Below are 280451 nucleotides of genomic sequence, written 5' to 3'. Positions count from 1 at the left end.
GGGGGCACTGTATTCGATAATGGGTCTGATAAGAGAGGAGTACAGGGATGATATGACCTCCTTGTTCCTGGATGAAAGACCCTTACTTATGAGATGGGCCATGTAGAAAGCCTTCTGTACAATGGAGGCAACGTGGTGATCAAAAGTCAGGTTGCTATTAACCTGGGTGCCCAAGTCCCTCACGGCTGATTGCATGCTTAGGACGTTATTATTAATGTGAGGGTGGGGGGTTGGCCTAATGATTAAGGTACTTACCTTAAAGACACAAGGTGCAGGGTTTGATTCTCACATGGAGTAGCTGGCTAGGCTTAACATGGCCTGAAAGGGCAGGTAGCCTAGTACTACTAACCTGTGATAATTAGTGAGGATGCATTCAGTTTGAGGTCATGCTTCTGGCACCAGTCATTAGTTTGGTTAAGGCCCTCTTGGAGGATGCTCACATCACTAGAGGAATTTATGACAGTGGCCAGCTTGCAGTCATCTGCAGACTTGGTCAGCCACAGACTACTGGTTTTGGCTTGCACCACAGAAAAGTATACCCCACACAGTAGAGGCCCAAGACCAATCCTTGTGGTACGCCACTTGTTACGGGTCTACTACCAGAGGTGTCTTCCCCTAATCTGACTGAGAGGGTTCTATCAATGAGCCAGTTAGCTACCTATCTGGTAACATACGGATTGATGCCTAGCTGGGAGAGTTTATCTATTATGCCTGAGTGGGGAATAGTGTCAAAGGTTTTGGCTAGATCAAGGTAGGTGGTGTGCCTCATCCATGGTTTTGGTGACTATTTCGAAGAAGGCAACCAAGTTTAACAGGCATGATCTCCCTCTGACAAAACCAAACTGTGTTTGGAGGTTGCCAATATGCTTGTTTATAAGGTCCAAGATAATGCATTCCATGGCCTTGCAGATCAGGCTAGTTATGCCAATGGGCCTATAATTGCCTGGATCGGTTGACATTCCACCTTTGTGCAGACGGATGAAAGTGACTGTCCTCCATTCTGCTGGGATGAAGCCAGTGCACAGGCTTTAGTTAAATAGGCTACCTAGAGATGCGACAGCTCTTGCCTGAGCTCATGTAGGACACAGCCAGGAATATTGTCAGGTCCCATGGAGGCTGTAATTTTTGGCTTTGACAGAGCATTAATGATCTGCTCCCTGGTGATGAGGGGAGGGGGGGGGCAGATGCTGGGGATGTCCTGATCTACTGATGGGGGGACAGGGGGGTGAAGTGTTCACTTGAACTTGTCTGACAGCATGTTGGCTATATCTGTGCCATTTGTGTATGTGGTATTCTTGACCAATTCAGAGCAGATTTGGGAGTTACCTTTGAGATTATGGATGTATGCGAAGAAGGCCTTGTGATTGTACTTAGTGGATGTGGCCAATTTGGACTGAAAGCTAGCCTTAGAAGATTTCACCAGTGACCTGATTTGCTTGTTCAGACAAAGGAGACATTGCTTCCAACTTGGCACCTGCTCCTTCTTGGTCCTGGACAACAATTTTTTTTCCTTTTATTATAGAGTCTGTTTAATGTTGCTATCCACCAGACATATTTACTCTTCCTTGAGGAAGATGATTTGGTCCAGTCAGGTATTGCTGAGTCAGTGCAGCTATATACAGTGGATATAAAAACTGTACACACCCCTGTTAAAATGCCAGGTTTTTGTGATATAAAAAAATGAGACCACAATAAATCATTTCAAAACTTTTCCCACCTTTAATGTGACCTGTAACCTGTACAATTCAATTGAAAAGCAAACAAATCTGTTAGAGGAAAAAATATAAAAAATAAAAAACATATAATAAGTTGGTTGCATAAGTGTGCACACCCTAAAACTAATACTTTATTAAAGCACTTTTTGATTTAATTACATCATTCAGTCTTCTTGGGTACACACCTGCCATCAATTAAAAAGACTCTGATTAACCCCAAATAAAGTTCTGCTGTCCTAGTAGGATTTTCCTGACATTTACACAATTGCCTACAACAGCAAAAGCCATGTTTCAGAGAGAGCTTACAAAGCATCAAAGGGATCTCATTGTTGAAAGGTACCAGTCAGGAGAAGGGTACAAAAACATTTCCACAGCATTGGATATACCATGGAACACAGTGAAGACAGTCATCAAAAAGTGGAGAAAATATGGGACAACAATGACGTTGCAAAGAACTGAACGTCCCTCCAAAATTGATAAGACAAGACGACAACTGGTCAGGGAAGCTGCCAAGAGACCTACAGCAACACTGAAGTAGCTGCAGGAATTTCTGGCAAGTACTGGTTGTGTATGACATTGCAAATAACTGAACATCCCTCCAAAATTGATAAGACAAGATGACAACTGGTCAGGGAAGCTGCCAATAGACCTACAGCAACACGGAAGGAGCTGCAGGAATTTCTGGCAAGTACTGGTTGTGTACTACATGTGACAGCAATCTCCCGTATTCTCCATATGTCTGGACTATGGGGTAGGGTTGCAAGACAGAAGCCTTTTCTTACACAGAAAAACATCCAGGCCTGGCTAAAATTTGTAAAGGAATACATCAAGTTTCCAAAAGCATGTGGGAAAATGTGTTATGGTCTGATAAGACCAAGGCTGAACAATTTACCCACAATTCCAAAAGGTACATTTGGTGCAAAAACAACACTTCGCATCACCAAAAGAACACCATCCCCATGGTGAAGCATGGTGGTGGCAGTATCATGCTTTGGGGTTGTTTTTTTTCAGCTGGAACTGGGGCTTTAGTCAAGGTGGAGGGAATTATGAACAGTTCCAAATATCAGTCACTTTTGGCCCAAAACCTTCAGGTGTCTGCTAGAAAGCTGAAGATGAAGAGGAATGTCACCTTTCAACATGACAATGACCCCACGCATACATCCAAATCAACAAAAGAATGGCTTCACCAGAAGAAAATTAAAGTTTTGGAATGGCCCAGCCAGAGTCCAGGCCTAAATCTAGTAAAAAAACTGTGGGGTGACCTGACGAGGGTTGTGCATACGAGATGCCCTCGCAATCTGGAAGATTTGGAGTGCTTTTTCAAGGAAGAGTCAACAAATTTTGCCAAGTCAAGATGTGCCATGCTGATAGACTCCTACCCAAGAAGACTGAATGCTGTAATTAAATCAAAAGGTGCTTCAACAAAGTAGTAGTTTAAGGGTGTATATATTTATGCAACCAGCTTATTGTATGTTTTTTTATTTTTTATATTTTTCCCCTAACAGATTTGTTTGTTTTTCAATTGAATTGTACAGGTTATAGGTCACATTAAAGGTGGGAAAAATTGAAATGATTTATTGTGGTCTCATTTTTTATATCACAAAAAACTGGCATTTTGACAGGGGTGTGTACACTTTTTATATCCACTGTAGGTGCTCATATAGTTTTTTGGTGTAGGCTTGGACATAAGTGCTTGCTCCAGCTGAAGGGGTAGTGGTTGTGAAACTGCTTATGGCTGCTCTCAGGAGGTTGTAGTCAGCTTTGGAAAAGTTTTTTTTTGTTTAATCCTGGCGGGGGGGGGGGGGGTGGATCAGGGGAGATGGTGACTTTGAAAGTGATTGCTTCATGGTCGGATGTTACCAAGGAGGATGCCACTGTAGGGGTGCTACAGTGGCTACTCATGTTGGTTAGTGCCAGGTCCAGGATATTTTCAACTCTTGTGGAGGTGTCAACCAGCTGATCCAATGCATTTGTACTGATGAAGTTGAGGAATCTCTAGGCATTCTTGTTTAAGATAGACTAGGTGTTCCACTCTATGGTTGGGTAGTCAGTCGCCCAGGATCAGGGTAGAGGGTTGAATCTTGATGGATTTAAGTAAGCCCAGATAGGCAGAGTGGGCCTCTTGAGTCATGGTTGGATGTCTCTAGCTAGCTATGATTTGAATATGTGTTTTGTCAACAGCTAACTGCTCCTAGAGTGTCTCCTGTGCATCATACTGTTTGACCAGCCTGGAGGTGTGTATGTCTTTGATAAATATTGAAACTCCACCTCTTTGGCTTTGTAGCCCTTCATTTGGGGTCTGAAAGTATGTTAGGACAAGTAACCTGGTAAGGCTGGGGTACTCTCCTGAGCTTTGAACCATGTTTCAGTGACTGCACAAATGTCTGCATCTTCCAAGGTGAGGAATGCTTGCAATGACTACAGTTTCATGTTGAGACTCATAGTGTTTAGCAGCATGGCCTTTAAATTTTGTTTAGAAGAAATTTTCACATTGGTAATTTTGTCCTCATGACTTTGCTTAAAAAAGGCACTATGGGGGAGGCAAAAGCCTCTGCCAGATGCCTGAAGCCTAGGGGAATGAAGAACAACTCTGGCAAAGCATTGTGGTTGGCAATCATGTCCTACCAGTAAAAACCAGGGTGAAGAGTGGAAAAAACAACAATTAATAATCATGTCCTACCAGGCTGTCAAGTACTGGATCCCCTTGGAATGACACCAGAAACTAAGCCAATTGTTAAAGTCAGTCATATTTTGTTTGTACTGAGGCATCATTCTGGATGATGGTAGGATGCTGCTTAAGGCTAGGGACATACCTACCTGGGACACATATTCAACGACTCAATCATGTCTCTATTCATATAGTCCACAGAGGTTCATCTCAAGTCATTCAAACCAACATGGACTATGACAGAGTCATAAGAGTACCTGTTGTTGAGAGACTTGAGTGCATGAGTGATATGGCAGATTCTAGCACCTGACAAGCAACTTACCGTGACTTTCCCCTTGTCTAGCCTGGTGAGGGGCACATCTGTGTGTCTCATGATAGTCTCCTATGACTAGTATGTTGGGTTTGTGGCTGGGCCTTAGAGGCTGTGAGACACAGGCATGTGTACTATGTGTGGTGCTTGGTGCGGTGGGTTGTGATGTGCTTGTACACTCAGAGGTCTCTTTTGTTGAGAACCTCCACATATGTATAAATGTACTGTACGGGTGTGGGTGGTATTAGAGGTGTGATGTTTGTGCAGACAACCTTCTCAATGCCAGATGTACTGGCTTGTGATTGAGACAGCAAAGATTCTAGGTTCTTAACATAATTGCATCTCTAGAAGAAGAGGGTAGTCTATGTACATGAGGCGATTGCTACAGTCTCTCAGGATGCCCATATCAACCAGACTAGCAGGAGAAACTGCAGGAAATTGCCCGTCCATGGTTGTCAGAATCTGTGGAAGAGAGGTAAAGGATGGTAGCGTGGGTACTATCAGAATAGAGCACCTATAGGTGTGAGTAGGGCTGGATAAAATCAAGACAGTAGTTGCAAGGGAAGGCATCAGTTACACATGAGTGCTTGTAAGGGAAAAATGCAACTGAGATACCTCCCAATGGGTTAAAACAGCACAGTGGCAGTGCGCGACAAACAAACAAGTGCAAGACCCTGCAAACACAGGGTTTAGATATCAGAAAAAATGGAAGAATCTAGAAGCTCAAATTACTACCTAGTCCTGCTAGTCCCTGCACTTTCAACCAATCACTCATGCTAGAGAAGGTCAGGCAGCCCTGTTACTCTCACTAACAGAGAAGACAAGCCCATACCAGCATAAGATCGCTTCCAGAAATATAGGAAACTCAACAGTAGGCCTCTGTCTAGACTATGCTACCTGAATAGAACACGGAAACCACACAAAAAATGCACAGAAAAGCACAGATAGAGCACTCACAAACAGAAAATGCAACTCTCAGTATGAAAAAGCAGTTTATAGTTAAGTAATTCAATAAAAATGCAATTACAGTAATGAAACACTATCTAGCAATGACAGTACAGTTAAAACAGTATAAAACAATAAAAGAATGCAGTGAAATAGTAAAAATAACGATATATACCTGTGCAAAATGTAGTAGATTAGCTGTATAGCACAACTATAAGCATTAAGAAGTGCAATTCAATGAAATAAATGTAAAAAAAAAACTTATTCTGCTCTTGGAGCCTCAGGGAATTTCTGCTGTCACAGAAATTAATTACCACTCCGCAGCCTGGTAAAAACAAGCCATTCATTCAGTGCAACTCTGATTTTTTTTTCCCAATGTTCCAAGTCACTTCAGGAATAGTGCTGGACTTTAGAGTTGTTTCTTTTCTGTTACTTCCTGGGATGTAAGGGAGCCTGGGATTGGTCTACGGAGAAGAAAATTGAACTGATTCCCAACTCACATTAGACAGTCCAAAACGGAAGTGATTACCAGACTACACTGTGCACGACTGACTTTGTACTTAATGCAAGCAAACTAGTAATGCAAGCAAGCCACCCATGGTACCAACACACAGTTTCATAATCTGTTAGTGTAAGAATTAGGGAGATGCAGACAAATGAAAGAAAAGAGAGATAAGAATGAAGGAAAGGAAAAAGGCTCAAAATGTTAGTCTTTAGACATCTTAATGGGGCTAGTTGGGCAAGCAAGTTACCTGTTTTTTGTTTTTTTTTTGGTCCTCAGGTGGTTATGGGGGGCACCAGAGGAGGTCCTATACACAGGCTCCAAATTGTCTACCTACACATCTGTCTGGTAGTTTTTCCTGAAACCTTACTCTTTGCCCATTTGACTCCTGTCTTAGCTTCTTTGTTAGCCAACCAGTATTCCCTCTCAGTCTGTTCCATCTTTTCTGTATCACATTTCCTGTCTTCTTTCTTTTGATAACTATGTGGACTTCTGTATTCCACCGCCTGCTTTCCTTATGTACGTTACTTCCATATCTTGATCATTCACATATCTGTTGTATTGTCTGCACACGTGCTGTTTTGAGATGCTGCTATTCCTCTTAGAACACACATATTTCCTCTTCTTCATGAGGTGCTATTATAGCCATAAGCATTTCCTTGAATTCCTATGCTTTCACTCCAGTTAAGTTCCAGGTCTTCAGCCTAGTCTCTGTTGAACTCAGAGCCTTCTCGTATCACTGCTTGCAGCTGACTGTGGCCACCAATGGTTTATGCTGGATTCAACTGTTTCACTAGGGACTACTTTGCAATCCCTGATTTGACCTCAATATTCTAGTGAGACCAGCTATGTTATATGGGTTGGAGACAGTGGCATTGACAAAAGGGCAGGAGCCAGAGCTTGACGTGGCAGAGTTGAAGATGTTAAGATTTGCACTGGGTGTGACGAGGATGGACAGGATTAGGAATAAGTATATTAGAGGGTCAGCCCAGGTTGGAAGGTTTGGAGACAAAGCCAGAGAGGCAAGATTGCATTGGTTTGGACATGTGCTGAGGAGGGATGCAGAGTATGTTGGGAAAAAGATGCTAAGGATGAAGCTGCCAGGTAACAGGAAAAGAGGAAGGCCTAAGATAAGGTTTATGGATGTGGTGAGAGAGGACATGCAGGTGGTTGGTGTGACAGAGCAAGATGCAGAGGACAGGAAGAAATGGAAAGAGTTGATCTGCTGTGGCGACCCCTAACAGGAGCAGCTGAAAGAAGAAGAAGATTCTTTCCTAACCAGAAGGAAGTCTACCTGAATCACATGTTGACCATTCATGTAAGTGAGCTTGTGGCTGTCTCTTGAAGAGCCATGAACTGGCCACTCTTAAGCTGGAGGTCTAGAATGGCCTCTCCTTCATTATTATTTTTGCCATCCCAATTATGTGGACCCAGACAATCATCATATTATGTACTGTCTGTCGTAATGTGAGCATTCAGGTATCCCTTTATCAAGACTAACTTATTTTGTCACAATTTATTGAAGAAATCAGCCACTGCTGCCTGACACATCTTTTTGCCCCACTATTGTAGCCCTGCTGTGGATCATAGGGTAAAATCATGAAGCCTGCACTATCTTTACACTGGAGTCTAATTGCTGTGAGTCTGTTACAGATTCTGATAACATCCATAACTGTCTTCAGACATGTGTCCCTTACCACGGTTCCCAAACTTTGTCAAGTCTGTCCTCCCCCTAAATTGGATCCTGGACCAAGAAACTTTGCTGCACTGTTTTTCAACCTTGTCTTTAGGATGCATAGATTATCCAGTCCCCTCCTCCTTCCATGATATCCTTCACTTCCAGAGTGCATCTTGCCAATGAACCTATGTAGCAATACTTCATTTTTGGCAGGTTGATTGTTTTTATGTCCAACTTTTGCTCAAGAGAGCTATGCTAGATAACCCAGTGTAGGCAACTGGACACCATCTAGCCAGTAGCATATTGACGCATAGACTCCTCCCATTATTAGCATGGGTCCCTGGCACAAGTCAGAGTAGGCCAGGTCCTCAACCCACTTAACACAAGCAAATGCCAATGCCTCTTTTTTGGCAACATTAGTCTCTGTAACTGTAACCTAGAGCCATGTTTACATCACCAAGTGGCTAATCATGATGCAGGCAGAGTCTATGGTCCATGTTCTCTTGTCTAGAGGATATTACACACAGCAGTTGATGCCTGTTGGAGTGTCAAAGTGGCTTAATACATTAAGACATTCCCTTTCAGATTGCATGCATTATGTTGGTTTGATTCTTCCCATTAGTTGTGTATCAGGCATAATTGTTAATGTTGGAAGGGTGTGGTGGGGGTGCTGCTGTAGCACACTGGACTGATAAGAATAAGTACCTGATTTTGAAGCCAATGACTCTGGACATTTTGGAAGTGTATGCCTTAAGGTATTGCCTTATGGATTGAATATGCTGATGGATATGGGCTTTATTTCCAGCCTCGGTTGCATATCATGCCATCAGTTATAATTTAGGGTGGGTATTTGTTTTAGTTTCAAGTACAGTACCTGAAATGGTATAAGGGAAAATATGTATGAGCTGCATTTTTATTTTTTTATTTTTTTTTTTTTTACAGGTCGTGGGGTTTGGCTACAGCTAGCCGGATTTGGTTTTAATGGTCTGAATGCATCTTCAGTTGGCATTCAGAAATCTTAGAATTAGAACACTCAATTATCTTTAAGGGGTCATTTGCATATATATCCACTTTGTAGACTCTGGTTTATCTATTGCTTTGGGATTGTACAAGTAGCTCAATATGTTAAGGAGTTGTCTTTTAGACTGCATGTGCTGAGATATGTGGGCTTATTTCTCACCATTGGTTGTGTATTGTACCATCATTGGTAATTTGGATTGTTTGTTGCAGTTTTGAGGGCAGCATCTATAATGTTATAAGAAGAAAAAATACATATAAGTTGCATTTTTTAGCCCTCTGGTTAGTGTCATACAGGGTCATAATGGTTGATCTGTAGTTTACCATTCCAAACTATGAATGACCAACACTCTTTGAACTCCATCACCTAAATAAAACAAATGGTAAAGCAAATACCCGTTTTGGAGATCTAAACCTACACTATCACATCAACAATACTTGATGGAGTGACAGATTCCTAATCCAATGTATCCTCCATTTCTGGAAAAGACTTCCCTTACCTATCAAGCAGAATACTTCCTTGAAACTTTTAAAACCAGTCTGGATGACTGGATGGGTAATCACTAATTTCCGCCTGGGATATGTGGAGAAAGTCTGCATAATGGGAGGACACTGATAGGCTTTTCCCAGTATTAGGTGATGCGGCCGAGTTTCTTAGTTATCTTCTTTGGCTAAAAAATTAGTAAGAACCTATGATCCTAAAGTCATTGGTCCACACAACTAATCCCCTGATAGGGGTCACCTACAGGCTATGCTTCTGCCAATGATTCCATATACTTTGGGTGACCTTTGGTGGCAGCCCTCTCAAATACATCCGGGAAGGCTGGGTTTGAACCCATCACTCTCCATCCTTGAGAAAAAATAGCTAGCATGTTTTGTGGATCATACAAATAAAGACCATTGTTCAGGACCAGTCCATGGACCTTGTATTTGTGAGCAGAAGATCTTAATCCTCATGTGTCCATGTCTCACATGCACCCACACACATCCACACACCAACAACTATTCAGTTCACAGTTCCACTCTCAAATTTTCCATAATATTTATCTGTTGTAATCCACATTCTGAATATACAGATTAATGCTCATTAAAAGAACTGTGTTTGTATACAATTGGCAACACTATAGATTCCTTGAGAGAGAGACTGGAACAGGCAGCCACTATTCTGTCTTAGTGGAACTTGTGTCCTGGAAGAGTTTTGTTAACAAGCAACATATACTTATGTGATTACAGCACAGAATAGGGTTTGTTGAAACAATTTCCTTGCCATCACTTAGTGAATGAGACAAACTACTAAGTTTTATGAAGAAGGGCCATCTGAGCCTTGCTGCAGTCTACTGAAGACAGCCTCCCCGTGAATAGATTCATGCAGAAAATTCACTATGATGAGGTTATTGTAGAACACTGACTGTATGTAGCCAAGAAAATAAATGCTGAAAATGAGGCAATGCTTAAAAAAAATTGTATAAAATAACTTTTTTTTTCTGTTTAAATGTAAAGTATCATTTTTACAATGGCACCTATTTAAACCACAAAGTAAGGCAGATATTTTATTATTACTAGTGTTAGAGCCAGATATTGTGGACATTGTTTTTGCTTCATGCTGTATGTATTGTTTTTCTTTCTATCATCTCCAGTTTGAATCACATTACCAACCATCCGTACCCATATTTTTCAAGTGCCTACCTGTCCACTCTTCCCCCCGATGTCTAAAACTGTAAACTATTTGTAACTAGCCTGAATTTAGTTTAGGTTGGAGCCTTTATTAAATGACATGGGGCCTCCTGGGAATGTACGAACAGGATCTCATCAAATATCCCCTAGATATTTCTCTACCATTTTTGTCTGTTTTTCAGAAAAGGGCTAGGAAAGAAGCAAACTGCTGCATCTGGGAGATTATTCTCTCCATGATTCTGTAGCAGGCGATAGGGTTACCACCTGTCCCACTTTGCGAGGGACAGTCCCTCTTTGGGCAGTTATGTCCTGACAAAAAATTGTAAAAATGGCAAATGTCCTGAGATTTTAGGACACAATTATTTCCTATATTTTATGTAATAGTTGCATAAAACAGTTATTCTGTATCTAAAATACCTAAATGTTATAAGAAACAGAATAAGCAACTAAAATGCTACAAGAATAAGCTTTTATTTAGGCAAAAAGTTAAGTTCTAACATTTGTACTGTCGGCCTGTAAAATCTGATGTTTGTACCAAAAATGTCCCACTTTGGCCATTTGAAAAGGTGGTAACCCTAGCAGGCGATACAACACAACAACTGCTAGTTTTTATGCTTTTTATTTCTTTTTTAATCATGAATGCCAGAGTAGAACTTTGATGCATTATTTCTCCTTTAGCAGATTGTTTTCTAGATATATTTGTCTATACCAACACCTGTCTGCTTTCTTCAGAGAGAACTTAGCAATCTGAACAGATCTGGCAGTGCATAGCACTTTGACAGTTCTGGGATTTTGCCTTGTGATCTTCATTCTTTTTAGCTGTTTTGCCTTCTTTCTGTTGATAGCAATCTCAAGGAGAGCTTTCAAGGAATTTTGTTTTAACAAAGAGGTGGTGAGTGCAGCTTAAAGCCAAGGGCACTATATATGAACCTGAAGCCCTCACAGGCATAGCTTTTGTACCTCTCAACTCTCCAGACTTTTGCAGAATATCCAGATTTTTGCCACATACTTCTGGTCTGTGCCTCATAAAATTTATGTTTCTTGACAACAAATCAAATGAGGATTGAAGTCACTGAATAATGAAAGACATTTAAGTTTCAGACTTCATGCTAATGGAAATGTATGCGAATACAACACCTGATATTCTAGCCACTTTCCACCATTATATGACCAATATTTAAAATATGACCATATCTTTGGACCTTTGTCCCCCATTATTTTAACTGTGTCCAGATTTTGTGTTCTAAGAGGATGAGAGGTCCTCGGCCACTACATATTCATTACGACATTGTTGAACAGTTATTTTGAATTATTATAATTGGTCATTATTGGTCATCTGGAGTTTTAGTTCACTGGGCCTTTCCACACAAAAACATTAGTCTTTGAAAATAATTAAAAATACTATGACAGTTAGCACAGAACTTTAAGGCTTTGAGGTAGTAACCAGCTGCGTTCTATTATCCAAATTTTCAGTGTCTCAGCTTCCATTTGTCTATATTGTCAATCTGAGCAAGTAATTTAACAAGCCATCTCTCTCTTAGGTCGGGTCTGAAAAGGTCCATGAGGTTCAGTGCTCTACCCTGGTTAACAAATATATATAAATAAATAGTAGCTGTGGAAAATGCAATGAAGTTTTATGCCCTAGTAAGTAGAAGCCCTGCATATTCAGACAGGATGGGACAGAACCTCTACTGCATTGCTGAAATGGTAAAAGTGTTTCAGATAAGATGACCATAGGACAGGATAATATGACCACACTTTAGGGGCAGCGGACAGCTTTGTCACAATACAGCAAGAGGTTCTCATTTTCGATTCTCAGCTGGGGTGCCTTCTATGCAGAGTCTGCATGTCCTGCGTGGGATCCTCCGTGTATTCTGATTTCCTCCCAAATTCCAGAGACATGCAGTAGGTGGATTGGACACTCTAAATTGTCCATAGGTCTGAGTATGTGTGCAGGTGTCTGGTATGGAAAAACAACTTTGGCAGGGCAGTGTGAACCTTCGCAATCTAGATGATTGTCACTGTTGAAGTGACACTGTGACTCCATTAACAAAATTGGGAAAAAAGGTTTGTGGATGGATGAATAGAAGGTGTTTCACTCAGTGAAGTTAAGGAAAGGAAGGCAGAAATATAACTGGGGCTAGATTTATCCTTACTATGAAGTATACACATTAAAAGGCAGACATGAGGTTGAAACCTAACTTAATCATGTGGAGTCCCAGTTGTGTGGGTAGAAAGTCCCTAGAGATAATTAATTGTGACTGTAGGAGGTAAGGAGGGAGAACCAAGTAACTTGGGGGGGGTGCAGTGATTACAAAGTGTAGTGAAGAAGGACTTGACCTAAGTCAAGTGGAGATGTGCTAAGAAGAAGTCCATGCAGCAGTCTGTGTGTAAGGGGGGGGGGGGGGTAAGGAGGTTTTATAAACCTATAATGGGCATACCTCCTAACAAGGAAACATCAAAAATCTGGACAAAGACCCATAAAAAGTAGGTACAACTTGGCAAAAATCAGGAAGTGGATTAACATGAAATTTTTATACACAATCATATAACCCCACCCACTCCGATGGATGCCAACATGAAGTCTGAAGTCACTAAATGATAAATAATGGCAGACATTTGAATTTCAGACTTCATATTCCACAGAAAATACACCATAATGCAAAACCTATCATTCTACCAACTATCTGAACTTACAAGAGCAATATTTAAAATATGTCCCTATTTTTGGGCCTTTATCCCACCATTATTTTTAGCTTTGGCCAGATTTCTTGCTCTGAGAGATTGAGAAGTATGGCTGTACTCCATATAAATGCACACATATCTGACTAATTACTAATATGCTTTATCATTAATGAAGTGGACTAAAGTATAAATTACCTGTCTCAAGCAAGTTCTACTGAGTTTTTTCAGCCTGTCAGTAGACTGGCAACTTTATGTGCTTTTCCATTATACCAACTCATTGTAACAAGCATCATGTAAAACAGTCGTTCCAGGTCTATATTATAGCAACGAATGATCAGATGATCGAAAGTTGTTATATCGACCCCTAAATCTTGAAAACTCAAAACAGTAAACAACCAGAACAGCGATTTTTTTCCCAGGGGGGAAAAATCGCTGTTCCCCCAAAAAAAACACTAAATAAAGTGGGGGGCTTTGCCCCCCACATCCCCCTTGTCACACCCCGCCTACTTAAATATACCAACTACAAGGTCGCACTACAGTGGAGGAAATGGCACAACCCTGGCAATTTCTTTCCCTGGGAAAAAATTTGCTGTTCCAGCCATTCACTATTTTACTGGTTCGACACTTAGTGTTCGACCTAACAGCGTTTGATCATCTGATCATTCGCTGAACTAAAGTAGACCCGCCGTTCCACACAACATCACTTATACTAGTAACACTGTTATTTTTATTAAACAGAACTCCAGACTATAAAATGCAAATTTTGCAGCAATGCATTTAAGGAACCGCAACTCGATAGTTTATTCCGCCACTGTTTGGGTTGATTTAGTAAATAAACAGTTATAAAAACTTATACAACCCGCTTTTTGCACAATGATGAACAAGTCAACATACGTACTCCAAATTCAGAATCAAAACTTACATTAAAAGCAGGAGGTGACCCATCACCAGGCTGGTAAATTTCTCTGATTAGTTCAATTTTTTTTTCACAAAACATATTCCAGTTTTGGATGACTATATCTTATTTTTCCAAGTACCACTTCTGTTTCATCCAGATTTAAATATACTTAAAAGTTATATTGCACTATTATACATAGCCAGAAAAACTCTAAGTACTTTCAGACATTCCTACACCACACTTAATACTGTACTACCAGTAAGTGGAGAGTAAGTGTGACTTAACTATGGCAGACACAGAGGTCCAAACACATTCCGCGACTCAAGCCAGCACACACACTAACACACATGCATAACGTACCTGTAGGTGTTTTTAGCACTCGTAGTATCCAGATACTGAGAATGTGTGATATATTCTGAAACAGTACAGGGTGTATAAACAGTAATTAGAATAAGAAGAACCGGTTCAGCATTTTGGTTACAGAATGCCATTCAATGAATTTGTTTTTATCATATCAGCTAAACAGTTTAAAGCATAGCGGTCACAGTGCAGACTGAAAGAAATTTGTCAAGATGCAAACACCCACACAGTGTGTTATATATCTTATAAACAGAGATATTTATTCATGTAAAGATGCACTCAAGTGGAGTAATATGTCCATTTTGTATAGTAATATGTCCATTTTGTATAGTAATATGTCCATTTTGTATAGTAATATGTCCATTTTGTATTTTTAATCAAAGAACACAGGAATCTTCCAGGCTTGGCCGCGTCCCATTACAGCCACTTGACAGTACCCAATGAAAACAAATCTAAATCGATGTTGTCAGTACCCTAGAGAAAAAGTCGGTGAAATTGTTGTTGAAGTGCTATACTTAAAAGCAGTTAACCATTTGAAAAAGGCATCTAGAGCAGGACCCAGTTATTTCATTATAATTAAAAATGACCATTGGAAGTCACCGTTACTATTCCTAATCACAATTAATCACTAAGCATACTCCTCTTTCTTCACAACCTAAGAATGTGCTTCTCATTTACATCACCACAACAAATAACAGAACTTGAGCATTTCTATCCTTTTACCTATGTGTGCCAATCTACACCAGAATACCACATTCAGTGCAAATTAAACAAAAGTCACAATACTGCCTCTGCCACTACTAAACTACTAAACACATTCTCATTAAGATGTAAATCAACACAAGAAAGTAATATATAAAAAGGTAATTACACATTAAAAACAGTACTCAGTTAAAATAACACTGCACAGTTGTGACCCTCAGACAGTAGCTTAATCGCCTAACTTATTTTTTTCCCTCAAGAAGAGCATTCTTCCAACATCAAGGAGCTACGGGGGCATCCAAGACTAACCAGCTTCCAGTACCATTGCACTCAAAATACCATATAAGGTGCATGCTGCTACTACCATCAGTTCTCAAAATACTTACAAGTCACTGTGTGACCTTTCCTCCTCCTTATATTGATTTGCTACTTCAAGTTAATACAACAGCAGCCTTAAATCATAGACTTCCTTACCTTACGACCTTCGTAATGCCAGCCTGCTCCATACTGACTTCTGAATCCCTACCGCTACTTAATCACTAAATGTATTCAGCATATGGTTATCACTTACCATTTTTATTACCAGCTGTTCAATCAACTTCACAGCAAATACCACTTCAAGTAAGTGCCCACTTTGTTATTATACCTGAACGTTTTTGTGCATTTGCCCTGCTGGTGGAATTCGTAGTTCACTCCTCTTGTTTCCTACAGAATGTAGGAAAGAAGTCATGGGCAGTGAGCGTGGAAGGTTGCATTTTTTGCCTCTACATTACAGGAGTTGTAGTCTTAAATCAATTTCTCATTTATGTCAGCACTTCTTTATTATTACTATGTTTCCCAGTCAGCACCTCAAGAAGGATGACTGGAGAAAGGGGTGTTCTTTTAATACAAACGGCAGTAAGTTTTTGATAGATTGAGAGGTTTTTCCAAAGGCAGTGATGGTAAGATAAATTAAAAACTAATGAAAAGCAATTAAAATCTTAAATTCATGTTGGACAAGTTTCAGAATTGCTGGCTTTTGTGTTGATTCTGGAAAGCGCTAAGGATCATGATTTGCTCAAGTTAATTTTAGTACTGTGATTTGTGCTGGGCAACAGTTAGCACACCTTTGGCTCTGATATATGTTGTCTGTTGACATGTATTAACATTTTCAGAATTTAGTTGTTTCGATTGTTGTATCTTGATTTGAGTCTCAGTAAGACAAGCTTGTAGTAACTAGCTGTGAAAGTGTGCTACTTGAACAGTTTGCCAAAAGAAGCAAAATATTTTCGTGGAAGGTTAACAGGGCAGGCACTTTGACTTCAGCAGTCTATTAGTGATGTGTGGCTGCTTGGATATTCCATGATGGCAGATCCTGGTTTGTAGAACATGGCGAGAATTTCTGATCGTTCTTTCATTTTCCTTTTTTAAACCGTCTGTCTGTGTTGGGGCATATCTCATCTTTCTCTTTCTCCCAGTCCTTCCCCAGTCTCCGAGTCCAACAGGCAGCCAGTCAGGTACTACCTCACGAAGCTGATGTCATCACGCATACCCCTGCATATTGATGACATAGCGGGATACACTGGTAATTTGTGATGATGTTATCCAGAACTTAAAATTGTAAATAAAAATAAAAAAAAGATGGGAATTGAAGGGGCCACTCGGAAATCCGTGACACACCATTATTTTGTCCTCAAAATCAGTAAATACAGAAGAATTCAGTATGGCTGAGAGGTATGACAATGGGAATATAGAAGGGAAAAATTATATTAAATATATATTGCTTGTCTTCTATAAAGTAGCACCCACAAGAGTCAGCATAAATTGATATTTTTTTCTTTTTCAAAGGTATGTTGCTATATGTAAGTAAGCTGGGTTACAAATAGCGCTCTCTTTTTGTTCAATAATAGGTTATTTATTTCATGATTAAATATGTTGGTATTCGTTACTAGTTTAGCTAAGGTTGTATTTAGTGGTCTGAAACTAGATACCTTTGTTTGAGATTTTCTCATGCACCCTTGGGGACTACACTTTTGTATATAATAAGTTGTAGTAGTTACTGTGAACCCTTTTGTAAAACTTCACGAAGATTTAAGATTTATTCAAATGAAATGGAATGAAGAAAAACATAGCCATCTGAACAAAGGACTGCCTGTGTAGGTAGATGTCAGTTCTGAAATCTGTTCAGCAAATATCTGAGTGCTGTGTAATCTAACCAGACAGGAAGCATTGACAAACATATCCATATGTCACGTGATCTACTATCGTGGTGCTGCTAACAGGAAAGAGATAATGAAGTGACAAAGAACAGATAACACATCAACAGCTGTAATAAAATTATGCTTTTATTGTCAATTACTGTGCATGCAACCAGTGTATATGAACCTATTTTGCATACTGGCAAGGCTGAAATATTACAAATATTTGAAAATACATGATTGTTTGGCCATCCACATCCTTTTGTAAATGACAGATTTGTCACTTCTAATTATATGATGCTGTATCTTATTAAAACAATGTTATACCAATTCACTGCCTATTTTAAGTTTTCACACTTTTTAGACATTCTGTCTTCTTGAACACCCTCTCTTATGTAATGACCTAGAATTAATAAATAATTTCCAAGGTTACTTCTAAATTGCCTGTCTCTCCATATTTGAGACTTTGTTCTTGCACATCTGCTCCTCCAAAGCTTTTAACAACTTTGATTCTTGTTTTTCTTGAAGTACTTGAAATACTCTAGCATGTTCTTTCTATTTGCTTTCCTTTAGACTGTCTACCTTTGTCTCTTTATCTTCCTTTCTCAATTTAGATGTGGGGAAAGTGTAGTGAGTGTACTTCTGTGACATAGTGGTAGTGCACTGGACTTGTATGAACAAGTACATCAATGTGAAGTGTAATGCAGCCCCTGCACCACTCTACCTACATTCATAAGGACTGCCTATATTCTATATCTAGGGAGGTGGGCTCTCTAAGATTGCATCCCAGGTAGGACTTCATCAGCTGGGTAGGATAACATCTTTTTGCTTTCGACTAGTAAATATATCTTGTTGTGTGTATAACTGTCCTCATAGCTTTCTGATTGCTTCCTCATATTCCATGTTTTATTAATTTGTTTATTTGTTTGGCATTTGGTTACCAGGACAGTCAGTCTAGGCAAAATGCCCATTTTCAGTGGAAGTCTGGGGAGAAAAGTTGCATAGATTAGAAATTCTATATATACACTTACATAATGTTGTACGGTTCTAAAATGAGTATAAGTTTAAATTGTGCAACAAAAAATATGTTTGTTTTTCATGTTTTTAGTCCTTCTCAATTTCAGGCAAAAGAGGTGACTCCCGGAGGTCACAGACACTATTCATTGGAGATGGGAGATTTTACATGGTTATGTCACCTCATTTCCTGCCCTTCATACACAGAGTGCACATGTGATTTTTGCTCTCAGCAGTCACTCCTGCAGTGTGACTGTAAACAATGCCTCCCTTATGGGTGCATCAGCATTGATTGCTCACCCTGACCAACTTGTCCCAAGCTCTGGCCACTAACTGGACCCAGGTTATCTGGAACATGATCAGAGCTTTATCCATCTAGGCCAAAGAGACAGCTTTTCACACCACTTGTTTTCTTTTAGCTTACATTGTATCAGTGATCTCAGATTCCTTTATACTTTTATTGGCTTTTTAATGGCTTTTTCTCCCTCTGGGTACACTTTCTCTTGGATTTCTTAAATGTATAGCTTTGCAGTATTTTACCCTCAGTGTAACAGGTAGTTTTTGATAATTTTCTTCTATTTTCTTAGGTTTTTCTTTCCAAAATGCAGTACTCATTTGATACTTTTTTCTGTATCTTTATTTGGTTTTCACCATAGGATATCCTAAATGTAGCTCTCCAGCTTACTTTTTACTTCCACTGTCTGCGGAGGGGAACTAATTTCACCTAGTGGAAATGTTAAATACTACACTTTGCTGTTAATTTGTTCTCAGTAGCTCTTATTTGACACAATTCTTTATTCACACTGAGCTTTGAAGCTCTTTCAGACCCTGTCTTCTTTCAGCAGACTTGTTTCACTCCTTACCCACCCAGTGCAGAATACCTTTTATTGCTTTAGATAGATGTTTCCTTGTATGCTAAACACTGAGTGCAGTATTAGGTCTACTACTTTAGAAAAAAATAATTAATGCTGTAATATCCTAATGATCTTTCTGTAGTCCAGATTTTGAGTACTTTTATGGCAACATGCAAACTATATATAGGCAGTGCTCTTTGTACATTCTTAATAAATAGATGTGTATGAGCGGGCTTACCTGAGTAACAAATAATAATAATAATAGTAATAATGTAGAAAAAAATCTGTCATCTCATATGCACCTCCCTATTTTCTCTCAGTATCTCTCCTTAGATATTTGCTCCAAAGTGTACGTCTAACACGTTTTACCACCTCCTTCACAAAATCTTTTAATAGGTGTGGATGCTGTCTGCCTTCCATCTTCTCTTTCTCTTAGAACCTTTCCATTTTTAACTTCTTCTATAAAAGCTTACTTCAGTCCATCTAAATGTTTTCATGTTTCTGGATTTCTTCTGGTGAAAGCTTCTCTTTTTATGCAGGGATTATACAGTTCCAGAGAACATTAAATTATGTCACTATGTTTCCTCAATACCAAACTGATAAACGTTTCAAATAAATTACATGAACTTAGCAAAGTTTCAGCTGTGATTGAAAGGAATAAGATAGAAACATTTTTTTGCATGGGGACTCAAGATTCCTACACCCCTATGCCCCTTCTTTATTTATACTAGTTCCATATTTGCACAATTACAGAGAGACGATAGAACTGAGAACTTTGTATCACTTCTAACCCACAAATGGAATTGGTCTGTAATTTCCCAGGGTAATACTGAAACTAGTTTAATGTGATCGGTGCTCTATACTAGTTAAATTCAAATACATGAAAATATTAAGGAATAGTTTAAAACATATGTCTAGCCACGTAGCTCAAGGTATCGTTACAAGATTTAAACCAAATTGATGACGTAGCATAAAACAAGACCTCTGTCTTGACTTAAATAGCAGTATGCTATATGGAATGCATTGTGCAAACAACATGAAAAAGTGTAGATTTGTCAAAAAACATCAAACTGAATAAAGCAGAATGGAATAATTAAGATGCTGGCAAAACTATAGACAACAAATTGTTAGAGAATATCATAGATAATCATTTTCACTTTACTAATCACATTGATTATACAGACAGACATTTTGTTTCACTTATTTTATAAATCACAAACATAAACATGCACACACACAGTCTCACTGTAACGATTGCTATCTAAACCTTCTGAACAAATTATAAAACTCTAATGACTGGCATGCAAACCTGAAAAGAAAAAGGTTCAGGCAACACACACACACACACACACACACACACACACACACACACACAGAGTACCTCCTCTGCATCACTGAAAAGACCATCTGAATAAAATTCTCCTCAGCAACTTGATGATATAGCAGTATGGAAAAATTGCAGATACTTCTACAAGACAGTGTGCTTATAAACTCCCACACGGAAGTTAGTCCTACAAGACTTGCATGTTGGTGCACTTTTAAATTCCAGAATCATTGGCTACATTTTTGGAAGTTCATGAGCCACTCTGAACTCTCGCAATCAAATCAACTCACTCCGCTGAAGTCTAAATTCAGTCAAGGAAGTCAACAGCTCATACACAGAGCAGACTGGGTACTTGTAATTTTTTTTTTTTGTAATGGCCAAGCCGGACCCTTCAACCAGCGCCATGTCCTAGGCAGCTGCCTAGGTTGCCTTGTGCTGGATCCAGGTGTGTGTGTGTATGTGTGTGTGTGTGTGTGTGTGTGTGTGTGTGTGTGTGTGCGCGTGTGTGTGTGCGCGTGTGTGTGTGTGTGTGTGTGTGTGTGTGTGTGTGTGTGTGTGTGTGTGTGTGTGTGTGTGTGTGTGTGTGTGTGTGTTGTACTTGGTTCCTGCATCCCACAGTAGTTATGATAAAAGGAAGAAATTGGTTGTAGTAAACAAAAGCATTGTCATGTCAGCCATGTTCTTCATAGGAAGTTACTAGGCTATTAGCCCTGAGGCCCTTATAAGCTTAGCCAAGAGTTTAGTCCATGTTTAGACAGGTCAGCATCCAATGCCCCTGTCCAGCAGGGACACAGGTGGAATCCCAGAGATGTATTTTCTGTTTCCTATCCAGTTATCCTGGTTGCTCTTAAAAAGGGATAATGAGGTACTCTGCTTGATGCGGAGAGGGAGTCTATTCCACAGATGGGAGAGTCTCTGGGCAAAAATCTGTCCTGCCAACAAGTCCTATTGATATCACAGACCAGGTTGAGGCTGTATGTGTGGATTACTCGAGTGGAGCTTGACTTGCAGATATGCAGCAGTCCCATCCTGGCATGGTCCGAGATTGCCTTGTATGCCAGACAGAGGTCACCTCTGAGGAGTTTATATGAAACTGAGTAGAGGGGTAGTGCTTTTAGCCTATCTGTATATGGCAGATTTTTGAGGACCTGGATTCTCCTGGTGAGGAACCTCTATGGTCTCTCCAGCTGCTGCATGTACTTTGCGAAGTACATGCCGAATGGGGTGTTGTACTCAATAATGGGCCTTATAAGGGAAGAATAAAGGGATATTATGACCTCCTTGTCCCTGGATGAGATACCCTTGCTAGTTCTTTGTTTTGTTGTCTGCTTTTGACTGTTGACAGTTGTTGTTTGTCTTTCAGCTTTTCCCAGTAAGTGATTGCCACAGCGGAACTCCGGTCCACTAATGATTGGCAGCAGATTTTTACGAAACGCCGAGGTGCCAGCTCGATGCTCAACCTTCAATGAAGGCACACCCATTTACGCACGCATGTCTTTTGAATGCTACCCAACTGCGGGGAGGACATGCACACCCCACACAAAAGGCACTCCCAAGCCCAGCCGAGAATCGAACGGAAGAACCTCTTGCTGTGAGGTAACAACGCTACCGCCGTACCACCGCGGTATCAGTATGTTTATTATTTGTCTGTGAACAAACTGGACAGCATGAAGTCAATGAGTTTAATGTTTATATTATAACTGGGAATATATTTTTAATTTAGTTTGTTTTTTGCAGGTGCAGGGGTATGAAATGCATAATGTTAGGCCACAACAGTCTGTCTGGTGCTTAATGCAGATGGACAAGGCTGTGCACTGTTAAAGAGCTGCATCTTTAGTACAGGGCTTGGTTTCTTTATCCTTCATATCTTTACTGTGTGATTCTGATCAAGTCACTTCACCAGCAGGTGGGTTGTCTCTGAAAAGGGCCACTTGCATCCAGTAGGTTGTCCGAAGCTGTTAGCAAATGTGTTGCACATTTGCCTTTTGAGTTCCTGCTCCCTTCAAATATCCTATAATTATGCTGATGGACTATGAATTCTAGCATGTGTCTTGCACTTTATGGGTTGCCAGATGCTTTTCTGGTAAATGTGAGTTTCAGGGGAAGAGAAGTTTATTGTTGCTCACGCTAAACTGTTTTGTTTAGCAAATGGCTGTAAGTATTTTCATTATAGAATCTGAAATAACAGTTTTAAATTAAATCCAAACCTCAGTGGTCATTGTAAAAGTCAGGTTTTGAACAGTGCTTTATGGTAACTGAGAAGAGACAGAGAAATAATGGGGGGGCTGATCCATTACTCTGTCTAGGGCTCTTTTTGACTATGATCTAGCTTTGAGTATGCCATGTTCCCTTTATGTTGTCCCCAGTACATCTATTTATTTATGCAGCATGGCACATTTTCTTTATCTTGTTCCCAGTACATCTATTTATTTATACAATATGGCACATGTTGTTTATCTTGTCCCCAGTACATCTATTTATTTATACAGCATGACACATTTTGTTTATCTTGTCCCCGGTACATCTATTTATTTATACAGTATAGCACATTGTCTTTATCTTGTCCCCAGTACATCTATTCATTTATACAGTATAGCACATTTTGTTTATCTTGTCCCCAGTACATCTATTTATTTATACAGTATGGCACATTTTCTTTATCTTGTCCCCAGTACATCTATTTATTTATACAGCATGACACATTTTGTTTATCTTGTCCCCGGTACATCTATTTATTTATACAGTATGGCACATTTTCTTTATCTTGTCCCCAGTACATTTATTCATTTATACAGTATGGCACATTCTCTTTATCTTGACCCCAGTGTATCTGTCCAGTTATACAGTAAGATAATTTCTATTTGTCCATAAACTGTGGTAGAGAGTACATTTCATAGTGAAATAGGATTTAATTTTGTTGATAGTACTCCATGATTCCCGGGTCTTCTATGGAAGACCAACAGAGCTTCTCCCTTTGGCTCTGTGCTTGCAGTATATGCAGTGGCAGATTATAACAGGAGTGAAATTATTGGCCACCCAGGGCTCACAGCTTCAGGGGGCAGATGGCCTCCCAAGAAAACAGTTTAATTTTTAACTCTTTTCATTTTTTCTGTGTATAGTATACCCTGAGGAATAAAATCTCTCACGAGCACACTTTCCCACTCTCTCTCTCTTCTACAGACCAATGTACAGGAACTAGCATGTAACAGGTGCAGTACATGAAATAGCATGTAACAAGTGCAGTACAGTAAGTAGCATGTAACAAGTGCAGTACAGGAAGTCACATGTAACAAGTGCAGTACAGGAAATAGTACAACAGGCATGGCAACCCGCTGCTGCAATTGTTAGCTTGGAATCATTGGAATCAGAGTTGTTTTGATTTGACGCATAACATCTTTGATTTACCTCTCACCTTGTACAAAGTAAATGTGACTATTATGGTGTGCACTTGTACTAAAAAGTGTCATCTGCTGCTATCACTGGAATTTGGGTTTTGATTGGCAGCAGAGGCTTCTTTGAATTCCCTCTGTAGAAGTGTAACTATTGCTGCAGAAGGAGGTAGAGCTGTGTGTGTGTGTGTGTGTGTGTGTGTGTGTGTGTGTGTGTGTGTGTGTGTGTGTGTGTGTGTGTGTGTGTGTTCCTATGGTAAAGTTAGTCAATAGTGCTAGGTTTAGTTAACTGACTTGCTCCGAGTCACACAGTAGGCAAACAGAGTTAAGGGGCAAATGGAGTTCGAAATGAAAAATGATCAAAACCTGCATCCTTGAAGACAGGAAGCAGCTTATTAACAGCTCAGAGCCTTAATTCTTTGCACTAACTGCCAGACTTTCACACACTTACATACATAAATACATACAGATATTTCAAGTACGGGCATTAATGCCCTACTAGTCTACGAATATACCAAAACCATAATAAGTGTCCAGGCTGTTCTTAAAAACATCTAAACTAGTGCTTGCTTTAACGTAATTTGGTAGTCTGTTCCATGCTTCAGCTGCTGTCTCAAAGAACCAGTTAGTACACTTCTCATTCCTATAGAATCTTCTACATAGGTTATCTGATGATTCTCTAGTACTTTTTGATAACCCCAAACGTTCCCAGAGGTAGTTGTCTCTAAATGCCCTATATACCTGAATAAGATCTCCTGTTAAATATCTATATGAGACACTGTACAAGTTCAGATATTTTAGTCTGTCATAATAACTTACATTTTCACACCCATGGATGCCCTTGCTATATTTCTGCTGTACTCTTTCTTATGCTTATTTCTAAAAAGGTTTCCATATTGTTTTGCCATACTCAAGTTTGGGTCTAATGTAATTAACAAACAATGACTTCATCATTTCTGATTTCCCAGACTGTAGAAATCTTTTTATACAAACTATAGTTCTATAACTATCATTAACCAATTGGTTGATATGATTAGAAAAACTCAAAGCTAGATTTATCCGTATACCCAGGTCCTTAAATGAATCTTCAGTTTCAATCACTGTGTGCTCTATTGAATATTCACCTGTCAAGTTATGTCCCAAATCTCATATGCTTAATTTTTGATGTATTTATGATGTATTTATCAGCATATTATTCTCCTGTGCCCAAATGGACAATTTAGTCAAGTTCTTTTGGAGGCTTGCCCTATCTATAACACATGTAATCAGTCTACCCAATTTTTAATCATCTGCATACAGACTGTAGAACACCACAGCCAAAAAAAAGATAGGTCTGAAAGATATAATCTAAACAAGTATGGGCCTAGGAGAGAGCCCTGTGGGACACCCTGAGTGTAAACAAGGATTTCACCTGTCCAATTGCTGTCTGATACTTGTCATGTTCTAATTGTAAGGCATGCAGCTATCTATCTTTTCAAGAGTACATCAATACTTTGTTGTTCTAATTTATTTATCAGTGTTTTGTGTATGACCCTTTCAAATGCTGAAGTTAAATCTATATAAATTTACATCACGGCACCATTTTTCATTCATAGTTATTATTATATTGTTATATAACATCATGTTACAGGTGGTAATAGATCTATTTTCAACATATGCATGCTGATATAGGATTTCACATAGACTAAAGGGTCTGTATTAGTCTGGGTTTGTCCTACTCCCCTTTTCCTTAAAGACAGGTTTACTAAATGCATGTCTCCGGTCATTATTACTAATTCCATCTCCTCACTGTGCTTTCCTTGGATCCAGTTTGCATAGTTCCTTTTCAATATAATTTAATTTGATTTCAGTATCTCAGGTTACTTGAATGCTGCTAGGACAACTTATTACCTTCTTTCTGCAGCCAAACTGTTTTGCATAAGATTTTGTAAATATATCTATAATCTGTTGTGTCTGAGAATAAATTTTTGAATACGCACACAGTTTATCAATTTGCATGTCTTTACCCCTTCCATGTCTTATGTGTCTATAAAATGGTTTCCTAATAAATCACTGAAGATTAAATGTCACTGACGTTTGCAGTCAGCCAATAATGGCAGTATGAAAAACTGAAAAGCTACCAGCCTAGCTAGGTAGAATTTTATAGATAATTCTATCATTTCTAAATATTAATGTAATCCACAGGATGTTTCACAAATGTAAAGAAAGCTGTGCATGTTCTGAGCTTCAAAAATGTAACCACAGTGCACCCTGCTGGAAGAAAGTTGATAAAGTAAAGTATTTTATGACTGTTTGATCTCAAAACTCAGAGACAGGATGTCTGGACTAAGGAATTTCTTCTATTGTTTTGAGACCAGAGTTAACTGCTAGATTTTACATGTATAATGTCTTATTGCTGTAGTTTCCTGGCCAGGTGCAACATTACCAAGAGAAATGTAACTTTTAAGTTTCTGTTAGCCTGGGAACCAGAGAAGTGTTAAGAATGATGTAATCTGAAATGAGTCAGCAGTGATGTAATCTGAAATGAGTCAGCAGTGATGTATTATCAAGTTAAGAGATCTCAGAGAGAAAGAGATATCATTTTGCATTTGTCTTCAGAACTGACATCATCACCAGCACTCTGCCTTTGCTCTGTATGTATGTAAGTTATTTAGAACATTGTTCCTCTTAGAAATAGATAGAAAATAGTAAGATTAGATTAGCTGTTTTCTATATTTATGTCAAACTATCCTACAGTATTGTTTTAAAGTTCCTGTGTCTGAATTGTTGACTATCACTGTATTGAATTGAGGAGATTTGTCTTGTGTTTTTAATATTTATTATTAAATATTTTTAAACCTTTCAACTGTGGCTGTTTTGTGTAGAGATAATTTAAGCTCTAGAGTACTTGCATATATTTAGTAATACTGTACTAAGCCACTTCAATAGCATAAAAAGTTCTGGTCACACTTACTAACTGGATAACAGTATTATTAAACAGCGAAATTGGTCACCCTTTGGAAGGGCCTTATAGTAGCTGATAAGTAGGGGTTCTGGTGGCAGTGGATTACTACCTTATAGCCTGGGCAGAAGGGGGATACCCAGTGAACCTGTGCCAGTCTTCCCCAAGAGTGTCTGTGTGTTTGTATATAAATCATATCTCAAAGTGTGTGTGTGTGTGTGTGTGTGTGTGTGTGTGTGTGTGTGTGCGCGCGCATGTCAGCTACTTGGGCAGGGACATGAAGCACTGGTTAGACAGAGGGAGTGCTGGGAGGACTTGGCTTGGAACCCTGGCTAAGGATTCCACTCTATAGCTATGCTAGTGGGGAGTCTTATTGGGCATCTGGAGAGAAAGGGAGAAACCAGCCACAGACTGACTGTGATCTCTGTGTGCTCTTAAGGGAAATTGTACTTTACTGCGTGTGTACTTGTTATCCTTCCCAATGTGCATACCCCTCACTGGTGCTAATGGTGAGGATTGAGGCTCCTTGATTACTGGGCCAGTGCACAGGCATCACAAGCAGCCATTAGAGTTTTGTGCAACATCCACGCATTGCTTCCTGTAGTCAAACATATGGGGTTTTAGCCCTTTCACCTCTACTTGCCTAATGTTTGACTTTGAGTAAGCTGTAATCAATGGTCACATCTATGTTTGTCTGTATAAATACGTAATTCCTGCATCCCACTTTTTACTTTAATCTGGTAGTTGGCACAGAGGGTTAAAGGTACAAGCTGTATTTCCTGTTGTACAGGGTGGGATTCCCCTCATTGCTCATTTGCCTGCTGTGTGACCTTGAGCAAGTCAGTTAACCAACCAGTGCTTGGGCTTGGCTCCTCAGTGGTCTACTTGACTCCAAGCCTAGTAACTGCCTATGAACCAGTGTTGTTACGATGTAAAGGAAAGAAATTTTAATGAACAGAAGCAACATCGTATGACCTATGCTCTTTGGGTGTTATCCTTGGATTCCATGTTTTATAGATAGTATGTTTAGTATTTAGTTGTGAATAACCTGGACAGCACAAAGTCTATGAGTTTAAAGTTCATTTTAGCTATTAATACATTTTCAATTTAACTTGGTTTCTGCAGGCACACAGGTGTGAAATGTATTATGTTTGGGCTGCAAAAAATTGTTTAGCACTTAGTAGAGATTAGTTAGGCTAGGAGTTGTTAACTCATTAACACTTGTGTGGTGTTGAATGTCACACCTCTGGCAGCTTACACGCATCCTTGCATCCCAGAACATTTTCTAAAAATCAAGGAAAAAAGCATAATATAAACAAAATGTAAATATTTTGTGAATAATAAAACCTATTAAAATTATACCAATAATCAGTATAATTAGTAAAAACTATTCTTTACAGTAATAATAATCAGTGCATTCATAGTCTTTCCATAGATACTATAATATGTTATAATGCACGCGCACGCACACACACACACACACACACACACACACACACACACACACACACACACACACTTACAATTTTTGCTAAACTTTCGCAAACAAAATAATCATATCTTGGAAATTGTACAACCCAGACATATTTTGTTAGAATACATTTGTTAACTATATATATGCTTGATGGCAAGATATTCTTTTCTAAGTGCATGTTTATTGAGATATATATAAAAAATATGAAAAATATATTTTCTTAATTACCTTGCATAGGGTCCCGTTTGACCACAGTCCAGCTGTTGGCTCTGTAAGCATATGCTGTAACAATATGGCATTATCAACCATTTAGGTAGAGCAGACATGTACTGAGTTATGTCAGACGAACTAACTATTCTTTGACAGGGAAGATATGGAGAGATAAAAAATGAGATGCAGATGTTCTACAAGCATGTAAACACCCACCCCAAGAAAAACAGTATGTTGTATGGAGTAATAATTTTGATTTTTGTATGATTTGTGTTTCTTGAACAAAGGTTGCTGCGGCATCTATATTGTCTTTGCTTTATTCATTGCACTAAAGATTTAATTAATTCATTAATAGGCCTGCATTGCATAATAAAGTCTAAACATATTGCATTTTATTAATATATTTTTCAGTATGTTCTTTACAGATCAAACATGCGAAGGGGCTGACATTTGTCAGGTTATACAGTCTGAATTATTTGGAGTGATAGATCTTCAGCTTGCATTATGCACTCTTTGCTGCACATTACTGTGATATAGTCTTCTCTACATGATTGAATTGTAAAGAATTTCTGCATTTAATTAAAACCTGCTTTGAGGTCTGATTAATATCCTACTGAACTGCCACAAATAATTGACACCCCCTTACTAGTAACTAAGGAACTTCAGTCCTCACCACTGACTCCAATGTGAGATCTTCATTTAAACAGGAGTAATATTTCACAATTTCTCCTAAGAGCGCAGCAGGAGCACATGGTATAACCTGAGACTGGGCCATATGCTTCTGTTCACCCCAAATATAATTCCCCAATACATACTCCAGACCGGTGTGTCCTAGTTTAAGATCTCTGATACACTCACACATAAATAAATTAATTCTTACACATCCAAACATTTCTGGGAAATCCTGACACAGATTTTCAGCTGTGTCCGTTCCCAGAATAATACGGTAAAACGCTGCCACCAATCAGAGCATCTACATGTCCTTTCAAAGTGGTGATCAGTTATTAAAATTAGATATCAAAACAAATGGTTGCATATGACCTAAGTACAAAACACACAGTGTCAGCAGTCAGGAAATCTCAAAAAGGTTTTTTTGTATAGTCAAACACAAATAGCAACCAAAGAATTCAGCAATAAAATTCACTTTAATAGTAAAACTGGAAAACCACCGGATTGAGCATTTTCATCCCCTGACCGGGGCTTTCATCAGAATCAACACTCATTTCATTTGAACCTATTTAAACACACATAAAATGATGGCACAAATTAATTAATAATAAATAACAAGTAAAAACATTTATGCCAATATACTCGTGTAAAATCACATATAAAAAGTGTTAAAACTGAAAAGTTTTTTATCTTATTAATTTTATCAGCATATCTATGACTTTGTCAGTCATTGAATTAATTTAATGAAATGTGGCTTTGTGAACCAAGATGGGTTTAAGGGAAATTGTTTCATTTAACAGGCTTGTAAATTTACCTGCCATTTTGTCTCTCTTGCTTCTATGTAACTTCTATAGTCACCTCCTCCAGGGCTGGGCAATACTTTTTCTAAAATAGCAAATGTAAAACCATTAAAATTGGTGCATCCTTCTGAATGTTTAAAAAGTGCATTAGTGGTGGTGTATGTGGATATTTGATAAATGTGTTCGTAAATCCTTTCCCTCAAGCATCTCTCGGTCTTTCCAACGTAGAACGCAGGACAGGATTTACACATTGTCAAATACACAACCCCTTTTGTCTGGCAATTTCCTTTGCCAAACCAAACTTTGAACTTTAAAGTGTTATGTAGTGTTATATTAACCTTATCACAAATGTAGTTGGATTGGGAACATGTCCCACACCTTGTGGTATGTTGTTTAAGGTTACCATAACATATAGACTTTCCCTCAAACAGTTTTTTTGAAGTTTATACCTATTTTAAAAACAAATAAGGGCTTAGGTCCTGCAATGGACCACAGGGATGGATTACTTTTCAAAATGGCCCAATTCTTTTCTACTCTATTAATAACTTAATTTGCCCTAGTCCAATATAGAACAACCATGGCCTTTCATAACTATCATTTTCTGCATTCTCTCCTACTGTAACTGTATTGTGAGATGTAAAAGGAATCCCTAGGAGGGGTTTATATCTCTTTCCCCACTCTTTAAGAACGTATTCCAGGTTTTCCTTAACTAAATTATTTGGGTAACTCCTTTCTAAAAAACATATTGGCTACCTTGTTTAATTCTCCTTTCACATCTTTTTCCTGTGAAGTCATTCTAGCTACGTGGATGAATTGTCCTTTGATGATGCTTTTCTTTTAGTGTTGTGGATGGTTACTAGTATATTCGAGGTAGGAGTTACTAAAAGTGGGTTTCCTATGAATTTTTGAAGTAAACCTTGTTTTTCCTTTTTCTATGCATGTATCCAAGTAATTAATACTTTGGTTACTACTGGTGTGGGTAAATCTCAGGAAACTAGATGTTTGATTTAAATAATAAACAAATTCTTTGACCCTAGTAGCTGTGCTGGACCAAAGCACAAAGATATCGTCCAAAAAACGGGCGTAGTGTTCTATATCTTTATTAAACTCACTCTTAAATACCTTATTGTTCTCCCATTCCAGCAAAACTAAATTAGCATATATAGGGGTGCATAATGCACCCATAGCAACTCCTCTTCTTTGTTTAAAGTATTCACCCTCGAACATAATAAAATTATAATCAAGGACAATTCCCATAAAGTCAAGGATTAGTTCTATCCTATCATTGTCAAAAGATGTATTTCTTCTAATACTGTTTTCAAACATCCCCATGCCTTCCTCCCTGGGAATAGATGTGAACAAGTTGGCAACATCTATGGTCAAAAATATAATCGTGTCATCCCATAGATTACTAGAAATTCTACTTAGGAAATCTCAAAAATCCTTCAGTAAATGTTGAGCATTGTTCACAACTTGCTTCAACAATTTGTCAATAACAACACCAAAAGGGTATGTTTTCAAATCTCTCCCTGAAACAATTGGTCTAAAACTAAGGTTTTCTATACCCTTGTGGGTTTTGGGATCCCAAAGATAGTTGCCACAGTCGGAGCTTTAACTTTTAAAAAACTGTAAGTGCTGGGCACAGTGCCTCTAAAAAGTGGTCTATGCGACTATACCCAATGTTCACTTCATTAAGAAATGCAGGGACATAAGTAGTGGTGTCATTCAACAATTCAAAAATTTCCTCTAAATATTGCATTTTGTTGAAAATTACCATATCACCTCCCTTATCGGGATGCATAATTCTAATTGCATCATCATTAACTATCTAATCCAAAATTTCCTTTTCTTTATTTCCCAAATTGTCTAACCTGTATGTCTTGTGTTCATTTGCTTTCAAAGCATAAATTTCCTCCATAACTTCTTTTTCCAACACATGAATTGTTGGATCTAGTGGTGGATTGAAGGTGCTTTTATGACTAAATTCCTTCCTACTTGTTCTAATGTTACTTTCAGACATCAAAAATGCCAAATTTAACTTCCTTAAGAACATTTTAACTTCTAAAATAGTGTCCGAACATATTTTAGACCCTTCATGAACAGTGTAAAATGTTCTTTTGTAAGTTTAATATCTGCAAAGTTGTACACATGATAACCTTTATAAGAAAACAAAACGCCTTCCTGCTGTATCTCTTCCATAATGTTAGTATGTGAAGTTGGGTTAAAACCTTTTGTAATTTTTATTTTTCCACTCTCTTTGGGGATACTGTTGTCTCTGATTGTCTTCAAATGACATATGCATATGACCTAAAGCAGCCAGGCTTTCGGAGTGACCTGTAAATTATCAAAGCAGGTATAAACACTCTCAAATCACTAAAGAATACACTGATTGACCAGCCACAATGTAAGATAATAAAAATATTTAATAATAAGCAAAATGATTAAAAATGTCAATAAACAAACATAATTCAATCACCAGGAAAGTGAAATTACTACTGAAGGATAGAAATCTAACATTTAGAAAAACTCTGACTAATTAGCTGTAATTTCATATTTGACTAAAGAATACTGTCTCTAATCTAAACTACATATTACAACAGAGCAAAGGCAGGCTTACAGTTCTTGATGAGTCCTTCAGGGATCAACTATTCCACTGCTCAGTACAACTGTGAACTGTGAACACAACTCAACTATGAACACAAATATGACATGAACAACAACTACAACTAACTTCAACTGTCTTCAGCGAGCTCTTTTATAGACTAGGTTATCTGTCTCAACTGATCCAGATCTTATTTTCATTTCACTGTTTGAAAATCAACAGACAGCTGTTTACTAAAGTTACTTCCTGCCTTTCAGTCTCTAAAAGTAAACACAGAGCAACTGGAAAAATTCCAATGACATCATCTGTAGATCAGCTGACTCTGAGTCAACCTGCATTTAGAATCTCCTTCACAAACATGGGCAGTTAGAAATGTAAAAGAACACTGTTCAACTCTGTAAACATCCTGTACAAACAGAGCATTAATCAACTTGTAAGAACTTATTTACAATATTTTAGCTAGTCATACTGGCATATTATATGCAGGTTAGTCTGAAATTATGTACAAAACTCCAGCAGACATGTTAGCACAGATAATATTGTCTAATTTCTTCACACCTGCTACTCAGTATGTAAGTTAGCACATAAGAGTAAAGATATGAGTTGTTAATGATCTGCTTCCTGTGCCAGGGGTGCAGGGTTGTAATCTGCATATTTCCATTTACCTACTGTATGACCTTGAACAAGTCATTTAACTAGTCAGTACTTTGAGGCAATTGGAAATCTGGGATAGGCTCCTTAATGGTCTCCTGGATTGCATGCCTACTAACTATGAAACAGTGATTGTTTTTTGCTAGCCATTCCCTATTATATATCTGGTCTAATTTAGGACATATTATGGCAAATCCTTAGCATATAATTTTTTTAATGTAAGATAGGCCATTTTATTCTTCAAGAGCAACAGGTTATTTGTTGATAAAGCATTGAAATGTAAAACTGTTTGCCAACAGCATCAACATTAGTAATAATTTTCTTTATTGTGGAATTATTTAGATCACTTTTACTTTTGTAGATATTATGCATATTGTCTTATCATATGTTATTAGCTGACCAATACTTATGCTGTCATCATAAATATTTAAGCACAACTATACATATCTAGGTTTTATGATGTGATGCTAGTGATGTTCTTCATACTGATCAGTGTTGCAGTAGCCTAAGCTACATGGGTTATAACATGCATAGGATATAACAGTTGGTCAGCATCCAAAGGACACCTTCCATGAAGATAAGCCATCAGTGAGCTTAGCTGAGCTGACTAAAAAGGCAGGTTTGAGTGCCAAGCCCTTCACAGCTTTCCTGACACCAGAGAGAGTGCTCCTGTCAAGGCTTTAGAGGCTCAGTATTCAGCGTGTTCTGTTCCATTGCTGGGAAGATAAATTCCCTTTGGGAAAAACCTTCCACATATTATTTTTAATGTTTTAATTTTCTTTCCTGTGTGGAAAAGTACATTTTAAGCTAGGAATATTTATTTTTATTGACTGTCACACAACAGAGTTGCACTTTAAAATGGATTACACTTTTGTGTTTGACAGTTTAAACTTGTTGTGAAACATACTAAAACCATTTTTTCTATGGGGACCCTGATTAAGTTACTTTTCAGGATTAGTAAAGTGAATTAGAGTGCTTTTTATTGTGTTTTAGTAGGAAAAGTGACTTATAGTACTTTTACAATTTTACCTGCTTGTACTGCTTAGTTTTCTGGGGAAAGAGTCATAATTTTTGGCTTGATTATGAAACAAGCTACCAGACCTATAGTTAATCCTTCTTCCAGTCACAAAAAGAAAAAGATAAACAGCCTTCACCACCACAGCAGGCTAGTAATTTGCCTCTGTGATGATGTGAGGTATTGCCAGCTATGCCAGGAAAAGCAGGTCAGTGGATGTGTAACATATGCCAGTATAGATAGCTGGAGTTGTATAAAGAATTATATGTCATTTGTATATCAAACTGATTTGCACAGATCCTTGTGTTGAAAAATGTATATGCAAAGCAGCTTGTGTTAAAAAAATGTACCAACAGTGTGTCATGCTGGATAGAAAAGTAATATACACGTAAGTCAGACTGTACTATTGTAACTGATTAAATGTGTATTGTAGCATTGGAGACTGGAAGTGAAGAGGTTAACCTCAGCCAAAGCTAACATTTAGAAAAATATGTTGAAATTAAATTACCTAGTTTAGGCCATACAGATTGTATCTTACAGTTCTGAATGCAGCCAGAGACCAAATGTCTGTGAAAACAAGGACTAGGAATCCAGTTGTATTGTCCTTAGCAGTGAACTAATTGCTGCCCTGGAAGAGTTGAAATGTTGAAATGGTTTTATGGCTTCCAGATGCTATAACACATCTTAGCAAAGCTCTATCTGCATGTATGTAACACATTTGAGTAAGAGTCTGGTTCAGTTTTTAGTAAAGGGGAGTACTGTGGGAATCAAAAGTCAGATGACCAGATGTATGTGATGTCATTCTGTAATCCAACACTGAAATTATGTTTTAATACTAGATGAACAGACGTCTCCATGCAGTCTGTTTTTGAAACCTGACATAGAAGGATCGCTCACCTAGTTCATCTTGCCTTGCTTTAGTAAGTAACCAGGGAGTAGTAATTCTTTAGATCAGTCAGGAAAACATAGTGAGATTAGTTAAGTACTGTTTTTCTGTATCTGTATGAATCTACTCATCTGTGTTATTTTTCATATTTCCTGTGATGAAACTGGTGGTTTTTGTTGTCTTTCGGGTTTTCCTGGTAAGGGGTCGCCAAAGTGGAACTCCGGTCCGCTAATGATTGGCAGTAGATTTTGACGAACGCCGAGGTGCCAGCTCAATTTTCAACCTTCAGTGAAGGCACACCCATTTACGTATGTCTTTCGAACGCCCACCCAACAGTGGGGAGGACATGCAGACTCCACACAGAAGGCACTCCCCGCACTCCGGTGTTTATTGTAAATAGATATTTAGTATTTTCATGTTATTTTATTATTTGTTATTAAATATATTTAAAGTTTTCATTCTGTCTGGTCTTTCAGAGACTATTTTAAACTTTGAGGGTACTTATATTTATTTAGTGACAATGTGGCTTCTCCAGAAAGCCTTACTGCATTGGTCAAACACTACCATTTGCATTCGTATTAATTTTACTCAATATAATTGAGTACCCTTATAAGAGCCTTAGATTAGATGGCTTTGGAGTGTCCTGGCGGCAGTCCCTACCTTATAGTCTGGGTAGAGGAGGGCATAGCTGGTAAATCTGTGCCAGACTTTCCCAGGTGTGTGTGTGTGTGTGTGTGTGTGTGTGTGTGTGTGTGTGTGTGTGTGTGTGTGTGTGTGTGTGTGTGTGTGTGAAAATCAAATCTATAAGAGTGTGCATGTCAGCTACTTGGAGCAGGGACACAGAGCACCGGTTTCACAGAAAGAGTGGTGGAGGACTTGACTTGAGACTCTCAGCTGAGGACTCAACTTTATAACTGTTCCAGTGGGAAGTCTTACTGGGGACCTGGAGAGAGAGTGTGTGAGAGAAACCCAGACCACGAACTGAGTGTGTTCCCTGTGTTCTCTTGACGGAAATTGTGCTTGGTACAGAGAGCTGCATGTGGATATACTGTGTTTATCTGTCTTTGTTGCAATAAACGTCACTCACTGGTGTCAGTGGTGAGGATTCAGGCGTCTTGACTACTGGCTTAGAGGGGGGACATCACAGCCTCAACCACAGGTGGGTGACTCTGTGTGGTCTAAGCTGGTTTGTCAGACCACTCAACTTTTGCCCTGGCTCCCTCTGGTATTCACCATACAACCCTTATAGATTGGGGGAGGGTAGCCCTGTCCTCTGTGGTGGTTGTGATGTCCTCAGTGGGCAAGGGAAAGACAATTTTGTTGGTGTTGGGAGAAGAGCCAGAGTTTGACCTTGACCAGAATGTTGTGCCCATCTCTGGAGAAGCTGTTGCTGTAGTTAAAATCCTGTTTTCCCTAATGTTCCTGTCAAAACAAATTCAGAAAACTAAACATGTAACTGCTTCTTCTCCAGTTTAACTGGGCAGAAGTAGTTTATTAAGCCTGGCTAAGGGTCTTGTACAACAATGTATTCCTTCTTATTAGGTGGTTCCTGTTAAGAGAAAAAGGGATATTTTCCTGAAGAGATTAAAAAAAAACTGAACCTAGAGAGGAATGTGATGGGACAGATACAGGGTTTCTTCTCTCATTTCTAATTCGGACTGAGAGGAGAGCATGCTGTCTGAATCTCCCTGTTAATGATTCTCTTTCTCTGAGATTATTCTGGAATGTGCCAGGGTTTTCAGTGGGAGAATACTGAGATTTCTCAGTCTCTCAAAAAATAGTGTGAAATGTTACAAGTGAACTTACTCCCATCCCCCCAGTGCTCCCATAATTGGAGGATGTGTGATTTCTCTGATAGCCAGCCAGCTGCACCTATAAATGCAGATAGAATTTAAAAAGTTCCTCAGTCTTTAAAATGTTTTATACACTCATCCCACAGCTGACCTAGTAGCTATAGCTTAGTTAATTCATTTGCTGCCAAGCTTTTTGTTAATTCTAATCCTTCCCCTTATGACAAGGATGGTAAAACAAATGGAAAATGTATGCTTCTGCAAACTCAGTTACTAAAATTTTAAATTGTCATGCTTATTTGCTAAAGTTTATTCAGATAAATTTTATAAGAATGAAAGATGTTTTGTCTGCAGTTCCTTTCTGTAAGAAAAAAAGAATTATGTGGTTTTAATTCTTCGCTTTCTCTTCTGTTTCTCAGGTTACTACTTATCATATGTTTATGACTGTGGAAATTACTTCAACAGCTGTTGCCATTGGTACTGTGTTAAAGAAGTTTGCTTGGCTCCTTGGCTCAGAAACTTCCAGTGTATGCAAAAAATGAGATTTTAAATTTACCTTTAGATAGAAATTTAGTTTTTGGACCCTCTGCTGCAGAGGTTATCAAATGTAGGAGAGGGGTCAGTGATATAGGTTCATAGATTCATAGGTAGGTACTAGGCTATCTGCCCGAAGGCATTTGTAAGCCTAGCCAGAATGTGTTGGCTTTGACCGCCCCCTTAGATTAGTTCCCTGTGCCTCTGTCCAGCAGAGCCACTGAAGTGATCCCCGGGGTAAACTTTCTGTTTCTCATCCACTTGTCAAGGTTTCTTTTGCAGAGTTTTAGTGAGGAGCTCTGCCTAATATAGATTGGAATCTTGTTCCAAAGCATGGGAAGTCCCTGGGACAGGAATCTATCCCTCCAGCATGTCCTAGTTATTGTTGTGGTGAGGTTTAGATCCCTAGAGCATGTGGCTCAAGGGGATAAGGTTTTCTTTAGGTGGAGCATGTGCATCAATTCTGGTTGGACATGGCCTTGTATGTCAGGCAGAGATCACCTCTGAGTAGGCGGTATGCAACCGAGTACAGCTGGAGTTTCTTCAATCGAGCTGCATAGGCCATCTGTTTGAGGCCAGTGATCCACTTGGTGAGGTACTTCTGTGGTCTTTCCAGCTATTGCAGGTGCCTTGTATGGTACATCGCAAATGGGGCATTGTACTCTATGATGGGTCTGATGAGTGATGAGTAGAAGGCCACAATGACCTCTTTTGATCTGGATGTGAACCCTTTTGTGATTAGGTGGGCCATGTAAAAGGATTTTCTAACCACTTTGGCAATGTGATTATCAAAGGTAAGATTACTATCTACTTGGGTCCCCAGATCCCTTATTACATTTTCCATATTTAGGGGACTACCACCTATGTGGTAGTTTGTGGGTACTTTGTTTTTTTCTAAAGGGGATGACTATGCACTTTTTGGCATTTAGCTTGAGGCCATGATTTGGACACCAGGTTTCCGTCTTAGTGAGACTCTTTTGGAGGATGTATGTCTCAAATGGAGAGTCAATTATAGCCCCTAGTTTGCAGTCATCTGCGAACTTGGTCAGCCATAGTCCTCCTGTGCTTGCCTGTACCTCTGAGAAGTATATGCCAAACAGGAGGGGTCCTAGGACTGAGCCCTGGGGAACACCACTTGTAACTGGTTTAGAGTCAGACCTAGCTCCCGCAACTCTCACCATGTGGGTTCTGTCCATGAGCCAGCTGGCAACTTATCTTGTGACTTAGGGGTTTATGTTCAGGCTGGTGAGCTTGTCTGTAATACCAGAATGGGGAATGGTGTTGAAGGCCTTTGCGAGGTCTAGGTAGACTGTGTGTACTACCTTTCCCTTGTCTATAGCCTTGGTAACTGTCTCACAGAAGTCCACCAGGTTTAGGAGGCATGATCTGCCCTTAACAAAGCTGAACTGCATAGGGTCCAGTGTTTGGAGGGTCCCAATGTCTCTGTTAATGAGTTCCATGATGATGCGCTCCATAGCCTTGCAGACCACTCTAGTCAGGCTTATAGGGCGATAGTTCCTGGGGTCTCTTGTGGCTCCACCTTTGTGGAGCAGAATAACCATTGCTGTGCGCCACTCTATGGGTGCGTAGCCTGTGGAGAGGCTGAGTTTGAACAGTGTGTTTAGGTGAGGGGTTAGTTCATCTTTGAGCTTGTGTAGGATGCAGCCTGGGACACTGTCTGGTCCCATTGATGCTGTGTTTTTGGCTCTGGAGAGTAAACTGGGTGTCTGTAATTTCAGGGACTCTACATTCTTCTGGTATGGTTATGGGCCCTTTTGGGGGTGAGAGGGGGGTGAAGTTTGTGCTGAACCTATCTGCCAGGATGTTGGTGATATTGGTCAGTTCAGTGTATTTTGTGTCATTCTGCACTAACTCTGAGCAGATCTCAGCATTGCCACTTAGATTCTTGACATAGCTAAAGAATGCCTTGTGGTTATCTTTGGAGTCCTTGGCAATTTTTCTTTTGAAGCTCGCCTTGGATGATTTTATGAGGGATCGTAGTTTCTTGCTGATACTGATCAGGGATGTCTTCCCTTCTTGGGATTTTACTCTTTTCTGTACTAGTTTCCTCCTTCTATTGTATAGCTTGTTTATGGCAGGAGTCCACCAGACTGGTTTCCTTTTCTTGGAGGAGTGAGTCTTGTTTTTGCTTGGGATGGCACAATCCATGCATTCTTGTAGGTGCCCATAGAATGCATTAGTAAAGGATTTTGCAGCTTGGACAGCATTATCCTTCAGCATGGGGGCTTTGAAACTTTCCACCTCGGTATTAAGTAACGTGAAGTTTGCTTTTGAAAAGGTTTTCACAGTGGTTTCCTTGTCCGGGGGTGGTGGTGGGATGTGGATATCCAAAGTGATTTGTTTATGGTCAGATCTAACCAGTGAGGGGTTGACCTCTGGTGTGGAATACCGGTTGCCCATGTTGGTAATGACCAGGTCTAATATGTTGTCACCTCTGGTGGGGGTGTTGACCAGTTGAACCAGGGCGTTTGAGTTTATAAATTCTAGGAAATGTTGGGCAAGGGAGTTAGTACTTGAGTAGTTCTCCCAGTTAATATTTGGGTAATTAAAATCACCCAATATTAGGGTGTTTGGTAGGACCTTTATGTTTCCCAGTGTTTCCTGAAATGGGGAATGGTGGTCCTGTGACATGGTGGGTGATCTGTAGCAAGCTACAATTTGAATTGCAGTTTTGCCCATTGTTAGTTGCACGTGGATGATCTCTGAAGCATCTTGCTGTGCCACTAACCTGGAGGTGTGGGTATCCTTGATGAATATGGATACGCCCCGCAATCTCTCAGATTTTTCAGCCCTCCTTTTCTAAATTTTCAAGGTTTTTTTTCTGCTGCTTCTTACAACTTTGGCAAAAAATCAAAACAGTCTCAGCAAAATGCTGGAAAACAAACATTTAAAAAACAATGGTTGTGAGGTTCCAAAAAGAAAGCCACCCCCCAAGAACAAAGGACAATCAAATAAGTCAAAATGACTAAGATTGGACGTTGCCCCAACCTCCCACTATGGCAGTTCCTTATCCCTTCCAGAAAGTCTGAACCTTCATTACTCTCTTTGGCAAGAGATTGTCGCAGACAAATGGGTTCTAAGACTGCTTCACCATTAGGAAGAAATTCTTTCTTTCCAGGGAATTATTTCACATCTACCAGATCAAACCCCTCTGTTCTATCCTGAACAACAGCATATGCTTTCTCAGGGGTGACAGAAGCAGTCCCTTTTTCCTAGTTGGGAAAAAGATTTTATTCAAGAATGTTTCTGGTGCCAAAGAAAGAAAATGCCTGGAGACCTATTCTGGACCTTTCTTTCCTAAACCAGGTTACCCCCTTCTTCCTCATTTCATTTTATGGTACATTTAAAAATGCTTCTCATTTTCCTATCCATCCAGACTTCTGATGTTTCTTAAGGTTTTACTTGTCTGGATCACAATATCACTTCTCGGGCTGTCCGCTGCTTCAAGAGTGTTCACAAAGGGTCTAGCTCCAGTTATAGCACATTGTTTGCTATATGGTGTCTGCATTTTTCCATATTTAAATGACTTGCTTATTTTTGGAAAGTCCTTTTCAAAGTGTCAGGAATATCTCACTTTGGTGAGAGATCTCCTATGCAGGTTTGAAGTCCGAGAGAACATCAGAAGTCTTTTTTGACTCCGGCACATAAGATTGTGTTCCTGGGGTGTCTGCTAGAAACCTCAGCAAAAGGAGCTTTTCTTCCACAGGAAAAAAAATAGCTCTATATTTAGATCTGTTTCAGGAGTTTTCCATTCAGACTTCAGTCGCTGCAGGGGAATACCTCAGGATTCTGGGTCTCATGGCATCTATGATTCTCATAATACCTCTTGCAATACTTCATATGGGAAGGATACAATCGTATCTGAAGTTGGTTTGGGCCTAGCAGGAACACCCATTATCTTTTTCAGATTCTACTGTTGGGATTTGTAAGAAGTGAAATCACTTGGTGGAGAGACATCAAATAACCCTGAACCAGGTCTCACCTTCTCCTCTCCTGCTCCAAAGCAGTCAGTTACCACAGATGCCTTGAAATTTGTGGAGTTTTCCTATCCCTTTTGTACCAAAAACAGACGTTGGCCTTATTAGAATTAAATAATTATTTACTAATTTTTAGTCATCATATAGCTGGAGGCCATACAGAGCCTGTTAAAGTTTCCTTGATGCTTCAGCAGTGAAGTGATTCACTGCACTCAAACATTTGGGCACCATGATTCTTATGATGACCTGTGTTCATTAAGGCAGTGCCTTACCCAGATAAAACCTTTGTTTCAGTGCTTCAAGTAAACCCAGACATGCAGGGGTAGCTAGGATGACACAGACATCTTCACAGCTCTAAAAAAACATGTTTCTTTAAAATGCTTAAACCATTGTTCCCTAACTTGTCTCTAGTATGTTACTTCATTCTGAAATCTGGACCACTGGCATTGATATCAGTTTATGAACATAGACATATCTAATGCAATACTCAGTTAAAATAGAAGTCTTTAAGCGTTCCTTAGTGTTTTTTCGTGAGTGTCAGTTGCAATACATGTCGCATTACAGTAAGTGAATTGCAGACCCATGTTTTGCCATGAAGTGTGGGTACTGGTTATTTATTGTTCATACTTTCTCATTCTATGTTCTATATTCATTTCTTTACTGACTTTTTTTTTTTTTTTGGATTCTGTAAAACCCTCGTCTCAAAGAGGATGAAACACGGAACAGCTTTACCTTTCATTGCAAAGACTACCATGAGCCAAGTGTACTTAAAACACACAACATTTGGAATCTTGATTTCATCCTGTGGCTAAAAAAAAAAAAAAAAAAAAAAATAAAAAAAAAAGAAGATAAGCTTGACATATTACTCATCTATATTTTTACGAGGAACTATTCTTCATTTTGAGTGCTAAAAAGCCCGTGTTCCATACTGTTTCCTACAAAAACTATCACACGGTCATTGTTAAGATTTTTTTAACTGCTATCCATGTAAACAATGCTGAGTCATATTAATTTGTCAAACAAACTTTTTATAAGTATAAAGTAATGCATTTTAACCATGTTATAAGCCTCCTAGTTGAAGCTTTTAGCAAGTGCTCCGAATTTACCATTTTTTTCACCTTATAAGAAGCAGTTTTTATATTTGCCCATTTTTTTACATTATGAGAAATGGTGTTTCACATTTTGGAGATGGAAGGTTGAGAACTGTGAAGCTTGCTATAAGTAATAATGTCTGATGTATGTATTTATGCATTTGGGTTGATATACACACTTGGAGTGTACAATTTCTATGTGGTTAATGTCTCTGTGTTTGGTAGGACTGTCACTGTATGTAAAATGCACTAAATAAATAATACAATATGTTTCAGGCTTATAAGGTAAGATTAATGAAGATTTTTAGAAACACTAAATGGTTTCTGTCCACTAGAAATTATGCTCCACCATGATATTAAGAGTATAAGTGTGATTGAAAACTGCCAATACACCAATAAACTTTGCATTAAATAAATATACAGTAAACCAAAATAAACAGTACTGTGTAACATAAACAAAATAAAGTAGAAGAATGCAGAGTAGAATGGAGTTGCACCAATTTGCACTGTATAAGAATCACTTATTGGCCTTTTGACTATGATCAAGTATGTTATCTATAAGAAGGACAGGTAATAGGCAGTAAATACTCAGCAGCTTTATGCTGTGTAGATCCTCACATTTCTACACCTTAAAGGGGACAAGTCACGTGGTTCTGGGATCATCTGTATGCCATTGCTTTTACTCATATTGTATGCTGTGGACACACTCTCTGCCCTGAATGCTAAGCAACTGTAATGTTAGTTGCTGCAGTAGTCTTGCAGGTAAAGGGGGACGATCATGTCTACAGGCACTTCTTCAATACCAGGTGATCTCAGCATGCTTTGTATACTGCCAGGATTAAATCAGCAATAGTATGGAGCTTGTACACACACTAGCTGCATAAGCAGCATGTCAGTGATTCACTCTGGCATCCCGCATTTAAGTATAAAGTAAAAGGGAGGGAGATGGAATGGAGGGGTGTTCATAAGGAAGGGGAGGGTCTGGTGGCAATGAGAAGTATGTATAGTGGTATAAGGAGGGTCATTCACAATGAGCAGACCGTCTGTTATAAGGAGCGAGAGAGTGTGAGTGAGGCTACCTAGGTGTGACCACTGCAACATATGTAGTAAAAAGAAGTGGGGTAATCTAGGCAATGAGGGACTGGGTAGTGAAGGGTGACATTTAGGACTCTACCTAGGTAATCAGCACTACGTCAGATAAACTCGGGAAGGCAAGACCTTAGATATTATTGTATATTACAGGGGGAGCAGTATATAAAACTTGTGTGGGCCTGTTACTTGCTAACTGGTCTGATTTGCATGGGTATTTGAAGCTTGCAGCTGGGGCTGTATGCCTGCCACCAGGAACAAAGTTAACTTATTCATGATAATGGTCTCTCATTATAAAAAGGTGAGGTCCATAGTGGATTTTTATCATGTGGCATACACTGTAGTATGCCATCAATTAAATGTACCACGAGTGTCGGCTACAGCTGCTTTATACACATCAGTGAGAAAAGTGCCTGATCTAGTATAAACATTCATAGTTGTTCATATAACCAGGTCAGACTATAAGAATTTGTTTCAAGAAAGGGCCAAGTATAAAACAGTATAGACCATGCAAAGAGTAACATATAGTTGAGCAGTTATGGTAACATGACACAGTGGTGGAACATTAAATATTTAGTCATGTGTAAAAGTCACTGCATTAGAAGTTACAACAGATCTTCTCTCCAAGAAAAAGTGTCAGTCATTCCATTATCTTACCTCATCCACAATTTAACAAGAGCATCTTTCAGATATCAGCAAGGAGTGGAGGTGGAACGGTAATCTTTAATTATAAGTATACAACATATATATATATATATATATATATATATATATATATATATATATATATATATATATCAAGTTAAATGTACAAACATTTAAGTTATGTATTTTCAAAGTTGTATACTCTCTTAATTAAGAACAAGCTCGTGATTCTAAGTTTTGCCAGCAAGCAAGATTAAGGACATGATACACATTTATTCTGTATGAAGAAGGAAAGTACCGATAACAGATTCTGCTAGAAAACTGGGATGTTTCGTCATTCATTGCTGCACCATGTTTCTGCTGAAACAACACAGTTTTCCTAATTCTCTTAATTGGTGGATGAAAACTCAGATGGTTTCATCTATCTCTGATTTTCTGGGGTTTTTTGCCACTAAAAGTTCACTCTTTAGTTTAGTTTATAATAAACACGTAATTCCTTTCAGAGCTTTCATCGGGACTTCCAACTTTTGGGCCATTCTGAAGGCATGTGTCCTTAGTTCTACCTGTTCATTCCTTTTAATATTAATGTGTCATCATTTAGTGTTTTTTTTTTTCTTCATCTCTGCAGGTTCTGTAGATCTTGTTACTTCACATTTAAGTGTAGCTCCTTCACTGCTGTATAAATGTATTAAGTTCTCCTTCCAGCATTTTTTTCTGGCTACAAGGCAAAAAGAACACTTAAATGGAAGTACAACAGCAAAACACTAATATGAGCAGAGCTACTTTTTCTTCTGTATTGCATCAGAGATGTTCCATTTTTTTAACCTCTTGTGACCACATCTTCTTTCCTCATTTAATCTACTTGTTGGTGGGTGTTTCCATTTGAATATTTAATTTTATCCAAAGTCCGTGGTCTTCCTTTGCAGACTGGATCACTTGCGTTTCATAATTTTCATTCAGAATCCATACATATTCTTAAAATCATTGTAACTAAAAGAGAAAATAAGTATGAAGTTAAAACTTTTTCACATGGCACTATAATATCATCATGTATGGCGTTTCTTTCTCTTGTTCACTATTCCACACGTAGAGGTTTATACTTTACAGTGAGGTTAGAATACAAGGACACCTTAGAGGCTTCTTAATAGTACTGCATCCAAACATTTCTTGCAGGTGGTTTAGAGGACTTGTCCAGTTTCAGTTTTTTTTGTACATCAGTAATAAAATAATTGAGGAATGCATACCAAGGAACATTTCAAAGTTAAATTAAAGAAAAAGGACCAAAACTATAATGGTCTCCCTAGATGGCTTCATGCATATACAGTATCAGGTCATCCAACAAAATAAATAAATATACACTTACTAAGCCATTGGCTGTTTGCCTTTAAATACCCTATTTGTTTATTGTTTTTCTTATGTAAGGTATATTTCACTCTATCGGGGACACTCCTTAGAAGTACTACAAAGTCCAACCACAAGAGTGCCTCTACAAGACTAATTTTATCATTTTGTCTGTGCAGTAAAGGGGAGGTAGTCTAAAAGGTAAGTTCTCTAGTGCTAATAGACACAATAGGTATATGTCTGAAATAGACACTGTGCAGATGAAGTAAATGCCCTCCATCAAGAACACAGACAATAGTTTTGCACTTGCACCAACACAAATGGACTGTGCCCCCCCACACTTTGATATACAGTAGTCTCAGCCATGCCCCCCCCACCCACACACACACATAGCCCCACATATCTTACCTGCTGTAATACTAACTGCTATGCTGTTTCCATAGATAGCAGTGGATGAACACAGAAAAATTGCACATTCAGTTCCATTGCTGTTGTCTGAAGTAGTGTACTACCATGTTAGTCTGATCCCAGAGTAAAGCTCTAGGGTAATGCATGTGGCTAACTTTCATTCGCTATGTCACCATGTTAGTCTGATCCCAGAGTAAAGCTCTAGCGCAATGCACATGGCTAACTTTCATTAGCTATGTCACCATGTTAGTCTGATCCCAGAGTAAAGCTCTAGTGCAATGTACGTGGCTAACTTTTCATTAGCTATGTTCCCAGACTATTTCATTTGATGCAGCATTATCTGCTAGATGTTGTAGTGCTGCTAGCCTTAGGCTTCATAACACTGTAGCACTGTGTTTGTTTTTGAATTAGACATTAGTAGAGTACTAAGCGACCCTGCATGAAACAAGTCACTCAGTGTGCTGCATATTTCTGAAAACCCCCACACTGTAATGGAACTGTTTATTTTGCTGTTTTTGTTTTTCTACTTGGTAGCTGGAAGATAGGGCTGACAGTAATTTTATACATAGGATTCAGAGGAATTTTAAGGGAACAAAGTCTTGCAACTATTTAGACTTTGCTAGTCCCCATCCTCAGGTCATACACCCTTTCTCCAGGCAAGTCAATCCCAGGTTAAATTTGTGGGTACCTATTCAGTTATCCAGGTATTGTTTAAGTATGATAGTGTGCTACCCTGCCTAACCTTTGGAAGCACTTTGCTTCCGAGATGGTTGAGGCATTAGTGATGAACCTCTCTCCATCTTATTTTATTTATCTGCTGGTATAGATTTAAGTTCTTGGTTCTGGTGTTTGTGAAATTATTAGAATTGTGCAGATGCAGGAGATCCAGGCCAACTAGGTTTCTAATGGCATGTAGGGCAAGGCAAATATCTCCCTTCAAGAGTCTATAAGGTACTGAATAAAGAGACAGTGTTTTCAGTCTTTCTTGATAGCTCAGAGTATTTAAATCTGTGATCTTCTTTGTTTGGAACCACTTGAGCCCTTTCTATTTGTTTGATATGTATAGTGAGATGCATCCCAAAGGAGTATTCTATTCACTAATCAGCCCAATCAATAATGAATATGAGGAGCGATGTCTTTAGATTTGGATGATATTCCCTTTGCAATTAGCTGTGCTAAGTTAAAGAATTTTTTGACTACTGTTGTTATACAATGATTAAAAGAGAGGGAGCTATCAACCCCTATTTAAAGGTCTCTAACTACATTTTAACTTTATAGTGGAATTTTGTCTATACTGTATGATGAGGGATGGGGTTGTCTTCCAAATGTGACAATATTGCACTTATTTGCATTTAATTTGATCTCTTTTTCTCTACACCAGGTATGCATAAATATGAGCTCTTGCTGAAAGATTTGCATATCAGAAGGGGACTTGACAATAACTCTCAGTTTTCAGTCATCTGTAAGTGCTAGCTTCTAGTCTGGAGATCAGGAAAATAAATGCAAAAAAAAGGGGGGGTCACAATACTGAGTAATGATGGACACCACTAGCTACCTTCATTCATTAGTGTGTGGTTCTGTCTTTAAGCCAGTTTTCTATCCATCTTACCACATTAGGATCTATTTTAGAGTATTAAGCTTACTTAATATGCTTGCATGTGGCATAGTGTTAAATGCCTTGGGCAGGTCAAGAAATATCTTCTGAACAGCAGCACAACTGTCAACAGTCTGTGTAACCCTTTCCAGGACCAGGCTTTGGTCAACTGGTGCCCTAGGCAAAAGGTCTCCACAGCGCCCCCCAACACCACCCTATGCCCCATCCTGGTCTATCTACACCAGCCAGATTACTAGACAAGCACCCCTGCTAGAGCTGCATCCTAGTCAGATGCCTAGTTGTCCTATGCCTAAGGACGGTTATGACCTTTTCAAAGAAGTTAACCAGATTCATTAGACAGGCTCTTCCTCTGACATAGCCAAACTGTTGTGGGTCAAGCTTAATAAGACTTTTAATATATTATTTTATGTCACATACAATATATTCCATGACTTTACAGGTGAGACTTATTAGCCTGATGGGTCTGTGATGATGTGGGGTGTTGCTAGCTGTGCCAGGAGAAGTAGGGCAATGGATGTGCAACATATGCCAGCACAGCTAGCTAAAAGTTTGTAAAGAATTGTATGTCATTTGTGTATTGAACTGATTTGTACAGATGCTTGCATTGAAAAATGTATTTGTAAAGTTGTTTTGTTTTGTTAAAAAAGAATCAACAGTGTGTTCTGCTGCATAGAAAATAAATATATCAATCTGTACTGTATTGTAACTGAATAAATGTATACATTTTAACAGAAGCTACTGGAAGAGAAGAGTTTAATCTCAAACTTTGAAAACAGTTTGAAATTAAATTACCTGGCTTAGGCCATAAAGATTGTTAAAGTTCCCAATGCAGCCAGAGACAAAAAGTTTATACTAGGAAGCTTCCCACATTGTATTTGGGATGAACTAATTGCTACTATGGAAGGGTGGAGGTGGATGTATGAAGTTTAAATTTGTTTTATGACTTCCAGGAGCTGCAGCAGATCTTAACAAGGCTTTCTATGTGTGTATCATTGACACATATGTGGTAAATCCTAACAGTTTCTAGCCAAGAGGGGGTGGCATGGGAACCAGAAGTCAGAAGATCAGATGTATGCAATGTCATTCTGTAATCCACCACTGAAAATTATATTTTAATACTAGGTGAGACTGAAGTCTTGTTGCACTCTGTTTTTGTAACCTGACAAAGAAGGATTTCTCACCTACATCATCTTGCCTTGCTCTAGTAAGTAACCAGGGCATAATAATTCTTTAGATCTGTCAGGAAAATATAGTGAGATTAGTTAAGTATTGCTTAGCTGTAACTGTGTGAACCTGTCCACCTGTGTTATTTTTAATATTGCCTGTGATTGAACCTCTGGTGTTTATTGTGAATAGATATTTAGTATTTTCATGTCCTTTTCATATTTATTATTAAATATATTTAAACTTTTAATTTTGGCTGGTCTTTTAGAGAATAGTTTAATCTCTGAGAGTACTTATATATATTTTTGGTGACGGCTCTGGCCACTCCTGAAAGCCTTACTGCATTGGCCAAACACTACCATTTGTATTAATATTAATTTCACTCAGTATAATTGGGTACCCTTGTAAGAGCCTTGGAACAGCTGGCTTTAGAGTGTCTGGTGGTGGTGTAACTACCTTATAGTCTGGGCAGAAGATGGCATTGCTAGTAAATCTATGCCAGTCTTTCCCTGGTGTGTGTGTGTGTGTGTGTGTGTGTGTGTGTGTGTGTGTGTGTGTGTGTGTGTGTGTGTGTGTGTGTGTGTGTGTGTGTGAAAATCTGAAAATCAAATGTCAAAGAGTGTGTTAGCAGTTTGGAGCAAGAGGCACAAAGCACTGGTTTCACAGAGACAGGGATGAAGAACTTGGCTTGGACACTCAGCTGAGGTCTCAACTTTATAGCTGTACCAGTGGGGAGCCTTACCGAGGACCTGATGTGAGACAGAGAAATCCAGACTCCTGACTCTGTGTGTTCCTTGGGTCCTCTAAGGGAAATTGTGCTTGATGCAGAGAGCTGCATCTGGAAATACTGGGTGTATCCACTTTTATTTCAAGTGAACGTCCCTCTCCAGTGTCAGTGGTGAGGATTCAGGCTTCTTGGTTACTGGCCCAGAGTGGGGCATCACATATTGGTGAGCAGTGGTGTGGGTATTAATTGAACTTCTGTAGCCTTTAAGCAGTTGTCACTGAAGGTGTGATGACAGGAGGTACTGCCAGCCATGCCAGCAGAAGTAGGGCAGTGGATGTATGACTTGTGCCAGCACAGCTAGCTGAAAGTTTGTAAATAATTATATGTAAATTGTATATCAAACTAATTTGTACAGATGTCTGTGCTGAAAATGTATTTGTGAAGTTTGCTTGTGTTAAAATGTATCAACAGTGCACCCTGCTAGAACAAACAGAAATGTACATGTATTGTAATTGAATTAAATATATATGTTTTAATAGAGGATACAGGGGCAGCAGAGGTTAAGCAGCTAGCTTACTTTAAGAAAAATAAGGGAAATGTAAATGAGCTGTTAAACCATTAAAATGGCACACCACAGTGCTGAATAGGACCAGAACAGAGAGTCTAGAAGAAGCCTTTGTTCATTAGCTCAGTAAAAATAGGGGAATCCACAGGCATTGCCATAAACATTTAGATGTATATTGTAGCTGTCTATGCTAAATTCCTGTCTCAGCTTCAGAGGGGAATACTGTGAAAGCCTAGAGTCAGGTGGCCAGATGAGGTCATTCTGCAAGCCATCTTGGATATTATATTTTACAGGGAGTAATCTCTGAGTATTCTGTTTTGGGGAACATGACTAGAAAAACTGCTCACGTATTTCATTGTGCATTGCTCTATCAAATAAGTTATTAGGAAATAGTAATTCTCCTAGATTCAGTCAGGAATATAGTGAAGCTTAGCTTAGAGATTTTTTTTTATTTGTATGAGTCTGTCCATCAATGTTATTTTCAATATTTCCTGTGATTTGAACTCTAAAGTTTATAGTAAATATATATTTTTCGTATTTGTTGTTCCTTTTATTATTTATTATAAAGTATATTTACACTTTTCATTGTGGCTGGTCCCTTTTAGAAAATATTTAGGCTTTAAGAGTATTTGCACATATTTATTTGGTGACACTGTATGGACCACTCCAGAAGGCCTAGCTGTCTTGGTCAACTACTAACATTTGTATTAGTATTAATATTATACAGTATAATTGGACACCCTTTGTTAAGGGCCTTAGAGTAGCTGATTGTGGAGTGTCTGGTTGTAGTAATAATCACCTTGTACTCTGGGCAGAAGGGGACACAGCAGGTAAATCTGTGCTAACCTTTTCTGTGTGTGTGTGTGTGTGTGTGTGTGTGTGTGTGTGTGTGTGTGTGTGTGTGTGTTTGTGAAACATCAAATCTCACTGTGTGTGTGTGTTTGTGTGTGTGTGTGTAAGCTACTTGAAGCAAGGACACCAAGCACTAGGCTTACAAAAGGGTGTTGGAGGTCTTGGCTTGGACACTGAGCTGAAAACCTAACCTTACAACTGTGCCTGTGGGGAGTCTTATTGGGAACCTGGAAGGAGACAGAGAGAGATCCATACCCCAAACTGTGTTCTCTGCATGCTCTTAAGCAAAACTGTACTTGGTACAGAGAGCTGCATCTGAAAATACTGAGTGAATCCATTTGTATTCCAAGTGCACATCCCTCTCCAGTGTCAGTGGTGAGGATTCAGGCTCCTTGATTACTGGCCCAGCATGGGGACATCACAGAAGGTGAGTGTAGATCCTCAGCAGCCACAAGGTAAACATTCTGGGTTTCATTTCACAACAGTTCTATTCATTTTTTTTTTTATTTTTTAGTTTAGCTTAGTCAAGGGAAGTAAGCTAAGATGATAGAAGAGGATTGTGGAAAGCTGACAAAGGACCAGTTTGCCAAGGTGTGTGAAGCCAAAGGGCTGGTGCATGCCAACCTGACTAAAGAGGAAATTATTTCAGCCTTAATTGCAGTTATAGCCCAGACCAGTAACCAGGAGCATAACCAGTCTGGTGATGGGAATTTGCAGCCCTCAGAAACAGGACAGTTCACCTTTTCTGCAGAGGACATAAAATCCTTCTGGAGTTAAAGAGACTTGAACTAAAGGCCACACATCTGGAATTAAAATCATCAGAGAGACTGCAGTGTTTGGAGGTTGAAGAAAAGGAGAAACAGATGGAATTAGAATCAGCAGAGAGACTGCAGCATTTGGAGGCCTAAGAAAATGAGAAGCTCCATCATCAGAGGGAGATGCTGACTCTTCGTTAGGATCATGGAGGTAATGGGCAACGGAATAACCAAACCCCAGAAGCAATAAAGGTTAGTAAACTTCTTCCACAGTTTACAGAGGGTGACAATTTTGATGGTTTTATTCATATATTTGAAAGAGTATGTAATGAGTATAATGTTGTCCAAGGGCTCTGGGTACAGTTCCTGACCCCCTTACTCCATGGTAAAGCTGTAACTGCTGTTTCTAAATTGTCTGATATTCATTGTTTAAATTATGATAAAGTCAAACATTGCTTACTAGAATGCTTTAAGTTAACACCTGAAGCTTACAGAAAAAAGTTTTGTGAGCATAGACGGAAGGCATATGAAAGTATGTGTGATTATATTGCTCAGTTAAGTACTTATTTTCATAGGTGGGTGAGTAGGTGTCAGGTCACCACTTTTGAAGGGCTAGCAGACCTTTTGGTGAGGGAACAAGCCGTTAAAACTTTTCCTGAGGACATACAAATCTGGTTGGTAGACCTCAAGTGTAACTCTGTAGATGAGGTGGAGAAAAAAGGGGATTCCTACTTAGAAAGGAGGGGCATCAGTGCACAGGAAAGGAATACCCAGTGCTGCACATGGATATAAGGGAACCCATGGTGGGCAGCCTAAACCACTCCAAAAGAGTCCCACCAGTAACAGGGTAAGCCACTAGTTCAGGTTCATGGCCAGGATCAAAGGTTAAATGTTCTAAGTGTAACCACTGGGGGCATGTATCATATAGATGTCCACAGAGGCAAGGTGGGGAACAAAAGCTGGGGGAGCCAGTGAATAACAGTATGCTAGTGGTAAGTTATCTGGAGACAACAGAGGTACCCAACTTTCACCAGAGGTTATATTCTATCTTAGTAGATGGAAAGCAGGCCACTGCTAAGAGAGAGACACAGCCACTGACATAACCATTGTAAAGCCTGCAGTGGTTAAAAGGAGCAGTACTTGCTTGGGCAGTCCACTCCAGTCAGAACTTTAGGCAGGACCCCATTCCAAATGCCTTTGGCCAGGTTTCACCTTGACTGGGAGGGTGGAAAAGGAAGCAAGCAAGTAAATGTGTTTGAGGTTATCCCTGCAGATGTCTTGCTAGGGAATGATTCTGATAATACAGTACCTTGTGTGCATGCACTTATATGCAGTCAGGCTTGGAGACAGGCATGTGGGTCTGGTAGCCAGGGGTGACCCAGACAGATCTCACACCTGAAACCAACCAGGGTAAGTGAGCCTGAAGGTGAGCCACAGCTGCTGGTAGGTACTGATGTTCTTGACAGGACAGACAGGAAGGGCAGAGGTGACAGGCTGACAGTGAGGCACCGCTGTCAGAGGATACTTACACTAAGAGGCTTGAAGGAGGTAGCTAGGAAGGCACCTGATTCTCAAAGAAAAGGGGAGTCTGTATACTAGAACAGAGGGTTACTGTATAAATTTAAAAAAAATTTACTATCTAAAAGTATTCATTTATAAAATTAGAATTAAACTTATCAGCCTGAAGTCTAATAATCCATTCAAATACTTTTAATTCTAAACACATTTATTCATATCACTTCCTCTCACACCCATCTTACTGTACATATAACTCTAAATTTAAATCTATGCCTTCATCCATCATCATGATATGTTTGCTCAACGAGCTTCCTTCTTACATCTGACTTATGCTCTATGATCCTTTCCTAGGTAGACCACCTGAGTTACATTACAGCTTGTTAAAGCTTCCAGGATGAAAATTTCTCCACTCATTGGATGTATATAAGTACTATCACCCTCATACAAATCATAGCAGCAAGTAGTATAACATTTTTTTTTCCTCCCCCCCTTTTGTATGTGTTTGTTCAATTCCTATAAGCATAACTTGGTCTATCACCTACTATTGATCTTATCTCAGGCATAGCCATAAGATAGGCCAGTTAAATTACTATCTATGGTATTCATTTCATGGACTCAGTCTATTTCTCATCCCTATATAAATGTACATCAAATAATTTATACATTGATCTGACTACAATTTTTTTTACCTCAGAAACTCAGTAGAGTCATTATTGTATTGCACATAACTATTTAAATAAATCTGATAACCACTCCAAATCATAAAACAGAAATTTTTCTAAAAGTACATATTTCATTCAAAAGTTTTTTAAAAATCATCATATAAGCATCCTTTTCCATTATTACCACCACTGTTCCCCCTTTGTCAGCCTGCTTTATTACTATATCATCATATCCTTGCAATACTTTCATGGCTACATACTCAGAATATGTTAAATTATACGATTTACTTCTACTCTTTTTCCTATAATAAAGTCTCAGTTCATGTTCAACAATATTGGAGTAGGCAGATAATATAGGGCACAAAACCGGTGAAAAAACACTCAGTTTTTTACACATTGGCATAAACATACAAGTGTCTTTAAAAATTAACTTTAAACTAACTTGTCGTAAAAATAATTTCAAGTCCGTTATAGCCTGGACCACATCATCCGTTGTATTGGGGATGAATTTCATTCCCTTACTTAAAACTGCTAGTTGTGCTTCAGTTAATACTAAATTTGAAAGATTAACAGCACCTTTTGTCATTTGTATGAGCGTCTGCTCACTTTAGCCATAGCCCATGACATTCCTTTGCAGGTCATATGGGCATAATGCATACCAAGAAACGTATTATGCAGTACTTTTATTGGCCTGGGATTGCAAAGGATGTAATAGGGTACTGCAGGACTTGTGATCAGTGCCAAAAGTAGGCAAGGCAGGAGACAAGGTCAAGGCTCCTTTGATGACTTTGCCTGTGATTGAGGAGCCATTTCAGAGGTTAGCTATGGATATTGTGGGACATCTGAATACCCCAAGCTCCACAGGGAAGAAGTATATCCTGGTAGTAGTAGATTATGGTACTAGATACCCTGAGGTGGTGGTTCTGTCCTCCATCAAGGCAGAGAAGGTGGCAAATGCTTTGTTAGAGATTTTCAGCAGGGTAGGTTTTCCGAGAGAAATACTGACTGGCAGAGGTGCCAATTTCATGTCAGACCTGCTGGCTTGTCTATGGAAGCACTGTAGGGTGAAGTGGAAGCCATTCAGGTGTGGTCTGCCCCTGTTACCAAAAAGAAGGTGAGGGCATTGTTGGGGCAGTGGGGTAATTTAGAAAGTTCATTCCTGATTATAGTACATTAGCTGCTCTCCCTCGTAAACCTGATAAGGAAAAACAGGCCAGACAAGGTGGTGTGGACTCCAGCCTGTGAGCAGGCATTCCAAAACCTTAAAAGGGCTTTGGGAGGATCCCCTGTGTTAGCCAGTCCAGATTACAGCAAATAATTTATTTATTTTATTTATTTATTTATTGACATTTATTAACTAGATTGGTCCACCTGGGCTTGTGGCCCATTTTTAGTGCAGACCCGAGGAGAAAAGCTCCAGAAAAAAAAAACACAAACAGTTTACAGAAAATCAAACATTTGAGTCAAAATTATGGTCAAAATCAGTTATAAAAGAATGTTAGAGAGACAAAGCAGAAATGCAAACATATGATAGATGCATATTAATATTTTTACAAGCTACAAAATATATTTACATATTTACAAAAAGAGTTAAGTCCAACAGTATTGATTGTAGAGTTTAATAAGTATCCACAATAGTGGAGTACTTAGCTGTATGTGGAGGGACTGAAAAGGTACATAGTAGGGTTGTGGGGAGCTTAAGTAGGGACTTGACAAGGACATATTTTGGAGATGAGTAGATGAAGTTTGAGTTTTTCTTTAAAGTGGGATGGGTGAATGCTGGAACAAATCTCTTGGGAGTTTGTTCCAGGCTTGGGCGACAGAGTGTTTATATAGGAGTTTGCCAGCTATTTGTTTGGGTTGGTAGATTTGTAGTAGTTGCTAATTAGAGGTACGGAGTGTCCATGGAGGAGTGTAGATAGAGATGAAGGAAGAGACAGCAGGGCAGGATGAAGGTTTGTAAAGAATGAAGTGTAACATTTGAAGTTGTGACAGCAGTAGAAGATGGGGGAATTCTAACCAGTGGAGAGTATTTAGGGCAAGGCAGTGATGTGTGTTGTATGGAGAGTTTGTGATAAATCTAGCTATCTAATTTGTTGTGCAGATGGATTCTTCAAACCATGGGGGGGGGGGGGCTGTACTCTGCTACATTTTATCAGAGGGAGAAGAGCACCCAGTGGTACATCTTAGCCGTAGACTCCAACCATGGAAAAATGTTATGCAACAGTAGAGTTTGAGTTTACAAGTTTGTTTTGTTTGTCATGAAGTGTTGTTTTAACAGTAGAAAAAGAATGTCTAGCCGTACTATGGGCACTGCAGAAACTTCAGCCCTATCTGTATGGAAGGAAATTCACTGTAGTTACAGACCACAATCCCTTAACATGGCTACATCGAGCCAGGCAGCAAAATGCCAAGCTACTAAGGTGGAGCCTAGGGTTGCAGACATATGATATGATATGACAGTGCAGCACCATAGTGGGTTTAGCAATGCCAATGCAGATGGGCTCTCAAGACAAGGTATGGGTTAATGTTTTCTCAGATAGGTTTATTCCTCTCAAGAAATATTTCTCAAGGATCACCTGAAAAACTAGCTTGAGTCTTCAAAGGGGGGTGAGATGTGATGATGTGGGGTATAGCCAGCTATGACAGGAGAAGTAGGGCAATTGATGTGTAACATATGCCAGCACAGCTAGCTGGAATGTTGTAAAGAATTATATATCATTTGTATATAGAACTGATTTGTACATATGCTTGTGTTGAAAAATTTATTTGTGAAGTTGCTTGTGTTAAAAATGTATTAACAGTCTGTCCTGCTGGACAGAAAAAAAACATACATGTATATCAGACTGTATTGTATTGTAACTGATTAAATTTATACATTTTAAGAGAAGATTCTGGAAGAGAAAAAATCTCAAACTTTGAAAATAGTTTGAAAAGAAATTACCTGGCTTAGGCCATAAAGATTGTAAATTACAGTTCTCAATGCAGCCAGCAACAAAAAGTCTGTACCGGGAAGCTTCCTGCATTGTCTTTAGGTTGAACTTGGGCACCAGAACCATAAGGTAGGGGGGTGATCACCTTCCCCCTCCAGCACTTTAAATAAAGTCATGAACTGTGCCCCCAGCTCCTGGCTCAGATTTCATTTTTTTTTTAATAAAAAAACTTGTGCCAGAGAAAAGAGAAAATGGACGTCAAAAAAAGAGAATGTGTGTGTGTGTGTGTGTGTGTGTGTGTGTGTGTGTGTGTGTGTGTGTGTGTGTGTGTGTGTGTGTGTGTGCGCTCAAATGCAAGCTTGCAGTTGTCTGTTAGTGTCTGTGAGTGCATGTATGCCACTATTTTGAAGTGCGTGTATGTGACTGTTTGAGTGTGCATTTGTATATATGGGTGTGTGTGAGTGCATGTGTATATGTGAGCCAGTGTGAGTGCATGCAGGTGAGTGTACAAATGTGTGCAACTGCGTGTATATGAGTACATGTGTATGATTGCATGCAAGTACATGCGTATATGCGAGTGTGCTCGAGTGCGTGTATTTGAGTATGTGTGAGTACGTGTGGACATGCATGAGTGTGTAGAGAGTTTATAGGATCATAGGAAGTTACTAGGCTATTGGCCCTGAGGCCCTTATAAGCCTAGCCAAGAGTTTAGCCCATGTTTAGACAAGTCAGCACCCAGAACCCCTGTCCAGGTGTGTTTTCTGTTTCCCATCCAGTTATCCAGGTTGCGGTTAAAAAGGGATAATGAGGTACTCTGATTGATGTGGAGAACAAGTCTATTTCACAGATGGGACACAAATCTGTCCTGCCAACAAGTCCAATACTGATGTCACAGACCAGGTTGGGGTCGCGCTTGCAGGTTACTCTAGTGGAACTTGACTTTCAGATATGCAGCACTCCCATCAAGGCAGGGTCTGAGATTGCTTTGTATGCCAGACAGAGGTCACCTCTGAGAAGTCTGTATGAAACTGAATAGAAGGACATGGCTTTTAGCCTATCTGTGTAGGGTAGATGTTTGAGGCCCTGGATTCTCCTGGTAAGGAATCTCAGTGGTCTCTCCGACTGCTACATGTGCTTTGCGAGGTACATGCCAGAGGGGGTGCTGTACTCAATAATTGGCCTTATAAGGGAAGAATACAGGGATGTTATGACCTCCTTGTCCATGGATGAGATACCCTTACTTATGAGGTGGGCCATGTAGAAAGCTTTCTGTACAACGGAAGCAACACAGTGGTCAAAAGTCAGGTTTCTATCAACCTGGGTACCCAAATCCCTCACGACTGTCTGCGTGCTTAGGACATTGTTATTAATGTGATAATATGTGAGGACATCACTCTCCCCAAAAGGGATGATGATGCATTTTTTTTGGAATTCAGCTTGAGGCCATGTTTCTGCCACCAGTCACTTGTTTGGGTGAGTCCCTGTTGGAGGACATACACATCACTTGGGGAATTGATGAACGCACCCAGCTTGCAGTCAACTGCAAACTTGGTCAGCCATAGTCCACTGGTTTTGGCCTGCACCTCAGAGAAGTATAGCCTGAATAACAGTGGCCCCAAGACTCATCTCTGGGGTACACCACTCGTTACAGGTCTACTGCTTGAGGTGGCTTCCCCTGTTTTGATTTGGTGGGTTCTATCAGTGAGCCAGTTTGCTACCTGTTAGGTAACATATGGATTGATGCCTAGATGAGACAGTTTATCTATTATGCCCAAGTGGGGAATAGTGTCGAAGTCTTTGGCCAGGTCAAGGTAGGCGGTGTGCACCATCTTCCCCTTGTTCATAGCTTTGGTGTCTGTCCCAAAGATATCAACCAGAGGATCGACCAGGATTCCGAATTAGACTCCTACATAAGGGAGGTTGCTCTAGAGAAAATTTTTTTTTTAAACTTTAAAGCATGCATACCTTTCAACTTTTGCCTCATATTTTTTGGTCTGTTCTCCTCATAAGATTTGTGGTTCTCTGGTAATCATTGAGTATTGAAATCCCTAAATAATGACATGCATTTGAGTTTCAGACTTCACTTCCTTTGGAAAATGCATGCTAACACAAATCCTGTTATTCTAGCAACTTTTTAAGTTTATAAGAGCAATATTTAAAATATGTTCTTACTGCTGGCCCTTTATCCCATCATTATTTTAGGCTTTAACCATATTTCTTGCACTAACAGGTTGGGAGGTATTCACAGCTATTCAGGGAAAATAATTATTCATTTTATTGCAGTATTCCTTTTTTCAGTTAAAAAGAAAAGCTGGCAATGTAAAATTCAGCAAATATTACTGAACAAATGCATTTACTTATTTATTTTGTCTTTGTTTACTGGGAAAGTCTGACTGGGTAATACCCATTTCCAGTGAAGGCCCAGGGAGAAAAGCTTCATTTGCTTGCGTTGCATTATACCAAGCTCCAGTTAAACACAGAGTAGTTACATTTATACACACACACTTGTTATATATATATTTATACATTCTAAGATTTTACAGAGGTGGACGTTACTAAAGAGAAAGCCCACACACATCTTAGTGAATTGTACAAATAGCAGTTATGTATAAAAATTGTTTTGTCATTTCAGTGAGAGATTGAGAATATGTATTTGGAGAGTATCATGTGGTGAACACAAAGTCTTAACTTGTTGATGAGCATGTACAGGACCAGGATTGGTTAAGATGTTGTTTAAGCAGTGGTTTAAAACTAGTGAATTTGTCTGAAGGTTTTATTTGTGCGGGGATATTCTAGAGTTTAGCAATGTACCAGGAGTAGAGCAAGTCTCCTGCAACATTATTTGACTTATTTGTAACTAATAAGAATTTGTTACTAGAACAGAGTTCAGTAATAAGTTTTGTAGTACAGGGCATTTTTCTGGTTGATGCATGAGTTTGTGTGCTTTAATTAGTTGTGAGTATGTTAGGTAGTTGTGCAGTTCAAGCCAGTTTAATTGCTTTAAGCTATGGCAATGGTGGGTTCTATAAGGGAAAATTGTGGCAAATTTAACTATTTTATTGTATCAGGAGCAATTTCTGTGCAAATTCATCCTATCAGGAAACCAGCTCTTCTTTTTTTATTGTGAAGTAGCAACTTCAAGTGATTGTAATACACCATTCACGGGAGGTGTGGTGGTTTTGACCACAAAGAAACAATATTTTGGAGTGTTTAGTGCTTCTCAGGCAACACACATATCTGAATAATTGTCAATAAATAATTTGTTATATCTCAAAGATCATTACTCATAATTCTTAGTTAGTAGAAGTTACTTAAATGGTTTGTTTTTTTATATATAAATGTGTCTTTGCCTGTGTCTTAAGTGATAATTCAATAAAGGTGCTTGCCACCACAGCAGGCTGGCAATTTCCTTCAGATGCAGGTGAGAGACTCTGGTATGGCCAAGCTGGTTCCTCAGACCACGCACCTTTTTCCTTAGATCCCTCTGTGTGGCAAATACAGCCACTATGCACTGGGGGTTAACAATGTCCCCTGCAGCTATTGTGCTCCCCTAAATGGGCTTAGTGGGAAAACCACTTTTGTTACTGTTGCAAGAAGGGGCAGAGGAAGTATCCCTGCTTAACCAGAATGTTGTGCCCATCCCTGATGAAGCTATTGCTGCCATTAAAAATGTGTTTCCCTTAATTTTCCTGTCAAAAAGAAACAGAAAACCAAAGTTAAGAGGACACTGGACAGGAGTAGTTTATTAAGTCCGGCTGAGGTTCTTGTACAGACTGTTATTGAACATTCGTGTCAGGTGGTTTCTGGTAAAAGAAAAAGTGATTCCTCTTTTCCTGAAGAGATTCAAGAAATTAAATCTAGACAGGAATGTCATGGAACAGATACAGTTTTTCCCCCCTCAGAATTCTGATTCAGACTCAGTGGAGAGCATGTCACCTGAATCTTCATATCAATGATTCTCTTTCTCTGAGACTATTTCCAGAATGTGCAAGTATATTAAGTGGGAGAACACTGAGGTTTCTCAGTCCCCCAGAAAATACTATCAGATGTTACAGAAGGAATTTCCAGAACCTTTCCCCATTTCCCCAATTCTGTCAGCTCTGGAGGAAATGTGTGTCACTGCCTGCAATTTTCCTGATACTCAGGCTACTGCCCCTATAAAGGCAAATAGAATGTTTAAAGTTCCTCAGCCTTTTAAGTTTTATACACTTTTCCCAAACATGACCCAGCAGCTATAGCTTTAGTTAATCCAGCTGCTGACAAACATTTTAACTCTAATCCTTCCCCTTTTGACAGAGATGGTAAAGCAGTTTTTAAGTTTGGGGAAAAGCATTTCCTTCTGCAACTTAAAATTTTTATAATTTTGAGTTGTCAGGCTCATATGTTAAAGTTTATTGTGGCTACGTTTGAAAATATGAGGAATATTTTATCTGCAGTTCTTCTGTGTGAGGAAAATTCTGCTTTGTGTGGTTTGGTTTATTTTATTTTTCAGGTCAATAGTCATTTAAAGTGTGTTTATGACTATAGATAATACATTCAGTGAGGTTGCCACTGGTACTGTGTTGAGGAAGTTTGCTTGGCTTCATTCTCAGAACCACCTAGAGGATGTGAAGACGAGCTTTAAAATTCACCCCGGATAGAAATTTTTGTCCCACTGCTGCTACAAAGGTTTTAAAAATGTGATGAGAGGATTAAGCTGATATACAGGGAATCTCTCAAATTTTTTTATCCCTCCCTCTCTAAATTTTTCAAAAGTTATTTTGTTCCCTTGTCCAACTAATGTAAGAAACAAAACAAAACAAACAGTCTCAGTAATATGCTGATAAGCAGATATTAAAAAACAATGGTGGGGAGGGTCCCCGAAAGAAAGCAGGAATCCCCAGAACAAAGGACAGTCAATAAAAGAATGAGTATGTAAGGGGCCTTGCCCACCTCCCATCCTGCCAGTCTCTTACCTCTTACAGAAAGTCAGATTCACCGTTTGTCTCTCTTTGGCAACAGGTTGTTTCGGACAAATGGGTTCTGAGACTGACTCAGGGGGAAGAGATCCCTTCTTTGCTGGGAATTATTCCACATCCCCAAACCAAACCCCTATGTTCCCTTATGCCCTACAGCTCATGCTTTATCAGGAGTGGGGGTAATAGAAATAGTTCCTTTTTCCCAGTGGGGAAGAGGTTTTCATTCAAGAACATTTCTAATGCCAAAAAGAAAATGCCTGGAGATCAGTTATGGACCTTTTTCTTAAACCAGTTTATGATAGTACCCAAGTTCAAGATTCTTTCACAACACAATCTCTTGCTCCTTCTTCTCCATTTGTGATTTTTTGGTACACTTAGGTTTAAAAGATGCTTATCACTATAATCTATCCATTAAAACTTCAGATGTTTCTTAAGGTTTTATGTATCTGGATCACATTATCCTTTCTCTTCCTTACTGTTTGCATTATCCACTGCCCCAAGAGTGTTCACAAAGTGTCTAGCTCCAGTAATAGCACATTGCACGCTACATGGTATCCACATTTTTCCATATTTAGATGTCTTGCTTGTCTATGCAGACTCTTTTTTCAAATTGTCAGGAATCTCTCTCTTTGGTGAGAGATCTCATATGCAGACTGGGATTCCAAGAGAACCTCAGTACAAACAGCCTTTCTTCCACAGGAAAAAATATATCTACATTTAGATCTATTCCAGGTTTTTTCCCCTGATCCCTCTGGTTTTACACATACAGCCACTATGGACTGGGGTTAGCAATGTCTTCTGTGACTGTTGGGGTCCCCTTAATAGGCAAGCGAGGGAATACCTCAGGATTCTGAGTCTCATGGCATCTGTAATTCTCATAATACCTCTGGCAAGGCTCCACATGAGAAAGATCCAATGGTATCTGAAGTCTCTTTGGTCCCAGCACCAACAACCGTTACCTTTTCAGATTCTAGTTCTGGGATGTGTGAGAAGATAAATCACTTGGTGGGACATCAAGTATCTTAAATTCAGATCTCTGCCTCCCCCTCCTGCTCCAAAACAGTCAGTCACCACAGTTACATTGCACTTTGCTAGGGAGATAAAAACGAAAGGTATCTGGGACAACAAACACAGACACAAGCACATAGATGTAAAGAAGTGTGCCGTTATCAAGGCACTCAACTCTCTAAATCACCTTTGATCCCCAGGACAACTTCATGTTGTTATAGACAATACCACAGTGATGTGGTACATAAAAAAGCAAGGGAGAACCAGGTCTTACCTCCTTTGCAGACTATACATTTTATCTTGAGATATAGCTTTACAGCAGAATCTCACTCTACTTCCTACATTCTGTCAGAGCAAAATTGTGTGGCAGACAATTTGGGCAGGACAAAGATCACCTCTGAGTAGGCGGTATGCAACCGAGTACAGCTGGTGTTTATTCAGTCGAGTGGCATAGGGCATCTGTTTGAGGCTAGTGATCCTCTTGGTGAGGTACTTCTGTGGTCTTTCCAGCTGTTGCAGGTGTCTTGTAAGGTACATCCCAAATGGGGCATTGTACTCTATGATGGTTCTGATGAGTGATGAGTAGAGGGGCAGAATGACCTCTTTTGATCTGGATGCAAACCCTTTTGTGATTAGGTGGGCCACATAGAAGGATTTTCTAACCACTTTGGCAATGTGATTATCAAAGGAGAGATTACCATCTACTTGGGTCCCCAGATCCCTTATTACGTTTTCTGTGTTTAGGGGACTACCACCTATGTGGTAGTTTGTGGGTACTTTGTTTTTTCCAAAGGGGATGACTCTGCACTTTTTGGCATTTAGCTTGAGGCCATGATTTTGACACCAGGTATCTGTCTCAGTGAGACCCTTTTGGAGGATGTCTCTGTCAGCCGGAGAGTCAATTATAGCCCCTAGTTTGCAGTTGTCTGTGAACATGGTCAGCCATACTCCTCCTGTGCTTGCCTGTACCTCTGAGAAGTATATGCCGAACAGGAGGGGTCCTAGGACTGAGCCCTGGGGAATGCCACTTGTAACCGGTTAAGAGTCGGACCTAGCTCCCGCAACTCTCACCATGTGAGTTCTGTCCGTGAGCCAGTTGGCAACCCATCTTGTGACACAGGAGCTTATGTTCAGGCTGGTGAGCTTGTCTATAATACCAGAATGGGGAATGGTGTCGAAGGCCTTTGGGAGGTCTAGGTAGGCTGTATGTACCACCTTTCCCTCATCTATAGCCTTGGTAACTGTCTCAAAGAAGTCCGCCAGGTTTAGGAGGCATGATCTGCACTTAACAAAGCTGAACTGGGTAGGGTCCAGTGTTTGGAGGTTTCTAATGTCTCTGTTAATGAGTTCTTTGATGATGCGCTCCATAGCCTTGCAGACCAAGCTAGTCAGGCTTATAGGGCGATAGTTCCTGGGCTCTGTTGTGGCTCCACCTTTGAGGAGCAGAATAACCTTGGTTTCATCTATAGTTTTTTGGAAAGAGTTGAATTATAGAAGCATTTTAGAAACAGCCACTTGGTCCTCTGTATATACTTTTCCAAAGCACAGCAAGCCAGATTTCTTCTCCAGGTCTAGGTCAAGTTTTGCTAGGACCATTCTCCTGGACTTCCTGGACCCTTCTTCTTCTTCTGTCTCCCAGTTGTTCTAAACTATGGTAATCTACACATACCGCTTAGGCTATCACAGCAATGATCAATATGAAGAACATAGTACAGCTGTGTAAATCAATTTACCATGGCAGTAGATGTTCGAATGATCACTGCTACAGTAGCCGCTCCCTCCATCCACCCCACCCCACCCCTTTTTTTTTTTGTTTTGTTTTTTTATTCCAGTGTGTGGGCATTTGTTTTTTTGTTATTTCTATCTATGTCTCCTCAGGGCTCAGCCTTCCTCTCTCAGTCGGCATGAAAGCTCCAAAGGTCTTGGAGCCCAAACCTGTCTTTTTTGTTAGGTCAGCTCAAGCTAATGGTTTGGGTGAGTGGATGGTGCCCTGAAGCTTTGCAGGATATAAAACGTATAGCTTAGGTTACTGCACCAGGGATCATTCCAACATCTACTGTTATAGTAAATTTACCCAAACAACTGTACTTTTCTACAACACAAAATGATTACATGCAAATTTGCATTTTATTTCAATATTATTTTCTACAGTTGAAGTACTAGTTGGACTGAAAACTCATAATGCAGATTTAAGTAGCAAAGTCTGTGACAGTGTCTATGTGTGTGTGTTCTTTTAATCAAACTTGGAAACCAGCATTTATTGTCCCCAACACTCTAGGACATACTAGAGGAAACAGAAGCATGGACTCTGGTTTTAGTCTATTTCTGACTATAGTGCTGACAGCTCATTGTATAGTTTTTATTCTGAATTTTGAATTTCCCAGCCTGTCTTCACTATATCCACTTTCGCAATACAAAGTGTACATTAGGCTGTCTGGACTATAGCCAGAAAATGACTGAAACTACAGAGTCTGTACCATATAGCAATTACAATTGTTGTTTACCACTATGTAGTTTGTGTTCCAATGCCCAAATAACACACAGACGCCAGAGTTTAACATCGCCTGTTTAAACTTCTGTCCTCCTTTCATTTACTCATTCAGGTTTTTAGAACACAGGCAGTCTTTTTGAATGGTATAGTCAAAAGCCAGGTATTCAGGTGAAAGTACATATCCCATTCACACTTGGAATGGAGTGATGAGAAAAAGTAGTTTAATTTATAATTTTACTATGAAATTTACGTGGAATTATTCTTAATCCAACAACAGATGACCATATATGCAGCTATTCAACACATCTTCTGTGCACATCTTTTATCAGAGTTAACAGTAGAAGAAAAATGTAAAAAAATTCCCTTTTCAGGTCACTGCATGCTTCTCTGGACCCCCCCCCCAGCCTTCAGCATCTTCCAGCACCTCTGCTAATTGCTACTCTAGAAGGGTGAACATTTGAAATTGTTTTATGACTTCCAGGAGCAGATCTTAGCAAGGCTAACTCTGTGTATTATCGACACATATGTGCTAAATCCTGACAGCTTCTAGCCAAGGGGGGAGGCATGGGAACCAGCAGTCAGATGACCAGATGTATGTGATGTCATACTGTAATCCATCAATAAAAATATTTTAATATTAGGTGAGACTGAAGTGTCATTGCACTCTGTTTTTGTATCCTGACAAAGAAGGATCTCTTACCTACTTCATTTTGCCTTGCTCTAGTAAGTAACCAGGTGTAGTCTGGACAGAAGGTGGCATAGCTAGTAAATCTGTGCCAGCTATTACCAGGTGTGTATGTGTGAAAATCAAATCCCAAAGAGTGTGTGTCAGATGCTTGGAGCAGGAGCATGAAGCATTGTTTTCACAGAAAGAGTGGTGGAGAACTTGGCTTGGACACTCAGCTGAGGTCTCCGCTGTATAACTGAGCCATTGGGGAGTCTTACTGGGGACCTTGCGGGAGAAAGATAGAGAAATCCAGCCCATGGACTGAGCATTGTCCCTGTGTGCTCTTAAGTGAAATTCTGCTTGATGCAGACAGCTGCATCTGGAAATGCTGAGTGTATTCATCTTTGTTCCAAGTGAGCGTCCCTCTCCAGTTTCAGTGGTGAGGATTCAGGCTCCTTGATTACTGACCCAGAGTAGAGACATCACAGGGTCTATAGTTCCTCCAATCAGTGTTAGGGTCACCCTTATGTAGGGGCATCACCACTGCAGTGTTTCAGTCTTCAGGGATGCCTTTAGCTAATCTTAGATTAAAACAGTTTGAGGTATGGCACTTCAAAGGCATGCTTAGCACTACTTATTAAACATCTGGGTATGTTGTCAGGCCTCATAGAAGAAGTATTTTTGAATCTTCAGTAAATGTTTAGTTGTGGTAATTGGGGTGTAAGAGATTCAGGAATTAGTAATTTTTGGATAGAATTCTTTGTGAATATATTGGCATTATCTATTGCATCTGAGTGAGAGGTGCAATTTTCAGTAAGTTCAGAGTAATGTTGGGTGTTGTTACTTAGTTTTCTAATGTATCTAAAACATGGTTTATAATAGTCCTTATCTTCAGATAATAACCTAAGTTCCTCAGTTGCTTTATTAAACCAAATATTATTTTTTTCAACCCCTATATCTACTGTCTAGCAGCCCCCAGCATTCTGTAACGCCCATTCAATCTTTACATGGGTGCGATCATTACTAGCTCATTCATTTCCCCATAAGGTGAGAGATGATCATGAGGTCATTATATAGTCTCTCCATGACCTCAGAATCTCATAACATCCCTTGTCAGTTTCCATGACAGTCTTTGGGGAAGAGCACCCAAGCTTCCTGCATGACTGCCCCCTGATCTGGCTACACCATAGCAGCATGTCCCGCTGGCACAGATTCTGAAAGTTATATCTCTCAAAGCTCCCACTCGGTGTCATCCAGGAGGAAAGCCAATCCACCTTCATACAAAAGTCTTTATCAGACTGGGTCATTGGTATATTTATGCCAACAATCATGGAACTTTAATTTTCTGAATCTCAAAATTCTTGGAAATCTCAGATAATTCTGGAAATGATGATAGAATTTCTAGCGATGAACAAGGAATATTGCAAATATCTTCCACACGATATTCATTAGGAGTTTTGAACAAACATTTGCAGTTAATATAATCCATCTAACTGCCTGGTGTATGAATCTTGTTGGACCTTTTTCCTCTCAAACTGCTAGTTCCTGGTGCTAATTTCTCAGCGAAAACTTTCATTTTCCCTTTTAGAAGAATAAGTAATTGTTTTACATGCAGGGAAAATAGTTATCTGTTTTCTGTTTCTGCTTATGTCTTTCTTCCATGAATTCTGAACTTACAGTTTATGGTACCAGCGGTCATACTGTGTTTTGCAAAACAGAACCCAGTCTTCTCCTTTTTTGAGATGTGATAATTATTTCCAGTTAACAACCAGGCTGTGTAGTAACCTCAGCTATGCATCTTTTTTCTCTGCATTTGACTTGTTGGGCAATTCCATAACAATCCAGGTTATTCTTTTGGCTCATTCATTGTTGTTTAGGCATAATGGAACTGAGCCATGTAAACAGGTATTGGAAAATATATTACACTCTCTAGACCATTGTCAGGTATAATTTTCTTCAGGTTACCATGTCTAGTAAACAATGTTTTCATCTTTTAAATGTCAGGAGAAGTGGTGTGTGTGTGTCTTTCAGCTTTTCCCGGTTAGGGGTCAGCACAGCGGAACTCCGGTCCGCTAATGATTGGCAGTAGAGTTTTACATGCTGGCTTGCCGGGCCTAATGCACAACCTTCAATGAAGGAACACCCATTCAAGCATGTTGCCACACAGAAGACGCTCTAACTGAGAATCGAACGGGCAACGTCTAACACTGAGGCGACAACGCTACCGCAGCACCACCACCAATATTTCTATTTTAGTAGTCACGAATTAGTCAAATACATTTATAAGAAAAACATACGTCTGGTCAAGCCAAAAGACTGTAATGAATCATGTGGGTGCATTTACTCAGTACATATAACCTCTACATAAATTAGACCCCTCTATCTGGAAAGACCCCTACAGTCTGCTCTTTGGAGTTATTAGAGATTTTCAGGGGAGAAGCTTAATTTGTCTGGTCTTTAAATATTTTCTAACTTTCCTGTTTTATATCCTTGGAAACTTATAGCCAAATGATTAATAGAGTCTCCCTTGTTGGTCACCTTTGAGATATCCCTCAAGATTTGTTTATTTTTATGCTGGCTTTCAGGTATACTTCACACTGTTTTATTACATTCAACTTTATTTTAATTTGATCTGATTTTTTATCTCTATGTCTTATCTTATCTGACTTTATTGCTGAGCATTATATGTTGCATGCCTTCAAATTTAATATGTATTTTATTGTAATGTGCAAAGCTTAGACACACATTAATGCAGCTGAGCTTAAAATTATATATTTGGTAGACGTATTGTTAATTTCCCCTTATAAGCAAAATAATGTCTATGTAACCTAATTACTTTGATGCCATTATTCAGAAATTAAATTCTCATTAGTGGCCAGCCTGATTTAAAGACCTTAACAAATTAGGCAAGCCTGTGTCTTGTAAATGTTCTACTTTGGTTTCTAACAGTTTATGTTCATTAATGGGAATATTTCTCTTTACTATGTAGATTTATATGTCCATCCTTTCACTACAGAAGTCATCTTCAACTATTTTCTGAAAAAGTTGTTTAATACAGTAATGTAAATACCTATACAACATATATTTATTATTTGAAACCTTTGGGGTACAATGATTAGTGTTTTTTTTTTGGAAAATAATTTACGATGGCTTGTATTTTTCTGCCATATACATATTGGTGAACATGTTTAAAAGATGAAAAAAAAAGCTATTTTTGTCTGCTCATAGTTTGCCTCATTGCCATTGCTGACTATTTTCCTTGAAGCACACACATTTGCTTTTCTTTCCCATATAGAATAGTGCCTTATCATTTTTTTTTAAAACATCAACTTGTAAATGCATTTTTTATTTCAAGAACTGTGTATTGGAAATGGCCCTGGTTGTGTCTCTAGTTTTGAGCTCTGTGATTTACTGGAAAGTTACATAATGAATGCTGCCCCATTCAAACTTCTCCAGTGATGTATTAATTTTTATTAGCCCTGGTGTTAATCCAAGAAATTGACCATGCAGAAAATGTTCTCTAGTTCAGCTTCATTTCCATCATCCTTTGTTTCCTAAATGCCTCTTTCTCTGGGCATCACTGTATTTTCTCAACCATGAGAACATGACAAAAACAACTGATTTCAGTGAGACTAATGCTGCCTTCCCAAAGATTCAAACGTAAGTCCTACTCTCTCTCTCTTTTTCTTTATACAACTGCACAAAAATTAACATGATGTTCTTCTTTAATGTCAGCAGGAACTAATTAGTCATCAGCAATGGCTAGAACACCTTAATAGTTTGCAAGCTTAATCTTTTTTGCTCTGTAACTCTTACCTTGTGCTAAGCATAAACCAAGCAACTGTCAGATGATGCAATATCTTCCAAACTCAATAATGAATGCAGTAAGCCTACTTGTTTCTTAAGGTAACTGGCTAGCCCAACACTCTCAATGAGCATCTAGTACTCTAAAGAACCTTGCACTTGCCTGCTGAGATATGACATCATCAGATATAGGTAAAAGATAATTTGTCTTTTGGATAGCTTTCTTTAAGTCTCTGCTTTCAAACAAAATTGCAAGCTTGCATGTTCTGGACTTTTCAGTAACTGTTAAAGTATTGATTTTATTTGTCGATGTTCCAGACTGACATCATCATTTGTAACTATAATATCTTTCAAAGCTTTAATTTACCTGCCCTTTGAACTAGTGTGTGAGCTGAGCTTCCTGTTGTTGCTTAGATGTATGAGGTATGAGTGTTGACTTTGTTCCTCTGCCTTTTTCTAGAGATGTCCATCTGCTGTCTTAGTGAGTGTTAATTCTGAGTTAGTATTAAGCAGTTTTATTTTCTACACATATTAGAGAAATCTCTTGCAAATCATTGCAGTTCCATACCAATTCTTTAATGCTCACGTAAACACAGTTTTTTTTTTTTTTTGATAACTAGCAGCTTTAGCTTGCTTGTACGTTGTTTAGCACTTGTTAACCTTGGTTCTTTTTAAAAACAGAAAACTTGTATAGTAAATATCATGTTTGCCTCTGGACTGGTATACTTTTCAAGCTTTTTGAATAAACAGACAGTATATTTTCTTCCCCATCACTAATAACAGTAGTCTAGAGCAATAACCTGGACATCACAGCTTCATTTTGGAATACAGTGGCAAAGCATAAGCTGCTTTATACTGCTTGAATCTTCTCCATAATTCTAGCAAGTTGGGTAGTCCTAGTTACTAAAAGGTAATATCAGTATAACTTATTCCATCTTTTCTCTGATGCCTAGCTTTTCCTTTGTTCAGCCTGGTCAACAGAGAAAGTATAAACAAGCATAGATATTCTCTATCTATCCCTAAAATGGTGCCAATAATGGCATTCCACCTTGAAATGGTTGGTGCTTTGGTTGATTTTTTACCTACTGTGACAAAGGGAAATACTGCCAGCCCTGCTAACTGGAATTCTGTAAATAATTCTATGTCATTTGTGAATATTAATATGATTTATATAGAAATGTAACAGAAGGAGATACTACCAGCCCAGTTATCTGGAATTTTGTAAATAAGTATATGTCATTTGAGAATATTAATATGATTTATATAGAAGTGTGACAGAATTAGATACTGCCAGCCCAGCTATATGGAATTTTAAGTGGTTATGTGTCATTTGTGAATGCCAACATGCTTCATGTAAGATGCTTGTGCTACAACTGTATTAGAACTGTATGTTCTGTACTGAGCTAAAATTTAACCACAGCATGCTCTGCTGGCTTAGAACAGAAATGTATATAAACTATTGTAATTCTGTAAATGTATATGTTTTAACAGTGGAAACTAGAGCATAGAGGGTTAAACTTCGAGAAAATAAGTTAAAATTAAATTGTTTTATGATTGTGCTATAAAAGTTCTTTCAGTTTCAGGATGTCTACACTAGGGGACTCTCTGTGTTGTTTTGTAAGTGTTTTAGTGTTTTATGTCCTATCAGTTGTAAACATCTGAAGGCTATATAACATGCGGATAGTTCCCGATATTGGGGAGTTAGCTTGGGAAATAAAGTCAGGTGACAAAAAGTGATGTCATCCAAGCTAACCAGCAGTAATATTTGATATTAATTTAAGAACTCTCTGAAAGAGAGGGGACATTTTGTATTTGTCTCTGAACTGACAACATCCACTCATCACCACTTCTGTCTCCTTATTGTTCTGTAAGTAAGTTTTAGGGCATATTAACTCTTTTAGAATCAGATAGGAATATAGTAAAGTATAGCTTAGATGTTTTCTTTATTTACTTGAGACTGTCCTGCAATGTTTTAAATATTTCCTGTGATCTTGAACTCTGACATAACTGATTGCTTACTGAGTATTGTCTTCTTGTTTTATTATTTATTATTAAATATATTTAAACCTATCAATTTGGCTGATATTTGTGAGATATATTTAAGCTCTTAGATGACTTGCATATCTATTTGGTAATACTGTACATGCACTCCTAAACAGCCTTGCTCTTGGTCAAACTATCATTTTATTAATAGTAACATTACACAGTAGGATTGGACACCCTTTGTTAAGGGCCTTAAAGTAGCTTATAAAGAGTAGGCTGGTGGAAGTAATAACTACCTTATAGTCTGGGCAGAAGGGGGCCTAGTTAGCAAATCTATGCCAGCCTTCACCAGGTGTGTGTGTGTTTATATATAAATCAAACCTCAAAGTGTGTGTGTGTGTGTGTGTGTGTGTGTGTGTGTGTGTGTGTGTGTGTGTGTGTGTGTGTGTGTGTGTGTGTGTGTGTGTGTGTGTGTGAGCTACTTGGGCACAGAGAGGGTGCTGGAGGTCTTTGCTTGGCCACTCAGCTGAGATCTCAACTCTATAGTTGTGCCAGTGGGGAGTCTTATTGGGGATCTGGAGAAAGAGGGAGAAATAGCCCCAGACTGACTGTGATCTCTGTGTGCTCTTAAGGGAATTTGCACTTTACTGTGTGTGTACTTGTCATCCTCCCATTGTGTACATCCCCCACCTTTGCCAGTGGTCAAGATTAAGGCTCCTTGATTACTGGGCCACTGCTGAGGTGTCACACCTACTATGGCTCTTAACCTAAAAGACTCAGCTATGAGAAGTAAAGTTAGGTTTCTGAAGGTTTTAACTGATTCCTGAGTATTTACACCTTTACATATGAATACTCAAACCCTTTTTTTCTGATAATATGTAATGTTCTGGCATTGCTACGAACACCTTAGCTGTGAACATATTGTCTAGGTTCATGCAAATACTTTCAGTGGATACTGATGCATCACTGCTTTCCTTAGCGGTAGTGTTACACTTCCTTTACATTTTTATATGTAAGTATATAAGACATCATTGAAAAACACATTATCAAAAACCAGTTTATTAAAAAAATACAATGATTCCGTGTCCATCAAAACTACATAAGATAAAATATCAATGTTTTTGCAGGTGACAAACCCCCTTGCATCTCTTACTCACATGCAAGATGCATCCCCTTACATCACTCTCTCTAAATATTCTTGCCTCCATGATCTCACAACAGTGTAGATAAGGAAAAGTATCACTACCTGCAATATCTTGCAAATGCATTGTAATGGACTGATGCTGTCCCTTACTGCCATTGTACCCCCACAGCACCAAAGAACCCCACACACTCCCCACAACATAAAATAGAGGTAGTGTACACTTGTATAACAGCCAGTACTGGAAATGGGATATTTCCCTACCTGTCCTGTTTGGGAATGCTACTTAAACAAACTGGATGCAATTAAAATATACTCAACAAAACAAAGTTATCTTTATTTATCCCTCTCTCTGTATGTTTGTGTGTGTGTGTGTGTATATATATATATATATATATATATATATATATATATATATATATATATATATATATATATATATATATATATATATTTGACCACCATTTGTTCTGTATCCAAGTGGGCACTGAGGTAGTTTCACGCCTCATTCCCTACCTTTCACTCATTCTACCAATACAGTAGGCTATTACCTTAGGATCTAGAGTCACTTTCCTAGCGATGTCTGAATTTAAGGATTAGCCCTAATTTAACCAAAACCAGTAAACTACACTGTAGCACCAGCAGTTATGTCTGCCAGTATGAGGAAGAGGGATTTTCTATTTTAGATCCTAATCAGACCCTTTGTAAATTTGTCTCATGCACTACCAAGATGGGAGCACACATTATCAGCTTATGAAGTGTTCTTCATTGTATTCATTGACCTGCACCTACAGAGCCATAAGTGTCATGACCCATACTGCTGCTCCAGGTGACCTCTGCTTGCATATCAGGCCAGTACATTTGCATTCTGATTCACATCTCTCCCTCCAAAAAAGCTAAAAGGACAGCAGTGACTCAGCCCACCTCCCTCTGGTAACTCTTCCAGCTCCTTTGTCACTACTCAGTCCAAGGTCATCTGTTTCATAGTCTTGTCTCCATGCCAGGGAGCCTGTTTAATGACGATATACCTCTGGTAAGTTTATTTAAACACATAACTTATATTTACATACATCTCACTCCACCTCATATACTGTAGATATGTTGATATGCCAACCTGCATGTAAAGACTAAATCTTTCTTGTATCTATGCTACAGACTTTAGCCATGTGATCTCTGTGATGTCAACAGCGTTAATGTACTTTCCCATTCCACTGGGTACCTATAGTTATTCAGATGTTAGACTTCTGATAGTTCCTGTAATGCAGGTATTATCTAATCTAGTGTCTAGAACTAAGCTCACTGTGATAACAACCGTACTAGTAGTTTATTATTATAATTAATTTCAATCTGTTATCAGCTTTAATGCAGTACATTATTTACTCTTGTGACTGGAAGTTTACTGCAATGTATAATCCCAAGGTCTGCCAAGATACCCCATTAATAAATGCAATAAAACTCATGAGAACCCCCAAATACATGCTTGCATATATCCCATATATATCCCGCTCCACACAGCCAATGGCATATCTGATTTTAAGCAATAGGAGATGTAGTGTCAAGTCCATGAACATTATATATCTAGGACCCATACCAGGCTGTAAGGAGGTCTACTGTAATGTTGTTTGTACTCCCATCAAGTTTCTAGATCTGAAGTCAATCTGTAAGGAGGTATACTGCACTGTGTAATAATGTAAGGTGTCTGTAACTGATGTCAGGCCATCAGGATGTGGACTGTAGAGTAATGTGTACTTATATCAGGCACCTACAGTTCATGTCAGCCAATAAGGAGGCATTACATAGTGCATCCTCACATCACATGTCTAGAACTGATTTCAAACTACAAGGAGATGTAGTGTAGTGCACCACAGTGTGTGCTCATATTAGACATCTAGAACTGATGTCAGCCTATAAGGAAGTGTGATATAGTGTGTCCTCCCATCAGGTGTCTAATATTGATTTCAAGCTACAAGAAGATGTAGTGTAGTGAAGTGTAGTATAATGTGTGATCATATCAGGCATCTAGAACAAATGCTAGAACTGATGTCATGCTATAAGGTCGTGTAGTGTGTATTTGCTTCAGGAATCTAGTACTGATGTCAGGTGATAAAGTGGTATAACATAGTGTGTCCTCATATCAAGTGTCTAGAACTAATGTCAAGCTACAGGGAGGTGTAGTGTAGTACAGTAGTGTGAGCTTATATCAGGCATCTAGAACTGATATGCTAAAATATGGTGTAGTATAGTGTATTGTGTACACCTATCAACCATCTGTAGCTGATGTCAGGCTATAAGGAGGCATTGCATGATATGTTTAAAACTGATTTCAGACTGTAGAACCAAAAGGCAAGAAGCAAACCACAAAATGTGAAAAGTCTGGCAGATCAGGTTCCAACAAGCACAAAATCCAAAACACGATGATGTAAAACAAAAGTTTTTAATGTAGAAAAAATATAAAAGATGTAAGCGCTTTCGTTTAAAACAGTGTAAACTTCATCAGACAAAGCTGTAGAACAAGGGAAACATTTAAATAATACACAGATGCATCTAAATGGGCACAGGGAAACAACTAGCACAAACCTGACTTAAAAATGAACCCTTTAATCTCACAATTCATACTGTTGAATGTGTGTTAAAATACAATATTTAAAAACATTATATTTAAACCAAAACCTTGTCAAATAAGAATGTTATTTTGACACACTAACATTCCAGTGTTTACACTTTGAAACTTAATGTTTGTGAAGGTGTTATTTGCAACTTACTCTGAGGAACAGTCAAAATGCATGTTACTTTGCTTCATGCAATTTTCTTTCTTTCCAGGGCCTTAAGCTTTAAGACAGGAGAGATAAAAGTCCTGTCATTAATGCCAGGCCATTTATCTGCATGTAGCAAAATCTGCCATCCAAGTTCCTTTAGTTCTAATTGTGCTCCCCAATGATTTTTATGTCAACATGGTCTATGGCCATGAACTTAAAACTGTGGTCAGTATGAACTTAAAATTGTGGTCAGTATTCTCATGAATATGCATATAAGAAAGAAAATTGCATGAACATGCTTTTTGATTGTGCTAGTTGTTTCCCTGTGCCCATTTAGATGCATCTGTGTATTATTTAAATGTTTGCCTTGTTCTACAGCTTTGTCTGATGAAGTTTACACTGTTTTAAACAAAAGCGCTTACATATTTTATATTTTGTCTACATTAAAAACTTTTGTTTTACATTATCGTGCTTTGGATTTTGTGCTTGTTGGAACCTGATCTGCCAGACGTTTCACATTTTAAAACTGATTTCAATCTACAAGGAGTTGTAGTGTAGATCAGTATAGTGTGTGCTCATATCAGACATCTTATACTGATGTTATGCTATAATATGGTATAATATAGTGTAGGTTGTACATATATCAGGCATCTAAAATTGATGCCAAGCTGGAAGATTGTTGAGGAGGTGTATTGTAGCTTGTACACACACTAAGTGTCTAGAACTGCTGACAGGTTTTCACTTTCTCCAGATTTAATACATTATGTTATCCCATTCAGTATGTAGAAACTATATCAAGCTGTCAACAGTATTTTGTGCAGTGTGTCACCTGATGTGCAAAGATAATGCCACTCTATCATCATTTTAATGTAAAAAGTTATATATCACACCCTCCATCTACAACTGATATCATACTGTCAGATGCTACAGTGCTGATGTTCTGCCATCTTTTACCTGTGATGAGTCCTTCAGTAATTTAGTAAGCTAGCGTTAGTATGCTTCACAAGTGATATCAATATGTCTAGAGTTTTAGTGCTGTATTTTGTCCTATCTAGTATCCAGAAATAACTTGAAATTGTCAACAGTTTTAATGTCCTAAATTATGCTGCTGCTTCAAATATCTTGAACTGATGTTAGGTTCTCACTAGCTTTCATGCAGCAAGTAATCACAACCATCGTACCAGTGCCTAGAAATAATGCTATAACACCAGCAGGTTTAGTATAATGTAATACATGTGTCGCTTGGCAGCGTTAGTGCAGTGTATTACTACATGTGGCTGTTGGCAGGTTTAGTGTGGTGTATGACTACATGTCATTGTTGGCAAGGCTAGTGTGGTGTACTACAACATGTGGCTTTTGGAATGGTTGGTGTGGTGTATTAGTACATGTGGCTGTTACAGTGTTAGTGTGGCACATTACTACAAGTGGCTTTTGGAAGGGTTAATGAGGTGTATTACTACAAATGGCTATTAGCAGGGTTAACCTGGAGTATTACTAGATGTGACTGTTGCAGGGTTATTGTGGCATATTAGTATATGTGACATACTTTGGCAGGGGATGTGTGGTGTATTACTACACGTGTCTGTTGCAGGGTTACTCTGGTGTATTACTACATGTGGCTGTTCCAGGGTTTATACGGTGTAGTAATACATGTGGCTGTTGTAGGATTACTGTGGCATATTACTGCATATTGCTGTTGCCAGGGACAATGTGTATATTACTACATGTGGCCATTGCTGGTCTAGTGTGGTGTATTACTGTATGTGGCTGTTGCAGGTTAGTGTCGTGTATTACTATATGGGGCTGTTCCAGGGTTAATGGGGAGTATAACTACATGTGGTTGTTGCAAGGTTAGTGTGGTGTATTATTTGTGGCTGTTCCAGGGTTAATGCACAGTATTACTCCATGAGCTGTTGCAGGGTTATTTATTTATTTTATTTATTTAAATTTGTTGACCGGGAGTGTCCGACTGGACGCAGGTCCATTTTCAGCAGATGCTACAGACAGTAGTTACATTGGATTACATAGCGATTAACAATTTAACATAGCGATTAACAATTTAACATAGCAATTACTTACAACATATTTACAGATGAAGAACATAGTACATCAATAGACAACTAGAATCTTTATCTGTGAAGTACATAACAGACATTAATAAATGTTGCAATGAGAAGTTCCTGCTGTATAATAAGTAGTAGGTTTATGAGCATCTGAGCTTGCTATAACCAAGGTAGTTAGTGGAGTGGAAAGAAAGGTAGTGGTTGGATGGGGTGGATGGTATTAGAGTGGGAGTTGCAAAGGCATAGCCAGCATGTTTTTAGGTGTGCTTTTAGTAAAGTTTTGAAGTGGGTGCATGATGGTACGGAGGTAATTGTGGGTGGGAGTGAGTTCCATAATTTGGCTATGGCACAAGAGAATAGTGCTTCACCAGCAGAGTTATTGGCTTTAGTGATCTGCAAGTGATTTTTGTTGCTGGATCTTAGTGGTCTGGTGGTGCGATAGGGTTGGAGTAGATTCTGGAGGGATGGGACATTTAGTGGATGGTTTACTAGTTTGTGGGCAAGTGAGAGTTGATACCACTGAAGGAGGTGAGGGAGTTTAAGCCAGCCCAGTTCAGCAATGAGAGACAGTGGTGACTATGGTAGGATGCCCCTGTGGTGAATTTGGTGATTTTGTTGTAGCAGGTCTCTAGCTTGTTTAGATCACATTGCCTTAGGTTGGTATATATTGGAGAGGCATAAAGTAGGGTGGAGATAAGGTGGGAATTTGCTATTGAAATCTTTGCTGCTTTGGTGAGAAATTGCTTATTTCTGTATAACGCTCCTAGTTTTTTGTGGACTTTTTTTATGGTCATGGATATGTGAATGTCAAATTTTAGTTTGTCTATTTCCACTCCTAGCAATTTGGTGCGTTCAGTTGGGTATATATAGTGGTGTCTTTTGCTGTGATGTTAAAGTGAGAGTTGTTTTGAGTATGTTTGGTGGGTTGGAAGATGAGTAGTTTAGTTTTGTTTGGGTTGAGTATTAATTGGGCATCGGATAACCATGTTTCAACAGAGGAAAAGGCTTCCTGTGTGACTTTTTGCAGTTTTGGTAGGGACTGGGCTGAGCAGATGATGGTCGAGTCAACTGCGTATTGTATGAGTGTGCCATGTTTGGTGGCAGAGGCTAGATTATTGGTGTAAACAGAGAAGAGTAGGGATCCAAGGATGGATCCTTGGGGAAACCCTATGGAGACAGGTAGTTGGGGAGATATGTCATTCTGCCATACAACGGATTGTTGGCAGTCAGACAGGTAACTCTGAAACCAGTTGGTGACTGATTGTGAGAAGGATAGGTTATTGAGGACAGAGATAAGTTGTTTGTGTGGGACCATGTCAAATGCTTTAGATAGGTCTAGGAAAGTAGCAGAGGAGAGATTGCCATTGTTTCTATGCTGAAGGATAGTGTTAGTAAAGGAGAGTAAGGCAGTGGTGGTGCTATGGTTTGGTCGAAAACCATGCTGAGTACTGGAAAGGAGGTTGTTAGTAAGGAGGTAGTCTGAGACCTGAGAGTGTATGCATCTCTCTAGTATTTTGGAGCGTGGAGAGAGAATAGCTATGGGGCGGTAACTGGTTAGTTCTGCGGAGGGTCCGCCTTTGTGGAGGGGAATTATATGTGATACTTTCCACAGTGTGGGAACATGAGTTTCTGACAGAGATCGGTTAATCAAGATGGATACTGGGTAGGCCAGAGCACCAGCTGCAATTTGTAATTATTCACTTGGGAGGTTGTCTGCTGCTAATTTGGTGGGTTTAAGTTTAGTTAAGAGATTTTTATGTTGGAGGTAGGTACAGGAGAAAAAGAGAAGGCAGTGGGGAGATTAGTAGTTGAAGGTGTGGGTTAGAGGGGAGGGGGGTTGTGTTGTTTAGCTAGTGATAGTATGGTTTCGGTGAAGTGTGTGTTGCATGAGGTAGCAATATTTTCTGAGGAGTGAGGGATGTTAGGAGGAGGGGTACTGACTTTACCTGGGTGGAGGATGGAGTTTATGGAGGACCAGAATTGTTTGGGGCTGTGTTGTAAGGAGTCTAGGGCAGACTGTTAGTATTGGAATTTGTCCTGTTTTATTAGCTTTTTGATCTATTGCGTAGTTCTAGGAATTTCTGTCTAGCTGAGAGGGTTTTGGTTTTGCGCCAGTGCTCCCAGGCTTTATCCTGTTTTTCATTTCTGACTTAGTGGTTTTCTGTAGCCATGGGGAGGGTTGTGCTTTGGTTCTGAAAAATCTTATGGGGGCATGGTAATTAAGGATGTTCAGGAAGGTAGTATTAAAAAAATCAACTGTGTCATCTAGACTGAGGTACTTTAGAGGATGCCAGTTACATTCTTTGAGGGATGAGATGAATGTGAGTGGGTTAAAGTTTAGTTTTTTTACGTATTTGACAGTAGATGGCAGGTTTAGCTTGGTATAGGTATTTTTTGAGTAGGAATGTTGGGGAGTGATCACTGAGGCTATCTGATAAGCAGCCTGTTATATATGACTGGGGGCTCTTACTGACTAGTATCCAATCCAGGGTAGTGTGCTTGCTGGAGTTTTTATTTATCCTGGTTGGTGACTGGACTAGTTGGGTGAAGCCATGAAGGCGTCCATGATGGGTTGGATTGTTGCCAGAATAGGATTGCCAGTCAATATTGAAATCCCCTAAGATGATAGTTTCTTGGGGGAGATGGTGGGTAGACCAGCTGAGGAGGTTTTCTAGTGGAGGGATGTTTTGGCCAGGTGGGAAGTAGCATCCAATTATGTTGATGGTTTCGTTTTGGTTAATTTTGAGGTTGGTATATATTATTTCTTCATTGCCTATTTGTGGAGCTGATGATTTTAAGATCTGGATGTTTAGATGCTGTTTAAATATTATAGCTACACCACCTCCTTTTTTGTTTAGCCGGTCTACTCTTAGTATGCCGTAACCTGTAGGGAGTATTTGCTCACTGGTAATGTGAGGTTTTAGCCAGGTTTCTGTCAGGATGACTATATCTGGGGAGTACAAGTCTATGGTGGCATGGAGTTCATGGACTTTGTTGGATATACTTCTAATATTTAGGCTTAGTAGAAGGAAGTCACTTGGCTTTCTATTGGCTGTAATATGGGAGAAGTTGTTGTTTCTAGTCTGATTATGAGGATTGGGGTTGGAGATGGTAGGGCCAGGGTTGGGGTGGATGGCTCCACTTAGGGGTAGATTTGATATGCATGAGATTATTAGTTTTCTCAGTTTTTGAATGTGTTTGTTTATAAGGGAAACTTTATGATTGTGCTCTGTGGGTAATAGGTATGGTGGGAGGGTTACTATGTTAAGTTGTAGGGATGCTTTAAGTTTGAGTAATATAGTTGGTAGAATATGTGGGGGGTGCATAGGGATGGTTCTTGAGCTGGTGGGAGGGGAGCTGAGTGTGGGTGAGACATGAGTGGTGGTGTGAGCAGTAGTACAGTGGTAGTGGTTGAGTGGGGGAATGATGGAGCTTTGGTAGGATGTAAGATATGCAAGGAGAGTGCATGTAGTAAGCATAGGAAAGGTATGCTTGTACATGTTAGTTGAGGAGGTGTGATAGTAGTGGGAAGATAGAGGAGGTAGTGATGAGTTAGCACTGTGGTTGGCTATTGGAAAGATGGGAGGGGTTTGAGTGCAATAAAGGTGGGACCACTGGGGGCGGGAGGTAATAGGGGGCAGGGTGGGGAGCGAAGCAGGTAGAGACCCTGTTAGTTGCTCGTATGAGGGGGCTGGAAACAATCACAAAGCAAAGACAAGTATGTGTTAAGAAACAATCACAATTGACCAAGGACTGCTCTGAAACTGTAAGTCATTTCTTAATTTCTCAGGTGGAAAAACAGGATAACCTTGTTTCAGTAGGCTACTGTGGTCATAGTTTAAATTAACAAACACACAGTATTGATCAGTTATGGATACTATTTGCTAACAGAAGGGAATAAGAGAAAGTGGAAGATGTGTGTGTGTGTGGGGGGGGGCTGCTTACAAGCCAAAGCAGAGTGCTCTCCAGGGGAAAATGAATATTGGCTCAAACAGGTAGACACATACTCAAAGTTAACTGTAGCTGTTTGCAGACAGTTTAGACCCGGACTGCGCTTTTCTTATAAGAATGTTAAAGGTGGTACCGCAGTTGAATACTTAAGAGTGGTGTTAGGTCTAGAAAAGAAGAGTACAGAGAGGAGTAAGCACTTTTGAGATGGTAAATATATATTATAAAGATTATAAAAAACACACTGAGCAAATAGCTACTTCATGCAGGACAATGTCTTGAACCAACTACTTAGTATTTGCAGATACTGAGCCAATTGGAAGAACATTAGAAAAAAAAACCCAGACAGTTATGCAGTCACAGATAAAAATATAGCGAGCAGCAATCTGTCATGGTTCTCTAATGTGATTCTATCCAACAGTAACAGCACAATTATATAGAAATAATTTGACACTAGTATGAGCTGTCTACACACAACACAATTACATGCATGTACATGTTGTTATGGTGTATTACTGCATGTGGCTGTTGTAGGGTTAGTCTGGTATATTACTGCATGTGGCTATTGCAGGTTAGTGTGGTGTATTACTACATGTGACTGTTTCAGAGTTTGCAGGGTTAATGCGGAGTATTACTGCATGTGGCTGTTCCAGGGTTAGTGTGGTGTGTCACTACATGGTGGGTGTTGTTGGGTTAGTGTGACATAGTGACATATTACTACATGTGGCAGTAGATATTGCCAGGTTTAGTGTGGTATATTACAACATATAGTTTTTGGTAGGTTTAATACAAAGTATCATCATTTCAGCATCTCTGTCTGATATGGAACTGACATTTGTCTTCCTTCAGTATTTTATTCTACCCTGTGTTAGGCAGCATTGGAAGTCTATAAACATAATCAGTAAATTTTACTTGGGCCTACCTTCTGTTTGGTATCTCTTTTGTCTTTCAGTAACTATAGCTATTTTATTCATCAGTTCTGTGCCTGGGAGCATGTGAAGCGGGTGAAAGGTTTAGCATTCTTTGTTATTCTTGTGCATGAATAACTTATCAACTTTCAACAGGCTTAAATTAGCTCACTGTTCCTTTCTTTTTTATAGTATTGCTATCTTATTATCAGCAAGTTTAGCTGTATTGTTATTCCAGCATGTATCTAGAATTACTCATCACTTGATAGGAACTTTAATGCAGTTCATTATCTCATTCTGTGTTTGGGTTTGGCTCTCAGAGACTTAGCATGGTTTATTATCTCATTGTTTACTGGGAGGTATTAGCAGATTTTTAGATGTTTCACACTGTTATGCTTGTATTACTGCCTGTCTTCATGTAGCTCAATACTCCATTTTGTAGCTGGGATCAGTGCTAATCTTTCAGCAAGCTACACACACATTTGTTTCCTTCCTGTTTTCTAGGATGGGCTGTCTTTAAGTATTTAATCTACTGTGAAGTACAACAGAATCAGGAATGTGGGGGCACATGCTTGAAAAATGTAACAGGAAAGTTGCAGAATTCACTGCTCCTCTGCTTGAATTGCTATTTATTTATCAGAGTGGCAGGAGTCGCATTAATGAATGCTGTACTTGTGACAGGGAACTGTGGTCTGTGCAGTAAGATGGATAGTATTTAGGGCAGTAGACTAATGTGAAAAAAGTGATGGCATAGACAAACACACTATGAGGCTGTATTATGATGCGGTGTGATTCTAGGAATAAGGATGTGGTTATGCCATTATACATAGCACTGGCTAAAGCACAGTTGGGGCGCTGTGCATATTTTTGAAGGCCTTCCAGCGAGAGAGAGTTATTATGGGACTGGAAGTCAGGAAGTAATGGGAGAAGATGAAAAAGCAAGGGTTATATTTACCTGACTCAAGAAGACAAATGGGAACGTAATATAGGTGCATAAGAAAGTAGGATTGTTATATGAGGGAATACAATGAGGATGAAAGGCATAGTGTTCAGAGGACTGAAGGTACTCATTTCATCCTGGACATAAGGAAATACCTGTAAGGCAGGTAAATAAGTTGTAGATGCACGGAAAAGAAAAAAAAAATGGGTGAGACTTTTGAAAAAGTTGAGAAGGGTGAGATAAGTAGAACAGGAATAAGACATGGTGAGAAGGCAACTGGGCAGATGTGCAGTGAGTGAGTGGGTAGCTACAGTTTGCGAGCTGCTTTATTCAGGCAGGCTGTATAGGCCTTATGTCTCCTTCTGTTAGCCCTGTATATGTAAGTGTTTACATAAGTACCTGGTTAACAGAGTACCTTATTCATTTCATTAGCTTGGATCCCTGCTGCCTGCCAGTGAATCAGATCAGTCTGCATATATTTATTCTGTTTTCTAACTAGCAATGTACTCACTTTTTATTAAACAAGTAAGTGTACAGATCCAGATGACCTTTTCAAACATGATTTAAGCTATAGGGCAAAAGGAATTAATATTTTCATAAAAGTATAAGCAAAGAGCTTTAATGCCTTCACAAACCATTAGGAGTACTACAGGGGTATTGCCATGATGAACAGAAGACACCTTGTTGCATAATACCCTCTGCTTGTACTCATGATATTTTTATAAATGTGACATCTTTGCTCAGATGAATACAGAATCCCTTTTGAAATATCAGAAGGTGTACTTGTGGGTCTCATTTTAGATCCTTTTATTCATTCATTCTCAATGAGGTAGTCACACTTGTAGTGACTGACTTCCTTGACTGCAAAACCAGCAGGCAGAAACTGGTGGTTTCACAATATATAGTCCACTAGAAATCATTAAATGTGGCCTCAGACTAAAGTTATGAGGCTTAATTATTCATTCATTGGTAAGTTACTTTCTTACTTACTTGAGCAATATGAAAATCTGTGAAATTCTTCTATTTTATTTCTCTCTCTTGTTTTTAGCTAAATATCATAGGTTCTTTTATATCCACCTAAGCTATTACCAATAAGTGTCAGGGGATCATTTTCATCCACTGAGAGCTACCATCATTTCAGGCATATGGGACGTTGGTTTAACATTTCATCTAAATGTTGGCACCTCAGTAGTGCAGCACCCATCTTTTGCTATGCTACAGTGTAATATAAAATATATAATCTAAGCACCTAGTGCGGGAATAGAACACACAGTCTTCTGTTCACCAAGTATCAAAGGTGAGTACGCTACCAGCCGAGACACTGATATCGCTGAGTAACTATACTGCATGAGTCAAGGTATCAACAGAGGAGAAGCACAGTGCGGATGGTATTGTGGCATATCTGTGAGCCTAAAGTGTGAACTACTTCTGTCACTGCACTTGTATTACTTACACTCCATGCAGTGGATCAGTAAATGAGTTACCTGTGAATATGCCACCACGCAGGTATTATCAACCTTTGTTGATAGGTGTACAATGCATGAGTAAAGATACTGGAGGAATATGTAGAGAATATGTACAGGTAATTTTTGCATAAGAACAATAACTTTGTGTTTTTTGGAATAAAGATTCTATCAGTAGAATGAAGATAAAGGAGGATAAACTAAAAAAAGAAGATTCTGCCAGTTGAAAGGGATCTGTTGATAGTTACAACTGATCTATGATTACACAGTCAAAGACTGCTATGATTATAGGATCATGGGAATATAAGGTATCTGACTATGTACTCCTTCTTTCAGTGAGGACTATGCTGGTTATACCTGGGGTAAATTTGTGAGTATCCACCAAATCATATATTCCCATTGGAAAGAAATTAATATATAATAGTGCTTAATTTTACAGGGGCAGAATGTTCCATCGGTGAGGGAGGTGATGCATGATGACTCCATCTCTCAATTAAGTTTTTATTTATCTGCGGGTGAAGATTTATATCTCTGGTTCTGTTATTAGTGGGGCAATTTGATTTGTGGAGATACAAAAGATCCAGGACCAAGGGGTCCCTAACGGCATAGAAGGTAAGGCATAATTCACCCGTCAGGAATCTATAAGATACTGAGTAAAGGAGCAGATCCTCCTGTCTTATATGGTAGGTTAGGATTCTAGGGCAACAATCTTCTTACAGAGGAACTTCTGTAGCCTTTCTGGTTGTTTGAAGTGTCTAGTAAAGTACATTCTAAAGACATTATTGTACTCAACAGTTGGCCTAATCAGTGCTGAATATAAAGGAACAATGATCTCTTTTGATCAGGATGGTATTCCATTGGTAACTAGTTGTGCTATCTGGAAGGATTTCCTGACTGCTGTCATCACATGATGATCAAATGAGATGGACTTACCAACCCCAACCCATATTCCAAAGTTCCTAACAACATTCTCATTGCAAAGTGGGATATTATTTATCCTGTAGGCTTTGGGAGGGGTGTTAGCTACCAATTGTGATAATATTACACTTTTTTACATTTAATTTGAGCCTAGTTTAGTACACCAGTTATTTACAAATGTGAATTCTTGCTGAAGGAGGTTTTACATCAGAGGAGGACTTTACAGCAACTCAAGGATTGCAGAAGTCTGCAGACGTTGTTAGCCAGAGCTCTTGGTTCATGGTCTGGAGATCAGAAACACAAATGCTGAGCAGCAAGGTTTCCAACACTGAGCCCTGTGTGACACACAGCACTACTCACCTTCATGCTTTCTGATGAAGCACCTGACACCCATACTGTATGGATTCTATCTTTTAGCCAGTTTGCTATCCATCTTGACGCAGCCAAGTCATACAATACTATTCCACATACTAGTATAGTTAGTAAGTTTAAAGCTTTAAAAACAAATTTCTACATGGCAAGGTCTTCTCTTCACTTGGAACTACAACTTTTTGGGATGTTCCACTGCACTGCTTTGCTCACACAGTTGGGCTGCGTAGGGAGACCGTTCCAGTTACTGTACATTTGACTGCATAGTGACACACTCCACTTCTGCAATGCACTGCTTTGCTTCAACATAACTAGGCAGCTTCACTGTGTGTGTGTGTGTGTGTGTGTGTGTGTGTGTGTGTGTGTGTGTGTGTGTGTGTGTGTGTGTGTGTGTGTGTGTGTGTGTCCATGTGTGTGTGTGTTTATAGGTTTATAGGATGATACTAGGCTATTGGCCCGGAGGCCCTTATAAGCCTAGCCAAGAATTTCACCCATGTTCCCTCAAAGTCAGCACCTGTTTCCCCTGTCCAACAGGGACACAGGTGGGATCCCAGGAGTTTATTTTCTGTTTCCCATCCAGTCATCCAGGTTCCTCTTAAAGAGGGCTAAAGAGATACTCTACCTGACATGGAGAGGGAGTTTATTCCACAGATGGAGGAGTCCTTGGGACACAATTCTATACTGCCAAGTTCAATTAATGTCAGACCAGGTTAAGGCCTTGTGTGCAGGTTGTGTGAGTGGAGTTTGTCTTACGGATATGCAGCAACTCCATCAAGGCTGGGTCTGAAATGGCCTTGTATGCCAAACATAAGTCACCACTGAGCAGTCTGTATGAGACTGAGTAGAGGGACAGGGCTTTTAGCCTATCTGTATAGGACAGGTGTTTGAGACCCTAGATTTTCCTGGTCAGCAACGTCTGTGGTCTCTCCAACTGCTGTATGTTCTTGAGAAGGTACATGCCAAAGTGGCATTGTACTCGATAATGGGTCTGATAAGGGAGGAGTACAGGGATGTTATGACCTCCTTGTTCCTGGATGAAATGCCTTTATTTATGTGGTGGGCCATGTAGAAAGCCTGCCATACAATGGAGGCAACGTGGTGGCCAAAAGTCAGGTTGCTATCAACCTGGGCACCCAAGTCCCTCATGAATGATTGCATGCTTAGTACTTTGTTGTTAATGTGATAATCAGTGGGGGTGACATTTTCCCCAAAGGGGATAATGATGCATTTCTTGGCATTCAGTTTGAGTCATTAGTTTGGGTAAGGCCCTCTTGAAGGATGTTCACATCACTAGGAAAATTTAAGACAGTGCCCAGCTTGCAATCATCTACACACTTGGTCAGCGACACACCACTGGTTTTGGCTTGCACCATAGAAAAGTGTATCCCAAACAGTAGAGGCCCCAAGACCGATCCTTGGGTACACCACTCTTTACAGGTCTACTACTAGCGGTGGTGTGTGTGTGTGAGTGTGTTGATTGAAATGTGTTGACATGGGTAATTCTTTTATCTTTTATTAGTTTATAGGTTCATATATTTTTTGCACTGCTTAATGGAAAAAAATCTTCAAAACTACAGGGTTGAATGCGAGTTGTAGCGCATTTCCAAGGAATGTGAGTTTCAAGTAAAGAGAAGTTCACTGTTGCTCATGGTAAATCTGTTTTCAATGTGCAATCGTTTTATTTAGCAAATGACCATCAGTGTTTTTGATATAAAATGTCAAAGGATTGTTAGTAACACAAGAGGATCCATACTTTTCTTTGGTGCAGAAGACTGTGGGTTTTCTCACAAACATGTAGATGGATTGTTGATGTTGCAGTGCACCTCGGGGGAGGGGGTCCTACACTCCTGAGTGTGCCGTCCTTGGATGAGATGTTAACCTGAAGCCCCAGCTGCCTGTGCTAATGGAGAAAGAAGAAAATAGCATGCATACTGACAGATTTGAGCTGTGTTTATGGCAACTGGGGGAGGGGGAGCCAAGTAATGGGACATCACAATGTCTGCAGGGCCCATTCCCCTGCCTAGGACCCATTTGACTATAACGTGGCTCTGATCAGGGATGGATGGGTAGCAATTTTGAAGGTGAGGATACGATTAGTATGGTGCATGAAAAAGGTATGTTCGTAAGGAAGAGGTCCAGTATACTATGTCCTCTAGTAGGTTTGTTAACACTTTGGCCCACATAGTTTTTGTATACTAAATCTAAGAATTTTTGACATATCCTATGTTAAAGGTATAGATGTTCTAGTTTGAAGAGAAGTTAAAGTCCCCCAAAATAATGCATTCTTATTTATGTGGAGTTCATCAGGAACTTATAGGGGAGTCATGTCAACTCTCTGAAGGTAATTTTGGCAAAAGGAAAAAAAACATTCATCAAATCCACCTTCAACGAAGAATTCAACAATTTTTTTTCAAGGGGGCAAGCTTCCCTACACCTCCAACACCCCTAAGACTTGTATATACCAACTCTGATGTCATGCAACAGTGGGGAAAGAAGCAAACTCCACTGTCATTGAATGTAATTTCAGTGAACTGCACCCGCTCTTTTTGAATTCACTGAAAATACATTTGATCACACTATATGCCCCCCTTGTAGGAACCTTAATTGATTTTCAAGGAACACAGAGGGTGTCCTGTAACAGGCTATGAGCTAATAGTTGGTCCCCTGTAGTGTGATTTGGAGTTCAATATATTCCATTTGTCAGTGTCTGGGTATCTGTCTGTAGGTGATATGGTCCATAAGAAATACAGAACTGTCACCACACTTACCATCAGAATTGAAGGAATGGTGGGTGCAAAACACATGAAATAGGGGAGCTTTCTATACAATTTACCAAGTTTCAGTAATTACACAAACATGCATGTTTTCTAAATTCAGGACACCCTCAATTTTCAGCAGTTTGCTTGGTGAGACTTGTGGCATTAAACAAAGTCACCATAATGTGATCTTGTTTTGGATTTATTCTGGAATGTCCATTACCAGTTGGGAGGGTGGCCTAATGGTTAAGGTGTTTGCCTTACAAACACAAGGTGCAGGGTTTGAGTCTCACAAGGGATAATTGGCTAGGCTTACAATGGCCCGCAAGGGCAGTTAGCTTAGTACTTATCTATGAATCTATGAAAACCTAGACTCTACCTAAAACTGCACTATGGGGGCAACAAGAACTTTAGCCAGTATGTGTAAGCAATGAAGTGAAAGATGCAGGCCATCCTCTGCAAAGTAAGTAGGACTGTCAGGCATCTCTTCTCATGCTGGCACATACATCCCTCAGGAATGACACCAGGCATTAAGCCAATTGTTGAAGCAAATTATTTTTTCTTTGTATCTAAGCATCATTCATGGGGAAGGGAAGACACAACTCAGGACCAGTGTCTTGTATGCATTTGTGACATGCATGGATAGTTTTGATAGGCCTCTCTACACATCCCTCTGGGTTTTGATTATCAGATCATTCATTCCCACATAGACCACCACCATGTCATAGTTATATCCATTAGATGAAATGGGCTTAATGGCTCTTATGATATTAGAGATCCTTGCACCAGAAAGACAACATATCATCGCTCTGTCTTTGTCCAGCATTTTGAATGGAGAATATGTGTGCCCAACTGTAGAATCACTGATCACTTAAATTTTTTGTTTGTAGAGTGATCTGGTGTAATTAATTTGAGATGATTAGACTCTTGATGACTTTCTGTTGTAGGTATGTCGAAGGAGATATGGTGCTGGATTTTTGCTAAGTCTTGGCCCTCATAGATCTAGGAAGCTGTGGCAAGGTCTTATTAAAGCCTCCATGCAAAACCCTTTAGTGTGGCTTGGTGTACAATGTGCTTTTAGTGTGTTTCTCACAGTCTGTAGTTTTGCTTTTCTGAAAGTACAGTAGACTCCCTCTTATCTGTCCTCCTCTTTAACCGGCCATCAGATTTCTGCCATAGGCCTGGCAAAAGACCACAAAGAAGAACAATACTTCTGCCTCCTCTGGGCTAAATAATGACAGACATTTGAGTTTTAGATTTCATATTCATTAGAAAAATGCATACTAATACAAATACTATTACTCTAGCTGATTTATAACCTATAAATGCTATTTTGTATGCATTTTCTGATTAACCAGCCATTCGTTTATCCAGCCTAAGGTCTGGTCCCAGCGAGACCGGATAAGAGGGAGTCTACTGTAAGGCCTTCCTGTTTGTTAAATATTTGCATCACTCACAAACAGAATTATTAGTGCTAAGTAAGAGACCATTGTCTGTGTGCATAAAGCAGTTACTACACCGTCTGAGATTACTAAGGGCTATGAGGCTGACCACAGAAAGGAAAAACTGGTTTCAGCTTGGCACCACTAATCTTCAGAAATGGCACTTGACAACTCAGAAAATATTCAGAAATTCTTTATGTAGTATGGACCTCAATCTCTTCTCCATGCGTGGTAGAACCCTTGCACCCATAAGTTATTATTTTAGTCAAAAAAGGAAAAATTCCTCTGGGGAAGCCTAAAAATCTGCAATGAAAAAAACATGCATAGTTAACAAGTCTATGTTTTCATCCATGAAGCCCATAGAAACCCATAGATAAGTGGATTCAGCTACTGTGTAGACTACAACAACATTTTAGATGCCATAGCATAAGCGAAGATCTGTGCTAAAACTTAAAAAAAATGTTTGGAGATGGAGCATTTGCAAACCCTGTCTCTGTAAACTGGAACCAAATTCTAAAATGACATTCCAGACAGTCAATTAAAATATTAATCAATGCTCATTTCCATAACTTACCATTTCATGGCTTGTCCCTAGACCTTTGCATCTATTGATCACTGAATCAGCTCTGTATCTCAGATACATTTCACCTAATTTATGAGATTAATCTGTTTTGTTACTCCCACATATGCGTATTCAAATCCGTAATCTACTTCCACATTGCTTTATTTGTGCATTGTATCACTTTTCCTTTTGTAGTAATATAACTCCCATTTTTCCAGTTCAGAATACTCCGCTAATAGGACTGATACTATGATATATATATATATATATATATATATATATATATATATATATATATACATACCTGTGTATGTCACTAATCTGAGTCGCACCTTACATTACAGACTGTGCAGTCATTTCTCTTTAATATTAACTGCAAATTTATACCTTCTCTTTAACTGTATAGTGTTTGCATTGCTTGAACCACTACTGAGTTACTGTCAGACTGTTTGCCTGCTACTTATATACTGCTAAAACTTTCTCTCCCTGGGCCTGTACTGCTAAATACATATGTAATAGTTATATGTGGGAGTATAGGTGTATTCACAGACACACATATGTGCATCTATATGTGTGTGTGTGTGTGTGTGTGTGTGTGTGTGTGTGTGTGTACATTTCATACACATGAGCATGCACATTCATGCTCACACACACACAAATATAAATATGTGCACAAACATCTACATGCATATAAAACAAAACAAATAAAAAATGTACTGCATAAATAGCAAAAAATGAAACCAGAAAGTATATCAGCAAGCAGTAATGTAACTCCAGCAAAAGCATACAAAGCCTTATGCATATCAGCAGTATTATTTCAGCCTTACATGTGGTGAGGTTTATCTTATACTTCAGTGAAGCACACATTTTTACAATTCTTTTGATTAAAGGTTTTGATGTTTAAATGCTAAATTATAAACTGCTTTTGCGTTGGTGCATCTTACCATGTAATTTTTTCTTGATTCTCTGTTATGTATGTGTAATTGCCAGTGAAATTTTCTTGTGTGGTGAAGTCTGTTGCTGAAAAATATACTTTGCAGATGTGTTTGTCCAGAGACACCTGAGGGTGGGTGGAGAGGAGAGGGGGGACTGAGTGAGAGTTTAGTTAGTATTTAAAGGTGAATATACAGGGTTAGAGAGACAGTTGGGAAGCATGAAATCATTATGGAAGTGCATTAAGCAGGCAGGAAATGAGGTAAGCATGGGTGGAGCTTTTAGGTTCATATTGTCAGGTTGAGTGTAGCTGGGCCAGAGTGCCAAGGGCATTGAACAGGTTAGGTCTCCATATTATTGATCACAGAGATTTTGATGATAGGGATTCAAGCTGGTACAGGAAGGATGCAATGCACTTGAGTGAGTTACATTTGGATCTGTTTAATGTACATTCTTCATTATTCTTGTAGAATTTGGTTAGGGATTTTTAAAAGAAAAGAGGGGATGTGGCAGGTTGGTGACGGGTAAGAGGGGTTCCCTGCTGTGTTCCCCCTTTTAATAGGTGGTTATTCAGAAGTGAGCAGAGAAACACACTTCTAAAATACTGGTTGGATTAGTGTGAGTAGTAGAATTTTAATGCTACTTGTATTTTAGTCTGGAAGGTGAGTGTTCTGCATGCTGCCAACAAATGTAATTGGTAATTTGATGTATTATTAATGAATGTTCATGTTTTATGACTAATTATTGTTAAATACATTAATTGTGCATTTATTAATAAAATGGTCACAGCCGAAAGAAGAAGTGTCAATCTTGTTGTTTATGTCTCAGGGGGTCTTTGGACAAATAAGTAAGGATCTACACAGGAACAAAAAAACAATTATATTGCATGCAGCAACATCTACAAAAACTCAAAACAATTTGCTTAATACTGTAAAGTTATCTGTGTACAGTTAATTATAACACTACAATGACATCAATGATCTATACATTTATCACATTCAGACGGACACCCACTGGGCAGATATGTAAGGCTGATGTTGTATGAGGTGTAATTTTGACAGTGTATCCTAAAAGAAGTGACAACATTGCTTTGTTGGTTTCAACACAAATCAAATAAAATGATTTAAGAGCTACAGCGTGAGTTATTTGATGCTACACTGAGATAGAATGGTCAGTGTAAAGAGCAGTGGAACAGAGTTTTGCATGATCCCAATGTTCATATACCTTTTCAAGCTAATATCTCTATTAAGCACTTGATTAACATTGGAATGACTCCAGTTTCTATGAGTATGTTATAGTTGAATGAAAATTTACAGCAGCAGCAAGGGGGGTTGATTATCACTTTTGATAGAGGAAGAAACTGCTAGATCAGTGAACCTCTTTGAGCATGTTGTAATAATTGATTTACATTGTCTGTACTTAGTATATTGTGTTTGTATCCTTTACTGTCACTGCTTAATTTTGAACCTTTTACCTTTAGGCAGGAATTAGCTGAAAGGGGATATTTTGACCAGTCATCCTTTCCAGTTAAGAAATATTAAACAAACAAACAAATATGGGGTTAACTTAGATGCAATATATTAGTTAAAAATAATTTATGGGTAAGGGTGGTTAGAAAGGATTAGAGATACAAAAACAGCCCCTTGAAGTTAAACTAGCAGATATGTAGTGAGAATTTAATGCAGCTGCCCACATTTATAGACTACTACATTATTTTTTATCTGATGCAGTTTATTGAACTGTCTGCTGTTTGCCATTGCTACCAGCTGCTGACATTATATTACAATTGGCTATCCATCATATTTATGAAATGGCTGTTAGACAGATGGTGAGGCTATTGACGCATTTCAGTTTGTTCTGTATCTGAAACTGATTTTGATTTGTCAACATGTATGTTGAAGTTTGACAGCCATTCCTGGCACTAAATTGGTTTTGAAATGTCAGCAGGTGTACTTTATTGTACCTCAGAATGATGAGCACTATTTATGTGACATTCTTTGTCAAATAGACAATACCTGGTCACTCTTCCCTACTGATAATTAAAATTATTTAACTGCATCCAGAATGTAAAATCAGGGAGAGGCTCTGAATGTGACATATTTTGATTTTGTGAAGGCAGTTGACATAGTATAGCATGGCAGTTTTAGTGTGTAAGCTAGAATGATTTAGAATACATTGTAGGGGAGAAATATGAAGCTTTGGCTAGGCAGGCCATATGACACAGAGGCATATAGCCAATGGAGTTTGACCAGATGAATGCCAGTGGATTATCACATTGCAAAGATCAATACTGGGATAAATTATTTACAGTACTTTCATAAGAGCCATTAGGACTGAAAGAAAAAACTTGTTCACCTAATCTACAAAAACTGTCTTTCAGCTTTTCCCGGTTAGGGGTCGCCACAGCGGAACACCACTCCGCTAATGATCAGCAGTGAATTTTTTTTACGGTGTCGAGTTGCCAGCCTGGCGCCCAAACTTTAACGAAGGCACAACCATGCACACACCTACCTGCATGTCTTTAAATTCATTCGACCATTGGGAGAACATGCAGACTCCACACAGAAGGTGCTCCAGCTGAGAATCAAACAGGAGAACCTCTTGCTGTGAGGCAACAATGCTAACTGCTGCACCACCGCTGCCATGTACACCACCATGGCAATCTAAAATGTGTAAATTGATGCCTTTGGGGAAAAAAAGAAAGAAAAAAGCACATTCGATGAAAGGATCACTCAGCTCGGGGAGGCAGCAGAAACTACTATAAAAAGCAATGGATGCATTCATTATCATAAGCTAAAACAGAGCAGTATGAGGCAGCACATATGGTAGGATGTTAGATTAATGAGCTGCACACCTCTCAACCATACTGAATTCCTTGGTAAATACCAGTTTTGAGGGCAAAATATTGGGGTGCCACGAATTCCTGAGTGGCCCCTTTAATTTCTGAATTTCCTGGGGGGTTTTTTTGACTGTTCCTGACATCATCACATGCAGAGCATGAGCGATGACATCAGCACAATTTAGCAGTCAAGCCACTACTACTTTATTAATTTAACTTTACCAGTCCTGGCATTTGTTTTCTTCCCCTGGCTCCAGGTAAGGAAAAAAAAAGACCATTACTTAATTCTTAGGAATGGTCTTCGCTCTGAGCTTGAGTGCTAGCATTTTGAATGTTTAGCTGATGTCAGGTCGGTCTTCACACCGTATTGATTTGCTTACAAGAAACTACTGCTATTGCATTTGCTTAATTTAAATGTTAGTACAAGATGAGCTCTGCAAGTGTACTGCTTATTGTGTGTGTTGCTATTGCATTTCTCACTTAAGGGCTTCAGACTCGAGTGCTAGTTCCTGTGATGCCCATGCACTGGCCCAGTAACCAAGGAGCATCAATCCTCACCACTAACACCAGTGAGGGGCATCCACATTGGGAAGGATAACAAATACACACACAGTAAAGTACAATTTCCCTTAAGAGCACACAGAGATCACAGTCAGTCTGGCTTTGGTTTCTCCCTTTCTCTCCAGATCCCCAGTAAGACTCCCCACTGGCACAGCTATATGGTACAAGTCTCAGTCTAGTGGTCAAGCTAAAACCTCTAGCACCCTCCCTGTCCAACCAGTGCTTCATGTCCCTGCCCAAGTAGCTGACACACACACACTTTAAGATATGAGTTATATACAAACCCACAGACACTCTTAGGGAAGGCTGGCACAGGTTCTCCAGTTATGCCCCCTTCTCTGCCAGGCTATAAGGTAGAAATCACTGCCACCAACCACTAATATCAGCAACTAATAAGGCCCTTACTAAAGGGTGTCTAATTATTACTGTGCAATATTATTATCCAAATAGTAAGTGTGACCCAGGGCTAAAGCTATTGGAGTGGCTTGGACAGCATCACTATATTCATGCAATGTACTCTAGAGCTTAAATTATCTCTACACAAAACAGCCACAGTTGAAAGGTTTAAAAATATTTAATAATAAATAATAAAAACACAAGACAATACTTCTTACTACACAGTGCTATTCAAGAGTTCAGAGATCACAGGAAAATGCTTAAAATAATAAAGTAGAATAGTTTTGACATCAATACAGAAAACAGCTAGGCTAAACTTACTATTTTCTATCTATATCTAAGAGCAATCACAGTTTTAAATAAACTTACATATAGAGCAACATTAGAGTATTGGTGAGTTGTTGTCAGCTTTAGACAAAATCCAAAAATGCTCTTCCTCTGTCTCTGAGAAAAGTCCTTTAAATTGATAATACATCGTGCTGACTCATTTTAGATTACATCATTCTTAACAATTCTCTGGTTTCCCAGGCTAACAGAAACTCTACATTAACATTTCCTAGTAAGCTTGCACCTGGTCAGGAAACCACAATAATTAAAGACATTGTTTGTCTTTTCGGCTTTTCCCGGTTAGGGGTCGCCATAGCAGAACTCCGGTCTGCTAATGATTGGCAGTCATTTTTATGGTGCCAAGTTGCCAGCCCGACGCCCAACCTTCAGCTAAGGCAGCCCCATTCATGCATGTCTTTCGGAGGCCACTCAACCACGGGGAGGACATGCAGACTCCACACAGAAGGCACTCCAGCCAAGAACTGAACAGGAGAACCTCTTGCTGTGAGGCAACAATGCTACCGCAGTACCACTGCAGCTGTGTAAAATCTAGCAATTAACTCTGGTCTCAAAACAATAGAAAGAATCTGCTGCTTCAGACACCATGGCTTTGAACCCTGAGATCAAAGTCATACAAGGCTTGACTTATCAGCTTTCTTCCAGCAAAGTGTACTGTTGTTACATTTTTGACGTTCAACATCCAATACAGTCTTCTCACATTTAAGAGAACAAGCCTATGGCTTTTATTAATATTTACAAAGAGATAGAATTATCTACAAAATTCTATCTAGCTAGGCTGGCAGCCTTCACATATCTTCACAGTTCCTTTGTAGTTTGAATGTTTAGAGATATTGCATTTTGCAGTTTGAATGGTTAGGGCATGCATTTTGCAGTTTGAAAGTTTAGGACTCGAGTGCTAGTTCCTTTGCAGTTTGAATGTTTAGAGCTATTGCATAGCTTACTTAAGGGCTTGAGTGCTAGTTCCTTTGCAGTTTTGGCTTAATTTGAATATTAGTACAAGATGAGCTCTGCAAGTGCATGCTTAGTTTGTGTGTTGCTATTGCATTTCTCACTTTGCAGTTTGAATGTTTAGACAATATAAAAACAAAGGTATATACTGCTGCCCAAAGGTCCAGTCCCAGAACACGATGAACAATGAAACAAAACAAACAAGGTAGGACCACCAAGACTATAAAATCCAGTTTATTCCAAGAGTAAAACCAAAGGGATATGCACTTTCATGTGGAGTAACTACGCTTCATCACATCTCAAAACACAAAATCAATCACTCAGTTTAAATAGCAAAGCTAAAAACTAATTAAAACCAGTTAATACCAGGTGAAAAAACATGAACACATCAATTAAGCAATTACAAAATTTAGGGCATGCATTTTTCAGTTTGAATGTTTAGAGCTATTGCATAGCTCTTTTAAGGGCTTGAGTGCTAGTTCCTTTGCAGTCTGGGCTTAATTTTGAATGTTAGTACAAGATGAGCTCTGCAACTGCATGTTTACTTTGTGTGTTGCTGTTGCATTTCTCACTTCTTTGCAAATTTGAATGTTTAGGCAGTGTGCACTTCTTACTTGTGTGTTGCTATTGCATTTCTCACTTCTTTGCAGTTTGAATGTTTAGACAATGTGTACTGCTTTCTTTGTGTGAGAGCTATTGCATAGCTCACTTAAGGGCTCAATTGCTATAGGGACAATTTTTAAATAATGCTCTTATAAACTTAAAAATTGAAATACTAAAATATTGTGCATTAGTGTGCATTTTCTGAAGGTTATGAAGTCTGGAATTCAAGTTCTGTTATTATTTAGTGACTTCCATCGTTGGTGACTTACCAGAAAACCACAAATTTTATAAGGAACAGTTAAATTTACAAGGAAAAAATCTGAATATTCTGGGAAAATCTGAACAGTTAAAAGTTATAATGCTATGTAATGTGTGAACATCAAATGCATTGCTACCCTTGAGTTTGCTTGGTTTCAGACTTCATCAGGAGCCACACAATTTCCACGCTTGTTGTCACAGTCCCTGTCACATATTATGGCCAAGACAAGTTGAAAGGTAGGTGCTTGTTTCTCATATTTATCTTTACTTCTTTTGGTGATGGGCCACGCAGTTGTCAACAGCTGCAATAATAAGTGATTGTTGTGGACAGTTGACTAATAACTTGCAAAAGGGGTTGGAGTTGGGAACTGGAACAAAATTTGTATTTGAAATGTACAATCACCTGACACCGATTTCAGGAACAACTCTGCAGTAAAGCATTTCTGACAGTACTGAACCCCCTTCCATCCCTGCCACTCACAGATGCATTTATCTATTTTAGTAAAAGAAAAATAAAACTATTGTGTAAAGAGACGTCCATGTAACTTGTAAAGAAGTTAAAGCTCATTTGTTTGGTTGTGCTATGAAGTGACCTTTGAAATCAAGGTTTTGTTAAGTAGAGTAAGCGCTTTCTTTGTGAAAGCTCAGATGGTTATTCGCTCCCTTTGGTACCCTCCCCCAGGGTGCTTTGTGTTCTCTGCACACACCCCTCTCCAAGAGCCCAGCCGCTGTTAGTTCCTTTGTGTTATGATTGCATTTCTAGCTTCTTTGCAGTTTGAATGTTTAGACAATTTTATTAAGGGAGGGAGCATGCTTCTCAACTGTCCAGAGTTTTGCAGAATGTCCAGACTTTTGGCTCACATTTTTGGTCTGTTCCTCACAAAATGTGTGGTTTTCTGGGAAATCTCCGGGATGATTTGAGGATTTAAGTCACTAAATAATAGCATACATTTGAGTTTCAGACTTCAGATCCTTTGGAAAAATGTATGTTAAAACAAACAGCGTTACACTAGCAACTTTCTAAGTTTATAATATTTAAAATATGTCCTTATTTTGTGCCTTTGTCCAGATTTTTTGCACTAAGGGTTTGAGAGGTGTGTGTGTGTGTGTGTGTGTGTGTGTGTGTGTGTGTGTGTGTGTGTGTGTGTTCGTTCCTCTTACAAAACTTGTGGTTTTAGGGCAAATTAGTGAGAACTGAAATCACTAAATAATGCTAATCATTTAAGTTTCAGTCTTCCTATCTTTCGGGAAATGCATGGTAACACAAAACATTTTATTCTAGCAACTTCCTAAAATTATACAAGCAATGTTTAAAGTGTGTCCCTGGTTTTGGGCATTTGCCCCCCCAATAAATTTTGGCTTTTTCCAGATTTCCTATGCTGCATAGTTCTTCAGTGGGACAGGCGTTTAGTGCTGCTTATACCAAGTCTGTTTGTGTTGTTAGTAGCACAACAGGTAGTACACTTGCTTTTGATTCAGAAGGCTGTGGGGTATACTCCTTCAGCATGTAGATGGAATCCTGATACTGTACTGTGTTGTACTTTTAAAGGGTGTGGATGCTGCAGTCCTGAGAATGTCCTCTTTGGTGGATATTCCTAGTACAATTAACCTGTTATCAGTTTGCCATTCATTCCCTATTGCAGTATTACTAGCTTATCAGTTTTTTAATGTAACATAGGCAATTTATTTTTCAAGGGCAACAGGCACTTTATTTGTAGATGAAACAATGAAATATAAAGTTGTTTGCTAGCAGCAACCTCTTCATTAGTTACAGATCTATTTAATGTGGAATTATTTAATGGCTTTTGCATTTTCTTTGAATATGGGTTTCAATAAATGTGAGTTTCAAGGGCAGAGAAGTTTTAAAGCTAAGTCTACTTTCATTGTGAGACTGTATTGCTTTGTTTAGCAAATGTCTATTAGTGTTTGTCCTATGAAATGTAAAATAAAGTAAATAATCATTGTAGACGTAAAGCAGTATGCACATTACACTGTTTATGGTAAATGGGGCAAAATAGCCAAGTAATTGGATATTGGAATGGCTGCAGGGGGGAGGACTGTGTATGGGGGCCCATTCAACCATGATTTTGTGAGGGTGGAAGGGTGGAAAACTCAGACAGCTGCAGGCGACACAAACTCTAGCTACATCACTTTTGGAGGTCCTATAACTATAATATTATTTTGCTGAGATTAGAATATTGCCTACCATTAAATACCCTACTTTTACCACAAAACCCGCATACTGCAAGTCACTAAAAACAAAATCTTAAGGTTCATCATCTGCTCCTTTCCCAGTGAACATCATTGCTACACATTTCTAAAAAATAATGGTTACCATTTATTACATGGTCTGGGACCATATGTCTTTTCTTCAGTTTATGTCTGAAAGTTGGTATCCCACAATTCCACTGGAGTGAGCTGGGTTACATAATTATGTATGCAGATGTTATGTTATATATTATAAACATGAAATTATAATTTGATATTCACAGTTTGTCTAGTTTATATCTTACACGCTATTTGCATTTTATATTTTTTATATAGGACATAGTGTTTCATGTATATGCCTGATTTACAGATGCATATATTCATATATTCACATAGTGAATGTACATATCAACTTATATGGCTTTAAGCACAATGTTCTTGTTTTGTTTTAATTGATTGAAAAATTTTTCCCACGTTCAGCGGATGTATATTAACCTGACAATTGATTTTGTAAAACAATCTGATGAAGCGTGGGTGGACCACGCGAAAGCGCTCATCTCCTGATTTCTATTAAAAGTTTTGCATTTTTTAGAGTTGCTGGAGTTCTTCATTCAGTGATTTGGATTTATTTGGAATTTTGCTTGCTCTTTTGTGTTTGGTACTTCACTACGCTACTACACTGCTTTGTTTTTTTGGTGCAGTACCATTCAGCAGGGACACTGACTACTACAAACGTTTTTGCTGCCTTCCTTTTGGTTAGTAGTCCCAGCACACCATGGAGCCTATTGCCAGCTTGGATCCGGAGCCGAGGGATACATCTTCATTATGGGATGGTCTCATACATCTCAACAACAACCCTTTATTGTCTCTGGACTTCACAGGCGAGACTGAACGCATCAGTCCCAATGCGAATGGTGAGAATCTTACAGAATTTCATTCTTTATTAAAGACATTAGAAGATAATTTATACCAACTTCAGAGATATGCCTGGCAAAGGCTACATTTAGAAGCATGCATTCACTTTAAAGTAGTCCCCAGGGGCATGCGGGTGTTCTGTATGCCCACCTATGGGGACTCACATCCTGAGCTTCTTAAGCGGTGGCAAGATTTAAATATCGAGTTGGGATTCAGTTATGCTAAATTGATGCTTGATTATTTTTCACCATTGGAAACCGAACTAAGAAATAGAACGGATGTTATGTATAAACAGCTATTAGACCGCTTCACCTCAGAGTACTGTATAGACAAAATCAATCACACATTTTCACAAATAAATTTATTCAGTGACAGATTGAGAGCAACCAAGCAAAAGAAGCTACTACGTGATTATCACGATTTTCAAAAGGGCCAAGTATTTATTTGGCCAAGATATCAAGCTTCGCAATCTTCGAACTCTCTGCCACAGACAGAAACGGCTTCTACTCATAAATCAAAGCAACCTGCAGACCTTAATGTTGTTGTACAATCTTTGCCCCAGGTGTCTGCATCTATACTTAACAGAGCAGCGTGTACTATGGCTTCACCTGGTACCAGCCATACTACAGCAGCAATTACTGACACACCCCCTCCCAATCAAGAAGCCTTTTTCAACCAGGCACTATCTACAACTGCGGGAGCAATCCCTAAGAACACTTCAAGTGCATTACCTTCCTCGGTAGCTTTTTTACCTTACCAGAAACGGTCTATAATAACTCAAACAAGGGGGCGTTCTCACAGCAGGGATTCCCGCAAGAGGAAGTACTCAGTGGAACAACACGGCTACAACAGACGAAAAAAGAACTGACTACTTACCTGCTATTTAACCTTTCTTGTTTTGTTTTGGATGACCCTAGTACTAATGTTCTAAACCGAGGTCTCAGTTTTATACCGGCTACACCGGCAACATTGACAGATACGCTTCTTGACTTGAGGTTATTTTGTAGAAAATTGTGTCTAAAATTACTGTTCAACAGCAATACTGTTAATGATGAAGGATATGCACGATACAAGACTAGAAGTGTATATATTCCAACCTTACCATCACACATAGAATGCTTCCTAAAGGCCTGTGAGAGCCAATACTATCAAATGTTTAGTAATATAACTAAGAAAGGCAGGTTTTATAACTTAACACCAGCAGAAGCTCGTGCTTTGAGCGAACTCAAACAAAATTCCCATATTGTTTTAAAACCAGCCGACAAGGGAGGGGGAGTAGTTGTTCTAGATAGGCATGAATATATCAATAATATGCTTAACATGTTATCGGAAACCGATACTTATACCCCCATAACACCTAGGGATGTGTCTCATATTGTGAAAACTGTCAAAGATGTTCTTCATGACCTCCTCATGTGTCGCCAGATAAGCCAGGAAATTTTTGAGTTTCTAAATATAGAATACCCCACAATACCAATCATTAAAGGTATACCCAAAGTGCATAAGGGAACGTATCCGGTTCCCTTTAGACCCATTGTATCTGGGGAAAACTGGATTACAGCACACGTCTCCATATTTATAGAAGACATTCTAAGACCGGTGGTAGATCAGTTTCCCACCATACTTAAGGACACTTATGATCTTCTTAGTGGCATTAAAGATTTAACACTAGATAGTAACCAAATGTATATGTTCATAACTTTGGACGTAAAGAATTTATTTACATCAATACCGAACGACGTCGGAATGGAATATATAAGAGAATTGCTACTTAAAGAGACCAACTTTTCTAATGATAGAATTATTTTAATAGGACAACTCTTAGAATTAGTCCTATTAAATAATGCATTTACATTTGGTGAGATCTACTATTTGCAAAAATGGGGGGTAGCCATGGGCACCCCCTGTGCAAATACTTATGCCAATTTGGTAGTCCTGTGGTGGGAGAAACTGTACCTATTTACTAATGAGAACTTTAAATTTATAAAATTCTATAGGCGTTTTGTGGACGACATCATAATAGTTTGGGAGGGTTCATTGGAATTGTTTGATATATTTTTACAACATTTAAGTACAACTACTACATTATTACACTTTACCAAAGAAGCTTCTAGCAAAGAAATAAATTTTCTTGACGTTACCCTCAGATTCACTTCTGAAGGTAAAATAAATTCAACACTATATAGAAAATCAACATGGAAAAATGCAATACTGACCTTCGACAGTATGCACCCCAGGCATATTTTCCAAGGCATAGTGAAGAGTCAGTTTACAAGAATTCATAAACTATGTAGCAAGATTGAAGATTTAAATAAAGAAGCACATTCCTTAGAAAAGTTGTTTATCAATAGAGGATATGACCCTGCTATGGTCAGGAACATCAAAATTGAGGTACTGGGGGACAGCATATTCACAGAGCAGGAAAATAAAAGTACAAGATATGCAAAACATTATTTTAACAATAATAAAAAAGAAGGCACTACTGACAACCATGTTAGATATACCATTACATATACTAGCGATATCAAAAATATACAACAGGTTGTCTATAATAATTGGCATATCCTAACTATTGATCCTCATACTAGAGATGTTGTGAGCAAACAACCGAGATTTTTATATAAGAACAGTAAAAATCTTAAGAGAATTCTTTGTGGTGATTTTCACATAGGGACAAGTAAGGAAACTAACATGACTAATAGTATCCAAGCTAAGAACCAAGGAACATTTCCATGCTATAGCTGCAATAGATGTAAATATATAACTAAAACACAGGTTTTCAAACATCCCAATACTGATTATGTTTTCAGACCTAGCTTTTATGCAAACTGTAATACCCGCAACTTGATTTATCTTGCTACTTGCACAAAATGCAAGGCTTTTTATGTTGGATTAACCAAGAGAAGGTTGCAGGAACGTATTTATAATCACTTGTATGATATGCGCAAAGCTGTTGAAACCAACGCCCTAGCAAAGCATATCATGGAGTTTCCAACCCACTCATTTTGCTTTAGGGTTTTACAAGAAGTGAAACAAAATCATAGAGGTGGGGACTCGGAGAACTATTTGGCACTTATGGAACTTAACTGGATTTTAAGACTAGGTGCTCATATAGAGCCAGGGATTAATAACTTTTTATCCATTAAGCCAGCGCTAATATCTAAGAAATAAATATATAATCTTTATGTATCACATAATAGAATGGATAATGTGACACAAAATTAGCATTTATTATATACACTCTTAATATACATATACTTGCACAGACATTATGTGATCAGTTTCTATTTTGATTTGTCTTACAGTCTAGTATTAATATCATATTACCATATTCTATTATGGTTCCTTATCTCTTCATACCTATTTACATAAATATTATTTATATTTATTATGTATGTTAGTTTTGTTATACAAACAGACTTTTTAGTACAGAGCAATTTTGTATGTATTTTATTTAGTGATAAAATTTAGAATATAAGTCATTATTGTCTTGACATTTTATAATAGTATTCATGACATATTAGCACTCATTATTTGTGTTTTATACGTAAAAAATTCTCTATATTGTATTTCACATTATCAAATATGTCATGATATATTCCAGATGATATCAGTTAGGAAGATGATTTTGCTTTATATTTGCTAGTTTTACATTTTAATATTATAAACATGAAATTATAATTTGATATTCACAGTTTGTCTAGTTTATATCTTACACGCTATTTGCATTTTTTATATTTTTTATATAGGACATAGTGTTTCATGTATATGCCTGATTTACAGATGCATATATTCATATATTCACATAGTGAATGTACATATCAACGTATATGGCTTTAAGCGCGATGTTCTTGTTTTGTTTTAATTGATTGAAAAATTTTTCCCGCGTTCAGCGGATGTATATTAACCTGACAATTGATTTTGTAAAACCATCTGATGAAGCGTGGGTGGACCACGCGAAAGCGCTCATCTCCTGATTTCTATTAAATGTTTTGCATTTTTTAGAGTTGCCGGAGTTCTTCATTCAGTGATTTGGATTTATTTGGAATTTTGCTTGCTCTTTTGTGTTTGGTACTTCACTACGCTATTACACAGCAATGTTTAAAGTGTGTCCCTGGTTTTGGGCATTTGCCCCCCCAATAAATTTTGGCTTTTTCCAGATTTCCTATGCTGCATAGTTCTTCAGTGGGACAGGCGTTTAGTGCTGCTTATACCAAGTCTGTTTGTGTTGTTAGTAGCACAACAGGTAGTACACTTGCTTTTGATTCAGAAGGCTGTGGGGTATACTCCTTCGGCATGTAGATGGAATCCTGATACTGTATTGTGTTGTACTTTTAAAGGGTGTGGATGCTGCAGTCCTGAGAATGTCCTCTTTGGTGGATATTCCTAGTACAATTAACCTGTTATCAGTTTGCCATTCATTCCCTATTGCAGTATTACTAGCTTATCAGTTTTTTAATGTAACATAGGCAATTTATTCTTCAAGGGCAACAGGCACTTTATTTGTATATAAAACAATGAAATATAAAGTTGTTTGCTAGCAGCAACCTCTTCATTAGTTACAGATCTATTTAATGTGGAATTATTTAATGGCTTTTGCATTTTCTTTGAATATGGGTTTCAATAAATGTGAGTTTCAAGGGCAGAGAAGTTTTAAAGCTAAGTCTACTTTCATTGTGAGACTGTATTGCTTTGTTTAGCAAATGTCTATTAGTGTTTGTCCTATGAAATGTAAAATAAAGTAAATAATCATTGTAGACGTAAAGCAGTATGCACATTACACTGTTTATGGTAAATGGGGCAAAATAGCCAAGTAATTGGATATTGGAATGGCTGCAGGGGGGAGGACTGTGTATGGGGGCCCATTCAACCATGATTTTGTGAGGGTGGAAGGGTGGAAAACTCAGACAGCTGCAGGCGACACAAACTCTAGCTACATCACTTTTGGAGGTCCTATAACTATAATATTATTTTGCTGAGATTAGAATATTGCCTACCATTAAATACCCTACTTTTACCACAAAACCCGCATACTGCAAGTCACTAAAAACAAAATCTTAAGGTTCATCATCTGCTCCTTTCCCAGTGAACATCATTGCTACACATTTCTAAAAAATAATGGTTACCATTTATTACATGGTCTGGGACCATATGTCTTTTCTGCAGTTTATGTCTGAAAGTTGGTATCCCACAATTCCACTGGAGTGAGCTGGGTTACATAATTATGTATGCAGATGTTATGTTAATCAGCATACAGATTTGTACCTATTTTTCTTGGGCTTCTGTCCAGATTTTTGATACTTCTAGGCTGAGAGGTATGCTGAGGTGCATAGAAGGGGCATCTGCAGAAGAAACCAGAGAAAACAAAAAGTTTAGAATCCCTTTGTACAAACTATAAGTTAGACTCCAACTGAAGTATTGTGTGCATTTTTGAAGACCTCCTTTTCATTAGGATATAGACAGTTAAGAGGAGTGCAATAAAAACAGCACACTTTGCACAAGAAATAATACAAAAATAAACTTAAAAGAGTTTGACAAAACAAGGCTTGGGGAGAGAGCAGAAAGATATGATAGAAATGTTAAGTACTTAAGTATCCATGCAATCCATTTGTCTTCAGTCTGTTAAGGAAATCTGATGCATGCGTATAAGAAAACAATATATACAAGGTGAACAGCTACAGGAAGACATAAAGAAATGTTATTTCACAGAGAGATAGTCATATGAGCAGAACATGCTTTCTGTGAGCTAGTGTCTCGTCAGAAACAGTAATAGAAATCAGGACTGCTACTAGCTAACATTATGTGCAACAGTAAGTTAACAGGAACTGTGTTCATAGACCTTAAACATATATTTGGATATTGTATGGTGAAACAAGTCCTGCTGTGACTGTAAAGCTGAGCTCAACCACAAATCAAGTAGTATGAACAAAAGTATGAAAGCGCTCACCTGTGTTCGAATAAAAGTCTATTTGGATTTTACTCTGCTCTTTCCCATCTGCTTTTTATTGGTTTGCTGTGGTGCTCTGTGTTCTACATTTATGTTATATATTTGAATGTGTTCACCATACCAAAGAGATATGCAATTGGATCTCCTGCTACCTATGACACAGAGCATACACACAGAGAAACAAACAGCACAAACCCACTACCAGCAATACTTGTATCACAGGGGTCAGTACCCAGACCCCACGAATTCTCACTATACATAAAGTACCTCCCATGGGAATTGCCTTTCCTAAATGTCATACTTTATGCTAATGGTATAGTCATTCCTAAATCATCCACGCCCCACAGTGAAATCTTAACACTTGTAGATTGACTTTGTGTTGTTGTAGAACTGGATGAGCAATAACAAAAGTATCTTAAGTATTAAAAAATCCACAGCTACACTGATTGGTACCATTAAATGCCTGCAGTCTGCTCAACGTGACACTCTATCAGGTTGTTTCATTCATAACCTTGCTGCCCAACAGATATTCCCTCTAATTTCATTATTGAATGTTATAGGTGACCAGTACTTTTCCTGATTCATGGAAGCTGGCAAATATTGTATTGATATATGAGTGAATCTTTTGACAATACTGCTAACTATTGTCCAATAAGACTGACATCACTTGACAAGTGCTTTCAGATGGGGTATTATCACTTCTAAACATTCATGACAATAGACTAGCACTTGTTGAACTTAAAGAACACAGTTTTATGAGGAAAAAATCGACTTTTTTCTAATTTAACTAGATTTTATGAAGCTGTTTGTAAAACCTTAGAAAGATCTGTCACAGGCTTTTGACAGTCTCTCACACAATGATAATTAATTCCCTGATAAGGCATAACATAAATCATTATATTATTGAATGGGTTAGTTATTGGTTTAGACATGCATGTCAGAATGTTAAAGCTCATATTGGTCAGAGACTGCTACTGCTGTCCTACAGGGGTCTGTTTTAGGCTGCATAATGTTCAGCTTTGTACTTTTAGTTTTGCATGCTATTAATACTTTTTGGCTGTTAAGTATGCTTACATCATCAAAACTGGAGCATATTTAACATCATTATCACATTATTTAGTTTTTAATTCATGTGTGCCCAAATTATTTGAATAGTTAAATAAAATGGGTCTTAATATCAATCCATCTTAGAGTGGTGTTTATCTATTTAGGTCATGTCAGACCTGAACAGCCTTTTACTTTGGGAAATTTTGTCATACAGGAAGAGACTGAATACAGAGACCTCGGTGTATATATATATATATATATATATATATATATATATATATATATATATATATATATATGTTGTAACTTAACAATTAAAAAAATGCATATGCTGTTAAGACAAAGACCATGAGTTTCATGGACCTATTTATGAGAATTGTTTTAGCTAAATCTTTTGCAGTCCTATTGAAATTATCTGCAATGTGTATTAGACCTATGTTTGACTGCAATTCATTATTTTGTATATATTCAAGAGGTGATCTGTTTATATTGGAAAGTGTTGAAGGAAGATTTACTTAAATAATTATGGAGTGTAAAACAATCACATATCTGGAAGATGGGTCTATGTCACATAATTGAACTTCCAAAATTTCGAACACCATAACTTTGAACTTGGAAGTTCGAAATGTGATAATATCGACACCGCAGAACAGCGATTTTTTTGCCAGGGAAACAATTTGCTGTTCTGAAAAACACACAGACAACACAAGCACACCAAAAGCCTTAAAAACCTACACTAAACCTTAATACACAACTGTCTATGCACTAACCTTAACCCAAACCCTAACCCTAAGGTCTGTCACTATTGCACACTTACCTTACCTGCACCCTAACCCTAAAGTCCGTCGCTATCACACACTTACCTTACCCGCACCCTACCCCTAAAGTCCTTCACTATCACACACTTACCTTACACGCACCCTAACCCCAACATCCATCACGATTGCACACTTACCTTAACCCCTTCTGTAACATTTGCACCACATTGGAGAAAATGTCAAAGCCACAGAAACAGCCAATCGAATTCTTTCCCTGGGAAAGAATTCAGGTTTCCGCGGCTTCAACATTTTCAACTTTCGAATTTCCCCGTTCATACTTCTGTTATTTGAACTTCTGGAAGTTTGATTACATAACATAAACCCTGGAAAGTTTAGCTAAACGTATTATCTATCAGTTCTTGCTAATTACACAGCAGAATGTGCCTAGCATATCATGCATTTCATGATGAAGAAACACAACTTTTGTTTAATATTGAATAGCTACAATTAGGGGAGATTTCTCTTGGGTCAAATTGCACCTTTCAAATAGCAAAATGCAGGACCACTTTTAGATCAAGGTTTATCATCCAAAATACTGTAAGTTCATGGAAGAGCGTTCCATTATAAGTAAGGCAATGAAACTCAATAAAATTATTCAAGAAGTATTTAGATACCTGGTTTCATTTGAATGTTTACTCTATGACCCTGGAGCTTGTGTTATTATGGTCCTTGAATTTTATGCAGCTTACCATAAACTATGAAATCCCTTCACCAATATGACCTCCTCAGCAAACCTCTGCCACATATTACCAACCAGAAATGCCTAGGCCTACTTGATCAAATACTTTAATTTTCCACTCATGCTAAAATCCAAGTACAACAAGTCCATTAATAACTTTAAATTGCTTATAAATTATCCATCCTCTTAACAGTGGAAGATAGACAGGCCATAGCAATCAGTACTCTGTTCCCCAAATTAGAATTCACACTCCCCCTTATCATACTGCATTCCCCCACCAATGTGCAAACATGCTTCATAGAACAGAAAACAGAATTTTACAGTTTCTACACTGTACTCAGAACACCACTTTCTAATAAAAAAAACACAACTGTCTCACATTGGAAAAACTTTTCTGTTAACCATATTGACCTTCTCTAAGACTGCCACTGCAACTGTCAAAAGAAAATTATACTTTAAAAATTATCAAAACACGGTAGGTTCAGGTTAAGGCACTTTAATCTTGCAGCAAGGAGACAAAAATGTGCTGTTACAGATTTTGTCTAACTAGAAATAGGAAATACTTTCATTTGTATACATTCACTAACTTGACATGACCTATCAAGCTGACGTAACAGATTACCACCTTTTTCATCATCATCTGCTGACCATCTTTCCCATGAATTTCTGTTGATTTATCAATTTTTATGTGAAACTTCCTGAGCAAAACAACATGGCCTTGATTACTACCAGTTAGATACATGTTATGTTACTATTCAAGATACTATGGCTAATTCAAGCACAATGCTAACAGTTCATTTCTCTGATAATCCTTTGTTCACTTTATCTCTAAGTTACTGCAGCTGCATATGTTCTTATGCTGCAAATAGAGCTGATTGTTTAAAGTCATTACATTTACAGAATATAGTATTGTTCATTCATTCATTCCTGACCTAGCAGATAAGCACCTGCTTCTCAAGTACATTTCCAAAAGGCATAAACATGAATATTGCTGTGCTAGCAGTTACTAGGTCAGAGGGCATCTTGGAAGTTTCAGAAAGCATACTGCAGTTTTCAAAAAGCATCTTTTTAGTCCAATATGAAACTCAATTTATAACACAATGCATGAAAAATAGAATGAAAAGCGTATTAATTCATTTGATTATTAATTGGCATTAAGCACACACATATTAATACATATTTTTTTAACATTTCCCTCCTGTTAATACTTTTTAATTCTATTTTCAAAAAAGAATAAACAGTTTGTTTCTTTTCCTAACCTCTTCCAACCAGGATTTGCAGTTAAGAAAGTCATTCAGTTTAAACTTTTATGAAAGTGTTTCGCATTCTAACAGCTCTTTAAATTCAGTACTTTGATACATAGTCTCAGACACTGATATATCTATGAATTCTTTGATTAATTTGTTCATGCAGGGAATCCCACAACAAACACAAACTCCTAGTAGGAGTAATCCTACCCCAATGGCAATTAATATGTCCATTAGGATGGAACCCCACCCCCCCAAATGCATTTTGGAAAAAGTCTGTCAGAGGGTTTGGGCCTGGTTTGGTCATGGCCGACACTTGCTGAATCACCTCGAGATGATCATTAATTTCATGCTGATGATCAGGAATAAACGCACAGCATTCTTCTTTGATTAAAGCGCACGTCCCATCCCTCACCGCTAGGGTGAAGTCAAGAGCCATTCGGTTTTGGAGTACTACAGTTCTCATGGCATTCAGTTCATCAGTTATCAGTTCAAGAGCAGAAAAAGTCGCATTACTCATTACTTTGAGAAGTTTTGACAGTTTTCGCAGCTCCCATATCAATTTAACTGCACCATATGCAGGTAATATACCTGCCCAGGATATAACAGCATTACTTAAGTCCATGTGCACAAGTTTGGTTCCCACATTACGATGGTCTTTCCAGCCTGCTTCGATCTGTCCTACTGGATTCTCAGTTTTCTTAACAGTCTTTTTGGCTACATCTCAAGTATTTCGAATACTTCCCTGAGGCAAAACTGCAGTGTGTCGGATGGCCAGAACCAGGTACCCCAAAAAACAACTGCCAGACCAATTCTCAGGTAACCATTTATATGCTTTTTTACCACACACAAAATAGCAGTCCTCTACTTTAGTTGTTACTTTGTTACGGAATGACTGCCCTGCATGAAACATTTTCCTATCTATCACAGATAACTGTTTGAAAAGTACAGGATTACGTTGCACCTGATCAAGAGTTTTATGCATAGATTTCAGAAATGAGTCATAATCTGTACTACATGATCCACCTAAATCGTTTGGTTTTCTATAACATTTATACTATACTGTGATGTTACACTTGCTCCATCCCACTTGGATGGTATCATTTTTGTAAAAAAATACAATTCTTTTTTGTGTTACAGGCAAATACAGTGCTACCTTATCATGTTTATTAATAGCAACTGTGTCAAAAAACAGATTTTCCCAGGTCTCATTGACCCCTAGGGGGATAGCAGCCATCAATAACCCCCCGTATGCCGTTGATATGGCCATGCAGACCCAGCAGTTTGAAACATTAAAAGTCTCAGCATACACACGTGTAATTGCCTCAGAGGTGTTAAAGTTCGGATGCCAGTCAATGTTCGGTTTATCACGTTTAATCAGTTCAACTTTTGTGGCAGGAAAAAGAAGTGGCCACAACAAAAAGATCAATGTGATTAGCACAGCTATTAAAATAATCATACAAGTTTTCTGAGGTTGCTCAATGTCTCTATTCACTCTGTACCTGGTCATTATGTTCTCGTTGTACAACAGTAACAACGTTTTTGTCCAGTTCAAAGTTCTTAACTAGTTTACAGTGCGTCAAATGAATTCAGGAAGCTCGCTCCATGATCTTGACTGCAGTGGGTGTCGACAGTAGTACCTGGTACGGTCCTTCCCACTTCGGAGAACTCCAGTTCTTTCGCTTCACAATCTTCACCCAGACCCAGGTGCCTGGGGCTACTGGTGCTTCCGATTTCAGTTGCTCTTTATCTGAAACAGAATTTAACTGCAAAAGTTTGTTATTTAAAAAACGTCTCATATACCCTGCAAGTGAACTGTCAGCTTCTTGCTTGCAGACATGAGAGGTTTCCACTGAGGTGTATAATATGCCATCCCAAACAAAGTTTCAAAAGGAGTCAATCCCTTTGCATTTGGAACAGTTCTCATGCTCAACAGTGCTAAAGGCAAACAGTGCACCTAGTTCTTCTGTGTTTCAGTCACTAACTTCCTGAGTTTATTCTTCAATACCCCATTATGCCTCTCTACTAACCCTGCAGATTGGGGGTGATAAGCACAGTGATTTTTCAACGATATTCCAAAATAACGACTAAGTTGTTGTACTGTTTGGTTCACGAAATGTGTACCGTTATAACTATAAATCTTTTCCGGTATACCAAATCTGGGTATAATTTCTTTAGCAAGGACCTTTGCAACAGTAGCTGCATCTGGATTTTTTGTTGGAAAAGCTTCCACCCATTTGGAAAACATATCTATCATGATAAGGCAATACTTTTTATTCTTGCATTTATTCAGTTCTATGAAATCCATACAAATAGTATGAAACGGATACGGTGGTGTAGGGAAACTCCCTTGCTTAGGCTTTAATGCCCCTTGTGCATGATGCTTGTTACAAACATGGCATGTTGCACAAAATTTTTTGTGTAGTTTGTAAATCCATAGGTTGTGAACACTCGATTCACTAACTGTACCATCCCCCCTGTTGAGACATGACTCTGCCCATGGCTCAACAAAGCTGCATATCTAAACAAGTTAGATGGCAAAATTGGTTTCTTTTCCTTGGAGATGTACAGTCCCTTTTCAAGGATTGCTCCTTGTTTTACCCACTTCTGTTTTTCTAGATTTGTAGTAAGTGTCTGCATTGTTTTCAACTTTTCTAAATCTAAAATCTCAGAGGGTTGTAATTCCTCACTCAAAAGAAAAGCTTCTGAGGCTGAAGCTGCCTGCTTCGCAGCTGTATCAGCCCACACATTACCTTTTGAAATCCTATCTTGTTGCTTTGTATGAGCTACACATTTGCAAATAGCTACTTTTTGAGGTAACTGAATAGAGTCTAATAAATCTAAAATGAATTGCGCATAATTACTTGGTTTACCAGTGGATGTTATCATTCCTCTATTTTTCCACTGCTGCGCAAAAACATGTACAGTAGAAAAAGCATATTGACTGTCAGTATAAATATTCACTTTCTTACCTTTCGCTAAGGTACATGCCCTTGTTAAGGAAATCAGTTCCGCTGCTTGTGCAGATAAATTGTGTGGTAACGATTTCGCTTCTAAAGTTTCAGTATCAGAAACGACTGCATATCCCACTTGGATCTGTCCTGTAGGACTCCTCCTGCACGAGCCGTCCACGTAGTATGTCACCTCGGCATCATCCAAGGGAACATCTGTAAGGTCTTGTCAAGGTAATGTTTTTTGCTCAATCTCCTGCAGGCAGCAGTGTGGTTTGCCATCCGCAGAGGTTGGGAGCAAGGTTGACGGATTTAAAGTTGTGCATCTTTCAATTGTCATATGAGATTGGCTCAACAGTATAGTCATACAGGAAAGATGTCTAGCAGGAGAGAGATATGCTACTTTTTCTTGCAGTAAAATAATTGCGACTGCATGAGGCACTCTCAATATGAGAGGGTGAAATAACACTACTGAGGCCAAAGCCTGCACCGCCATTGCAGCTGCAACTACTGCTTGTACACAGTGGGGCAGGGACCGCACCACTGGGTCTAACTGTGATGAATAAGCTATGGGGCGTTGCTTATCCCCATGCTGTTGTGTCAATACTGATGTCATATATCCCTGCTTACAGTCTACAGTTTGAAAAAACTGCTTATGATAGTTAGGTAGTCCTAAAACTAAGGATGATGCTATCAGTTGTTTCAGTTTGCAGAAAGCTGCTTCTGGTGTCCACTGTAATAATTCCTGTGCTGCCATCAGCTTCTTGAATATTAAATTAGCTAGTGGAGCAGATTCCAACGCATAATTTGGTATCCAACTCCGACAAAAGTTAGTAGTTCCCAGGAAGGACATCATTTCCTTCTTGGTAGTTGGTCTAGGTGCTTGTAATATTGCTGTTTTTCTATCCTCATCTAGTATTCTACCTTTTTTGGATATTACATATCCTAAGTACTTAACTTGTTATTTCTAAAGTTGTAGTTTGTTTTTATTTACATTGTGCCCATGAGTAGCTAGAAACTGTAATAATGCTATGGTGTCTTCTTTACATTCTTGCTGGGTGGGGGCGGCCAGCAGAATGTCGTATACATAAAGTAAAATCTGACTACCTTTGGGTGGGATAAATCTCGCCAGGTTGCTTGCCATTTCTTGTACAAATATTGTTGGACTTTCACAATATCCCTGTGGTAATCTGGTATATGTATACCGTTTCCCCTGAAATGTAAATGCAAACCAATGTTGGCTGTCGGGGTGTATCTGTATTGAAAAAAATGCATTACTAATATCTACCACAGAAAAATACTTTTGCTGAGGTTTCAAGTCATTCAGTAAGGTGTGTGGATCTGGCACCATTGGTGCCCTGGGTATAACTGCATTATTTACAGCTTGTAAATCTTGGACCATACGCCATTCCCCGTTTGCTTTCCTGACAGGAAATAAGGGTGTATTACATGGTGAATCGGGGGATTCTATTAAGACTCCTTCCTTGAGTAAGGCTGCTATTATAGGTTTAATCCCTATCTCTGCATCCTTTCTCAAGGGATATTGTCTTTTCTGAGGTCTAAATGCTGACTTTGGCGTAATAGTAACTGGTCCTGCTGTCAGTATAAGTCCTACATCTGATTTCCCTGTTGACCAGAGAGTCTCTGGTATGTTTTGCAAGGCTTTTTTCTCTTCCTCCAACAAGAGTAATACTCAGCTATCCTCACTAACCTGTGAGTGCACAGCTGGGTGTGTCTGTGTTATCCAGTTCAATTTTTGTTTCTGAACTCCTTGTTCGGAGAGTTCTAATTCTGTCTGCTTTTCCCATCTTGTGACTTTTTCTCTTAAGTCTGCCCATTTCAAACTTCTATTTTTAGTTAATCTGACATGTGGCAATCGATAAGATTTGTAAAGTGCTAAAAATTCCTCGGGCAATGAACAGCTTACTACAGTTTCCTTCTGCATCCCAGTACAAATTTCGTAACACTAGTCTGTTTGCATGGTTCTGAAACAATTCCTGCTCATATTCTTTATCAGGTCCTGGTCTATTACAGTAATACAGAGTACAATGCAACAAATGCTGTTTGTCACTGTCGAGGGAGGGGGACTTACTGATGGCTACATTCATCAGTTCTTCGGTTACTGCCCCTGGATCAGTCGTAATTAAGTCCTGGCTGTACCAGTAATATGTCTCACCCTCTGGTCGCACTAGAAAAGTATCCATTTGTCGCTGTGCTTCCATACCCTGCATGGTTGGAACTACGGCTATGCCAAATATCTGCATTAAGTCTCTACCCAAAAGGTTTACTGGGCATTTTGCAGAAACTACAATTTTACTTTTCTGGGTCATTCCTGAAATGGGGTCTGTAATCGCTATGTCATGGGAGAGTGGCTCCCAATACAGCTGTCCATTAGCTGCTTTTACTAGTATATAATCTGGTGATTCTGAATCTTCTGTTAATTTGGAAGGGTGTATCAGGGTCCGTGAAGCACCTGAGTCGCACAAAAATCTGACTTCCCTCCCCTCTACCAGGAACATCACTTCTTTGCTTCTGCTAAGTAAAGCTCCAAGCTCAATAAGGCTAAGTCCAAAATTTCATTGTCTTCAATGTTTGCAAATTCATGTACATCCTATACCCCTTCTATCACATCCTCTACCCTTGCTATCACCTTTGTACTTGTCTCCTCTTGTTTATTTTCATTCAATGATTCCTGACTGTCATATAGTCATTCCTCATCCTCCTTATTTTCTGTAGTCGCCTTCTTATTTAATCTGCAATCCCTTGCTAAATGTCCTTTTTTCTCGCATTTAAAACATTCACCTCTTTATTTCCTTTCTTCAAAATCTTCTGATCGTTTGTCAGATTGCTTATTTCCTTGGGCATTTGTCTTACCTTTTCTCCCAGTTTGTACTACAAATACTTCTGACCCATCTTCTGCTGAAAATACTTGAGTTTTCTTTTTGCTATTAAAATGTCTCTCTGCATATCTAGCGTATTCAAGTAATGGCTGTAATCTACTCATACGATGATCTACCATGTGCTTTGTAATAAAGCTGCTAATGGGAGTTATACTACCCTTCAAGAATGCATTCTTTAGCTGTTGCTCATAAGGGGAAGCTTGTGTCTGATTTTCTGGTATCTGCATTCCGCAGTGGTTATTAAAACACTTTAATAATCTAGCACAGTATATATCAACTGTTTCACCTTCTTGTTGAATGCACTGATTAATGCAAGTCCAATCAGCCCTAGGCTTCCACTTCTCAGAGAGTCGATCTGTCAGACCTTTCACTCTGCCATCCAATTCTGCATTAGTATGTGGGCGTGGTCTAAGCTGTGCGTCACGAGGATTCCAGTCACTGCTGATCATGTGCCAATCTGGACCCACAATTTGTCTAACTATGTTTTCTACTTCTTCTCCGTTCAAATGGTAACTTAATCTCATACCTTGTAAGTCTTCTAAAAATTTTTGAAAATTCACTTTCGGATGGGGAATTCCCTCTGTGGCTTTCCGGAGTCCACAGTCTGTAAACTAAAAGAGTTGGATCCTGTCCTGCCTGTCCTGCCTGAGGATTTGGTACTTCTATGAGTGGACATATTTCTTCCTCACTCATAGCATGTGAATTCCTATTTATTTCACATAGTTCAATCTCCCTTCTCAATTCGCGTGTTCGAGACCTTGTCTCGATAGGATCCCGGACAAATGGTTTTGATGCTGTAGAAATAGCCGGGTATAGCGGAGGTGGATCAGCTTGTTCACTCGCTTCATATTCTGGTAAGGGAAGTGGAGGGGGCGAAGGACGGGCTGTTGCTATTACCAAGTTATTATCTTCTTTGTCTAAGAACATCGTTTTTGAGTTTTTAATCTTTTGTTCCCTGCGATTTGCTTCCTCAAGCCACCTATGTGCCTGAGAAACTCCTAATTTTTGTTGCTTTTTTAATTTACCTTTTGCATCTGTTTTTAGTTGCCTGACAAGTTTAATAAGTGCGAGTTTATCTAAATTACTATCGAATTTATACTTATCAACCCATTTCGAATAATACTTAACATTGTTGGCACGCTGTAATTGCATATATTTCGCGTCTTCAGTTAGGGGCGGGTCTCGGGAACTTTTTGTACACTGATTTCCCATTGTTGCCTTGGCTAAGCTGTAAATTGTTATGTAACCCTTCTTATCATGTGGTACCACAATCCTATACCTTTTCACAGTTTATCTGGAATAACTGCCTACCTATCCTGTTTCCCTGATCTATGACCATAACAGTAACCCCTTTTTTGTCCCTGATCTGCACATGCAAATCTTCCTGACAAAAACAGTTCTGTAACTAGTCCCTGATCTTAAAACAGAAATAAGGTAATTCCTCCTTACCTGACCCGCCATGAGTTGATCCACCGGATCGTTGACTCGTCCTCCAATCCCAGATCAGAAACAGTGGCTGGCCTCTTTTGAACGACAATTCATCCGGAGGTCTTTCAAAACAGAAGAGCCGATTTGGCCTCTTCTCCGTGGTGCATGCCACGGGCCCAATTCTGACCTAGGCCTAGAGCGAGAGGTACTTTCGGTCCAAAGGACCAAACTGTCAAAAGAAAATTATACTTTAAAAATGATCAAAACACGGTAGGTTCAGGTTAAAGCACTTTAATCTTGCAGCAAGGAGACAAAAACGTGCTGTTTCAGAGTTTGTCTAACTAGAAACAGGAAATACTTTCATTTTTATACATTCACTAACTTGACATGACCTTCCAAGCTGACATAACAGATTACCATCTTTTTCATCATCATCTGCTGACCATCTTTCCCATGAATTTCTGCTGATTTATCAATTTTTATGTGAAACTTGCTGAGGAAAATAACATGGCCTTGATTACTACCAGTTAGATACATGTTATGTTACTATTCAAGATACTATGGCTAATTCAAGCACAATGCTAACAGTTCATTTCTCCAATAATCCTTTGTTCACTTTATCTCTAAGTTACTGCAGCTGCATATGTTCTTATGCTGCAAACAGAGCTGATTGTTTAAAGTCATTACATTTACAGAATATAGTATTGTTCATTCATTCGTTCCTGACCTAGCAGATAAGCACCTGCTTCTCAAGTACATTTCCAAAAGGCATAAACATGAATATTGCTGTGCTAGCAGTTACTAGGTCAGAGGGCATCTTGCAAGTTTCAGAAAGCTTACTGCAGTTTTCAAAAAGCATCTTTTTAGTCCAATGTGAAACTCAATTTATAACGCAATGCATGAAAAATAGAATGAAAAGCGTATTAATTCATTTGATTATTAACTGGCATTAAGCACACACATATTAATACATATTTTTCTAACAGCAACCCATCTTAAAAATCACCTATTCCACAGACATCAAACATGCTCTTTTGGAAACTCTGACCATATCCTTTTATACAGATCATTTTATTCCATAGCTGCTGCTTGTGCCAAGAGACCATTCACCAAACTATCACCAAAATTCTTGAACCAGATCCACAAGACATTAGATCAAATACTTCACTCATTGATTTCAAGAAAACTCTGAAAAAAAAACATCAAGGTCACTGCTTTGACAACCATGGCAAATCCAAAACAAGAAAAAACATACTGTCACTAATCCACACATTCTGCTCTAACAGCTATAACATGCATATTTCATGTCTACATCCCTACTTTATTTTCTCCTCCTCCACCTCTCTCCTCTTACATCTCATATCTCCTTCTCTCTTTCACCTACACTTACATCACTAACCCAGCCTTCACTCTTACCACTTTCTCGTTTAGGTAAATACTCTAAGCTACTCTTGTTTTCACTTGTTCTACCACTTTCCTATCTCTCTGCTCCTCTAGTCTAACATTCTTCTCCACTTGATCTTCTACTTTCCCATCTATCTTCTAAAACTTTTTCCTCCCAGAACTAATTATTATTATATACTGCAATAGACAGGCCTACAATTTCTAATTACTTCTCTTTCTTCTTTTTTATCAGTAAACTTCATAACACCTTTATATATTATCTCCTCATTCAAGCCATCCATCAAGCATTCCTTTCGCACTTCTAAAAACATGTATTTTCAGACTTACTCTCATGTTTTAATAAAATTCATACATTATCGCTTCAAGGCCTTGAATGCTATCTGCTTTCATCCTTCCCAAAAGCTTGCTCACTTCTTCTATTACAGTTTCTCTTTCCAACTCCTTTTTTGCCTTCCTCTGACAAAGTACATGCTTTCCATTTTCTCTTCTTTTCCTCTTATTTCTTGTATGGCCCTTTCATATAGTCTTCTGCTGTTCTTATCACTGCCTAATAACCTTTGTCTGTCTGCCATTTCATATTTGCCATCTTTTCTTCCTAACTTCTGCATGTTTAGCTGCCTTAATAAAAAGGCATAATGTCTGCCTTCTTAGCTTTCATATTATTCTTTAGTATAAACATCATATCTTTAATCTTACTTCAATTTATTCTGTCTGTCTTCCACTATACTTCACTTTCTACTACTCTCTGCAATACCTGTTCATACTTCCTCAATAACGTTTTACACTTCATCTTCTTCCTTTCCCACATCATCTTTTCCACTTGAAAATAAACATTTTTATATTTGGCTCCCACATTACCCACTCACCACGCAATCCCTCATTGTCATATGCTCTTACCATGGTAACTTAGTTTCTTCATCCATGTCTTCAGTTTTCAAAACCACTCCATTCAACTTTTATTACCACTTTTCCTTCCCTATTTTTTTATTATTTTCACCTACCTCAAACCATAATAGTACATGATCTATAAAAAGTACCTCGGTTTTACCTCCTTGCACCTCCAACAAATTTTCACATCATAAAAAAATAGCTTATTTTGGTTTTCAATGTCCCTCTTTTTATTTGTATACTTTCAATTTTTTCTTAATGCTAATTGTCCATATTTCATTATTTCATGATCCATTTTTTATCTTTCATAGAATTACAATTGATGTCTCCTATAAAATTATACCCATACTAACTTCCACATACTGTTTCTTTTTTTTTTCAAACAGTTACTCACTTTACTTCATTCCTGTATTTTCATATATCTCTGTCATACACACGTTTTTTCTTTTACATCAAATCACAAGATGCCGAACTTCTCAGTACACTTATAGAGATATCTATTAATTGTACAGCCCCTTCAAAAGTACTGCATTCCCACACCACACAACCTACCCAAAACCCCATATAAATTATTTTCCGCATAATTACTGCAGTTGTTCCTTCTGCTTTGATCACAGATATCTGATGTTCACTAAACATTATTTCAGATTTCTACAAAACTCCTCAGTTTTCCCGCCTCATTAATTACACTATTAATGACCTTACAACAATACTACCCTTTCCCCTCTTTGCATATCTTTTATTCCCTTCCACAGTTTCCCCTATTTCCTATTGTATCATCTTTTTCTTCACTTCTACATTACCTGTGTCTCATTATTTAAAATTCTCAGCATATTAATTTTCTTTTTGATCTTCTGACTCCACATTTGTTACATATTCAACCTCATCATCATCATCACAGTCTTCCTCTCCTCTGCATTGCCTTGTACCATATTTTTTGTCAATTCTTCATTGTCAATACTTCCTGCATCTCCCCATTCCTTTTACACTACATTTTCCTGCTCAGTAAGTAATGGACAAGAAAACCAGAAATCCCCTTCTTTTTGACAGCTTGCAATGCATTCCACACTCGTTCTCAGAATGCTCACTCTCCTCACATGCGCACAACAGCTTTAATCTCAATTTTGTATTAAATGTGAGTTAGACACATAATAAAAACAGGTTTTGGCTGCTCTCAAAGGTAACATGAAATTTTTTTTCCATTTACTGCAACCAGACTAGGTACATAAGCAAACTTTCTTTCATGAAGATTCACATTTCTCACACCTTTTGTACACAGCATATTGTCATCATACACATTTTGTTACTTCAAGTACATATTGGCAAGTAGAAGACAATAATATTTTAGTTCAGTTTCTTCAACATCAGTTATTCCAAACTAAAGTTTGTCTTTTTTTTTTCTGATTCAAATTCAGTCCCTTTATATTGTAATCTGACCATAGATTACATAATTCCTTTTTTACACAGTAATGCAGAACACATTGTAAGTTCAGATATCTCAAATGTTATCTGTGCAGAATGACTCTTTACTCACATAAATGTGAGGTCCCATGTTTTGTGGTAAAACCAAGGAGACAGCTAGCTTCTCCCATATATAGTACCTGTCCATTTTCTATTCATCCTTCAGTGAAATTCTCCCCACTAGATGTGCTTCAGTGTTGCATCATTCGCAGCTGATCATTGTGCACCTCGCTCTGTAGCTGCTGCCTCGCGTATGATTTTCTTACATGCTACTGCTGTGTAACACCGCTCTCCATACACTCCATGCAATCGATCACTACACCTTCCATTACCATACTGCCTTCCTGTTCATGCATGTCACAACTTTAATCACTTCTGGCCCTCCAGACATTGTTCTTAAAACCTACAGATCAGGTTTCTTTTTTATCACTCTGGTGATTCTCTACATCACATTGATTTATAAGGTGGCTCCATGAAGCTGCCAATCCTTCAGGCACCTCATCCTCTTCTAGTAAAAAATGAATCAACAGTATTTAATCTTCTCTCTGCCGTTTCAGGAATAATGAGCACTTTTTTATCTTGTACTTCATTATCACAGTCCTTCTCGTTTTCAGTGCTACTTCAACTCGGACACAACAGTCAGCATTACAAAGGAATTCTGTTAGATAAATGCACAGATCTGGCAGTCCATGTCAGAAGAAAATATAATGGGGAAATTCAAAAACGGGTCTATATTATAACATCGAATTTTATAAAGTTCAATTGTTATAATATCGAACCAGTTTTGTGGAACGCTGAAAACAGTGAAGGTGCAGGACATCGAATTCTTTCCCAGGGAAAGAATTTGGTGGGCCGTTGCTGTGGCTTCGCTGTTTTCAGCGTTCGATATGTTGGAACATTACAGGCGGGTTCAGGTAAGTGTGTGATTGTGTGTAGGTTAGGGTTAGGGGGCAGGTTAGGTGAGTTAGGGTTAGGGTGCGGGTCAGGTAAGTATGCGGCTGTGTGTAGGTTAGGGTTAGGGGGTGGGTTAGGTGAGTTAGGGTTAGAGCGCGGGTGAGGTGAAGTGAGTGTGCGATAGTGACGGACCTTAGGGTTAGGGTTGGGTTAAGGTAAGTGGATAGCTAGTAGTGCATGTAAAGTTTAGTTTAGGTTTAGGTATAGAATTTTAAGTGTATGTGTGTGTGGATTGCTGTTTTTTGTGTGTGTTTGTGTTGTGTGTATGTTTCTCAGAATAGCGATTTCTTTTCCTGGGATTAAAAGAATCGCTATTCTGACTATTCGATGTTTGTGAATTTGGTGTTTAGAGTTTGATATTATAACATTCGATGTTTACTATCTTCGATGTTATAATATAGACCCTTCAAAAACAAGGCCATCTCACAGGAAGATGGTCAAAAGATTAGAGGAAATTCCCCAGTGCCTGGCCAAATTTCCACTAATCAGTAAGAATATCAGATCAGGTCTTCCCTGAAAAATTACTTTATTGTAACTGTTATCTTGTGAGCGAAGGTAACTTGTCACTGTTCTGGACATTTGATGACAGGCGGCATAATTATAAGCTGGTTTCTGACTGGTTCTGTTGTTTTCTGATCTCAGGAAGCTACACATTTACAGCTCTGATCTCATGAAGCTGCACTGGGCACACAGGTGCTGGAGGTGTCACTAAAGAGAAGCTAATGAGTGTATTCAGGTAGTTTCTTTTTAATACAAACAGACCTCCTACTTGAGTATTTAGCCATTGCTTATCCTACATGCTTAGCATTTCTTAGCTAAGCTTTTGCTGAAATCCATGCAGGTTTGCATGAGTTTGCCACATAATGCTTATAAGTGAGCAATGTCACTAAAACACCTGCTGTAATATCAAAACACAGTGACTAGTTGTAATAGTCAGTATGTGCCACTGGCTTTGGCAGAACAGCACTGGAGCATGAGATACTACATTTACTAAGGTGATTCTGCACCATTAACAGCTGTTACTCCCTTCTTCAGCTAATCTGCAAAAAGACAATTCTTTATAGTGTACTTCATTTAATACTCAGTTACATAAAACAAACAGAGCAGACTATGTAGAATAAAATGACCTAAACCCCATATGTAAAATTAGTTAATTCATATACATTGCTCTATAAACCTTTCCAACTAATTACTCAAACACGTGGACAAATGGAAACTCATCATACTTCTCCATCTTTTGTTACCAGACAATCAGCACTCAGTACCCTCAAGCAATACAGCAAATGGTTTAAATTCACAAATAATGCTCTTATTTTTGATACAGGAAATTCTGTATGTTAGATGTGCAAATGTTTAATTAGTCTAGATGCAATCTCTTCTCATAAAACCATGACCTCGGAGTAGCACACACCCCCACCACAACCAGAGCAATACTGTACAAAAATTTCTTACACTAATACTGTAAAAAAATCTATACCAAAGCTTCCTAGAACTACAAAGACTATGTCTCAGTGGCACACTTATAATCACTTCTGCATGTACACCCAGAGCTAAAAGTCACTGAGATACAAATCACTTTCAACCTTTTACCAAAAAAAGAATAAATAAACAGTGTTTTAGTGATGGATGACTCTGGTTTTAGACTCACTGATTCTCCATTAGTAAAGTTGGGCAAAGAGGTGATAACAGTGAAATGACTTTTAGGTGCCAGTATCTCTGACATAACCAGGACTCTAATGTCCCTTTCCATAAGTATCACTTTGATGTCATGGTAGTCCATGTGGGTGTGACAGATTTGATATGCAAATCCCTGAGAAACATGCAGAGGCATGTCAGACCTTTTCACGCATGTGACAAACGCAGACAAGACACTGTTCCTGAATGGGATCCTTCCTTTGCCAAAAATGATGCCTAGGTTCAAAGAAAGGATAATTGGCTTCAAACATTGGATAAATAGTTAGCAGCATGCTCAGAGGATCCAGTATGTGGCAGCATGGGATGAGGTAACTAGCAATCCAAAATTGCTCCACAAAGGATGGCCTTCACCTTCCATTCCTAGGATTCTACATAGTGGTTAAAGCATTTGCTACCCTTCATAGTGCCTTTTTTAGACAAAGTGCAGTTAATAGACATTCCAAAGTAACTAACTTATCACTCTTCAAAGTAGACCTGGTCATGCAGCTGCACCTCCTCAGTGCCAGAAGTCTTAAAACAAAATGTTCAATCTCGAGTTTCTCCTGGATCTGTAACAAAGCAGTGTTTGTGTACTTACTAAGACTTAGTTTAAATGTAAAGACACCTCTTCCTCCATCCTGGATTTTGCACCTTCCATACCTTTAGGCCTGATGGCAACTGTGGTGATGTCACCATATTTATAAAAGACCAGATCACCCCCAGGCAAATTCCCAAAGATCCAGAAACTGAACTCATTTAAATCCAGATCACTCTAAAGAAGACAAACTATCAAAATATAGCCTGCTACATGATACCCTCCATTTCCCTAGCTGATCATGTGAAATTCCTAAAACTGCTCAGTGTAATTCCTGTAAATAAAAACTAAAGTCACCAAATAATAAGTGACTTTACTTATCATTCAATAAACTGGATCACCTTTACCTCCGACACACACTACGCAAAGAAGTTGTTGAACTCAGTAAACAAAAGCTTTCTGTAACAGATAGTTTACAAACCCACGAGAGGACATAATATCCTTGATCAGGTCCTTACAAGTATAACTACTTCATGTACTATTCCTGTAGTCCCTACTTCACCAGTATAGCTGGACCATAGTCTTGTCACATTCACCTTCAACATCTGAGAAGCTTCTACAACTAGTATTTCTGAGTTTAAGGTGTTCAGAAGGAGTAGCTTCATCTAGTTCGATGACCGGTTTTCCACATTTTCCCATAGCAGCACCAGCTTCAGTGGTGACACAACAGTCATCTTCACAAAGGAATTCTGTTAGATAAATTGTATAGACTTGGCAGTCCAAGCTAGAAGAAAATATAATGGGAAATTAAAAAATAAGCCACCTTGGTGGTCTACCAACATAAATAAACCTTAAAATAAGAGAATAAAACTCCTAAAATTATAGAGCAGATAAAAAATAAGTATTTAAAGGATGGTATGAAAAATGCCATCAGAGAGTTGAAAAATATTATTAGAGCTAATAAAGCATTCCATGAACTAAGGCTACCTTCTGAAGCAAAGATAAATTATAAATATTTTTCTGTTACATGAAAATTTAATGAACAATACCCAACAGTACTCAGACCTTATTCAAAACAACACCATCCACCTCAACTCTATAAACATTGCTAATATACTGTCATACAAGTTTAGTCCAGATTTTAACCCTAAAATGCATATCCAAAGTCCATAAATCCCCAAAGCCCCATACCTCCTGTTATGTTAAAAGAATACTTACTGAAGATGATCTGCAAAACCAAAATGCTCCTATGGAGCCTGACAACATACCGGATGTTTACTAAACAGTGCTCAATACATTCTCACTAAACTGGAATGTATTATCACTACTCTCATTAACTATGGCATCACAAATCATCTTAGGCATGATCCTTGGCAGTTTGGATTGTCAGAGATCCTACCTGTTGAATTAAGCTAACTTCTTCAAAAGTGTTACACAAGTTGTTGACAGAGGACATGCAATGCACACAGCACATTGGGATTTGGCAAAGGCATTCAATACTATACCTCATGCAGGCATCATGTGTAAGCTGAACCCTCTAAAGAGATCCATACATGGCCAGACAGATATTCAGCTGGCTAAATTATAGATCCCAGATAGTCAAAGTGAGAGGCACATCATCTGAAAGCTTGAAGTTTAGTGCGAGTTTATCTAAATTACTATCGAATTTATACTTATCAACCCATTTCGAATAATACTTAACATTGTTGGCACGCTGTAATTGCATATATTTCGCGTCTTCAGTTAGGGGCGGGTCTCGGGAACTTTTTGTACACTGATTTCCCATTGTTGCCTTGGCTAAGCTGTAAATTGTTATGTAACCCTTCTTATCATGTGGTACCACAATCCTATACCTTTTCACAGTTTATCTGGAATAACTGCCTACCTATCCTGTTTCCCTGATCTATGACCATAACAGTAACCCCTTTTTTGTCCCTGATCTGCATGCAAATCTTCCTGACAAAAACAGTTCTGTAACTAGTCCCTGATCTTAAAACAGAAATAAGGTAATTCCTCCTTACCTGACCCGCCATGAGTTGATCCACCGGATCGTTGACTCGTCCTCCAATCCCAGATCAGAAACAGTGGCTGGCCTCTTTTGAACGACAATTCATCCGGAGGTCTTTCAAAACAGAAGAGCCGATTTGGCCTCTTCTCCGTATGGGTGCATGCCACCGGGCCCAATTCTGACCTAGGCCTAGAGCGAGAGGTACTTTCCGGTCCAAAGGACCAAACTGTCAAAAGAAAATTATACTTTAAAAATGATCAAAACACGGTAGGTTCAGGTTAAGGCACTTGAATCTTGCAGCAAGGAGACAAAAACGTGCTGTTTCAGAGTTTGTCTAACTAGAAACAGGAAATACTTTCATTTTTATACATTCACTAACTTGACATGGCCTACCAAGCTGACATAACAGATTACCACCTTTTTCATCATCATCTGCTGACCATCTTTCCCATGAATTTCTGCTGATTTATCAATTTTTATGTGAAACTTGCTGAGGAAAACAACATGGCCTTGATTACTACCAGTTAGATACATGTTATGTTACTATTCAAGATACTATGGCTAATTCAAGCACAATGCTAACAGTTCATTTCTCCAATAATCCTTTGTTCACATTATCTCTAAGTTACTGCAGCTGCATATGTTCTTATGCTGCAAACAGAGCTGATTGTTTAAAGTCATTACATTTACAGAATATAGTATTGTGCATTCATTCGTTCCTGACCTAGCAGATAAGCACCTGCTTCTCAAGTACATTTCCAAAAGGCATAAACATGAATATTGCTGTGCTAGCAGTTACTAGGTCAGAGGGCATCTTGCAAGTTTCAGAAAGCTTACTGCAGTTTTCAAAAAGCATCTTTTTAGTCCAATGTGAAACTCAATTTATAACACAATGCATGAAAAATAAAATGAAAAGCGTATTAATTCATTTGATTATTAACTGGCATTAAGCACACACATATTAATACATATTTTTCTAACAGCAACCCATCTTAAAAATCACCTATTCCACAGACATCAAACATGCTCTTTTGGAAACTCTGACCATATCCTTTTATACAGATCATTTTATTCCATAGCTGCTGCTTGTGCCAAGAGACCATTCACCAAACTATCACCAAAATTCTTGAACCAGATCCACAAGACATTAGATCAAATACTTCACTCGTTGATTTCAAGAAAACTCTGAAAAAAATCACCAAGGTCACTGCTTTGACAACCATGGCTAATCCAAAACAAGCAAAACCATACTGTCACTAATCCACACATTCTGCTCTAACAGTTATAACATGCATATTTCATGTCTACATCCCTACTTTATTTTCTCCTCCTCCACCTCTCTCCTCTTACATCTCATATCTCCTTCTCTCTCTTTCACCTACACTTACATCACTAACCCAGCCTTCACTCTTACCACTTTCTCGTTTAGGTAAATACTCTAAGCTACTCTTGTTTTCACTTGTTCTACCACTTTCCTATCTCTCTGCTCCTCTAGTCTAACATTCTTCTCCACTTGATCTTCTACTTTTCCATCTATCTTCTAAAACTTTTTCCTCCCAGAACTAATTATTATTATATACTGCAATAGACAGGCCTACAATTTCTAATTACTTCTCTTTCTTCTTTTTTATCAGTAAACTTCATAACACCTTTATATATTATCTCCTCATTCAAGCCATCCATCAAGCATTCCTTTTGCACTTCTAAAAACATGTATTTTCAGACTTACTCTCATGTTTTAATAAAATTCATACATTATCGCTTCAAGGCCTTGAATGCTATCTGCTTTTATCCTTCCCAAAAGCTTGCTCACTTCTTCTATTACAGTTTCTCTTTCCAACTCCTTTTTTGCCTTCCTCTGACAAAGTACATGCTTTCCATTTTCTCTTCTTTTCCTCTTATTTCTTGTATGGCCCTTTCATATAGTCTTCTGCTGTTCTTATCACTGCCTAATAACCTTTGTCTGTCTGCCATTTCATATTTGCCATCTTTTCTTCCTAACTTCTGCATGTTTAGCTGCCTTAATAAAAAGGCATAATGTCTGCCTTCTTAGCTTTCATATTATTCTTTAGTATAAACATCATATCTTTAATCTTACTTCAATTTATTCTGTCTGTCTTCCACTATACTACACTTTCTACTACTCTCTGCAATACCTGTTCATACTCCCTCAATAACTTTTTACACTTCATCTTCTTCCTTTCCCACATCATCTTTTCCACTTGAAAATAAACATTTTTATATTTGGCTCCCACATTACCCACTCACCACGCAATCCCTCATTGTCATATGCTCTTACCATGGTAACTTAGTTTCTTCAGCCATGTCTTCAGTTTTCAAAACCACTCCATTCAACTTTTATTACCACTTTTCCTTCCCTATTTTTTTTATTATTTTCACCTACCTCAAACCATAATAGTACATGATCTATAAAAAGTACCTCGGTTTTACCTCCTTGCACCTACAAACAAATTTTCACATCATAAAAAATAGCCTATTTTGGTTTTTAATGTCCCTCTTTTTATTTGTATACTTTCAACTTTTTCTTAATGCTAATTGTCCATATTTCATTATTTCATGATCCATTTTTTATCTTTCATAGAATTACAATTGATGTCTGCTATAAAATTATACCCATACTAACTTCCACATACTGTTTCTTTTTTTTTTCAAACAGTTACTCACTTTACTTCATTCCTGTATTTTCATATATCTCTGTCATATACACGTTTTTCTTTTACATCAAATCACAAGATGCCGAACTTCTCAGTACACTTATAGAGATATCTATTAATTGTACAGCCCCTTCAAAAGTACTGCATTCCCACACCACACAACCTACTCAAAACCCCATATAAATTATTTTCCGCATAATTACTGCAGTTGTTCCTTCTGCTTTGATCACAGATATCTGATGTTCACTAAACATTATTTCAGATTTCTACAAAACTCCTCAGTTTTCCCGCCTCATTAATTACACTATTACCTTTTAATGACCTTACAACAATACTACCCTTTCCCCTCTTTGCATATCTTTTATTCCCTTCCACAGTTTCCCCTATTTTCTATTGTATCATCTTTTTCTTCACTTCTACATTACCTGTGTCTCATTATTTAAAATTCTCAGCATATTAATTTTCTTTTTGATCTTCTGACTCCACATTTGTTACATATTCAACCTCGTCATCATCATCACAGTCTTCCTCTCCTCTGCATTGCCTTGTACCATATTTTTTGTCAATTCTTCATTGTCAATACTTCCTGCATCTCCCCATTCCTTTTACACTACATTTTCCTGCTCAGTAAGTAATGGACAAGAAAACCAGAAATCCCCTTCTTTTTGACAGCTTGCAATGCATTCCACACTCGTTCTCAGAATGCTCACTCTCCTCACATGCGCACAACAGCTTTAATCTCAATTTTGTATTAAATGTGAGTTAGACACATAATAAAAACAGGTTTTGGCTGCTCTCAAAGGTAACATGAAATTTTTTTTCCATTTACTGCAACCAGACTAGGTACATAAGCAAACTTTCTTTCATGAAGATTCACATTTCTCACACCTTTTGTACACAGCATATTGTCATCATACACATTTTGTTACTTCAAGTACATATTGGCAAGTAGAAGACAATAATATTTTAGTTCAGTTTCTTCAACATCAGTTATTCCAAACTAAAGTTTGTCTTTTTTTTTTCTGATTCAAATTCAGTCCCTTTATATTGTAATCTGACCATAGATTACATAATTCCTTTTTTACACAGTAATGCAGAACACATTGTAAGTTCAGATATCTCAAATGTTATCTGTGCAGAATGACTCTTTACTCACATAAATGTGAGGTCCCATGTTTTTGTGGTAAAACCAAGGAGACAGCTAGCTTCTCCCATATATAGTACCTGTCCATTTTCTATTCATCCTTCAGTGAAATTCTCCCCACTAGATGTGCTTCAGTGTTGCATCATTCGCAGCTGATCATTGTGCACCTCGCTCTGTAGCTGCTGCCTGCGCGTATGATTTTCTTACATGCTACTGCTGTGTAACACCGCTCTCCATACACTCCATGCAATCGATCACTACACCTTCCATTACCATACTGCCTTCCTGTTCATGCATGTCACAACTTTAATCACTTCTGGCCCTCCAGACATTGTTCTTAAAACCTACAGATCAGGTTTCTTTTTTATCACTCTGGTGATTCTCTACATCACATTGATTTATAAGGTGGCTCCATGAAGCTGCCAATCCTTCAGGCACCTCATCCTCTTCTAGTAAAAAAAATGAATCAACAGTATTTAATCTTCTCTCTGCCGTTTCAGGAATAATGAGCACTTTTTTATCTTGTACTTCATTATCACAGTCCTTCTCGTTTTCAGTGCTACTTCAACTCGGACACAACAGTCAACATTACAAAGGAATTCTGTTAGATAAATGCACAGATCTGGCAGTCCATGTCAGAAGAAAATATAATGGGGAAATTCAAAAACGGGTCTATATTATAACATCGAATTTTATAAAGTTCAATTGTTATAATATCGAACCAGTTTTGTGGAACGCTGAAAACAGTGAAGGTGCAGGACATCGAATTCTTTCCCAGGGAAAGAATTTGGTGGGCCGTTGCTGTGGCTTCGCTGTTTTCAGCGTTCGATATGTTGGAACATTACAGGCCGGGTTCAGGTAAGTGTGTGATTGTGTGTAGGTTAGGGTTAGGGGGCAGGTTAGGTGAGTTAGGGTTAGGGTGCGGGTCAGGTAAGTATGCGGCTGTGTGTAGGTTAGGGTTAGGGGGTGGGTTAGGTGAGTTAGGGTTAGAGCGCGGGTGAGGTGAAGTGAGTGTGCGATAGTGACGGACCTTAGGGTTAGGGTTGGGTTAAGGTAAGTGGATAGCTAGTAGTGCATGTAAAGTTTAGTTTAGGTTTAGGTATAGAATTTTAAGTGTATGTGTGTGTGGATTGCTGTTTTTTGTGTGTGTTTGTGTTGTGTGTATGTTTCTCAGAATAGCGATTTCTTTTCCTGGGATTAAAAGAATCGCTATTCTGACTGTTCGATGTTTGTGAATTTCGGTGTTTAGAGTTTGATATTATAACATTCGATGTTTACTATCTTCGATGTTATAATATAGACCCTTCAAAAACAAGGCCATCTCACAGGAAGATGGTCAAAAAAGATTAGAGGAAATTCCCCAGTGCCCTGGCCAAATTTCCACTAATCAGTAAGAATATCAGATCAGGTCTTCCCTGAAAAATTACTTTATTGTAACTGTTATCTTGTGAACGAAGGTAACTTGTCACTGTTCTGGACATTTGATGACAGACGGCATAATTATAAGCTGGTTTCTGACTGGTTCTGTTGTTTTCTGATCTCAGGAAGCTACACATTTACAGCTCTGATCTCATGAAGCTGCACTGGGCACACAGGTGCTGGAGGTGTCACTAAAGAGAAGCTAATGAGTGTATTCAGGTAGTTTCTTTTTAATACAAACAGACCTCCTACTTGAGTATTTAGCCATTGCTTATCCTACATGCTTAGCATTTCTTAGCTAAGCTTTTGCTGAAATCCATGCAGGTTTGCATGAGTTTGCCACGCAATGCTTATAAGTGAGCAATGTCACTAAAACACCTGCTGTAATATCAAAACACAGTGACTAGTTGTAATAGTCAGTATGTGCCACTGGCTTTGGCAGAACAGCACTGGAGCATGAGATACTACATTTACTAAGGTGATTCTGCACCATTAACAGCTGTTACTCCCTTCTTCAGCTAATCTGCAAAAAGACAGTTCTTTATAGTGTACTTCATTTAATACTCAGTTACATAAAACAAACAGAGCAGACTATGTAGAATAAAATGACCTAAACCCCATATGTAAAATTAGTTAATTCATATACATTGCTCTATAAACCTTTCCAACTAATTACTCAAACACGTGGACAAATGGAAACTCATCATACTTCTCCATCTTTTGTTACCAGACAATCAGCACTCAGTACCCTCAAGCAATACAGCAAATGGTTTAAATTCACAAATAATGCTCTTATTTTTGATACAGGAAATTCTGTATGTTAGATGTGCAAATGTTTAATTAGTCTAGATGCAATCTCTTCTCATAAAACCATGACCTCGGAGTAGCACACACCCCCACCACAACCAGAGCAATACTGTACAAAAATTTCTTACACTAATACTGTAAAAAAATCTATACCAAAGCTTCCTAGAACTACAAAGACTATGTCTCAGTGGCACACTTATAATCACTTCTGCATGTACACCCAGAGCTAAAAGTCACTGAGATACAAATCACTTTCAACCTTTTACCAAAAAAAGAATAAATAAACAGTGTTTTAGTGATGGATGACTCTGGTTTTAGACTCACTGATTCTCCATTAGTAAAGTTGGGCAAAGAGGTGATAACAGTGAAATGACTTTTAGGTGCCAGTATCTCTGACATAACCAGGACTCTAATGTCCCTTTCCATAAGTATCACTTTGATGTCATGGTAGTCCATGTGGGTGTGACAGATTTGATATGCAAATCCCTGAGAAACATGCAGAGAGGCATGTCAGACCTTTTCACGCATGTGACAAACGCAGACAAGACACTGTTCCTGAATGGGATCCTTCCTTTGCCAAAAATGATGCCTAGGTTCAAAGAAAGGATAATTGGCTTCAAACATTGGATAAATAGTTAGCAGCATGCTCAGAGGATCCAGTATGTGGCAGCATGGGATGAGGTAACTAGCAATCCAAAATTGCTCCACAAAGGATGGCCTTCACCTTCCATTCCTAGGATTCTACATAGTGGTTAAAGCATTTGCTACCCTTCATAGTGCCTTTTTTAGACAAAGTGCAGTTAATAGACATTCCAAAGTAACTAACTTATCACTCTTCAAAGTAGACCTGGTCACGCACGCTGCACCTCCTCAGTGCCAGAAGTCTTAAAAACAAAATGTTCAATCTCGAGTTTCTCCTGGATCTGTAACAAAGCAGTGTTTGTGTACTTACTAAGACTTAGTTTAAATGTAAAGACACCTCTTCCTCCATCCTGGATTTTGCACCTTCCATACCTTTAGGCCTGATGGCAACTGTGGTGATGTCACCATATTTATAAAAGACCAGATCACCCCCAGGCAAATTCCCAAAGATCCAGAAACTGAACTCATTTAAATCCAGATCACTCTAAAGAAGACAAACTATCAAAATATAGCCTGCTACATGATACCCTCCATTTCCCTAGCTGATCATGTGAAATTCCTAAAACTGCTCAGTGTAATTCCTGTAAATAAAAACTAAAGTCACCAAATAATAAGTGACTTTACTTATCATTCAATAAACTGGATCACCTTTACCTCCGACACACACTACAAAGAAGTTGTTGAACTCAGTAAACAAAAGCTTTCTGTAACAGATAGTTTACAAACCCACGAGAGGACATAATATCCTTGATCAGGTCCTTACAAGTATAACTACTTCATGTACTATTCCTGTAGTCCCTACTTCACCAGTATAGCTGGACCATAGTCTTGTCACATTCACCTTCAACATCTGAGAAGCTTCTACAACTAGTATTTCTGAGTTTAAGGTGTTCAGAAGGAGTAGCTTCATCTAGTTCGATGACCGGTTTTCCACATTTTCCCATAGCAGCACCAGCTTCAGTGGTGACACAACAGTCATCTTCACAAAGGAATTCTGTTAGATAAATTGTATAGACTTGGCAGTCCAAGCTAGAAGAAAATATAATGGGAAATTAAAAAATAAGCCACCTTGGTGGTCTACCAACATAAATAAACCTTAAAATAAGAGAATAAAACTCCTAAAATTATAGAGCAGATAAAAAATAAGTATTTAAAGGATGGTATGAAAAATGCCATCAGAGAGTTGAAAAATATTATTAGAGCTAATAAAGCATTCCATGAACTAAGGCTACCTTCTGAAGCAAAAGATAAATTATAAATATTTTTCTGTTACATGAAAAATTTAATGAACAATACCCAACAGTACTCAGACCTTATTCAAAACAACACCATCCACCTCAACTCTATAAACATTGCTAATATACTGTCATACAAGTTTAGTCCAGATTTTAACCCTAAAATGCATATCCAAAGTCCATAAATCCCCAAAGCCCCATACCTCCTGTTATGTTAAAAGAATACTTACTGAAGATGATCTGCAAAACCAAAAATGCTCCTATGGAGCCTGACAACATACCCGGATGTTTACTAAACAGTGCTCAATACATTCTCACTAAACTGGAATGTATTATCACTACTCTCATTAACTATGGCATCACAAATCATCTTAGGCATGATCCTTGGCAGTTTGGATTGTCAGAGAGATCCTACCTGTTGAATTAAGCTAACTTCTTCAAAAGTGTTACACAAGTTGTTGACAGAGGACATGCAATGCACACAGCACATTGGGATTTGGCAAAGGCATTCAATACTATACCTCATGCAGGCATCATGTGTAAGCTGAACCCTCTAAAAAGAGATCCATACATGGCCAGACAGATATTCAGCTGGCTAAATTATAGATCCCAGATAGTCAAAGTGAGAGGCACATCATCTGAAAGCTTGAAGGCATCCAGTGGAGTCCCCCAAGGCTCAGTTCTGGAATCTCTACTGTTTGGCATTTACTTGTATGATTTTCAGATAGGCAACTAAGACTTCTGGGTAATTAAGATTGCAGTTCAGAGCTCAACCTGAGTAAATACTTGCTGCATTGAAAATGGGCTCAGATTAAATGCAAAATAATAATAATAATAATAGTTTCATTTTGGTTAACAGCCCTTTCCTCTCAACATACAGTATTAACAATACCCCACTACAAAATAAAAATGTAGTCAGACCTTTAGACATTGGTTATTATTTCCTTCTCCTTCAGTCTTCATGTGTCAACAGTAGTCAGGAAGTCCTTTTATTTAGCACAACTAATAGCCCAAGTTATATCTTCCAGGTATGAGAAGCCTTAGTTCCCTCATATTTGGCATTGATTAGACCCATTATTGAGTATAGCTTTCCTTTTGGAATGTACCTTACTAGTCATACCTATCTGCTGGTGAGTCCCCAAACTTTTCCAACTAAAAACAGACTTGATGCTCTCTCTCTTTACTTGCTTTTTAAGAGACACTTGAAGGGTGATACAACCCTGTTGTCCTAGAACTCCTGGATCCCCAGAAGTCAAATTGCTGAACAAACACCAGAACTAGGACATAACTCTTCACCAGCAGATAAAACATGGTGGATGGACAGATTCATCAAGCAACATTTCTGCTTATTCTGGAACCAACTGCACCTTTAGCTTAAGTGGTGTGATACATCATCATCCTTCAGAGTCTGGATGAGGGGATGGGTTATATTGAATTTACCTTTGGACTGACATGCTAAGTCTTCCTTGAGAAAGGAGGATCAACTTAGGGTGGGTATTGTCAAGGTATCACTGGATCATAGACCAAATTGCCTAGAGAATTCTATGATTCTGTAATAAATCAATAAAATACATATATATAAATAAATAGAATGCACAGGCTACTTATGCTGTATATCCTGCATCTGTGTTTGAGACTTGGGAGAGCAACAACAGAATCACAGACAGGAGAATCTTGTTCACCTTAACCATGATAGTAATTCTTTCACACACAGTGCATGAGCAGTCTGACTAACCTTAACTATGGTAATAATTATTTTACTCACACACAGTGCAACAGTAGTCTAACTACCCTTAACTATTGTAATAATTCTTACACACTGTCACAAAAGAAGATACTGCTAGCATAGCTATCTGGAATTCTGTAAATAATTATATGTCATTTGTGAATATCAACATGACTCATATAAGATGATTGTGTTACAAATGTATTAGAACTGTATGTCATGTATATATCAAACTAGGTTTGTACAGACATGTGTGTTAAAAAGATATTTTATAAACTGTTTAAAATGCAACCACAGCATGCCCTACTGGAATAAGACAGAAATGTAGATGCACTTGTTGTTGTTGTGTCTTTCGGCTTTTCACGGTTAGGGGTTGCCACAGTGGAACTGCTAATGATTGGCAGTAGATTTTTACGTGCCGAGTTGCCAGCCCTGGCGTACAACCTTCAACAAAGGTACGCCCATTCATGCATGTCTTCACACAGAAGACGCTCTAGCTGAGAATCGAACAGGACAACGTCTCTACTGTGAGGCAACAACACTACCGCTATTTAAATGTATATATTTTAACAGTGGAAACTGGAATTCAGGAGATTAACTTTCAGAAAAATAGCTGAAATTAAACTACTTTATGGCTATGCAATAAAGTATGACATCTTTCAGTTTTAATGCAGCAAGGAGACACCATGTCTAAAACTAGGGAGCTTTCTGTATTGTCTCTAAGGTGAAATAATTACTAGTCTTGAAATGTAAAGGGATGTAATTGTTTTATTACTTCCAGCATCTGCCAAAGATCTGAGGTCTATGGTTTAAGCTCCACAGATCCAGAATTGTCCTGCTGACTGCAAGAGCAGTTAGAAGGAGAAAGAGATACTCTAAGTGCCTCAATTTTGATTTTTTTTTTTTGCTTATTTACTGCATTTTGCAGTTGTTTTAGTCATTTTTAAATTAATTGCATTTATTTGAATTGTATTTGTTTTAATACTACTACACACTCAAGTGTGCTAGCTTGCACTGCATTTTTAGCTTATTTTCCTGTAATAGTAGTTTTAAATTTGTTCTGTCCCTTGTTACCCGCCTCTCCTGTGATTGATTTAGTCCAGATACAGAGTTGCTGTATCCTAGACTGTTTGGAAGTTTCTGAGTCCCCCCCCCCCCAGTCTTTCTGTGTTCGAAGGAACCCTTCTAGCTTATCAGTGGGAGTTGGAAGCTCTAGGTAGCCTGTTTGCCACAGGAGGAGTGGTTCCTACCCAGAAATTGTAGTTTATAGGCCATTTGGGCAGTTTTTCTATCCCTTTCAACTTTCTGGTTTAAACGCCCACTTTTCCGTGGGTTTCTACTTGTTTAAGCTCCACAGATCCAGAATTGGCATCCTTCTGACTGCAAGAGCAAGTAGAAGAAGAAAGATGTTTCTATGTGTGAGCTGTGATGGTGGGTGTTCTGGAGGGCTATGTGTTCCATGTGATGTGGAGCAAGTGGTGAACTTCTTCTCTTGACCAGCTATTCCGGTCTTGGCTGGGGAGTGTGTAACTTCCATTTTGGTGGTATAGGTGCATCTCTCACAAGTCTGAGTGTTGGAGGTAAGAGGAGAGGGTTGTCTGTGTACATGAGGCAGTTGCTACACTGCCTCAGCATTCCCAAGTGCACCAGAATAGCAGGAGAAAGCACAGAAAGCTGCCATTTTGATTTTTTGCTTATTTACTGCATTCTGCACTTGTTTTTAGTCATTTTTAACTTAATTGCATTTATTTGAACTGTATTTGTTTTAATATTGCTACACACTCAAGTGTGCTAGCTTGCACTACATCTTGAACTGTATTTATTGCATTTTTAGCTTATTTTCCTGTAACAGTAGCTTTAAGTTTGTTCTTTCCCTTGTTTCCCACCTCTGCTGTGACTAGTTTAGTCCAGATACAGAGTTGCTGTATCCTAGACTGTTTGGAAATTTCTGATTCCCCACCCAGGCCTTTCTGTGTTGGAAGGAAGCCTTCTAGCTTATCAGTGGGAGTGGTAAGCTCTAGGTAGCCTATCTGCCACAAGAGGAGTGGTTCTGGCCCAGAAATTGTAGTTTATTGACCATTTGGGCAGTTTTTCTGTACCTTTTAACTTTCTGGTTTAAAAGCCCAAGTTTGCATGGCCGCTCAGCAGCACTGAGCTGAGACAAACTATGACCGGTGCCAGAAAGTCTGCTCTTCAAATTTTCCCTTAGATCTTGCTAACGCTCTTCTCTCTCTTGCATTTCTAATCACTTAATTGCTCTGCACTTCATCAGGCTTTTGTAGCAATTATTGCAGCACACCTAGGTGCAATCAGCACTAGTTGTTTTACACAGTAACAGCACCAATACTTAGCAGTTATGTCCATCCCTCCTGCCATGTTCACAGGGCAGCTTCCTGTGCTTTCTCCTGCTATCCTGGTGCACTTGGGGATGCTGAGGCAGTGTAGCAACTGTCTCATGTACACAAACAACCCTCTCCTCTTACCTCTAACACTCAGACTTGTGAGAGATGCACCTATACCACCAAAATGGAAGTTACACACTCCCCAGCCAAGACCGGAATAGCTGGTCAAGTGGAGAAGTTCACCACTCGCTCCACATCACATAGAACACATAGCCCTCCAGAACACCTACCATCACAGCTCACACATAGAAACACAAATCACACACCCACCTTTGTGATGGTTCTCAATAGAAATTTATCCAAACAGCAGAGACTTCCAAGGCAGAAATGCACTCGACCTTCACTACACAGCACAAACCGCAGGACACACAACACACCTCCACAGTGTGCCTCTCAACCTAAGCCCTTAAGGCAAAACTCTTTGCCCAATACTCTAACCACAGGAGACTCAATAGTGAGGCACACAGATGTCCCACTCACTAGGTTGAATAAGGAGAAGGTAACGGTCACTTGTCTATCAGGTGCCAGGATCCGCCACATAACACATGCACTCAGGTCACTCCACTACAAGTACAAGTATGACTCAGTCATTGTCCATGTGGGTGTGAATGACCTGAGAGGCACCTCCCTGGACTAGGGGATCCAGTATCTGTCTGCATGGGATGACATGATTGACAGGCCTCAATGCTTTGCCAGAGATGATCTGCATATGTCACCCCTGGGATTCCAGGTACTGGCTAAGGCTCTTGCTACTCCTATAGTGCCTTTTTTAGGTGGTGTTTCAAAGACCAAAATTCTACTGTAATAGCTACAAACAAATGCAATCTGAGAGTCATGCTTCTCAATGCTAGAAGTCTAAATCTCAAGATGCAGTCACTCGAAGTGCTCCTCAAAATGGTGAATGTCATTATTTGTGCTGTAACGGAGACCTGGTTAAAAGCATCAGAAAGCACACCTGCACTTCCAGACTATAACTCATTCCACACCATCTGGCCCTAGAACATGGCCGGAAGCTCCAAAGGCAGTGATGTTTCCATATTCGTAAAGGATTTGTGCACCTTCAGCCTAGTAGCCCAGCATAATACATCTGAGATACTTCAGATACAGCTAACACTGGGTAAGACGGTGATTCAAGTCATAGCCTGCTATAGGGCCCCAACTATGTCCTTAGACTCACAATCCACATTCCTGAGCACCCTGGAATCAATCAAGATCCAGCCCAATACCCTCATACTAGGAGACTTCAACTACCCCTCCATCAACTGAGAAAACTACTCAACTACCAATGCACTGGCCCAACGCTTCCTGGAATTCATCAGTTCCAATACCCTGGACCAGCTAGCTCATCCTGACCACCACTAGAAGAAGCAACATCCTTGACCTGGTTATCACGAACATGGGCGGTCGTTGCTCTACACTAATAGTCAATTCTTCCCTGGTTAGATCTGACCACATACTAACCACCATGGAAATCCACATCTCACCCGCACCCCCTGCAAATGTAACCACCTTGAAAAACTTCTTCAAAGCCGACTTTGGGCTCCTAAAAACAGAGGTGGCTAACTTCACGGCATCCATGCCAATGGAAAATAGCTGCATGACAGCCATATCATACACCAATGCTCTGTATGAACATGCACATAAATGCATGGAACTAGCCATACCCAAAAGAACCAAGATGCTCTCCTCCAAAAAAAGGAAGCCAATCTGGTGGTCCCCAGCTATCAGTAAACTCTACAACAGAAGGAAGAAACTGTTGCAGAAAAAGGTGAAGTCTCAAGACTGGAAAAACTCCCTTATTAGCCTCAACAAAAAGTTGAGATCCCTTATCAAATCCTCTTAAGCCAGCTATGAAGGCAGAATTGTGGCAGACACAAAAAAAACACAAAGCCTTCTATAGCTATATCAAGAACCTCCATGGCAATACCCAGATTTGCTCCAAGTTACTGAACAATGGTACCTCCTATAGTGAGCCAACAGATATTGCCAACATACTGGCCGACAGATTCAGTGCCTGCTTTACTCCTCTTTCTCCCTCAAAAGGACCAATCACAATACCAGAAGAATGCCAAGTACCCAACATTTCTGCAGCATAGGTAAAAGCTGCATTGTCCAAGGCCCAGAATCCAAAGCCCAGAATACAGCATCCATGGGAGCTGACAATATCCCGGGCTGTGCTCTACATGAACTACAAAACGAACTGGCACCACATCTGTGTGCCCTATTCAGTCACAGCCTTACCTCAGGCTTTGTCCCTACTGAATGGTGCACTGCTTTAGTCATCCCTCTCCATAAAGGGGGAGCGACTACAGACCCTGGCAATTATCGCCCTATTAGCTTAATGAGTCTAACATGTAAAGCTATGGAGTGCATCATCATGGACCTGATTAACAAGGATATAGGTAATCTCCAAACCCTGGACCTCACGCAATTTGGCTTTGTTAAAGGAAGATCCTGCCTACTTAACTTGGTTGACTTCTTCAAGTTAGTCCCCAAGGCTGTGGATGAGGGTAAGGCAGTGCACACAGCCTACCTCGATTTGGCCAAGGCCTTTGATACCATTCCTCACTCAGTAATTATTGATAAACTCATCAAACTAGGCATAGCCCTATATCACTAATTGGGTTGCAAACTGGCTCACAGATAGAACCCACAGTGTGAAAGTAGCTGACTCTAAGTCAGACTGCTGACTAGTCATGAGTGGAGTCCCACAGGGTTTGGTCCTGGGTCCTCTCCTGTTCAGTATCTACTTTTCTGAAGTCCAGGCCAACACAAAGGGACTCTGGCTGACAAAGTTCACAGATGATTGCAAGTTGGGAGCTATTATTAACTCCCCAAGTGATGTTGACATCCTACAGAATAGCCTCACTAAAACCAATGACTGGTGTCAGAACCATGGCCTTAAGCTCAATGCCAAAAAATGTGTCATCATCCCCTTTGGGAAAAACCCAGTCCCCATGAATTACCACATTGATGGTAGTCCACTGAACACAGAAGGCGTTATTAAGAGATCTGGGAACACAGGTTGTTAGCAACCTCTCTTTTGATCACCACATTGCCACTGTGGTCAGAAAGTCCCTGTATGTGGCACATCTCATTACTAAGGGTTTTGCATCCGGGAAGAAAGAGGTCATTGTCTCCCTCTACTTTTCCATCATTAGGCCAGTCATCGAGTACACTGCCCCATTTGGCATGTACCTCACTAGACACCTGCAACAAGTGGAAAGGCCGCAAAAGTACCTCACAAAGAAGATCCTAGGCCTTAAACACATGTCCTAGATGGACAGACTCAGAAAACTCCAACTATTCTCTGTCTCATATCACCTACTTAGAGGGGATCTCTGCTTGACTTACAAAGCCATGTCTGACCCAGCTCTGTTAGAAATGCGACATCTAAAGAAATCCCAATCCATCTGCACCACATGCTCCAGAGACCTCAACCTCATTACAACAATCAACAGAATGTACTGGAGGGACAGGTTCATAACCCAGAGACTGCCCAAGCTATGGAATAGACTTCCATGCACGCTAAGCAGAGCACCTCGTTGACCTTCTTCAAGAGAAATCTTGATGAGTGGATGGAAAATAGAAAATTCACCCCAGGGATAACTCCAGTGGCTCTACTCGACAGAGGCACTGGGAACTAAGGTCGGGTGGCTTGATTCCAGGGTAATCCTATGGCTAGGCTTGTAAAGGCCCCAGGGCCGTTAGCCTAGTACAAACCTGTGAACCTTAAAATTCACATTCATTGAAACAGCATTGAAACCCACATTCAAAGAAACTGCATCTGGCCAGTAACAAATAAAGTTTATCTTTGGGCTGTTTTTAAATCATAGGTATCTTGCATACATTGTTAGGACAATGCCAACATGCATGAGTTCTTTGAGTCACCTTCCAGATTGTATCAAATTATATTCCTTGTATAATACAGTACCTCTTGTTAGAGCATGTTTTAAATTTATATTTTTGAACATTTTTCCAGTAAGCAATGAAACAAAAGGTATGAACCAATAGTGACAAAACTTCCCATTCAGAACATTTCAAAAATAAAAGGCCACTCAAACTCCTGTCATTACAATCCACCAGTATCAGTCAATATGCACAATAGCTGCAGAAGTAAAAGTCATCTGAATAATTCCACATTAAAGAGATCTGTAACTAATGAAGAGGTTGCTGCTAACAAGCAACTTTACGTTTCAGTGTGTTTCATCTACAAATATAGTACCTGCTGTCCTTGAAGAATACATTAAAAAAATGGAAAGCTGGCAGTATTGCAATAGGGAATGGATGGCAAACTTAACAGGTTTATAGCTACTAGGCATCTCATTCAAAGACATAGATACTCAGGATTGCAGCACCCCACCCCCTTAAAGGCAGCACAGTATCTTTAATCCATATGCATGCTGTGGGAGCAGAACCCACAACCTTCTGAATCCCAAGTAAGTATGCTATCTGTTGTGCTACTAACAGTGCTTTACAGTTCTAAAGCACAAGTGATACCATTTGCTAAACAAAACAGTTGCACATTGTAAACAGACAGCATGAGCAGCAGTAAATTTCTCTTCCCTTGAACCTCACAATTCCTTGAAAAATGCACTTGAAACTCGATTCCTTAAAAAATGCACTTGAATCTCAGTTCTTTGAAAAATGCACCTGAAACACACTTCCTTGGAAATGCACTTGAATAGCAGCTTAGTAGCTGGTGTAGAGGATTCAGGCTGTTGTTTTCTGTAACAGATGAATGGGGTTTGAGACTACGTACATTATTAAACACCTGCTATCCCTAAATAGGGCATTTCACACACAACATAGTTCTGAGCCTCTTAGCAGAAAAAATGGACAAAGCCCAAAAATAGAGACACATTTTAAATATTTCTCTTATAAACTTAGAACACTGCTAGAATAAAAGATTTTGTGTTACCATGCATTTTTCTGAAGGACATGAAGCCTGAAACTCAAATGCCTGTTGTTGTTTAGTGAATTCAGTCTTCAGTGATTCACTATAAAAATTATTAAAATCAGAAATTTTATAAGGAACAGACCAAAAATATGAGGGAAAATGTGGACATTCTGTAAAAATCTGGACAGTTGAGAAGTATGACTGACACACAGGCACACTTACACCTCTTAGTTTCCTATCCATGTTGTCAGAGCACAGGAACACCATCCTGTATTCAAATTCCACATGTGGAATGTGAAAAAGAAGATGAACAACAGGTCTATGCAATAATCATGGACAGATACAACAGGTGTGTGCGACTAGACATAAAAAATGTCCTTAAAATACATTTTTTTTTTTTTGCTGTTCTTTTTTTTTTTAATTAAAAAAATTAATCTCCCAGCCAGCAGGGGCACCATCTGAGCGCCTTGGTAATCTAGTGCTGGGTTCAGCTCTGTATCTATTTACAAAAACTCTGCTGACACACGATGCATCAGTACCTCCTGTTTCAATAAGCTGGTGTCAACAAAGCAAAAATCAAGGAAATACACTGTTGTCTTGTGAGGGGGAAGCCACCACACCTTTCTTTTTCCCATGCTTTATTATTCTAACTCCAATTTTGCTGTACACTGAGGAAATTAACTGCAATCTTGATTGAAAAGTGCTTTATCTTGTATTAAAAGTGTTTTTTTTTCAGTCCTATCAGTGTCACCAACATAAGTATCTTTAAATCAATCTTCATTGAATAGTCATACTATTTAATCACACACTCACATACTATCTATCTATATATGTATGAAACTGTGCTAAATGAAACTGATATCAAAGCAAAACTTAACATAATATCTATTTTGTGTAACCTATATCAGTGTCATGTGTCTGCTCAAAATTATTTACAAAGTGATCTAGAGATAACATTATCATATCTTAGTTTAAAGACTTTATAGATGTCTATAAGTCAATGGAATGTAAGAACAGATGGTTCATTTTCCTTTTGTTGGGGCATTTTCCCTTTATTTACATAGTTCCTCAATCACATAGATGTTAGTGTAATAAATTATATAACCATAAATTAGTGGTGGAAAAATATGATGAATTCAGGTTAGCCACACTAGGTCTATAGCCTATTTTCAGTTGAGATGCAAGTAGAAATTTGGACAAGGCATTGGGGAAATTCAGTTTCTCCTTTCTATACATGGTGCTGGGTCAATTTTCCCTGCAAAGAGGATGGAGAAAGAGTGCAAGCTGAGGTGGTAGAAAGAGAAGTACCAAGTTTTTGAAGGCCAGGTTCAGATAACTGAATTTAAACGTGATGGCTTGCATGATGGAGCATTACGAAAAATGATAAATGGAGAATGTTTCAGAGGTTCAGCATGAATTGTGGCGTATGCACCACTGATGTTTTTAAAAGAAATGTGAAACTAGTATCCTACAGGGAGGAGGAGGAGAATTCATTTGAACCTGTTTCAGAGAAGAATGCAGTGGAACAGACCAAGTCAGAAGCTGCAGGTTGGAAAGGAGGTTCTTGTTCAGTCATATGCTGTGGTTGTTGTCAGGACTAGAAAACTGAGGGAAGAAAGAATGCATCAAATCATAGTGTTGCGACATGCAAGTGTGTTGATACAACTTGTGACATCCCTCCTCTGGGTCAGTAATGAAGAAGCCTCAATCCTCACCATTGACACTGATTGGGAACGTTTCCTTGGAACAGAAATGGATACACACAGTCTTTTCAGACCCAGGCCTCAAGTAAGACTTCACCTTTCTCTCTGCAGAAAACAGTGCTCTGAGTCCCTGTTCCAAGTAGTTGACACACACACACACACACACACACACACACACACACACACACACACACACTTTGAGATTTGATTTTCACACACTCACACACACACACACACACACACACACACACACACACACACACTTTGAGATTTGATTTTCACACACACACACACACACACACCTGGGAAAGGCTGGCACAGATTTACCCACTATATCACCTCTACGCAGACTATAAGGTAGATTCACTGCTACCAGCCAGCTACTTTAAGGCCCTTACCATGGTACTCAATAATGTTTGGTAAAATTAATACTTATACAAATGGTAGCATTAACCAAGCAGCAAGACTTTCAGAAGCATAAAGCCCACAGTGCCACCAAATGAATGCAGTTACTCTCAAAGGATAAAATATTTTCTAAAAGATCAGCCACTATGAAAGGTATAGATATATTTAATAATAAATAATAAAATAGAAATGGGGAAGTGTTGGACAAGTAGTTACTCACCCTGTTGATGAAATGAAAGTTTGCCAAGTGAACTTTCAATGCTTATAGTTCAATGTTCAGCCATTCGATAGTTAGCCCATTCAATGGCCGAACATAGACCTGCAGTAGACATATGCTATAGTTATGAAATTATAAAGTGGAAGGACAGGCAGCACAAAAGTACTTTATAGGAAGGATAGATCTGGTAGATCAACTTGGATGCCATACAGACACAAACTTGTCAGGCTAGATATAAAGGGAAATGAGGAAGCTTCATAGTTAAGTACTAGGCATTACGTCTATAGATCATTGCAGTCTTTTTCTGCTCATTTTCTTTAATCTTCCCTTCACTGATATGTACCTTCTGTTTACTTCATTACCTTTCTTTAGTTCTCTTTACCTTCCATCTTTGGTGTTTTCCTAACATCCCTTTTTCTATAATGTTGCATTCTTCACTCTGTACTGTTAGATTACTCCAAACCAGTAACCACCAAACCCACTTTTCGTCCCTATTTCCATTGTACTTAAGACACAACCCATCTTAATCTACCTTACAACTTCTGTTTCAGACTCTTTCCCCTTACAGCTCAAAAAATGTTCAAGTTTAAATTTATTAAGGTACATTATAGCCAAGGTACTATTACAATACAAACAATTACAATTATAAAACAACATAGCCAAGGTATCATTACAGTACAAACAATTACAATTATAAAACAATTACAGTTATAACACAATGCTAGCCATAAAACATAAACATAAGCTATCAACCATAATTATCATAAACCAGATGAAATGAATAGGTTTGAAGTCAACAATGTGGGGCATTCTCAAAGCCAGTGAGAAAGTGAGTTCTACAGGTGAAGGGCTTAATAATGGAATGAACAGAAGTCTGAGGATTCCATGTTCACCCATGGAACCACTAGCAGCCTCTCAGAGGATAAATGTAAGACTATTGGAGGACAGTAAGGCTCAGTAGGCTCCTTCAGGTAGCAAGGCCCCAAATTGTGAGTGGATTGGTATAATAACACGTAAAAAGTGATCCTGTAATGAATTGGAAGCCAAGGAAGACTGTGCAGAATTGGCATAATACGATAGTAATGTGAAGGACCAGACAGTAGCCATGCTACAGAGTCCTGCATTATTTGTAGGTGATCAAACTCAGTGTTGGACAGTTCCAGATATAAGGCATTACAGTAGTCCAGTCTGGTAGAAACCATTGCATGTACTACAGTCAAGAGATCTGATTGAGATGTTAGGAGTTTACTCCTGGATATATTCTTCAGATGGAACTAGCAAGACTTCATTACTGCTGACACTTGATTCTGTATCTTTTGGAAAAATTCAGTCTTGGAAAGAAATGTGTCTTTTACTAAATGGCTCCTCATCCTACCTTAGATCACCTCCATCAATAAATCCTAATCCTTACCCTACCCAGCAGTCAAATAGCTCAACCCTGATTATTCTGATACCCTGCTTGCCTGAGATTGGGTAACACATCTGAGATTACCCATCTTCCTTCTTATCTCCAGCACAAGCCTTTTATCACCTTTATCCTCCTTATTGCAATATATATGGTCCCTGTACTGTGTCATTTTACTTACATGAAGCATAGTATGTGGGTAACCTACTATTTCTGGGATAGTTTGGCTGCTCAGGACCATTTCTATCTCCAGCAGACAATTCCTCATCTCCTGATTCCTCAACTAATGTCACTAGTAATAGAACATTTCAACACCAGAAGCCCTTTTGCACCTTTTAGGCTAGGGCTTCTTGTTTTCTCGACCATTCCCCATACTGCTTTTCCTCTTAGCCACCTGTCACTTCTGTTCCTTCAGCTAAGTACCTTGCCAGTCTCTTCTTCCACCTTATCCCTTTGCTTCATCTGCCTGCCTCGCACCAGACTCCTTGACTATTTGTTCCTTAGCAACTTGGTTCACTGCCTTTCAGTTACCATCACTCCTTGCTGTCACCACTTCATTATTTCCCGTCCTCATTTGATCTAAACCTGCTGTGGCCACACTGTTTCCTACTTGCTCCATTCCTCATCTCTGTCATGCTAATTAAGCTTGCCCAAGTTCTGCATTCCCCAAGCCACCCTCCTCTTGCCCTACCCAAAGTCTTGAGCTCCTTCCTGTTGCTGACTCCAACCTACCAATACAACTTCTTCTGTACTTCTCACATGAACCAACCCACTGTCATTTTCTAGTTCTTAATTGCTAGTCATGGGATTCTTGCATCTTCCAGTGCACCCTACATAATCCTCCTCCCTACAGGTCCATCAGCCAAACAATACCGCACATACAGAACTCCTGAGCTACTTCTCCAACTCATCCCTTCATGCAGTCCATACTGCTCTGTCCTTCTTGCCTCACTCATGTTCAATTCAGCTTTTTCTCCTGTCTATTGGACTTTTCTACACTAGGATTATGTTGTCTACTTTCTGGTTGGTTACTGTAAATAAGGTATACAAAATCAAGAACCTCTCACCCACCTGGCATGCAGTTCTGTGCTAGTTAATGCCACCATTACAGGCCTCCTATCAGGTGTATTGTTACACAGAAAAGGATACTTTCCAGCACTAAGAAGTGCTGCTGGTCTTCCACTGTAAGTGATTAAGAGTGCTGTTATATTCTGATTATGCAGTATTTGAATGCAGTCTTGGTTAAGTGTTGTGTGGTCCATCTTTGAAGCTGCCTACTGTGTGTTTCTCTCCTTGCTGTATGCATCTCTTGTCACCTTCTCTGCTTGATTTTATCATCCTGGCCTGGTCTATGTGGGCTAGACTTCAGATTATTTCTTCGGTGACTGCTGTTCAGAGATGCATCCAAATACCTCTAATTACTCATCCACCTTATCAGCTCATTTCAGTTCTGCTCTGCACTGTTACCTCATACTTTTCGGAGTTCTTCAAAAGATGTATCCAGTTTCCTCCTATATTTATTTTAATTCATACCATTGCAAATTGTCAGTCATAGAGCTACTGTTACAGTAGATTTTGTTAGGCAGAACCAAACCAGAGCCCTCCTATAAAATGCTATCAGTTATTCAAAACTTCTATTTAGTTGTTAAATATTTGCACTGTTTAATGTCATGAACTCATATTTTGTTGTGGCTAGATCACCTAAAAGGGCTTGATCTTCAGTGTCCTCCTATCCTATCACAATATGACGATTTCAGTTAACAGTTTTTGAAAATGCACATGTATAGCCTCTGGTGGTTTGCAGCTGAGACTATGTTACTGCACATATTACTTGTAAAGCATCAAAAGTGTAGAAGAAAGGCCTTTAACAGTGAAAGAGAGAGAGAGTGTGTGTGTGTGTGCATGTATATATATAAAATGTGTGTGCATGTATATATATATATATATGTATATATAATACATACATGCACAAAACCATGTATGGAACACACACAAAATAATTTATTAATTTATTCAGTTAACTGTTCACTCTAAAAAGTAATAGAAAAAGTGAGGCTTTGCATAGAAGAATCCCTAATACATGTGTTTGGATACACAGCAACACAGAAGCAGACCAAAGAACATGGTTATCAATCTGTATAGAGCATTAAGGTCACTGCTTTGGTTGACCCTTCCCAGTTCCACACTCCCCACTACCAGCACCTAACACTTTCCTCTTCTCTGCATGTTACAGTCATAAAATGCAAAGGCAATGTAAACTTTTGAGTTCTCTGGAAAAGGGTCGGTCCACTGAGCAATAAATGTCTGAGGTGGGTATGCAAGGTCAATACCAGCAGAAAGAAACACAAACAAAAACCTCTGTTTCAGATATAAATCTTGAGAATATTTGGAAATCAGATATACACCTGCTTCACAGACCTGCTTAAGAGGTGATCTGGTCTGAACCAGTTTGTGGCTAAAATTGACTGCCAGAAAACCTTTTACATGCATAAAAAGGAACAACAAGGTGTTTCCAGAAACTAAACTGGAAAGGATAACAGGACACATAGGAGGGGTAAACAAATGCAATGAAACCTCTTTAGTTTTGTACTCTTGCGAAACCTGGTATCAGTATGAAATATTTTTCTTCTAGTGACTAACCTGTTGTGATAATAACATTAAGTAAAACAGACCTACATCATTATGAAGACAGAGTTAAGCCATGATCATGCACATAATATATTAATTATATAGAATTTTTCAAATGGTAGCAACAACAAAAAAAAATGAAGTCTGCTTATCATCCATTCTGACATATCTGGTTATCCTTCAATAATACATCCCAGGTCTACTCTTCTCTCAATATGAACTAGGTTATTTATGATTATGACCAAAATGAGAGAAAAAGAAAATAATGATTTTAGGGTACACTAACATGAACAGTAATAGGGTATATTATCATGAATAGTAATAGAGTACACTAACACGAACAGTAATGGGGTATATTATCCTGAATAGTATTAGAGTACACTAACACGAACAGTAATGGGGTATATTATCATGAATAGTAATAGAGTACACTAACACGAACAGTAATGGGGTATATTATCATGAATAGTAATAGAGTACACTAACACGAACAGTAATGGGGTATATTATCATGAATAGTAATAGAGTACACTAACACGAACAGTAATGGGGTATATTATCATGAATAGTAATAGAGTACACTAACACGAACAGTAATGGGGTATATTATCATGAATAGTAATAGAGTACACTAACACGAACAGTAATGGGGTATATTATCATGAATAGTAATAGAGTACACTAACACGAACAGTAATGGGGTATATTATCATGAATAGTAATAGAGTACACTAACACGAACAGTAATGGGGTATATTATCATGAATAGTAATAGAGTACACTAACACGAACAGTAATGGGGTGTATTATCATGAATAGTAATAGAGTACACTAACACGAACAGTAATGGGGTATATTATCATGAATAGTAATAGAGTACACTAACACGAACAGTAATGGGGTATATTATCATGAATAGTAATAGAGTGCACTAACACGAACAGTAATGGGGTATATTATCATGAATAGTAATAGAGTGCACTAACAAGAACAGTAATGGGGTATATTATCATGAATAGTAATAGAGTGCACTAACACGAGCTGTAATGGGGTATATTATCAAGAATAGTAATAGAGTGCACTAACACGAGCAGTAATGGGGTATAGTATCATGAATAGTAATAGAGTACACTAACACGAACAGTAATGGGGTATAGTATCATGAATAGTAATAGAGTACACTAACACGAACAGTAATGGGGTATATTAACATGAATAGTAATAGAGTACACTAACACGAACAGTAATGGGGTATATTATCATGAATAGTAATAGAGTACACTAACATGAAGAGTAATGGGATATATTATCATGAATAGTAATAGAGTACACTAACATGAACAGTTGCTGTTCTTCTTCTTCTTTTGGCTTTTCCTAGTTAGGGGTCGCCAAAGCGAAACTCCGGTCCGCTAATGATTGGCAGTAGATTTTTTTACGGGTGCCGAGGTGCCAGCTCGATGCCCAACCTTCAACGAAGGCACGCCCATTCCACGCATGTCTTTCGGACGCCACTCGACAGCCGGGAGGACATGCAGACTCCACACAGAAGGCGCTCCAGCCAAGAATCGAACGGGAGAACCTCTTGCTTTGAAGCAACAATGCTACCACTGCACCACCGCGGTTTATAGTATATTAACATGAATAGTAATAGAGTACACTAACATGAACAGTAAAGGGGTATATTAGCATAAATAGTAATAGAGTACACTAACATGAACAGTAATGGGTACACAAGCTTGATAGGGTATAGTAACATGAAAGATTAACAGCAGTACAAGCATAAAGCTGGAAGCTTTTATGCGCCAGTGTAGACAATTCAGGAGGATATCTCTGCCTGAATTAGTCTGTATACATTTGAAGGTCTCTTTTTCAGATACTTAAAGAAATGATGGCTGTACTCTAGAACAAAGAAGCAGGAATAGGGCAGGGTTTTTTTACCGTGTGCTCTTTGATTTAATACTGAGTGAAATTAATGTCTTCCCTCCAAAAAAAAAAAAGATTGAAACAATGCATAATGAAACATTTTTCATGTACTAGGAGTAAATTAACAAAGATCAGGAGAAAGTATTACAGAATAAGAAGTCATAAATACAACAAAGAAGAATTCCAGCTCAGGGATATTTGGTAAAAATATAATTTCAAAGGCAAGGACAGAGATATGAGTGTACTGGAAAACCTTACTGTGAGGGTTCTGAGTTCATAAATGTGGGGATTTCAGTGTTTAAGAGACAGTGATTAGTCACTTCTTCTAAGGAGCAGATGAACACTTTTTGTTTGATAATACTATAAGACTAACCTCAACTTTCTTGTGGGATGCCTGAAACAAATGGGTTTGTAAATCATGAAAGTTAATAATTGCAGTTTGTGTTGTACATTTTAATGATGACAGGGCTGACCTTTATTAGTGTACCTCTACAACAGGTCAGGATGGTCAGTGACATCACATATTTTGGAGTATATTTGAGGGTCACAATTTTATTATTATTTTTTTTTACTTAGCATTGACTTTTCCATCTGTGCATTCCATGCAGGGCTGGCCTTACACACAGGGCAACTAGGCAGCTGCCTAGGGGACCATCATTCTAGAAGTGCTCTTTCCATAGTTCTTTATTTCTTTAAAGTAATGATACATAACTTTTCTTTGCTTTAAAAAATATTTAAGGCACTGTTGTTAAAAGGAAATATGTCTGTTGTGTGATGGGCATCCCAGGGTAGAGGTGTTGCAGTTGACGTGACCATTCATGTCATCTCAGAGTTGAATACTGCAAGGTTTTTGCTCCATGGGCTGAGCAGAAACCTCACAAAAATTAAATGAGACATGATGTAAAGTGAGAAACTGAACTTTCCATTGGCGGTGAGGTAAGTTTGATTAGTATTCTTCTTTGCTTTATTTATTTAGTTTTGTATATAAAAATGCTGACAATGTGGTACATGTAATTTATGTCCTAAAGTATCATAACAAAGCTAAAAGGGGGGGGGGGACAAAGCCCTAAAATTTAAAACTTTAAATATTACTTTTTAATTAAAAATTAATAGAACAACAGATTTTGAGCATCAACATGCATTTTCTGAGCAATTAAAAAGCATGAAACTTTAATGTCTGGCATTATTGACTGAGTGTAATATTCAGTGATTTACTAGAATAACAAACATTTTATGATGGAAATAGAAATATCAGGCAAAATCATGGAGGGTTGTAAGGTGTGGTTGGTAGATTTTGCAGGAGCAGTGCAGGATACAATCTTTTTTTTTTAATTATATAATAAAAACTGGTCATCTGAGATATGTACAAAGTAGCTATAATTGCTGGGGTTGTCTGTAGAGGAAAATGATTAGCTGACACTGTTTGCTTATTATTCGGGTATTGTGATGTATGTTGAGCAGCTTGGAATATTTTATTCTGTGATAACTGTTTGTGGGAAGCAAAGGAGAAATACATCACATAGCCATTCTCTTTTATCACAGCCAGACATCTGAACTGCACATAAAAGTAGCTATGACTGCTTGGTGGGGGTTGTCTGTATGAACATAACTGATTCTCTGTCTGGATGAAAGTAACTGATCCTCTTGTCATTTGCTCAGTTTACATTGTCATGTCTCAAAACTAAGGCATAAAATGCATCACAATGTATCAGAGCTTCACAAAGCTGTCTGTATAAATGGATTTTGACACAGGCTAGAAATCATCTTTGCCCTGAACCCCACCTAGGCTAAAACCAGTCCACTTCAGAGGTATCCACAGAAGGTCACTTGTGTGTAAGGCTGCAAACAGTGGCATTATTTCTTTAACTTTCCCCCCGCTAAACTCCAGAGATCATCTTATGTTTGGCTGAGGACATTATGGTCATTATTTCTTTATCGTCACAAACATTAGAGGTGTGCACAGAAGATTGTGATGCCTGTGCACTGGCCCAGCAATCAAGGAGCTTCAATCCTCACCACTACCACCAGTGAGGGGTGTCCATGTAGGGAAAGGATAACAAATACACACACAGTAAAGTACAATTTCCCTTAAGAGCACACAGAGATCACAGTCAGGCTGGGACTTGTTTCTCCCTTTCTCTCCAGATCCCCAATAAGACTCCCCACTGGCACAGCTATAGGATCCAGATTTCAGCCTAGTGGGCAAGCTAAAACCTCCAGCACCCTCTCTGTCCAACCAGTGCTTCGTGTTCCTGCCCAAGTAGCTGACACACACACACACACTTTGAGATAAGAGTTATATACTACGACACAGACACTCCTGGAGAAAGCTGGCAGAGGTTCTCCAGCAGTGCCCCTTTTACCTAGACTATACGGTAGTACTACTTGCCACCACACACTAATATTTATCAGCTACTAAAAGGCCCTTATGAAAGGGTGTCCAATTATATTGTGCAATATTATTATCCAAATGGTAAGTGTAACTGAACAGCAAGGCTATTGGAGTGGCTTTGTACAATATCACTAAATACATGCAATGCACTCTTAGTGCTTAAATTATCTCTACACAAAACAGCCACAGTTGAAAGGTTTAAAATATTTAATAATAAAGTAATAAAAACACAAGACAACATTTAAGAGAAAACACAGTTCTAAAATAAGCTTACATATAGAACACAGGTAGAGTGCTGGTGAGTTGGATGTTCTCAAGGCAAATGCTAAATGCCCTCATTCTTTCTGTCCTTAAATTGATAACACAGTACCACTGATTCATTTTAGATTACATCATTTCTTTCTGGTTCCCAGGCTAACAGAAACTTAGAGGTTAATGGCCCTTTTGATCTTGCAGCTAGTCAGGACGTTAGAGCAATTAAAGAAATTATACATGCAAATTCTAGCAATTAACTCTGGTCTCAAGACAATAGCCAGAATTCCTTCATGCAGACATCTCAGCTCCAAGCCCTGAGATCAAAGACAGTCATGAAATGCTTAACTTATCAGCTTTCTTACAGCAGAGTGCACTGTTGTTACATTTTTTTCAGTTTAACATCCAATAGAGTCTTTTCACATTTAAGAGAACAAGCCTGTGGCTTACATTAATACTTACAAATGACAGAATTATCTACAAAATTCTATCTAGCTAGGCTGGCAGCCTTCACCTATCTTCACAAAGATCACTATAGCTTGTAAAGGAGCACTGTAATTTCTAGGAGTAAAAAGTTGTAAACATTACTGGAATCATTATTTTTTTTTACTTTCCTCATTCAATGGGTGCACAGACAGTGGCTGTCTTTTGGAAGAAGGAATTAGGAGGCATCCTGTTTATACACATAACACCAACAACTTATCTAAATATATGACTGTGGCCTTGTGTGAGTTAATTTCCATCCAGTCTAACATTAGAGGGGGATACACAGAGGATGGCTATGTTATTTTGAAGGGAGAGGGTAGGCAGACAAGTACTATTCTGAGATATGATTTAAATATCCTCAAAACTGGTTGTTTTCTCAGTTTATTGTGAACTGCTATTTTGTTAGTTTTAAACATTAAGCCATGTGCAGCGACGTTTAACTAGGGTTAAACTATTACCTGTGCCAGAAAGTCTGCTCTTCAGATTTTCCCTTAGAACTATCCAGTTCAGTTTTAAGCATTCAAACCTGCTCCTTGAAGCTTAGCACTTGCTTAGAAACCGTTGTAAGCACTAGATATACTATAAATTGCTACAGCACTCAACTCTCCGTACTAAGTAAAGAAAAAAACAGTATTTAAATAAACACAAAAAAAAAAAAAAAGCAAGCAATCTCCATGGTATCCCCGAAGTCTCAAAACAACCCACTAAACAAGTATAGTGGGTCCAAAAACAAAACAGTGTAAGACACTTCTCTGGGTGGAAGAATTTCTGTCTATATATCTCTAGTTAATCACTGTATATTAATCAGATCAGACAATAGTAGTAGAAGTAGCGAACTTAAACTCATCTTAAGTAAAAAAAAAAATAATAAAAAAATATATAATTGTACAGAATTACTAAGTATTTGAAAGTAATCCAAGCAAGGCAGGCAGTCTGCTTCCAGTCAAAAATCATTTATCAAAACAACCCACTAAACAAGTATAGTGGGTCCAAAAACAAAACGGTGTAAGAAACTTCTCTGTGTGGAAAATTTTCTGTCCATATATCTCTAGTTAATCACTGTATATTAGTCAGATCAGACAATAGTAGTAGAAGTAGCAAACATAAACTCGTCTTAAGAAAAAAATAAATAAATAATAAAAAATATATAATTGTACAGAATTACTAAGTATTCGAAAGTAATCCAAGCAAGGCAGGCAGTCTGTTACCAGTCGAAAATCCTTTATTAACGACTGGAAACAGACTGCCTGCTTTGCTTGGATTACTTTCGAATGCTTAGTAATTCTGTACAATTATATATTTTTTATTATTATTATTTTTTTTTTTACTTAAATGAGTTTAAGTTCGCTACTTCTGCTACTACTGTCTGATCTGATTAATATACTGTGATTAACTAGAGATATATGGATTGAAAATTTTCCACACAGAGAAGTTTCTTACACTGTTTTAAGTAAATATGCACCTATCCAGGCATATCCAAGGGTCAGCTTCAGGTGTTTTCTCCTGTCCACCTGCTGAATTTGAGCATCCTGGGGCAATGTAGCAATTGCCTCATGTACAGAGAAAACCCTCGCCTCCTACCACCTAACACTACAACCTGTGAGAGATGCACTTACATAGCCAAACTGGAAGCCAAGCTCTCTCCAGCCAAGACTGGACTAGCCAGTCAAAAGGAGAAGGTAAACACTCACACCACACCACACACAACACACAATCCTTCAAAACCTACACTCACACATAGTAATACAAAATACACACCTACATTCATGGAGGTTCTTAATATAAATCTGCCCAAACAACAGAGACCTCCGAGCCTGAAACGCAAACAACCAACACCACCCAACACAACCCAAGTGACACATAACTCACAAAACCAGTGTGCCACACAACCTCAGCACCTAAGGCAAAACAGCATACTCAGCACACTAGTCATAGGTGACTATAGTCAGGCACACTGATGTCCCACTCACCAGGCTAAACAAGAAGAAGATTACAGTTAGCTGCCTGTTGGATGACAGGATCCGCCACATAACCCACGCACACAGGTGACTCCAGAACAAGTACAAATATGACTCTGTCATTGTTCATATTGGAGTGAATGACCTGAGACGTACCGACCTGGACTACATGAAAAGAGACATGGAGGAGCTCTAAGATCTTGTAGCCCAGGCAGGTATGACCCTAGCCCTGAGTAGCATCCTGCCATCACCCAGAATGGCACCTCAGTACAAGGACAAAATGAGTGACTTTAACACCTGGCTAAACTTCTGGTGTCATTCTAAGGGGATCCAGTATCTGTCAGCCTGGGATGACATGATCGACAGGCCAGGATGCTTTGCCAGAGATGGCCTGCACCTGTCACCCCTGGGTTTCCGGATACTGGCAAAGGCTCTTGCCACCCCATATAGTGCCTTTTTAGGCAAGGTTCAAATGACAAAACTACCACCATAACAGGTACAAGCAAACAAAATCTGAGGGTAATGCTGCTCAGTGCTAGAAGTCTAAACCTCAAAATTCACTCACTCGAGGCACTCCTTAAAATGGAGAACACCGACATCTGTGCAGTGACAGAGATCTGGTTCAAGGCTCCAGAGAGCACCTCTGCAATATTGGACTACAATTCATACCACACCTTTCAACCATCTAACCTGGACCGAAACACCAGAAGTGGAGGCATGTCCATATTCACCAAGGATATCCACACCTCCAGGCTAGCTGCCCAACATAATGCATCCAAAATTCTCCAGGTGCAACTAACACTGGGCAAGACTGCAATCCAAATTGTAGCTTGCTACAGATCCCCCACCATGCCCCAAGACTCCCACTCCACTTTTCTTCACATACTGGAAAATATTAAGGTACAATCCAACACCCTCATACTGGGAGACTTCAACTACCCCACCATTAACTGGAAAAATTACTCATGTACCAACACATTTGCTCAGCGTTTTTTGGAATTCATAAATTCCAACGCCTTGGATCAACTGATCCAGGCCCCCACCATGGGCAGCAATATCCTAGATCTGATAATTACCAACATTGCCAACTGTTGCTCCACACCAGAGGTCAGCCCTCATTGTCAGATCCGGCCATAAGCTATCCACATCCCGCCCCCACCCCCTATTAAGGAAACCAGTATAAAAAACTTCTCCAAAGCCAACTTCATGCTTCTTAAGACAGAAGTGGCTAACTTCACCACACCCATACAGACGGAAAGTAGTAATTCGACTGCTGAATCCTACATCAGTACACTGTATGAACAAATACACGAGTGCATTGACCATACCATCACAAATAGAACCAAGACGCTATCCTCCAAAAAAAAGAAGCCAATCTGGTGGTCCCCTGCCATTAACAAACTCTACAACAGAAGGAAGAAACTGTTGCAAAAGAGAGTAAAATCCCAAGATTGGAAAAACTCCCTTGTCACCCTCAGTAAAAAGCTGAGATCCCCTCATAAAATCCTCCAAAGCTAGTTATGAGAACAAAATCACCATAGATTCTAAAGACAACCACAAGGCATTCTATGACAGTAAAAAAGTTCCAACTTCAACCAGATACCTCAGAAAAGAAATAAAATCAGTCAAAACAGCAAAAACACTGAGGTAAGGCTCCAGGCTTCAAAGGTTTATTGTTCATAAAAACAAGACACAAGTGCTCTCACCCTGTGGGCTTCTTCAGGTGTAATAAATCAAGGTACTAGCTCCTCTATTTATACTAATTAACACATACAGCTTAGAACATTCTTAAAGGTATATTCAAGATACAAGCTCTGTATTAAACAATACTAGTAAAGTACAAAGGTCCAAAATACATAAATACAATATAAATATAAAAACATAGATATAAATAAAATACATGTAAACCTATAATTAAAAACATTTTATCTGCGCAGGGGTTTATTTCTTAGAGCTGGTTTTAGAGGAATATTTTCATTCAGGCCATGACCTATAGTAGCTTTAAGTCTAATGATCCATCTGGCCTCTAACTTTTCAGTTTTTATCTTAACATCACCTCTACGTATGCTTTCAAAACTCTACCTATAGCCCTGAAAGAAAATACATGTTGGGAATTGGTATCATTGGTATGTTTTGCTAAGGCATTGTGTGAACTGCCTTTTCTTATGTGGTACACATGTTCCCTGATTCTTTCTTTAAAAGTTCTGTCAGTTTTACCTACATAAAATTTGCTACAAATATTACATGTAGCAAGATATACTATATGTAGGGAATCACATCAAGCATTGATATTAAAAGTAAAAACTTTTGTGTATCTGGATGTTGAAAGGATGTGTTAGTATCTATATACCTGCAGAAATTGCATTTACCACAAGGTCTGCTACCTTTGACTCCACTTGGACAAGTATTCTCTTTATAATGACATAACTGTCTGTGTAGGGACTTCTGATTTTTAAAAGTAAACTGTGGTTTAGCTCCAATATATTTTTTTAATCTGTGTATCAGACGTTAAAATTTTCCAGTTTTTATTAATAATGTCAGTATAATGTTATATGTCTCTAGCATAACTGAAGCATAACCTCAAAGGCTGTAAGTTTGAAATGCATCTATTTTTCTGATTGGTGACATTACGTTTAGAAAAGTAAGGCTTGGTTTTACTTTGTCTCAATCTCAAGACATTGTTTAGTCCTTGGTTTATAAGGTTAGGTTCATAGCCCCTTTGTTTCAACTCAACCTGTACATTGGTGAGTTGCAAATCAAAATCACTGGCACTAGCATTCAATCTAGAAGCTCGAAAAAATTGGTTCTGTGCCACATTCTTAAATATAAAATCAGGGTGCATACTGTCCCTATATAATAAATTATTAACATGGCATTCTTTCCTGTATAACTTCACATTGAACTGACCTTTCGAGTCCTGTAATACAGTAACATCCAGAAAATTAATCTCAGTCAAAGAATGATTTACTGTAAACCTTAAAAAACTCGTTGTGGTATTAATAAACTCTACAAAACTATCAAATTCAGATATTGTACCTTCCCAAATCAAAAAAAGGTCATCCACAAACCTTCTAAAAATCTAATCTTATTTTTGAATTTAACATTTTCTAAGATGGCTTGTTCCCAACATAACATCGCAACATTAGCATAGCTGTTCGCACAGGAGGTCCCCATGGCAACTCCTTGTCGTTGCCAATAAACTTTATCTTGAAAAATAAAGACATTGTTTTCTAGGACCAATTTCAGTAGCATGCATATAGATCTTATAAAACTACTATCGTGTTTGCCATAGTCAGTCAACACTTTGACAACACTGTTAATACCATATTCATTCGGTATAACCGTAAACAAGGAAACTACATCAAGTGTAGCTAACAACATATGTTTACCCTTCATTGGTTCTATATCATGTGTGAAAACATATAAATCTTTGACAAAATGTTCAGTATCTTTTAAAATATAACAAGTTTCATCAATCAAAGGTCTTAATGTTTTCTCTAAAAAAAAGTAGATTGATTCAGTGCACCAGTTTCTCCCAGCTACAATAGGTCTCATGGGAGGATTTTTTAGGTCCTTATGTATTTTGGGAAGACCTTGAATAATGGGTACAGTTGGACTGAGTATCAAAAAATAATTATACAGGTTAATATCTATTAAACTAGAAGTAAACATCTTTTAATATTTTATGTACTGTGCTAATCATCTTATTGACATATGTTCTACTTATAATTTTATAAAACAAATCATCACTCAACAGCAACAGCATTTTGTTGACATAATCATCCTTATCCAAGACAACAGTGGGGCCTCCCTTATCAGCAGGTCTTATTATGATTGTAGGGTTAGACTGTAGGTTTTTTATTGCTAGATATTCATCTTTCTTTAAATTGTGCCACGTCTTCCTATCAACCTTATTGTTTAATTCATGAAAAATTTTGTAAGCATCATCAATACATAGCTTTTCAAATACAGAGAGAACAGAGTTCAACTGTGGAGTGAAGTACTCGTTTTTTTTAAAAACTGAACCTTGAATGTCAACATTGTTCTCAAACATTAACTTCAACATTAAATTTCTAGTGAAAAGTTTAATGTCTATAATAATATCAGCTATGTTGGAGTCCATAGTTGGAATAAAAGACAGTCCTTTGTTTAAAACATTATATTCAGCTTCAGACAAAATGTGTTTTGACAAATTCAAAACTAGTTTTTCATGTTGAGAAAAGCTTTTTTTATGTTGTAAGGACTCACCAAGCTGTCCGTTTGCTTCCATTTGTTTCTGGTTGTGCTTCTCCCCCTCAGCTCCGCTTGTTCCGTCCTTCCTTGACCTCGACTCACAGATCTGTTTCTGGTAGGTAAAGGGAAACATAGCCCCGTAGAATGTGGACTGCCTAAAAAATCAGGTGTAGCAGGTAAAAGTTCATCGATGCCCTCTTGTATGCTGCCATTACCCTCTCGATGCACTTGGGCTTGAGTTACCGTGACTTTCTTTCTGGTAACTGCTGTATCGCTATTGGGGCAATCGCAACCTAGCTCAGCAGTTACAGAGCTCTGCCCTTTAGAATCTCGGGGTGTGTTCTCGGTCTCGGTATTCACATACAAAATACTAGTGCTGTTGGTAGTAAAATCATTTAAAGATGTATGTTCAGTTGATTCAGACCCACGGCCATTACTGAAATGATTGAAGCTGGTTGAAGGTGCTATTCTCTGCCACATAAAAACTTGGCCGGCCGAGAAATCTGTTCTGTCCCTTATTAGTTTTTTAAGCTTAATCTGTGTCAGCCTGCGACCATAGGTGGACACATTATCTAATATGTCATTAAAAAATTTGGTTAAAATACTACATTCATACTTGGCACAAATATCTAGATATTTTGATTTCACCATTGACAAAAGTTTAATTTCTTCTTTCTCTGCCGATTCAACTAACAGTTTCAGATAACCAAAACTGGTCTGTATATTCAATTTCTGCCAATGGCAACACTCAGATCTGCTCTGAGTTACAGAACAATGGCACTAAACATACAGAACCAGCTGATATTGCCAACATCCTGGCAGATAGGTTCAGTGCAAATTTCACCCTCCTCTCACCCCCTAAAGGGCCCATCTCTATACCGGATGAATGCCAAGTCCCTGTAATCACGGCCACAGAGGTGAAAAACACACTCATACAGCATCCATGGGACCTGATAACATCCCAGGCTGTGTTCTGCATGAACTACAAAATGAACTGGCACCCCACCTAAGTACCATGTTCAATCATAGCCTCACTACAGGCTTTGTGCCTACTGAATGCCGCACAGCTACGGTGATCCGACTCCACAAGGGGAATCCACCATGGACCCCGGGAACTACTGACCCATCAGTCTGATGAGTCTGATCTGCAAGGCCATGGAATGTATCATCATGGAACTTATAAACAAAGACATAGGTAACCTACAAACTCTGGACCCCACCCAGTTTGGGTTTGTGAAAGGTAGATCATGTCTCCTAAACCTGATTAACTTCTTTGAAGCAGTCACCAAAGCTGTGGACGAGAGTAAGGCGGTTCACACAGCCTACCTAGACCTCGCCAAGGCCTTCGACACCATCCCCCACTCTGGTATTATTGATAAACTCATGAAACTGGGCATAAACCCCTGTGTCACGAGATGGATTGCCAATTGGCTCAATGACAGAACCTACACCATGAAAGTAGCCAATTCCAAATCCGTCTCCAGACCAGTGGCAGGTGGAGTACCACAGGGTTCAGTCCTGGGTCCCCTCCTGTTCGGCATCTACTTCTCTGAAGTCCAGGTCAACACAGAGGGCCTATGACTAACAAAGTTCACAGACGATTGCAAACTGGGAGTCATTATTGAATCCGCTAAGGATGTGAACATTCTACAAAAGGGCCTCGCTGAGACAGATGCCTGGTGTCAAAGCCACAGCCTCAAGCTCAGTGCTAAAAAATGCATAGTCATCCCCTTTGGGAAAAACCCTGTGCCAGCGAACTACCACACAGGTGGTAGTCCACTCAACACCGAAAGTGTGATATGAGACCTAGGGACATAGGTGGACAGTAGTCTCTCCTTTGATAACCACATCACCACAGTAGTCAGGAAATCCTTCTATGTGGCACACCTCATCACAAAAGGGTTCTCATCCATGAAACAAGAGGTCAATGTCCCCCTCTACTCAGCACTCATTAGACCTATTATAGAGTACAACACCCTATTTGGGATGTTCCTCACAAGACATTTGCAGCAACTGGAAAGACCACAGAAATACTTCACAAAGGGGATCACTGGCCTCAAACAGATGCCCTATGCCAACCGTCTTAAGAAACTCGAGCTCTATTCTGTCACATATCGTCTACACAGAGGTGATCTCTGCCAAACATACAAAGCCATGTCAAACCCAGAGCTGTTGGACATGCTACACTTAGAAAAATCCCAATCCCTTCAGGCCATACTCTCCAGGGACCTAAACCTTGTCAGCACAATAAACAGAACTTGCTGGCGGGATAGGTTCCTGTCCCAGAGACATCCTATACTCTGAAATAAGCTGCCCATTCATGTGAAACAGAGCACCTCATTGGCCCTTTTTAAGAAAAATCTGGACAAGTGGATGGGAAATAGGAAATTTACCCCAGAGATCACTTCAGTGGCTCTGCTCGACAGGGGCACAGGAAAATAAATTGTTTGGGTGGCTGAAGCCAGGGAATCTTTATGGCTAGGCTTATATAGATCCTAGGGCTGATAGCCTAGTACCTACCTATGAACCATGGATACAACTTATTTCTTCTTTGAAATAAAAAGTAAGACTGAATTTCTTTCATTATGCTTGATTTTTGTTCAGGTAATCACTGGATAAAAAGATTTGAAAAAACTCTAAAATTCCCATTAGTGCATCTTTAATGCATTGGCTTCTATTTGACTAGGGGCCCACAACCCCTCAACTTAATTCATTTATTATAATGTAGTGTGTGTCAGTTAGGGTGTGTCGAAAGGTTGTAGTAAAAAGGAAAGTTGAAGAGTAAGAATGAATTCCTTTCCTTAATCATGATTTTGTTAATGCCATCACTGGATGAAAAGGATGTTTTAAAAAATTGTAAAATGGACCTCAAATTAGAGCCCCACTGGATTCTGAGAGCCTTGAGGCCCCCAGATTCCCAGCTTATTGAATACTTTTCCTATGCAGTTATCTGAGTGCAGTCTTGCCTTGTTAGGACATGTTGAATGAATGAATAAATGCAGGAAAAAATGAAGAGCAAGAAACTCTGTGAAAAGGAAGAATAAGATAACCTGATGGTTTGGGCATGCCAGAATGGAGGGTGGGACGATGGGAACCCCAGATGATGTGCATGGGCGTCAGTGAGCAGTGGGAGGAGCACTGCCAGTCTGTCCTGATAACTAAGATTTGTGAGGCCGTTGATCATAGTTATGAATCTGTGAGGTCTCTAAAGTTGAGTGAAATGTTTAGACAAATACATTCCTAATGGTACATTATATTCAACAATGGTTCTGATGAGATAGGAGTTAAGAGGAATTAAGACTTCTTTGAACCTAGTAGTGATGCTTCTGGAAATTAATTAAACTAGATAGAAGTGTTTCCAAACTACTGTGGATACCCGATGGTCAAATGATAAGGAATTATTAATAGTAGTACCTAGATCCCTTACAACAGTGTCTGATTGGAGGGTGTGTGTGTGTCACCTACATGGTGTGTTCTGTTTACCCAAATTAATTATGCTACATTTTTTCTCATTTAATTTGATATCATTATCCATGCACCAACTGTTAACATGGTCTAACCCATGTTATAACAACTGTGAGTCTGTGGAAAATTGAATAACAACAGACAATTTGCAGTCATCTTCAGACTTAGATAACCATATGCCAGGAGTGCTTTCGGAAGCGACACCTGTGACTCTAACCACATGGGTTCTGTCAGTCAACCAGTTAGCTATCCATTGCACAACATAAGGATTTATATGCAGGTTTATAAGTCTGTGAATAATGCCTGCATGGGGAACAGGGCAAAGGCCTTGCCCTGGTTCAGATATACTGTGTATACTGTATAACTGATATCCACTGTTTTGATTAGTTTTTCAAAGAAATTTATGAGGTTAAACAGGCAGGACCTTCCTTAAATTGATGAGGGTCCAGACTTAAGAAATGTTCAGTGTCCAAATTAATAAGATCTGTGATAATGCACTCCACAACTTTACATATGAGGCTAATGAGTCTAATGGGTCTATAGCTACCAGGCTCTATGGCTTACATACCTTTCTGGAATGGCATTACAGTGGTTGTTTTCCAGGCTTCAGCAATGTAATCAGTGAAGAAGCTTAGATTAAAGACGTTACATAGGGGCTCAGAAACCCCATCTTTGGCACTGATAATCAGGCAACCTGGTATTACCAGTGCCCATGAATGAGGTGTTCTTATCTGTTGAGAGGGCTGGTAGTACCCATTCCATCATAATTAAAGTGGGTGGCTAGGATTGCGGAATCTGTAGAATAGCTATAAATGTAGGTGGAAGTGGAGTCAAACGTGCACTTAATTTGTCAGCTAGAATATTAGCTATTAAATTTGGGTCAGAGCATGCAGTATTATTGTAAGGCAGCTCCAAACATTGTTGAGTGTTAGTTCTTAACTTCCAGATGAAGTTAAAGAAAGAAATTAAATTGCTTTTGGTTTTAGTGGCTATGTTAAATTCATACTCAGCTTTGAGATTCCTAATGGTTCTCTTAAGCTCTTTAAGTAGGATGAAACCTCTTATAAGCATTAAGCAGTTTCTTTCTCTTGTTATATAATTTATTTATATGTGTATTCCACCAAAGGGCATTGTTTTTAATTTCTCATTATGTTTGGTGTGGACAGGGACTGTCTTATCAATACAGCTACTTAAGTGGGAGTAAAACTCAGATGAATAGGCAGCAGCTTTAGCAACAGGATCCTTCAGAGAAGGAAGAGGATTACATGGAATTTATTTAGGTCATAAAGTAACTGAAGAAGGTTTGCTTTTTGAGAATTCCGTAAGCACAAAGCTATTTACACGGCTTTAATCTTGTGATCAGACCATTTCAACTGTGGATAAATCATATGATATCGACACCTAGTCATGGATAATTGCTAAAATATGCTGCAAAAGGCTGGATTCTCAGCTAACCAGGCACCATCAAAAAACTAGGCCAAATTTCTGACCAGGAATATATTGATATGAACTTCCTGGCCTGACAGCTGGTACAAACTGGATGTGGCATGTTATGTATAACAAATGACAAACCATTCCCCTTTAAAGTAAAGTATGCCTATTGCTAGGTAGATTGCCATCAGGAGCATTCCAGAATCATATTGGTGACACTATAGGAGTGTTTAAGACTGCGGCCTCACAAAATCTATGAAAGTTCCAGGTTGTCATGTGTAGTGAGGACTGGAATTGTAGTAAGTTTCCAGCACTGGCTAAGCACCATGCAGCCAAGGAAGAATTATGTTATACAGCACACATTCCTAAGAGTACTGACGGTGACAATCCTTGCATAACTATAAAGGCTGCGTCCAGTGAAGTTGTTGAATAGTACGAGAACTAAAAGGGCTGGCATTCCCTGAACTGATGACTTCAGTGCAGTGTGGGTTGTATCATTATACAGGTGTCAGTGCAGTATTCTGGGCATGTTCATGATTCCTCTGTGGAGAATGTAGGGTCAGTGAAGCCTGTTTTCAAGTGGACAGTTCCCATACAGTAATCTAGTAGGTGAATACTCATATAAAGGATTTCAAGAACCTGAATTTCTCTTTAATGCACAAAGGCAGTATGTGAAAGTCCACACTTGGCAGTTTCACATAATAGATGAGAGTCGATATCTACTCATGCTGTGGTTCTTGAGGCACATCTGCCATATATATAATGCTGCAGGGGAATCCTGAAAGGGGCACAAGTTAACAAGGATGGTGACCAAGCACATGTCTGCACATGTCTGGAATACTGAAGTCCAGAGTTAGGTGTTCAAATAAATGTGCGTTTGCCCTACAGTGCATGCCCAAACAAGCATCACAGATGGTCACTGCATTTGCCATGATGCACAGTAAGACACTATACAAAATGGTTGCTTTACAGTCCATTGTGTTAGAGATTTACTGCCACAGTTTCAACTAACAGAAGGGGAATTAAAGAAGGCAATAATAATGTTACTGAGGAAGAAGTCTGACAGGAGTAACGTCAGTGCACCGACATATGACATACCATGTATGCCCAGGCACAAGTAACACAGCTATGTCCAGTAAAAAATAACACGTGCCATGGTACGGTGCACATATGCACACAAAACACAGATTAATCTAATGTCCACAGACTGGTTATTGTAATGTGATATCAATGCTGACCAGTGTGTATCTGGAGTACCAGAGGCATTAGACACTGCAGTGATTAAACCATTGCAGGTTATAATGGCTAAACTGTCTACACTGGGACATGTAACAAGCAATGCAGAGGACAAGGATAACAACTCACAGAACAGAAACCAGCATGGTTCACTGGAAGAATGATTATAATTCATGTCCTTTTTTGTGGCTTACCACATCAAGCACAAGGTTTAATTTCAAGAGTTGTCTCAGTTGTTTTGCTGCCTGTGGTGTTTGGTTGTACAGGAATGGATATTTTTGGACTCACTGTAGGTGAAAGGAGCATAACAGTGCATATTTCTGACTCACATCATAGTATTCATGGGATCACCAGGATACCATGTGAACTAGGCATATTGAGCTGACCAACTGTATCTCTCTATCTAACAGAGGATCATTCCACAAAATTCCGCCATTAACAAACTATGTCCTATTTATACTTCTGTAATGGGCAGTCTCAGCACAAAGCAAGGCCTACACAGAATGTGCCATGGGGGAAATTTTTACAAGACATTAAAAAATCCCTAATGCCTGTATTCTGTCATTCTCTGCATGGCCCACAATATTTCCTTATGGGACCTTTTAGTACCATCATGTATAGCTGCAGGTGTGCAAGGTACAGCATGAAAAGGACCATTAGTGTTATCAAGTAAAGGTATGATTTGTCTGACAATGCACCAACATATACTTAGGAAAATCCAGTTCATGGACTGCAGGTAATTCATGGTCTTCATGTGTACTAGTACCCACATCCTGATCCCTTTGGCCAGTCACAAGCTGCTTACCCATAAAGGAAGGGGCATACTGTGCAGTGAATGACTTAAGCACAGAAATGTCCAAATTCATCCCAACTGTATGTACTTGATGAAGAGTCCTACTATGTCACTGTAAAACACAGCACCACAGGACTGGACACAACATTATTGTGACAGTAGAGCCATCATGCGTATTGTATGCCACTGACCATGTCCTTTGTGCTATCAACATAATTTATGACTGGGGATTGTGTCAGCTTTTCTATCTGAACATTGTCCACCATCTCAACAGAGAATCTAGCCTAAAGGTGTGTTGTTTTATTAGCAACTATTTCTAAATGCAAGCAACGTGAATTATGGTTAAGATCATCAAACATGAACTACATTTTTTTTATGCCTGCACTAGTTATAGACAGTGAAGCAATATGAACCTGGCTCATCTGTTTCAGATGTGTACCTCTGAAGGACCCTTTAATAACATGCAAACACACACTGTTCACTCATATTCAGTTTCTATGATATTACAACAAAACAGCTTGCTACAGACATGACCCATGCATGCCACATTCTCCTTACCTCCAGGGTGCTGTACACACACACACTCACACACGCACACACTCTGAAATAGTAATAAATAAATAGAGCAGTCATCTACAGGCACGTATTATGCAGCTGTTAATGCTTCCAAACACTGTAAGTACACATTTGCTTGTTGTGTAGGAATACATATCAGAATACCCTCTCCATAGTATTCTGAATATTAAGTCATGACCACCCAATGATGCCTGGAGTAATTCAGTTTTCCTTAGGGGTGCTGATTGTGCCAGAACATATAATTGGCAGTCTTAATCTACATATGACAGGCTCATTGCTGAAATATAACCCACATCAAAAAGCCTGAAATGCCAGAAAAAGATAGATTCTGAAACTACCCCATAATTGAATGACAGCACAGGTCACCAAAAAGTTTAAAAGTAATTAAAAAATATCAAAATAAGTGATTTTGTAAGGGAGCTTGCCACCCTTGCACCTACATTAACCCCCCAGCTCCTACAATTTATATATGCAAACTCCAAGATTATGCAAACACAAACAAAGGGAAACAGTTGATAAATACAATAAAATGTCTCCTCATCTATGTGCTTGTGTGATATCTAAATTAGCAAATATGTTATGTAATATTACTTTTGAATTATTCAGAATTGCTATTGCCAGCAATTCTTGATAAAGAGAGTTGTGATGTCCCACCACTGGCAACAGTAGTCAAGGAGCCTCAATCCTCACCCTGGCAACCGTGGGGGATGTACACACTGGGAGGATGACAAGTACACACACAGTAAAGTGCAATTTCCCTTAAGAGCACACAGAGACCACAGTCATTCTGGGGCTGGTTTCTCCCTCTTTCTCCAGATGCCTAATAAGACTCCCCACTGCCACAGCTATAGGGTTGAGATCTCAGTTGAGTGGCAACGCCAAGACCTCCAGCACCCACTTTGTCTAACCAGTGCTTTGTTTCCCTGGCCAAGTAGCTGACACACACACACACACACACACACACTTTGAGATTTGATTTATACACACATACACACACACACACCTGGGAAAGGCTGGCACAGTTTTTCTAGCTATGCCCCATTCTGCCCAGACTATAAGGTAGTTTTGACTGCCACCAGCCACTCCTTATCAGCTACTTTAAGGCCCTCAACAAAGGATGTTGAATCTTACTATGTAATGTTACTATTAATCCAAATGGTAGTTTGACCAAGAGCAAGAGTATTACCAGTGGCCCACACAGTGTCACCAAATAAATATGCAAGTACTCTCAGAACATAAATATGTCTCTACACAGATCAGCCACAATGACAGGTTTAAATACATTTAATAATAAATAATTAAAGAACAAGAAAATACTCAGTAAATAAATACAGTTATAATCAGAGTTTAAAATTACAGGAAATATTTAAAACAACATTGCAGGGCAGTCTCAAATAAATAAAGAAAACATCTAAGCTATACTTCAATATATTCCTGTCCGAATCTAATAGAAATGACTATATCCTAGTTAACTTACTTCCAGAACATGGCAAGTGTGGTGAATGAGTTCTACAGCTGATGTTGTCAGGGCAAAAACAAATGCAGAATGTCCTGTCTCTCTCTCTCTCTCTCTCTCTCTCAGAGACTTCTTAAATTAATATTCCAAATATTACTGCTGGGTTAGCTTTCAGGATGACATCACTTTTTGTCATTTGACCTTACTTCCCAAACTAAACCCCCATTGCTAGAAGCTGCCAGCATTTAGCATCCCCCTGTGAAAATACATAGCCTTAAGATGCTTGTAGCTGCTGGAAGACATAAAACAAAATACTTACAAAGCAATGCAGAAGGCACTCTAGTTTTAGACATCCTGTCTTCTTGCTGCATTGAAACCATGTTTTATGGCCCAGTTATAAAATAATTTAATTTCAACTATTTTTCTGAAGTTTTGCAAGTTAATCCTTTATGTTCCAGTTTCCACCATTAAGATATATACATTTACACATTTACCATAGTTTATGTACATTTCTGTTATCTTCCATTAGGGTACACTGTAGACACATCTCTAAGCTGAGTACTCTACAAAAAAATCTCTTCAGCACACAAGTCTGTACAAACCATCTTATATGACATGCATTCTAATACAGTTGTAATACAAGCAATTGCATCATGCTGATATTCACAAATGACACACAACCACTTACAAAATTCCAAATAGGTGGGCTAGCAGTATCTCCTTCTTATAGGTTCATGGGTGTTTACTAGGCTAACGGCCACAAGGGCCTTTTTAAGCCTAGCCATGTATCCCAAATCTCTGGCAAGTTCTGATACCCTTGATAAGTGTAAGAATGGGTCTGGGAGATGAACCATTTACAGGTTACCTGTGTCCATTAGAGACATAGGTGCCAAATTAGGGATGAATTTCCAGTTTCCCATCCAGTTGTCCAAGTTACACTTGAACTGGGTTAGAGAGGAACTCTGCTTCACATGGATGGGGAGCCTGTTCCATTGACAGGGTAGTCTCTGGGATATATACCTATATCTCCAGCAGGTCCTATTTATATCACAAGCAAGGTTTAAATCTTTAGAATGGGTAATTCTGTTGCTGTTTGTTTTGTGGATATGCAGGAGGTCCATCAGAGTGGGATCTGACAATGCCATGTACGCCAGGCTTAGATCTCCCCTCAAGACCTGTAGGAGACAGAATACAGGGACAGGGCCTTGAGGTGGTCTGCATAGGACATTTTGCTTATGCCCTGTATTCTTTTAGTGAGGAACCTCTATGGACATTCCAACTGTTGGATATGCCTGCTTAGGTACATACCAAAAGGGGCATTGTACTCAATGATAGGTCTGATGAATGCCAAATACATTGGAACAATAACTTTCTTGGACTTAGATGCCATACCTTTGCTTATAAGTTGCACAACATAGAATGATTTCCTCACCACTGTAGACATGTGATGGTCAAAGGCTAGATTGCTATTTATGTGTGTCCCTAAGTCCCTGACTACTTGGTCAACTCTATGGGGTGTCTTGTCAATAGTACAGTTATCAAGAATGGATGACTTCCCAAAGGACACTATTATACATTTCTTGGCATTTAGTTTTAGTCCATGGCTCTGACACCAGTTGTTTGTCTGTGTCAGCCCCTCCTGGATAGCATTTGTGTCAGTGTGAGATTCAATGACAGCTCCAAATTTGCAATCATGTGCAAATTTAGTCAGCCAGAGATCACTGACATTGGCCTTGACTTCTGAGAAGTAAATGTCAAAAAAGAGCATTCCAAGGACTGACCCTGAGGGACTCCACTTGTGACTGGCCTCATTGTAGAGGCCAGTCACACTTCTATATAAATCATATTAATATTCACAAATAACATATATTTATTTACAAAATTCCAGCTAGCTGGGCTGGCAGTATTTCCATTTGTCACACACCTCCCCCCGAAGACTCAAGCTAGTTTTTCAACGGAACCTTGAGAAATGTTGCTTGAGAGGGTTGGGCCTATCTGGAAATACCTTACCCCATTCCCTATCTTGACATTTCAGCTGCCTTGGCATTGCTGACCCCAGTACAGTGCTGCACTGTCCCATAATATGCCAGCAACCCTAGGGTCCACCATATTCATTTAGGATTTGGCTGTCTGGCTCCCTGTAGCCATAGATCACCCTCAGAAACCTCCTGCCTTGTACTGCAAATACTTATCACCAGGGCCTCCCTATCATGGTAAGGTTTGATTATGTTAATGTGGGACAGCTTGTACCCCTGCTCCTGTGTTCAGTTTACCCTGTAGGTAATATCACTGACTATCCTTACTTTGAAGGGTCCATCCTAAGCTGCCTGCAGCTTGTTGTGTCTGACAGGAATGAGAACCATTACCTGCTGCCCCACAGCATACTCTCTAGCTCAAGCATTCCTGTCAAACCAGACCTTTTTCTGCTGTTGGGCTTCTGCCAGGTTCTCTTGGTCCAAGCCCATGTATTCCCTGAGTCTTGTCCTGAGGTTTAGGACATATGCTCCATCAGACTCCTTGTGGGATTCAGACTCACCCTCCCTCTCATCTTGAAACAAATATAGAGGTCCCCTCACCCAATGCCCATACAGCAACTCAATGGGTGAAAAACCTGTGGATTCATGGGGCACCTCTCTGTAAGCAAACAACAGATGGGGCAAATGTTTGTCCTGCTTCTTCTTAAACTGGTCTGCAAATGCCCATAGCATGGTCTTTAGTGTAGAGTTTAACCTCTCAACAAGGCCATTAGTCTGGGGGTGGCAGGAAGTGGTCTTTAGGTCCTTCACCCCACAGTACTTCCATAGACAAGCCAGCAGGTCTGATATGAAATTGGCACCTCTGGCAGTGAGTATTTCTTTTGTGAAACCTAGCCTGCTGAAAACTCTAACAAAGCATTTGCCACCTTTTCTGCCTCAATGGAGGACAATGCCACTGCCTAAGGGTATCTGGTAGCATAATCTACTACCACTAGGATATACTTCTTCCCTGTACAACTTGGGGTATTCAAAAGCCCCACAATGTCCATAGCTACCCTCTGAAATGGCTCCTCAGTTACAGTCAAAGGCATCAAAGGACCTTTCACGTTGTCCCCTGCCTGCCTGCCTACTTTCTGGCACTTCTCACAGGTCTTGTAGTACCCTGTTACATCTCTGGAAATCCCAGGCCAAAAAAAGTTCTGCATAATATGTCTCTTTGTACACTTTATGCCCATATGAGCTGCAAAGGGAATATCATGGGCTATGGCTAGAAGTGCCAGATGGTAGGCTCTGGGCACTAACAACTACTGTATTCTCTCACCCTCTAACCCTCCCTCAGGGGTCCACTCTCTATACAGTAACTCTTTGTCCCAGTATACAGATTCCCCCTTCCATTGAAAATCAGGTGCCTCACTAGCTACCTCCCTCAGCCCTTCTAATGTAGGGTCTGAGAGCTGAACCTGTCTCATCTGTCTTTGTAACCCTTCCCAGCTCTCCTTCCACAGGAAGTCTGGTATTCTCTGATAATGGTGCCTCACTGTCAGCCTGGGTACTCCTACTCACCTCTGCTCTTGCAGTCACTCTGTCCAACAGAACATCACTATCCACCACCAACTCTGGTTCACCTTCAGTCTCACTGCCACAGGGTAGCTCCCTCCCTGAAGTAACCACCACACCAGTTCTAGCTTCAAGTCTACAGTCTGTCTGGGTCTCCCCCAGGCTACCAGACCCGCATGCTTGTCTGCAAGCCTGACTGCATGTCACTGCATGGACATAAGATACTGCATTATCAAAATCATTCCCTATCAGGACATCTGCAGGGATATCCTCAAACACACCTACTTACTGGCTTCCATTTCCACCCTCCCAATCAAGGTGGACCCTAGCCAAAAGTATTTGGAATGGGGTCCCTCCTAAAGCTCTGACTGGAATAGACTGCCCAAGCAAGTAGTGCTCCTTTTTAACAATTGCAGGCTTCACAATGGTTAGGTCAGAGTCTGTGTCTCTCTTAGCAGTGGCCTTTTTCTCATGTACTAAGATAGGATATAACCTCCTGTGGTAGTTTGGTACCCTTGTTGTCTCCAGACAACTTACTGCTGACATTTTGTCATTCCCAGTTACTGACTCTCCCACCTTTTGTTCCCTGCCTTGCCTCTGTGGACATCTATATACTACATTGCTCCACTGGTTGCATTTAAAACATTTAACCTTTGGTTCAGGACATGTACCTGGACTAGTCACTTGCCCTGCTACTGGTGGACTCTGTAGGGGCAGTTTAGGCTGCCCACCATGTGTTCACTTAGATCCATGAGCAGCACTGGGTATCCCTTTCCTGTGCAGTGATGCCTTGCCTGCTAGGTATAGGTCTTCATTATTCGCTAACTCATCTGCAGTATTGCACTGGATATCTGCTAATCAGATTCTCATGTCCTCTGGCAAAGAGGTAAGGGCTTGTTCCCTCACAAAAAGGTCTGCCAGCCCTTCAAAAGTGGTGACATGACACCTACTCACCCACCTATGACAATAAGTGCTTAACTCAGCAATATATTCACACACACTTTCATCTGCCTTGCGTCTATGCTCACAAAACCTTTTCCTATAAGCTTCAGGTATTAACCTAAAACACTCTACCAGATAATTTTAACAGTATTATAATTTATGCAATCAGTATCAGGCAATTTAGAAATAGCAGTTACAGCTTTACCATGGAGTAAGGAGGTCAGGAGCCGTACCCAGAGCCCTTGGTCAACATTATACTGTTTACATACCCTCTCAAACATATGAATGAAACTATCAAAATTATCGCCGTCTGTAAATTGTGGAAGAAATTTACTGACCTTTGTTGCTTCTGGGGTTTGGTTACTCCCTTTCCCAATACCTGCATGATCCTGATGAGGATTCAGCATCTCCTTCTCATGTTGCCACTGACTCTCATTCTTCTCAGCTTCCAGATGTCACAGTTTCTCATTTTCCTCAGCCTCCAGATGTCTCAGTCTCTCTGTTGCTTTTAGTTCCAAATGCTTGGCCTCTAGTTCAAGTCTCTTTAACTCCAGTCAGATTTTTAAGTCCTCTGTGGAAAGGTTGAACAGTCCATTTTCTGAGAGTTGTACATCTCCAAGGCAAGCCTGTTGTCCTCCAGGTTGCTGGTCTGTGATACAGCTGTGCCCAAGGCTGCAATCATTTCTGCTTTAGTCAGGTTGGCATACACCAGTCCTTTGGCCTGGCACATCTCAGCTAACTGGCTCCTTGTCAGCTTGTCATACTCCTCTGCTGACATTCTTGCCTGTTCTCCCTGACTAACTAAGCTAGCAAAAAATAAATAAAGCTATTGTGATATGAAACTCTGAATGTTCACTGTGTGGCTGGTTGAGAGTACAAACATCTTCCTTAGTGACCACTGTTTATTTTATTTTATTTATTATTTCTTTTACATTTGTTTACCAGGATAGTCAGACTGCATACATGTCCATTTTCAGCAGAGGCCCGGGGAAAAGCTCCAAATAAACAAACTTACATATATTACACAAGAAGTTAGATAACATTAGAAAATATAAAACACAGTGATTATGTACAATGGTTTAGTAGTGTTCCATAGTAGGGACTTACAATTCTCATGGACAGACACAATTAAAAGCAAGAGATATCAGATTGGATATAGAGCTTGGTGATGTAGTTGCATGTTATGATATTTACAGATTATTCTTTCAGTTTATAACTTAATCAGGGTTGGTACATGGGCAAAGCCAGTTCACTTTGAGATACTGTTTCAGGTTTTTTTTTAAGAGACTTTTGGAGGATTGTAGGGTTATATAGTTTGGCAACGAATTCCAGGTTTTGACAACAAAGTTGGCAAACAGGGATTCACCAGCAGAGTTATTAGCTTTGTGGGTTTGGACCAGTAGTTTGTTGGCTGACCGTAGGGATCTCAGGTTTCTATATGGCTTAATAATATTTATAAGTGAGGGGGTATCCTCAGGGTGGTGCAGAATTTTGTGCGCTATTAAGAGCTGATTGAATTAAATTAAGCTGGGCAGTTCTAGCCACTGTAGTTGTTTCAGGTTTTGGCAGTGGTGGGTACTATAGATGGAGCCAATGACGAATCTGGCAATATGGTTGTAGCTATGGGACAGCTTACCTAGTTCAGATTTGTTGAGGTTTGAGAGTACAGGTGAGGCATATAAAAGAGTAGAGAGTAGGTGTGACTGGGCGATTGCAGTCCTAGCCAGTGGGGTTAAAAATGTCTTCTTTCTATACAGTGATCCAATCTTCTTATTGATGGTCTGTATGGTTTTGTTGACCTGTAGGTCAAATTTGAGATTATTGTCTATGATAACCCCTAGAAGTTTGGTGTGTTGATCTGGAGAGATAGTGGTACCATTGTTAGACTTGACAGAAAATGAAAGTGTGGCAGATCTACATAGTGGGGGTGAAGAGTAGAAGTTTAGTTTTATTGGGGTTCAGCAGTAGGTACTGGTTGGCGAGCCAGTTCTCAATAGTGTTAAATGTATTTTGGGTTAGGATTTGCAGTTTGGATGGGGAGGTGGCTGAGCAGATCAGAGTGGAATCATCTGCATATTGAATACAGGTAGCTTTAGGGATAGCAGTGTGAAAGTTGTTGATAAAAATAGAGAAGAGTAGTGGGCCTAGTATGGAGCCTTGAGGAACACCAAGTGTGAGAGGTAGCTGGCTGGAGATTTTGCCCTGCCATAGTTGTCTACAAGTCAGGTAGGACTGGAACCACTGGATTGCTTGCTTATTGAGGGAAATAGATTTTAGAGAAAGAATGAGAAGTTCATGGTCAACCATGTCAAAGGCTTTTGATAGGTCAAGAAAGAGGGCGGAGGACAGCCTATTGTCATTCCTGTTTTGGTTTATGGCAGTAGTAAAGGAAAGGAGGGCTGAGGTGGTGCTGTGGTATGGCCTGAAACCATGCTGGGAGTTGGATAGTAAGTTATTCTGTGTAAGGTATTGCATTAGTTGTTTGTGTGCACATTTCTCCATTATTTTGGCTAGTGGGGAAAGAATGGCAATGGGTCTATAGTTGGATATGTCTGTAGAACTACCACCTTTATGGAGTGCGATGATGTGGGATATTTTCCAGATGGAGGGGATAGCACTTTCAGATAAGGTTCTGTTTATATGGATAGATATGGGATATGCAATGGCAACTGCAGCTATTTGTATGTACTCTGCAGGGAGGAGGTCAGCAGCGGGGGGTGGTAGGTTTTAGTTTTTTTATAAGTGTTTTGATAAAACTAGTGGATATCAGTTGAGTTGGAAGCTAAATTGGGGGTGATTAGTGGGTAGATTAGGGGTGTGGTTTAAGTTTGTGGGGGTTAGTTGATTTGCTAGGGATTGAATTGTTTCAGTGAAAATGTTATTATAACTGCCAGCTATGGTCTCTGGGGAACTATGGGTGTGGTTAGACGGGGTATGGATGGTAGAATGACCTGGATGAAGTAGTTGATTTAAGCCTGCCAAGAACTTTTGAGGGTTGTTTTGGTGTTTTTGTAGGAGATTTTGGTAGAAGCTTTTTTATCTAGTAAAATAGATTTTTTTGTATCATTCCTGAGTTGATGATATTTTAGATGGTTAAGTGGGGCTTTAGTTGCTCTCCAGCTGGCAAAGGCTCTGTTTCTAATTTTGATTTTAGATTTGGTATCTTTTGTGAGCCATGGTGCTGTGTTTGATCTAGATTTTAATTGTACGTGCTGGAGCATGGGAATCAAGAATACTTAGGAATTTAGTGTTAAAGTGAGCTATAGCCTCTTCTAATGGTAGATTTTTTTAGTTTTGACCAGTCAACTGCTTTTAGTTCATTTAGGAATATTGCAGTGCCAAAGTTTTTCCTGTTTCTAAGTGTTTTATATTTGGTCTGGTGAGGGTTTCCTGCCTTATGTTTGATGATATAGGTTAGTAAATGGTCACTAAGGTCATCAGGGAGAGTGCCAGCTGTGTACTTCTGGTGTTGGTTATTAACTAGAATCCAGTCTAGGTTACTTTCCCTGTTGGTCGGTTTGTTTATCCTAGTGGGAGAGGTTATGGTCTGTTTAAACCCAGATAAGTTAATAGGGGTTCGGGTGGTTCGGAAGAGCAGGGGTGCCAATCAGTATTGAAGTCACTAAGAGCTATGGTTTCTTGGGGATAGGTAGTGGATAACCAGTATATGGTATCCTCTAGGGTATTTAAGTTGTTGCCTGGTGGAATGTAAGCACAGACAATGTTCAAGCATTTGTTCTGGTTAATCTGTAGTTTGGTTATGAGGAGTTCTGCATTATTGAATTGGGGTGGTTAAATGGTGTCTCTATTAACAGTTAGAGTATTTTGTAAAGGGCTGCTATCCCACCTCCTATCCTTGTAGTACAGTCTAATTGGTGAATATTATATCCTGGAGGTAGTATCTAATTATCAGTAGTACTAGGTTTTAGCCAGGTTTCCGTAAGACACATAATGTCTGGGGAGTGGGTTGCTAGGAGAGTGTGTAGGTTGGGAATCTTATTGTTAATACTTCTAATATTTAGGTGAAATGTTAGGAGGGAACTAGTGGGAGTAGAAAGGGGTAGCTTGACTGTGGGGGTTGTGGTAGGGGAGTGAAGGTTATTGGGTGTGGGTGGCCCAGGTTTAGGATGGATGTCCCCATGTGTTATAAGTTTATAGTGGCAGGATACTCTAAGCTTTAGGAGTTTGTTTATAAGTTTTATATAGTCTTTGTCTTTAGGATTGTATTTTGTGGCTTTACAGGAGTGATATTTTGTTGAGGGTGGTAGATTTGATGTGCTGGGGATGGTAAAGTGTTTGGTGTTATGTGTGAAGTCGTGGGTGGCTGTTTGACCATTTGGGTAGTGAATACCACAATCAAGTTTTTGTTCATAGGCAGTAAGATGGTAAAATAGAAATAGTATAGGCAATAGGGCAATTAGTATTTTTTTACTTGTTTGCATTTTGTTGGGGGGCGGGTCAATTTTGATGGTTGAGTGTGCTAACAGGGTATGGAAGCATGGAAGAGAAGGAAATGGGTTAAGGGGGAGGGCTGTTCAGTGATGTATGAGGTGCTGATTGGTACTTAGCATGAGGGGAGTGGCAAAATTGAGTTTAAATGTAGCACTAGTGAGGGTGGATGGGAATTGGGGGCAGGGAGAGGAGCGGAGCGAGCCTGAGCGCAGCAAGGGCAAGCGGAGCGGGGCTAACACTGACTCCAAGTATTTCCTTAGGCTTTTGGTATGTATGGTTGTATGTTTGGCTGTATTTTTAATATGTTTTTTGCACCAATGTATAGACTATGTTTAAGCTGTATTTTATACACTTGTAGGTTAATTTTATAGCTGCAGGGTATAATTTTCAGGGCTATGTGAGGGAGAGTAGAGTGAAATTACTGTGTTCAGGGTATTATTTTAGGTGTAAGAAAGAAGATACTGGGGGTAAACTAGCTAATGTTAACAGTATGGAGGGAACCAAATTACTGTAGGAGACAGCCTAAAAGGTGCCTTTAGACCCAGGTCAGCATTATACAGTACTTGCTTTAAATTCTAATCTATGTTCTGTTTTTATACACAGACAGCAACAGTAAGAGGCTTGTTTCTTGCTTTTGCACTTCCTTTAAATTCTAATCAATGTTCTGTTTTTAAACACAGACAGCAACTTTAACAGTACAATTTGGTGGAACTTTTTAGCATTAGGAGCCTTATTTAAGGGCTGGGAAGTTTGGTGCTGTTGTCCCAGTACGGCTGAATTAAACAGTTTAAGCAGAAAGACTTTAGAAAAAGTAGTGACCTTAGTTAACTTTGTTATTGAGGGTAGACCAGTGTGGCTGTCTATTTTATTTTTATTTTTAAAAAATTCCCAATTGGATGTAGACCTTCTAACTGTGTGTTTACAGGCTACAGGAGTTAAATATCCACACCACTGAATCCTAATATGTTGATATCCCACCACTGCCAACCAATTAATATGTGACACCCCACCGCTGGCAACAGTAATCAAGGAGCCTCAATCCTCACCACTGGCAACAGTGGGGGACGTACACACTGGGAGGATAACAAGTACACACACAGTAAAGTGTAATTTCCCTTAACAGCACACAGAGACCACAGTCAGTCTAAGGCTGGTTTCTCCCCTTTCTCCAGATCCCCAATAAAACACCCTACTGTCACAGCTATAGAGTTGAGATCTCAGCTGAGTGGCCAAGCCAAGACTTCCAGCACCGTCTCTGTCCAACCAAGGTTTCATGTCCCTGCCCAAGTAGCTAACACACACACTCTTTGAGATTTGATTTATACACACATACACACACACCTGCAAAAGACTGGCACAGGTTTACTAGCTATGCCCCCTTCCGCCCAGACTATAAGGTAGTTTTGACTGACACCAGGCACTCCTTATCAGCTACTTTAAGTCCCTTAACAAAGGGTGTCCAATCTTACTGTGTAGTATTAATATTAACACAAAGCCTATTAGGAGTGGTCCACACAGTGTCACCAAATAAATATGCAAATACTCTCAAAACTTAAATATCTTTACACAGATCAGCCACAATGAAAGGTTTAAATACATTAAATAATAAATAATAAAAAAAGACAATACTAAATATATTTTTACAGTGACATCAGAGTTCAAAATCACAGGAAATATTTAAAATAACATTGCAGTACAGGCTCACACAAATAAAGAAACACAAAATCTAAACAAAGCTTCGCAATATTCCTGACTTCATCTAAGAGATTTATACTATTCCCTAGTAACTTACTATTAGAGCAAGGCAGATATGGCAAATGATTCTTCTTGTTGTCAGGTTCAAGACAAAATGCAGAATGTTCTGTCTCACTAAGAGACTTCTCAAAATAATATCTAAAACATTATTGCTGGGATAGCTTGCAGAATGATATAATTTCTGGTCATCTGACTTCTAGTTCCCAGGCCAAAGTCCTAATAATTGAAGCTGGCGGTATTTAGCATCTACCTGCAAAAATACTCATACAAGGGCTTTTGCTCAGATTTTTGGCAACTGCTGGAAGTCATAAAACAATTGCATTACTTCATGCTAACAAAGTAGCAATTAGTTCACCCCGAAGACAATATAAAAAACTTTCTAGTACAGCCTTTGTGTCTCTAGCTGCATTGAAGCCTGTCAGATACTCTCTTTTATGGCCAAGCCTATAAAGTAATTTAATTACAGATATTTTTCTAAAGTTTGCTGGACTTAGGTAAACTTCCTGTATTTAAGTTTCCACTCTTAAAATATATACATTTAAACAGTTACAATACAAATACCTTTTCAACACAAACATCTGTACAGAGCAGTTTGATATACACATGACATACAGTTCTAATACATTTGTAACAAGCATCTTATATAAATTAGTTCGATATTCACAAATGACATATAATTATTTATAAAATTCCAGCTAGCTGTGCTGGTAGTACCTCCTTTTGTCACAATAACAAAGGCATTTTGAAATCAAAGGTAATACACCTACATTTGCATACAAGAATTTGATTAGTATGACATTTATAATATCTAAAAATTTTGGCCAGGATTCAGAAAACTTATTGCTGCCAACACTATATGGCCAATACCATAATGACCAGTAGCAAGACAGAAATAATCTGCATTAGCACCCCTCTAAATTGGAAACAAAGCAGTTAGACCTAATCACTCTAGTGTTTCCCCAACCATCCTATTCAACACTGCTGCACAGGGACCACATATATTGACACCTATGCATACTCCCACACCCACATGAGACATTCACACACACACACAGATGGCTGCATGTGTACACACATATATACATACACATACACATGCACATAAACACACACAGAGACACACACACACACACAAACACACACACACACACACACACACACACACACACACACACACACACACACACACACACACACACGTCTTTTCAGTACTTACCTTCTTGGCACTATGAGCCCTGATTCTTCCTTTGAAATGAATGAGTAAACACTGTATACTCTTTCTGCTTTGCTCCTCCAACAGCATGGTAGAGCTATTCTCTGAATTACTGTACCACACCATTCAGATGCTAGGATAAATTCTAGGGAAAGCACAAAGGTAACTAACATGAGCTGTGTCCTTGAACTGCTACATTTATATGTGGCTTTGTCAGTGAGGCTGCTATCCATGCTATAGGTCCATGCCTTTATGTCGCTGTAGTAGTATAGTAGTTTGAATCACGTAAGACATTCTGTCATGAAAACAATAGTAGACTTGACTTCCATTTTCTGTACCTTCTGCCTGTAGCTGGGGAGGCTCACACATAGTGCCATCCCAAGTAAAACCAAGACTCATGCCTCTAAAAACAGAAGACCAGTCTGGTGGACCCCTGCCATAAATAAGCTATACAACAGAAGGAGAAAACTATTGCATGAGAGGGCAAAATCCCAAAAAGCAAGGGCATCTCTGATCAGTACTAGTAAGAAACTTCGATCCCTCATAAAATCATCTAAAGCCAACTTTGAAAAGAGAATTGCCAAAGACTCTAAGGACAATCACAAGGCATTCTTTAGCTATGTCAAGAATCTGGGAGGCAACTCTCAGATATGCTCTGAGCTGGGGCAAAATGGCACAAAATTCACTGAACCCACAGACATAGCCGACATCCTGGCGGACAGGTTCAGTGCAAACTTTACCCCCCCCCCTTCCCCACCAAAAGAGCCGATGTCTATCCCAGAAGAATGCAATGCCCCGGACATCACAGACACACAGGTGAAAGCAGCTCTCGCCAAAGTAAAAAACATGGCATCAATGGGACTGGATGGCATCCCGGGCTGTGTATTACACAAACTCCAAAATGAACTAAACCCACACATAAATTCACTGTTCCAACTCAGCCTCACCACAGGTTATGTACCCAAAGAATGGTGTACAGCAACAGTGATCCCACTCCACAAAGGTGGCACCACAACGGATCCAGGGAACTATCGCCCTATAAGCTTGACCAGCCTGGTCTGCAAAGCTATGGAGCGCATCATTATGGATCTCATAAACAAAGACATTGGGAACCTCCAAACACTGGACCCTACCCAATTCAGCTTCGTTAAAAGCAGATCTTGTCTCTTAAACCTGGTTGACTTCCTCACGATAGTAACCAAAGCTATTGAGGAGGGAAAGGTGGTCCACACAGCCTATCTGGACCTAGCAAAGGCCTTCAACACAATACCCCACTCTGGTATTATAAATAAGCTTACCAGCCTAAATATTAACCCATATGTCACTAGATGGGTCACAAACTGGCTCAAAGATAGAATTCACATGGTCAGAGTCGCGGGTGCCATATCCGACTCTAAGCCAGTTACAAGTGGTGTCCCACAGGGCTCAGTCATGGGACCCCTCTTGTTCAGTATATACTTCTCTGAGGTACAGGCAAACATAGGATGACTATGGCTTACCAAGTTCGCAGATGACTGCAAACTGGGAGCCATAATCGACTCACTGGCTGACACAAGCATCCTCCAGAAGGGCCTTATGGAGACAGATACCTGGTGTCAGAACCATGGCCTCAAGCTAAATGCCAAAAAGTTCATAGTCATCCTGTTTGAGAAAAACAAAGTGCCCACAAACTGCAACATAAGAGGGAGTCTACTAAGTACGGAAGAGGTAATTAGAGACCTGGGGACCCAAATAGATAGTAACCTCACCGTTGACAATCACATTTCCAAAGTGGTTAGAAAAGCCCACCTAATCACGAAAGGGTTCACATCTAGATCTAGAGAGGTCATCGTGCCCCTCTACTCACCACTGATTAGGCCCATAATTGAGTACAATGCCCACATTTGGGATGTACCTTACTTGACACCAGCAACAGCTAGAGAGACCTCAGAAATACCTATGCAGCACAACTTAAGAAACTCCAGCTCTACTCTGTTGCCTACCGCCTACTCAGAGGCGATCTCTGCCTGATATACAAGGCCATGTCTAACCCAGAATTGTTAGACATGCTCCTTCTCAAGAAAAACAAATCCATTAGCGCTACACGCTCCAGGGATTTTAACCTTAGCACAACAATAAACAGGACATGCTGGAGGGATAGATTCATATCCCAAAGGCTTCCATCGCTCTGGAATAGAATCCCAGTCCATGTTAGACAGAGCCCCTCGCTGATCCTCTTCAAGAGAAATCTTGATGAGTGGATGAGAAATCGTAAATTTACTCCTGGAATCACTTCCTTGGCCCTGCTGGACAGAGGCTCAGGAATCTAGCCTAAAAGGGTGGCGAAAGCCAACACATTCTAGCTAGGCTTGTAAATGCCCTAGGGCAGATAGCCTAGTACATACCTATGATAATAAGGAACCTTTTTAAGGATGTACCACAAGGGGTGTGGTGTTCATGGGACATATGTTGAGGTGTGGCTAAAAGGTAAATATGGTGGGGGTCTTTGTGTAGCAACAACTGATAACCAAATGCATAGAAGGGAACTGTGGCCACAGGTATGCGTACCCACACCATACTATCCACACGCACTGACTGATGTTTCACTCACTGATGTTGAGGTACTGGCATGGCCACAAAAGGAAGGCAACATCTTAAAATATTCACTAGCCAAATGAATGACATTCTACTGCAGGCCATCCACACACACATGCAATGTGGTTTCTCAGTAAAGATGCTGAAAAAATTATTGTCAGGATCAGATTATACAGAGACAGGTGCAAGATATGAATGATGTGAGTAGCCATAATAGGACTCCAGCTTAGGGGTGATAAAGGGTTGCTGATATGTTATTCCATGAAAAGAACAAGGCACAGTACACTGCAAGAAACAGGTCTACTACAAGAGGTGGACCACAAGCAATGTAGTGGTTCATTGAGGCTGAACAGATTTTGGTTTCACTCACCAGGCAGGGGGATATGCCTCTTATACACAGGGATCACTTGAATGTGAGATCTGGGCTGGCAGTAACCACTGTGTCAAATAGAGGAAACACCAGGTTAGTTATGTCCATTACTATGAGTACAATACACTTCTCTGCATGCTTGAAGGGAATGACTGATCATGTTTCACCTCCATATCTGCCCTTACTGCACAATAAGTATGTTTTTCAACTTATACTGTACCTACATATTCACAAGTATTAATAGGCATGCCACAATGAGTTAAACAGGTGTGTGTGTTTGTTGACAATGGTGTCAAGTGTATTCATGCTTTCACAAGCTCCACTTATGGTGGGTCCAGCACAACAGGGCAACATAGGCCTGACATCAGTAGGACGTCTGTGGGCCATGATAATGACAGCATGTAAGTGGTCCAGTCCTATCATACAGTGTCAATGTCTGCAGCACTAGAGCTGGAAGAATCACCAACATCTACCATCACAAAAAGCCCTGTAGAGTTTCAGGCTGAGGAGTATGACTGGTATCATGCATCTAGGAATCCCCTCACAGGTTCAACAGGTATCCCAGTCCACTCAGTATTTAATGTGCACACTGCTTCTAAGGTGCTCATACTCTCTATAATGGAGGGATGCATAGGTAGGTTGCAGGGCTATATGACTACATTAATAACCAAACCATACCTCAGTAATGGCTTAACTCCGATTGAGAACCCCACGCAAATAATTCAAACTTATTCTTCTGAAGAAGTCTTAAAAAAATGAAAATGCTCAATAAATAAGTTTGAATTATTTGAGTGATGTTCTTAATTGGAGTTAAGCCATTACTGAGGTACTGTTTGGGTATTAGTGCTCTTGCCCCTCGGTTCCTGCAATATTTGGTTGACATATGGCTAAATTACCCAGCATCATACCTCTAAACCTTTTAGAGCAAGAAATCTGAACAAAGCCATAAATAATGAGGGATCAAAGGCCTAAAAATAGGGACAGTTTTTAAATATTGCTCTTACAGACCGAAAATTGATAGAATAACAGGTTTTGCATTAGCATGAATTTTCTAAAGGGTAGGAAATCCAAAATTCAACTATCTATCAATGTTTTCTGACTTCAGTCCTCAACGATTTGCCAATAATTTGCCAGAAAACCAAAATTTTATGAGGAACAGACTACAAATATGAATCCAAAATCTGGACAGTTGAGAGGTATGCTAACATTAATCCATAGATGGCAGGGTTAGGGATCAAGGCACAAACAGATGGGCAATAATGAGTGTGGTTCTGGGGTGATGTGCACTCACTGTAGAGGGACATGCAGTATAGGGAAAGGGAATACACAGTGCTGTTGGGGACAGTGCTGCCAAATTTTACCTTCATACCAACCTCTCTCAGACATACTGCAACCACCTTCTAATCTGGGTCCAGAGGCCATGCAGTGTAATCCATAGGAGGGTCCAAATGTGAGCTGGCTAGGCACAGCCTATCTCAACTGAAACTACACAGAACATTCCTGATACAGCATTGGTGTTACCTGTTGTCATACAACCAGTCACATCTGGCCACGGTTATTCTTCAAATCATTGTCACGAACAATCTTACAGGTCAACACCCGAGAGGCCTCCCCAGGCTGCTCACAAAATGTCTTGTAATCCCTTACCTTCCCCATTACATGTAGCCACCCAGTCTGCCACCCTTATTCATGGACATTGTCCAATTCATAGAAAATAATGCTTATCAGGCTCAGAATGTCAGTCATCCTGTCAGGGTGCACTTGCATGGTTCCATCAATCTATGCATTTCCTGCCAGGGACCACATCAAGCCCCCAAGAATGCAAGTCAACACAGTGGACATCACCAATGGTCACACTGTGGCAGCTTCACTTCATCATTGGTGGGTGTAAACTCTGACTCTGTATAACCATCTAGAATTATGGCTATGATATACACATTCCCCTGATTCAAGTCCACATTTTAGTGTCGCAGTCACCTGCCACTGTGCACCCCCCAACCTGTGAAAATGATGATGACGACGACTGTGTCCTGCCCATTCTCTTACCTGTTTGGGTATGGTGATGTCTTATATGCAGTATGGCACATTTGCACATTACTCTGCATAGTCTGGTTGTGATACTTACTGCTTTGTTTTATTTTGTGTTGTCTGTTGTGGCCCATATTTGTGGACTAGATGCCACTTCTATGGCAGTGCTGCAATAGACTGCACCCACCTCAGCCTCGGCTGCAATAGTGCTGCTTCATGCTTTCCCCTGACACTACACACTGTCCTTCTGCTGTAGCTATGACTGGTATTGAAGACTCTGAAAGGATGTTCACCTGCTGTACAACTATGTGCACAATGCCAGTTTGTATAGCATAACACACACAACAAACATCGTGTTGCAGATTTCTGCACAGTACTATAGTAGCCCTCCTCTGGTGTCTAGATGTTGTAAGCATCACTGTAGTAGTCCAAAAATACATTCCAGTATATTCCATGTTTCTACATGAATGCATTACAATCCACTTACTGCACAGTCTAGGGGTGCTCTTGGTGGTTATCAATCAGGACTTTAGGACATCTGCACCTCAAATGTAACATAAATTAACCAACATATTATATGTGGCCTGCTTTCTGCTTCCATGGAATCTTTGTGTACAGACCTGTCTACCTAGCGTTTGTGTGATCTGTCAATCAGATGTCCCAATGGGAAGTCAAAGAAACCTTTGGCATAAGCCAGACATGTACCAAATCTGTCTGTCCTGTGAAATGCCTGGTAGTGTATGTCACATTATAAATAAATCCTGAGCATTACTGACAAACTTCACGACTAGAAGCCCTTCCTGCTAATTTACTGTAGTACTTCTGGAACAGATGCAGACTACATGGCAATGTGAATGCATTCCAGGGATTCCAGGACATCAGAAAAATGGGTTATGTTTTAAAAAAGCCCATGTGGTGCTGATTCTTTATTCTGTTGTACTGGGAATCGGATATGTCCTTCCACATACTGTAGCATGATGCCAAGGAACTGATTTAGGATTTGCATTGCTAATGCCTGCTATATCCTTTATATTTTCCCTGCAGGTCACTGGAAGGTTCCTGTAGCTAACATGGTTAAAGTTACACATGCCTTTGAAGCCACAGGAATGTACATACCATGCATCCACCTTGGATCTACTTGTGAGTGACACCGATTGAAAATGTCCCATACAGTCTCTCTGCTGACATGAAAACAGTGCACAGCCTGCTAGTTTTTGAGCTGGTGGTATGTCAGACACTGTCTACACCTCCTCCTTTTCATGAAGGGCTGAAACATGTCACATTGCAGGCACTGGCTCTGATGGCATTAAGCAGCACTTGCTGGCCTGTTATTACTAGCATCACCTCAGGCATATAAACATGAATCTCAGTGTTGAAATGGGTATGCTACCCCACGCAAAAGGCCCTTCTTACACATTTCTGAATCAGTTTGCCATGTTTTATGCTGTCATTTCCATACTCCTTGTGGACTATTTGCATGGGGTTTCTCATTTACATGCCATTACGCAGGCCTTAGCCTGCAATACTCCTTATTTTTACCCTTGTATGACCGTGTCGCTTGTATCTTAGAAAATGCACACCCTGTGCAGGCCACTACCCATGCCAATCCGTGCTGCACTCTGCGCTGCATGTTGATGAATCCCAGCCTGTGTCAGAATTTCAGTTTTCCAAATTACTTGGTGACTGTAACAGTGGTATATTTAAGTAACAAGGGGCATAAGAGTGCAGAGGAGGTTTACTTCCCTGCAGAAAAAAAAGGTATTTTAAGCACTTTTTATCTTTTCTAAGTTATATTTCATATGTCTAATAAAAATTGATGAAAGGTAACATATAGGAAAATCGTATCAGCAGATATAAGAAGAGCTACAAAAAATCATCCCAGATATACCAGACAACATCAGAAATAATTTATTTCAAATTTTAGTTTCTTTGAATGACATATTTTTTGAGGGTTTTTTTTCTGAAACTTTAATTCAATTTAAATGAGAACACAAATAAACTTTGTCAAAATGGTGTTCAATTTAAATGCATTATATAAAACAGATAATTGTTACATTTTACTGTAAAAAGCAAAGAAAAAAGAAAAAAATGCATATCTTGCTCATTGTAACATGTTTTTATTTGGATAAACAGATATACCTTTTCTTAGGATGCTTGGGAAAAGAGTATGTCATGGCAATTTGCCCCAAAGAGAAGAATGAAAATTGTCAGGCACTACTAAGACAGCATGGCAAAGGTCTTCTGGGACAGAATGAATCATAGCAACAGTAGGACCAGCTGTCCAAAGAGTGAATGTTGTGGAGAGGTCACTGACCCTCAGTGCAGGCTTGCCATCATCATGTCATTGAATATGCATGACGATGCACAGTGACAGTCTGGAGTTACTGAGGTTGCAGGCAAGTAGGGCAAACATGAAGGGAATTGTAACCTTGTCAGTGAACCTTATCACTGAATCCCTGTGGATTAGGTTCAATTAATCAAATACCCTTGTGACAAAGAAAAATACTCCCAGCCCAGCTAGCTGGAATTTTGTAAATAAATATATGTCATTTGTGAATATTAATATGATTTATACAGAATTGTGACAGATGGAGATACTGCCAGCCCAGCTATCTGGAATTTTGTAAGTGGTTGTGTGTCATTTGTGAATATCAGCATGATGTAATTACTTGTGTTACAACTGTATTAGAACTATATGTCATATAAGATAGTTTGTACAGACGTGCGCTGAAGAGATATTTTGTAGAGTACTCAGCTTAGAGATGTGTCCACAGTGTACCCTACTGGAAGAAAGCCGAAATGTACATAAACTATTGTAAACATGTAAATGCATATATTTTAATAGTGGAAACTGGAACATAAAAGGTTAACTTGCAAAACTTCAGAAAAATAGTTGAAAAAAACTGCACCATAAAAGATGGTTTCAATACAGCAAGGAGACAAGAAGTCTAAAACTAGGGAGCCTTCTGCATTGTTCTGTAAGTGTTTTATTGTTTTATGTCTTCCAGCAGCTGCAAATATCTGAAGGCTATGTATTTTCACAGGGAGATGTTAAATGCTGCCAGTTTTTAGCAATGGGGAGCTGGAGAAAGGGGAACCAGCCCCAGTCTGACTGTGGTCTATGTGTACTCTTAAGGGAAATTGCACTTGATGCAGAAAGCTGCATCTGGAAATACTGCGTGTGTACCTGTTATCCTCCCAGTGAATGTCCCCCAGTGTTGCCAGTGGTGAGGATTGAGGCTGCTTGATTACAGGTTGGCAGTGGTGGTTCATCACAGTTATTATGTAAATGCTTTGACTGCTGCTAATCTGATGCATGTACAATGAAACTTTGGAAAAAATTCAAGCTTATAAGTTAACCCACAGTCATTAATGTAACTAGTAGAATTCATCTGTTCAGTATTCTTCTGCAGAATATAAAGAGTGCATCTGTCATTTCTGTTGACAATAATTTCTTCTTCATCTATATCAGTCCAAGGGATCTATTTTACTTGACTGACTTTTTAAAAAAATTACATTTACATTTTAGAGTGTGTGATCAATATTTTAAAAAATCAAAACATCCATAACAGAGCACAAATAGCATTTTGCAGGGGGTGCAAGACTCCCTGCAGCCCTCACACCCCCTGAGAATTATATAAACCAATTCTGAGATCAGGTTTACTATCACAATTGTGAATGTGGATGCTCCACAGATGGAAAATGAATTACAGATGTCCAAATGTCCATGTTGCCAAGCATACCATGCTCAAAATTCATATCATTCACTGATATGAACTTGAAAAACTGCACAGAGGTCTCAGTACAGTGTGGTGTGGGATATTCATCCCTTTCCTCACTGTAGTGCAATATTGGAGTTGGAATATATAGTTAGCAGTGGGTGTGAGTGCAGGGGGCCTACAAAACCGTGATGTTAACTATAGGAGTTTCACATAAGTGTGTTCCTGTATGGCAGTCGTGTGCTCTGTTTGACAACAGTGTTGAATCTGCTGAATTTCTTCAGCATATTTGACATTATGTGCAGTTGGATAATCTCACATTCGCCCTTTTGTTCGATGTTGTAACCGGAAAAATGTTTTGCCGGTCGACATTTTGATAGTAAACCCTCTCTGATCCCCACTGTACCACAATCTTAATACAATTTGTTTGACTTTTTAAAATGTCAGTCACATGGTCATGTGAATTTCAACTTTTTAATACTTTTTAATAAGTTTGAGAAGTAAAACAGTCCTCAGTCCAACACTAAATGTAACTTTGAACCAAAAATTATCTAGCACATTTTTGTTTCAGAATTAAAGATTGCACCATTAGCAGCTAATCTGCAGACTTTACATATGTGATTTTTGCACATTTATTTATGAAAGTGGGCATCCCGTGCTTGTTTCTGCACACGTATATTAGCTGTGTTGCCGATTCTATAGTATTCTTATAACTTAGTATCATCTTTTGCAACTGCTTCTGAAGATACTACAATATTCAATACCTTACCTAATTTTAAATGTTTCCTTTACAGCAGCCTATTTTCATATCACTTCACACACACACAGGTTTACTTGTTGCGCTGACCCATTTTCCTTCTGACTTGGCAATGTTCTGCCATGCATACGAAGATACATGCTTCCAGCTTTCCATAGGATCTTTTTGTGAATTCCATATCACTCTATAATCAGTAAAGGTTTTGCTTTGAAGTAGTCTTACAAAGTCTCAATAATCTCAACAGTTTTTTTAAGCTCATCTCATGCCAGCATACTATACAAAAAAAAAACAAAAACATATGTAATGCCACCCTCTGCATTAAGACACATTGAAACCTTATGTGTACTGCAATTTTACAATAAAGGTATTCACTTTCAATTAAATTGCAGATTCTTTCATATTCACATAAAAATCTTCTATATGTTCAGTGTGACCTGACATTTTATTTCTGTTTCCCTGCTCAGGTTTCTGCACGATGCCCGCTTGCTAGCCTTTACTAATATGTTCACATCACACTTTACTATGTGAACAATAATTACCTTCTTTACTAGGAAAAACATTTTACTGCTATGAGACACTTCATCTTTATGCAAAGAAGTCTCACGTGAGAGGGGAAAAGCCAGTTTGCATTCCTTCACATAAGCTGTTAAGATACATAAATTGCACTCTGTAAATTATTACTTACATTATAGACTTCAGCTTTCAAAGATCAGCTTGCACAATGTTTCTAGTAAATCTTTCATATGCTCAAACTGCCCTTTATAGCTGCTCAACAATTAGCCCCTTAGCAAAAACTAATTATGTAGACATTAAAAATAAATAAAAACCATATTTCAACACACAAATCTTTCCATATAGGTCTTTTCCCATACAAGTGAGTTTGTCCATTTGTTACACAAACTCGTTACTTCAGTGGCCTTAATTCATTTTTCAAAGTACAGTCTGTCATTCATCTTCCATATTGGTGACAGGACAACGATTTTTCTTGCTTGCTGTGCTTTCTTCTTTTCGTTTCCCTTTATCCAGTTTCTCTGAGAACTTGCCTGCACACATTGATGTTTGATAGGCCTCTTTTCTAACCCATCATGTCTGACCTACACTATCCCGCTGCACGGCTATATAAATAATACATGCCATCCAGGACAGAGCTTGAATTATAGTTTTGTAGCAGTTTGACCATTATGGAAATGGTAGTCTCAGCCAGGTGCTCTTCTGCATAAGTGGGGGTAGTATTCACTTACAGTTCAAGCAGCCTCATGATTTTTTTTTATCAAAGATAAACTCTTTATTTGTGACATTGTACCTCATAGCCTTTCTTAGTCACCAGTGTAACTACAGAATTTGATCAAACTAAACCTTTGAAGCTACTTACTCAAATCAACCATGTTGTCATTGCAAACATCCCAAAGACAAATAATGTTACGTCTTCCATAAATGATTGTGTTAATGTGGTAAATATGGAACCTTATGAGTCTCATGTGCTATCAGACACCTGTCTATTTTTCTTTGATTATTTATGGAATCCTAAAAACCCACCCTGTCACAAGTGCTACACAAACACTTTGCTAAAAATCTGCAGATCAGTCATTTCTGTATAATGCTTATTGTACTCCACATGGCATTTCAGTTACTGTTTACTTTAGCGCTGTATTTAACCTTTTCCCCATACTCTGTCACAATATATTAGCCTCGTTTTCCCCAGAATGTCCTCTTCAGGGTCAGTGGGTCATGTCACTTAGCTGCAAACATGCTGTATCTTGTTAACCTGAATGTTATTTCCTTTTTATAAACTTCATGGATATGTAAACTACTTAATCAGACTAATGTGTCTGCGTAAGCCATGAAAACATACTCTTAATGCATTTTACCCATTTAAAAAAGGATGAAATGAAATTACAAAAAAAATCTGCAAATAAGTTGTGCTTATTACAGCATTGTTACACAATTTTCTAGGTCCTTACTTAAGATTCACAGATCAGTCACTTTTCTATATGGTGACTGCTGTAAATGAGACAGCATTTAATGATTGTTAGTTTTGTAATAATATATTTAAAATTCCCTTCTTTTCTTTCCATGCCAGATTATTTGAATCAGTCCGGCTTAGGTTTACATTGCATATCTTAATGTTTCTGCTTACATCTTTTCACGTAGCTTCCTCTATACTCTGACCTTTTCCTGAACTCTATACACTGCTACAGGTGTGCACCTTTAAAAATGAGCCATTTTCTGTACCTAGCTACATACTAGTAAATTTAATTGCTTTTGTATAAATCAACATGACGATGATTACTGTACGACAGTCTGTCTTCGTTGTTTTACTTTCAAAGTCTACCAATATATTCAGTATCTTTTATTTACAGTGGTTTTGCCTGTTAATGTGTCCTTTTCTTTCCTTCTTCCTTTCAGTTGTTGACTTCAGTGCTGCAGTCTCCAGGGCCATGCTTAAAAACAGGAAAGCATATGTACCTTCTGCAATTTGCCCATAAACAAAGGTGAATCAGTTGATAAATAATCCCTTGTACCCAACTCCTGTCTATCTTTATGCACATTTTAACCCTTACTTACTCACATCTTTTAACACAGTTTTGTATTTATTGTCATGCATATACCCCATGATATTATATACACTTTTTGAGTCTGTATTATTGGGATAAGCAAATTGAAAACCTTTCTTTGTCAGGCAATTGAGGTAAGGTAGAGCTTGTACCACAAACTACAGAAATTATTAACATGTTTTGGTAAGAATTCAGTATAAAAGAGGAAAGAAGGCTTGAGAAATAAGAGAATGTAAGCACTTTTTATTCATTTTGTTTTTAATCTCGCTAGAGGCAGCCTGACCTGTTTCCGGGCATGAGACGCACCTTCTATGGTCACAGCTACTTTACAACATTTTTCTCCATGTTACCACATCAACTCTGTCCTCCCCTGTAGATTCCTAGCAGCCACAGATCTTTCTTGTTCATTTTGCAATCTAAGGCTGTTGTCTCCAAGAAGAATCAATTTTTGGCATTGCTTTGTTGACTTTCTCTGGAAGTATTTGGAGGTGGCATTCCGAGCTAACCAGACTCATGCACATTCTTTCCTGACAAGAAAGTAATGCAGTATGCAGTATGTACCCATTCCTCCTTGTCGTATCATGTGTTAATAAGAAAACCTGCTACACATGGGTTTTCTTATTGTACAGTGACTCTTCCCCTGAATCCTCACTTGCCCATATACTCCTGGTCTGTGAAAAAGTTCTGCCCTTTGATATTTTAATCCTGATCTACCTGGTCTTACCTGATTAACCTTTGAGCAGCCAAGGCCTGTCACAAGTCAGAGTTATATGTGCATTAGACAGCTGGCCCTCTTCTGTAACACCATACCAGTATAGAACCTTTTATGGTGCCATGGGCAATATGTAATGTGTAGTATATAGGCGATATGAAATTAGAAGAAAAAGTGTTGGGAAATTTTTGGGAGACTTTTCTGCATAGAAATGGTGGCAGATGCATAGAATAGTGAACCTAGAAATATAACATAAGCACACATAGTATAGGAATTCAAGAATGCATAGGACCAAAAAATAGTTCTTTGTTTCACTGTTGACTACTCAGATCATATTATGGATACTGGCCAAATAATGTTTAAGACCATGACCTGTGATCTAGATAAAATCTGCAGGACTTAGCTTGATGCCTACTTCCTCCACCTGCATACTGTGCAACTCTGAGCAAGTCCTACAGCAAAGTGGCTCCTCAGCACAGGTACAACATCTCGATTTTGATGTAAGACAGGAAATAAGGGGACCCTGTTTGATGCTATACCTTTGGTGGCTGAAATGGTCATTTTGTGGGCAAAGAAAACCAAGACTAACAGCAGAAGGAAAAAATGGATATACTGATGCCAAGATATAAATTATTTGGGGATAGGGAATAAGTTACCATGTATTTTAAGGAATAACAAATAATGTAAGAAGAAAATAGGAGGAGAAAACAGTTAACTAAAAATGCGGGGTAGTTTACTCTCCCGAGTCAGCATGGTAACTTTTGAGCATCTTATTTGATTATTTACATTAACTGCCAGATGTTATCAACCATAAGAATAAGGGTCTGGAGCAGAGAATAAAATGATAGCTTAGAAGGAAGACGTTGATGCTGGTGAAATATTTTAATATGCCATTAGCTGGCAACTTCAGTGGAAAAAAATAATGGAACAGTTATGATGCTTATCAGTAGAGTGTGGGCTAAATGAGAGAATACCAAAACTAACTAGGGATGCTAACACATTGGATACTGTTTATATGAATATAAAAAAGTTAAGAGAGCTGGAGGTAACAAGCTAATCAGAAAGAAGGACCTCCACTGCCATGAAGCTTGAAATTCTGTGTAAAGGAGGGTGGAGAAAGAGAGATGACAAGACTTTAGAGGTAAAAAATTATAATTACATAATTTTAAATATTGTAACGTGTGTGTGTGTGTGTGTGTGTGTGTGTGTGTGTGTGTGTGTGTGTGTGTGTGTGTGTGTGTGTGTGTGTGTGTGTCACATACACCTTTACCTGTGTATGGAAAATTATGAATATACCTTTAAATGTATTGCATGTCAATACATTCAAATGCAAATAAGTCAGGAAATGAATTGTATTTGCTAGAATAATTAGCAAGAGTTATTTATTTAACAGTGTATAAATGGCTGTAGGCCAGAAGGGTTAAATAAGGAAGTTGTTTCCTCATGTCAGAGGATCATTGTGGGGTAGAACAAGGGCTTTACCTGAAAATTCTAGGAGTCGGATGGCCCAATTTGGGTCTGTTGTGGATATGGCTTGAGGAATCTTCTGGTGAAGGGTTTTGTTAAGGAGCTGAAAGGAGGGAAGGCCCAGTCAGGGCCTGCAGCTATTACCTTTACTTTACAACCTGTGTGAAGAACTGAGTCTGTGTAGGAGAGTTTCCTCTCTGGACTGTGAACTTTACTTCTAAGGTAGAGTAGTTAATATAAACATTTTGTGAAATTACCCGGGAAAAGCTAAGTGATCTGTCTTTTTGTGTGATTGTTACATCAGTGCCAACCCCCCCCCCCAAAGGACCAATCACAATGTCAGTAGATTGCCAAGTACCCAGTATTACTGTTGCAAAGGTTAAAACAGAACTGTCCAAGGCTAAGAATACAGCTTCTATGGGACCTGACAATATCCCTGCCTCACTTCAGGCTTTGTCCCTACCGAATGGCACACTGCTATAGTCCATCCCTCTCCACAAAAGAGGAGCGACTACAGACACTGGGAACTATCTCCCCATTAGCCTGACAAGTCTGATATGCAAAACTATGGAACACATCATCATGGACCTAATAAACAAGGATATAGGGAATCTCCAAACTCTGGATTCCACACAGTTTGGTTTTGTGAAGGGTAGATTATGCCTGCTCAGCTTGGTCAATTTCTTTGAGTCAGTCACCAGAGCTGTGGATGAAGGCAAGGTGGTTCATGCAGCCTACCTTGATCTGGCCAAGGCCTTTGATACCATTCCCCACTCAGGAATCACAGAAAAACTCACTAAGCTAGGCATCAACCCCTATATCACTAGATGGGTTGCAAACTGGCTCACAGATAGAACCCACAGTGTGAAAGTAGCTGACTCCAAGTTAGACTGCCGACCAGTCATGAGTGGAGTCGCACAGGGATCGGTCCTGGTTCCTCTCCAGTTTGATATATACTTCTCAGAAGTCCAGTCCAACACAAAGGGATTCTGGCTCACAAATTTCACAGATGATTGCAAGCTGGGAGCCATTATTAACTCCCCAAGTGATGTTGACATCCTACAGAAAGGCCTCACTGAGACCAACGACTGGTGTCAGAACCATGGCCTTAAGCTCAATGCCAAAAAATGTGTCGTCATCCCCTTTGAGAAAAACCCAGTTTCCATGAACTACCACATCGATAGTAGTCCACTGAATGCTGAAGGTGTTATAAGAGATCTGGGAACACAGGTTGACAGCAACCTGTCTTTTGACCACCAAACTCCCACTGTGGTCAGGAAGTCCTTCTATGTGGCACATCTCATTACTAAGGGTTTTGCATCCAGGAAGAAAGAGGTCATTGTCTCCGTATACTCTTCCCTCATTAGGCCAATCATCGAGTACAATGCCCCATTTGGCATGTACTTCACTAGACACCTGCAACAACTGGAAAGGCCACAAAAGTACCTCACAGAGAAGATCCTAGGCCTTAAACACTTGTCCTATATGGACAGACTCAAAAAAACTCCAATTATTCTCCATCTCATATTGCCTACTTTGAGGCGATCTCTTCTTGACTTATAAAACCATGTCTGACCCAGCTCTGTCAGAAATGCTACAGCTAAAGAAATCCCAATCCCTCTGGACCACATGCTCCAGAGACCTCAGCCTCATTACCACAATCAACAGAATGTGCTGTAGGGACAGGTGCATAATCCAGAGACTGCCCATGCTATGGAATAGACTTCCCATACATGTCAAACAGAGCACCTCATTGGCCGTCTTCAAGAGAAATCTTGAAGAGTGGATGGGAAATAGAAAATTCACCCCAGGGATCACTCCAGTGGCTCCACTCAACAGAGGCATTGGAAACTAAGGTCGGGTGGCACGATGCCAGGTTAATCCTGTGGGCTAGGCTTGTAAAGGCTCCAGGGCCATTAGCCTAGTACACACCTATGAGCCTATGTGATTTTAGTGTTTGCTAAGGTTCATGACAACCACTTTCTTTGAATTTCGTCTTTCAAATAAAAATATATTGTAATATGGTGTTACCAAAAAAAGTGTAAACCTTGATTTATTTTTTGCAAGCAGCAAGCCAACTTTCTTACCTCTGTATTTATTCTGTGATCTCACCATCAACACTCTGCTAGCATACTATTCCATCAATATGCATGCTGCATGTGTGTGTGTATTTGTATATGTCTCTTTCTCACTATATAAATATATATATATATATATATATATATATATATAGGATCACTGAATTTCAAACTTTTGAGACTATATAGCCGAAACCCCTAATTACCGAAAGACCAAAAGCACGAATTTCAAAGTCCTGATCATTGGGAGTTTGACATTCGCCCCTCTGGTGTTGCGGTATGGTGGTAGGTCAGGTAAGTATCTATGTTTAAATGTGTTGGTTAGGGTTTAGTGTGTGTTGTGACTGTGATGTGTGTGTGCGAGGGGAATGTAGGTGTGTGGTGGTGTTTTGTGTGTTTGTGTATGTAGTGTGACCTTGGAGTTAGAATATTTAAGTAGGGGAGTGTGGGGGGTGCAGCCCCTCACATGGGGGTACAGGGGGGCTTGCCCCCCTTTTTGTCTGTAGTTTAGATTTGTGTATTTGTGTTCTGGGGGACGGTGTGTGTGTATGTGTGTGGTGTATGTTGAGTGCATAGTTTTTGGTAGTTTGAATTTCGCAGTTTTGATGTTTCAGTATTTTAGTGTTTCGGGTATTTAGTCTCGGGATTTTGGGCGTCGGTAATTTGGGTTTTCAGGATTTAGTAGTGGTTCTATATATATATATATATATATATATATATATATATATATATGGTTCCCATTCAGAAGCCTGAAACATCATAAGCCTGAAAATCAAAATCCTGAAACCAAAAGCCTGAAAATTCAGAATCCTGAAAACTCAAAATCCTGAAAGCCCAAAATCCTGAAAGACCAAAATCCTGAAACTCAAAATCCTGAAAACACAAATAATGCTAATATGTCACTATAAAGACACTAATATCTACCAACTGACCCTGACCCTAACCCTAACCCTAAGGTCCATCACTATCGCACACTCACCTGACCCGCCCTAACCCTAACTCACTTAAACCGCCCTAACCCCAATATTTGTCACTATTGCATACATGCCTAACCTGCCCTAACCCTAACTCACTTAAACCGCCCCTAACCCTAAAATAAAACCAACCGCACACTTACCTGACCCCAACGCATGACCTAACACCACAGGGCTAACAATAGCAAAGCCACAATGACATCAGTATGTCTATTTTGTGTTTTCAGGATTTTGAGTTTCAGGATTTTGGTCTTTCAGGATTTTGGGCTTTCAGGATTTTGAGTTTTCAGGATTCTGAATTTTCAGGCTTTTGGTTTCAGGATTTTGATTTTCAGGCTTATGATGTTTCAGGCTTCTGAATGGGAACCATATATATATATATATATATACACACACACACACACACACACACACACATGTGTATATATATATATATATATATATATATATATATATATATATATAAACAAAGGGTAAAATCATCACACAGACAAACCATTTAGTAAAAACTACAAGAAAAAGCCAAGTTAGAGTCTTCACTGTGCATTATCTTAAATCTCCTGTAGTGGAAGGACATAAGATATATTCAAATTCAGCAACATTCCTGTGTTTCAGCTACATCTTCTAAATGTCCATGGCGTTTTACATTTTTTTTTCTTTTCGAAGTCTTAATGTGCATTCAGGCAAATGAAGGCAAACTGCAATGTTGTGCCATAAGCAATTCAGCTGGAATTACAGTACTTCTTGTGTCTTTCTTCTTAGCAAGACTTTCTAGGGCCCATTTAACTTCACTATCCAGGATGTCTGGGCCTAGATCAACGAACGTACAATTGTACATATCAGTGAAGTAAGGGTCCTGCTTATATAGTTCTTCTGTATATTCCTTCCATCTCTTCTTAATATTGTTTGCTTTTGTTAGGTCCATCCCATCTTTGTCTGGTATCATGCCCATTTTTACTTAGAAGTTTCCCTGTAATATTACCTGTCTTCTTGAAAAGATCACTTGTCTTTCCCCATGCTTCTGTCTTCTTCCAGTTCTTTGTGTGACATCCCTCCCTCTCTGTGCCAGTAATCAAGGATCCTGAATCCTCACCACTGACACTGAAGAGGGACATTCACTTGGAACAAAAATGGATACACCTAGTACTTCCAGATGCAGCTCTCTGCATCAAGCACAATTTCCCTTAAGAGCACACAGGGAAAACAGTCTGGGGTCTGGGTCTCTCTCTCTCTCTTTCGCCAGGTCTCCAATAAGACACCCATTGGTACAGGTGTTGAGATGAGTCCTCAACCAGGTGTCTAAGCCAAGTCCTCCACCACTATCTCTGTGAACCCAGTGCTCTGTGTCCCTGCTCCAAGCAGCTGACACACACACTCTTTCAGATTTGATTTTCACACACACACATACACACACACACCGGGGAAAGGCTGGAACAGATTTACTAGCTATGCCCCCTTCTGCCCAGACTGTAAGGTAGTTAGACTGCCACCAGACACTCCAAAGCCATCTACTCTAAAGCTCTTATAAGGGTAACCAATTACACTAAGTGAAATTAATATTAATACAAATGCTAGTGTTTGACCAATGTAGTAAGGCTTTCAGGAGTAGCCAGAATCACCAAATAGATATGAGTACTCTCAGAAGTTAAAATATTCTTTGAAGAACCAGCCACAATGAAACGTTTAGATATTTTTAATAATAAATAATTAAAAAAAATGAAAATACTAAATATCTATTTACAGTAAACACCAGAATTTCATTCACAAGAAATATTAAAAATAACACAAGTGGACCGGTTTATACAGTTACAGAAAAAACAATAATTAACTAATCTCACTATATTTTCCTGACTGATCTAAAGAATTATTATTACCTGGTTAACGTACTAGAGCAAGGCAAGATGAAGTTGGTGAGAGATCCTTCTTTGACAGGTTACAAAAACAGAGTGGTCTGAGACTTCACTCTCACTTAGTATCAAACATTATTTTTAGTTATAGATTACAGAATGACATGTCATACAGCTGATGAAAAAACAGCCTCAGAATCACCAATAAGTGTACGACCACCTCTAGTTCCGTATAAAATGTTTATTCCACCATAACAAATAAAACCACATGAGTATTCACTCTAAAAGGTTAAGCGCTTTCACCCACAGCATAGTAGGCTTCATCTGAGTTTGAGATTAACTTCTTCTCTTCCAGTATCCTCTGTTAAAACATATACATTTAAACAGTTACAATAATACATGTATATTTCTTTTTCTGTCCACCAGGGCACACTATTGGTACATTTTTAACACAAGCACTTTTATAAATACATTTTTCAATACAAGCATCTGTACAAATCAGTTTGATATATAAATGACATATAATTCTTCACAAAATTCCAGCTAGCTGTGCTGGCATATGTTACACGTTCACTACCCTAATTCTCCTGGCATAACTGGCAATACCTCACATCGTCACACTTTGCATTGCTCATTTAAATATGCCTTTTTATATCTCCTTGCTGTTCTCAGAAACATTGCATTCAGTTTGACATATTTTTCCTATCTCTATTGCTTTTTTCTCTTCTTCTTTCTTTGGCCATTTCTATAGCCTCCACAGGCAGTCATTCTGCCTTAACCTTCATTCTACTAAATTAATTCTATTCAGAAAAGAAAATGCTCAGAACATTGATTCAGATTTTATAATTACATCACTGAAAATATCCTTATATTGACACCAGTGTATTTGTCTATCAAAAAACTATGTCACATCAAAACTAATAAAAAGCTACGAACTCTTTATAAATCTCAAACATACCTAGTAAAACAGTTAGTATTTTAACCACATGTACAGTCCCACTTGCAGTCTTCTATATGTCTCAAAAATATTAACTAAATACGAAACAACACTTCATAAACTAGAATAATAGAATAGCCAGATTTGCAGCAATTCTTCCAAACAGAATAAATCACTGCTTAGCATTATGAAAAATATCATGTCAAAAACTAAAATTCATTTTCTCATAACATGCAGGAATACACAACATATTATATAAACCATTGGGCAATCTGCTTCAAAGTTATAATCCAAAAAGACCATCAAGAATCCTACTTCACTATTAGTCAGTCATAGTAAAACCATATAATCACCTTGGTGACCCTATTTACCCAATACACTCAATATATGTAGCCAAACACTAGAATTACTTTCCCTTAGATATTAGAAATTAATGTAACAGTCAATTAGTTCTAATTAAACTGAAGAATCATCTAACTGCATCTTGAAATACTGATATGAACATTACATTACTTATTATTGTTATTATTATTCTAGTATGAACATTACATTACCTCTTTTGACCCTGTGCCAAACTCTATAAGAATACCTTTCACGCCACTTTCTTTAGTGATCTTCAGCTAATGCTCTACATAACCACCATCTTCTATGTTACTGAAGTACTAACATCCTCTGCACAATTGATTTGGTTAGTGTTTGACTCAACATATTGTTATGAACAGTACAACAAAACTTGATTAGAGATGCTCACATCTAAACCCAACCATATTGACAAAAAGCTAAGATTATGTACATAAAATGATATAATTATCTTGCCTGTAGGACTTGTAAACAGTGCTAAACCAGTATGTTTATTATTATATTGTATTATTTGTACACCATGTCGTAGATTTCTAATTGTTATTGGAGCTTTTCTCAGTGGGTTACTACTGAAAATGGTGTCTTTTGTGAGCTTAGTTGGCCAAAGCATAATCAATGAAAGATTAATGTGTGGACAACAACTGGGAATGGTAAATGGCATAATAGGAAGAAGTAAGTTTAGTATTAGAATATAAAAATGGGGACAAAAAATGTAGAATAAAAAAAGCAAAACACCACAGTGATTTTACGAGGCTGGAGGTGTGATGGAAAACAGTACAAAGAAGGGAAAACAGGAATTTATAAAAATGAATATAGGCTGGAAAGAACAAATAAAGAACTATATAAAAGAAAGCATTTAAACTAGCGGAAGTAATAGTTAAGTCATGCAGTAAAAAAATGTCACAAAATGTCAACTATGTGGATCAAACTGGACAATGAAGGATTCTTTATTTATGTTGGATGGATGGGATGAAATTGGGTATAGTTTCCCTGAAAGCAGATGAGAAAACAGTTGAGAAACTGGTATGACAAGTGAAAAATCTTGAAGAATACATTTTATATGCTTTTTCCCTCCCTATCTGCTCACCATCAGCCCATCTGTCAGTCTTAAGCCCGTTCATTCTTCATTTATTGGGAGCCCTTTTACTGAATGAGGTAGTAGATGGCTGAAAGGAACCTGCATCCAAGCAGGCATGAATGTGGGTCATTCCCTTCTCTACTACAGTTACTCAGCTCTGCCAACATTTCCTGCTCTACTACAGTTACTTAGCTCTGCCAACATTCCCTGCTCTGCTACAGTTACTCAGCTTTGCCAAGGGTAAGGCGTAACCTTGTCCAGGCAGCCTGATTGTGTATTTTTTTATTTATTTAATTTAATTTTATTTTATTTTATTTATTAAGGGTAAGGCACTGAACAGTCAGGTGTTAAATGTCACTTAAGTAATGTAACTCTTGACAAGAAGCAGATGAGTATTATCCCTTAAAACATTGTCTTATGCTTAGACCACTCTGAATTAATTACAAATTACTAGAGTAGTATTACTCTGATCTCCTTTAGGAGTCTCCACTGCATTGCCTGGCACCATATCCTTTTCCGGAGGGTAGGGATTCGGCTGTCATAAAATCAGGCTATTCTGTCCTGGCAGACATTCGGTCAGTGATCATGATGAATGAAGAAAGGGGAATCTGTTCCTGAAATTAAATTGCTGAAAATGTGACTGAAATCTGTCCTTATCTGTAGCTATCACTTTGACAATGTAGTTAATAAAAAAATCAAACATCTTCAATGATTATCATCAAATTAAAATTCATATCTTGTCAGAGACCCCACAAGGGACTTTTAGAGACACCAGCTCCTCTAGGTAATGTACAGGGGCAAAACTACACTAAGCAGACTCTGAATGACCCGTGTTTGTAAGGTCATTCTTTAGAGCCCATCAAGGGTGACCACTTCTATCTTAGCTAAAGACAAGCAAGGACTAATGGTGGAAGTCATGATGATCTTCCTAGACCTCTAGTTTAATACGTAAGCAGCTCCATAGCTATATTATTCCCCCCCTTTGGTTGAACATGTAAACAGCAGGGGGACTACACCCCCCATCAGTCTCCTCTGGCAATAGTTCCTTTGTTATTAAACTTCACATGAATAGTGCATTTTCAGTAGTAGTGCCCAAAATGTGGAACGCCCTATGATTAAAGTGGCAAATATGTACCATGAAACCTTCAAGAGAAAACTCAAAATTTTATTGTTAGAAACTATTACTAGTTCACTAAGGAAAATACACACTCATATTAAAAGTAGAATAGTGGCACAGGGAAGAAGAAGAAAATACAGGGTGTAAACATCCTGTCCTATGCATCTAGACTAAAAGCCCTATCCCTCTACCTGTCTCCTACCAACTATTAAGGGGTGATCTAGGCCTAACCTACAAGGGACTCACAAATCTAGCCCTGATGGAACTGTTACAAATTCGCAAGACAAAATGCACAAGGGTCACTCAATCTGGGGATGTAAACTTGCTCTGTGACACAAACAAAACATGCTGGAGAGACAGATATGTGTCTCAGAGATTACCTCTTCTCTGTAACTAGCTTCCTATTCATTTAAAGCAGAGCCCTTCCCTTAGCCTCACCAAATGCTGTTTGGATCAATGGATGGGGAGTCATAAATTCATTCCTGGTGTGGTACCCATGCCCCTCATGTACAGGGGCAGTCTGTAAAATACTCAAAGGCATAGGCACAAAACTACATCATCCTCTAGTCCTTTGTTTGTGTCTTTCGGCTTTTCCCGGTTAGGGGTCGCCACAGCGGAACTCCAGTCCGCTAATGATTGGCAGTTGATTTTTACGTACCGGCTTGCCAGGCCTGATGCACAACCTTCAACGAAGGTACGCCCATTCACGCATGTCTCCACGCAGAAGACGCTCTAGCTGAGAATCAAACCGGACAGCATCTTAATCCTCTAGTCCTTAAGGATTGAAAATCAGGTAAAATTCAGGTAATAATGGCTAGGCTTGTAAGGGCTCTTAGGCCATTAGCCTAGTAGTCTCCTATGAAAGGTGACAGGTACTCTTCTGCATCTTCAGGGTCTCGGAAGGAGCAAGAAAATGTCTGAAGGAGCTTCATGGAAAAAATCTGTGAGGAAGGACAGTGCAGGTTCTAAATGCTGGTTGCCTTGTGTATCTAATCTAATATAATCTATTTCTATGACTGCATCACAGCTGCAAATACCAAGGTATGCCCTGTGGATGCAGGACATGTAGACTTCTTCATTCCCTTTGACATGGCACCTCACAACTACTTTTCATTTAATATATTTTGATTTGCAAATGTTTGGAAAAACTTTTGTTTTTCAGGACACAACTGATAAAATACACGTCAACAAAAGCAATAAAAACAATGGCATTGATATTTATTTAACACTTAAATGAGTTATTTATTTAAATCTCAATTATTTCAAATCTGTATTGTGTTCACGTGCAGGTAAGGCAGGGGTTTAAAAATGGATGGTGTACTTTGGTCACTAAGACAAAGCAATTTGTTATGACATTATTTAAAATAGAAGTTTCTTACCTTTTTAAAATAATATCATCATATTATGGAACTTCAATGTTGTTCTTCACTTCTCATTAACAGCACAATCTGGGGACACATTGGAATAAACTGGCCATTTATATGCCTGTATACTTGATGATGCTTGTACATAAATCCCTTTTGGTGCAGTGTCTGTCACATTCTTTCTTAGTTAAGTGGAATTGAAGGCAGACTATGCATTTGTCCAACTTCCTGACCAAAGAAGCTCACTCTATGCAGCATCTGTTCATAGACTCAGTATGGACTTTTTTTTTTAAATTTGATATGCATGTGTATATAGGGCAGTGTAGTTACCTCGCAGCAAGAAGTTCTCCAGTTTGATTCTCCACTTTCTTTGGAGTCTATACATCCTCCTGGTGTTCATGTAGATTTTCTCCAGGTATTACTGTTTCTTCCTACAGTTCAAAGACATGCAATAGGTTCATAGGTTGGTACTAGGTTATCGGCCCTAGGGCCTATACAAGCCTAGCCATAAAAATTCCCTGGATATTTCTTCCCAAAATATTTACTTTCCTGGACCCCTGTCTAGCAGGGTGACTGACATGATCCCCGGGGTGAATTTCCTATCTCCCATCCAATCGTCAAGATTTCCTTTGAAGAGGGCCAAGGAGGTGCTCTGCTTGATATGTATGGGCAGTCTATTCAAGAGTATGGAGAGTCTCTGGGTCAGGAACCTATCCCTCCAGCATGTTTTGTTCATTGTGATGACAAGGTTTAGATCCCTGGAGCATGTGGCTCTGAGGGATTGGGATTTCTTTAAGTGGAGCATGTCCAACAGTTCAGGGTTTGACATGGCCTTGTATGTTAAGCAGAGATCGCCTCTGAGTAGATGATATGCCACAGAGTATAGCTGGAGTTTTTTTAGATGGTCAGCATAGGGCATCTGCTTTAGGCCTGTGATTCTTTTAGTGAGGTATTTCTGCGGCCTTTCCAGCAGTTGCAGATGTCTTGTGAGGTACATACCAAATGGGGCATTGTACTCTATAATGGGTCTAATGATGGATGAGTACAGTGGGACAATGGCTGCCTTTTTTATGGATGAAAAGCCCTTAATGATGAGGTGTGCCACATAGAAGGATTTCCTGACTGTTGTGGTGATGTGGTTATCGAATGTGAGACCACTGTCCACCTGTGTCCCTAAGTTTCTCATCACACTTTTGGTGTTTAGTGTACTCCCACATATGTGGTAATTCATGGGTACATGGTTTTTCCCAAAGGGGATAACTATACATTTCTTGGCATTAAGCTTGAGTCCATGGCTCTGGCACCAAGCATCTGTTTCTGTAAGGCCCTGTTGTAGAATATCTACATCATTTGGGGATTCAATAATGGCTCCCAGTTTGCAGTCATCTGTAAACTTTGTTAGCCAGAGTCCATTAGTGTTGGCCTGTACTTCAGAGAAGTAGATGCCAAATAAGAGCAGTCCCAGAACTGAACCCTTTGGTACTCCACTTGTCACTTGTCTGGTGCTGGATTTGGAGTCAGCTACTTTTACAGTCTGGGTTCTGTCAGTAAGCCAGTTGACAACCCATTGCGTGATGTAGGGATTTATGTCCAGCTTAGTAAGTTTATCTATGATTCCAGAGTGGGGGATGGTGTCAAAGGCTTTGGCGAGGTCCAGATAGGCTGTGTGGACTGCCTTACCCTCATCCACAGCTCTGGAGACTGATTCAAAGAAGTCAATCAAGTTCAGGAGACAAGATCGGCCCTTCACAAACCCAAACTGGGTGGGGTCCAGTGTTTGAACGTTGCCAATGTCTTTGTTTATAAGTTCCATGATAATGCTTTCCATGCCCTTGAAGATAAGGCTCGTCAGACTGATGATACGGTAGTTCCTGGGATCCAAGGTGGATCCCCCCTTGTGGAGTGGGATAACTGTAGCTGTGCGCCACACAGTGGGCATGAAGCCTGAGGTGAGGCTATGATTAAACATGACACTTTGATGAGGTGCCAGTTCAATAGGTGGACTGGGTACACTAAATTGACAATAGGTGCGTGTGTGTTTGTGTGTATGTGCGCATACGTGTGTGTGTGTGTGTGTGTGTGTGTGTGTGTGTGTGTGTGTGTGTGTGTGTGTGTGTGTGTGTGTGATATGGAAGATGTACTGCAGCAGGCTAGCCAGCTAGGGGTGTGAACATTGGCTCTAGATGGTTGTCACTGTGACACCCCAAACCCATGTGTAAACAATGGCAAAAAGGAGTTATGGATGGATGCATATGCATATTTTGCTGCCAGGTATTGGTGTCTGTGAGGTGTCTTAGTTTTCTTTTATAGGCTGCTGAGTAGTTTCTCTGCTTAGAAGCATGGAGAAAATAGTGCGTATAATAGTTTATTTTAAAAAGCTGCACTGATCTTTGTTTCAGCTTAGAGATCAGTGTATATAGAACTCATTTCCATAGAGTACTGCTGGATTTATCATTTCCATTATTTACTGATTTACATTATTGATTTGTTCAGTCAGGTTTTACTTTTACTTTTCTACTTTTGATATTATGGAATAAAATATACTAACAGAAAATCAGAGTTGGTGTGAAAATAAGGGGCTAATGGGTGAATGTAAATATATGGCAGGGACAAGAAAGTAACAAGCTGACATAAAATAAAGGACAACCATTACAGAAGAATTGAATAGTTGCTGTGTTCTGTACCGAGACTGAACCAGTTTTGTAGACCGTCATCATCGACCCCCTTTTCCCCATTTTTTACATGAGATTGAGGTGTCGTATCTATTGTTGCCATCTCTTTCAATTCATTGCTAATCTCCTGCCTTCTTTGACACTCGTGCCTGCCTGTCCAGGTCTTATCTCACACAATCCATCCATCTCTTTGCTGGATACCCTCATTTCCTCTTGCTTTCTTCCCATCTGACCCAAATCTTCTTCACCAGATTGTTTTCTGCTTTTTTGAATGTGTGGCAAAACCACCATAATCTGTTCTCTTTGACTTTCTCTGCAATTGGATCTATGTGGGCCTCTGTTCTGATGTCCTCATTTTTTCTTGTGTCCCATAGTGTGCATCTTTCTACTAATTTCAGGCACTTCATCTCCATCACCTCTGTCTTCCTCAGCTGTTCTGCCTTTACTGCCCAGGTTTTTGTGCCATACAGTAGTACTGGTTGCACCACTGTTTTGTGCACCTTACTTTTGAACTTATTTGTTATTCTTTTGTAATACACTACCCCTGACACTCTGTGCCATTTGACTGCAGCCTCTCTAATTCTAATTTTGACCTCCTCCCTTCTCCTTAACCAATCCTCCCAAATACCTGAAGCTGTTAACCTGTTCCACTTTTTTGTCTTCTATCTCATTTGTCAGCTTCTTTGATTCCCCCCATTTGCTGCCATTACTACTGTCTGATCTGCATGTGGTTCATTTCCATTTGCCTTCAATTTTGCATTCCATCCCCCTATCCTTTGTTGCAGTTCTTGCTTAGAGTCTGCCAGTAATGCCACATCATCTGAATACAACAACTTTGTTGATCTGCCCAGTCTGACTTGTTTGCTAATGTAGACCATCACCAGTAAGAACAGCAGTGGACTCAGAGCTGATCCCTAATGCACATCCACTCCCACTGGAAATCCCTCTGTCAGTCCATACACTGGGACTTTAAACCACCACAGAACTACCCAAATCAGCTTTCTTGGGACTTTTTCATATGGTCTCTGCAAAACTAGGAATGCCCATTTGAACTCTTTCCTCATTTCTAGCTTCTTCTCAATTAGCTGTCTCACTGCAAACATCTGGTAGGTTGTGCTGCATCCTGATCTGAATCTGAACTGCTTATTTTCCATCTTAGTTTCTATCATTCACCCTTTCCAGAACTTTCATATGATGTGACAGGAGTTTGATACCTCTGTACTGCCCACAGTTGTGACTGTCCCCTTAGTTTGTGTTCACTGGTACTAGTATGCCTATTCTCCGGTCATCTGTGATAAGCCTTTCTCTCCATACTGCTATGAGTACTGTCAAAAGCCATTTCTCTCCTATCTCGCCCAAAATCTTGATCATATCTGCTGTGACCTCATCTGAGCCTCCTTGCTGCTTTCCCTGACTTCATTTTCCTTAGTGCTGTTCTTACTTCTTATATTGTAGGCTTCTCCTCTTCTCTCATTGTAGGCTGTGTCTGAGGCAGTACAGATTCTGTGGGGTTTTCTTCATTTAGAAGTTGGTGAAAGTACTCTTTCTATCTGGCTTTGATGTCCTGTAGACTGGTGAGAAGATTATTGCTGACATCCCTTATGAAGGGTGTCTATGTTCTTTATCTATCTGCCTTTGCCTAGCAACCTGACAGAGTTTATTTGTGCCGTCCACTGAGTCACTTACTGAAGCGGGTAGAGTTTCCCTAATGCCTTGTTCTTTGCTATTGCAACTCCTCTCTCAGCCTGCTTGTTAGCTAACCAGTATTTCTTCTTAACCTGCAAAAAATACCAACTCCTTCCAACCACCAAAAAGAACTCACTTTTCAAGAAACAGCATCAGCAGCATAACCATGAGGAAAAAAGTCCACAGAGATTCTTTTTAAATTTTTATTACCCGTTCTGGTACCTCGGCCATTCGCCTTCAATGGAGCCATTTACTACCAAAAAACCACCTCCTTATATATCAATATTACACTCAATTATCAAAACAATTATTTAATCAATTAAATCATTTATAATCATTGCTAAGTGAATTTTTTAAAGTGCAGTCACACAGTGCATAAGTCTATACAACTAAAAGGGAATATACTTCATTGATGTCAAAAACATTATGTATACATCGAATACCATACAAATAGAGACATATAATATGAACAAGTGTAAACAAATAGTATGGACAAATAATCTGTGTGTGCACAATTTCATTTATATAAATGATTATTTAAAAAATTACTATAAACTTAACAAATGTGTGCACCTATGAAAGGATATGTAAAAAACTTTTTTATTTAATCAAACTTATTATTCACATTACATTAACCTAACTATTGAAATTATTGTATTACAATTTATATTCATAAAATCTATCCTACTATTTTTTACAGTCCTATTACTATCTAAATTCATTCCTCTAGGATTTAATGTATGATAATTAATTATCATTCTTTATTCAAGTTTGTTGAATTCCCTTTTAAAGTTGCCATTACATACTATAGGTCATGCTAATACGCTGAAAATGAATCCCCCCATTTGCCCATTGTGCACAGGTATGAAATGATTAGCTACAGGGCATTCCATGTTCTTCCTTCTAATATCTCCAATGTGTTCTAAAGTACGAACCTTAACCTTCCTGGTGGTCTGCCCTATATACCGCTGTGTGTATTTAAACAGTTACATCCAATAATATAGACCGCCCTACATGAGTTACAGTTTAATTTCTCCATTGCAAAGTATGATTTCCCATTGATTTTAATACCATGTAAATTTTTTACCTTATTACATACAGAACATTTCCCACATCTATACATTCCAGCTGGTTTACCATCTGCTATCTCATGAATTTTCCTATTAAATAATTCCTTTAAATTATTATGCCTGCCATAAGAGAATGTAATATGTTTGGGAAAAAGATTTCCCACCATAACATCCTCAGTTACTATATCCCAAAACTGTCTCAATATCCTCTCCATAATTCCGGATAAATCAGAAAATGTAGTTGCAAACAATAACTTTTGTTCTTCTTGTGACTGGTCTATTTCTACAGGATGATGACCTACCCCATGTCCTTGTTTACAAATTTTTTGCTGGGCTTTAGAAAGGATTGTCTCAGAGTAACCCCTTAGAGATAACCTTTCATGGACCTCACCCATGAAACCTTCTCCAAGTTCTTTTTCAGAAGTTAAAAACAACAAAACAAGCAAAATGAGGGCAAATGCTCTGAAAGCAAAACACAATAAATGTAAAAGATAAAAATAGCACCAGAGCACTCCACAGCGACCGGAACACATACAGAATCCAGCTGCAATATTAAATTGAAGTCCAAACACGTAATGTTTAAACCAAGGTTTATTAATAATCCAGGTTAGCGCTTTCACCCCCACGGGCTTCTTCAGACCTATTACATCTCATAGCAAATGCTACCAATACTTAAACTAAAACCTTTATGACATCATTAATTACTATTATTAATTATTTAATTAAGATAGTATCAAATTAACCTGTGGAAATCCATTTAAATTCCTGGTATAAGTATTCAACCAAGAAACGACTTCTAATATAGAAGTTAATATATAAAATATACAAAATATACATATATAGAGAGATTATGTAAAAAGTATATAAAAAGATGTATAAGGAAAGATGTCTTTAAAAATATATATGTATATATATATAAAAACATTTAAAAATTGTACAGCAAACGTATGCATATATATCAAACATTTACAAAGTATTATACATGCAAGTTATACAAAGTCATATAAAAACTATATAAAAAATATTACACGACATATTCAAATGCAGTATCCTGTCTAGATAAACTAATTTGAATTTTTTTTTATCTAACAACTAGCCTTCTATTTTTCAGGGTTGGTTTAATATGGACCCTATCATTAAGTCCAGGCCCTTAGCATGATAATTCATCTAGCCTCTATCCTTTCTGTAAAATTTCTTATATCCCCACCCCTAGAACTGGATGTATTGATTTGTAATACCTGGAATTTAAAACTGTGTGCATCATCCGTGTTCATTAAATGCTTTGATAACGCATTATGAGGGGATTTTGTAAGTATATTATACAAATGTTCCCGTATCCTTTCACGTAATCGTCTATTGGTTTTCCCTACATAGAATGCATTGCATGCATTGCACCTAGCTAGATAGGTCATGTGCTGTGTGTCACAATTAGCTGAAATATTGAAATAAAACTGTTTCAGTGTGACAGGTTGTATAAAACAAGTATCCTCAGACACAAATGGACAATAGTTACATTTGTGACATGGTCTGGTACACTGTATTGTATCTTCTCTATCAAGTATAGCTGGACCTCTGGGGTAACAGAGTAATCTATGCAGATTAGACTTGTTTCTATATACAAATGCAGGTCTTTCTCCTACTATCTCCTTTAACTTAGGGTCTGTAGTTAGGACTCCCCAGTTTTTGTAAAAAATTTCTTTCACGCTACTAATGTCTTGTGTATAATTCAACGAGACTCTAACTGTAGGTTTACTAATTGTCATATCAACGACACGGGGTCTCTCTGGTGTTCTTCCTTAAGTCTGTAGAACCTGCAAAATATGGTTGTGCAGACTCTCAATTGATGTACCCCTTCAATCCTTAGATTTATCTGTTCTGGTGTATAGGATCTAGCAGCTAGTCTCTCGCGTAGCTGATATAACTCATTCTCAAACCCTTCATCTGTAAGATTTAGACGTGATGCTCTTATCACTTGTCCTCTCACTATATTATGAAAAACAAAGCGGGAATGCATACTACCTCTATGTAATAGGGAATTTTTATAACACAATTTCCTATACACTCCTGTGTTAAGTAGACCACTGTCTAACCTTTCAATATATACATCTAAGAATGATATCCATTTATCTGATTTCTCCATTGTAAATTTCAAAAAATATGTCAAAAAGTTGACCTCACAAAAGAACTTCTGTAATTCATCATCAGATCCTGACCACAGAAGAAAGAGGTCATCCACAAACCTAACATAAAAAATGACATGCCTCTTGAAGCTATCCAATAAGAATAGCTTTACCCAGTCTGCCATCACAAGGTTGGCGTAGCTATTGGCACATGAAGTGCCCATAGCCACGCCATCATTCTGAATGTAAATAGTATAGCTGATCAGGAAGCAGAGCAATGCAAATACATTTGCATGTTTAAATCTAGCAATTTAACTCTTGGTTAAAGCAATAGAAAGAATGTCTTCATCTAGACTGGCCGGAGCCATGTTTACATCAAAGGGTCACAACACACTTCACTTGGTCAGTAGAGAGCACTGTTGTTACATTTTTTTCAGTTCCACATCTAACAGCAGTTTTTTCCATTTAAGACAACAAGCCTGTGTCTTACATGAATATTTACAAATGATAGAATTATCTATAAAATTCTATCTGGCTAGGCTGGCAGCCTTCACATTTCACCCCCCCTGGAGAACTCAAGCTAGTTTTTCAAGTGACCCTTGAGAAACGCTGCTTGAGAGTGTTATGTCTATCTGAGTATACCTTACCCCATTGCCTGTCTTCAGGGCCCATCTGCATTGGCATTGCTAATTCCACTGCAGTGCTGCACTGACATATCATATGCTTACAGTCCATCTTAGCAACTAGGCATTTTGCCGGCTGGCTCTGTTTAACCAAGTTAGGGGGTTGTGATCTGTCATAACAGTGAATTTCCTTCCATACAGATAAGGCTGAAGTTTCTGCAGTGCCCACACTATGGCTAGACATTCCTTTTCTACAGCTGCATAGCATTCCTCCCTGGGTTGGAGCCTTTGACTGAGATAAACCACTGGGTGCCGTTCTCCCTTTGAAGAAATCTGGCTAAGTACAGCCCCTACCCCATGGTTTGAAGCATCCACCTGCACAACAAATTCTTTGCTGTAATCTGGTATGGCTAACCCAGGGGGTCCTCCCAAATCTTCTTTAAGCATCTGGAATGCCTGCTCACATGCTGGGGTCCACACAACCTTATCTGGCCTGTTCTTCCTTGTCAGGTCTGTGAGGGGAGCAGCTATGGTACTATAACTGGGGATGAATATTCTGTAGTACCCTGCTCTCCCTAAGAATGCCCTCACCTGCTTTTTAGTAATAGGTGCAGGCCATGCCTGAATGGCTTCCACTTTGGCAGGTTCTGGCCTTATCTTACCACTCCCCACTTTATGTTCTATGTAGGAGACCTATGGCATACCCACCTGATATTTGCTTGGCTTAATGGTCAACCCTGCCCTCTGTAGTCTGCCCAGCACCTCCCTGACATGCTGAAGGTGCTCTGCCCAGGAATGTCTGTAGATGGCAGTATCATCTAGGTAAGGAAGGGCAAACCCTCCTGCTCCTGCTAGGATACGATCTACCAACCTCTGGAAAGTCACTGGGGCATTCTTCATCCCAAAGGGCATCTTTGTGAACTCATACAAGCCAAAAAGAGTCACAAAGACTGACTTCTCTCTAGCACTGGGAGTCAAGGGCACCTGCCAGTAACCCTTGGTAAGATACTTAGCCCCACCCAGCTGCTCTAGGGCCTCATCTGTCCTAGGCATGGGGTAAGCATCTGACTCTGTGTGACTATTTAATTTCCTGTAGTCCACACAGAACCTGGTGTTGACATCCTTCTTTGGAACCAGCACCACTGGGGAGGCCCAGGGACTGTTGGACTCTTGAATCACCCCTAGTTCCAACATCTCCTGCACCTCTTCCCTCAGAGTCTGTTTGACTCTCTCAGGCACTCTATAAAGGGCCTGCCTAATAGGCCTTTGGGGTCCTGTATCCACCTGGTGCTGCCCCAGGTGGGTGCACCCTGGTTTCCCAGTAAACATGTCCCCACATTCCTGTAACACTGCTTGGATTTCTCAAACCTGGGTAGGGGATAGCTGCTGGGACATTGCTACCCCTTCCACTGAGGTGTCATCCCAAGCCTCACTGAAGAGATCAGTCTCCAGATCTCCTTCAGACTCCTCCTGCAACTCACTGCAAATGCTCAGCACAAGGGCCTCCCTATCATGGTAAGGTTTCATTATGTTAACATGCTACAATTTGTGCCCCTGCCATCTGCCTAGCAGTTCCACCATGTAGTTAACATCACTTACCTTTCTTACCACCTTGTAGAGTCCCTCTGACAGGAATGAGAACCATTACCTGCTGCCCCTCAGCATACTGTGTAGCTTGAGCATTCCTGTCATACCACACCTTTGTCTGTTGCTGGGCTTCAACCAGGTTCTCCTGGGCCAAGCCCATGAGTCTCTTGACCCTTGTCCTGAGGTTTAGGACATATGCCACAACAAACTCCTTGTGAGACTCACACTCACCTTCTCACTCATCTCAAATTAAATCTAGAGGTCCCCTCACCCTATGCCCATACAGCAACTCAAAGGGTGAAAAACCTGTGGATTCCTGGGGAACCTCTCTGTAAGCAAACAACAGATGGGGTAAATATTTGTCCCACTCCCTCTTAAACTGCTCTGCAAATGCCCATAGCATGGATTTGATTGTAGAGTTTGACCTCTCAACAAGACTATTGGTCTGGGGATGGTAAGGGGTGGTCTTCATGTGCTTAACCCCACAGGACTTCCACAGACAAGCCAGCAGGTCTGACATGAAATTGGCACCTCTGTCAGTCAGTATTTCTTTTGGTAAACCTACCCTTCTGAAAATTTTTAACAAATCATTTGCCACCTTCTCTGCCAGAATGGAGGACACAGGCCCTGCCTCAGGGTATCATGTAGCATAGTCCACTACTACTAGAATATACTTTTTCCCTGTGGAACTTGGGGTACTCAGAGCACCCACAATATCCATAGCTACCCTCTGAAATAGCTCCTCAATCACAGGTAAAGGTATCAAAGGAGCTCTCACCTAGTCTCCTGCCTTGCCTATCTTTTGGCACTGCTCACAGGTCCTGCAGTACCCTGTTAAATCTCTGGAAATTCCAGGCCAATAGAAGTTCTGCATAATAGCCCTCTTTGTACGTTTTATGCCCATATGACATGCAAAGGGAAGATCATGGTCTATGGCTAGAAGCACCAGACAGTAGGCTCTAGGCACTACCAAGTGCTGTACTCTCTCACCTTCTAGCCCTCCTTCAGGGGTCCACTCTCTGTATAGTATCCCTTTGTCCCAGTATACAGATTCCTCCTGTCCTTGAGAATCAGGTGTTCTCTAGCTACCTGCCTCAGGCCTTGCAATGTAGGGTTTGAGAGTTGAGCCTGTCTCAACTCTTTCCTTGTGACCCTTCCCAGCTCCCTTTCCACAGGAAATCTGCCATCCTTTGACAGTGGTGCCTCACTGTCAGTCTGGGTACTACTACTTACCTCTACCTTTGCAGTCACTCTGTCCAAGGGAACATCAGTACCCATAAGCAGCTGTGGCTCACATTCAGCCTCACTGCTACAGAGTAGCTCACCCACCCGAAGTAACCACCTCACCAGTCCTGGCTGCAAGTATGCAGTCTGTCTGCGTCTCCCCCAGGCTACCAGACCCACATGCTTGTCTCCTAGCCTGACCATGTTTTACTGTATAAGCACATGGTACTGCCTCATCCAAATCCTTCCCCATCAGGACATCTGCAGGATGGTAGTTTCGTACCTCTGTTGTCTTAAGACAACCTACTATTGGCATTTTGACTTTCCCACTTACTGGCTCCCTCACCTTATGTTCCCCACCTTGTCTCTGTGGACATCTGTATGCCACATGGCCCCACTGGTTGAATTCAAAACATTTAACCCTAGGTCCTGGGTGTGTACCTGGACTAGTGGCTTCCCCTGCTACTGGCAGATTCTGATGGGGCAGTCTGTGCTGCCCATCTTGGGTTCCTTTAGACCCATGAGCAGTACTGGGGGTCCCTTTCCTGTGCAGGGCTTCCCTGCTTGCCAGGTATCGGTCTCCCTTCTTCCCCAACTCATCTGAAGTAGCACATTGTCTATCAACTAACAAGCTCCTCATGTCTTCAGGAAAAGTGCTAAGGGCTTGTTCCCTCACCAAAAGGTCTGCCAGCCCTTCAAAAGTGGTGACCTGACATCCACTCACCCACCTATGGAAATAAGTGCTCAGTTCAGCAAAATATTCACACACACTTTCATCTGCCTTGCGTCTATGCTCACAAAACTTTTTCCTATACATTTCGGGTGTTAGCTTAAACAATTCCAACAAATGCTTTTTAACAGCAGTATAATCAAAACATGCAACATCAGACATTTTTGACAACACAGTTACAGCTTTACCATGGAGTAAGGGGGTCAGGAACCGTACCCAGAGCCTTTGGTCAACACCATTCTGTTTGCATACCCTCTCAAACATATGAATGAAACTATCAAAATTATCCCCCTCTTTAAACTGCGGAATAAATTTACTGACCTGTTGTGCTTCTGGGGTCCAGTTACTCCCCTCCCCATTACCTCCATGACTCTGGCGAAGAGTCAGCATCTCCTTCTCAAGCTGCCTCTGCCTCTCCTTTTCCTCAGCTTCTAGACATAGCAGTTTTTCATTCTCCTCAGCCTGCAAACATTGCAGTCTCTTAGTTGTTTCTATTTCCACACACCTGGCCTCCAACTCAAGTCTCTTTAGCTCCAGAAGAATTTTTAAGTCCTATGCACAAAGGTTGAGCTGTCCATTCTCCGAGGGTATTATATTTCCACTGCCAGTCTGATTGTCCTCCTGGTTGCTGTTTTCTGATGCAGCTGTAGCCTTCAAAGCTCACTGTGCACAAGCTGCAGGAATTCACTCTACCCACACCACTACAAGCCAATTAGTATTTGCCACCAATTAATACATGATGTGGATATCCCACCACTGCCAAACAATTAATATGTGACACCCATGCCCTGGCCCAGCAGTCAAGGATCCTCAATCATTACCACTAACACCAGTGAGGGGCGTCTCATATAGGAGGAAAGGATAGCAAATACACACAGTAAAGTGCAATTTCCCTTAAGAGCACACATAGATCACAGTCAGTCCGGGGCTGGTCACTCGCTTGCTCCCCAGGTCCCCAATAAAACTCCCCACTGGCACAGCTATAGGATCCAGATCTTAGCCAGCTGGGCAAGCTAAAATCTCCAGCACCCTCTCTGTCCAACCAGTGCTTTGTGTCCCTGCCCAAGTAGCTGACACACACACACTTTGAGATAAGAGTTTATACAACCACACATATACTCCTGGGGAAGGCTGGCACAGGTTCTCCAGCTCTGTCCCTTTTACCCAGACTATATGGTAGAAATCACTGCCACCACCCAGCTAATATTTATCAGCTACTCAAAAGCCTTTAAAAGGGTTTCCAAGTATTACTGTGCAATATTATTTTCCAATTGGTAGTATAACTAAACAGTCAAGGCTTATTAGAGTGACTTGGTACAGTAATCACTATAAATATGCAATGTACTCTAGAGCTTAAATTATCTCTACACAAAATGGCCACAGTTGAAAGGTTTAAAAATATTTAATAATAAATACTAAAAACATAAGACAATACTTCTTAATACATAGTGGTAGTCAAGAGTTCAGACATCACAGAGAAATATTTAAAATAATTAAGTAGTACAGTTCTGACATCACAGAAAAACACTTAGTCTAATCTTTCTAGTTTCTAGCTATTTCTAAGAGAAAACACAAGTCTAAGATAAACTTACTTATAGAGCAAGACAGTGCTGTGAGTTGGATGGTCAAGACAAAAATGCTTAATGCCCTCTGATTTTCTCTTAGTTTTTAAAATCACATTCCTGGTTCCCATTACATCATTCTTCACACACCCCTGGGTTCTCAAGCTAACAGAAACTGCATTTACATTCTTAACATCTCATTTTGTTATCTTGCAGCTGATCAGGAAGCAGAGCAATACAAATACATTTGCATGTTTAAATCTAGCAATTTAACTCTTGGTTAAACAATAGAAATAATGTCTTCATCTAGACTGGCTTGAGCCATGTTTACATCAAAGGGTCACAACACACTTCACTTGGTCAGTAGAGAGCACTGTTGTTACATTTTTTTCAGTTCCACATCTAACAGCAGTTTTTTTTCCCATTTAAGACAACAAGCCTGTGTCTTACATTAATATTTACAAATGATAGAATTATCTATAAAATTCTGTCTGGCTAGGCTGGCAGCCTTCACACATTCTCTGACCACTGCTTTCAATTGAATGTTACAAGTGGTTTAAGTTGTGGACTAGCTGTTTCACTGGTTATGACTTTGCAATCACTGTTTCTACCCAGTGTCCTTTCTTACTAGTGGAAAGTCTACCTGAGTTGAATGTTGGCCACTCTTGTATGTGATCTTGTGACTGTCTTTCTTGTTGAACCATGTACTGGCAACCATCAAACCATTTTCCAGTCAGAAGTGTAGAATGACCTCTCCTTCTTTATTCCTGCTGCCCTGCCCATGTGAATTCAGGCAGTCCTTACAATCCACTTCTCTGTCTGTCCAGATATGTCCATTCAGATCATTCATTATCAAAGTCAATAAGGTTGTCCTGCTTTGTCTAGTAGGTCCTACAACTGCTGTCTGAATGCACTCTTTTCCTCACTATCACAGCCCTACTGTGGGGCATAGGCTGAGATTATTAACAGTGTCCTATCCTTACACTTGAGTCTGAGCACCATGAGTCTGTCAGTGATTCTGACATCCCTCACTGTCTGCTGAAGCCTCTCCATCACCACATTTTCCACCCCATTTCTAGTCTGTCCTTCCCCTGAGTAGTAGACTCTGGATCCCAAGCCATGATGCTTTGCTACACTGCCCTTTCATCTCATTTCCCAGATATATAGGATGTCCAGTCTCCTCCTTACCATCATGTCATCACCTTTGAAGCTACACCCTGTCAAAGAACCTACATTTAGTGTAGCAGTCCTTAGTTCATGTTTGACAGGTTGATTTGTTTTGCTTCCTGCCTTTGCAAAACATAGCTACCCAAGGTAACCCAAGGTGGGCAACTGGACACAGACTGGCAAGTAGCTTATTGACCCATGTTTGCTGGGATTTATGGCAGGCACACACTGGCCAATAAAGGCACATACACCCCACCCACCCTCTAGCATAGATCACTGTCATAGATTGGAGTAGGCTGAGCCCTCAGCACACTTATCACCAGCAAATCTCCATGCCCATTTTGGGGACATTAGTCAACATGACTGAATCACCTAGAGCCAACTAGGAATACAGAGTCCTGTAAGACTAGTGGCTCATGGAAGATGAAAGGTGACCGATTATCCTCCACATATTCATGGTGGTCAATGTTTAAAGGGCTCATGGTTAAGATTCTGTGAGGAAGGCCAGTGGAGATCCTAAATGCTGACTCCCTTGTAGATGGGCAACAATAAGGCTTCATGCAGCAGAGTTGTATCTAGTCTAATGAAATCTATTTCTATGACTATCTCACAACTGCAGAAAACAAGTTCATCCCTGTGGATGCAGGGCATCTAGACTTTTTCATTCCCTGTGGCACTGTACCTCACAACTACCTTTAATTTAATTTATTTAGATTTGCAAAGATGAAAAAGGATACCCCTTTTTTTAGAACACAAATGCTATAAAATACAGCAAAAAATAATAAAAACAATGGCATTAATATTTACTTCTCAAACATGTTCATATTCCACACTTAAAGGAGTTGTGTGTTTAAATGTGAAAAATGTTTAAACACTATATTGTGTTTATGTGCAGGTAGTACAGGATATTCCAATGGCTTGTGTAGGTGTACTTTGGATATGTGAGCAAAGCAGTCTCTTACACAATGACATTATTTAAAAAAGAAGTTTCTTACATTTTTGCAGTAATACCATTGTATTATGAAACGTCATTGTTATTCTGCCGCTTCACATTTACTATGCAATCTGCGAACACCTAGGGATATACTGGGTCTGCGTGTGCCTCTTTATTTGATGATGCTTGTACATAACTCCTTTTAGTGCAGTTTGTCTCACATCCTTCCTATGGAAGATTGTGCAGCAGACTGTGTGTGTGTGTGTGTGTGTGTGTGTGTGTGTGTGTGTGTGTGTGTGTGTGTGTGTGTGTGTGTGTGTGTGTGTGTGTGTGTGTGTGTGTGTGTGTGTGTGTGTGTCCACCTGCCTAACTGAAGATGCTCACACTCCATTTATGCAACTTCTGTTCACATACTCAGTCTGAACTTTTTTTCTAATTTGGTATGTGTATGTATATTTTTTTTATGTTGGGCATTGGTGTGTGAGATTTTTTTTTTTCTTTCTGTCTTTCTTTCTTTCTTTCTTTCTGTCTAGGCTGTTGAGTAGCTTTTCTGCTTTGTAGCATGGAGAAAAAGGTGTACATAACAGTTTATTTTAAATAACTGCACTGATCTGTTTCAGCATAGAGATCAGTATAGTTATAGAACTGGTGTACATACAGTACTGCTGGATTCAGCAACAATTCATTATTTACTGATTTTTCCAGTCAGGTTTCAGCTTTTCTGATTTTATAGTTCTGATGTTATATAATTAAACATACTGACTTATAAAAGATCAGAGGTGATGGGAAAATAAGAGGGCGATGAATGTAACCTAAAACTGTGACACGGACTGGAAAGTATCAAGCTGACATAAAGCAGAGTACAGCAGTTAGAGAATAAACGAGCAGCTGCTGTGCTCTGTACTGAGACTGAACTGGATCCACAGATCTACGCAAGGTATCATAGCAAGGTTGGATAGCAAACTTGGCAAGCTTATTGATGGAGAGCTCTAAGTGAGTATCCAGTCTTTGGTGGAACGGGTCTATATTAGAACATCGAAGTTTCAAAACTTCGAATGTTCTAATATCGACCCCTATTCAGCGAAAACTGAAAACATCGAACATACAGAACAGCTATTTTTTCCCCTAGGGAAAAAATGTGCTGTTCCAAAACACATACACACAACACAAGCACACCAAACAAACAGCAATCCACACACATACACTTAAAATCTTACACCTAACCCTACACTAAACTATACACACTCCACTAACTATCCACTTACGTTAACCCAAACCCTAACCTTAAGGTCCGTCACTACTGCACACTCACCTCACCCGGGTCCTAACCCTAACTCACCTACCCTGCCCTAACCCTCATGTCCACACAATTGCACATAAACCTAACCCACACCCTAACCCTAACTAACCTGCACTCATTTGCACACTTACCTGAACCCGACCCCTAACTTTCCACCACAGCGCTGAAAATACAGAAGCAACAGAAATGGACAACCAAATTCTTTCCCTAGGAAACAATTTGGTTTTGTGTTGCTTCGATATTTTCAGCTTTCGCTGAATAGGGGGTCGATATTAGAACATTCAAAGTTTTGAAACTTTTGGAACATGGTAGTGTGTGTAGGATTGGGAGAATGGTAGTAACTGGAAAACTGAAAAGAAAACAAATATAACTTTTTTAATGTAATCAAAAGAAAACTTGCATACTTAAGAGTCAGTGGTCCTAGGGAGGGCTCACTCATAGGCTAAATCGTGCAATACAGAGCAGTCTGAAAAAAGGGTGGCAAAATGACAGTTATGCTGGAATTTAGCACTAGACAGAAGTACTCGAGACCATGGCATCATCATTAAATTACATTTGCATAATGGTAGAAAACAATAAGTATATCTAATCTGCCCTTTTCAGTGTCTTAATATTCTATTTCTCTTTCATTCCTACCTTTCCTTTTACCATACCTGTTCCATGAGCTTGAATGTTTCTATGGATTCTCTCTGCTACTGTGGTCCATGGAGTAGCTAAAGCAAGCAATCTGTGTATGCACTTTCCTTCCTTCTCTGTCTTTCCTGTTCAGGATGAGCCCTTCACGTCTCACTGGCATGATCTTCTGTATCATCCTGATCCTCCCTGGTCTCAAGTGAAAAGATATCCAGCTCCCCTAGCTCCTGGTCTTACCCTCTGTCTCATGGATATTTCTACAGCTTTCCTCTGGCTTCCTTCAATAATATGTAATTTGACTTTTGAATGTAATTGTCTGTTAAGATCATTAAGCTTTTTTTCTCCTGGCCTGTACTGAAAAGGAGGCTTTTATGACCAAGGTAGATTTTCCCACAACAAATGTAAATAAATAAATAAATAAATACATTGCTTTTGTAGCTCATTTCACGGCTGAAAAAAAATCGTAGAGATAGATTTCTTTTTTCACTGGCTGGTTAAGAAGTGAATAAATGAAAAAAAAAAGCATGTTAAATCCTTCATCAGACAGTACTAGATAGACCATAGCTCTCAACTTCCCCTCTCCAAAATGAGGAACACTTGCCCTCATAATGTGGAACAAATGGGCAAAATGTGGAACTACACAAAGAGCTTACTAACAACTTCAACTATGAAGGTCAGATCATGGTTAAAATATGTTGGTTTTACTTGTAAAAAAGATCTTTTAATGAATTAATATGATTAATTTCTATTTACCATGGACATCAGTTAGAAAAAAAATCTGACACCAGATATGTGACAGTGGCAGATCCTTCCAATGTGGAACATTGAGGAACATGAACATTTTAAGACCCCAAATGAGGTACATTCCTCATAATGAGGTACACTTGAGAGGTATTTGGGAGGTAGCTGCACAGTTAGATCTTCCAACTGGTAATCTGTCTGAAGTAGCACTATTGCAGTCCATAGTTGCCAAACCCACCATCTATGCTCATGTTCAGAACGTAAGAGCAATCCCTAAAAAGGATGTTTTCTGCAACCATCTTGTGAAGGATCCAAGTAGCCCCCCCCCCCCACTCTGTTGCTTTCATTATGAATCGCAGCCCTGCCTTCATATGGGTAACAAAACGTAATACATTCCTTGCCTGGATGCAGAGTTATTACATAGTTTGCAATGCAAACAAGTTAGTTGTCTTTAGCAAGATCTGAACCTGCAAGTTAAATGTCATAATCTTTTGTATGACTCCTCATAATGCTATTTTCTCTGTGATAAAGTGTGTTATTTGAATACAGCAACTTACATTCTTAGCTTTCTTAACAGCCTTTCTAGTTTGTAAGTAGACAGTATCAGTTCATTTCCAAAAGAGTTATTAGAGGTACGTTATAATTTCACATGGAAATGACACTGAAGTGCTGCAGGGAGTTAAAAGTGTAAACGTGACTGAACAGATAATGAACAGGAGAGTCAAATAAGAAATAGTGGACTGTTTTTCTTTCTTTTACTCTCTCTCTGTTACTAGGAATATTTCCTACATTCTGTGTCATCATTTTCATTTACATGTCAAATAAGAACTGTCACATATCTTACTTTAATTACACCCCTCATACCAATGAAACTGTAATTGAATATTTCGCTAACTGTTATATGCATTTCTACCCTGTGTATATATGTAACTAAGATTTGTCTAAAAGTCTGTCTCTGTACTGACATACCTTAGAATTTCTTTATTGTATAGTTGGCACCCTACTGTTTTATCGTATCATGGTTTATGTATTTTTATTCATTCATGGTTTATGTTTTTTGTTTTGGAGCTTTTCTCCTCGGGCCTCTGCTGAAAAAGGACTTCTAGCCCAGTCAGACCAATCCGGTTAACAAATGTAAAATAAATAAATAAATAATTTCTGAAGATATTTAAAGCACATTTGTTTTGCATATAGTACTATGGGTGCAGCACCATTCATCTGTTACAATCCTTTTTAGCTACTAGGAAACAAATCCTTAGAAAAAAAGACAAACTAGTTACAGTTGAATGAATCTGAGTCCATTAAAAGGGCTAAGTTCAAAATGAAGAAGTCTGTTTTCATTTGCAGATTAAGAAATTAAGGAGCTAATGGCTGTTTCATTTTAAAGATTACAAAGCCTAGCCTCAGGGCAGTGACTCAGCGCTAAGGCCTAATGTTTGTGTCAACAATTCTGTGCCACCCCCACCTGCCTGGACTTCATCCAGCACTGCCATTTCAAGGTACAGCATACCTAAAACAGGGGGACGCATGTTCTTGACACAAGTATATACATTCAGCGAGCTGTGCGCATTATTCATTTAATTAAAACTTAAGTGCAGTGATCTGAAATACACCCTTCTCAGTCACGAACAAGGGTGTTTTGTTTAAGTGAATGTGGAAAGGTACTGTGGAGATTTCCCTTTGTTTCAGTTTAAGTGTCAAGGGATCTTGTATCTCCCCACCAGAACAACCAACAGCTCAGACCTTGGGTCCTTGACTTAACATATGTTTAGAGGGATATAACCTTTGGAGCATACCTCTCAACCTCTTAAGAGTAAGAAAGCTGGACAAAGGCACAAAGAGTGTGGGGACAAAAGCCCAAAATAGTGGCACTTTTTAAATATTGCTCTTACAGACTTGGAAATTTGATGGAATAACAGGTTTTCCCCATTAGCATTTATTTTCTGACGGATATGACTGAAACTCAAAAGTGTGCCATTAGTTTTCTGACTACAGTCCTCAATGTCAGTGGTTTGTCAGAAAACCACAGTTTTATAAGAAACAGATCAAAAATATGAGGCAAATATTTGGACATTCTGCCAAAATCTGGACAGCTGAAAGGTATGCTTTGGAATACAGCACACACACCTCATAGTATACTACAGTGTTAGCAGAACATGAGCTCAAATACCTAGGACTAGGCTAGCATCCAGAAATCTGTTTTAGCATCAAAAGCGAGTATTTAACTTGACATATACAATGTGAATATTTTATTTAGTTCTAAATAATACACATTTCAAGTCAGAATTTACACAGCATGTTCCATTTACAAGAAACACCATTTTCGTATGGGTTAGACAAGGAATGCAGCAAATATCAGGAAAACTAAGGGGCAAAGAATGATCCTTTATAGCTGTTGTAAGCTACATTGCTTACACTAATTTTTAGAAAAATAGTAGGGACCCTGATTATCAAGAGCCTCTTCATTTTATTGAAAACCAAGGTAACAATTGGCTGAAATAATTACATTGTAAGGCGTTCATCTGTCAAACTGAAATCCTAGAATCAAGCAAACAACGAGAAATGCATTAGGTTAGCAGAACACAGTCAGTATTTAATTTACATCATGCCACTGAAACTATAAACTCACAAACAAAAAACATAACTTACTGCATTTTATATATGTTAGCTGTATTTATTTCCAGGTTTACAAAATCATATATAAACACATAACATACATACATAAATAAATGAGAGCTTGGCTAGTACATTACAGAATAAAGTCACTAAACCTGTTACCGTCAGAAAAAAATGAATTAAAACAATTAAAACTTTATTATTTGACTTATCTGAAAATGATGCTGTTTTGATCTCTTTTGTATAAATTAGGCTCACACAAAGCACAAATGAGGATAAGTGTTAAGAAATGGATACTACAGGGCAGAAAGGATTTTAATTACAGGGTTGCTACAACACGGACCTTTACACTTGAGATTTAGCAGACCTGCCTTCTAAAGTATAGAAATAATCAGTTTGGTATGCTCACTGCTCATCACCTTCCAGTCTTTTATTACTTAAAGCCGGAGTGTAGCTGACAGAGAAAAAACCCTACCATGGAGGTTACGTCTTGACTATCCATTTTGTCTACATTCAGTACATTGATATACATTAATCCTCAGGTGTGATAGTGCGAGTGTTGCAGAAATCTTCATGCTACAAAAAAACAGGATTAAGTTAACAATGATAAAAAATACAGAGTACATGCTGTTTTTATTAATTGGAAAATGTTGGGGAAAATTTTAACATGTAGCAAGCAGCAGTTGTTACAGGTTGTGGAAATGTTTTTATGTTGCTTTTTTAAATAAGATCATAAGGGTTTTAACAGTCAGTCAGTAGCCATTTTAGGGAAAAATTATGGATGAATGCATCTTGAAAGTAAGAAAGAATGAAAGTGAGAAAGTGTGTTTTCCATGATCACTCGAGTGCTACGTGAAATTGAAATTTGTTTCTCAAGTTTCCTTATGGTAATGGGCTTAATATGTCATCCATCTGATGATCTGTACCTAGCAGCTAGGCATTACACAGCATTGGTTCTAATCTGTGTAATAAATACAGCTGTGAGTCAGAGAGCCTGGTTCATTATCTGTGAACATCATCATGTGACGTACACCAAACAGCCTTATATCAGTTAGACAGCTAAGGCAAGGAAACTAAACCAGAAAATATCACATTTTCCAAAATACCATACGTCAACCACTAGCTGCTTTCCACCGCACACTGTAAAGGTTTTCTTTAATATGGAAAGTATGTGCATTTCTGGGGAGATTATGCTTATGAAACAGCTTTACAGAGGATATGCAGCAAGAGAAATGCAAACAGTTTATTGAAAAGAAAATTCAGATAGTATTTGATTGAGTTTCTTTCACTGAAAAGGATGACATCCCCTACAGTATGACACATATTGTAGTCTATGTGAAAATATGGGACTCACAGGGTAGCCTAAAATGGTTTTCAGCATGCCTGTGCACTGTTGTTCTTTTTCATGAGTTGTTAATCCTTTTCCCTTTATTGCGTCATTCATGGGTAACTTTGAAATACTTTTGCTATGTGCCTTATTTCTTGCAATGCATAAACACACACACACACATGAACATTATCAGGAAGAACACTGATGCATTATTAAAGGCAGAATGTAATATGAATCAGAATAATATAACATTTCTAAAAGCACTAAAATTAAATACTTTACAAAGAAGTATATGGCATTCCTTAAAAGTACTGACATTTGTTGATTCCTATGGCATCTAAGATGGGAATCATACACAATTCTGATAGTAATTTACAGTAACGTTCTTCTTATATTTTTACTGTCACTGTATAAGTAGTACCTTCATTTTGTACAGCATGACTTCAGGGACTAGTTAGAGATCTAAACTACTCAGTCTTAGAAATGTTTTAATTATTCTGGCAAACGCTATAACACAAATGTGTACACGTGTACAGAAACAGATACTACATTTTCATAGCACTGTTCTGAAGAAGAGTTCACATAGTTTCTTAAAGAGTGAGACACATGCAAATATAAAATGAAATAAAAGTGAATTTCTGTATTTCTCAAAAAGCGGGAATTTTATCCCTGTTTTATTAGCTTCCAGAATTTTACTGTGAACATTGGATCACCATTGAAATATTAACCATATTACTGCAACATTTTCTGTATGTCTGCCACGTGTGTCCATTGAAAGGTAGTGCACAATGTTGAAATAGACCAGTTCTAACAGACAAAGGTGAAATACGATGGGCTTAACAGACCTACTACAGAGAAATGTTGTCTTCAGTTTCATAGAAGCTATGACTCTTGTCAACATCTAGGCACGCTTGTGCAGACATAGACATGCACACACATATATGCACAAAAAAATCAGTAATCACTATGAACAAAGAACAAATATGCACAGATCAATGTAATATTCACAGCATAAAATAACTTGTTGTTCACCTTTCCTTCTGCTTATTTGTTTAAACTACATTGCCTTATACCATAAAGTATCATTTTACATAGGATCACAAGGGAACAGGTGTGGTTCAGACACAAACGTTTGGTAGAAACTTATGTCTGCTACCTTAAAATAATGTTATTTATAATGTTCCTCACCATCATATGTCTTTAACACACATATAACTTCCATCGCACAAGCAAGTCACTTATTCCGTCCTTTGGCAGTTCAATTCCTTGACTCTTGCAAGAGCTGTGTCCTTGTTTTATTTACTTATTTTGTTAACAGATATTGTAACAAATATAGATATAAGGCTATATAAATGAACACTGCCCATTTCTTTCAAATGCTCCATGTTAAATGGTCAGTTTTGTACCATTCATTTCTTTAATTCATTCCCGCCACAGTTTTTTTTTCTGAGTCAGTGAAAAAAACAGTACAGTAATTTTTCTTGGAATAAGATTTGTCTTCTTGTTTAATCCTATGGTTTCTCTTCCTTCAAGTGTCAGACACACAGCAGCATCTGTAGCACAGGTGCAGAAGTTCTCAGGTAGAAGTGCACAAGCAGCTTCTCTGATGGGCCAGACAGGTTACACATAGTCTTTCCTGTTATAGGCACTTGGTGCTGTAGACCGAGCAGCTGAGTATCCAACACGAGATGGAGCATATTTCTCATCTTTAGGTGGGCAAGAGCAGCACAACAGAGCCCCACCAAGAATCAGCAGAGCAGAAGCTGCCCAGCCAATGTAGAGTGATGCCCCAAGTTCCCTCCGCTGGGCATCAGTCACCAGGGGGTTGTAGAAATCTCGGATAATGGTGTTTGCAGACCAGCTGACAGGGATTAATTCCATCACTCCAGACAGGAGGAACATGACACCTGCTAGGATGGTGATCTTAGCCTTTGTAGCCTCATCTTCCACACAGTTGGTGCACTTTGCCCCAACAATGGCTATGAACACAGCTAGAATGGCCACAACTATGCTGATCACAGTTAGAGCGCGGGCTGCCTGAAGATCCTGAGGAAGTGCCAACATGGAGTCATAGATCTTACACTGCATCTGACCTGTGCTCTGCACCACACAGTTCATCCACAAACCCTCCCAGATGATCTGGGCTACCACAATATTGTTACCTATGAAGGCTGTCACCCTCCACATGGGAAGGGCACAGCAAATAATAGCACCAAGCCACCCAATAACAGCCAGAGCCAGTCCAAGGATCTCCAGTCCAGCAGACATGCTTTTGCCTTCTTGTGTTTCTTCTTGGACGAAATGAAAACGAGATTTGACCTTAAGCAGTTCTTTTTTTTTTCCTCAGTGTAGGGAATGCTTTATGTAATTCTATCCTGAAATACAGCTGTGTTGCTCTTTCTTCTTCCTTGCCAGAGGAGTGACTAATACAATCAGAGGCAAGCCTGCCTACTATATACCTGTGCAAGCAGAAGGAGGAGCTGGGTAGTGTGTGTGTGTGTGTGTGCGTGTGTGTGTGTGTGTGTGTGTGTGTTGGGGGGGGTGCGCGCGTGCATGCATGTGTGTCTGTTAAGCCGCAGGTAATTCTTCTTACAGTCTGTTTACAGTGTTTTTTTTTAAAGTTACAGCATAACTTTAACTGCATACCACACAGCACAAGAACTATTTCCATTTCCCCATTTTATTAGCTTGGAAATGAAACCATCTGACTTCAAAACATGAACCAAATAATCAGAATACATTATTTTAATGTGATGAACAAAACACTATGAGACTTAAAAATGTTTAGTGTTATTGGAGATTCTGTCAGGTAATAACATTTTAAATTCCTTCATCCACGAAGGGTCATATTATCTTACTAGTTTCAATTGGCATTTGTTAAGTGAGTGTTAAGTTAAATTAAAGGACATAATGCCATACAAAATATTTTGCAACACAGGTATTGTGTCACCTTATGTTTCTTTGTTTTCTTAATATATTTGATTGACTGTTATCTTGTTTAGGGATACAGCAGTGTTAATTATTTAAACAAAGTAAAATATCACATGCCAGCCTTAATATTCTTCCTATTTATTTTTCATTGAAGTAGTCTATAACACCTGAAACTTCACTGCCCTTTATATACCAGAATGTCATGATATTTATCAGTCTTCCTCTTCTCCCTTGCTGAACACTAAAAATCACTGAACTGCTTGGTCAGAAACTAATATTACTACATTATAAGGTCTATCATTGTATACTCTCTGGCAGGCCAAAAACAAGTTATTAACAATATAACATAAGTGAGAAAAAATACAGAAGACTGAAGAAAAATAAAATAATGAGTTTATTCTGAAGATATGACTTTGTAATATCACAAAATGTTGCTTTTCAATACTTTGAAAGGTCATGATGTTCGAATTATATATAAACAAAGGAATCTTAAAAATACACTTCTGGTCACTGCATTGTGTCATTTGTGTGACACAGGCCATAAATCAAATTTGCAACCTTTTTTTTTTTTTAAACATCTGAATTTTTGGGGATCAGAAGTAAAATATTCACTCTCAAGATTCAAAATAATGTTAATAATTCTATCCCCCTTATCTAAAATCCTCGAAAAGTGTATCCTCCTCACTAATAAACTGCTAAGCAACACCAATCACAGTACTACCACAGTTCTAATTAGCTTTACCAACACAGTAAACCAGCATCGAAACAATGTTAACCTAGTATCCACTGTATTCCTAGAACTCTCCATGGTCTTCGATACTGTCTCCAATCCCAAACTCCTTTCTGCTCTCTCCGATCTTAATCTCAGCCACTCCACACTAGTGTGGTTTCAAGACTCTCTAACCAACTGCCAACAAGCAGTAGAATGGCAAAACTCCTTATCTCCCCTCCTACCTGTCACCCGAGGGGTCCCCCAAGGATCCATTCTTGGACTTCTTCTTTTCAGCATATTCACCAACCAACTCCACAAAGCTACCCAGCACCCCACTCAAGTCCAGAATGCCGATGACTCTACTCTAATCTGCTGTGCCCCATCATTCCCTCAATTCCAGGAATTGACACGAGTCCTTTACCACTGTTGAAACCTGGTTAGCCAACTCTCAACTAATACTTAACCCCAATAAAACACAGCTAATGATATTCTATCCCACTAGAGCCTTAGACCCCCATACCACCATTCACAATATTCTCAACCAATAACACCCCTATCACACCTCTCCAACACACCAAACTTCTAAGGGTTATCATAAATCACAACATGAAATTTGACATGCACATTGCACAGACAATAAGAAAGTCCTTAAAAACTCGGAACCCTATATACATGTAAAAAGTACCTAACCAATGACAGTAAAGCCACCATCACAAGAACCCACCTACTATCCACACTCCCCTATGCCGTCCCCAAACTCATCAACCTAAACAAAGCAGACTTTAACAAGCTAAACACCTGCTACAATAAAATAGCTAGGTTTGCTTCTGACTCACCCTTCAGGACATATCACTGCATAGCAATCAAGCAACTATCCTGGTTAGAATTACCCAACCTGCTCACATATAACCAGCTTACAATAGCCCACCAAATTCTATATTATCCCGATAGAGTTCCTGCTGTTCAAGGTCGACTTAATATCTACTCTAACAAACGCCTATTAAGGTGCACAATACAGCACAGGCTGGCATAGGCAAAAGCAGCAATAGCTCTGGGGACTCCTTGTTTTCCATTTCTGTTGTAAAAGCATGTAACACCATCCCTGTAGATATTAGGACCACTGAAAACAAAAATAATTTCAAAAAACTCCTCCGGTCCCATTTACAAAGTTCTTGGTTATGTAATTGTTCTGACCCTGGATAGCTTCATTTAATAAGATCATATTATACCTTAACCTTCTATGAAAGCTTGCAATAACTCTTTTCTATACTCTTAATCAGTGTGTGTTTACTGTACTAGCCACTGATGAATGTAACCAAATGACTGAACAAAACGTCCTTTCAACTGTATTGTTTATTGTAACACACTGTGCTGTGCTCCTTATAGTATATTTACTTTTTGCTCCTTTCTTGGCCTTGAAGCTGTACCTTATTAACTTGTTGACTCTGTACTGTACTTTATTAACATGTGTATTGTATTTACTGTGTTTGCTGTACTAATCTTTGTGGAGCTTTTCTCCCTGGGCCTCTGCTGAAAGTGGGATCCATGCCCATTCAGACTTTCCCGGTAAACAAATGTAAAATAAATAAGTAAATAAATAAATAATAATAATAATGCTTAAATGTTAAAAATAGAATAATGCAAGCACACATCATCTACACTTACTGCATTGTACAAACCTCATATAAGAGCATTTTTGGGAGACTGTGTCTTTCTACACCAACAGAGTAGAAGCTCTGCCTCCATATCCCTCAGTCCCTAAATACACTTCCTCTGAGGTCACCTTTTCCCTTTTACACTAAATCTCAGAGATAGTAATAAAGACACTGTTCACAAGAGCAACAGCTTAGAAAATAAAATGTCATTAATACAAAACTTTGTGTCTGTATAAATAATATTTCTAGATGCACTGTTACAACAAAATGCCACCTGTTAGAAAGTTCCATTCCTAAAATTGTGTTCACCCTGTTAGACCTGAACAAAGTATGGACCTATGGCTCTTATTTATAACTCTGTTTTATTTTATTTTATTAACCAGGTAGATATCCTGGGCACAAGTCTTTTCAGGGGAGGTCCTGAAACAGTGGCTCATATGGTAGTGTGGGATGCTAATGGAAAATGAAGGAATAAAGCCCAAGCCCACAAGACAAAACTTGCAGCAGTCTATAGCCTTTACATGCTTCTTAGAATTGACCGATTTACAGAATAAATTACAGAAGCAGATGAAATCAGGAGAGTATGGCTCATGTAATCATAGAAAGACTGTCAGTAAGGCTCAAATGGGACTGGAGGTTGGTATAATGGTTAAGGTGTTTACCTTGCAGACACAGGGTACATGGTTTGATTCTCACCTTTGGAGAAGCATGGCTAGGCTTAAGAAGGCCGCCTATGAAATCTACAGCAACTTTCCTTAGGTGTACTTTTAAAGCACTTTCAGTTTATAAACAGGATGTATCCATTCATTTTGCCTGTTATTGCAAAGCAGTTATAAGGCAACAACTGGGATGTAGGGAATCCTTTATAAAACAGTGGCATTTTTGCAACTAAAGCCCAGGGTAGGAGAACTGTGTGTATTAGCTGCAGTAAATCATTCTTAACAAAAAAAAAAATCATCAAAATACATGGAGGCTTATTGGCAGAGGAGTACATCCTACCTTTCTTCTTTTGGACTCCTATTTTATGATATTCTTATTCAAGCAATATCAGCTTTAAAAAAGTACTAAGACAAAAGTTTGCAATATCAAACTTCAGTTTCAGTGTTTCAGGTTATTATTTTAAGGATAGAATTTTCTCACTTGACACCTGTCCTCACACAACTCTCCTACCCAATAACAAAACCAAAATCTATAGAAAGATCCAGCTTGTCCTGTTTGCTTTTCATATGCACTTCCCCGTGCTGCTTTTCTAACCCTGTCCCCTTGTTCAGCTCCACTCTGTTTTACCATAAAAGTGCACCTTGTATGCCTAAGTGTTACTATAAATGTTTTCAATAATTAAAAACACATTTCCCTTTGCATTTTATTATTCCAGTGTCTGTTTTTTTGTAAGAAAGAAAACACCTGTCTCCATTTCTGCAAGATGACGTGACAGTGGTATTGCCTCATATGACATTATCCTGCTACCGGCATCTGCTCCTGCCTAATTTTTTGCCTGCATGATTCTTTTTTTGTTTCAATTTCATTTTTACTCCCTCTGTAATTATATCATGCAGTTTTCTCAGCACTGGCTTATCTTTCAACTTCTTCAGATCACAGGACTCACATTATCGAGTGAAAGTACAAACTGAGGTCAGCCTTCAATCTACTTAAATGGACCTTTTCTTATTTCACTGTACCACTGTGGTCTTTTTCAGTTTCATAACTTTTCAATTTATTAACATTTGCAGATTAGTTTATCAGCACAGTATTGTTCCATCATGATTTGCTGCACTGACATTAATGCATCTTGAAAGGACAGTTTTGCAATGATCAAAGAAGCAGCAAAGTATATATTTTATACAAGCCATAATGGGTGGGTGTTATTGGGGAAATAATGGACATCATTCAGCAATATCGGGCCTATTCATCCCTAGACGGCTCATTATTTCCCTATAACACCCACCCTGGGGGGTATTATTATATTTCGTAATGAGCTGTCTGTTAAGTTGTTTCGTGTTTCTTTTTTTTTTATTAACATGTACATTTTTATATATTTTTGATGTAAAATAGTTCCTCCACCTAATGTTTCAAAGATGGAACAGCATATGGAATTGTTGGAAGAAATATTTTATACACAAAATATAAGTTTTGTAAGTATATCATTTCAACAAACACACATGCAGAGGTACAGACAAACAGACTCACACATAGACACACATACTTATAATTATGTGTATATAGACAGATATAGATAAAGATATATACATATATAGGAGCACACACAAATGTGCCCAGCAGTTGCATATACTTAGTTGACTAAATATATTTCAGATGACTCATTGTGATCAAATGAATGAAAAATATTCATACTGTACAAGGCATTGCACCCTCCCATGCCTCCTAACTGTCCTTGATTTTAAAGAACAACCTAGATTATGCCTCATATTGTTGCTCTGTCGCTCATATAATGTTTGATTTTCAGAGGATTATAATCATCTAGTAATGCCTGATGTTAGAGTTTCATACTTATTATTGATGGAAAGCCTCTTGCCCTACAAAGAAGTTAAGAGATTTGCATTGTGTTTGTCTCTTTATCTTTAACGACTACTTGCCTGTAAAGTCTTGTTGTTCATGAGCCACGAGTTGTCATTGGTGGGGGGGTGAAGGTGCGCACTCCTTTTTTAAGGGTGTGCTTCTGTGCCTGCCTGCCAGATCTGTCAGCAGGCATGTCAAAGTATGAAGATGGAACCAGCTGGCAGCAACTGGATGGGAGGTCAATTTGAGGGCTTATCGGCTATATGGCGGCTGTTTAGGCATCCATACACTGCTGGTACTTCAAGCTATTATTTATTTAAAGTTAAATAATGGATTTAAAAAAATATATGTAAAACAAGTACATTTATCGCTAGTCTCACAGGGTGGCCACGGGAAGTGTTATGTGTGTGTGTGTGTGTGTGTGTGTGTGTGTGTGTGTGTGTGTGTGTGTGTGTGTGTGTGTATATATATATATATATATATATATATATATATATAAACATTTAAATATATATGTTATTAAATATTATTAACATCAGTCCAGCAGCTGTTGTTAGGCATGGGGGTATTTAAGCTGTTGCATTACACATCTGATAGGTGAGTGGTTTTATATTAAAAAAATAAATAAACACATATTTATATAGCTATACACACACACACACACACACACACACACACACACACACACACGTGCGTGTGTGCAATTAAGTTAATAACTAATAGTTTCAAATACAAGAGTAACTTTATAATATGGTAATATTGAATTTAAGGGTACTTTGAGGGAAACTCCTGCATTTTGCTTGTTTAAAGAATTTGATTAATCACATAAATAAATGCCTGGTAACAGCATGTTGAACTATTAAAAATAGGGGTGGCACAGTTAAAATTTTATGGTGGGGCATATTTTATGAATGTTGAAATCTGCATGATTTTGCTGCATATGGTTTGCTTCTTTATTAAAGTGTTTTTTTTGTGCAATATCTTATGCAGTTTGGAGTATGCTTAATTATTTAGGGCACTTTGGGTATGGAAGTCTGAGTAGTGGGAGGCATATATTCTATCATGTTTTGCTTTAGCATTTTGAATTGCTGTATCAGTTGTAAAGGGGTGTTTTTTTAATCAGTAGCTGCATCTTGCTTTTGTGGAAGGTTGATTTATTATAGGGTTAAATTTGGAGTCTGACTACGGGGAATTTAGTCAAATTTTGTTTTTATTTTCTAGTGAGGGTTGTGAGTAGGTTAAATTGTATTATATAATTATTTGTGTGTTGGTATCTTGGGCACTGTGATGATGTGAGGTATTTCCAGGTGTGTCAGGAGACGTAGGGCAATGGGTGTGTAACATATGCCAGCATAGCTAGCTGGAGTTTTGTAAAGAATTATGTGTCATTTGTATAGCAAACTGATTTGTAGAGATGCTTGTGTTGAAAAATGTATTTGTAAAGCTGCTTGTGTTAAAAATGTACCAACAGTATGTCATGCTGGACAGGAAAAAGAAATAATACACTTGTATGTCGGACTGTATTGTAACTATTGAAATTAATATTGTAACAGAGGATACTGGAAGAGAAGAGATTAAGCTCAGCTCCAGCTAAATTTGAAAAATAGCTTGAAATAAAATTACCTGGTAGATCATAAAGATTGTATCTTACAGTTCTGATAGCAGCCAGAGATAAAATGTCTGTGAAAACAAGGAATAGGAATACTTGTTGTATTGTCCGTAGCAGTGAACTAATTGTTACTCAGGAAGAGTGGAAAAGTTTTATTGTTTTGTAACTTGCAGCAGCTGCAACCAATCTATGTGTGTGTATTATTGGTACATATGTGCGAGATTCTGGGTCATTTGCTAGGAAAGGGGGTAGTATGGCGACCAGATGTATGTAATGTCATTCTGTAATCCAGGGTAGAAATTATGTTTTAATACTGGATGAGACTGAAGCCTCACAGCAGTCTGTTGTTTTGGAAAATGACTTAGAAGAACAACCCACCTACTTCATCTTTCCTTGTTTTAGTAAGTAACCAGGGAATAGAAATTCTTTAGATCAGTCAGGAAAATATAGTGAGATTAGTTAAGTACTATTTTTCTGTATCTGTGTGAACATATTCATCTGTATTATGTTAATATTCCTGTGACTGAAACTCTTTTATTTATTGTAAATAGATATTTAATATTTTCATGTCCTTTTATTATTTGTTATCAAATACATTTAAACTTTTCATTGTGACTGGTCCTTTAGAGAATATTTTAACCTTTGAGAATACTTATATCTATTTGGCGACTCTGTGGCCACTCCTGAAAGCCTTACTGCATTGGTCAAATACTATCATTGGTATTAATATTAATATTAATTTCACTCAGTATAATTGGGTACTCTTGCAAGAGCCTTAGAGTAGCTGGCGTTAGAGTTTCTGGTGGCAGTGTAACTACCTTATAGTCTGGGTAGAAGGGGGCATAGCTTGCAAATCTGTGCCAGTCTTTCCCAGGTGTGTGTGTGTGCATGCAAATCAAATCTCCAAGGCTGTGTTTCAGCTCCTTGGAGTAGGGACATGAAGCACTAGTTTCACAGACAGGATGCTGGAGGTTGTGGCCTGGACACTCGGGTGAAGACTCAACTCTGCAGCTGTACCAGTGAGGAGTCTCACTGGGGCCCTGGAGATAGAGAAAAATCAAAACCCTGGACTTAGTGTGTTCCCTGTTTGCTCTTAAGAGAAATTATGTTTGATGCAGAGAGCTTCATCTGAAAATGATGGGTGTATGCATTTTTGTTCCAAGTGAACGTCCCTCTTCAGTGTCAGTGGTGATGATCTAGTCTCCTTGATTACTGGCTCAGAGGGGGGACATTACAGGAACAATGATTTTATACTAAAGTTATAATCTATGTGTCAGATTTTATTAAGTTTTGGGCATGGCATTTCAGATAACCAGTGGCATATAATGTTTACATGAACATTTGATTCTTAGGTTGTACACATCCTTCGTTTTGGCAGAGTGGTTTGTGTAGGATATGTCATGGCATTCAGAAACCCCACAGCAGGTCAGATGGTTTTATTCACAGTGGTATTTTTTTTCAAGGAAGGATGAGCAGTGAAACATCCTGGGGCCTATGCATTTTAGAACCTTGCAGCTGTATGGCATCTGAGCATCCAGTCTTGTTAATATTAATTAGAACTTTGTGTGGCTTTTGGTGTATCATATCCCCCCCTTTTTTTGTTGGTATTGTTCCCTGTGCTAATTCTTTTTATCTTTCAGGTTCAGCCATGGTACAGTACATTTAAGAGAGCTGGTTGCATCTGTCACAGGAAGCACAAGGCTTGCTAATTGATTTGGAAAGAGTGGGGACAGCTGAGCAGAACCTGAATTCCAAAAGGAGACCACTGAATTCAGAGGAGGGTGCAGCTGAAGGACCAGCTCCAGCTAAGAAGGCTCAAAAAAAGACCGTCAGAGATGCTTCTGGCCAAAAAGTCACCCCTTCCTGCTCGTCCGACATATTAACAGAAGCACAAGGTAACATCTCTGTTCAGTCTACAGGGCTTAATATTACTGATAGGTATCAATCTGCTGATAATGCTTAGATGAGTTAATAAATTCTTTGCTGGAAGAAGGGAGAGTTAGGATGTTTGACTTAGCCTTAGACAGAAACTTTGCTGCCTCTACAGCTTTGAATCCTGTAGAGCAGGTAGGTAGGGTTGTTGACCAAGTGGTACAGTTATCTTTACCCAACTTGCATAGGGGGTCTGAGGAAGTCAGGGGTTCAGAGGGGGAGGTCCCACCTCATTCAGGTATGTGTATCCCTCAGTTCTTGTCCCCTATGGCTACCCTCAGCATTACATGTTCCAAATCACCTGGCTCTCATATTGCAATACATGTTCCCACCAATGTCAAAGGCAAAATTATAAAAGGGGAGTTTGTAGATATCTTTGATCTAGTGGACACTGAGGGAATAAAATGAATACTGGATGCCGATAATACATCTAACAAGGACTTGACTGCAGCCTTAGCTGCCATTGGGAAGAAGGCATCAGCCAGGATACTAGTCAGGAAATGAGGTAATAATTATATGGGTCTAGTAGTATTTATGGGCAAGATCATTAAGAATGACCCCACCCAAGCATTGTGTTTTTATTTTGTAGCCATAAGGGAAGCTTACCATGTGAAAGGGGGTTTTGGGTGGTTGAATTATAATCAGTGCTGTAGGAAGCTGAAAGATCTCAATAGTTCCTTCAGGTAGGAGTCAAAGCATCCTGACATATGGCTCACTGCCGTGATGGACAAGGAAGAGGCTATGGTCATTTATGGAGGGGTTGCTAATCAAAAATATACAAGGTTTTCCTTGACATTCAGACATCGCAAATGTTTCTGGCATGCTTGCAAATGCAACCACTTGTGTTCAGGATGTGGGAAAGTTCATCCTGTTCCAGGTTTTGGGGCTTATTGCCTAGGGACAGATTGACTTTTTCTACATCTCAGACAGACGGAGAGATTGGTAGAGGGCACAACACTTTCTTTCATAACAAGCCACCTTTTCACAGACACAGGGGGGCCCTTGGTAGGGAATCTGAACACACCACAGTGGACTTATTCCCCCATTTGTCTAGATAGGTTATCCTGCTTACTGTTAGATTACCCAGATCATGGGGCAGCAGGCATCCTTCTTATAGGCTTCTCCAAAGGTTTTCCTATTCACTCCACAGCACTGTTAGATTCTAAGTTAATTAATAATTTGTCCTCCATCAAAGGACACAAACACATTACTGCTAGGCTAATAGAGAAGGAGCGACAAGCTGGTACGATAATTGGCCCCTTTTCATCTCACGCATGTTTTTTTGTTTAAAATTTCCCCTATTGGCTTAGTTCCCAAGAAACAGGAGGGTGAGTTCAGGTTGATTCATCACTTGTCTCACCCAGCAGTTGGTTCAGTCAATGATTTTATTGACACCAAGCTGACCAAAGTGCATTATTCTTTGGATCAGGTGGTACAGGTCATCTTGGCCTATACTGACCCCTGGCTCTGTAAGATGGATATTCAATCTGCTTTTTGTCTACTTCCCATGAGACAAGAAGATTGACCTTATTTAGGTTTTCAGTTCAATTCAGAAATATTTTTGACACTGCATTGCCAATTGGTATGCTGAGCTTGTGCACCATTCAAACTATTTAGAACAGCTTTACATGGGTGCTGGCAAAAATAAGCCCCTTACCAGTCAGCAGTACACTACTTAGATGATTTTTGCTGATAATGGGAGAGGGTCATGATGGTGCTTTGTAAGGTATGTTCATTTTCATGCAGCTATGCATCAAGTTGGGTGCACCCTTGGCCAGTGACAAGTCAGAAGGATCAAGTCATGTCCTGACTCTTTTGGGTTTAGAAATTGACACCATTGATAACTCCTTCAAGCTTCCTCTGCCCAAACTTCAACAAGTCCAGCAATTAGTTTGGAGATTCTTGGGTTCCAGCAAAGTTCAAGTAGGAGTCATCATACAGTTACACAGCTTGCTGACCTTTGTCTGTAGGGCAGTTTCTCCAAGTAGAACTTTCCTACAGTCCGTATCTGACTTGCTAAAGGTAACAGGCCAAGGACCACCTGGTCCAGCTGACCAGATGGGTTAAGGATGACCTTCGGTTATGGTTCACGTTCTTGAACCAGTTCAATGGAGTTTCTTTTTGGCAGTCCCCTTGCACCACTGCCACCTACCTTGAGCTTTTTACTGATACGGCTGGGGGGGTCCAGTATGGGGATTTATTTCACTGGCAGCTGGTTTGCTGATAGGTGGCTAGAAAGCTAGTCTGGGAAGAGGAGGAGGGACATTATGCTTATAGACATTTTTCCCATTTAGGTGGCAGAGTTAATATGGAAGGATAGATTACATGACAAGAAGATAATTGTTCACTCAGATAATAGTACAGTGGTTCATGGTCTCAGAAATGTTCTTCCAGGTCCAGGTAGGTCCACTTAGTCATCAGGTTTTAGTTTTACAAGAACACAGCTTCACCGCCAAAGATTAAGTTACCTCCATAAAGCACACATCAAAATAAAAGAAAATATAAACAAAAGCAGCAAACATGGCTCAGAACTGACAATGTAAATAAAACGTATTTATTTAAGGATAGCTTATTCATCATCCCTCTAGGTTTTCAAGGCATTCTACAGGACTCTGTTCCCTTGTCCCAGGCCATGTGGAATACAGTTGTTGCTGCAATTTTTAGTGGCCAGGTCTGCTGCATGAGATTCACCTAAAACTCTCAGAGTACACATTGCAGCTTTGGGATGGTTAGAGTGTTTTTTAACCCTTCAGGGTATGTCAGGACATTGGGTTATGGGGAAGATAATTAAGGGCCTAGAGAACATGCAGGGAGCTTCCCACGATTCCAGAAAACCTATTGGAAAACAACTCTTTCCTCTTGTTATTCAAGGTCTTTATAGGACCATGGATGAATTTCACTTGTTTGTCTATATAGCTGCTTTGTTCACATCTTTGTATGCAGGTGCTTTCTGCACCAATGAATGTCTCCTTTACCCTTGTTGGGTGGATCTTGCTCATCCACAGGGAATTTATTATGATCTGGTTAAAGAAATCCAAGACTAATTAAGTTGGCAAAGGACAGCAGGTGTAGCTGAAGAAGATCAGTGGGCTAGTCACTTGTCCTATGCATAGGGTCAGTTTGCTTTTTAATATTACTTCCTCAGAGAAAATGTCAGGCTTGTTTTTTGTGCAGGCCTTGGAAAGGCCTTTTAACCTATCAGAGATTAATGCATTTCTTAGGCAAGCCTTGGCAGTGAAAGGAATTCACCCATAAGGTTACTCCTTACATTCCTTTCAGATAAGTCATACCTCAGACTTGGCCATGGAAGGGCACTCTGTGCAGGTCATTCAAAGAATGGGAAGTGGGTCTCTGATGCCTTTTAGTCATACATCAGGCATTAATGTTTGTTACTGTTGTAGGGAAGGAGGTCATTTGGCTCTTGGCCCACTCTTTTATTCAGAGAGAATCAATTTGAGCATTAGACTGATCAGATAAAATAAAAAATTTTATAAAATGTTGTAATTTCATTTCTGCACCAACGACACTTCACAGATTAAGCATTTTCTTCCATCCAAACAGGGACTTCATCAGAATCTGTCTTTAAAACCATACTTTGTCCTTATATACTCCCCCAATTAATTAATGACGTCATCCCTAGAGTAGATTTTAAAGAAAAACACACAATTAACCATAAGAAACTATCTAATGCATAAATTAAACATTGCACAATTACACTGAATATCCTACTAAAACATTGTTGTTATAAAACATTATTATAAAAATACACTATTGTGTAAACCACATTTTTTTAAAAATAATGTTAAAACCAATTCCTAAAATAAGTTATTTTACTATTGCAGCCTTCCTATTTAATATGGGCTTTCTAGAAATCATTTAATTTAATCCTGGAACTTGACTGGCCTGTAATTTAATTTGCCATCTGACTTCACCTTCTTCAATATAACTTCTAAAATCTACCCCCCCCCCCCTGGGTTTGGCAAAACTTTCTCTAAGATACCAAACCTAAATCCTACAAAATTTGTACATATACAGGAATGTTTGTACAGGGCATTATTACTGTTACAAATAGTTATTTCATACATGTTTTCATATATCTTGTCCCTAAGTCTTCTCTCAGTTTTACCCACATAAAAACTGGGACAGGATATACACTTAGCCAAGTAAATCACTCCAGTGATTTGACAATTGCCCCACCTAAACTTAACCTGTGTTTTTAGGGTGTTACCTATAGTAACTGTGTCTTCTATATTTATATATTTACACTGAGAACAGGTACCACATCTAAAGGTGTCAAATCTATCAACCTATTCTGGACCATTTTCAAAACATTTTTTCAAATTTTCCCCAGTCTTAAACACGAAGTTGGGTCTAGAACCCACTATTGACCATAACTTCGAATTATTCCTCAGAATTGCCCAATTCCTTTCTACAATTTTTTTAACCTCATTTGCTTTATTTGAAAAAGGGACCACCATGACTCTCTCATATTCTTTATATTCTTTTGTTTCAACCTCTTTAACTTGTCCATTGTCCTTTATTCCCTCTGGGTTACCCAACAGGGGTTTATACTTCACTCCCCATTCTTTTTTAACATACTCAAAGTTTTCTTGAATAATTTTATTAGGGTAAACTCTCTCCTGAAATAGTTTAACCACTTTTAGCAGTTCTCCTCCACATTCTCTCTATGTGATGTCATATGGGCAATTCTAATGAGTTGCCCCTTAATAATACTGTTTTTCTGATGTGGGAGGGGTGACTGCTTGAATAATCAAGATACGAATTACTAAAAGTGGGTTTTCTATACACTTTTGATCTAAACCATTTTTTCCTCCTTCTGTATAAATGTGTCTAGGTAATTAATACTACTTCCATTATATGAAAAAGTAAACTTGAGAAACCCGTTGGTCCTATTCAAAAACTCCACAAAATTTGTGGTTTTGTTTTCTAGGCCTTTCCATAGAATAAAAATATTGTCCAAGAACCTGATGTAGAGCTTTAAATTACCAAAATATTCACTTGTAAAGACTTTACTTCTTTCCCACTCCAGGAGGACTAGATTCGCATAAATGAGGGTGCAAGATGCCCCCATAGCAACACCTTTACGTTGTTTAAAGTACTCTCCTTCGAAAAATAAATAATTGTGATCTAAAACTATGTCCATAAAATCCATAATCAAATAAATTTTATCTTCTGTTAATGTAGTATTATTGTACATAGTAGACCTAAATAATTCCAGTCCCTCCTGTTTGGGAATTGAGGTGTATAAAAAAAATATGTACACAGTAAGAAAATATAACTCCTAATCCCATAATGAATCAGCAATCCTTCTTAAAAAATCCCAAGAGTCCTTAACTAAATGCTCTGCATTAATAATAGTCTTTTTTATCCATTTATCTATCACAACTCCAAAGGGGTATGTTTTAGATCCCCTCCCTGACACTATGGGCCTAAAAGCTAACTTATCCAGCCCCTTATGTGTCTTTGGGATGCCAAAAATCGTAGCAGTACTGGGGTTTTTAACCTTCAGAAACTCATATAATTCAGATTAAATCATTCCCTCGTTTAAATACTCTTCTAAACAAAAATCAGTATGTCACTGACTAATATTGATTTCATTAATAGAGGATGGATAATAGGTGGATAAATCATTCAACATTTCAAAAATGTCATCTGAATATTGAATATGGAAGAAGCCTTGCCCAGCATTGTGATAATTCACCACTGTGGAAATGATCTGGGTCAAGCCCCTAAGAAAATACTGTTGGCCAGAATCTTATCTGATATGGACCACTTGTGAAAGTTGTATCCAAAGGTAGTCTTCTTCTGGTCTGCCATCATCCCAAGATTGTACTGGAAGGGTGCTAGACGGTCTGGTGCCATTGAGAGAGACAGGCATTTTATGAACCAGAGAGTCAAGTGGGCTGCTAGCCAGATTGTTTTCCAGGTGATTGAGCACAGTGATATTGACAGACTGGAGCTCGATTTCCATGATAGTGACAATATTAATTTGAACAGCACGGGTTTTTATTTGTTTAATCTGCATATGATTGTTGCTATTGAGAAATTTTTCAAAGTTTAACTTAACTCCTTCCATAAACCAGAATTTATTTTGCTGTTGATTTGGGGGGGGGGGGTGGCATGTCATTCTCTGTTGGCAAGCAGCCTTATGGCTTCAACCCCTTGTGTTCCCCCCATTCCTGTTCAGCGGACTTGGATCTCCTCAAGTTGGACCCAGATTTGACCAGTGGCCTCATCAAGGGGTATGTGGCTTGTAAGTATGAGTTAAATGGGTTTGTCACCAGGTCTGATGTAGCTAGGAATATGCACCCATTTTTTTCTGAAGTTGCAGCCGGAACAGGCGGGTTTACTCCAATCGGCTTGAGGTGATGGTTTGATGGTATTTGTTGATATGTTGCGTATGAATTATTTATGGCATCACTATTGGTTGCCCTTGACTGTTATATAATAAAAGGTGGCAAAGTCAATCTGGTGTATTTTATGATTCAGCTCAATGGGCAACTGGATTTGATAGGAGGAAGCAATAGAAGTTACCCCTTCAGTTTGCACTCTTACCATGCTAGTCTTGATTGTGTGTGTGTGTGTGTGTGTGTGTGTGTGTGTGTGTGTGTGTGTGTGTGTGTGTGTGTGTGTGTGTGTGAGTGTGTGTGTGTGTGTGTGTGTGTGTGTGTGTGTGTGTGTGTGTGTGTGTGTGTGTGTGTGTGTTTTGGAGGATTGCCAGAATAATGAAAAGAAAATGCAGCACTACCGCAGCTTACAACATATGGTATCTTTTGAAATAATTGTCAGGCAGTTGCCAAACAGGGCTAAAGCTCTAATTTGTGAATGAGCTGCTTCCTGTAACTAAGTTACATGGTTTGAGCCTTTCCACCTTCATTTGCCTACTGCGTGCCTCTGAGCAAGTTATTTAATCAGACAGTGTCTCTGGGTCACCACTGAAAGGGGATAGTTGTGTCTGATGGGCTAACCTGGTCAACAGATAGGTAAAACAAAAAAAAGTATAAGAACATAAATCGATAAACTAGCTATGTAAAATATCAGAGTACAGTGAAGAGCTTTATCTTTAAAGCATAAATGCACTCCAGCCACAACATTTACTTTCCACAAAGTATATTCCATGCCCCTGCACAGAACACACAGAATGTTAACCAAACTTCCACATATTAAAAAAGCATGATTTAGCAGTCTTTGCATTCTGTTTATTTGTATCCTAGTCAGCTTCCTCAGTGCACACAATGTTAGAGCTAAAAATAACTTCATAATGGCTTCTTTAGGAATTTGTATCCCCTTACTCTTACACAGTTTTATATATATTTGAAATTTTATTGCCAATAATATATATATATATATATATATATATATACACACACACACACACACACACACACACACACACATATATATATATATATATATATATATGTGTGTGTTTGTGTGCGTGTATGTATATATATATATATATATATATATATATATATATATATATATATATATATATATATATATACATATATATACACACACACACATATATATATATACATATATATATATATTGATATATATATATATATATATATATATATATATCTAAATAGGGTCTATATTAGAACACCGAACATTTCAAATGTCGGGTGTTCTAATATCGACCCGCTGAAAATATCGAAGTAACAGAAAACCGAATTCTTTCCTAGGGAAAGAATTCGGTTGTCCGTTTCTGTTGCTTCAGTATTTTCAGCGCTCTGGTGGAAAGTTATGGGTCAGGTTCAGGTAAGTGTGCGATTGTGTGGATGTGTGGGTTAGGGCAGGTTAATTGAGTTAGGGTTAGGGAGCGTGTCAGGTAAGTGTGCAATTGTGTGGACGTGTGGGTTAGGGTGGATTAGGTGAGTTAGGGTTAGGGCGCGAGTGAGGTGACTGTGCAATAGTGACAGACCTTAGGGTTAGGGTTTGGGTAAAGGTAAGTGGATAGTTAGTGGTGTTTGTATAGTTTAGTGTAGTGTTAGGTGTTAGAGTTTAGGTGTATGTGTGTGGATTGCTGTTTGGTGTGCTTGTGTTGTGTGTATGTGTTTTGGAACAGCGAATGTTTTCCCTAGGAAAAAATTCACTGTTCCAAATGTTCAATGGTTTTTTTTTTCGATTGCTAATTCAATATTAGAACACTCGACATTCTGAATGTTCAGTGTTCTAATATAAACCCATATCCATACACACACACATATATATAAAAAAACAAGGTACCTGTATTTCTCCTTCATTTGACCTCTGGTGGGATAATAATGCAAACCAGGCTATGACTTTACAGCTTTTGTACTGTCATTTACAACTGTATTATTCTCCTCAAGGGTCATAAAACTATCGAGCCTTGTGTAGTCTAATGTCAAATAAAAGTAATAGCCACTAAGAGCAACTTCACTAATTAGCAAAGCTTTGAAAGCTAGTGAATAAATGTTCTCTGGCTGACTCTGAGAAGGAAGGTGCAAGGAAGACAAAATATGAAACACAAAATTCAACGTTTTTAAAAAAATGTCTGTGTTATCTTATCTTTTCTTTACATTTCTACAATTTTTTTGTTTATGTGTATATATATATATATATATATATATATATATATATATATATATATATATATATATATATATATACAGAAAAGTAATATTTAAGAGTCCCTGCAAACCAGTCAGTGATACTTTTATTGAAAATTCTCAAACTGCCCAGTATTTGTCACTAGTTCCAATCTAAGAGAAAGTAACTGTGATCTGATGAAAGAGACTAGGATAAGTTAATCACATCATCTGTTCCTTCACAGTGTACTCTTGACAAAACATAGCTTTCTAAGAAGACAGGGCCACATCAATAAGTTTGGTGTCATGAGGGCATTCAGGATTAGAAAACATTAACATTAGTAATATATAGTTACTGTGCTACTATCAGGTTTGGATTGGGTAGAATTTTATGATATGATAAAGACTACTTTTCCCCAGTTTCTGAACACAGCAGTCTTAGATAACAATTAGTTGGAAGAGCCTGTCCTACTTGTACTTTCAAATGTCAAATGACTAGACTAATATATCATCTGGTAGCTTAGTGAAGATGATCAAGGTTTCCATGATATTGTTACCAATGAAGGCTTCCCTCTCCCCCATGGGAGGACACAGCAGGTAATACCACTGAACCAACTAATAATGGCCAGAGACAACTCAAAGTAGTTTAGCACAATGGATTAAGGTAATGAGCTGCTTATGGGCTTCATTCACCCAGTCTTCAATTTTCTCTTGTTACTCTGAGCATCTCATTTCTCATTATAATACTTGATTGCACTCAAAATAACAGAATCCTACAGGTCAACCTAAATAACATTTGCAGATATATTATTTTAGACACCTTCAGATGTAGTCGTTAAACCTTACCTAAGTATGGTAGCTGTCTTCTTATCATTGAAAAGGCTTCTGTCCTCTTCTCCTGATACTTTAGGCTCTCACTTTGGTTTCACCTCATACAAATTCCCTCCTGTAAATGTGAACTTGATAGTGGGTAAATGGTGTTTGCTTTAAAAAAATACTCCAGAGTTTAATCTTTATTTCAAATATAAGTCAAAAAAGTTTTGCTTAGTTATGCACATTAATTTAATGTATATTTAATGTATTATTGTTCCTCTTGCTCAGCCTGAATTCTGCATATAAATGACAAATGTATGAATGTATTGCTTTTACTTTTGCCAGCCTGTATTTTATGTATAACTAAGGAATGTTTTATTTACCTTTCTGCCTTGTACCCAGGTCATGGCTGAAACATTGGACTAGCCTACCTACCTACCTGGTTAGCAAATGATGAACAGAAATCATAAAATAAAATTACCTAACAAACTAATTAAGTCAGACAGTGCTAATGGGTTATGCTCAAAAAGAAGCACTTCTTTTTCTAAGTTAACCTGATTATCAAACAAATTCAATTAAATTAAATGCAAGAACCATTTTGAAGCTGTCCTCTTACAAATGTTGACCTTTGGTTATTAAACATGTATTGTACCATGGAATATATATTTAATGACTGCAAAAGCAGGCATTTAGCTTCCTAACAAATTTTAACCCAAAATCTATGCATGAAAACATTAACTGAAAACTTTACACAGGGAGGGCATATAGCCTTCTAAACTCGTAACTATTAATGGCAAAAAAAGAAAGTGAAAATAGGTTTAAGTTACTGAAATGGACACTGGACATCTTGGAGGTTAGGAAAGCAGTCAAAGAGGAACAAACAATGCTGCCAGTCCAAATAGGTCCCTCTCCCTTTGTTCAAACACATATGATAAGTTTAAGATGAAGACTGCCTAAGCAAGCAGAGGAGCGTAACTTTCAACTGATTGTCTTTTTAACGATGGCCATGACATTCTTACATATTCTCCCCTTTCCTTACTGTAAATAAATAAGTAGGTTGCTATGGCACTCAATATAGTCATGAGAAAACAAAATTGCTGTTAGAAAGATTATTATGAAAGGATAGCAGGGAGAAGGACATCCTTGTTGCTTGTGCCCTACATTTTTAAAGAATTACTATGAAAGAAAAAACTAAATGAATTAGACCTTGGCTTCCTTGATGAACTTATTATTTTCTTCATTTTTATTTAAATGAGTGTGAGAGAAAAACTAGGAATGGCTAAACCGATGGGTCCCGCACTACCAGTCAAACGTACACAATGCCAATACCTGTTTGGTTGACACCATTTGGTTGAAAGGGACAGATAGATGGTCAACATGTGCATGAGATTGACATTCCTGGCTAGGGAAATATTCCCTTTCCCTGGGGACCATGCAATCTCAAAGTTAGTGCATATAATTAGCAGGGTTATTGGGGATGCAGGGGGCTTTCCTCCCCCTGCAGAAACAGTTCTTTGTTTAGACTGCTCTGAATAATCCTTGGAGCATGCTCAGTGTATGTGGATGTACCATGTTACCATGTTGTGACACTGATATTCCAGATGCTGGCATTACAAATGTCCTATGAGGGGTCCTAGACCCAAAGTGATTTGTGAGGTTTTTGAAATCACCCTTTTAGAAAGTATGTTTCAGACTTGCAAAAATACATTTGCTACACACAGAAAAGCAAGTTACAGGGTTGCTTGGTTTGTTGCATGGATCTGCTAGTAAAACATATCTGACCTGAAGAAATTAGCCAAGATTAATGTATATGTACTCACCTTTTGGCATAGCACCATATACTACTGTTATTGATTAATATTCTTTACACTTTTCCTCCACTCATATCTTGGGTACAAAATTTAATATTTTTTTTTACATGAGGACTGTGATCTAGAAAGGTAGACAATAATGGCAAAGTCCTAGTAGGGATGACCTATAGATTATTGTAAGTCTGACTTTCAGTGGACATATAAGCTTAAACACTGTCTTGATGGAATGATGAGTAAACTTTTTGCTAGTTTTGCAGGTGAATGAACAGTTAATCATTTTGTGACCTCACATTAGTCATTTATTTACTGAAAAAGTATCAGTGGCTAACATACGAATTCATAGGTTCATGGCTACATAACTAAGCTATAGACCAGTTAAACCTTTTATATGTTAATATAAGTTTGGGTGTAATTTAGAAACCTTGGTTTAATTACTTTTCAACTGAGTGTTAGTTTACCTGCACATTTGATTAATAGGTAGGTCTGATGAAGCTTACTGGCAAAAGCGCTGGTTATAATGTGGCCAGTCTCTCCCCTGTGATTGAGGTCTTTGCAATAAGTTTATACCCATAGTTCCATCTCTATACAAAATGAATGTAACACCATTAACTAATGAGAATAGAGATGTTGTATCTGTATCTGCTTAAATGAATATAACTCTCTCAACCAATGAAAACAGAGTTTTGATATCCATATTTACATATTCTTAATGTGCTGATGCTATACAAAGTATAAATACCCCGACTATCTGTGGAGTAGTTGTTACAAGACAACTGAAATAAAATGAAGAGAGATTTTTTGCCACAGCACTCGCCTACCTATGTTGGATGTTCCTTGAAAATAAAGCTTTTGTAAACCAAAAGGAAGACTTCAGTGGTTTTATTCAACTGTTGAGACAGGAAAATAGGAGATCGTAGATTGAAGGCTAGGGTTATTCTCTTAAATTGACTTGGAAGCTTATCCGGCTAGACTGAGTTAGTCAGCTGGAATTCCAGTCTATGCATGTGCATTTTTTAGTGACTCCAGAGTCCTCCATCTGGGTGCTCTGACTGTGCGAACAGGTTAGCCTTAACAGCTGTAAAATACTGAGGATAGATTATATGACTTTAAGTACAACAAAGCCTTAGTGGCTAGCATGTACTGAGGTTGGATCCTCTTTTTTTTTCCTCCAGGAGAACACAGCCTTCACAGCTGGTGTGTACTCCGGTTGGAACCTATGTATTTTTTTCAGAACACAGCCTTCTTGGCTGTAAAGTACTCATTGGAATGTGGGTAGAAGATGATGCAGACAACAAAGTCAGCAGGTCTCTACTGAAAAAAAAAGCCAGTCAGCATCCCTAGCAACATAATAGGAGGCAGTGTACAGAGTGTGACAGAGATTGAGCACACCTGTGGGTCTTTACATTTGTGGCCAGAAATACTGCTACGTCCTTCTACCACCAACTAGGACCCTGGCCTTCACTAGGTGTTGTTCAGTAGTACTATATTTGCCACTTCCTTCCTACTTTTCATCACTCACTTAGCTACTTCCTACTCCCGGGCAACTAAGGGCTTGTGAGAGTTGTGAAATCTTTTTGACTAGCAGCAAAAAATATGGTCTGCCTCTGTTACACTAGGTACAGTGGAAAGTCAATAGGATTTAGTTGAATTTTGATGAAAAAACAAGTATCCATTTAAAGCTACTAGTCCAATTTATTTTTAGATAAGACATAGCACTGGGTCTTCTTAAATTAATGTGATGTATCCACAGAGAACCCATGCTAACATGAGATGTATATAATTTTTTTCCACCAGAATACATAACAGCTTTTTCATCAACAGCATTCTTATTAGCCTGCCACTGGTATCAGGCTAAGCAGAGCACCATTTTCAAGGTTACTCTTCATTCTGACTTTGTATTCTGGCACTGCCTTCTGTACTCAGGCAGTGTTCTTCCTCATCCCACCTCTGTACTCTGACACTCCATTGTGTACTCAGGCAATGTTCTTTCTCAATCCACCTCTGTATTGTGTCAATTGTGGTACTACATTCTGTACTGAGGAAGTGGTCTTCCTCATCGCACCTCTCTACTCTGGCACTATCTTGTGCACTCGGGCAGCATTCTTCCTCATTGCACTTGTGCATTGTAACACAACACCACTGCATTCTGCAGTCAGGCAGTATTCTTACCTTCCAGAGCAGAGTATTGAATGGTATTGTCAGCAAATATGAAAGTGTCTTTGCTATCTTCTTTACACCTCTGAGATGGACGTCATCTAGTACCTACAGTCTCTCAGTTAAGTTCTATAGTCTGTAATTTCCTCTACCTAAGAACCAGACCATCCATTGTTATACCTTTTCCACTACCAACTGTCTCTTCAGAACAATGAAGTCTCCACTTGTTTATCAGTGTTAATAACACCTTTACTCCATCTTGCAGAAGCCATGAGTTAGGCCCATGTCTATCTTTTTTACTGAATTGCCTGAACATCTTCTGTCAACTGTCTGTCCTTAAAGACCTTTGTCTCCCGTAATATCCTTTCTATATCCCTCATTAGTCATATTCACTTCATTCCCGCTATCTGTCCAAAGTATCACATTTGACTTTTGCATTAGTACCCATTCTGAACATTCCTCCTGATCTGTACTGTGAACGGTGACAACATTCTTTCTCTACCTCTTGCACACATATCATGCCTTGACTGGGTGATGGGAGTTAGAGAAGATTACAATCATGATTGCGCAATTCATCTGTGAATGCATTTCACATTTAAGCCTTCCTTTTGGTAGACTGCTCATAATTTTGAAAATTGCTTTGTGAAGTCCAACACCCAAGTTCCTCTCTTGGTACTCTACTTCTTAACTATCAGTTTGAACTGTCTTGCTATTGGCTACTTGTTTTTCATCAGTTTTGGGTGAAAGTATTTAGCTCTGGTCCTTTTGGTCAAATTTGATTCCTCTGAATTTTAGACTGAATGAATACTATTGTGTTAGAGTATGCTCAACAATATACTAAGGTTGAAAGTAATTTTGCTGCAATTATGCAACATAAATAATGTATAAGATAAAGCTTGCTTAAATGTAGAAATAGAGTTTAGTAATATGTAATCAGCATCCATACTAAATTACCATGGCTTGGAAAAGGAATTTGCTGAATGGACATTTTTCCCCTTACAGACTCAAAACAGGATGTATGCAAGAGCAAAAATACAAAATCTGCTTTTAAAGAATGGACATTTTTCCCTTACAGACTCAAAACAGGATGTATGCAAGAGCAAAAATACAAAATCTGCTTTTAAAGAATGGACATTTTTCCCTTACAGACTCAAAACAGGATGTATGCAAGAACAAAAATGCAAAATCTGCTTTTAAAGAACAATGACATGTTATTCTGCATGGAAAAACAGGATGGCACAAGAACAGATGTTTTACAAAGATCCAAATAAAATACAGTATGTTCACACTGTCAGAAAAGCTGATCTCTGACAATGTGCTTTCTCAAAAATATGTTTTTCTTCATAAAAAACAGGATATGCTTATCAGCATTGACATAAGAACACATGTTTCTATACACAGATTCAAATAGAATACGGGACAATGTGTTTCCTCAAAAATATGTTTTTCTACATGGACATCAGGACACTGTTACAGGATATTCACACTGTCAGAAAAGCTGGTCTCTTACAAGACATTGTTAAACAAGGAAGTTTAGTATTGTTTCTACAGGATAAGCAATTCTCCAAAATATGTTTATGCATGACTAAAAAGAGTATATAAAGAGCTGTATAAATCCAGTTGTTTAGGGGTATGGTAGGAACACATTTGGTGTTCTGAGGTAAATGTTATATCTCTCACATCATCTGTACTGTATGAGAAGTAAAGTTGGAACAGTACTTTTAAGCTGTAACGTGGTTTTGTTTGATTTATTATAAAAAGTTATTTGTTACTGCTCTTTAAAGTTGATGCTGCAAAGTATATTCTCTCATCAGTGTATATTCTGCAAGTTTCTGTATGCAACAGACTGTGAATGCAAATATAATCAGAATTTGAATTTTAGCAGAATCCAGCCAGCAAGACTGAGTGTCATAAGAACACTGCAAATCCATCACACCAAGCAGTAAGCAGCTCCATGTAATTTTTTCATATTGGGCCAGATGTCACACTGAATAAAAATCATTTGGTTGACTGTGACTAAAATAGTACATGTACCAGTGAGTGACCCTTAAGACATAGTTGCAGTTTTGCTGATGTTACAAAGGTGGTTTTGGTTAATTCTAGGATTAGGGCTAAGGTTATTGTTAGGTTTATAGTTAGGATTACGTTTAAGTCTGGATTTTGGTTAGAGTAAAAGCTATGGTACATGGGAGTATTGTGTCCACTCTGTGCATTGTAGAGGCTTTAATTGCATAAGAAATAGTGTGGATATTTGTGTGTATTCATATCTTTTGTACATTTTTGGTGAATGTGTTTTTCAGCAATTGGTGCATAGGTTCTTACTAAGCAAACCGCCAAGGGCACCATTGAGAAGCTCAGCCACATCACCCACTACTAATAGGAGGTTAACAGTGTCAGCCGTTAAGGAGATTTTCCTCTCCCCCTCCAGTTTTCCAGACTTGTTTTAAAGGTTGTAGAGAAGTACTCTGCTTGATATGAAAGAACAGCCTATTCATTAAAACTTGGAATACATTGGGTTAGGTACCTGCCAGGACATCTGGTGATGTTCAGTGGTAATATAGACTTAGGTCTCTAAAACAGTTGATTGGTTTATCACTGATTCCATTTAGGTGAAGGCATTTAAAGAGTGCCAAGTCATTCAGAGCACAAAAGGCTTAGCAAAGATAACACAAGAGTTTATGTGACATTAAGCAGAGGAACAGTGTTTTTAGTTTATTGGAGTAGTAAAGGGTGGTGAGACCTAAGATCCTTTTGACAAGGAAACATTGAAGGTCTTTTGAGTGGGCTTAGGTGCTTAGCAAGGTACACATTAAAGGGGATATTGTATTTAGTGATGGACCTAATAAGTAAGGAATAAAGTGGGACTATAAATATAACTTCATTTGACCATATGTTGTACAAGGATTTTATAAAAAAGGTAGTCTGTTGCGAAGAAATGTATTCAAGTCCCTGATGACCATGTCAGATTTAAATGTAATATTATATATGTGGTAACTGAAAGTAATGTAAGATTTACCAAAATAAACTCTACTGAATTTCTTGGCATTGAACCCATGAATTATCCAATGCCCTTGTAGCAGTTGCACTTATTTTCCTTGAAGAAGGCATCTATGAATGCTTTCTGGAAAAGGCATGACAGTCTATTATTATGTGGTATGTCCTTCCATGTAGCTGTCTTCCATGTGACAAGAGAGAAAGAGGCCTTTGTAGAAGAATGTTGTTACTGGTTCTAAGTGCATATACTTGCTTTCTGAACTGTAATATTCTGAGAAATGTGGGATTGCAGCCTTTATTCAATATTTGAAGATGTAGTAAACATATAAATGATATGTATTTGAAGGTGAAGACATTGAGGAAATAGTGAGTCTGTAACAGTGACAGGCAGCCGTTTGTTGAAATTTAGATTATGACACAGGTGCTTCTTATTGCTGGCTAAATTGAAGAACCTGAGTATTTTACTCTAAGCTGTTTGAATAAGATCAGTGTTTTGTGGACAGAGCAGGACAGTTATGGGGAGACTGTGTTTGAGTCTAGGGAGGAGCATATTAATAGCAATGGCTCATCAAGTGTCAACAGGTAAGAACTTTGGAATTCAGTAGGATGTATTCACTTGAGCTTCTGTTTGGGTGTGAAAAGATACATTTTGGTCTAAGGTAAACCCAAAGATTTCTGCTGTGACATGATAGGTAGAGGAGAGCTGTGATGCTCATTTATGCAGGTATTCTGAATGTTTACAAAATTTTAAAGGTACCAAAAAGCTTAAGAGTGGTTTTGTTAGTATTAATAGCAAGCTTATTATTGCATACGCGGTTTCATACAGTCCTGATGAAGCTCAGCCTTCATCAGGGCTGCATACTTAATGGACCTGGGCATAAAAACGTCTCCTGTGTTCATAATGCAGGTAATCTTGGTGCAAAACCCATGGTAACTCACTTGTATGAAGTGAAAACAAAAAGTGAACCTTCTGCATTACATAAGTTTGTAATACCAGCTACATTTTCTGGTTACATACTGCAATATTTTAGTTGTTATTATCTGAGCTTAACCCTGGCTCAGATTTTATGAGATGTAAATTTTTTGTTGTATGCTCTTAAGCCAAGCAAACGTGTACCAGAAACTCAGAATGTTCTGTTTTGTAGATAGTTTCTAAACTACTGCACAGACTCTATAGAGAACCCAATGTTAGCCAATTTGTTTAGAAGCAAAGCATGCTCAACAGTATAAAATGCTCTCTTAAGATCGATGAATTTAGTCCTGTGATTTTGTTTTCCTCATTGTTAGTGAAAATCTGCAGAGTTAAAGTGTAAATGGTTGTAGCAGATAAAGGAAATGAACATTTTGCTGGTGTTATAATCAAACCATGTTTAAAGCTGGAAGAGATGAAGTCAAAGACTGATAATGTGAAAAGGGAGTTTACAAAGAACATAACTCGATAATTTAAGAAGTTTACGGTGAATAGTGTGAATGTCTGACTTATAGTCTGTATCCATGTTACCTAGCATTTTTTTGTATTAGTTTCCTGATTATAGTCCTAAAGAAGAAAGGGGGAGGTTCACTACTGCTATCATATGAAGAGGTGGCAGTAGACAGGGGAGAGGCAGAATTGAAGAATGATGGATTAGTAGGTGGTGGAGGACAACATGTGTTTTCTTTTATAGCAATAAGTAGGTCTATGCTAGGGGTATTAGTTGATGCCATTTATTAGATTGTGTCATTTTAACTAAGATTTTAGAAGTGCTAAGATGTTTCATCGCTTTCAAAATTGTTTCTGTTCTCCTAAATGTGTTACCTGTATACTTTTGTTATAATCAGTTTTTGCTCTGTTAACTTTCAGCCTTCTTTATTTTTTAACAGTTGGTACTTTTTGGATTTAGGGATAGAAGCAATGTCCTTTTCCAGTCATCCCAAGCATCAGTCCTTTTTTTTGTTACCTTTTTGATCTCTGGTGTGAGTCATGGGGTGTATCTACCTGGACCCCTAATAGTCTTGATAGGGAAGAGTTTGTCTTGGATGGGGATAAGAATATTGTCGAATGATGATAAGGATATTACAGAGCCTTGCAATGATAGAACATTATCATCTTTCTTGCTAGAGAAGTACTTACCAAATAGGAGGGGTCCTAGAACAGAACCCCATGGGACACCACCAGTGATACCTTTCTGTCTGGACCAAACACCCCTAACTTTAATTACATGGGTTATATCTGACAGTCCATTACCTATCCTGTGTACTATGTATGGGTTAATGCTGAGTCAGGAAAATGTGTCAATAATCCTAGCATAGAGGTTAGTGGCAATGGCCTTGGTAAGATCCAGATAGATAGTGTGGACTGCATGACCTTTCTTAGTGGTTTCAGTTATTACAAAAACTAAACTAGATGGTACAGTCATGGTCTGCCTTTTTTAAAGTCAAACTGATATGGTTCCTGGGATATAAGGTCACCTATACTGTTGTTTATTAGTTCAGCAGTAATATGTTCCATATAGCCTTGCAAACAACACTAGTGAAACTGTTTTGCAGGTCAGTATAGAAGCCACCTTTATGTAAGGGCACCTCAGTAACTGTTCCGCACACATCTGGGATATAACTAGTGGACAGAGACTCAGCTAAGAGGTGGTGGAGGGACTTTGCTAGGTGGGCCTTAAAAATTCTTAGCAGACATACAGGAATATTGTCAGGACCCATGCAACTGCTACTTTTGCTCTTGGAAAATGTCAAAAGGACTTTGTCCAAAGTGATTTTAGGAGGTGAGGTGTGATGGGAATGGGAGGTATATAGGGGTGAAGTTGGAAGAGAATTTGTCTGCAGGAATATTAGCAATCTCCTTTGAGTCAGAAAAATGTGTACCATTTGAGGTAAGCTCAGTACAGAATTTTTGATTACTTCTATACTTCCTAAAAAGCTGAAGAAGGTCACAGTAAGAGGGGCAAGTTTGCCTAAGGAGGGTAGGGGTAAGAAGTAGGGTAGTATAACTGGGAGAGACATTTTTTGAGGACAAGATTGAGAAGATTAACATCTCTGGTGGATAGGGGGCTATTTAGTTGTGTACTGACATTTACAAAGACCAAATACCTCTGGGCATATTTATTGTTTGTAGTATGTGTTTGCCAGTTTATGTGGGGATATATGATGTCACCCATTAGAAAGGTATTTTATTCAATGGTTAAAGTTTCTAACTGTTTCAGGTATTCTTCATGCTCTGGAAAGGGCATAGATGGGGTTCTGTTACTGGTTATAACACAGTAAGTGATTTTTTTGAGTTTAACTACAACTGGAGCCTGCTCCAGATTTGAGAGACAGTGGGGTTATGAATAACTGTAGGCACTCCTCTGGAATTGCCGGTGGATCTGAGTGTATAACATGCATTGTTCCCTAGAGGAGAGAGAGAGCGAGGCTGCAGTCACTGCATTGGAATGAAGATTCTGTAATTGAAATGCTTTTCCTTTTTTTAACTATGCAGACTTTAGCATATTGTCTGTGCTGAATTTGCTTTAAAAAGAGTTGCATTTCCAACCTTTGTTCTAAAGCTCTACATGTTGGTTTATATAAGGTCTAATTTATTTTCTTCCTTTACTGATAGTTTAAAACTTTATTCCAAATGTATCTCATGAGATAGCTGCCATTTTGCAGAAATGGAATAGGATTTTGCCTACTGTAGTATTAATTACCAGTCTTAAAACCACAGAAGTATACTAAAGAGAGATGCTGCAAATGCGTGGTGATGCTACTAAGGTGGTCAGATCATACTACACATTCTGTGTATGGAGTCCTGACCAGCAAGATGACTCATTATCCATGCTAGGTCCTACCAGGACAAAAGCCCTTGGTTTTGTTAATGCTGCATGCTGCCATGGCTGGAATTTTCTAATCTCTTCCCTATCTCACCTAACCCACTTAGAAACTAACCTGCACTACTGATGTGGTATGGCAAGTGAGCATCAGCTGCCATCAGATGGTCCAGGTGCCAAGGAGACAATAAAAACACTTTTGAAACACATAGTTTCTCTTGCATTGTTTTCCAATGTTATTTTCATTATTTTATTTAATTTATAAATTGGATTACACATTTGCCCCTGGCATGTATCAACCCCTTGTCTTTTCCTTCCTTTTGGCCCACTTACACAAGTGGTCTGTCAGCATTCCACCACAGTGACAGAAAACTGTAACCTAGATTAATGCACCTCACTTTTTCCTTAAAACTGCATCATAATATTCAGTATCCCCCTCTTTGCAGTGACATTTACTTTAACCTTTGCATGCAATAGCAGATGTTCCTCATTATCTCAGAACTAGGAAGATGCAAGAGACTTATGAACAACATTCTGCTTGCCGGTAAGCCATTAGACCTCAGGAATTTCTTTTAAAAGTGTTCAGATTTGTAAAGTAATACTTACTTTTTCTTTTGTCTTGGTTGGCTCTGCCCCACACCGTTTACCCTCGCTAATGCTCGGGCTCTCTCCGCTCCCCTGCCCTGCCCCCTATTCCCTCCTGCCCCCACTACCTCTACATTTATAGTAATCACAGCCACACCCACAGCTCACCCTCACATCACCTCCACCAATCACAGCTCCTCAAGTCATATCACATTATACCACATCAACTTGCTCCACACAAAATACTCCCAATCACCCTCATTCCCACTAGGCACTTTTTACATCACCCACACTACTTCCCCATCCACATATAGTGCAACCCTATAATTCCTGTTCAGATCCCCCACCTAGAAACAAATTAAACTTTATAACCATGACTATCATGCAACTAAGTCTAGTCTGTCTTCTCATAATTATTTACAACACCACAAGTTATCACTCTAGCAATATCCCTAAACTTAGTAGCACAACACTGCATTATGCACTCTCATATACAGACAACACACATTATAATAATATCTGCCCACAGTTATTCAAGATCTACATAACGGACCAATTCAGGACTAAACACATATGCTCTCATTCCTACTCCAAAAAAATAAAATACTTTCTCACACTCCTCACCAAATTCCAACATCTGTATAACCATTTTAACTCCAGGCTCACCATAAGTGGGGATATCCACCCCAACCCAGGCCCAAATCCATCCTGTCCAACTCAAACTGCTCCAACACAAATGTCAGAACATAACATCTCCACTTTCTTCATCCCTGGGCAAATCAACAACAGCAGCAAAACCAATCATCTTTTAATGCTAAATATTAATATTAGAAGTATCAAAAATAAAATACCTGAACTCCAGGCCACAATAGCACACTACTCCCCAGACATAGTTGCTTTAACAGAAACCTGGCTAAAAAAAACATAGCTAACTCAGAAGTTCTCCCTACCAGCTACAATATCATTAGACAAGACAGACCACTTCGTAAAGGGGGTGGAACTGCCTTACTGTACAAGTCAAACTTAACTGTCCATCAATTACCAAACTCCTACCCCTCCCCCAATAATTGGGACAGACTTATCTCACAACTTCAACTTCACCCTAAAAAGGTCATCACCACAATTGTGATCTATATTCCACCTGGTAATGCACCTACTAGCCTTGAAGACTTCTTATCCTGGTGTTCTTCCACATACTCACAAGAAACCCTTATTCTGGGAGACTTCAACCTAGATTGGTTCACCTGTATATCAGAACCACCAAGTAATCTAATAAATCTCCATGGTTACCAGCAGCTAGTCCAAATTCCAACTAGATGTGATAAAAAATCTAAAAGGGAATCCATCCTTGACTGGGTCCTAACTAACAACCCCACATTGTACCCTCACACTGGCAGTCTCCCAGACACCTTAAGTGACCGCAACATAATATACTTTATACGTAGTAGAACAAGCATATGCAAAACCACTAACTATATATCCACTAGAAACACAAAAAAATTCTCTCCTGAGGTCCTCAACACTTTACTCTGTAACTGTGACTGGACCCCCCTAAAAACCCTCCCACTTGACCAGGCTGTAGTATATTTCAACAAAACATTTCTACAACACCTAGACACTGTCGCTCCATTGAGCAAAATCAAGGTTAGAACCTCTACAAACCCCTGGCTCAGTAAAGAAACCAAACAAATCCTCAAGTCCAGAGACACTGCCTGGCTTTACTATCAAAAAAACAAAGAAACACAAAGCCTAACTAAGTACCAAGAACTGCGCAAACGTGCAAAAAATGCATTAGGCTGGACAAAAATTCCTACTACACAACATCACAAATGAAATACCAACAAAACCCACAAAAGTTTTGGAAAAGTGTAAACCAGCTACTAAAATCCACCCAAACCAACCACCCCTGACACTAAAGTTCCCATCGAAACACAATTCAATTCCGACTTTGTGAACTCATTCTATCCTTAGTATCACATGACAGTTTCTTCCTCACTATCCCCTCCAACACAAATAACACTAATACAAGCTTTACCCTCAAAACAGTTTCCACCACTTCAATCAAAAGCATGCTCTCCAAACTAAAAACCTCATCAACAGCAGCCGACCTACTCCCCAGCTATTTCTTGAAGCTCACAGCAGATGCTATTGCTATTCCAGTCTCCACTCTCATAAACAGATCAATTGTTGAAAACTATGTGCCCAAACTCTGGAAAATATCCTATGTTACACCCATACATAAAGGCAGGACCTCCACTGAACTTAATAACTATAGACCCATTGCTTTACTCTCCCCCCTGGCCAAAATCCTAGAAAAATGCATCCATACCCAGATGCTAAACTATCTCCTAGACAGCAACATCCTGTCACCTACTCAGCATGGTTTCAGACCTGCCCATAGTACCACTACAGCCCTTCTCTGCTTCACAGACACAGTAAACCGTCTCAAAAATGAAGGCCTACAAGTGTCAACTCTTTTTTTGGATATGTCCAAAGCATTTGACACAGTCTCACACCAAATCCTGCTAAACAAACTAAACCAATATCATCTATCAAATTCCACTCTTACCTGGTTCCAAAGCTACTTAACTGACAGGTACCAAGCTGTGAAATGGGAAATTCTCTCTCTCCTCAGCTGCCCATAACTATAGGAGTCCCACAGGGTTCTATCTTAGGACCATTACTATTCACAGTCTTCACAAATGACCTCCATACCTCCACACAGCATGCATCTATAATTCAGTATGCAGATGACACTACCTTAATCTGTGCTGCACAAAACATTCCCACCCTCCTGCAAACAACTCACCTAGCATTCTCTGGCGTTGAAAACTACCTTACCAAAGCCCAACTTATCCTTAATCCAAAGAAAACTCAGCTTATGATTATAACCAGTTCTAACAAAAACACTAACAGTCAATTCACTATCTACTCCACTAATGCTACTCCATTTGCTCCAGTGGCACAGGCTAAGCTATAACCATAGACTTCCACCTAAAAGTTGATAGTCATCTCAACTTAACTATTAAAAAAGTACATGCCAAACTGGGGTCGCTCTACCGTATCAAACCATTTCTTACCAACAACACAAGATCAGCCATTGCTCGCTCCCAACATCTATCCACCCTACTCTATGCATCTCCTATTCTGACTAATCTCAACAAAACTGAACTAAACAAAATGGAAATGCACAATACTGAAAAAAGCCAAAAGCAAAACACACTGGAACACAGCACAAGCAGTTAGTGGTGCAATAATCTTCTTTTAATTCATTCTGGTACCTCGGCCTTCGCCTTCTCAAGGAATACATTTGTAATGCATAACACCACCCCTTTTATATCACCTCAATATCAAATTTGCATACTTAATTACTTAATCAATTAATCAAACAACCAATTTGTGGATGAAAAAGGACATGAACCCATGTATCTCAAATTCTGCTGAATGCATTATTTTATACTATTTTTTACTAGATTATTTTCTTATTAAACATTGTGAATTTTTTATATATATAGCTTATATAATTTATCTTATATTATATTATTTTATAAATTTCATTACATATACTTCATAAAATTACAACAAACATTTTTATAATTAAAAATATTTTACTTTTTGAATTAATTCAAAATTATAAATTTATAAATTTATAAACACATTAATGTTTGAAAATAAACTAATATATACCCAGCAAAACTTGCAAAATTTCAATCTTTTATGCTTGATGTCACCCAGATGCTCCATGATTCTAAGTTCAGATGCGGCAGGTGTAAAATTTACAGTAAAGTAAAAAATTTAGATGGAACCAAGATCAACAATGTCAACTACAAAGCCTTGGAATACTTTGATTGTAATTCAGTGGGTGTAGTGTATATCATAGGCTGTGGTTGTAGCAAACAGAAATGGTATATAGGTCAAACTGGCAGAAAAGTCAAACTTAGAATCATGGAGCATCTGGGTGACATCAAGCATAAAAGATTGGAGAGTCCTGTGGCCAAACATTTTCTAGATTATCACAAGGGGGTTTCAGAAGGATTCATTTATTGTGTGTTAGGCAAACCAAAAAATGTAGGTGATAATGCAGGGTTTCATAACAAATTATTGGAAATGGAATCCAGATTTATTCTGAATTACAGAACTCACTTTCCAAATGGTATGAATATGGAAATATGAATCACAATGTTAAAAGTTACGTAAGATTTTCATTAATGAAATTTTGCAAGTTTTGCTGGGTATATATTAGTTTATTTTCAAATATTAATGTGTTTATAAATTTATAAATTTATAATTTTGAATTCATTCAAAAAGTAAAATATTTTTAATTATAAAAATGTTTGTTGTAATTTTATGATGTATATGTAATGAAATGTATAATATAATATAATATAAGATAAATTATATAACCTATATATATAAAAAATTCACAATGTTTAATAAGAAAATAATCTAGTAAAAAATAGTATAAAATAATGCATTCAGCAGAATTTGAGATACATGGGTTCATGTCCTTTTTCATCCACAAATTGGTTGTTTGATTAATTGATTAAGTAATTAAGTATGCAAATTTGATATTGAGGTGATATAAAAGGGGTGGTGTTATGCATTACAAATGTATTCCTTGAGAAGGTGAAGGCCGAGGTACCAGAATGAATTAAAAGAAGATTATTGCACCACTAACTGCTTCTGCTGTGTTCCAGTGTGTTTTGCTAAACAAAATGGAAGCCTGCTATAACAGAATTGCCCGCTTTGCTGCAAATTGCTCATATAGAACTCATCACTGTACTGCTTTGAGACAGCTCTGCCTCTGTCATTCTATCTATTACCTCCCCAATAAGTGTCCTGCTCTCAAAAACCTAGTACAACATCACTCAGCCAAAAGGCCTCATAGATCATCAAGCAAACTTCTACTAGAAGTTACCAGCAGCTACAATAGCTTTTGAGATGCACTATATAGTAGTTCAGTGGCTAAAAAATGGAACTCTGTCCCTACAAGCATTCAAAACACATCATCCAAAGCCTCCTTTAAAGACCTCATCAGGCAACATCTCAAGGAAAGTTGGCAGTGCCATGATTGCTCCCCAGGCTAGTGAAAGCGGATAACACATACATACAAAATCTAGAGCACTTGATAATAGTTTTCAATCTTACTCACAAACACTGGCTAATCTACAATGTATGTACTGTACCTGTGTACTATGTATGTATTCTACCTATGTTCCAAATTTCAGCTGTACAACACAAATCTATTAATTACCTTTATTTTTAAAATTAATATATTTTTGTTTGTTCTCTCCACTGTAATTGTTTATGTGCCGCATACCACTGTAAAAACATGTCTCCTGTAATTTGTGTGTATACTGATCATGTCTAAATAACTAAATGTGTCTGTAATTTTTCTTTGTGGAGCTTTTCAACCTGGGCCTCTGCTGAAAAAGGGCCTTTTTGGCTCAGTCAGACACCCCCGGTTAACAAATGTAAAATAAAATAAATAAAAATAAACATTTTGTGAGATAGACAGGACTGTCCAAAGATCCATATTAGATTACTAATCCACTCTGCAGTGAGATATAGACCATGAAAAAACAGTGCCTTCTCCCTACACCACACACCTAATTGTCCTAAGCACAGTTATCAAAACCATACCACACAAGATCTGCAACAAGAAGTTTGAACTGTATCTTGTGAAGATTGAAAAGAATAAGGTGCAATATTTCCTAACAGATACCAAGCTAGAGGTGTGGGTGGAAAGCAAAAGTAGGCTACAGCTGTTTAGGCTAAAATTTAGGGCACTGTATACCACCCAGTACAAAAATATTCTACCTTCAGAGTGTATCTGACAGATGAATAACACCCTCGGACAATGCGTGCTTCTGGAGACATACTTTTTTCAGTACTGTCAGCCCCGCTAAATAGTTTGCCTGCAAAAAAAAAAGTTAAGAGTTAATGGAGGGACGCCGCACTTTTGCGATTATCAGCATGACTAATTAGTTGCCAGCCTCAAAAATAAATAAAGCTTAAGAAGTGCACACTGTGGTGGAGTTCATATACTCCTAGCTGTTTTACTGATGGCTTGCTAAACCACTCCCTGCTTGTTGTTTTCTGTTTTCTTTTCGCAGGGTGTGTGTGTTGATGAAAAAGTAGCATTTATAAAGATCCAAATGAGCATCTATAGTCACTTCAGTCACCTACTGTGTCATAAGATGAAATATTTAGTAGTTGAACTGTGATGTTACTACAGCTTTAAAAACAAGCCTGTTAGGTGTGGAAAAAAATAACTAACATTTGTTTATGCAACAGAAGTTGTGGCAGTAATTTACTAGACAATCTAAAGCTCTACAAAGGAAATGCAGCTTGTAGTTACAAATAAATAATGATGACTTATAACCTAACACTGCAAAAAATAAACATCTTTATTAAGAATACATATACAACAAAATATAACAGACAGCAAGTACCTCATTAATGAAACCCAGCTTGATGAGTGACCTGTGTGTGTAGGAAAGTCTCTACCAAGGATTACTGTCTCCTGCAGCTACATTTTTGCCCCATCACTCAAGCTGATGCATTTGCTACATTACAAAGGAATGAGTTCTTTGTACAAGAACCGATACTATACTAACCTGAATGTACAGATATGTCTGAAATGCCTAGCTAACACTATCCTGCTATGTCATCCTTTCATGTCATTTACAGAGGAGCATTCTCCCCTAATAAAGGGCTTTGCTCAGCTAGACTTTCCAAGTAAACATAACCGCTCAATCAATCAATCAACAAATAGCAACATTCCACCTGTAGTGACAGTTTCTTTTTCCATTTCAAGTCACCATTTGTCCCTGTTAAGGGAAGAATAATACTTTCAGTATTTAGTGTCATCACAGAGGATATTTGCATGTTTAAAATGAATGGTTACAGCTTTTACTATTGGTGAGGTGCTTTTACTGACAGAATGATGGATTTATGAAAAGGCAGAAAACATTTTAATTAATTTATTTTGCTGTGGATGTGCCATCATGTAAAAACATTCTGCTGTTTTTTAACAGAACTTGCTGTTGCTAAAGTTTATTTTATTAATAAACTATATAGTTGATAAACATATAACCTCTGAAATATGACATATCAGTGGCCAAGCAAACTCTTTTGTACTCTATTTGATGTTTCATAATCAGATAGCTATGGGTTCTGTCCCCACTCTAACTACCTGAGTTCAGGTTCTAATACTGACAATGTTGTAATTTGGATGACATGTTTAATTAATGAGCCATCAGACCAGAGTTATTGATAGCTGAAGTAGACAGTAATCCTCTGGCATGTGATCAGTGAAAGGAAAGGTAGTTTTTGCAGAGTACTGGCCAAATTATTTGCTGTAACTACCAGAGTGTCGCCTCACCAGAATACACAAGTAAATACCCTAAAGACACTGAAAGCACTGACAACAGAAATATTCCTGGGCATTGTGGTATGACAGTGCAGCCCAGAGTCTGACATTATTAATACTATTAGGCTGTTACATCTACTGTATAACCTTGGTAGAGCACCAACTTCGATGCTCCACTGCTAGAGATATTCATTGTACAATCCATTACAAGATAACATGTCCAGAGCTGGCATGACTTAGTGAGTCCTTATCTCAATTGAAAGAAAATAATTTGTGACTCATGTTATAATGAAAATAAGTTTTTAAAAGCCATTTTACATGGGGAGAGGCTTTACCTGCTTGCACCAAAATGTGGTACTTTGTCCCCATATCCCCAACTTCTGGCTGATAAATCTTTGAAGAGAGGGTGGCAGAACAATTACACTTTCCACAGTTTTGGGACTTTCTGTTTCACTCCTCAAAATTACGCTAAGACACGCATGTTGTGTGTCTGGGATAGATACTGCCTTTTTTGTCTATCAGTAAATGCAGTTTATTATGATTTCTGCATGAAGGATGCCAATATATTGGATGGCACAGCAGTAGCATTGTCGCCTCACAGCAAGAGGTTCTCGGGTTCGATTCTCGACTGGGGTGTCTTCTGTGCAGAGTCTGCATGTCCTCTCCGCATTCGTATGGGTTTCCCCCAGGTGCTCCAGTTTCCTCCCATGTTACAAAGACATGCGTCTGGAACGTTTCTCCCAGGGCCTCTGCTGGAAATTGGCTTTGTTCCAAGTCGGACTTTCCCAGTTAACAAATGTTAAATAAAATAAATAATAAAATAAATATTATATTATATAAACATAAATATATATGCCTAGGAATTTATTAAACTTCCTAGCTCTAGCCATATAACTCATGCTAAAAACACCTTTCCAGCATGACATGCCAATTTGTGATTCAGAAATGTGCTAACCTAACTCATAATCAGCTAATTTGCATGTTTCCTGAATTGCAGTTATTAAGATTGTGGTAGTAACCTACTGCTTATGTAATCAGTGGAATCATCCACCAGTCACTCTCTCTCACACATATACATAAACATGAACATGTACACACAACCACACCACAGCTCCCGTACCTGTCCTTACTCTCCTGAGGTTCCTCCCTCACCCAAAGTACTTTAGTGCCATTATTGCATGTACATATTAGGACCTGGTGGTCAAGAGTATCTCCCCCCACCCCTGATCCCATTAAAGGACAACAATGGGATTCTATTATTAAATGCTCAACATCTCTGTCCTTTTTCCTCCCTATTTACAGTCCCTGCTATGAATAAATAACAATACAGCTTTTAAAATATTTTAAATCGACTGTTTTTCTCCACTAGAACAGTAACTTGCCATACAGTGATGGTTTCACTTTCAAAAAACTTTTATCATGCCCCGGAAAAGCTTGCTGCAGTCTCCAATTCATTGATGTCATCACAGACAATGAACACAGCTAGTTTTCTGGCCAATTCCCTCCCGAAACTGACATCACCACGACCATCCTAAAAACCCTCCCATGCTGTGATGTCACAGCTCCCTGGTCCTTCCCCTACCCATACAGAAAGTAAAGGCTAGAACAAGGAAACAGTACATTAGTCAAGCCTCCTAATGCGAGCTGTCAATCACAGCAGGTAACAACTCAAATTACCCTCAGCACTTTGACAGCTAGGGAAGTTAGGTGTGAAGGGGGATGGGAGGTGAGTTGAAGTAGTACAGTTCAGGCTTTATTATACCACAATTTAGCCATTCTAAATGGCAGCAGCAGTAAAAAAGCACCTTTGAAAGCTTGTTCTGTGGCATTTGCACTGTTTGTGTTTTAAGTACTCATTCATCGGCATGAAATGTTACTTAAAACTAACTGACTGAAAAGACAGCAGTGTATGCATGCAAAATCAATGCAGTGACAGAAGCTTTAGGAAGAAAGAGGCCTGCGTGATGTATTTTTTTTCCAGACAAACACTGCATTGTGAGATACCTAGAAGCAGACTAAACAATCAGAATCACTTTAAGATGCTAAACTCCATGTGGTCAGACTCAGAAATTATGTATTAAAATATTTAGAAACCTGCAAATAGTCCCAGAGTGGTGTTGAAATGTAAGAAACACCAAACCATGATGAAATAGACATGTTTTTTGAGTCTGTGGGTGCAGTTCTCCTTTAAACTGCCACTGCCATTACTGCACTTTAAAGAATCATCCTCAGTGGTCTAGTGGTTCTTCCTAACCCCCATCACTCTTATGAAGTCACTGCTGTTAAGGCACTTCACTTTATCCCTGGTGCCTAGTGATTCCCAACACCCCCAATCCCTCCACTATTGTTGGTGGTATTATGGCACTTTAGATTGTGTCCACTGGTCCCCACATTCCTGTTATACTGTTTACTATAGGACATGTTATGGTTATGGAGTATTCTGTGTTGTGTAGTATATACCACATCCCACCCCTAGTCTCCATAGTAATGTTTGTGCTATTATGGCACTTTAAAGTCAAATCCCAGATGTCTAGTATTTCCCCCACCCCCAAGTCCCCTTAGTAATGTTGGTCCCACCTTAGGACTTAAAGCATTTTCTGGTGTCTGAAGGTTCCTTCCCAGCCCCCAATCCCTGTTGTGATGTTGATGTTAGTGTAACACCAGGGAAGTACTGCTAGTCCACCTGTCTGGAATTTTGTAAATAATTATATGTCACTTGAAAATATTAATATGATTTATATAGAAATGTGACACTACCAGCCCAGCTATCTGGAATTTTGTAAATAATCATATGTCATTTGTAAATAGTAATACGATTCATATGCTTGTCTTGCAAATGTAAGAAATCTATATATTATGTAGATATTAAACTACTGGTGCAGAAGTATTGTTTGAACTGTATGTTATGTACTGAGCTTCAGGAATGTAAGCACAGTGTACCCTACTGGAAAAGAACAGTGATGGGTATGAACTATATACCTGCACAAATGTATGTTTTGATAGTAGAGGCTGGAACATGCACAGTTAACTTACAAAACATTAAGAAAATAAATTGAAATTAAGTGCTTTACAATGTGCTATAAAAAAGTTAGCTTCAGTGCAGCCAGTAGACACAATGTCTAGAGCTAGAAGTTTTCCTGTTATCTTGAAACAGAAATAATTACTAGGTTTAAAATGTAAAAGTGTTTAACTGTTTTACGACTTCCAGTTCTAGACAAACTTTTGAGAGATATGTACTTTTCACACAGAGATGCTAAAAAAAATTCTTAGTTTCTGTTAGCCTGGGAACTGAAGGCAGGTGACAAAGAGTGATGACATTCAAAGCTGACCCAGCAGCAATGCTGGATAGTAATTTAAGAACTCTCAGAGGCAGACTTTGCATTTTGTATTTGTCTTTGGACTTGGAAACATCCTCTCATCAGTACTTGCCTTGCTAATAGTAAGTAATTAGGGTACAGTAATTTCACTTAGATATAGATAGGAATATAGTAACTATTAGTTTAGATGTTTTCTGTATTTATTTGAGACTCTCCTGAAATGTTGTTTTAAAATATTTCCTGTGATTCTGAACTCTGAAGTCACTGTGCTGACTTATTGAATATTGTCTTGTCCTTTTATTATCTATTATTAAATATATTTAAGCTTTATGATTGTGGCTGGTTTGTTTAGAGATATTTAAGCTCTTAGCGTACTTGCATATGTATTTGCTGACACTGTACAGGCCACACCTTAATATGCTTGGTCACACTTACCATTTGGATAATAGTAACATCACACAGTATGATTGGTCACCCTTTGGGAAGGGCCTTATAGTAGCTGATAAAAAGTTGGTTTGTGGCAGTGATAACTACCTTTTAGTCTGGGCAGAAGGGGGCATAGCTAGTAAACTTTGTGCCAGCCTTTCCCAGGAGTGTGTATGTGTTTTTATATGAATCAAACCTCAAAGTGTGTGTGTCAGCTACTTGGGACACAAAGCACTGGTTGGACAGAAATGGTGCTGAAGGTTTTGGCTTGATCACTTGGCCAAGATCCTAACCTTATAGGTGTGCCAGTGTGGAGTCTTATTGGGGATCTGGAGAGAGAGGTAGAAACCAGCCCCAGATTGAATGTGATTTCTGTGTGCTCTTAAGGGAAATTATACTTTACTGTGTGATCATACTCCCAATGTGTAAATCCCTCACTGGTGCTAGTGGTGAGGATTGAGGTCCTTGATTACTGGACCAGTGCAGGGGGCATCACAGATACTATGACACTTAAAGCATTCCCTGGTGTTCAGTGGATCCGCCACCATCTTGATCTGACTGTAATGTTGGTGTTATCAAGCACTTAAATGATTCCCTGGCGTCTGGTGGTTCTCTCCACCCCCAAGCCCCATTTTAACACTGGTGCAAGTAAAGTAAGCCCCGCTCGTCTAATGTATCCTACTCCTTTCTTGTTATTAACAGATTAACAGTAGTGCCAATACAGTACTTTATAGATGTATCCATGGTAGTCTAGTGTATCCCTCCACCCCATCTCTGTTTTGCTGTGAGTGCCATTATGATAATTTAAAAGTCAGCCCTAGTGTTTCATGGTCCTGCTATCATGTTTATGTTTGGCAGTTGAACACAGCCTTTTGCCCATGTTTGCTATTGTGACATGGCGGTAATAGCCATGCTGATGCACATGGCCAAACACTTTTTTGAATCACTTAGCTGTCTAGATGCCTTCCTGGAGGCAGTTCTGAGCAGGAAGCACATGGTTAATTAGCACATGCCACTACCCCCCCTAGAATGCCTCATTAGCATTCAACACAGATGTGGGGCCAGCCCTCCATGGTGCTGCATGACTTTATGTTGGAGTAACTTGCACACGGTGTAAGGGTGCTTGTTGAATAGCAAAAGGGCACAACAATGTGTACTCCTCCATATATATATATATGTCACAGCACCTTTATGAATTTGGCCAATAGTCTTTTATGTACATCCTTATGTTAAAGAACTTGTGGTACCTCACTGAAACCACTGAAAATATATGTTGCATTATGTATCATCACTCTCATCCTCATCAATGTTTCAAATTGTAATAGTCCTTGGTTTAATACTTCCAGTGTTAACACATGATGCTTTTGGCTTAAAGTGTCATTCATTTAGTTTTTAATATTTCTTTATCACTCATTCCCTATCTGTTGCCATAACTCTTATGCGACATCATAGTCCAGTACCATGACACTTCTTGATAACATCACAAGCTCTGTGCAATGACCTCAGTAAGGGAGAAGACACTATGAGTGGAATTTTAAAAGTAGTAGTTTTATTTTAGTGCATTTTCTCAGTAGTAAATAACAAGGAGAGGGAATGCAGCTCATATGTGAAATATAAACCATTTTTTTGTAAATCTAATGTTTTGGTAGAGCTCTCTGAGAAGCTGATAGCTGCTGTTTCACATTCACACTGATCATGGCTAAGGCTTCTAATATAGCACAAGACACAAATTAGGTGCATCAACCTACAATAAAAAAGGATTAAGGTGATCAATGACTTAACATTCCCCCAAGTCTGATTATATAACTAAGTTACAGCTTAATACAGCCTCACTTATTTTAAATGGTTCTTTGTCATTACTGAGTAAAATTAACAAGAATTTCTATATGGCTATGTTAAAATGAATTTTGGTCATTTCAACATTGTGCAGCCAGCATATTGTTCTTCTGTTTATTTTTCATCTCTGTCTTATTCACTTCATCTCTCATCCTTACAACTGATATATACACACAGGAGCACTACAGAATCCTGAAAGCCCAAAATCCTGAAACCAAAATCTCGAAAGTTCAAAATACTGAAAACACATAGGATACCAACACTTACTATATTCCAGCACAAGTACATACAGAAACAAATAAAACACACATCATATTACTCTTCTCCAAGTATAAGTAGGGGGCAAGCCCCCCTGCACCCCTCATGTGGGGGGCAACCCCCCACACCCCCTGCTACTTAAATATATCAACTTCGAGATGGCACTTAGTGTAGTGAACTGCAGTCTTGGAGTTGATATATTTAAGTAGCATGGGGTGTGGAGGGTGTTGGGGGACTTGCCCCCTGCATATAGTTGAAGGGTAATATGTTTCTATATGTACTTGTGCTGGAATATAGTAAGTGTTAGTATCCTGTGTGTTTTCAGTATTTTGAATATTCGAGATTTTGGTCTCAGGAGTTGGGTCTTCAAGATTTTGGGCTTTTAGGATTCTGTAGCACTCCCATAGCCCCCCCCCCCCACACACACACACACACATATATATATATATATTTGGATCTAGGACTATTGAATGAAAGTTCAATAGTCTGAATCCACAATCACCAAACACACTTTAATGAAAGCGCTTTCATTAAAGTGTGTTTAAAAAAAAAAAAAAACACCCCCCCCACTTAAAAATTCTCACTCCGAGGTCGCACTACAGTGGGGAAAAGGGAATTATCCCTTATCCCCACTGTAGTGCGATCTCCACAACAGGAATACTTACGCGAAAGTGCCTTTCGTTGAAAGCACTTTCGCGCAAGTATGCCCTGCCAAATCTGTTTTGGTTATATTGCCGTTCGGTGATCCGTCCGTACAGATGTTTATATATATATATATATAAATACACACACATACACACACACACACACACACATATATATATATATATATATATATATATATATATATATATATATATATATATGGAATACTTTACTATTTCGAAATACTGAAATCTCGAATTTCAGTATCTTGAGACAAAAGTGCCGAAAGTGCAGTCAAGTGAAACTGCACCTGCTCGAATTCAGAATGTCGAATCCATGATTGTGGTGGTGCACGATGTGGGATTTACTGTGTTGGTAAGGTGCAGCATGCTGTGGGATATGGTTTGTGTGCCGTTGTGTGGATATGTATGGAGATTCAGGCAAGTGCTGTTTTTTTAAGGGTTTTGGGAAGGGGTTTGAGTGTGTGTGAGTTTGTTGGGAAGGTTTAGGTGTAGGTTAAGGAAGGTAGGTAAGGATGCGAGTGTGCAACTGTTGAGAGTGGTGGTATTTGTAAGTATGTGATGTGTGTTTCTGAAATGGGAATATATAGTATGTAGTGGTGGATTTAGTGTCTTTGTCTTTTTAGTGCAACCTCAGAGTTAGTATATATATATATATATATATATATATATATATATATATAAGTAGCAGGGGTGTGGGGGGGGGTTGTGGGAGTGCAGGGCGGCTTGCCCCCCTGCTTATATGTAGGTTAGGTGTGTGTGTTTATTGGTTTGTTGTAGTATGGGGAGGAAGGTGTGTGTATGTTTGTTTGTGTGGTGGAGGTTTTTTTTAAAAGTCGCGATTTTGAATTTCATGCTTTTAGGATTTCGATATTGTGAGTGTTCAGCTTTATAGTCTCAGGGTACTGAGATTATAAAGTGAATCCATATATATATATATGCATGGGTCATGCGATCCCAAATAAAACCAAGACCCAATCCTCCAAAGGCAGACGTCCTGTCTGGTGGACCCCAGCCATAAACAAACTATACAATAGAAGGAGGAAGCTATTAAATGATAGAGCAAAATCCCAAAAAGGGAAGGCATCACTGATCAGTATTAGCAAAAAACTACGGGCACTCATAAAATTGTCTAGGGCCAGCTTCGAGAGAAAAATTGCACAGGACACTAAGGATAATCACAAGGCTTTCTTTAGTTATGTTAGGAACCTGGGGTAATTCCCAGAAATGCTCAGAATTAGTCCAAAAAAAAAAATCACCGAACCCACAGACATTGCCAACATCCTAGCTGACAGGTTCAGTGTAAACTTCTCCCCCCCTCCCCACCAAAAGGGCAAATATCTATCCCAGCAGAGTGCTTCCCCCCTGACATCTCAGATGCTCAGGTAAGAGCCGCCCTCTCCAAAGCAAAAAACACAGCATCAATGGGACCAGACGGTGTCCCGGGCTGCGTCCTACATGAACTCCAAGAAGAGCTAAACCCAAACATAAAACTACTGTTCAATCTCAGCCTTACTACAGGATATGTGGCCAAAGAGTGGCGTACAGCAACAGTGGTCCCTCTCCATAAAGGTGGTGCCTCAACGGATCCTGGAAACTATCGCCCCATAAGCCTGACTAGCTTGGTCTGCAAAGCTATGGAAAGGATCATCATGGACCTCATAAATAAAGATATTGGGGACCTACAGACAGACACTGGATCCTACCCAGTTCGGTTTTGTTAAGGGCAGATCCTGCCTCTTAAACCTGGTTGATTTCTTTGAAACAGTCACCAAGGCCATTGACGAGGGGAAGGTGGTCCACACAGCCTACCTGGACCTCGCAAAAGCCTTCGATACAATACCCCACTCGGGCATTATAGATAAGCTCACCAGCTTAAATATAAACCCCTATGTCACTAGATGGATTGCAAACTGGCTCAAGGACAGAACCCACATGGTTAGAATTGCTGGAGCCATGTCAGACTCCAAACCAGTTACAAGTGGTGTCCCACAAGGCTCAGTCCTGGGACCTCTCTTGTTCGGTATATATTTCTTGGAGGTACAGGCCAACACGGAAGGACTGTGGCTGACCAAGTTAGCAGATGACTGCAAACTGGGCGCCATAATCGACTCTCCAGCCGACACAAGCATCCTCCAAAAGGGCCTCATAGAAACAGACAAGTGGTGCCAGAGCCATGGCCTCAAGCTAAATGCCAAAAAGTGTATAGTCATCCCCTTTGGCAAAAACAAAGTGCCCACAAATTACCACATAGGTGGTAATCCATTAAGTACAGAAGAAGTAATTAGGGACCTGGGGACCCAAGTTGATAGCAATCTCTCATTTGACAACCACGTGGCCAAAGTGGTTAGAAAAACATTTTATATAGATCACCTAATCATGAAGGGATTCACATCTAGATCAGGGGAGGTCATCGTGCCTCTTTACTCATCCCTCATCAGGCTCATAATTGAGTACAATGCCCCTTTTGGGATGTACCTTACCAGACACCTGCAGCAACTGGAAAGACCCCAAAAGTACCTCACCAAGAGGATGAAAGGGCTCAAACAGATGCCATATGCTGCCCGGTTAAAGAAACTCCAGCTCTACTCAGTGGCATACCACCTGTTCAGAGGCAATCTGTGCCTGATGTATAAAGCCATGTCCAACCCGGAATTAATGGACATGCTGCACCTCAGAAAATCCAAATCCCATCGAGCTATGTGCTCGAGAGACTTGAACCTCAGCACTGAAATAAATAGGACATGCTGGAGGGACAGATTCATAACCCAGAGGCTCCCTTCACTCTAGAATAAAATCCCAGTCCAGGTTAGGCAGACTCCCTCATTGACTGTCTTCAAGAGGAATCTTGATGAGTGGATAGGAGATCGTAGGTTTACCCCGGGTATCACTTCTGTGTCACTGTTAGACCGAGGCACAGTATACTAACCTTGAAAAAGGGCATAGCAAAATAAATTTAAAATGGGTGGTGAAAGCCAAACACATTCTGGCTAGGCTTATAAATGCCCTAGGGCAGATAGCCTAGTATGAACCTATGAACCTATATATATATATATATATATATATATATATATATATATATATATATATATATATATGGGTCTATATGACTAGGTCGACAGTTCATATGATCGACTGTTTATTTGGTCGACAGTTCATTTGATCGACAAACACACCCCCCCCAACTATATATATCAACTCCAGGGTTGCACAACATTGGGGAAGGGGGCAAATCTGCTTGTCGACCAAATGAACTGTCGACCAAATGAGTGCCGATCATATGAACTGTCGACCAAGTCATATAGACCCATATATATATATATATATATATATATATATATATATATATATATATGTATATATATATATATGTGTGTGTGTGTGTGTGTGTGTACACACACACACACACACACACACACACACACATATACACACACACATATATATATATAGAGAGAGAGAGAGTGAGAGGGAAATGAAAAACAGCTACCACTATTTCTTTTTAACTTGTATTTATACAAAAGGTTTAAGACAGGATTGTTTTTGCATTTTCCCTCATCTCCAATCTCATTAAACTTTAAAGGTTATAAGATATCAATTTTTGAGTTTTGTGTTTCCTGTTATACCCACATATCATTCATCTGGTTACAAGACAGATTCAGTGAATAATGTTATGATAACCCTCCACTGGACCAGTAATCAAGAAGCCTTAATCCTCACCACTGGCACCAGTGGTGGACGTTCACTGGGAGGATGACAGGTACATACACAGTATTTCCTAATGCACCTCACAGCATCAAGTGCAATTTTCCTTAACAGCACACAGAAACCACAGTCAGTCTGGGGCTGCTTTCTCCAGATCCCCAATAAAACTCCCTACTGGCACAGCTATAGAGTTTAGATCTCAGCTGACTGACCAAGCCAAGACCTCCAGCATCCTCTCTGTCCAACCAGTGCTTTGCACTCCTGCCCAAGTAGCTGACACACACACACACACACACACACACACACACACACACACACACACACACACACACACACACACACACACACACACACACACACACTCCTTTGAGGTTTCACACACACACACACACACACACACACACACACACACACACATTGGAAAGGCTGGCACAGGTTTACTAGCTCAGACTATAAGGTAGTTTTCATTGCCACCAGTGACTCCTTATCAGCTACTTTAGGGCCAGTAACAAAGGGTGCCCAATCTTACTGTGTAATATTAATATTAATACATGGTAGTTTGACCAAAGAGCAAGGCTATTAGGAGTGGCCCACAGAGTGTCACCAAGTAAATATGCAAGTACTCTCAAAACTTAAATATCCATACACAGATCAGCCACAATAAAAGGTTTAAATATATTTAATAATAAAAGGACAATACAATACTGAATATATATTCACAATGAAGTCAGAGTTCAGAACTACAGGAAATATTTAAAATAATATTGCAGTACAATCTCACACAAATAAAGAAAAATATAATGTAAACTAAGCTTTGCTATATTCCTGACTGTATCTAAGAGAGTTATACTGTTTCCTGGAAACTTAACAAGGCAGATGTGGTGAATGGATCATCTACCTGTTAAAATGGTTCCCCTTTATATGACTGAATAAACATAAGCCAGAAAACAAAAGCCTGAAAAGTCAAAAGCTTGAAACTCAAAAGCCTGAAAACACAAAAAATACATATACTGACTTTAAACAACAGAAACCATATCAATTTCCACAAACCACCCTGCACCCCCCACCCCCCCACCCCCCCCGCTACTTAAATATATCAACTCCAGGTTTGTGCTTCATTACACTAAGTGCAATCTCAGAGTTGGTATATTTAAGTAACAGGAGGTGTGGGGGATGCAGAGGGGCTTGCCCCCTGCTTATACTTAGTGGAAATTAATATGGTTTCTATTGTTGAAAGTCAGTATATGTATTTTTTGTGGTTTCAGGCTTTTGACTTTTCAGGCTTTTGACTTTTCAGGCTTTTGTTTTCAGGATTTTGAAGTTTCAGGCTTTTGTAGTCTCAGTCATATGAAGGGGAACTGTTAAAATATACAGGCAAGGGCTTTTCCTCAAATGTTTGGCAGATTCTGGAAGTCATAAAACAATTACATTCCCTCGTGCTTCAAAGGTAGCAATTTGTTCACTTCAAGGTCACTACAGACATCTTCCTAGTACAGACCTTGTGTCTCTAGCTGCATTGAAAACTTGAGAGATAGCCTCTTTATTTCATCATATAAAGTAATTTAATTTCACTTATTTTCCTAAAGTTTGCTGGACTGAGGTTAACCCTCCATTTTCCTCTATAAAGACATATACATTTAAACAGTTACAATAGTGCATGTACATTTCTGTTCTCTTCCGGTAGGGCACACTGTGGATACTTTTTAAGCACAGACACTTTACAAAATACCTTTTCAACACAAACATCTGTACAGAGCAGTTTAATATATGCATGACATACAGTTCTAATACATTTGCAACACAAACATCTTAATAAATCATTTCGATATTCACCAGTAACATATAATTATTTACAAAATTCCAGCTAGCTGTGCTGGCAGTAACTTCTTTCATCACAAATGTAATAAAAAGGTAGTTGCAGACAATTTGTTATGTGAGGAAGTGACATTCGTACTTCAGTCAGAGATGATTGAATGAAAATCTCCGTGTGAACAAAAAATACTTAATACCAACTCTGTTTAACTTAATTGATAACACAAAAGTTTCAGCATTTGTTACAGTAAACATTCTGTGCTTGGAATAACCAGACACAGTATGAATACATGTCAGTGTTGGCACAACCTTTCTGTAAGTTCAATTTTTCATTTCAAAAGTGAACAGCAAACACTTAATAAGCAGTCCGTACAGAATTCCTTGTTTTTGTATATTACACTAGAGCTTGGAAAATTTAATTAACAGAGATTGCCTGATGTACCGTGGTTTTTCAGTGCATCTTTAACAAACTGCAGCACTTTTGAAAATTCAGATTAGAGAGACAGAAAATAAACATCTCCCCAAGTAGGTGTTAAAACTTGAGACATCATTTAATTCAGAAAAATAAAGAGGTAAATTATATATTATGGAGCAGGTGAGGGCCTAGTTTGGTTTGTGCCACTATTGGAGAAAGGCAGCAGCAGTCAAGGGGGCAGTT

The 280451-nt window shown here is 38.9% G+C and overlaps 1 protein-coding gene and 1 long non-coding RNA gene across 2 annotated transcripts; both read right to left on the bottom strand.

Moving 5' to 3' along the window:
- Positions 1 to 44479: 44479 nt before the first annotated feature.
- Positions 44480 to 266309, bottom strand: LOC122787447. Its single transcript, XR_006362572.1, has 3 exons — positions 266220 to 266309; positions 249095 to 249194; positions 44480 to 45297 (listed from the first exon to the last, which is right to left on the bottom strand). It is a non-coding gene; the product is annotated as an uncharacterized LOC122787447 (long non-coding RNA).
- LOC122787445 (claudin-3-like) lies at positions 227018 to 230735 on the bottom strand. Its single transcript, XM_044054162.1, has one exon. The coding sequence runs from the start codon at positions 230576 to 230578 to the stop codon at positions 229931 to 229933; it is 648 nt and encodes a 215-aa protein (XP_043910097.1). The 5' UTR covers positions 230579 to 230735; the 3' UTR covers positions 227018 to 229930.
- Positions 266310 to 280451: the final 14142 nt, after the last annotated feature.

Source organism: Protopterus annectens, chromosome 13.part0 (assembly GCF_019279795.1).
Source record: "Protopterus annectens isolate FY-2018-M chromosome 13.part0, PAN1.0, whole genome shotgun sequence".
In the NCBI taxonomy this organism is placed as follows: Eukaryota; Metazoa; Chordata; order Ceratodontiformes; family Protopteridae; genus Protopterus; species Protopterus annectens.
This window is presented reverse-complemented; position numbering and strand designations above follow the sequence as displayed.

Excerpts from the sequence above, each read along its gene's own strand:
- LOC122787445 (XM_044054162.1), bottom strand. The coding sequence starts at position 230,578 with ATGTCTGCTGGACTGGAGATCCTTGGACTGGCTCTGGCTGTTATTGGG.